This window comes from Dermacentor silvarum, chromosome 4, assembly GCF_013339745.2.
Source record: "Dermacentor silvarum isolate Dsil-2018 chromosome 4, BIME_Dsil_1.4, whole genome shotgun sequence".
In the NCBI taxonomy this organism is placed as follows: domain Eukaryota; kingdom Metazoa; phylum Arthropoda; class Arachnida; order Ixodida; family Ixodidae; genus Dermacentor; species Dermacentor silvarum.
This window is the reverse complement of record NC_051157.2, coordinates 96,475,982-96,738,481: the sequence shown is the minus strand read 5'-3', so window position 1 is coordinate 96,738,481 and position 262,500 is coordinate 96,475,982. Positions and strand designations below refer to the sequence as shown.

Below are 262,500 nucleotides of genomic sequence, written 5' to 3'. Positions count from 1 at the left end.
AACATGCGAATGCGTGAACAGCATAAGACCAGTGACCCATTGACATTGGAAAAATTACTAAACGAGCACCTCTAACATAATTCATTTTATACTGCGCAATGCTTATGCTATTTTATACTGCGCAATACAATGTGCAAACATAAACAATGCTCGAGGTTACACACTTGCCCAGAATGAAAGTAACGAATATTGTGCGCATTGTCGTTGGTTGTGTAGCATTTAATTATACGCTTCATTAACGCTTTACACAAATTCCTACATGTGTGTTTGACCAGCATAACTTTTTTTTGCTTCGCCATATTCAAGAGAGTGACTCTGAAAACGAGTTCAGCTGCTTACGATAACGACGAGAACTTGACGATGGCGCAACGGAGGGACGCACAGGACAATATTTTCGAGCCGGTGACTTTTGTATGTATGAAAAGGCGTTGCCGTGAGCAGAGGCATTGGTAAGGCAGAAAATGCGCGATAATGAAAGAGCACCAGCGACGTCGCCTCAAATTTCTCGCTATAGCACTCCGTGACGTCATGCATTTTGAAAGCGTGCGCGGTGAACTGTTTGATTGTTTAACTCGTGAACAATATTCTTGCTACATTCTAAGGAAACCAAAGGCTGAAACACTTTTTCCGCACTGAAAAATGGCCCAATTCTCACGACATCAAAAAAGAAAAAAGAATATAGGCCATATCTTCCAGTTCATAATTTCCATACTAAATGGAAGCTTTTACATGCCTACTTCACCGGAGAGAGAGAGAGAGAGAGAGAAAACATAAGGGAAAGGCAGGGAGGGCAACCAGGCCGGGGTTCAGCTCATCTGCTATGTCGGTTTCTCGCCAAATAAAGCGAACCGACCCTGGAGATAGTGAAACACAATGTGGGCCGATCCTGGAGATGGTGTAATGAAAAAGGGCGCCGATCCCAAAAACTATAATTCGCGGACGCGTGGGTCAGGTGGGAGAAGGGTCTCCGCGTCTTGCCATCTTGATGTGGAGGCACGTAATCGCTAGGCTATATAGAAGTTGCGGTGCAGATGATGAACAGCTTTATGGTCATTCCGATGCTTCACGAAATCCTCGCTTCACATAGCTTTCCAACACTGCGCTGGATCTGCATCATTTCATTACAGCGATATATCTTATGGGCTCACTCCCATGGTCGTTTCGATGTCCGTCGGTGTCCGGCGGAGTCGTCTCTGGAATCTGAAGATTATTTGCGAGGAAGTTACGAAGAAAAAAATTCTAATTTTGCCGCGAACAATCGAAGGTACAGAGAACAAATTGGCAGTCCTAGATTCTACCTCTAAGCCATTCAGCCGATGCTACAGCAGTGGCAAATACTGATCCTGGTGGTCCCGATCGCGCCAGCAGCTGCCGTGATTGGCTAAAGCCCGCTCAAAATCTGTGCACTGCATAGAGCTGGCGTCCTCGCCTCCATCGTGTTATAACATGTCGCCTTGTCAGCTTTGGAGGCTGTTGTTGTTGAAGTGGCCTTAACACATATGGCTCGGTCCTAAATTGAGTTTCCTTCTTTTACATGTGATGACAATGATTGAGCGCATCTGCTTTGTCTTCATTAGTCTTCTAGCTATCGGCTTCTTCTGATGTTTACTGTACGGCGGCGACGACGTCCAGCAGTAATCCAGCAATAAGAAGCTAAAGGGCCGTTATAGTAGAGACCAGTGGCTAAGTCCGGATAGATTATAGGAGAAAGAAAAGCCGAGTGTTTCTACTTCACCATCAGCAGGCGCAACTTCCAGAAAGAAACACAACCTACATTTCTCGAAAGGAGATTGCTCGTTCGCACCTACGAATGTTCGCTGCAACAGATACCGCGCGAAACAGTCGGAGGCTTATACTGCGCATTATGTTTCGCCCGCTATTGCGTGACTGCTTCGCATTACCGGCGGAACTGTAAACATATCTTTTTCTTCATACAGACATGAACGGGCATAATCAAGCAACCAATACATAATGACGCTTCTGATGTTTTGCAAATACATTTAGGATTTCCCGATTTGTACTTGCCTTTTGGCTTGACCGAACGCGTAACGTTAGGTTACAGAACTTTTACGAACTCAGTTCGCCCCTTCTCCCACTGTTTTCGGAGGTGCACGACACAGTTGATCTCTGAAAGCAGAGTCAAGATACTTGCTTTGCTATACGACGGATATCCATTCTAGACAATGCGATCGCATTTTCTTCAAGGCCTTTTTAGTGGGCATGTCTGCCTCCTCATTGCCACGTAATCCGACATGTCTAGACATCCACTGAGATAATATACCGTGTGCCTGCGATGACGCACCTTCGAATGCTTCTGCAATGTCGCGATCAAGCGCGTACTTATGGTACACTTAATATTCCGACTATATAAAACAAGCTAAGAGTACTTTAAAGGCGAAGTTCAATGGACAAATTCGCCAAGGTGTTCTGTGTGTAACGCTCCTGAGGACTTGCAACATGTGCCATTTTGTGTCTACTGCCGCCACTTATCAGAGACAATCTTTGAAGGTCGCACTCCACTTTCAGCACAATTAGAGCTTGGGGCTGCTGCCCATTCTCGGCCCGTGGGGAAGCTTCACCTGGGCTACGAAAGCGCTGCTGGTGTTTCTGAGGTCCACAGGTCTTAAAAGGTTGTGAATAGCATTTTGTGTATGTCGGTTTGAGTATGTTATGTGCTGTTTGCGTCTCTGTGCGATCACTGCGTGTACCATAATTATGACCCAGCACCTGGACTATAGTATGCCAGGCGATCAACCACGCTAACATCGCCAGCTTATCATTAATGTCTGTATCTCTCTCTCCTTATCGAGGACGATCATCGGCTTCCTTTCCGCGTCGGTAGATGGCTGCGTCAGCAGGCGTTTCATGTCCGTGCTTCGTGCGCACAATTAGGGTCACCTACACAAGGGTCACGTGTACGCCTCCTAGCCCTATAATATGATTGCGCAAGCAGGGATGCGAGTGCGCGACGACGCTAAAGGGAAGGAGGAGGAAGTGATTATCGGAAGAGGAAAACTGCGGTAACTGTCTCACTCGACGGCCGACGCCTCAACCGCGGTGTCGGGAGAACGGAGAGGGAGGAACAAAAGAAAATAAGAAAAATAAACGGAGAAGACCCAACGCTAAAGAGGCACGTAGTAGGTCTAAATGCCTTCGTAGCCCGTGTCACTGGTTTCAGTCACCAGAGGAGATGTGAACGCGCGGCAGCCACCATTTTTAACGCGTCTTCGTCAGATTAACAGCCCCTTGGCAGCGTTTATATAATTCACTCGCCTCCACCGCCAATGGGGAAGGAATATAAACGGGCCCGTAAAGTATGGTGAGCGAATTAGTCGAAACATTTATATAGAACGAGAAAATGAAAAAAAGAGGGGGGGGGGGGGGGGGAGGCTGGTTGTTTGTGTGAAAATTGGTTGGAAAAGCTAGGGGCCGGGTGGGGCATTGTGCGGTCGGTGTTTGCAAGAAGTACACGTTCCACAGCTATCACAAATATACCTCCGATGTGCACTTCCCTCACCCGCAGTTCGGCGGCAGTGCACATCGGAGTAAAAGCTAAATATTGTGCTTACTTTCACAGCCCACCGATAGGCCTGTGGAATAAATTCTTACTACCCGGTGGACCACGGCTGCATGCGACAAGCCCAGATCATCGCCTGCATCGTCACTGATCGTACAAGTCTATCTGCGCGGGAAAACAACGTAGCAACGCCCACTTTACAAGGAATGCGCAAGGCGCCGACGGCATAAAAAGGACCAGCAGAACGAAGACCAATTCCAGTTCGGAGTAGCAACTAAATATTGTGCTTAATTTTACATTAAAGCAGCGTTCTTGTATAACCCTATTGTCTCGTGTGTCAGGGCTGTGCACTGCTGCCGAACAATTGATTGTTTATTTTGTTTCACATAACAATCATTTCGTTTTTTTTTGTTACAATGACAAAGGAAGTGCGTGATATGTCTAAAGCCTTTGAAGATTTCAAGCGCGAGCTCAGATTGGAAATAAGTAGCTCAAAAGAAAAATTTCAAGGCATCAGGCATCATCAGGCATCATTAATCGCGAAGCAGTTACAGGAAGTGTTGACGGAGAACCGATAACTCCGTTCACTGAATGTGAAGTTGACAAACAAAATAGAAGAGTTAGAACAGTACCAGCGCGCGAACGACTTTGAGATCAAAGGCATTCCTCTCGAAGGTGAACCAGTTGCTCACACTGACATTTGTCGTCGTGTACCTACTGCTCGGCATGACGAATCAAATATAATTGCCCGGTTCGTTCGTAGAACCAAGACAAATGCCTTTCTCAGCAAGGCAAGGAAGGCAAAATTGGATGCTAGAACACTTGGCTTTCAGTGCTCATCAAGGGTTTATGTAAATGAACACTTAACTAGCTATGGCAAGCATGAAGCTGCTTGGTGCCACAGTGCAAGAAAAAGAAGGAACTACGATGGAAATTTGTGTGGACCGCAGGGGGCAAAGTGTTTGCAAGGAAAGATGAGAACTCATCGGTGTTGAAAATTTCCAGCGTTAATGATATAGAAAATATGAACGAAGGAGTATAGTGTGAAGTTTTCTTCTGCGTGAGTTCGTGAGATTGTCATAAAATATGGACAACTACAATGCATGTAACTATTATGATGTCTAGACTTTCAACGAATCTATTTCATGTACCCCCAAACGGTTCAACATTTTACACATAAACACGCGTAGCCTTAAAAATAAAAAGGAACAACTTAGCGACTTATATACCTCGATCTTCCGCAACTTTGATGTTTTAATGTATACGGAAACATCGCTAACAGCAAACGATAATCCTCCGCACCTTGACGATTACTCGTACAACGATCTTGTGCGGCAAAACGGAAGGGGTGGCGGCGTAGCCGTGTATGCCAAAGCAGTCATCGAGGCACGAAATGATTTCAGAATTCTCAACGATAAATAGCAGACCCGCCACTGTGGCTCAGTCAGCTAAGGCGTTGCGCTGCTGAGCACGAGGTCGCGGGATTGAATCCCGGCTGCGGCGGCCGCATTTCGATGGAGGCGAAATGCAAAAACGTCCGCGTACTTGCGTTGTAGTGCACGTTAAAGAACCCCAGGTGGTCGAAATTAATCCGGAGCCCTCCACTACGGCGTGCCTCATAATCAGAACTGGTTCTGGCACGTAAAACACAGAAAGAAAGAAGATAAATAGCTGTATTGAGTGACTGTAGCAAATCATAGTTCTAGTTATTTACAGGCCACCAATGGAAAACAAACTAGATCGGTTAGACTACTTAGAGCGTGTACTTCATTTTTTCAAGCCGGTTATCAATGCCTTTTGTCATAATGGAGAATGTGAATATTAATATGTTATCAGGTGATGCTTCAGCTAAGAAAGTTATTGAAATCACCAACTCTTTTGCGTGCGCAAGTCTCATCACGGAAGCCACAAAATTAACAGAAAAAAGTGCTACCTTGCTCGACATCTGTGTAATGAACATTTATTCGTCAGATTGTATCGCTGGACTGCTAACCGCTGATATAAGCGATCATCTGCCGATTTTTTTTTTGTTTTCTTCCCAGTGTGCAGATTAAACGCAATACTAAAGGGGCTATCTTATCTCGCCCCATCAGTGCTGCCGCCTTAGAAATGTTTCGCAATTATTTCCTCGATCAATTGGGCACGCGTGTTGGAACGAGGAAACCCCAATACAGCATACAAGGCATTTTTTTCAGAAACTTATAGTAGTATGCTATAATTAAGCATTTCCAATCACTACCAGAAAGCAGCGGCCCAAACGAGCAAGAAAGCCGTGGGTTGGTGCAAGACTATTGAGACAAAAATAAAATGTACCACGCTTTCGTTCAATCTAGAAATTTAGAGGCACTTTCTGAATAAAAAAATACAGAAATAAATTAACCACTCAGTTAAGGAACACTAGGGAAAGGTATTATGAGGAACTGTTTGCGAAGATAAAAAATGACTCTTGGAGTGTGTGGGAAGAAGTAAGAAACCTAATGTCTCGGAAAAAATCAGGCTTCACCACTATGCGTACAAAACAAGTGCAGCATCTTGTCGTATAAAGAAGCTGCTACGAAGATGAACGAGTATTTTGTGACGAGTGCAGAAGACAAAAACGATCACAATACAATACCTTATTCTACCTTAAATCAATTCAGCCTTACTAACTCTGTAGTATTAACCTCTGTGACATCGGTTGAAGTGGTCCAGTTAATACACCAGGATCAAGAATAATGTAGCGGCTGGTTTGGATGAGATTAAGTTGACTCCTTTAACATATCTAGCCGATAGTATAGCACAAATCATTGTTTATATAATTAATAGAATGTTTGAAACTGGTGTTTTCTCAGAGAGCTTAAAAATAGCCAGAGTGTGCCCTGTTTTTAAAGGAGGTGATAAACGACAATTCACTAACTACAGACCAATCTCCGTACTTGCAGTTTGATCTAAAGTGTTTGAGAACGCGATAAACACTCGGTTGTACAAGTTCTTTACCAAGTACAATGTGATCAGTGAGGCGCAGTATGGCTTCCAGAAAAATAAATCTTGTGAAGCAGCCCTTCTCAATAATAAACATGAAATAATTAAAACAGTTAACATAGGCTGTAGACATTGGTTTGTTTATAGATTTTAGGAAGGCATTTGATTCGGTATGTCATGAAGTCATCACGTACAAGCTTAGAAAGTACGGCGCTTACATGGTCGCTTACATGAATCGCTTACACGGTCTCATATACTCTGATCATATACATTCTAGATCCATAGTCAAGTACATCCTGACACGTCATGATATTGAGTTTCCTTAAAGATTGAAATGTTTTTGTCTTGTCATACTTTGTCATTTTGCATTGTGTGATACAAATGTATTTTTCACGTGATGTAGCCGTGTGTGTTACCTTAGTTGAATGAATGTTGACAATGTACCATGACTTGTGCCATAGTTTTTTTGCGCTCTTTTTCTCTGCTGTGAAAGATAATTTTTCTCGAAATGTTTGGAGGGGCAATATTGTGTCATGTATGCGCGCCGAAATGTAATAGGAGCCGAGGCCTTTTATAAGGCTATGTAGCTTTTAGCCTCTGCTCCCGTTCCGGTAGTAGGCAGGACAAATAAACTTCAAACTTCACCCTACTTTACCCCCCGCATGTTCTCCTCCCCCACTGGAAACTGGTCAGGGTGGGCTATAAATAAATGCGATCAAGTAAAGCATTTCTTTCCCCCTCAAATACAAGTCCCCTCCCCGAAATGTTGGCTCCAACTTATATCTGACCACCAACGATCATTCCGCATCCATCTTACAGTGTAACTGTGTCTCGCTTGAGTGGTTTCAACCACATTGCTTAGATAACAATGCAAATCTCGGAGACAAACGACAGTGTAAACTACAGTGTAAAAGCTTGCCCCGAGGCTACTACGACTACCAATACCAATTTTTGCTACAGCCTGTGAATCGACGCGCAGAGTATGACCTGAAGGAGCATTGCGAATTATTGACCATCACGAATGTAATAATACGACGAAACTGTAAGCCTTGGAGAAACGCGGACCTAGGTGGATTGAAATAAAGAAAATATTTCTGTCAGGGCATAACATGTCTCGGAGCGTTCTAAATAACTCCGAATCGGGCACTATAACATTGAATGCGTAAAAGGATGTGGCGAAATATTGCGTGTTTGTAGAAGTCTTACAAAACGTTCTTGGTCAGGAACTCCAGCAATCGGCGAAGAAAGCATTGTTGCCAGTTTATTACATGCGTGCGAGTGTCCCGAAACATTCTCATTCTGACACTGCGCCACTCAATGCATAAAATATTCTGAACAAGCATTTTGTGTGCTGGGTGCTTCAATCGAGACACTGATTAACTTGGGATATCTTTAATGTCTTTGTGTTGTGCAGTGCACTTGTCAAACTTTCAATAATCAACCTATGTCCGAAAAGGTTCTCTTGGTACCTTAGCCGGACCTTCGTCGTCGGTGACATGTTCTTAAGGTTGTCAACAAATTACTGAACGAGAGTGGTCTCGATTTGAGACGTAATAGACTTTGCTGTTCATGTTCATTCGAATCACCATTTTCGACCTCATCATCAACACTTTATTTCTCTTCTTGATACCATGTGACACCCACAATGCCGAGTAGCTCATTATTCAGGCCAACCTCTCAGCTTTTACACGGTAATAAAAATACAGCGTAATAATAATAATAATAATAATAATAATAATAATAATAATAATAATAATAATAATAATAATAATAATAATAATAATAATAATAATAATAATAATAATAATAATAATAATAATAATAATAATAATAATAATAATACACCGTAATATTAGGATAAAGAAGCTGAGAGAAATACATGTAACACTGTGTGTGAAAATAGTATTTATTGCTCAGTGAGCCGCTTAGCCAAATATCGGCGGCTTTTCCATGCATGCAGAGCTAGATGAAGCAAGTTGGCGCTTCAGCATCTCTTTCTCCTGCTGTATGATTCGGTAACTGTACAGTGTTTCGTAGTTTCGTCATACAGTTTGACTGTTTTCTTTACCGTCACTACTACGTGACACTATTCAAAAGGAGACAAAAGATGTTTCCTTTACCGCTTCGGCCCCTGTTTCCTGGTTGCCGATTTCCTAACCGTACCAGTAAAGCCACCCGCTTTAAGAAAATTTACGAATCGTTTATATCTAAGCGTATTAGATAGAAAGTGTAAAAAAAAGTCTGGCCGTGCGGGATCATTAATATAGCGCGGCAAGAAAATTGTGTCTGTTTCCCAACCGCCAGTCTTTCTCACTCCTAAATCAACGTACGCGCGACGCATGCCTGTTACGGTCGGAAAGCACAAAAATGCGTCGCGCCCCGCCGCCCAACCGAAGCCGCTTAAGCCTTCGACCGCGGCTGAAAGTCGAAGAGAGCTTCGCAAAACGCACCAGAACGATGATTCATGGCGGCAAAGCGGGGACAATTTTCTCGAGTTTCGGGAGTGAATTCAGAGGCACCACTAATTCCCTCGGTGTACGCTCTTAGAGGCCCCCCGGCACCTCGATATTTTGCGAACCAATTATCAGCCCACGCTGCGTTGCAGCTTTTCCCAGCTGTATATTTTGTTCTGCACCACTTTGACCGCAGAAGAAACAAAATAAAGAAAGAGAAAATAAAGCGCGCAACCATTTACTTCCAAAGAGCAGTGTGCCTTCTACGCATGTCGCGGTTTCTATTCCGCCCACGCCATGGCTCATGATGAAGACGAAGTGCTCGGCGTCACGCCATTCCCCGAGCGTACAGAAGCACGTTGGGACGCGCGCGTGGGACGACCACAGCACTGCCGCGGCGTCCGCAAATTACCGTCCTCTATGTTCGCGACGCCGGGACGCACACAAGTTGCCCGTTTCGGCTACCTGCTGTATGCAGCTCACGCCAGCGGCCACCGCTGCCGTATGGAGCGATGCAGAGCGGAGCGACTGCGCGTCACGGGACCTGTAGAGGACAGGCTCGTTTTCTATGCCGTATAGTGGTGCTCTCGTATACAGGGGGCGATGTTGTGCAACACTTCCCACAGCACCCTGAGCGGTCATCGGCAGTTCGCATTCCGAGCAGTATACAGGGTGTTTCAGCGAACACTTTCAAAAATTTTTAAAGGTAGCCTGTGGCAGACAGCGCGCTTCTAGTTCATGAGCTCGTCTACTCGAAAAGGCAGACATTACTTGCACGAAAAATTCAAATGCGTAATCAAGTAATTAACAAAAAAACACTAATTTAGTTTTCAGCTAATTATACCTTATGGCCCTTAATGCAATTTACAAATCCTAGCCGGGGAGTTCGCAAGGCGCATCCACTTGGAACAAATTCTCAGGATGACACCAGTTTCGAGATGTTAATTCCCGAACTTTTCGGAGAAATGCATTGGCGCTTCCAGTTACTTTCTTAACAAAACGTCGCTTTATGCACTGAAGCACAAAAACAAAACGCCGACAGCGCATGTCTTTCAAGTTAAATCTTCTCACACCTAAATATTTAAAGTGCGAAAGACTAACAGAAACCCGAAAATTATGCAATTTTATTGGCGCAGCTTTGCACTAGCTCAGGGATCGGCTCACGCCAGAGGCCGCGTTTCCAGCAATCGCAGAGCAGCGCGCGCCGCTTAGTTCCTTGCATCACCATCCAGATGGCACTCGCCTCCGCACATCCGCGGCAGCGGTGGCGCCCACCGTGCGAAAAAAAAAAGAACCAGAAAGCTCGCCTTCGTGCATAGCGTTCGCCGCCAGCGTTTCCCGGTAAACATTATGATTACATAAGCTGCAGTTGCCGGGAAGCGTGAGAAGCCGTCAGGGATCTTTGAATGCTGTCGCTTTCCACTCTTAAAGGCGAAGCTTAAGCGCCCTCCAAGTTTTTTTGCACTTATATGTTCTCTGATGATAAGTGGTTCTTGAGGGAAAGGGAAAGGTTGGCGCTATCTTCTGCATGTTCTCTTGTTCAGCTGATGGAACAAGTAGAGAGTGAGGGGGAAGAAAAACAAATATCTGAGGAAAGCAAGAAGGTTGGTCTGAGGTAAAACTCAAACCTGCTACTGTGCAAAAATGAGAAAAATATGGACATAAATTGAGTGACGATGAATAGTTGCGAGGCGGTAAGGTAATTCATGCTGTTAGCACCACAAGTACGATCAAGGGGTCCAGTAAAGCTTGTATTCACACGACGAGACGGATCGCTGATTCAGTCTTACGGACGAGCAACACGTGGCCCGGTGTAGCGGAATCAGGTTGCATACTGCAGGGGTGCCACATACGAGCTGCTAGCTGATTCGACGAGCTGATTAATTGAAACTTCAATACGTTAGTCTGCGGTCTGCATCAACGGTACGTACCGCACTGTGAGTCCAGTTTAAGACGCCATAAATTAGTGGCCCCTAATTAAGGGGCCAATGCCTGCCGTTCACATCCGTAATTGGGGGAAAGCAAGATGTGAGATGAAATTCAAAATCAAATTCATACAAGAACTCCAAAAAACACGCACGCACACACACTCTCCTACGCAGGCGAGTGAGAGGGCGAGGAGAGAGAGAAAGAATGGTAAGTCTCCGGGAGAGAGAACGACAGATTGAGCGCACTGACGCGGCGTTAACGGCGCTTGACAAATGCATTGCAGTGTGCCAGGCAGTCGATGCGCGCTGTTCTTTATCCGCACTCGTGAGTTGTACCCCAGGTCCCTGCCTTTCCTCGAGTAAAAAATCAAGGCAGGTTAGGAACAAAACGAAACTACAGCCGCCTGCAGTAAAGGTGCAGCATACTATCGCCGAAAGCGGAAACCGAGCGGAAGGAGAGTCGGCAACAAAAACAAGACAAGCGGCGGTTTCATTTACGGTGGCCCTCCTCTTCCGCGCTATCTGCTTCCGAACACAAGCGGCCAATTGCGCGGCGGGCGCCCCTAAATTCGGTCGAACGCGTGGAGCGCCGATAGAACGCGTCTCGCATGTAGGCACCGGAAGAGGAAGGGAAACGGGCGCAGGCATCCAGCGGGGCTAGCGCAGCGCCGATCTCGAATGGGAGTGGTCGTCGGGCCGTCATTAAGGGCTGCCGACGAGGACCACAGTCGTTAGGGGCGCCAAGTTTGCGTACACACGTCGCCGCCGCAAGCCTATAGGCGGGTACGGGACAGCTTTTGTTGGCGCGTCGATGGTAGACCGCAATGACGACGACGACGACGACGACGTTTACCCATACTTCACTTCGCTCCTTGGCGGCGAAAGGCGGAGACTGCCGGCTGTAATGTCCGCGTCGATTTGCATGCAGAGCCCATAATCGGTTCATATGGCTGCACTCTCTTACAAGAGCAGGAGGCAGTCGGGCTCGTTGAAAGACCACTCCGTTCTTAGCATACGTAAAGATCCCCTTACGCGCGATATAATTGAGTCGGAAGACCCAGAAGGAAGGATCTCACGAGGAGTACGCGCATCGTTATAGGATTCTGTGGGTGCCTGCCTGATAAGGAGTTAAAAGCGAACATGCGCGCCGATCGCTGCACATTTTTCTTACGGGTTTATATGTCCGCTGTCATTTATGCTTTTGTTCGTGCTGTATACATATTAACCGCGTTTTTCTTTGAACTAGACGTCAGATGTCGCCACCGTATATATATATATATATATATGCGGCGTGTGTCTCCGTGCGACTTTGTCTCTTCTGCTCTCACTGCTTTTGGTGAGAACTCGCTGCGCCGCTTATTCAAAACTATGTTGTGTGTGTGGCATCGGCAATATTCAACACTCGCGGTTTTCACTGTGTATTTTCGTCGCGTCATCTCAATATTGGTTAATGATCTTTCCGAATTTCTAGTGGCTGGTCCGGGCTACGTCTGGGCAAAGCCATCATATACGGGGTGATCATTTTTAAGCTTTCCGGAATTTTATAAAAATCCCCTGTAGCGGGTAACATAATTCTAGTCCTTGAGCTAGATTAATCAGAGAGGCGGACATTACTGGCGTGAGAAATCGAAGCACATGTTCAACTAATTAAGGACATTAATTAATTAACTTCTCAAATAATTACTTACTGTACATATTGCTATTTACGAATTGTAGCTGGTGAGTTTGCAAGGCGTTTCCACTTGGAATTAATTTCCAGGATGACACCAGTTAGGAGATATGCGCCATCAAATTCGGAAAGTGACAATCAAAATGATGCAACATTGTGCCTCATCGAATGCGACAGGACCAGCTTCGCATATAACGTTCGGCTAGTTATAATGTGCAGTATATCGCCGCACAGCCGCGTGTGCTTGTGACCGTGAACGAGCATGTCTTAACGTGACGCAACATTTCGCAACAGTCGTAAAGATGTTAATGTCAACACGTTTCAATAAAGAGCGTACATGCCGCATTTACATGAATGCGACAGTGTAGCGTTTGGTGCACTACGGTAATACCGTGCGAAGAGCGCTTACATGCGGCTCATCCCTCTTCGTTCGAAACAAGCCGGGACCTGTATTCAGCGAGTGCGCGCTTCGCCGGTGGGTGGAGGAGACCACGCGCCGACCAGACGTTTCACTTTTCTTCCGATCCTCGATGCGATACGCCAGAGTTTATATGCACCGCATGAGTCGACTTTACCCGCCTCGATCTACCCTCTCCTAGAGCATTAATGCGATTCGCTTTACCGCCGTATATACATGGCGGCGTGTTCTCTGACGGTCACTAGTGCGCGCTAACTGGCTGGCTGAGCAAAACTGCTCGAATCGTGTACGACGCGCCCTTTACTAACGCCACACGAAAGTGAGAGATATCGCCGAAAGTGATCATCCTAGAATACGTCCCGCACAATGCGATGCGATGATTCGCTCATCGCATTCATGTAAACGCGGCCATAATAGATTACCCGTTTAAGCTATAGGTTGTTCTACGACAAAGCACGGCTTCTTAAGCTTTTATGAGGCACAGAATCCGTGTCTGCGACCGTGAGAAAGATGCTGTTCGTTGTCAGTCGCTAGGGTAATTATATAGCGGGCACAGCCCGCCCACAAAGCCAGCGATCAAATGGGGCGGGACCGTGTCGGCCGTTTTAATTTGCGCGCCACGCGGTCGTAGCACGGGACCGATCGAAAGGTCGCCCTGCCGTTTCGGGTCGACATTGAGTGGTACAACGCTACAAGGACCAGCTGGTTTCATTCGTCGAGTTATCCTTTTCTTTTTGTGTCTGTTTCTTGCGGTGATGCCATTCAACGAATTCATCAGGCGCCCGAGATAACGGACGCCGTGGCATACGGGCTTGCAGATAAATGAGAGAGTTCGAGATTTATCGCCGCTTCTGGCAGCAACGCGTTCGCCTCTGCTTGAGGGAACACGATTGGGCGCCCGAGCGAGCGCGAACATGTAGGTTAATTAGCGACGTCGAGCGCGTGCGAAATCTGGAACGGCGCTCGAACGCGCGCAACCCGTTAGGCTCGCGCTGCAGGTGCGTTAAGCGAAGTGTTTTTTGTTTGTTCTTCTATTGGAAGGTTGGCCAGTGCTGTGTTGTCGACAGATCGACACGCGAGCGTTCGAACCCACGCTACGAACGATACACTTTAGTGAACGTTCAAAGAAGTGAGGTACCTCTATAGGGAATGCCGTTTTGCTTTCACAGCGCGGGTGGTGTAGTGCACAGTAGCAGTGTGATATAGTAGGGCCGACGGAAACGCTTGCGAGGGTTAGTCTGGGTGCGGCTGAGGTGGTGAACCAACGAGTCGGCAATGGCCTCTCGACCGCGCCTCTTTTACTTATCGTCCGGGCAGAGAGTTTGCAGTGTGCTTGCTTTTTATGCACCGGGTGTTTCACATATAAGACTTCGTGTGATTTTTGGCGCAGCGGAGGTAATTAAAGGTAAATTTTTAGTCGCGTATAGGCGACATTGGCGAAACTGCGCGTCAGGATTGGTGTGGTAACTAATACTTATTTGTACAATTAAATTACGTAGGTGCTAAATAATAACTTTACGAGCATGTCGTAGTTGCGAAATTGAAGCCGGCCGGGTTGCGTAGCCCACTAGCCACCTGCCACAATATGTCCTCAAAATGAGCGGAATAATGCACGGTGTTCCGCTTAACATCCCCGGAAGAACAATTCTTACGCAGTACGCAAAGTTATGTGGAACACCAATGTACACTCTGTTGCCAACACTCAATACGTATTTCTCAAAACGGGTGCAAATCAGAAGTTTTGCTACCAAATGAGTAATGTGCATGCTGCTGTGTGCATGCTAGGTGGTGAGACTATTGCATGAACAATCGCGTTCACATTTCACGGATAGTTCAGTCGTGTATACCAATTCAACTGTCGCTTCCGCAGCCCGTCTGGTCACAGCTAAATTCCGAACGTCGCATGTGAGCACGTCCACAGGATCAGAACCTGCCGCCCTTCGTGTCACTGTTGAATATATTGTACAGGAATCACAATGTAAATAGGCAGTGTTCTGCTATTCTAAAGCGGCTTTTCAAAACCTGTAGGTGGCACTGCGCCATGGGAATTATGAACAGTTGACCTCAAACAGAAATAGAAAACTACGATCGCGCTGTCGGAAAAGGACAATATGTAATTTTCCGGTGGCTGTGTGGTAATTACGGCATTTTCGCAACCGTATTGCTGACAAACTGACAAATCAGCCTCACGATAACGTATAGACCATGGTACGATAACGTTCCACTATCAAGAACGTACGCAGCTAGGGAAATTCAACGAAACGCCCGCGACATCACGCTATCTTTTTGGAAGACTCCTGAGCATTTAAAACGTTGTTTGTGCATGCTTGATCCATCACTGCAGCTGTGATTACCATCAGCCCTCTCCCAGTGTTACACTACACTGCTGTCGCATCTAACACTGGGTGTAGCCTTCACAAATTCACATTCCTTCATCATTGGAATGGCTGACTCCCTAATATGCGACTGCTGCAACTGTGAGGCGACCAACGAGAACTTCCTGTGCCCCTGCACCCGTTTAGACGTCCAATGCCAGTCTCTTCGTAGCCCTCTAAGCCAACTGGACGGTCGACCCTTCACAGAGTCAAAGATTTAGGCTGCTTGACCTCATCCATTATCAATCCAGAAAGCGACGCGTGCTCTGATGACTTTTCTAAAATCAACGGACCCGAGAAGACGCTTATAGTCAGCATGCGGCTGCTACTGTGCGCGTGAACTACGTCTCTCCCTTTTCTTTTTCCTTTTTTCTTTTTTTCCCTCATCTCCTTTCCGCTGTGCAGGGTAGCAAACCGGACGTCCGTCTGGTTAACCTCCCTACCTTTCCTTGTCTTTCACTTAACATATCCTTTAAAACTGTTGTTTAAGGAAATGTAACTAGGTAATTTTTCTTATAGCAATTATAGCGATTAAAACATAAACCACGAGGCCGAATAACATGGTGCCACTAAAAAGAAATAAAATCACCATCCCTTCCACACCGTGAAGATGGTCGAACAGCGAAGCTGGGTTAGTTACACCGAGTGTTACACCATGCAAGCCAAAGTTCGCAAGCAGTCTATATTCTAAATCTTTTGCTTGACCACTCCTTCACCTCATTTTCGCTTTTGAGTGCTTCGCGTGGAGACCATGCTTTAAAAAAGAAGGTAAGGCATGCCGCGTCAGGCCGGATGCAATGGGAGCGAGCGTCCGAGCCGTAGTTGCATTCGCGGCCGCTTGGCTGGCCCGAACGGCGCTACTTGCGGGGGATGGGACGTGTCGGCGTCCACGGGTGACAGCGTTCCTAGCGCGTTCCTCATGCTTTTTCTACGACGTTCCCAGACACGAGTCCTTGACCAAAGTTCCGTATATACAACCAACGCTAACTACCCTCACACCCCATTCCTCCGTTGACCCACTTTTTTCGTACACCGCCATTGGTTGGCGCGCCTCACACTCTCCCCCTCCAACACGAGTATTGAACGGCGCGACTTATGTCAACCCCCCTCCCCGTTCTCCTTTTCATCTGCACCCTCTCACAGCATTCTCACAGGGTTGAGCGCTTCTTTTCCTCTCCTCTCCCGCTAGTTCACGTGGTTTTTAGCGAACCGACAACGACGGTACAGGGTCTTCGCTGTAAAATGCGTTTTCATCACTCCTGTGCTCAGGTAATGACTTCGTATTCGCTGAGACGCCTAATATGCCATCGAAGTCAGAGGAGTGAAAACCACAGCGCAGTAATGTCTCTCCACGATCTTCCTTCAGCCCTTTCTGACGTCACTGATGTAGAAAAAATTATGGTGTTTTACGGGCCAAAACCACCATCTGATTATGAAGCACGCCGTAGTGGGCAACTCCGGATTAATTTGGACCACCGGAGGTTCTTTAATGTGAACCTAAATCTAAGCACACGGGTGTTTTCTGCATTTCGCCCCCATCGAAATGCGGCCGCCGTGTTCTGGATTTGATCCCGCGAGACTAGCCGTCTAATTTTTTCAAAGTTGGAAAGGAGGGGAGGCTTAACTGGCGAAATAATTTGTGTTGCTACCCTACGAGGGTTAAATGGGAAATGGGCATGACAAGATAAAGAAGAAAAGAATAAGTTACGACAGTACGTGGTCATAGTCGTCACACAAGCTTGCCGAGTTACGCGAAAAAAAAAATTCAATCGGAGTTCTCAGAACGTGCTGGACAAAACGTCTGTCGACGCGAAGTGCCTACAGGTATAACAGCCTGACGAAGTGATTGTGTGCTCACGCATTAATGCATGTTCTACCTTCTAGAGGTTGAAGACTGTTGGTATAGCAGGCTAGAAGTTGGATAAGAGAAACACACACAACATTGGCTTCTTGCAACTGCTAGTGTGTTTTTTCTTCTGCGTGTCCCGTCAAAATGTTGCGCAATCGAAGTTCTACTACCTTCTATAGACTCGCGTGTTCGTCGTCTGGGGCACGATGTAAGACATATACTCTTTATCTTACACCGTGGTCTGGGGCAAGGAATCCCTGGCTGCCTGCTGCCGGGCTATAGAAAGTCTGTCTGACTGCGGGCTGCCCAATCTTCGGCTAGAACGATAGTCTCTGGAAGGACACGTGATTTGCACCTTATCAAGGGCGCGACGCCATCCGATGACTACATAAGCAGCCAGCGGCGATCGACGCATCGCAGTCTGACGAAATGTGTGCTCACGCACTAACGCATATTCTACCTTCTATAGGCAAGCGAGATTACGCAGGTGTTAAATTGTTGTTTGATTTTATTCTCGCTTTACACTTCGCCGGACTGCAACCTTTTCTTGTGTATATTTCTTTTGTGTGCATATGTGTATTGCTTTAATTTGGTGATCGTGTCTTTCGCATTTGTGGATGACAGTTGTTTGGCATGTTTGAAGCCTGTTAAGAAAGACAATGATAGTTTGAATTGTACTGTATGTAATTGCTTTTTTCCATATCGGGAATGCTCTGGTCTTTCAAAGCAGGCCTTGATGACGCTGGATAGACATAAATATCTATGCACGAATGGTAAGTCGAAGCCTGTCTATGAATATGAGAGCGATAGTGGCGGTGTCACGAGGGAACCAACAAAGCGGAAATAATGCAGGCCATCCGCGTATTTGATCACAATGTATCGAATATTAGTTCACGGGTGGACAACCTTTACAAAGCCATTCAGGCACAATCTGCAAAGAATAACTAGCTCCGTGCTACAAAAAATCTACAAACAATCCAAGGTAACAGAAGGCATAGAGACGTCAATGGAAATGCTTTCACCTAAGCATGATGAAATGAAAACAGCGCTATCCTTAGGATACACTTTGGGTCCGTGACCAACAGAAAAATTTCAAAACATCGCTGCGCGCGCTTTAGTACAATTTTCGGAGGAATCAAAGATATCACAAAAATACTAAATCAAATAACAGTTATTGCTGGCATTATTACTTTTAACAGGTAGTCTTGATTACATGTTTACTATGTCTTCGTGTTGATATAGCATTTGTGTCTGCATACAAGACTGTTGTGTTTAGAGCGCGGCATTCAAGAGGGACCTAATTCGCAAGTGCCCAACATCTTCCGTGTGAACATCTTGGTTTTGCGAACATTACTGCTTTGTGAACTCATGTGTTGCTTGTAAACACTTTGGTTTTGTGAGTATTTATGCTATGTGAACTCTTCTGTTGCGCGAACATTTAATTATATTGCAGTTAAGACTTAGTACGTGAATGTTCGTCCATGTGTTTATTAGCCCAGTTTTGGGATTGTTGACAACTTTCACAGGACAACTATCAAGTAAGAGGAGTAGCCGGCGCCACATATAGGCACCAACCTCTCCTTAAATACATTTAATAATAAAAAAAAGCAGCGCTGGGCACATTCACTACCTAGGTGACTCACTTGAGGAAGCGTTCAGATGAACTGGCCGGGTGAGTAGCCATAAATAACAAAAAGATAAGTGAGCTGCGTTTAGCGCGTAATAACCTTGAGGCTTATTCGCACAGAAATAACATTGAAATTCATGGTGTGAAGCAACCCCGAAACGAGAATCTTATTGCCACAATGAGATCTCTCGTCAGTAAGATCGACATCCCGCAAGAGACAGTAGACGCAGTAGAAATAGTGCACAGGCTTCCAGCCAGAGAAGGAGAGACTCCAGTCATTATCGTTAAATTCAAGTCACCACTAGACAGAGATAAATGGTTTCAGGAGCGCAACGCAATGAGACAGAAAGGGAGATGCATAAACGAGAATCTGACACCCCAGACCAGGAAGTTGTTTTGGCAAACCAAAGAGAAGGCCAGGGCCAAGAATCACAAGTTCGTCTGGGTTAGAAACGGAGTTGTTTTTGTACGAAAGGAGCAAAGGCTTCGGTGCTGTGTGAGAATTCTTGAGGAAGGTGACATTGAAAGGCTTTCGCTAGCGTGAACGAAGAGTTTCTTTCATTTACTGAGTGGAACAGTCACAGGAATAGTTGCTTGACGAATTCTCATGGTAGATCTGTACTGGACATTGTGCATGTGAACATTACAAGTGTTAGGAAGCATTGAGAATTATTGAACTTTTATCTAAATTCTATTACATCTCTGGACGTTGTGTTGTTAACTGAACCAAATATCAATGCAGACGAGTCAACTTTGTTCAAACTACCAGGTATTCATTCCTTTTCGCATTGTCGCAGGTCAGGTAAGGGTGGCGGTGTTTTTGCATTTGTTAGGGAGACATGGTTTACTGAGCAGATATCTTGTGTTTTTAAAGCCGTCGAAGTAGTCGCCATATCCGTAAGCAATAAAAAGAAAATACAATTTAGTTGTGGCCGCTATATACCGCCCCTCTAACTTCGACTTGCAAACATCTTTGTTAGAACTGTTGAAGTTTTTTCTTCAATTTCACAACAGCAATGTGATTCTCGCTGGGGATTTCAAAATAGATATTTCCGAAATGCGGATTACCTTGACTTACTTGCTGCAAATGGCATCGAACATGTCACACGCAGTTTTGCTCGTGAAGAGATATCTGGTACTAGGGTCTCAAAGTCGTGCATTGATCATATAGCTATAAATAGGGCTCCGTCTTTGGAGTTTATTTTTCTTGACATTCGGAGGGTGTTTTTCGGTGTTTATTTTCTGGCGGAAATTCGGAGTTCATTGGACTTTATTTCTCGTAAATCCACAATTCTCAGAAATTCGGAGTTTCATTTTGCATTATTCTCAATACTCCAAAATCTTAGATGAAATGATATCTGAACACGAAAACATCCGAACACACGAAGCACATTTTTGTTGTCTGGAAGGTTTGAAAGCACAAACACATATACACAAAAGCACAAATACTTGAATACAAAACACCTACGTTTGTGCGTATTACAACCTTAAAGCTTGTTGTAATAGACGCAATCATACTTTACGAGGTTGCTGTCACTGATGGAAGCACGCTCCTCTCGATTGATGATTCTCAGCCTTGAAAATGCCCTTTCAACGTTTGCGCTAGAAGACTCAACGCGCAGCAAGCAAGCACTGGCCACTGGACAGTGTGAAGTCTCCAAAGCGACAGGGGTTCAACAATGTTACTGATTAATTAGCTCTGATAGTTCGCAATATCACTCATAAGTTGGCTCATGTCGTCAGTTTCAAGAGACACTAACTTAAAAATCGGCGCATAGGTTTCGAACGCGCGGGGTAACTCATGCTTCACATTTATATTCACAATTTGAACACTATACCAAAACGATTCACTGGTGTACTGGAGTGCATCGAAAAGCTTCCTCTCAACTGTCTGTCTCCACTTTTCAGCGACAGCAGCGTAGTATCCATGAAGGTCTGCGACAGTCGTTAAGCGGTCATACGTCTCTCGCTCCGTGCGCGACAAGCCCTTTGTTAAATGTGTGATGGGTGTGGCCTACGAGATACTGTTGACGTGATGTAAAGTTTATATCGGCCAAACCGGCCGATGTATTAATGACTGCTTAAAACTTAGAATAGAATATAACTTTCGATATAGAATGGAACAGGGTCATATTGGCCGTTAAGATCGGGGTTTATCGGCTAAATCCGAATTGTGAAACTTTACGGGCGGGTGTTTATCGGATTTTTTCGGATTCATCCGAAAACACGGAGCCCTAGCTATAAGGAGCTGCACATTTGAATCAACCGCAGCGGTGATCAGCAAGAAAGTTGCAGATCATTATTTTACGGCGTTATGTGTCTACGACGCGAACACGGAGAAAGATGATTGTACAGCACGAACTGTGAACATTATAAATGACAAAATCATTGGCAGCTTAATAATTTTTTTGTCTAGGACGCATCTTCCAGAAAGAAAATTCAGCTAATGCTTAGAAATCCTAATAAAAAGTGAATCAGTATAGATATTTTGCAGCTGTCTTATGAAACAGATAAACTATGGAATCTGTAAATCTGATCCTTCTAACCTTGCTCTGAAAGAACAGTACCGCATAACACGTAACAAGCTTACAGCAATGTTACAGCTGAGAAAAAAAATAACTTTTTTTCTGCCGAGTTTAACAGTTGTAATGGCAAAATGAGAAAGACATCAGGTCTCTTGAGCGAACTAATGGGAAGGCCCTAAGGAAGTAATCTAGATGATCCGACGTCATCGGCATTTGCAAGTGAAAGTCCCTTGGCTTCCGCGTATTCACATAACGAGATTTTTGTGTCATCAATTGAAGAATTGAAACAGCATTCTCATTTAAGTCCAATGATATACCATAGTAGAATGCATGCAAATTCCGCTTTTCTGCCATCAGTTGACGATTACGAGCTATGGGACATCGTTAACTAACTACGCTAAACAAGCCTCCTGGCTACGACAGCATCAATGAATGATTTATTAAATAATTATTCTGAACTAAACAATCTATTTCTGCATATTTTGAATGGCTGTTTAGCAACAGGTAACATACCTCGGGGGTTAAAAGTATCCGTAATTAGGGCAACATAAAAGCTCGTAAGAGTCGGACAAGAAATTCTATCGTCCCATAGCAATATTGCCGTCTCTGATTGAGAAGATAATTGAGAAGATCGTTTACAAAATAGGGTGTCCTTTTGTGAGAAATTCTCGATATTAAATGACACTCGGTATGGCTTCCGGCGCTATCTTGGAACGGTTGACCTCCTAGAGGATTGCTGTGACCTGATTCATAAGCATATAGTTAAAAATCAGGTAGTGCTTGGCCTATTAAAAGATGTGAAAAACGTGATTGATCTTACTATTATGCTACAAAAATTTGAAAGTGTTGTGCTTAGAGGATTGTATCAGTACTTTTTTTCCAGTTATTTTACTGTTCACCTCCAAACAGTGAAGACAAAGCAACAATTCAGTGACTTCAAGCGCATTACGTATGGTGTTCCGCAAAGTTCCGTGTTGAGCCCATTTTAACAGCGGACATGTTTAAGCCGGCCGTTATTCCGTTAGCCTACAAAAATGTGGGCCGATCCTGGCGGTTGTGCCGAAAGGGTCCAAGCGCAATGGCACATATCCCTGTGAACTAGCGAAGCTGAGCCTGGCTAAGTATAGCTAAGCATGGTTGGGACTACTTAAGCTTAGTCAGTCATCGATGGCTATCGATAGCTAATAAATAGCAAATCAATAATCGATCAGTAATCAATAAATTCCGGAAAATGCTGGGGATGACTTGGTAGTGTTTAGCCTACCACAAAAGCCAGGACTAGCTAGTTGCCCATCAGCTCCGCTGTCTCTTTAGCATTGCACCTCCAGTGCAAGCTGCGCTAATTTTTACAGCGAAGCTTTTAAGGGTTCAGTCTCCGATAGTCGTGTCCGCGTGTAGAAAAAAACTCTCATTGGCCTTATGCTGTATGTGCGAGTGAAAGCGCGCGAGGGACGCGCGCTTCTACGTGGAGTGAACGCACGGCGGAGAGCAAACGCGACTTCTTCCGTCGCGCGAAAGGCCGTGGGGGGATGGGAGGAAAGGAGGGGAGGCGACGTTTAGCTGCGGCACCAAATGCGTATCTTGCGACCGGGCGCAAGAGGAACTGGTGACTCAATCCCCCACGCGAAAGGAGGAAAGCGGGAAGGCAGCGCGGGAGGGAGGGAGTGCGGCTTTTGCTCTGCGAACAGTTAACTGCGTACGTGTACCTTGCGCGGCGACGGGTGGTCGCGCTCCGTATTATGAAAGCGATCTGCAACACAGCTCCTACCTTTGTATGCGCTGTGCTTTCGCCGCTTAGTTTACGTTGAAGCGATAGACCGCATGAAGATTCGCTCGCTGCTGCTGGCACGCTTGCTCACGCCAGAGTTTTGACAGCGCACGTCAGCAACGCGCAGAACTGTTGTCGATGGCAGCGGCGTTTTGCCTGCGTTCGCACCGAACGTGCGCGGCATTGGTGACGTGTTTATGAAGAACGCGCCAACCTTTGCCGTACACCCTATATATGGCGGTGTACCGTAGCGACCATAAGGCCGTGGTCCCTGTGGTCACTAAATAAATGAAAACGACCGGATCATTTATATTTCTCATTCTTTAATAGTTCAAATAAACAATTACACCATCACATCTTAATAGTCATAATTGGAAATACATAATTCCCACTATAGTACAGCTTCGCTGGTCTTCCATCTCCACCCCAGTGGAAGGGCTGACAGTTTTTTTTTTGTTTAATATCTAAGTGAACGACTTGACTGATCGGAAGTTAAATGCAAGGCTTTTAGATGCAAAGCAGCTTATGGTCGGGGCTATGTCACTCCCTCCCTCCCTCCAACCGCCGTGCGGCGACCACACCCGCACTGCGCATGCGCATCCTCCTCCCCCTCCCCTCCTTGTATGTATATGTATAGCATATGTACGCCAAGCTCCGGCTTCCGGAAGCCGGAACCGGAAGCCGGCTTCTGCTTCTGGTTCCACTTCCGTTTCCACTTCCGGTTCCGGAAGCCAGCTTCCGGCTTCCGGAGAACGCTTCCGGCGTTTTGCCCGAATGATCCCCTGGTGCTTCGCCCACTCACCATCATTCACTTCATCGATATAGCGCCGTGGACAGCGCCGAGGAGAAGAGGGCTCGAGCCGGTGCCACGAAACGGCAGCGGCGACAGGCCGATTCCGAACTTCGAGTCGACCCCATGGCTGCTTCGCATACTACTCACCTACGGGAAGATGGTGTAATTTTTTTCAGTATGCCGATGATACAACGTTGCTTATATCTCATGAGTCGCACAGTCAAGCTTTGGCGTCTTTAGAGGCTGACCTCGAGGCACTTTTTGATTGGCTATCAGATAAATCAATATGTGTAAATAAAGCAAAAAAACCACGCTAGTATGTTCTAGAAATGCCCACAAGAGTGTTCTGTTCAGAGAATCTATTGTATTTCATGGCAGCTCATGTACTGGGTGTCAATGCTCACCGATACCTTTCTATCCCACTGTTAGATAATTGGGGATCTATTTCGATGAGAAAATGTCCTGGCAATATCATTTAGAACACGGAGTTAAGCGTCTTGGACTGCTTTCTGTTTAATTACATCGAATTAAGCGCTGCAGTTCCGTTCATCTGCGTAAAACTGTATTCAAAGCGGTGGGAGAATCTAACTAGTGGTACGGTATTACCGTGTATGGTTCTTGCGCTCTGTCACGAGCTCAACAAATTGATAATGTTTTACATAGGCTGCCGGCTAACTCGTTGTATGGCCCAAACTGTGATGGCTTAGACACCATTTCAAAAATGATGGCGGTTGAAGTTAATTCTTTACATAATTTATATGTACTAGTAGCGGTTATAAGATATTTTTTCTCCTGTAAACTCAAACATTTACAAAGCAAACCGCGAGCTTTGTACTGTTACTAACTTCCTAAATTTTATACAGATTATGGAAAAATATGCCGGGATTTTTATGTACCCCTTTTACTTTGATCAGTTGCCTGAGGAAATGTGTTTTCAGTCTGTAAAACAATTGAAATCCGCTCTGAAATCTTGGTTACTTATTAGTGTATAATATTTCTGCTCCACTACTTCTTGGTTCTGTAATGATGCTTTATGAATGTTATTGTTTGTGTTTTATTTTATTTTTTTATTTCATTTATATTAGTTTCGATAATGTGTGATATTGATCTTTGTGTTATTTGAGTCGTGTATGTCCAGTTCTTGTTACTGTACATTTTTAGTTTTTACTTTATTCTTTGTACTTTCTTTCTCTCAACTTGTGTATGTGCGGAGTAGACACTGCAGCTCCTGTCATGTTCCACCCACATGTAATTTACGCTTCCGCAGGCACGAATACTACTTTGTATTTTCATGGAATAAAATATGTATGTATGTATGTATGTATGTATGTATGTATGTATGTATGTATGTATGTATGTATGTAGTATGTATGTATGTATGTATGTATGTATGTATGTATGTATGTATGTATGTATGTATGTAGTATTGTATGATGTATGTGTATGTATGTATGTATGTATGTATGTGTGTGTGTTGTGGGTATGTATGTGTGTGTGTGTGTGTGTGTATGTATGTATGTAGTATGTCTGTATGTATGTATGTCTGTAGTAGTGTATGTATGTATGAGTATGTATGTATGTAGTGTATGTATGTTGTATGTAGTATGTATGTTATGTATGTATGTATGTATGTATGTATGTATGTATGTATGTATGTATGTATGGATGTATGTATGTATGTATGTATGTATGTATGTATGTATGTATGTATGTAGTATGTATGTCTGTATGTATGTAGTGTGCCTGTTTCGCCGCTGTCGTCCGCAGTGGACCGTCTGTAGCCTAGAAGGTCATGGTCGGTGGATTCGCTCGTTCTGCGTTCTCTCACGGAAGCCTTCGACGCGCCCGTTCCGGCCACTCAAATGAAAGGAAAACTATGAGAATTCCCTCATTCTCATCTGCAGTTTAGGCTGGGGGAAGAGAAAACATAAACTAAACATATAATTTACAACACCAAAATTATACGAAATACACCAATGAGTGTTAAATTTGACCCATTTCCTGCTTTTCTCTACCGCGTTTCGGCAAATGCGAAACCTTCGCACGTGGAAGCTACGCTGATTCGGCATCTGTCCTAACAAATCACGGCGGAAGAATATGCAGGGCGCTTTTACGAAACCTTTAGGTAACACTTCAAAATGGTCGTTTTCAAATAAGATGACGGTGCCTTCGGAGACATGCCGTCAGTTGTGGCAACCACGGGGTGATAGCTGATACGGGGTAATTAGTCGCGAGTCAACAAAACTATTCACTTTGAAACGTTCAGTTTCAGCTAGCTCATCGTAATTGGGAAATCGAAGCGAGCTCTCCGTACAAGCCAAATCAACTTTTGGATCAGCAAAAATGCGATTACCCGCTGCACTGTGGCACGACGAGTTTCGGCTATCAGAGCACGCGCAGCCGAAACTGGGAGGCTGCAGCGAGCGCAAAGCGGCGCCCCTCGAGGCTACGTTCTGCTTACGTCACCCAGCGGCGGGCACTTCGCTCTCATGCATAGCTCGGCTGAACAACAACCTTATCAGATTTTCTCTCGTGCAAGCAAGCGCTTTAAGGCGCTTGGCACGTGCGTTGCGTCGCATAGCAATATTTTGCTTATAAAAGTGGGAGCGCGCCAATTTCTCCCATCCTTCTTTTGTGTCAGTTAGTACTTATCGACAGACACCTCCACGGGAGTCCACGCATGGAGGAAAAAAAAAAGAAAAAAAAAAAAGGCGGGAGCATCACGTGATTCCGCTAGCCTCGGCAAGCTAACCTCCTCTGAAGCCGCCCCTCCCGCTCTCCGGGGAGTTGTGCGCGTACAGTAGTGCGAGGCGCCTTTTGGGTAGGCATAGGCTCACATAGTTGCCCGACCATTCGTGGTTGTTTGCCAACGCTCATATCCACAACTTGAATCCGAATCTACAGCTGCGTCTTCCGTCAGGAATATCTAGAGCTGAGGAGACGCTTCTGCTTGTGACTTGGCGTGGCCTTCACGAATGCTGACTCATTTCGGATCAGAATGGCCAAAAGCCCTACATGCGACAACTGTAGCTGCGAGGAAACAATCGCCCACCTTCTCTGTGAGTGTCCCCGCTTCAGTGCGTCCAGGAAATAACTTTCAAGAGTGTTAGATAGGACTTGACAAACGCCCTTTGTCGGAGCAAAGGGTCTTGGGACACAGACCGAGACCGTCCTCAGCACAGAAGGCTTTGCGAGCGATGTTGCGCTTCTTGCGGAGAACTGGACTTCAAGCAGTGTCATATTCTCCTTTCCTTTATCTCTCTCTCTCTCTCTCTTTTGCTCTTCTTTCCCTTTTGTTGTAACATCTCTTTTCTATTATCTTTTATTCCCCTTACCTTCCTGTCTTTCCGTCTATTTTATTCCTCCTCCTCTTCTGCTACCGCGCGCTTCGTTCGTCGCTTCAAATGCGTTGCCTTGAAACGTGGAGAAAGACTGGGTAGCCTACCCACGACAACATAATTATCAAGGCATCATTTGGGCTTAGCACCGCAGTTAGTCAGCGCTCTCACCTCGAAACCCGTCTAGAGTATGCCCGAGCGTGGTCTATTGTTTCATCAAATCAGCGGTTGTGTACCTTAAAATGCGGTGCGTATTTTCTTGCTAATTTTTGTTCCGCTGTCTTGCACCTATATAGGATGAGACGAGATGACTCGCGCGATAGTTATTTGTCGCGTTTTTGCTTAGTAGAAGGTACTACTGTGCGTCTTTTGTCGTGAAAGGACGCTGGACGCTCGCTTGATCACCTGCACATGTTTGCGGGGGCGAAAGACATCATTGTTTCCCAGAAGATGCCTCCAAACGCGACGAATCGCCGTCGGAAGGGCGGCTTGGTTGCCTTCACACGTTTGCAGGGCGAATTATTTCCTCATTTCCCTGAAACCACCCCGAAACGCAACCAGTCGTCCTTGAGGTGGTCCTCCCGGGTTGTTTGGCACAATGCTGGTTACCCGACGCCTTTGTTCGCTACAGCCTTGGCGCCTGTCTGCTGGCGGCGAGGCGCGTGGTGGTTCGGTGCGTTAACTGTCTGACATAACACAGACTCGACTGCTTTACACACTTTAATTCCTTCACTATCCTCGGCGTGCGTTTGCCACGCCTACTATTTGCGCATATTCTGAAGCTCCCGCAGCAAACGTAACCAAACCGAGCCTACTAAATCTACCACTTGCCTATCACGTGAGGGCCTATTTCTCATCATACAATTCCTCTATAATTTTTATGACTAGGTTTCGAGATTATCCCGTGACGCTTCCTCCTAGTTTTATTCCTTCCTCCATGCCTCCATGCCTACACGGCCGGCTCCGTTAATCCGGGCACTGACTCTGCTACAGCCTCCTGCGTGATCCCGGCCCTTTGGCGCTCAGAGGTGTGCGGGTTGCATTTCGCGGCAAGTTCCAACCGTTGCAGTGGTGGCTAGCCTGCTTGCAAGACTACTCTGCATCTGTGGCCTAATTTCCAGAGCACCATGCAGACTTCTGTGCTGGGATACCGAAGTTCGAAACCCAGCAGGAAACACGTAATTCTTTAATATTGCGCGACTGAGGCTACCCGGTCCCCACATCAAGAAATACAGGGGAGTGACACAAAAAATGCCGTACTATGAAAAGAGTGGAAATCACAGGCAGGACGTAATTCGATGATTTCATCGCATTCACATAATTCACAAGAAGGGCTGTCAATCATGCCAATACCAAAAACATCGGTCTTTGTAATCACCATGCTGAGTCACAGACAACGCAGCAGCGTTGATTCTCCTCTTTCCTATGCTGGAGGAAGATATAGAGCTGAGGTCCAAGGAACGCAGACATGAATTCCCGAGTCCATACGCATTCGGGAGGTCCCTGTTTTGAAGTCTAGCTCAAGAGTCAGTTTGCGTAGCCTACTTGCAATAGTTCTTGAGAGCGGAATTGAGACGCATCGGGCGCCATTGCGAGCTGTGCGGGTGATCTCATGCGCGTGTTCCTTTCCAATAATTACTAGGTGCGCAATTGGTGATCACGAACCATACGCCTAACGCTGAATGTTCCATGGTGCAGCAATGACTCAGAAATTAGATTTTCTGAAGGTGTTGTGCGCTCCGAATAAATGCCGAATGCATTTTATTCGCCCAGCCAGAACGAGATCTCGAGTAAGGTGACACATGTATGCGATGCGTGCAAGACCAGATGATCTTTGTCCCAGCCGTAAAAAAAAGAAAAAAAAAAGAAAAAAAAAAGAAGTGTTACCGGGCTCTTTACGACCAGCGAATGGAGGACGTCACATCGCTCTTGAACATTCAGACTCAAGGTACAACATTTTCTACCATATGACTCAAGCCTGTTAAAGATCACTGACATATTTTTGAAGTTATAGAAACTCTACACAAAAAGAATGACCTTCGCTAACTGTGAAGGCTGGGAGACATCAACATGTTAATTTTGGTACTAAACTTTGTCTGAAAATGCGGGACCTGTCGTCATTCACATGATCATGGCGTTATGGAACAGAGCGAAATTTGCCAACGTTGCGTAGCAACAAGGGTAGGTAGGATGATGTTGCTCATAAAAAGTAAACAAGGGCGGGTATCACGTAGCGATTCCTTCCAGTCGATTGTTATCCAACGTTCACGGCCGGCTGATTCCGTTGATAACACGGTGGGAGTGCCGCTCTGACCAGTGACAATGCGCGAAAATGAATTGCCATTGGAATATAACCGTTGCGATATCACCGGCTCAGGAATGGTGCGCGCGTTTATTCTGGCAGCGCTTGCCTATAGCAGCCGCACTGAACGCAGGGAGCCAGTGTTTAATGACGTCATGAAGTATCTACCACCTACAGGTGTTGAAACCTGAGCTGGTTCGTAGAAATAAGTGTTGTAGTAAATTATTTAAAAAGGCTCCGACGCTTGCGAATATACTTTATAGGGTTTAAATGGCTTGAACAACAAACACAAAAAAGCTATCAAGCAAACAAGCCGTCAAACAAACATACGTCCAATTATTACGTCAGTACTGCTTTGAGAAGCATGTACCATGGCCAATGAATTCTTGAAGGACATAAGAAATAAGCACTGTAGTGCATACAAGACCTTATTCCCAGTCATTAAGGGTCGTAGCGACCTTACGTACATTCGGTGGCGCATCGTTAGGAGGCGGGTCCTTGTACACCCCATCAGAGAACTAAACAAGGCTGACGTCATCTTTGCCACGCGTTTGCTTAACTCCATTCTATTGCTATTGCTGTTGTACGAAGTTTGATCCTATGTCCGCATTTGTTTTTCTCTATAGGCAGTCCTTTCCGAGGAACCTGGCGACGGCTTCCGAGAGCCGTAGCGGCTACTCCTTTTAAGTAAGCAGAACCAGCTTTTTTATCAGGGACCTTGTGACTCGAGTCATGGACACAAGGAGAGCCCTCGTCACGCAAGCTCGGCGCGCGGGTCTTGAAAAGTGGATCAAGGTGGTAATTAGCTAACTAACGCGCTGCTAAACGTTTGCGCCTTCGGGTCGTTTACTAAATGAATCACGGAGAAGCGACGGTTACAGGAACCGTGCTGAAAGGTGAGTTTCGATTTACACACGACTACGAGTGCCAACAAAAGAAACCAAGAGGGAAATACTGCTGCGTTATTCATATTGTTGTCACTACATTGGTTGTTCTCGCCTCGCAAATGCTTCAGCGGCGTTTTCCTTTTCCTGAGCCCTGAGATGTGCCGCTGCTACCCTTACTACTGGTCAAAAAGAGTGGTGTCGTTGAGCAGTCTAAAATGTGCGCCGTATTTTCTGACGAGTAGTCCGCACCCAATCCACAGGGACGAACATGGCCTTAGAATAAAAAGTTCTCTTGGTAGACCGCACCCTCAGCATAGCCAGCTAGGAGGGACGAGTTTCAGCTGAAATATTTTTTTAAAAGATTATTTGCAGTCAAAATAAAGTCGCTAAACATAAACTGTATCTTAAAACATTATTATACTTTATTAGCTGATGTCGCTATGTGATTTAGCGCATTTAAAAAAGTATCAGGCGCAGTCAGGCCTCGCCTAAAAAAATTAGGGGCAGCTTCGCACTATATTGGTGCGAAGACTGGGCAAACAGCGAAGCTGACGACCCCACCTAGCTTTATCTCGGTTAGGCCAAGTTTTTGCGAGGTTATGCTTCGAGACATCGGCCACGTTTTGCGCAAGATCACTCCGGAATCATCGACCGCCCAAGGAGCAACGAACACTGGGTCATTAAAGTATCTGGACGCTTCTGGACGCTCAAACGCTTTTGCTCGGTTTCGCGGGCTCGTAACTTCGGATCTTCTGCGAATCGCCGACGTTTCGCCGCCACTTCGGCGGCGTGATACTCGGGATCGGACCGAAGTCGTCTCACTCGCTCTCGAGTAGAGGCGCGGCGGCTTTCGCGCCGCGCTTCCTCTTCTTCGGTATGACTCTCTTCGGTATGACTCGCTAGTCGTCCTGTCTTCGGTATGACAGTCGTCCTGTCGAGGCCGTCAGTTGATATAGTAACGTCAGCGCTATCAATTTTTCTGTCGTCAAATGGTCCTGCTTTATCGGCTGACCTTTCGACGGTAATGGGCGGCGATTTTCGGCACTTTGACGAGTGGCAACCTTCCCCATTGAGGTCGCGGCATTCAGTATTCCCGACTAGGGCGGGGAGATCTGGGAGTGGATCTTGGCAAATCGAGGTCGACGGAGATCGGCAAATCGAGGGACGGAGAGAAAAGACATCTTTGGTAACGCCTGACTGGCTTTACGTATCAAGGTCCTGCTCAGCTCCAGCAACGTTTCAGTGACCCATGGATATGGTTCTGTCAGGCCTGAAGTGGCAGACTTACCTGCTATACCTCGACAACGTCATTATTTTTTTCAGAAACGTTCGAAGAACACCTAAGACAGCTGCTGTCGATTTTACACGCGATACAGTCCACCTGCCAAGCACTGAAACCAGAGAAATGCCCCTTTGGTTTCGAGGAACTCCCTTTCATAGGTCATGTTGTGAGTCATCAAGGTGTGCGCCCGGACCCCGACAAGATCACGGCATGTCAGAAAGTTTCCAGCAGCCAATTGACAAGAAGGTAGTGAGGCGTTTCCTAGGTATCTGCGCGTATTACCGAAGATTTATTGCCAATGTCTCACACATGACTTCGCCATTAACGCGTTTTACACGAGAAGACGTTGCATTCTTATGTGGCGAAGAAGAACAAGTAACATTTAATGATCTTTCACAGCGCCTGCAAACGCCTCCTGTATACTGGCTCGCTTTGACGAGGACGCTCCTACCACGATCCACACGGACGCTAGCAATGTAGGTCTATAGGCGCTGCTGCTCGCCCAATGGCAAAAATCAGCCGAGATAGTCATTACATCCGCAAGCAGGACGCTCTCACGTGCAGAGTCTAATTACTGACCCACAGGAAAGGAATGTCTTGAGGTGGTATGGCCAGTTATGAAGTGTCGCTCATAGCTCTATCTGCCGTTCCTTCAATGTGGTTATAGCTATCATCACGCACTTTGCTTGCTGACGACTTGAAGGATCCGTCCGGTCGACTGGCATGCTAAAGCCTATAAGGCAATAGGAATTTTTTATGACAGTGGTGCATAAGCACGGACGACAACACTCCGACGCCGACTGCCATTCAATGTCACTGATTGAGCAGGAAGTCGCAGAAGATGACGAAGACATGGCTTTTATAGGAGTTCTGTACACTGCCATCATTGCTTGTCAGCAGCGGGAAGACAGCGAGCTGATTTCACTTATTGATTTTTAAGAAGGCCGGATTACAAGCGTACCCAAATAATTTGCCAAGAACCTTGCGATTATCCTACATCCGTAATGAGGTTCTCTACATGAAGAACGTTTCTTCAAGCGTAAGCAGCCGCCAGCTTTTCGTCATGACGTCTATCCGCCATGAAGTCTTACAAGCCTGCTACCATAATCCGACGTCGGGTCACCTCGGCTACACACGAACACTGGCCCGATTCAAAGAGAAATATTACAGGCAGAGACTTGCAGCCGCTGTGAAACATTGCAGGCGCACGTGCCACGATAGTCAACAACGCAAACCGCCACCTTTAAAACCAGCTGGGCCATTAAAAAAATTCGAAGGACCCACGACACCATTCGCCCAAATCGGGATGGACCTTGTCGGACAATTCCCGACTTCCAACACTGGAAAGAAGTGAGTAATAGACTGTGGTGATACAGGCACAGGTGCTGAAGCTTTTGCTCAACGTGCTGATCAAGCGAGACAACTCGCGCTCGTCAGAATCACCTGTCAACAGGACAACGACGTTTTACCTTACAATTTACGACACCGATACGCCGCCTATCTACCAGACGAGCCAAGTATGGGTTTGGAGTCCCATTCACCGGCGAGGACTTTCAGAAAAGCTACTCAGGAGGTAATTTGGTCTGTGCAAGGTTGTTCGATGCCTCAGAGACGTGAACTGTGAGGTCATCCCTGATAGGGATGTTGCTGGTGGGGGTGATTAGGAGTGGTGACGGTGCTGCAGCAAGTTAGGGCGAATCTCGCATGCTAGTTATTGCGCCTGCGCACCTCATACGTTGTAAGCAAGGGTTTGTCAATAGGCGTAGATCAACTCCGTGTCTCGAAGAAAGGCAGCCTGCAGTCGTAGAGCTCCTTTCCTGGATTACTCTGGTGCCTTCAGGGAGCACTAAGTCCTCAATGCTCGCATGTGGAAGACCTTTCGTCTGTAGGCTATGAAGCAACGCCTTTCCTTTCTCGACAAACTGCGGGCATGACGAGGGGAAGTGTTTTACTTCACCGACCTCATCACTCGAGGCCCAGAGCGGCAAAGTAGGTCGTTCAGTCTTTAATAACCAAACCTTGGTGTAACCGGGGCTTATGGAACTGATTGTGGTGGTATTCGGTTCTGTGTTCGGATGAATGATTGAAGAAATTATTCCTGTCTATGCTTCAATTGGCAATCGGCGTTGCACGGAAAAGTTGACTGGCTGAAGAGAGCAACCGAAGGAAATAGGGGCTGCGACTTTTGAATGGCTATGAAATAATGCACAGTGCCTCTTTGCGAGGACACTCCTTGGGTACAGTACAAAAGGGCGGACAGCTTTTTGCCAAAGCAAAGATTTGATTAGGTGGCATCCAAGCCGGCGTCAGCACTTCCTTTAAGCACGTGCTGGTGTTGACTGACTTTTCTGAAAACACAGGGCCTGTATCAAAACCAAGAGCCTGAAGTCTCGACTTCCGGCTGGGCACGCGGTGAAAACAGCGACTTGAACTTGTCTCGCCCCCTTCTCGTCTCTCGAGTTTCTTTCCTTCTCGTTCTGTCTGTTTCTCGTTTATCCGTCTCTTGTGTTTGTCACTTCTCTGTGCGGTTACCTTTTAAATCGCGTAAAGAATTTCCAAGATGATGCTTCCTGGCTAGAAATGAATTATTGAACGAACGAACGAACGAACGAACGAACGAACGAACGAACGAACGAACGAACGAACGAACGAACGAACGAACGAACGAACGAACGAACGAACGAACGAACGAACGAACGAACGAACGAACGAACGAACGAATGAATGAATGAATGAATGAATGAATGAATGAATGAATGAATGAATGAATGAATGAACTGTGAGGAGGAATGACAATTCATGATAAATGCTATTTGGGCACTCCTTGAGACAATGACTAGAAACGACAGACACAAGCGCAAACTTTCAACTCGTTTTAATGGCAGGAAGTCGAGTGGTTTTATACATACATGGGACGAAAGACTGAAAAACATTACCAACATGAAAAGCGTTACCAACTAGCCCAAAGCAGTACCATTCTAAAGAATGAACCACTTGGAGAGCGCAGGAGCGTAGGAGTTAGAGCGTGGAGGATAGGCACATCGCACAACCAAGGTGTGCCAGCTAAGCTCAGCAGTGCATGTCCTCGTTTGATGGCATTTCCGCCTACAGGATGATAAGCACTACCGCGCAAGTTCGCGCAAACATGAGTTTCACCGGTTTCCCCCATAAGCGTGGGATCTGCAAAAGTCTTCAGTTAGAGTTTTTCTGCCGATATTTATGTGGTTGACTGTAATGTAGAATTACTTATTTACTAATTAATAATCGTGTATACCAACTTTATGTCTTTATTACTGGCAACACATTGTGCACTAAGTGCTTATCTTTGTTCGTATTGCACCGCTCGCTAGCCATTTAGGCTGTCAGTCCCTATATCCCTGTATTAATTTTCCCTTACAATTTTGCGAGTAAATGCTACTAGTGCGCATTTTTCTGGTGATATATGCTGAGACCTTGTTTACTCAAGTAGCTCGCTGTCAAAGTTGCCTGCTCTTTGAAGCCGCGCACCAATGACACCTTATGTCATCTCAATCAATGGGTGGACCATTTCCTCTGTCAGAACCCACCGGTTTCTTGGCGTAATCATTGACCGAGACCTCTGTTGGAGCCCAGCATGTGGCCTACATGAAACGGACGCCTCAAAGCAACTTCCCAGTTGTTTAAATACTTGAGGGGAAAGACGTGGGGAATGTCAGTAGACGCAATGCTGAAACTCTACATAGCTCTCTTTCTCGGTTTTCTAAGATATAGTCTACCTGTACTGAACAACACTTGCAAGACGAATATTCGTGTTCTGCAGGCAGCACGAATTTGCCTTGGTTTGCCCAGATGCACGTCAACAGAGGCAACTATTGCGATTGCTCGCGACCATCCAATGAAAGCTCACATTACGATGCCTCTGAGAACGCTCATCAGACATTTTGCACGCGCCCCCTATCACAACCTTGCAACACTACCTTCAGACAGGCGCCAAGCATCGTTCTCTAAAATTATCAAGTACAACGACAAACTTCCCTCGGGCTTCACCGCTGTATCTAAACCATCGATACCCCCTTGGTGTCTTATTAGCCCCACAGTACATCTCAGTGTTAAGGACCGCACAAAGCGCAATGGAACGAAAAATCTTAGGACTAACGTTAAGAGACAGGAAGAAAGCGATGTGGATCAGAGAACAAACGGGGATAGCCGATATTCTAGTTGACATTAAGCGGAAGAAATGGAGCTGGGCAGGACATGTAATGCGTAGGATGGATAACCGATGGACCATTAGGGTTACAGAATGGATACCAAGAGAAGGTAAGCGCAGTCGAGGTCGGCAGAAAACCAGATGGGGTGATGAAGTTAGGAAATTTGCAGGCGCAAGTTGGAATACGCTAGCGCAAGACAGGGGTAATTGGAGATCGCAGGGAGAGGCCTTCGTCCTGCAGTGGACATAAAATATAGGCTGATGATGATCATGATGGTGACATCTCAGTGTACCAGGAATCAAGAAAAAATCTGAGCTGTCGTAGCCTGTGCTGAACAACTGTCTCTGCTTCTTCTGCACGAGAGGTGTGAGGACAGTGTACATATTTATACTGATGGTTCCACAAACCTCCAGTGTTCATCCAGTGCTGTGGTTGTCCCAACAAGAGCTATTACCATCAGCTTTAGGACTGACCACCCAACGACATCGACATCTGCGGAACTAGCTGCTCTTCGTGCTGTACTTTGTTTCGTCAATCGGGAACCACCTCGACAATGGTCAATCTTCAGTGACTCCAAGGCAGCCCTACAACCGGTGCTATCAGCTCTGCGTCGTGGGCCATACGAACAGCTCGTATTCGATACTAGATGCCTACTCCATACATCACATGAGAAAGGACACCACGTGACGTTTCACTGGCTGCTAAGTCACTGCGGCGTCATAGGGAACGAAGACGCCGATAATGCCGCTCCGGCTGCTCTTGAAGACTCACAGGAAGAGGCCATTCGACTTTAGCGGTCCGACGCAGCCAGAAAACTTCGAGTGCTTGCACAGGAGATCACGCTCTCTCTATGGTGCACACCAAGGAGCCAGACCAACCGGAGCAATCTTCAATACCACCTGCCATCTTTGATGCATCTCTGCATGCCAACTGGACTCCGCCGAAGAGAGGCCACTCTGCTTTATCGCTTATGGCTAGGGGTGGCATTCACGAAATCTTATTCATTTCTTATTGGAAAGGCCGACAACGCCCTCTGAAATGCCTGTCTTTGCGAGGAGACGCTAGAACACATTCCATGCGACTGTCCTGAATATAATGTTCAGAGACAGTTCCTGGCGTCCGTTCTAGCGCACCTTGAGAATAGACCAATGTCAGTTGAAGCGATTCTCACATGTCGTCGACAGAAGACATCGCAGCTGAAGGCGACGAAGGGACTACTTAGGATTTTAAGAGAAACAGGCTTGGACAAGCGGCTGTGACAGTGATGTCACGTACCACGCAAGAGTGACGGACTGTAACTGACTATGTGTGTGCTGTGCTATGTGCTCTCTCTCTCTCCTCCCCATCTTTCATTCCTACCCTCCCCCCCCCCTCCCGCTCCCATGTGTGGGGTAGCAAACCGGCTGTGCTAAACTGGTTAACCTCCCTGCATTTTCACCTCCACTCTTTCATTCCTTCCTTCCCTAACGATGCCCTCCGCGTGCGTGCGCGAGCTTACCGTGTCCTTCCTGCCCCCCCTCCACTGCTCTCTCTATATCATCTTTCTATTCGCTCTTTCCCGTCCCCCAGAGTAGGGTAGCCAACCAGACGCACTTCTGGTTAAAATCCCTGCCTTCTCTCTTTATCTCCTCCTCCTCCTTCCCTAACGATGCTATACAGTCTCCCTTGATTGACTGATCAATCGACAGCCCTATACGAACGTCACTCGCGCGGGCGCTATGTATATAACGCCCGAGGTTTCGTCGGTCCAAATTTTCGCGCCCAATACTGACGTCACCGGCGGCACACGCAAAGCGCGTTCGAGGGCAGCCGCTCAAATGGGGGCGCGGCGCGCCGGTCGCCGTCGTGCGCTCCGTCGTCGGCAGCGGCGCGCGCGGGGCCAGCGACCGACGGCAGGCAAGCTCGGCCGAGTTCGCGGCCCCAGCGGCAGAGTAGGAAAGACGCGTGTGTTGTGTGTGCATGTGTTGCGCGGCGCCCGCGCGCTCGGCACGGCTGCTCTCCTCCGCGCCGCTGAACGGCGCCGGCCGCTTCGCCGAGAGCACCAGCAGCAGCCGGTCTCCCTGCTGGTGTGCGAGGATGTGATGCCTCCGCGTCGGCCGCTCCCTGCGCCTGCCTGGCTCCTGGGCCTGGCGCTGGCCGCCGCGGCTGCGACGTCGGTGGCGGCGGCCCGGCCGCCGAACACCGCGTGGTGCCCCGTGGCCGAGTGCACGTGTTCGGGGACGCAGCGGAGCAGCTTGCGCGTCGACTGCTCGTCGCTCGAACTGGTGCGCGTGCCGCCGGTGTCGTCGTCGTCGTCGCAGGAGGCCGCTAATGGGACTAGCCGGGGGGACCCGCCGGCGCTTGCAGCTGCAAGTCGTCAGCCTGTGAGTACGACGGTGTCTCTCTGCAACTTGTCTCAACATAGACAGGGAGATATATGGGGTGTTTTAACGGCCTGACAGAGGAGAGACCGTTTGGGGGGAAGACTCCTTGGGAGACTTTGCGAGACCCGCGGACGCTCGAGCCGGGTTCGAACAGCGCGGAAACACTTCTGAAAGAGTTAACAGTGTTGTATTGGCATGGTTCGAGTTTTATTTTCTTGTCACTGAATGGAGCAAGAAATTCTTCTAGGGTGTCTTACGCATTATTCTTCGAGACTGGACCAGGAAATGTGAATTTTCTTGTTGCATTTTGCTTAAAGTAAGGTTCGACGGGCCAGTTCAGTGGAATGGTCGCAGGAGCTGTTGGAGCTCTCGGGACAAGACGTTTTCGCACATTTGTCGAGGCCTACTGTCATTATTTATTTATTTATTTATTTATTTATTTATTTATTTATTTATTTATTTATTTATTTATTTATTTATTTATTTATTTGGTGTGAACGTATGCAAGCAGTCAGACAAAAGCCAAAAATCAGATCTGCTCATATTTTTCCGTTTCACGATAACTATACCTGAATGTGGCTTCCGTATCGTATAATGCACGCGAAATGACGGGGAAAAATACGATTCAAACACACCGTGTTACACAGCTGACAGTTCCACAATTCTTCGCATCGCCGTGAAAGTACATTTCCAACTCTTCCGCTGCACCCTCGTCTGAACGGCTCGCGACATACATTTCGTCGGGCTGTGCAAAGCAATGTATCTGTATAGAGCCACGTTAACATTTTACGACACACTGGCGTCATATTTTATAACAGCCGTGTTCGCGTTTCTGTCGAACTGTCAACAGGCGCGGCTCGTTCTAGTTCGCGTACCTCGCATGTGGCGCGAAACATGCGGACGGAAGACCGCGAGTTCGTTCTCGGCAGCTCATCGAGAAAGACTTCGTGCTGTCGGTGGAGCCACGCGCTTGTGGTCGACTTCTCTTTCGCGACATAATTTTGTCGTCGTTTCTCCTTGTAGTAAGTAAGCGCAGGAACGTTTGAAAATGACGTCACTGTTGCAGTCTCAACAGAGCTTCTATTCTTCCGGGTCAGTTTCGATGTACTATAAACGCCGCCCTTACCAAGAGAACACGCGTATGCACGCACCGAGTTTTGCATTACGAGTGTGAATAATAGAAAGACTATTATTTTTCCTGGCGTTCGGGGAAAATTCATATTTCGAATTCGTCGTCTGCACTTAAGTTTAAATTTTTTTCCGGGTTTCTTCTTTTTACATGTTTTGCTTAGTTTGCTCTTACTGTAACAGAGTGCGTATGTGTTTGACAGAGCGTGTACGAATTTATCCCGCTGATAATATTGGAGCACGCTTTCCTAATGTGTTTCCACAACGCTGTCGATGCGTACGATACATCGAAACGCCAGGTGGCGTTCACCGTACTCAGCACAAGCGTGGCCTCCGTTCTGAAAATGTTTCTGAAGTTGATCGCGGAGGCTGTACGACGCGCTGTACGACTCGGTGACGATTCAGACGTGCTTTGTCTTGCGCGTTGTATTAGTGTGTCATACGTGCTTCGCGCGTTGTGCTAGCGTGTGCAGCGTTGCAGCTTCCATATGCACGACGGTTGCTCATGGTCATCGACGTTGGTAGTCGTGATGGAGGAGACGTGCCACCAGGCGTCAGCGTGGGTGCATCAACGCCTAAGGGCGCTTTAGCCACAAAACACCAATAGACATTATATATCAATGTGTTTTCTGTGAAGACACGTTTCACTTTCGTGTTCTATACCGATTCCTATATAAGAGGGATCAACCACATTTTTTCTTTTTTTTTTTTTGGGGGGGGGGGGGGGTGTCTTTACTCTCGCCATCAGGAGCTTCGTTTCGTCGCATGCAATGCTGAGTGCTTATAAGCGTGTTGCATACCTACGAGGTGGACCGTACGTGACAAGCGACAAATGAACTAAAATGCAAAGCATCTTCACAATTTTCAATACAGAGAGCAACCAAGTGAGAACAAACAACAAAATACGGAAAGAAAGGGAATTCAGAATTCCCGATTAGAAAACACGTAATGTGGCAAGCACCAAAACACGAGTTCCAAACTGCGGAGTGCTGCCTGCTGTCTTGTTCCCTTGTCACTCCTTCAAGTACGTGAACCTATTGTATGCACTAAGACGTGCTGGGTGCGCATTTCTGTCGTTGATACTTCGCGCCAATCTTATAGTTTAAACGTTACTTTGCGAAATTGAAACAACGATGAGTGCTCGTCGTGTCTGTGTGCCCCTCCTGGTGGGCGATTGCTGGTCGTAGCTTTCCTTTTTGAATTTTTTTCCGTATTGAGCTATCATTCTTATGCATAAAAAAATAATTTCTGGCTTTGCACCTCTGTTCTGGCGGCGACGTATGCTCGGGCGTCTTACTCCTGAGATGCGTACAAATTTGTAGGCGAGCGATGTCAGGGAGTGGGAAAAATTTCGACATTTCAAACGAGCAGTTCGAGAGTGGCGAGAAATGCTGTATCGTTAATTTGCGCACCGATTCTTGTTTCTTGCCCTGCGTTTGCTGTTCTGGCGGTGTCTCCAAAAAAGCCGGGGGATTAACTCTTCCGGCGTCACCCGACGACTGGGCTCAGCATATAGTGTCTCGTTGTTCTTCTTTACTGAAAGTGGCATTGTGTCTATCTATTAATACGTGTTATGTGCTAATAAATGAATAATTATTTAAATAGATTATTTATTTAGCTCGTATTATTCGATTGACTTGACGGATTGCATGACTTGTGTTTATTTCAGAAATTGCAAAATTTTCTGTTATGTTGTGGCGTTCATTTTTACTATTTATTGACGATTTAAGCGCGTTTACGAAATGGTCTTTATTGTGGGGTCGGTTTTCATGTCCCCTCATATTATCATCCTTTCGATCATTCAATAATTTATTGATTGTGGCGAAGCCGGCGACACCCCAGGACTAGGTGCCAACATTTCCAATTTCATCCAAATCAATCAATTACTATGTATGAGCCCTGAGTTGTCCTCCCCGCCTACTTTCTCCGCGTTCTGCCGAGGGAACGCCGCCATTTTAGTGTCGCGAGCGCTATCCCGATTACGCGTTGAGGCTTGTAATTGCAGCCCTGTCTATATGGCTGAAATTAATTACCGAGACGACATGTCGATTCACTTCGCATAAATATTTTGAAACAGACCTCGGCGCTTTTAAAGGCCATTGCTAAGTTGCTCTGTGGGAAAAAAATAAAATAAAGTCAACTAAGGCGGAAGGGAGAAGGTGAATGGCTTAACTGTGAGAGAGTGATTAGAACTGTATACGAAGAAGGCTGGCCTGTCTGGTTCAATAGAGCAGTCGATTGACCAGTCCGTACCGGTGCCTAGATCACCGCTTACAGACCTTGCTGCACTCGTTTATGTATTTCGCAACACTAGCTACAGTAGTATTTTTCGGGTGCCCACATAGATACCTGGAGGCCTGAAAAAAAAAAAAAAAAAAAGCGATCACGGACACGCATATAGCGCTTTTGCTAAAACACGTCCGTGTATGTGGGCACTTGAAGGACACCAGAAAAGCATGCCTTACCGAAAGTAAGAATAGCCTGATTCGTAAATTATATTACTAGTCGAACAATTCAAGTTGGCCTCTCGCGGGCACCGTCATTGATTTGCTGCCGCTAGTAGTGTAACAACAAGAACAACAAAAGGTAACCTCTTTGTTTTACATTCCTATGCTCTCGCACTTGTTGATATACACCGCGCGGGAGAGATTCTATGGATTATCTTTTTTTTTCTTCGCTACTTGAATTGCTCAACGAATCCTGTAGCTCCGTCTCTATAAACGCGAGCGCTTGTTACAGTTGCCGTTAGCCCCGTTCATGAGCTGGTACCGCTTACAGCCGCGCAATCGGATTCGCGTCATCACTGTAAGGGCGCGAACCGGTTGTTTCTTCCTCCTCTATACGCGTTCGCTTATTGTTTCCAGACCCATTGATCTGCCGCACGCTCTCTGCTAGCATCCCCCCCCCCTCCTCCTCCTCCCACCCGCCTCGTTTCTCTCTCTCTATCTGTTCCTTAATGTCCTTTGTGTGAGTGAACCGGCGATTCGCGTCATTAGTTTGCGGTCCTTGTGCTTTCTTCCTTGGTTTGTTCTATCGTACGCTCTCTTTCTTGTTCTTATACTTGTTGGCTCAGACAAAAAGAGTGCGAGCGTCGAAGTGAAGGACGCCGTTTCCTTCGATACACATGCTTCGATCTTTCGCTGCTGTGTCTGACGCGCGGATTATTACGCAACCTTTCTTTCATTCTTTCTTTTTTTCTCGCATTTTCGCGTCTCGCTATACACGGGTGTACATCTAGTATACCTCTAATTATCTGTCCCGATCATCACTCATCCCCTCTTTTCTGCCTCTTTTCCTTTTTTTCCTTGCGGAGAGTTGCAGCGTAGAGCACGCTAGCTCGAGCCGACCTTTCCGCATTTCCTTCAATACCATTTCTCTTTCTCTCTCTCCTTCCGATGGTACTTTCAGTAACATAATGAGAGGAACAATAAGACCGCAGAGTGAGGGCCCGTTATTGCTGTTTGCGCCATACTTATACGGTGGCTTTCGAAGCTGCGACTGGCTCTCCCGTGCTCCTCAAGAATGTTTTTCTTTAACCTAGGCGTGCAAATAGTTTTTACACTGCCTGTCTGTCTTGGTCACCTGGAGCACGTACAGGGGTAAGAAGATGACAGCGTTTGTAATTCGTTCGTTTCCAAAAAACCTCTGCCCATCAGACTTCCTTCTTTCGATTGCCGAGTAGCATGCATGTGCATGTTTACATGAAAAGAAGAAGAAGAAGAAGAAGAAGAAGAACAACACAACAACAACACAACAACAACAACAACAACAACAACAACAACAACAACAACAACAACAACAACAACAACAACAACAACAACCAACAACAACACCAACAACACAACAACAACAACAACAAACCATTAACAACAACAACAACCACTGCTTTCTAACACGGGCTTTCTCTCGAAATATACTATATATATATATATATATATATATCTATATATATATATATAAAGAAATTTATTCGCTGTACGTTGCTTTAGCTGCGGTGCCGCCACTGTGAAAATTGGTTGAGTTTAAAAAAATTATATCAATTATAGCGTTAACTCTTCCATGCAGTAGTTCGCGCAGTGAATTAACGGTGCAGTGTTTTGCGCAGCGCATGAATGGCTTTAGGAAAAGTACAACCGAAAAAGAGCGCTCTTTCTCCTCTGTACTTTTCCTTAAGCCATTCATGCGCTTCGCAAAACACCGTCATGAACTATTACCAAGTCGCCCAAGCTTCCACCTTTTAATAATGCGGTTTACTTCAAGAGTTTATGAAACAAATGTGCTTCCACAAGTTCTTCGTAGACATTACTCGGGACTCCAGAACAAAGCCGGTGTGCTAGTCTGTCGTAAGTGTTTGCAGGCCACAGTGCTCCAGGTTATCTCCGACATATTACTCCGTGACGGCGTTGTGGTTGGTGGCGCTGGGCAGATTTTACATTACCCAGGCCTCCAGGCATCTAGAAAATTTAGGACGCGAAAATAAGGTACCGCCACACTGGAGTCGGCCATCAAAGTACACATACCCCCCCCCCCCCTCCCCTCCCCTTCCGTCATCTCCCCTTTGGCTACGCCCTGCAGAAGCTTACTTATGACTGGAAGAAATGCAGAATCATGGCATCCAGTAGCGACGCCATCCATATCTTATGGATAATCGCGCTCGTTGGACAAACAAAATAATATTGAACGTTGAAACAATACAGATAGAAAAAGAAGAAAAAAACCTTCCCTTTCATAATCTCTTACTGTGAAAGAAAGACTACATACCTCAAGCTTAACATAACGAGAGAGAGAGAGAGACAGAGAAGAAAAAGGAAAGACAGGAAGGTTAACCAGAGAAGAAGATCTGGTTTGCTACCCTACACTGGGGAGATAGGGGAGGAGGAGGTACAGGGACAGGAAAGCAGAGGTAGAGAAAGAAAGGGAGCGCAGATACACAATCACAGTCGCTCACCGTCACCGCATACAATCACCGCACAGCACAGTAGCACTTGTAGCACTGTAAACATCAGTTCATGATATTACAGCCGCTTGCCCAAGTCTGTTGTTGCCCTTGAAAACTGCAACAGAGCCCTCGTCGCCCTCCGCTGCGATGACTTGTGTTATCGGCATCCTGAAATGTTTTCCTTTGTTAAAGGTCGCTGGTTAAATCGCGCTATCGCGATTGCGAGCAATCGCCTCTGTAAATTGCAGCGAGGACAGTCACAGAGAAGAGTCTCCTCGCTTCCACAGCCATTACATCCACGAGGCGTCATCGCCTCATCCGATTTGGAATGCAAAATTCTTTGTAAAGGACACTCCTAGCCATATTCAAGCTTAACGTAAAGTATGAAATATGTGCGTATCACGCGTAATGCGAAGTCCACGCGTGACCTTCGGCAAGCATGAGTATAGCCTGTACTCATGCTGAAATAGTTCAGTTCACAGCAAAAATCCACCAAGTCGAAGAATTCCTCATTGCGTTAAATCAAGCGCATATCTGACGTTTCTTCAACGCATAATAACCATCGCCGCAAACTTCCAGCGCAGCCGCAACCTGTAAAGCTCGCTCGGGCAAATCCTTGCGCCCCAGCCTCCCGTCCCTCCGCGGTTACCACATCCCGCACTTCACGCCGTCCCGTTATCAAGAGGAGTCTGCCGACGGGGAAGGGAGTCGCTCACCTTTTCCTCCCCATCTTCCTTCCCTTATTGATTCGGAGACGGGATGAATGGAACCCGGCGGCGCTTCGCGGCACGTCGCTCGCCGTTTCGCCGGCCCGCGTGGTACGTAGTAAACGCCCTCTCGCTCACGTCCCCCTTGGTTGCATTCGGGTTCGTAGTAACCCGTGCGCTTGCGCCGCGCCGCCACGCCAAGAGGGACCCGGAAGTTACGGTCGCTGCGAGTGAAACAGCCGCTCGAGAACGTACTACCTGCCTCCATCGGCGATCCACGCTGGGCCGATTTCGTTGTTATTGATTGATTCGCGCGCCCCCAGACGTCTTCGCACCGCCGTAGATGCCACCAGCTGGCGCTGGTGCGGTAGAGTGGATTGCCTAAATGATGATGATTTAATGGCATCCCCTTTGAAACTGGGTGGTAACAAATAGTCACCTAGCCTACTTGATTTAATCAGGTAAGCTATACATATTTTTTATCTAGCATTTTTGTGTGAATCTCCCTAATCTTTTTCCCCCCTCGAAATCTATACCTTGCACCGCTACCTATGACTAACAGATCTGGTCGTATCAATCTCTTCCCCTAAATTACCGAGTGCTTAGCCCACCTATATAACGTCGTTACGGTGAAACCACGCGGCAAGCCTGTCTCTCCGGAAAGGAATGAAGAGCGCTCATTGAGGGCGGGGGGTTACATGCCAAAACCACGATCTGATTATGAAGCACGCCGTAGTGGGGGACTCCGGAATAATTTGGACCACCGGGGGGGGGGGGGGGGGGGGGAGTTCTTTAACGTGCACCTAAATCTAAGTACACGGGTGTTTTCGCATTTCGCCCCCATCGAAATGCGGCCGCCGTGGCCGGGATTCGATCCCGCGACCTCCTGCTTTGCAGCCCAACACCATATCCACTAAGCAACCACGGCGGGTCCTGAAATCAAGCAGATGAGGAGAAGAAAGTTACGGAGAAAAAAAAAAAACTTAAAAATTATGCAGCTCGAAAGCGCACGTTGGAATCTTTGTCCTGCGAATCTTGCGTAAAGCGGTTATCTGAACTGTATAAAATTAAATACGATTCGTAAAATTGTTTTTCTCGTCCAAGCGTAGAATGGCAGCGTAGCATAGCAATGAGCCAAGCGCTCATTCCTATGCTGCTGTTAGCTGCCATACGTTTGTACAGCTTTCTACACCACCGTACGAAACCTTCACAAGGTTTTCGGGAGTGTCATCAACCGTCTGTTTTCGTGGCAATTACTGCGAACTATGGAGACATTCTTCTTAGGGGTCATTGTTATAAAAAAATTCAGAGCCATTCCACTCTATGAATGTGGTTGACCAGCGAAGCTGTGTATGTGGTGATTGACCGTTGCTCCGGTGAAACGTTCCAAGTTTGCGGGATCGGGACCACATGGACGGTTCGCATTTCTTTTCGCCTTGCGGGGCAGCACGCTTACGCTTGGCGTCCGCGGCCCGCTCATCGTCGGTAGTCTCCTTCCGCCGCCGCCGCCGCGCTCATTCCCTTTTCTGTTCACGCCGTCGTTATTGGTAGGCACGCTGTTCTTCTTCAGACTGTACAACGCGCGGCCTACCCATTTCACAGTCAGAGCAGAACTGAGGAAATGAGCCTACGTAGAGCATGACGTCAGGAGACAGAAGACACTCAGATTTGTAGGCACAAGTTTGAATACGCGGGATGGCGTACACGTGTATGGCGCGAACGTAGACATGGCCGACGCGTGTCAAAGTGTAGTATATGTTCTTATCAGCTTAATATCTGATACGGGTTGCATTTGGGTCCAAGATATTAAACTTATTTTTGCAAGTTGGCGGAGTGCTTTTCACTTCCGCCGTGGGTCGGCCCGGTATTGCACTATCTTCGGGATCGGCCCACGTTTTTGGTCTACGGACATCGATCTGCTGGAAAATAGCCATATACAGCTTCGCTCTAAAAGAACGGATGTCAGTTGTTTCGAACAGATGTCAGTTGAGTGACAGGTCAAAAATGCGGCGGCAAGTGCCCTTCAAAGGGAACATGTTACTGCAGGCACCAGCGAACTGTAATGTCGCTGCCTAATCTCTCCTTCCTTTCTGTACTTGTATCCATGTCCACATTTGTACTTTGCTCAGACGCTTCTTTTTCGCGAAACTCATCAGTAATCACCCTGCTGGTAGAGTTTTTCGCGCGGCAGGCGAGAGTTACTCGTCTATGCCAGGATTAATCGGCCTATTCAGCCTTTACATGGTACATCTGGGCAGCGGTTTGCACCTATGCATAGAGGGGAGGGGGGGGGGGGCGGTAACTATGAACGAGGAGGCGGTTTGTACATGTGATTAGTATCCTTCTTCTTATGCACTTTTGAAATGACCCGTATGGGCTGTGAGCTGTTCTTCGGGCCCCGCACTAGGTGATTCTGGCCGTTCGTGCTTGTGGTGCGTGACGACGGCGTGCTCATTGTTTCTGGAATATTAGGGTTCCCCTTCGCGCCGGCTACATCTGTAAGGTCACTATTTGATGAAGCGCGGAGGGATACATGCCTGGCGCATCACACCTCTTTCTTGAGTGGAGCCTCTTCTGTATTATTTACTTCACTGGCTATATATCCGTCAGCCAACGGGACACTTAATATGGTTAACCTCTCTACCTTTCACCTCTTGTTTTCCTCATTCTCCTATATGTTGCGCTAACGTGGTCGTCAGGATCACTGTCCACCGGGTGCTTAATTGACACGGTGTTACTAGTCAAAACTGTTTGCCACTAGCTAGTACGTCAGTATCTTTTCTTTGGCAGTCACGATTGGCTGGCACTCGTCCTTCGCCCATGCGTTCGAGCAGCTCTTTGAATTCTGGCCCAGTTCTTTTGTCAAACTATAATACCTAAAACACTGAAATGATGTGTGCTGCGTTACATATGTTATATATACCGAGAAAAGAAAGCTGCAACAATCAGCTGAAGTAGCCACATAGGGCAGTACCGACACATAGGGCATAGTACCGGAACATGAACCTGGTAACAACTAAAGCCTTTTTGTAAGAGTATAAACAAATATATCATCGCTAACCAGAAAAATATAGTTCGGCAGAATCCATCTCACGAAGACTGTCAACGATAATTCACTTTAGCAATGAAGCAATGCAGCGTCACAACGCATTGCCACCGTCGAAATGCCTTATGTATGAGGCGTGTATGGCAGCTAGCTGGACTCCTATCTCGAGCTTTCCTATTAGTGATCCTGTATATGCTCCCAAGGGGAGCAGAGTTGCGCGTAACTTTTCCTTTCGCCGCTCGCGCCGCTACTCGCCGAGCGTGATCACGTGGTCTGAAATGACGTCAAATGTACCGCAGCGCTGCAGAGAAGCCAACTTCACGGACGCCAGGCCTCTTTTCGTTACCTTCAGTGCCTCAACATCGCAATTCGCCTTTTCCGTAACACGCGTGAGATGACATGCAATGTCGTGAATGGCGCCATTCTTGTCATGATATGAATGACGCACGCATGGCATGTCATGAGAAGAGCGACATGCATCCATGATATAACGAAGTACATGACATACATGATACGAATGGCGTGCATGACGTGAACATGAATGACATGCCGCCGCACGAGAACTGTCAGAACTTTCCTCTGTTTAAGAAGAGAGACGGACCCAGCTTCTCGGTAGCATCGTAACTGAATGCGTCAAACTGTGGTCCAACTCTATCGTATTTCATCAGGATGCCGGGACGGCTCGTTGACACCGCGAGCGCAAGAATGCGCCGATGCGCCGATGCAAACTATTACAAACCTCAGTTTCCGGTAATGTTTAACTGAAACTTCACGCTGCATAAATCTATAAGTTATCTTAAGACTGTTACATAACATGCGTGCGTTGGCGACGGACTCGTTTTTAAATGCTATCTGAGATTAATATTTTCCCACGTGCTGTATACATATTTCAAGGAAGTCAAGCGCTTTGCCAGGGTGCGTTGGGGGGTCTTGTAAGGTAGCCTACCCCAGTTGCGTGGCGCATATATATAATTTGGCTGCTACTTAGAACTTGATAATGTGTCAAGCATCATCTTCTTCCGGAGAATTTGCTCGGCGTTTGATCGTTCTATATAAATGCCGCGAAAGCACATGGCTCTGCATGATCGAGTTGATCACGACGCTCGGCTTGGCAGACAACTAGAACAAAGCGGGCGACGCCGGACCGGGGTTCTTGAATGAAGTTTATTCTCTCTCTCTACAATAAGCGCAATGCCGTTCTCGAACATATGCTAGGCATTCGGTGGCCTGGCCAAATACTTTAGGAGGGAACATCAGCAAAATGTATACCGCTAGAATGTTCAAAAAGCGATGCCAGATATTTCACGGGAAGGCACCTGCTTACCTATTGCGCAGATCTGCCAAGGGGGCTTGCGAACTTCCATTCCCGTTTTAATTTCCCCTGCAAAATTGTCCGTACTCTCAGACAAAAACTGCAGGGCCTGGTACCCCGTCGCGGACGCCCGCCCGAATCAAACACGACGCCTCGAGGACATAGCTGGCGGGCGAAAGCTGTTTGTTTTGCGCCCTGTCCAAAGTAGGCGAAGCCGGAGCGGCGCGCCGCCACGACCCGGTCAGCGAATGGACCCTCGCCTCAAGTCCGACCGGCACTGCGCGCTGTCGCTTGCGCGGAATATTCGCGCCGCCCGCGAAATGCCACGGGGCGCTGACGGTTCGAACGTGTTGGGGGCTGGTTCTTTTCTCTCTGCGGCCGCTCCCTTTTTTTTTGCTCCGCACCTTCTCTCGCACCTACACGAGCCATCTCCTGCTGCACTCTTCGCTTGTCTTCGAAAGGAATACGTTGCGTTTCGCAGGTTGTTAGAATTTATCGATCTTCTCGACTTTACGAAGCCACTTAAGGATGACGCAGCAGGATTTTATACTTGTAAGATCGTTTTGGGTCTGGTTTGCGAAGCCTCTCGTATGACACCCTCTCGTATATTTTACGTTCCTCCAAGATATACTTGGAGTTGCGCCAACAAGTTACACTTCGTGCTTGTCAACAGTTAATGCCATCTTCTGCGAAGCCACTAGTGAGCCACGTGTATAATCCCACGCAAAATAGGAGAAACAAAAAAGGAACAAGGAAAGAAGTTGTGCAGAGACGATGGACGATTATTATAAATGTAAGCGAATTGCCGGTCGCTTCTAGAAAGCTGTTTGCTTTATTAGAGGATTGATGCGCTTGAAGGCTTACACTTGTCGCAGCGAGGACATTTAGGCAGCATTTGTTCGTTTATTGCGCAATTCCGCAGAGAGCAGAGCGTTAACCAGCACATCTGTGGCGGTATAGTATTAGGTGGTCGTACATATCAGCCAATTTGCCGTATGCGCGCTGTCTCCAGCAGTGCGAGCGCCTGTGTTTAAGGTGACCGTCGTCTTCCTCTTCCGCCGCCGTCAGAGGGAGAGAGGGTGGTCGGAGAACTAGTGGAAGGGTGTCCTGCCCGAGTGATCCGCCATGTTGCGTAAACCTTCAGACGCCCCGAAGACCTAGCGCGAGAGCACCGTGCGTCTTTAATTAAAAAAGCTATAATAGTTTGAGTTCGGCAACTAATGCGCCCCGCAACTCGGTTGCATGACAGCACGTGCCCTTTGCACCGGCGGGCAAAGTCCGACCACCATCGACGTCGAAAACGGACGAAAGAGCCGAATGAGAAGATTGTCAGTTTAAAATGCGCTGATGCGTGCACCGAAACTTCAGAGGAAACGGCCATCATTAGCCGAGTGTACGCTTCAATGGCGCCAGGATACCGCGCCGCAAGTAAGCAGGCTTTAAAGAGAAATGTCGCGATTTCGCCCGTAAGACAAAGCATCGATTGCAATAGCAAATTGTTAGACAGCTATGCGGAGTAGGGATAGTGGCTTTATCAGCCTTATATACTAGTAAATGTTCGCTTACTAACTAAATTAACAAGCATGGTGTCACGCGCGCGCAGGCAAACATGAACAGATCTCACTCGACGACCGCGAGCACTCGCTGTCAAAACGCTGGCGTGAGGAAGAGCGGTAGCAGCAGCGAGCGAATCGACCTTCGTGCTGCCTCTCGCTTCAGCGCGAACTAAGCGGCGCGAGAACGCAGCGCACACGAAGCCACCAGCCCTCGGCGCGCTAAGACTACGTACCCACCTCAGATCGCTTTCAAGATAGGGTCCGCGCTGCCGCGCTCAGCTGCGCCGTACTTAGCTTCTTCCACGCCGCCGCCGGAGTAGAACGCCTCCTGCTGCTTTGCTCGCGATCGAAGACAGCGCGCTTCCTCCCCGGCTTCCTCCTTTGCGCACGCAAGATCGAGCCGCCATCCTTGTCGGCTCACCCTCGCACGCTCTCACTCGCACCTACAGCATACGGCGCGCGGTCGCGATGTTATCGCGCTTGGACTTACAACGGAACATCACGGCGATGCCGACGAATGCGGCGGAGATGTACCTGAAGTGTCCATATAATTGAATAATAAATTGTCAGTTTCTCCCAAAGGGCAAAGCACTGACCGTGATATCAAGCTCTTGAACTCCTCGGACCGTGTTCTACGTGTACGAGATGTGCATGCGGGCTTCTTTCAGGCTCGAAAAAAAAAAAAAGAAATAAACTTTTATGCAGCACGTATTGAGCAACAAAAAAGCTGTGTCGGGAGTTTTTCATGTTGCTCTACAATTTTGTCATTTACATTTTTCATCTAATTATAATATTTGAGGAGCTTGATTAATTAATTAAGACTAATTATGAAATTAGGCGGAATGCCAAAAATAATCTGAGTATCTCCAAGCGACGGCAAACAACATTACCTCGGTTCTATCCAGCCTACGTGGCATTTGCATTTTTAAAATCTCGGTGCATATGACATCGCACAGGTGCCACTGCGCTGCCCATGAAGAGTCACGACAGTAAAATTGCACCACTTTCAGGTTAGAACACTGATATTGTTTTGTACTTTAATATTTAATAGGCTGAGAAGATATAAGATAAGAGCCATGCCGCCATGCGCTGTGTATGTTGTATTTCGTGACAATTGTTGCGCCCTTCACTACAACATCCGTCACAGCCAGTGTGTCGCTTTCGTTTCGTTTCATTTTTAATTTCATTGAACTTTTCTGTCAACAGACAAGGGCATGAACACCGAAAGCCGAAGAGGAAAATGAAGGATATATTAGTTTGACAGGGGCTTCTCCTCCAGACACAATTCGACAGCCGGAAAGCATCCCAGTGGTAAGGCAAAAGACGCCGCAATAACAGCAGTGATGACGTCCGTTGAACCTAATACTTTGTAGGCAACGTTTACAAACATAGCTAAAGCAACATTATAGCAAAAGACGGATATAACATACAGACATAAAGTACACGTCAAGCGCACGTTGCTCGCATGAAAAAAAAAGAAAAAAAAAAGACGAAAACACAAATAGTTTAAAACAAGACACAGGTTAGCTTAGAAAGAAAAACATAAAAAAAGGAGAACGGGTTGCGTATGCGTCAACTATTGCGGAACGTCAATGGTGAATAATAATAATCGGAACAATCTTTAGCTTATTCATTGTTTTATTCTTTGCAATTCACTGGCGTTGTCGGTGTTGAATATTTTGACGATATAACCGGCGCTGCTCTGCAATTAAGTGAAGGCAGAGATTCGCGTGGTCTGCTTCACTCCTGTCGCGTTGTATACAGAACGCATTGATGAGAGAGTAGCTTCACTTCTGTTTTTGGAACGCGTTCAAAAGCTAGGACCACGTCGGGGTAGGTATGTGCGAAAAAACACAGTGCCATCGTATAGGTTTACAAAATACCATAAACGGGGACAGTTCTGTACGCGGTATGTGAAAGAAAACGGCAGCACATCATGGAACTGAAACGAATACGACACATTCATTTTTCCTTTGCTTAATCCCAAAAATAATAAAAAAAGAAAAGATGAACAAAATTGACGAAAAAATCTCGCTGTTGTGAATCAGAGTTAAATGTCCCGACTGCATGTTGGATCGTCTTTTGTCGTCTGCAATTCACTGTGGTGTTTGTGATTTTTAAAACGACGCCGACCAGTTCTGAAGTCCTCTTATACACTTTCTGCTTTTATGGTCGTTTGTGATCGTGCTCTTTCTTTCTTTCTTTCTTTCTTTCTTTCTTTCTTTCTTTCTTTCTTTCTTTCTTTCTTTCTTTCTTTCTTTCTTTCTTTCTTTCTTTCTTTCTTTCTTTTCCGTGAAAGATTCCAGTCCAGTTCTTACTTGAAAAGAAATGCCACTCTTTTCGGAAGAGGGACAAAACATTTATTGGAGCTCGCAATTCTATTTTTTTTTGTATTCAGTGGTGTTAACCGCTGTAAAGGCTACACAGCTATAACTGGAGAAATTTCGGAGAATGCTGCGTAGCGGTCACTCAACCCTGCGCCTCAATGAACATGTGGGACCGAATTCACAAAGCCTTTCGTTCATCAGTGCTCTTTGCAGGTGGCCGGTCACCTTCACTAATTATATCATCAGGATTGGCTGGAATTTGCTCTTACGAACAATTCTAGCGTCACATCTTCTCGTAAATACGGATCCTGCTTTACAAATATTTCCTATTTCGTTACATACTGAGGTAAATAAGGGACGCTAAAGAAATTTGCGATTCTTTCTTCTTTTTCCTTTGTCCAAGTCTTCTTTCCGTGCTCTGTGTGTCGCGATAGCCCAACCTCTTTAGTTGTCGCGCAAAATGCAAAGATAACGCAACAACAATTGGAGGGAGAGATATTCGGAAAAACAGGCGGGTTTAGCCTGGCGATCAAGGCCCGCAATTGCTCCGCCCGAGCGTCTCTTACACTATCGCTGAAGGGTGTCACCATATGTCCATCAAACCAGTCTCTCTTAAGAATTCCATAAGGAGACGTGAAGTTTCTTTGCGGGCTATAACTGATTCATCGGGAAGTACAAGGTGTTGCAGGCACGCATGCGGAAGGTCCTTTTTTTGCAGATTCTTGAGGAGAGCGTCCCTTTCATCTTGGAATTTTGGGCACGACCACAGAAAGTGTTCAATGTCTCCTGCCTCGTCGCATGCCGTACCGTTCGGCGAATTGATTCGCCCCGTCTTAAATAACCAGGCCGGTGTACTAGCAGATCATGTCCTTATTCGATATAGAAGTGAGCTTTCCTATCGACGAAATCGAATGGTTACACAGGGCATATGTGGTGGAACCCAAAGCGACCCAAAGTGATTTCGAATGTCACATTTTTTTTCACTTGATTACTCTTTGGAGCCCTGACTTTGGGAGGATGATAGAGCTCTGCGTATGCAAGCGCATCAGCGTTTTCGTTGCCAGAAATACCAATTGGGAATCCATTGAAACTTTACTGTGAAGCCTTTGTTGTTGAGTTCTTTCTCGAGTGTTAGTGATTTGCGCGGAAACTTGATGGATGGCAGACCACGGTAGAGTTGTTGTAACGCGGCCTTTGAGTCCGTAAGGACAACCACATTTTGCGGAGGTAAAGTCTAGTTTGCGCAGAGCAGGAGCTAATGCCACGCCTTCCACAACTGTCGACGAGGCTGTACAGTCCAGACGGCCAGACCACGTATATCTCAGAGAGGGAATATAGAATGCAGCTGCGCAGCGGTCTTCGCCTACTTTGACAGAGCCATCTGTGTATACGTGTAGGTGGTTCGGGTAAGTCGTGTGCAAATGTTCCAGGACTAGTGACTTGGCTTCTGCAGATGGAATGCAGCTATTTGACTGCAATCGTGGTACACTTAAGTTTCAAGTGATGTCCTCGAATGTCCAGGGCGGTTCTATCTTTTCCCTCCGTCTCGAGCAGCGCAATCCTAAGACCCGAAGCGTCTGCATAAAGCGTCATAAAGCGTCTGTTCAGTGTTGCATAAAAATGTGAGCGCGGCCTGTTACCTATACGTCCTAAGAGGGCTTTGCCGGGCGTAGACTCACTCAATCGTAGTAGCTGGGTCATGAGAGTCTGGGAAGCCGGAAGTCGCAGAGGGCGTGACTCAGCTTCGTAGAGCACTATTTGCGCGAACCAAACGTCGGACGCATTAGACATCGCATGACAATCACGATATTGTTACGTTGCGGAAGTCACATATAGAGGTGCATTTACAATACGTAAAAGAGAGGCAACGATACGCAGACAAGATGGCTGGCGAGACCGATTCTACCTCTACACGTCAATTCGTCTTCTTCGGTCTGGCGCTACTCTTGGTTGCGCCGCAGCAAAATCATACACTTCAGGTAGCAAAACGCGAATTGCAGAGTATTAAGAAGATACTATATTTATATTTTTGATGAATGAAGGAAGCGTAGAAGCTATAACCTGACTTCATTGATGAGGTTGTTCGAAATTGTGATTCCTGCGAATTTCGAAGGCCGTGACGACGTTGCGTGTAGCGGATTCGCCGCATCTTCGCGTCTGCGCTTTTCCCATCCCATCTAAGTAAACATTTTCGTGGACTGAGCGCATGGAACGAAGCGGGGCGTGGTTACAGCACTTGAGCAGCTCATACGGCGTGCTGTGCAGGCGACAAAGTTGTACGCATATGTTACGCTTCTTTTTTGCTTTCGTGCTTTACGTGGCCGCCATTTTCCTTTCTTTATGATTCATTATATTTCTTCCTTAATGACTCAGAAGGATCCAGGCTAAGCTACCAATGAAGGAACGACACGTTTAACGATAAAGAGAAGTTTCTCCGTAAGGTGATACGACAACCCAGAGTCAGAAGAAAGCCGCGAACTCAAGCTGAGTCTGCGGTCTAATGGGTAGAGCTCTGGGCTATTCTGCTGGGGGAATCCTGGCTCGAAGCCCACCATATTACTCATAATTCATTTTTTCTTTATTTGTTATACTAAAGAGGTTACTTGGAGCTGCTACCGCGCGCACGTTGTGCCTGTTGCCGACATGCGCTGTCGCGATCACCTGGGTCACGTGTCGGACCACGTTGGGTCACGTGGTCCCAATCGCACGCAGGCGGCAGCTCACAAAACACTGGGCAGTTTCCCGAGCAGTCGGGCCTCGCCACACGGCTGCTCTACGCGAACTATAACAGTGCCGGTGTGCGGGACCGGGTGACAAACTCTCTCGAGGGAGTGACTTTCCGAGCCAACTATATATGGATACATCTTAGCCTAGTCGCTATAGCGTAAATTCATGTAAACAGTTTTCTCCTGTTGATCTATACTCTCTGCTGTTATCTGTTACTGTCCTTTTACTCAGATACCTCTATCGCCCCACTGCTGATCGTGGTTTCAAGTGTCAGCAAACTACGCTACACTGCGGTCAGCACTCATTTCCTTTCCTTCCCTTTCCTTAAATCCTAATAAACAACCAAGTATTACAATTGTAGAGGTGGCGAACCGCTTTCGCTAGCAGTTGAAGAAATCGACCCCATTTTTATGAACCGATTTTCTGTATCTGCCATCGCATATATATAGTTTTGTATATACATTTGCGGGGGGTCACACTCTTCCTTTGCTTGACACCAATTTATGGAGAACTCTCGGAAAGTTTTTCCTAGGCATGTTTTTTTTTCTATTGAGTTTAGAGCTCGATATGCATGTGCCGTTACCCGCATGTGCATAAAAAAAACATTGATTTGCCGACGTTTTCGTCTTTAAACTGCCAAATAAAAACTTGTTTTGCGTTCGAGTATCTTCAAAGCAAGTGCGACATTCCGTTGAGACAAACACAGGCAAAATTATTCTACTGCTCGCGCTCGGATTTTTATCTTGCCATTTATAAGGTTCAACTCATACGGGGTAGGTATTATTCAACCTCATCAAAAAAAGCCTTATTTTTTTCTTATTCGTAGTACTCGCAACTGCCACTTTAAATGTACATAGTAATCTTCAAAATAAAGTTGCAACAGCATTTTCTTGTGCATATTTTTTCCATGAAGGCAGCCTGTGTCTCCCCTGTGCTGACTAGTGTCCTTTCTTTATGATTCTCTAGTAACGTGGTGCTCGTGGGACGACCTCGAGGCACGACTCACCGGCGGTAAAATGTGTGGAGAAATTGCGTCTTAAAATGCAAACCTTGGCACTGTCGGAGGAAGGAAAGCGATGCACAAATTTCTTCGCAGGTCCTGTCACGTGTACACCTCTGACAGTGTGCGAAATTTTTATATACCTCGCATCGTTAGAAAGGAAAATAACAATTGAACGTTTGATCGTTTAGGCAAGTTGTTGCCTCTCGATTATCTTTTAAGGAAACGATGTGTTCTTCGTCTGTTGTGATGAATAAAGTCTCCTAAAAGAGGCACGTTAAAAAAAAAAAAAAAAAAAACCATTTACTGTCAGATTCGTGAAGTGTGACACTGTTCCTTGCGGCATTCACGCAATTGTTATTTTAATAACATATAATAAGATGCACAAGCAAACTCAATTATTGCCGATACCAGTGATTGATTACCGTCGGTGTAGCGCAATTCGTAGTGCATCGCCCGCGCAATTTATGCCGTTTCTGGAGTTTTATACCGCCACACTGATGCCTAAATGACTGGTCGGAATGATTGTTTTTATGGCCCCTCGGTGGAGGCAATACACCTCTTTGGCCTCCGCTTCGCGTAGACGGCACCCCCGGACTGACCCACCCGGGGGAAATCGGTAGTTGCCCTTTCCTGTCCTTCTCTCCCAATCTTCGTCTTTCTCTTTCACTTTCAATCTTTCCTGTTTGGCGCCGAGCCGTGCTCCCTCAAGGGCTGCAGAAGATAGCGCCAACCTTTCCCTTTCCCTCAAGAACCACTTATCATCATCATCATTGCGATAGCAATTATATGGACACTCAAAAGCAGATTTCTGCCGTCGGCGTCGCCGTCGCCGTCGCCGTGAGGTTCCGTATGACGTCAATGGAGATGAAATCGTCGCCGCGCGCCGCCGAACGCTGTATGTGCGAGTGAAAGAGCGCGAGGGACGCGCCCCTTCACGGGGAGTGAACGCACGGCGGAGAACAAACGCGCGTTCTGCGCTGTGCTCCCTTAAGGGCTGCAGAAGTAGGCGTCTCTTTCCTCCTCTACAATCACCATATATGTAGAGTAAACGTACCTTCTTCCGACGCGCGAAAGGCTGTGGGGGAGAGGGGGGGGAGGGGCAGGGAAGGGAGGCGACGTTTAGCTGCGGCACCAAGTGCCTTTATACCGGCACACTGATGCCTAAATGACTGCTCGGAATGATTGTTTTCAGTGATAGTTAAATTCCGAGCATTTATTCGCACTGAGCATCCTCTGCATCACAAAGAAGACCTGCTCTACAATATTTCGTTCTTAAAATAAAATAAATTCGCATCATCGTTCCTTCGACATGCCAGACGCTCCGCTGGGACGTTTAAGTTCACCGAATCAATGACGCGCTTCGACAACGAAAGGAAGCACCAAGCGGGTCATATGTCAGGTAAATGAATGGATGGCAGTGATAGCAACTTCGGAGCTAATTCTTCATTGACCGAACCGTGCCGGGTTTGTTGCGTAGAGGCAACCATTTGGAAATGCCTAATGTGCTCGACTAATGACTGGGTTCGAAGATATACGATTGCGTGTCCGTGTCTTGGGAAGGTACAGCGAAACCCGAACGGTTTTTCTGCGCGTTTGTTTCTTTAACGCTATACAAATTCGCTGGGTCATTGTACTTTGATCTAATGACCTACGCGAAGCACAAACTCTGCGCCGGTTTTGTAATGGAAACGTTACGGTTCTTCGAACGGGGTTAACGGCCGTCCTTCCGTCGTTAGCGTTTCACAGTAACTTTGATTGCAGGATGTCACGCACGGTGTACAACACGTCACCCGAGCAGCTGAAGTGCAACGGTTTAATGTTACCTGCAGCCTCCGAAGCCATTATAAGATGGAAACCCCGTTTTCAAAATTTTCAGTCTATAGCTTCGCTTTCCCGGACACTTCGATGTAACTAGCCACGCAGGCGAATGTAGCAAAAAGGACGTTGAAGAGTTATAGCAATGGGGTTAGGATATGTTGGGTCTTGTGTATAGTGTGCGAAATTTTACCGCCCTTGATGAGACAGGTGTTGGGTATATAAATTTATGACGTGTTGCACTTGGTCAGTTTTAACGTCTGGGGGGAAAAACGCTGTGGGGAAGCATGCTGCTAACTTTGCCTTATAGCGGTCACATTTTTCGTATACGCGATAACTCATGCGCAATGTGCCGAAGTGTGGGCACTTTGTAAGAATTAAGAACTAAATGATTTTGGCCGGGATAATGTAAGTATCGTCTTCTAATTGTCTTCATTTCTGCAATCGGTCAGTACATGGCTCCTAGCGGTGCTCCACCTCCATTAGTGTTACAGGATCCGCCGGTCATGAGGGGTGAGGAGCGAAATGAATCGACATTTTAACGGCTCCGGGGTAGTATTCGTAACTCATAAAGTGTAAAAGCAATTCGCAAGTTGAGACGCAGACCATTCGGGATAGCAGAATTCTTCAATACATTTTGTATCGAAAGACTGTGCCGATAGCCAACATATTGTTGGCGAAGTAGCCGGCTAATGAAAAATAATTCTTGTGAACAGGAAGCTTTTGCCAATTCTACGCCCCTGTGCTGTTATTCACAAGACTTCTCTTACGTAAGCGCATTTCACCATTGGCCCGCATTCATGTGTTTGCATTCATGTTAGCAATCACGGCAATGATGAATGGCGAGTTGCAGTTACCTGTAAGAGAAGTTTTTAAATGCTGACAATGACGGCGCCGAGCAATTGTAGATAGCTGACAATCGCCGACTGATGGCGAGTAAGAACCTGGCCCCTTGAAGAAATTCTCCTTATTTTTGTCAACTTCCAGGTTAATTAGAATAAGAAGGTCTGGGCTTTGAGAACCGAAACTTTGGAGCTACGAAGACGAAAATTTGAAGCTACGAAGACAGAATATGCGTCTATGGAAGGAATCAAAATAGACGCTGGTTTTGTATGCGGCCGATAGTGTCCGCTGAAACATCGTTTACGTGCAGAAAAGTGGATTACAATGATCTGAAATGGAGCATTTGTAGGCTTCCTGCAGCGCTGCATTTCTGTAACAAACAAATAAAGCGAAAGCAATAGTTTTGCTCCCGCATTCACAAGTTCTTACGACAGACCCGTTCGTAAGAGCTTGGGGCACCCAATCCTGGCGTTGGAGACATAATTTGCGAAGATGGGCTGCGAATGACAAAAAAAGCTCTTACGAAAGAAAATCTTTGTGTGAGTTCTGCTCCAGGGGCCAAATTCAAAAAGCTTTTAGTTCGTAAGGGCTCTTTCTTTTTGGCCGGGTGCCTCTGCTGATGTCCAGCATCATGATTGGCAAAAACTTGCTCTTACGAGCAATTCTAGTGTTAGCCCTCTTTGTGAGTGCGTGCCCAGTTTCCTTATACGTCGCCGCGCATTCCACTTATTTACGCCGCGAGATTTGTCTAGCAGCCTTTCCCGCTGCGGTACTATTATAATAACGTGTGACAAGCCCAAGTATTAGTTAGGGCTAACTTTTCTTTGAGCCCACAACAAACAAACAAACAAACAAACAAACAACGAACGAACGAGCGAGCGAACGAACGAACGAACGAACGAACGAGCGAACGAACGAACGAACGAACGAACGAACGAACGAACGAACGAACGAACGAACGAACGAACGAACGAACGAACGAACGAACGAACGAACGAACGAACGAACGAACGAACGAACGAACGAACGAACGAACGAACGAACGAACGAACGAACGAACGAACGAACGAACGAACGAACGAACGAACGAACGAACGAACGAACGAACGAACGAACGAACGAACGAACGAACGAACGAACGAACGAACGAACGAACGAACGAACGAACGAACGAACGAACGAACGAACGAACGAACGAACGAACGAACGAACGAACGAACGAACGAACGAACGAACGAACGAACGAACGAACGACTTTATGACAAGTTGGGTTAAACTTGATGTAATGTACTGGTGGCAGCAGGACCAAGTTAAGCACGACTAAATTCAGCAGGCGCTGCCAACTGCATCGTTTCAGCGTTTGTTGATCACCGCCTTCGTGCGAGTCCCCGGGCCACCCCTTTGATTCCGGCGGGCACAGGCGCTGGTTGTTTAGCTGCGACTGGCAGCGCAGAGCGGCTCCACGTGGCTGAGGGAACTCCAGAAGCATCATTTATTTTATTTTTTTCGCGACGAAAGAAATGCATTGTATATACTGCGGGGCTCCATTCTGTTTTTTCCCGGGCGGGAGAAAAGCGAACAAGGGAGGTGATCGGACAAAGGGGCGAAGAAGTCGCGGTGCGTCTTTTTTTTTTTTTTTGCGAATGCGATGACGTCATTGCAGGCTTCGTAGTAGATGCTGGCGGCGCTCTGTGCAATCTTTAAGGGGAAATTTTCTTTATTTCTTTTCTTTTTTGAACGTAGAGTGAATGGCAGCATCCCGGTTGTGTGTACGCCAGTCTACGGCGTCCTGTCGACCACTTGGACCGTGTAATTCGCCCATCGATCGGAGATGTTGCGTCTGTTCGCATTATTGCAGTACGATGCGTTAGGGGGGAGGCGGCGGGTGAGTGAAGGATGGTGCGGAGCAAAGCTTTAACGCGAGCTCTAACGTCTCTGCCGCACTGGGTGGAAGTTGGAGGGTAAAACTCTTTCCTTTCTTCATCCGCTGTATCTCAATCACCCGGTTGTGCAAGTCTTTGCTTCGCGTCTTTTCCAAGGCACCTCTCTTTATAATATCAAAGTTTCTTAAGTTGGCGATGCTTTTTTCTCCTCGCTTTTGTGATCGCTTGTGAGCCCCTTATTACGCGCACGAGCTCAAGGCTGTGTTCATTTCAGGATGCACCCACGCTGTCCGTGTGTTCTGGGTGCTTTCTTTTCTTGGCTTGTCTGTTGATTTAATCTCTCTTGACTTATGTGGTCTTTGACTTCCAAGAGCCGGTGGTAAGCAAATGAGCGCGCTAGGCGTAAATCCTTGAGCTGGTTAAGAGGAAGCTGCAGTTGGGTGCCAACTACGATTTTCCAATTCAAATACATGCAAAACGCAGACATGCTTTCATGAGACATCCGCTGGACAAATTTGAATGAGCTTTGTTGCATTTGAGAGAGAAAAGTTAATTTTAGTAGCTCTAGGAAGCAGAATTTTAAATTAGGACGTCGATTTTTTTAAACAAGTTGTCGGAAGTTGTTCATTGAAAAATTTGGAAGCACGAACTTTACAAATCCGTAACTCGGCACCAGAAACAGATATCGAAGTTCTGTCAATTGCATCTGTTAGAGAATCTCAAGCGGACACATTTGATGCACGAATTTACAGATTACGTGATTTTTTACGGTGTTTACGAGGACTCTGCAAAATTCGCACGCTCACATTAGTGGTATAATATGTCGATTTTTTCGGCTTTAGATGTATTAACTTGTGCAGTTTACAGAATTGCAATATCTTTTTCATTCATGAGTGACAGCTGTTAACTTGATACATGAGTTTGTTTTTCAAATCTTGTAATTTTCCTGAATTGATTTAGAAAGACTGGTGGCATATAGTTAAAGTTAATTTCCGGCAGTTATTAAATTTTAACGTTTTCTTTTAAATGCAACATACCTAAACAGAATCGGTGGAACGCTACCGAAAAAAATTATTCGTTTCTATGCATTTAAAAAAAGCTACATAAGTCAGTTTGGGTAGTTTACTCGCACGGCTGTTTTGGCCAGTTTCGCATCGCGGGGGTATACATAGACATCTTATAAAATTTACTTTATTTGTTACGTTATCTGGCTATGATGCTGGTTTTCGTTCAATAATATAACATTCGATCCTTTTCGTAAGGGGCCATCAACGCGCACGGAGACGTACCCGGCGCAGAGTTTGTCAATAACTCGATATACGCGTAAAATGTCCGAAGTGTCACGTTACCTTCCCAGTCTTTCAGTTATTTTGAAACTGTTGCATAGTTTAGTAGAGCATAGTGGGGTCCAATTAAGCAAAGGGTTCGTTAAATATTTGACAGGTACTACGGTTTTAGTTCGTACAGCGCTTTAGTAACTGTCTGCTAAACAAGTTTTCTCTCCTCAACACCTTTCCCGGCGTCTTGTTCAGTCAGTCAGCGAAGACAGCACAATTGACGATCACGTGCTCCACTGTGAACCTTTGTTTGGCTCCCTCCTCAAGCCCGAACGTTACTCCACGTAAAATGTATTGTTATTTTCTTTCTCTGCGAAATTATCTTTATTGCATCCACTACGCATGCTGTTGTCCCGAACCGAGCCTTAATTACTCTCGAAGACTTCATTAGCTAAGCGCTTGGAAACGCGAGGAGCGAGCGAGCGAGCCATTAAGTATAATAGAGGGGGAGAAGGCAACAAAGGTTCGTCGTAAAGTTAAGAGGACAAAGTTCTTGTAGTAGTTACAGTGCCTCGTATAAATCAAGCCACTGTGCAGAAGCGGCGTATACAACGTTGGACGCTCGTATTAAACAGGCGGCCCCGGCCCCGTGTTACCATAGGAGTTCAACGCAAACCGTTCCCTCGCCATTGTTCCCTACGCGGCCGTGATTTCCTGCACATGTTGTTTCAGGCGTCGCAGAGGTCAGGCCGAGATTCGGGATCCAGATAAGCGTCCCTTTTCCGCGCAGCGAATTTATGCTTTTTTGTCGCTCGCACGCGGACTACCGTATTTGCAGGCGCGTAGCGAGAGCACGCTTTTCGAGTAACCACTTGTCCGATATTTGACGGTTTTCTAGAATTTGTTTTAACGCGATAGCGTTAAGGGCCCCGTGTCGCAGAAAATCCGGCGTCGACGTCGGCGTCGGAGTAACCATCGGCGTGTAGCGGAAATAATCATGCCGAACCACGTCATCCCGAACCACCCCTACCGGGCGGGCCCTTCGCATGGCGCAAGGTGTTAGTGAACAAAAAATTGAATTTCTCAAAGTAAAATCCGTCAGAAAAATCGTTAAGTACGACTTAACCACAATCTAAAGACGTGATGGCGTCGGATTGTAATTTGAATATGCGAGAAAAAAATGCTATCGCGTTCCGCTCTTAAAGGCGAAGTTTAAGCATCCTCTGATTCTGATGGTGTTTCGCTGTTCCAGGTAACATTGAGGGGAATGTTGAAAACCGTGCCTTTATAAATTTTGATTGGTTTGTGAGGTTTAACGTGCCAAAGGAGCAGCTGGGTTAAGATAGACGCCGCAGTGGGGAGCTCTGGATTAATTTTGAAAACCTTGGGATTGTTAGAGTTCACCTAAATGTAAATATACGTGATCGTTTTTTTTTTTGCATTATACATCCGCCTCTAAATGCGGCTGCTGCGGCCGGCAGCTGAAACAGCGACCTAATTTTTGAGAGTTATTTTACTGAAGAACCATAGCTCGTGTGTACTTGTCCTAATGCGATGATGCGGTGGCTTTACTAAAAAACGCAGACAATTATTCCGGTGCTTGCGCCTGTCATGACTTGTGTGCTTAGGAATGGCCCGTTCGCACATGTTTCACTTGTTCATGCCCTTTTTTTCCGTTCCTTTTTTATTATTGTCTAAGTATTCTAGTTAAAATATCGTGATAGCCTGGTCTAAAGAGGAGGGCCTTTCAATCTCTCTTTCTCAATTTCTTTGGCATTTTCTTATTTCATGTATTAAAAAGAAAAGTTTAGCAAAAGCAATTGTCCGCACAACATCTTCCTTTTTCTTACGGTCTTCCTTACCGCAATATAGCATATAGATATATAGCATATCGTAGGCTGACAGGACAAGGGACCGGAAGTTTCTGGATTCGCAGGCCAACAGGCTCCCTGCTGGCGCGTGCACAATCATCTGTAGGCAGGTTAAAAAAATTCTGGAGTGGAGGAGTAGATGAAAGAGAGGGAAGACAGGGAGGTTAGCCAGTTGAAGTACTCGCTGACTACCCTGTGCTGGGTAAAGGGTATAGAAAGAATAAAAGGTTATACAAGAAATAAAAAAAAAATGAAGAGAAAAAAATGCACACAATAACGCGACGCAACACGCGACAGCTTTCAAAGTCGGTCGCACAATTCACAAGTCCTTAGGAATCTTAGCAGCGCATTTAAGGCCTTGAATGGCGAAACCCGTCTGGACCAGTGCCCTAGGACCTTTTCCTCCGTCAAGGGGCGACCGTCCAGTTTTTCGAGCGTGGTCGCGAGCACTTTTCTTGCCACACTGTAACGGGGACAGTCACGGAGGAGGGGCTTCATCGTCTCTCGCAGCCGCAGGTTTTCGTGTACAGGGCGGTCGGCCATTCCAGTGCGGAAGGAATAGGCGTTCGCGAATGCCACGCCGAGCCACAGGAGGCACAGAAGTGTTGATTCCGCTCGTGGTAACCCTGGTGTATGACGGAGTTGCAGACGTGGATCCAATCTGTGGAGACATGCGCCGATAAATTCACTCGTGTCGGTGTAAGCTCGCGCGAGAACGAGTGAAGCGTCGTGGTAGCATCTCTACTCGACAGTGGTATTGGTATACAGTGGACCCCGTCGTGAGTCGATCGGGCAGCGTCATCCGCACTGTCGTTTCCAGAAATTCCGCAGCGACCCGGTATTCACTGATAGATGATTTGTGGCCAGTGTCGATTGTGTGATGGTGAAGTATAGTCGGATGTCTGCAACTAACTGCACGCTAGGTCCGTGACTGAACGGGGACAGCAGACACTGGAGAGCTGCCGTCGACTCACAAAAGGTGGACCATGACTGTGATGGTTCGTGACGAATAAACTCCAAAGCAGCACGGATAGCTGCGAGTGCTATGATGCAATGTGAGACGTCTTGAATTGGATGATAGATTTCGCGGGAATTACCACTGCTCCAGCTGAACTTTTCGAGGAAACGAAACCGTCCCTGTAAACGTGGAGGTGTTCACTGCGCTTCTCACGCAGGAATATAAGTACGGTTTGTTTGAGGGCGAAAGATGACATCTCCGTCTTCTCTTTGACGCCGGAAATGACAAGAAGGACTTGAAGCGGGTGCAGGTACCGCAGGGGTGAGATGGTCGGGCTGCAGGCGTGAAATTCGACGGTAAAGTTCCATGGTTGGCGGCGATAATCCTGCTAAACGCTGAACGAGGTCGAGTGGCACGAAGGGAGGCGAGATGAATGTTCTTGTTGATGGGGCGGTCATGCGCGATGGCTATCGTTGCTGCCGTGGAGGCACACCTGGGAAGGCGAAGACATATTCGCGGAGCTTGGGCTCGCACATACTGGAGGCCATGGACGTTGGTCCTACCGATCCCACGCAATGTAGGCCATATACAGCGTAGGAGACCCAGGAACAGTACGTGATAAAGTTGGAGAATCACTCCCACAGACGCACCCCACTACTTTCCCGTGAGAAATCTGAAAATATAGGTGATCACTGATCATGGTCGGATCCTGAAAGCTCCGGCAGTTTCTCATCAGCAAAGGTGAAGCCAGCGCTGCCCCCCCCCCCCCCCCCCCCCCCCTGCTATCACTTCTGAAACATATCTCGCCTTGTCGGATTGAAACCTCGCATGCTAAGCTTCACTTGGGCCATAAATTAAGCTTTCTGCAAAAATTACTGGAAAGAACTCCGGCGCTAGAGTCAAGGGGAGCTGAAAGAATGACGGTTCGGACACTGTGGGAATGATGGTTAGTAATACGTAGATTTATCTATATTCTGCCCTTGTGGCTTCAAACAGATTTTTGACTTTGCAAATTGGATCGTTTACGACAAATTATTGCGTCACAAACACAATAATTCGCAACAATTATATACGCGTATGTGCGCAGAGTTACATTTCCTTCCGAGTTTAGAAAAATTGGACTGCGTCGAAACCTAGGCCAGTAAAGGCGGATGAAGCGAATTAAACAAAGCCACAAGAACGTAGGAAGCCAGAAGCGCGAAGATAAGATAAATACATGTACTAACCACCATTCCCAGTGTAGCTGAACGACAATAACGCCAGATCTTGCCCTAGTAATATTTGTAAGAAACTCCATGGCTTCGGCAACGGAATAGTTCAGGGGCGTCAGAATTAAACGCAACAGATTTTTCCATCTGAGCTAACCTGAGTATTTATATTTCTTCCTGCGTTGCCATATTGATGATGTTCATGCGCCGACACCAAATGATAGCGGTACTGCTGCAACTATAGGCGGGATGCTTGTATAGGCAAGGGTTCTTGCCCCAGGAGTGTATCTCGGAGAAATAAACTCTCTGAAAATGTCAAAAATTTCACTTATTAGCCACTTCTAGGAGGAAAAAGCTGGAATTTTAATTTGTTTGATGCGTTTGGTAGCCGGCAGTGATTAAGCCGAATCGGGAACTTATATGCACGGACCGCGAGAAAAAAAAAAGCCCAAATGTATTGATTCAAGTATTGCACCAAGCACCTCCTCTCTTAATCCTAGATGTAGGAAATAAGGAAGAGTAAGGTAGCAGCGTGTTATACCACCTCTGTCGCGCGCCTTCTGTAAGGAATTTAATTTCGTCAGATGTAGACCGCGTCTATAGACGTATTAAGTGTGGAGCCACATTTCTTAACGTTAGGAACTCGTGTTCCATAGCATACGTATTTTGTAGAGCGTCTACAATCATCATTGTGCTGCTTCATTCAACACTTCAGAACTCCGATCATGCGGGCTCGATGAAAGGTGTCGTGGGTGTGCCTTGCAGTCTCGGCGCCTTACAGGCCGTCGTATGCGGCAGTGCTCGCCGCCTGAGCCACCGCTCTACATCACCGCTCGCCGCAACTCGCACATGTGTCGCAGAGCCGCTGCCGACGGTGCAGAGGCCGCTGTAGTTCGCGATGGCTGTTTTATTATGCAGGCGTTTTCCTTGTCCGCCTAAAAGGCCCTCGGTTTCTTTAGAAGTTGTTTCAATGGCTCCGGGGCACGGGTCGCAGGAGAACGCCGGCTCGGAGAGCGGCGTGTTCAACCTATGCGGGTCTTGTTCTCACTTTGGACTACTTGCGGGCTGCCACGAATCTGCCTTGGTTTCTTCTTCTTCTTTTTTTTCCTGGTAGGTGGCGCGCTATCATGTCTATTTGAGCGCCTTATATATACAAACCGCTTGACATCTTTTTTTTTTTAACTATATATGTTTCACTGCTCGCTGATATGCCACAGCCTATAGCGTTGTTCCCATTTGTATCCGCTTCACCCGATATTCGCCTTTTTTGTTGTTGCAAACTTCATTCTTTCTAAAGTTGAGGGGGTAAAAGATTCTTAAGGGGGCTGTGCTACGCCCGCATTCTCCGGTCAAGCCTCCTGCGTGTATTTTCCGGCATCGCGCCATGCATTCATTGAGTACGTTGGTGGCTTTGTTCAAACGTTCGGGAGGAGTACCTTCAGTAGCTTCACAGCGAAGAAGGAGAAGGAGAATAAGGAGCAGAAGAAGTTAAGGAGAAAAAGAAGAACGACGAACCATGGGATGCTCGTGAGTGGCGGGAGTAGGGCAATGGGTTGCACGTGCATTGGCACTGATCAAAATGAAAGATAGCGTATGAAGGGTACAAAGAGCGCTTGAAAGTACGTGTGTACTTATGATGGCTACCTACGGAGAAATAAGGAGTCTTCGTTCAAGTCTTGCATGTAGGCTCCATATGCAGAAACACGACACTGCGCCACCACTAATCCCAGCGTCTAAATCTTTACACGCCACAAACTTATCACATGATAGAACGTGCGTCTCAAAGAGGTAGTTGGCGTTCGGCGACGAACGCAAACTCTGTACTACGGTTGCGGCTGCATATGGCGCAGGCCGCGCGGGCGCAATCTTGAAAGCGATCTGCGACGAGGACAGAGTGCGCCAAGTGCCGATAGCTTCGTGTACGCCGTCTTCTCACCGCTTAGTTGGCGTTGAAGCTAGGGGGTAGCACGAAGGTCAATGCGCTCGCTGCTGCCGCCGCGCTTCCTCACTCCAGCGTTTTCACAGCCAGTTTCCGCGGCCATCGAGTGAGATGTGTTCATGTTTGCTTGTGCGCCCGTGACACCTTGCTTGTTAATTTAGCTAGTAAGCGAATGTTTACAAGTTTATACGGCCGATAAAACTACTATCCTTACTTCGTATAGCTATCTACTAATTTGCTATCGCAATCGATGCTTCGCCTTTCGGGCGAAACTGCGACTTTTTCTTTTTTTTTGCATTTCGCCGCCATCGAAATGCGGCCGCAGCGTCTAGGGTTTTCCCCCGCGACCTCTTGCTTGGCAGCACAACGCCATAGTAACGAGCTCCTACCACGAAGGCGACGCACCTAGAAGGTGTGCAACCCGGGAACCAGACGACCAGTTCCGGTCAGTTGTGCGCCCTCGGGCTGGCTCGAGTCGCCACGCGCCTGAAGGCACGTCATCTGCAGGTACCAATCACGTCATCTGAAGCCACTTCATCTGCAGAGACCCGGCAGCTACGACACCGACAAGCAGTGTCGCCAAAGTTTAATTGCTACATGGGGGGGCGCGTACGAGTGGGAGCAGACTGCCTTCGGGGTAGTGTGTAATTCTTATTGAAATTCGAAACGCCGATTTTCGATTACTTCAGCCTGTTTTGTTAGCCGCATTAATGAATATACACATTAAGAGAATGAAGAAGCGTACTGATCAAAACACCCTTCATAATTGTAGTCAGCTAGCTATCGGCCAACAGCAGCCATCTATGTTAAGTGTGCAATCACTGCATTCTATCGGTGCTAACACGTGGGACAGAAACTTGGAGGATAACAAAGAAGCTCTAGAGCAAGTTAAGGACCGTGCAAGGAGCTATAGAACGATAAGTGCAAGGCGGAACGTTAACAAACAGGAAGAGAGCGGTGAAGATCAGAGAGAACACGGATACAGCCAATATTCTAGTTGACATCAAAAGAAACATATGGAGCTAGGTAAGGCCCTTAATTCGTAGGGTAGATAACCGGTGCACCATTAGAGTTACAGAATGAGTGCCAAGGCAAGGGAAGCGCAGTCGAGGCCGGCAGAAGGTGAGGTGGGGTGATGAACATAGGAAATTTGCAGGTGCAAGTTGAAATCAGCTATAGCACAAGACAGGGTTAATTGGAGATCGCAGGGAGAGGCCTTCGTCCTGCAGAGGACATAAAAATAGGCGGCTGCTGCTGCTGATGAAGAAGGTAATCTTGCATATAACGACATATGCAAGGTGCAGGCAGCGTTGAAACTGATGAGGAGATAGCCTCTGTTTGAAAAGAGAGTGTTAAAAAAAAGAGGTGACTTCGCGTTCCGCTTGTGAGCTCCACGCACCGCGCACGACTGCAAAATTTGGCTGCGATGTTCACAGCGGCGTATGCAATTCGCGGATTGTGTTTTTTCACCAAGCAAAGATGTGCTGACCATGCGGTGGCGATCGTGTGTGCGAGGTACGAAATGGCTGCGGGGTGCGAAAACGGTTGACATTTCAAACAGGCGGCCCGTACTTTCTTTCGAGGGAGTGCTGCTTCGAGCGAGTATGTGAGACACGCACAAATGGCTCTACGCACGGCGCACTACTTGCAACGTCGCCGACCATGGCACGTGACTTCGGTTAATCATCCAATACGGAATGCGCAATACCCCCACTGGTAATGCGCCGCAAAAAATAAGAACGAGGAAGAGAGAGAGAGAGAGAGAGAGAGAGCAAAACGTTTACGTCAAAAGGAGGCGGGGCTCGTGACGTGATCGTGACGCAGTCCTTCGGCTTCACATAGGAGAATCCAGGGAAGGATTGCGGCCAGCGGAGGCTAGTAGAGGCATAGGGGAAGAGTGTCTCTATTGACAGTCACGCTCGCTTCCTGGCGACATGGCAACAGGACAATTCAATTTCTTCTATCTCCTCCAATAATGAACGCCTTGAAAGATGACCTCTAATCGATGCTGGGAAGGTAGTTGGACAGAGAAGCTGTAAATGACAACTAGAACGATTACCAATTGCGACGTAGCTTGAAATTATTCACATGCCGACATTCACATGCACTTTACCTAGTTATTATTAATTATTAGCCTAAGAGGTTTCAACGGCCTGTGACTTGGCTTGCGCCGCTACTTCGTGCACTTAAGAAGAGTGGACCAGAGAGAAGATAAGTGCACTTAAACACACGTCCGCCGCGCCTCGTATGCGCGTTGCTCTTCAGTAGTCCTCACTATATACGTGACCTTCCTATAGCACTGTCACAACACAAATCAATTGCTAGGCCGACCTCTCTGCCTTTCTTCAATAAACCTCTCTCTCTCAATTGCTAGGCCGGTTCTTCTTTTACATACGAAAATGTACTTACGTCACTCCCTGCTTCGTATGCTACAATTGCCGCTTCCCGGCAGTTGCAGCTCATGCAACAGTAATTTTAACCGGGAAAAGCTTGCGGCGAACGCTATGGGCGAAGGCGAGCATTGTGGTTATATTGTTTTCTTTTCACCGCACGGCCGGCGCCGCCTCTGCCGCGGATGCGAGCGCTATCTGCTGGTGCTGCAAGGAACCCAGAGGCACGCGCGCCTCCGGCTGATGCCGCCGCTGCCGCGGCTGCGCTTAGGCGAGCGCCATCTGCTGGTGCTGCAAGGAAACAAGCGGCGCAGGCGGCGCGCGCCTCCCGACTGTTTGCCCACGGAGACGACAGACCCATTGGGAGGTAGAGCTATACAGATTCGCCGTAAAATACTTCGTTAAAGTTCCCTAGACCGCAGCTTACAACTTCCGGTGTAGGACTAAAATTTGCAATAAGGCCTGGTGAAGGGCCCTTTAGTAAAGACAGAGTCCATCAAGCAAAGTGACGTCGCACGTGTGGAATGTCTACGTCAGACACAGCTCAGCGTCATGGAGGAAGGAAATGAACTAGGAGATAGTATTACGTCATGCAGCCAGCATTGACAAGCGAACTTTCCGAGAAACAATTCCCTTGTGTCGGCAAAACACATGACTTCTGAGACAGCGTATTGGCCAGGAATGTTAGGTTTCCGGTTGCTTTTAATTGATGCACACTTATTTGGGCGCCCTGCCACGAGAGCTTCTGTTCGTATTTGCTCGACCCAAAAAGCCCCCAAAGGGAATTGTGGGCACCCTTTGCTATGGAAACGTGCCTGTGTTACGTCTCAAAATGCGGTCTTGCGTAGTAAATAATGAGGACGACACACTTTCCTTCGTGGACCGTCTAAACTTCCGTCTAAACATGGTATCCCATACATAGCTTTAATAGCGAAGCGTCAGCTTTTTTTTTTTTTTGGCGTCAGTGGTTGGCCTTTGTCACTGGGGCATCACGTAACATCACGTCTGCTGCTTCGCAGTGAGTGCTCGGCGCTCTGCCAGTGCCACGGTCGTCGGCGACGGAAGGAGTACGTGCCACATGGTCACGCTCTGCGTATGCGCCGCCCAGCCATGAGTAAGAACTCAAGTCTAACATGGAAATTAATATTTCACAACAAAACGAATTCGCAGTAACAGCACGTTATTTCGCATCGGTCTGCGCAGTAACAACGCGTCATTACGCGTAGGTGTGCGGCCGCTAAGGCGGCATCAACGGGCCAGTCGGGCCTTTCCGTAGCATGACAGCGTGAACGCTAGCCGCCGTCTTCTCTTCGTAATGAGCCACATATTTTTCAAGTCAGTGTCTGATACTGAATCGTATACAAAGAACCAATTTGTGGAGTGTCTGCTACGTGTTATGTGATTGTATAACGCTGTATAATATTATAAAATCTGAGGATTGACGTGCCATAACCACGATATGATTATGAGTCACTCTGTAGTTTGGGACTCCGGAATAATTTTGACCACCTGGGGTTCTTTAACGTGCAACCAATGCACGTTATACGGGCGTTTTTGTATTTCGTGCTCGTCGAAATGCGTCCGCCGGGCCACGATTTGATCCCGCGTCATCGGGCTTAGCAGCGCAACGCCAGAGCCACTACGACACCACGGTGGGTGCATAATGCAATATGTGATTGTGTTATTATTGCGATAGCAATTATATGGGCACTCCAAGAGCATTTCTGCCGTCGCCGTCACCGTGAGGTTCCGTATAAAGTCCAAGGGCGATGAAATCGTCGCCGCGTGGCATACGCTGTGTGTGCGAGTGAAAGCGTACGAGGGGAGCCGACAATCGCGGCTCGATGTAGCGAACGCGAGGGAGGAAGGCAGGCCGGAAGCGCGCGGCGGTCGTCTTGCGCGCGCGAGGCACGGGGGCGAGGCGACGAAGAGGGAGAGAGGGGGGGGGGGGTTCCGTTCTAAAACCCCTCAAACTTCGTAAAGTAGCGACACCCTTTGAAGAATGCCGCCGCCTGCTCGCGCGCCCTGTCCGAGGCCGGCGCCGCGTCGCTATTGGCGTAATGGCATCACACATGGGCCCTCGCGCCGGCTTCGTGTATTTACAGTAGCGCTCCATCACCATTTTCGCTTGAGAAGCGTCTACCGACTGGCGAGGAGCACATGTTGGCGCCGTCGCTCTTCCGTGTTGTTTTGGCTTGCAAACGCCTTGAACTAAGTTTTGCGGCACGTGAGACGTCGCTTCACGGTATTTTTCATCACCATGACCTGCTGCGACTCCGGATGCCAAAATAGTTTCAGCAAAGGCAAGAAGCTTAATCGTTTTGAAGGCCAACAGGAGTGAGTTCGCGGGCAAGTGAGGCTGCGTGTGAATACGTGATTACGGAACTTTTAAGATTCAGCACAACATTTGAGGCTCGAGCGTGAAAACTCACCTTAGGAAAGCAACTCTGCCTTTCGTGGTTACTTACTAGCCTTCTTTAGAACGAATAGCTTTGATTGCCTCTTTTGTTCGTGTTCGTCGTTGGCGGCCGACCGGTGGATTTGCGATACAAAGGCAGGGATGAAAAGCGTGCGTGCTCTTTCGAAACCGAGTTACGGGGTGCTTCCGTCGCCGAACGACAGCATCATAGGTCTTTGAGACGTGCGTGCTAATACGCGTGAGCTTTAACGTGTGTGAAGGTTACGATGCGGCGGTGGAGCACTCGCAAAGAAAACTTGCAGTCGCCCGCTCGTTCACTGGCTGGTTTAGTCGTCGTTCGTTTAGTCGTTCACACGCTTGTTCGTTCAACTATAGTTCGTATAGGCCACTATGTCTCTGAGACGCACATGCTGTAGGGCACTATGGCTGGTGCGTCCGTGCCCTCTGCCAGCCTTTTAGTGTCATAGCTGATACGCGCCGCGAATTCAAGTGGGGGAGACGGCGCGGATTATTCGAAGGAAAGAGTGCTGAACATGTTGTCAAGCAGGGAGTACCACAGGGAAGCGTACTCAGCATTTTAGGTTACTGTGGGTTTGCTGGAGGCCAGGATGTTGGCATTCGATCGTAAATGTGTTATTTACAACCATTCGCAACAAGATCTTGCGACACGCGCTTGCCAAATGTAGCGCACGCGATACATTCGGAGTCGTCATGGTGCGGCGTTAGCGCTCGTTTAGATACTTAAAAAAATTATTATGAGAACAGGCAAAAGAAGGTGCCGTCATTGAATTTGTATATATATAACTCTCGGCATAGGAATCCTATGCTGTACGCGAAGTTACTCGGAGCTAGAACGCCAACACGAACGCTTAAAACGCACTGCATTACTATGCGTGCATTCATTCTGCGAAAGATCGTCTGCTACGCTCAAGCGATGTAGGCGGTGCCACAGTCGAGGAGGGAGCGCGAAAGAGAGGAGAAACGAGGAGGAGTGAAGGCAGAGGAGGAGAGTGTCGCTACTTTACGAAGTTTCAGGGGTTTTAGTGCGTTCTGCTCCATCGGCTGCTGCTCCCAGCGTGGCAGCGCCGTATCATGAAAGCGATCTGTGATGCGGGCGAAGTGCGCGCCCGCGCGGGCTTCATATTCAGTGTGATCTGCGATCGCTTTGAAAGTACATGCTCCGAGTGCTTGTAGCTCCGTATGCGCTGTGCTTTCAACGCTTAGGTCGCGTCAAAGCGAGACTCAGCACGAAGGTCACTTCGCTCGCTGCTACTGCAGCGCTTCCTCCGTCCAGCGTTTTGACAGCGATTCTCCGCGGTCATCGAGCGAGATGTGTTCATGTTTACCTGAGCGCGCGTGACACCGTACTTGTCTATTTAGTTAGTAAGCGAATGTTTACAACGTTATACGGCCAATTAAACTACTATCCTTGCTTCGTATAGCTCTCTGCTAATTTGCTATGTCTACTAATTTGCTATGCGTCGCCTTTCAGGCGAAACTGCGATTTTTATGTATATCATTAATCAAACGTCGGCAAGAATGAAGAGTACGTAGGTTGTAATCATGATACAAGATTCAATAAACTTCCCCTTTGATACAGCAGAGAACCAAATGAGGTAGGAAGGAGGCTGGCAACTGCCACCGAAAGGGGCGCAACGCCAGCCTACTCTTTACGAAGGAGGGGATGGAAACAGAAGTTGACCATAGGAAGTAAAGAGGAAAGAACGAACAAGATGACAGGTCAATTAAGGTTAACGTAAAACAAAGACAAATAATAGACTGCGGCAATAGGGAACAAAAGCCCCCATAGGTCGCACTAACACAAACATGACAACCAAAAAAGGATACAGGCAATCGCTGAGAATCGTACACTGTATGCCAGTGGTAGGCGATATCCTCTCAGTCTCGACGTACACGGCGCCAGAAAAGCAGGACATTCCAATATCAGGTGTTCAGATGTCTCGCGGGAAAGACGATACGCACGCGATGGACTGTCCAGACGTCCGTTTCTGTACAAACGTTTACGTACCAGGACACTGCCAATCGTCAACTTGCAAAGGAGTAGAAAGGATAAACCACGCAATCACGCAATGTCCGTCAGCAAAAAAATGCGTGGCAACTCGCAAAAAAGAATCTTAACATCGACATAATACGGAAAGAAGAAGCAGATAAAAAAAGACAGGAATAAATAAACTACTCATATTAAAAAAAAAGCTCCGGCAGAACTGATTTCACGATGAACGTCGACGTAAATCGGATTCGCATTGAAGGAATGTAGTGACACACCATAGTGCCACCGCCAAAAGGCGTCATGTAATAGGCGTGTATGCAGTCAGGTTCCGTGGCACGCTGCGCGTCATCTAGAGGCGCCGCCTCGAAGTCAGCTCATTGTCTACATTAATATGACGTGGGTTCGATCCCGCCCAGCACCAGAAAAATTATAAAGCATTTTTGTTTCCATTTAAGAGCGGTACATACCCAGTGGCACAAACATAGTTACCCAAATTGGCGTCAAAGAGATGAAGCCACCATAATGCTCGGCTCACCCCCGCACGCTTTCGTGTGCACCTACAGCACAGGGCGCGTGGTCGCGATCTTATCGTACTTGGACTTTATACGAAACCTCACGGCGACGCTGACGGCGGAAATTCGCCTGGAGTGTCTATATAGTTGCTATCGCAGTAAAGTTCCAATAGCGTTAAGAATATCGTTTATTTGGAAGAAACGGAAAAAAAATTATGGGGTTTTACGTGCCAAAACCAGTTCTGATTATGAGGCACGCCGTAGTGGGGGACTCCGGAAATTTGGACCACCTGGGGTTCTTTAACGTGCACCTAAATCTAAGTACACGGGTGTTTTCGCATTTCGCCCCCATCGAAATGCAGCCGCCGTGGCCGGGATTCGATCCCACGACCTCGTGCTCAGCAGCCCAACACCATAGCCACTGAGCAACCGCGGCGGGTAGGAAGAAACGGAGCCTAGCGGAAATGTATAAGATACCTGTACGGCGGTCTTCCTCCTATTTACTATTAGGAAAATCAAGACAGTACGGCAATTCTCAAATGAGTAGACAGAGACAAAGAAAGAAGACGGATTTTTCTCAAGGTGGCACGCGCAGTTACACTACACTAAGGAATGATACAATTTTTATAGTGTCCGACGAAATGCATTGGCGTTCCAGTTACGTTTGTGCTTCATTGCATAAAAGCGTTTTCTTAAAAAAAAAGAAAATAATTGGAAAAGCAGTGCATTGTTACCGCAAGTTTGATGACGCATATCTCGAAACCGATGCCAAGCTCAAACTTCCTTTTAAGTCGATATGCCTTGCATACTCACTTGCTACAATTTGGAACGTGCGCCATAAAGTGAATAATTAGTAATTTAATTAGGGTAATTACGTTAATTATTGAATTGAGGATTTTGATTTCTCGTGGAGGTAATTGCCGCCTCATCTGGTAATTTAGATCTCGGGTGAGAATCGTGCTATTTGCCACAGGCAATTAAAAAAATTTGTGTAGCTAAAAAAAAAACACCACCCTGTAAGCATAAATGTATGTGTACACAAGTGCCACAAGATGTACGTTGGCAAAATGTTATAGATAAATTAGGAGATTGTATACAATAATAGTCATAATAATAATCTACCTGTTTGTCGGATATCTATTGCACATGTGAGATACCCAAGTCTAGCTTGTCTAGTCTGGTATATCAAGTGTCTAGCATGTCAAGCTTGTGGACCACTGTTTCGCGATTGTCGCGGAACTACACGAAAATGAACTATGGTGCACCGGACATGTAACTTCCAGACCGTGTTCAGTCGCTTCCGTAAGTCATTGATGCCGCGCATTTATTTTTATTCAGAGCCTATGTCGGCAGGTGGAAATCAAGTAGTACAGCCTACGTGTGCCTATGGGACCAATTTAGTTCATTTTGACAATTCCGCGTTGCACGGCTATGCTAGAAGTAAGTTAATGCCGGGATCTCATGACTTTTGTTTCCCGACTGTGCCTAGTATAATGAGCATTGAAATGTTACTGTGACGTAACAACTATTTTCTAAGCACATGTATTATCAAGGGGCATTCGGCTATGACGAACATATTGCTGATAGCTCCACATCTTATTTATAAGCTGTCCGTGCAGTCTCTTTGAGCTCTCTTCAGGCATGGGAACGAGCGATGTCATCAACGTCAGCCGAGCTCTTCGGCATTAAAGAAGCACTTCTGTATGTGCTTCGCCAGCCATCAAGACGCTGAGTCAAACTCACGGATGCCAAAGTGGCCCCACAAATTACCTGGAATACGCACGGGAGCTGCAACAAAACGAACGCTGGAACATAGCCAATAATTTTATCACCAGGCAAACGTTGCGGCTGTGCGTTGCATCAGTTTCCGGTAGATGCCGGGGCACGTTCTCGGTAAGACACCGAAACCGTGCCCCCCCCTCCGTCGCGCCGAATTTGGTTAGTTACTACGCGGCCTACCCATCCTCCCTCCCTCACTTCCCCCGTCCTCGGTCATGTGCATGGGGGCACGCACATGCCCTCCCGAAAACAATTTCTGGCTATGCCACTGTGCCATGCGACTGCGGTACTTCGGGACACGAACAAGCGGATGAAGTTGCCCGAAATTGAGTTCACTACAAAAAGTTTGGAAGGGTACTTTTACGAAATCCGACGCTTGGAACATGGCAAAAAAAAAAAAATCAGGCATTGAAGAAAAGGATAATCCTCTTAAGCCGGCCGCGTCAACCGGACAACTTCCTGCGATTGGTTGACGCCGGAGTGCAAAGAAGAATTCCACGCCTATTCCGTCACCAGTCAGAGACACTATACGAATGGCTTCGACTCGACATAGCATTCACGAACATGTGTCGCATACGGCTAACCACTGTTTGCTATACTGTGATAACAGCGAAGTTTAGAGGCCGTGGAGAGTATACGTTACTTGGTTGCCCTGCGTATTGTGACGAGATAACGTGTTTTGAACGTAAAATAGGCAGGATTTGTCACGCTTCGCTGAAGTTACGTGACATCTAAGGTCATCTGCCCTGCTCTTCGAAAGAGCGGCGGCCTTGAAATAATTGTTCATTTGCCTTTCTTAAATAGGCCTTCTCGGAAAGCTATAGCCAGAAAGTTCGCTTGGTGGTTTATAGACGGAAGGCAAAGCAAAACGAAATAAAAAAAAATATATAACAGAAGGAGCCGGGGGTGGTGCTGTAAACGTAACATAATCCCTCGATCTCGGCATGGGAGAAAGGCAGGAAAAGAAAGCCCTTTGCGAACGCGGACGCGAGTGGAATCAATTAGAGCGAATTAGAGCTTTGCGACATTTTATTGCTTCTGTATCTGCTACCACGAATCATTTCTCGTAAAACGTCTGCGTTAGAACGAACTCGGGACGGCGCTTAACAACATTGACTGTTTTACTAAGATTTGTGGCAAGGCCTAGTGAGCGGCGCCATTCGGAACCTACGTATATAAAAAAAAAGAAGACAGCAGCGTTTACGACGAGACGTCCAGGAAACGCCATCTCTAGCACTTCCTATCCATTGCTTTACCGACGTTCGTCCTCTCGCCATTTCTGCACGCTGACAAAGCGACGCAATCTATGCGGCATTGGACAGCGTTTCCGCGAAAAGGTACGTGTCGCGCGCACTATTTTCGCGGTAAACACGCATTTTATCGTTTCGATCGAGCAGGTATAGCCAATTCGAAGCGACTCTCGAAGCGGCGCTCTGGAGTCAAGCAGCCGCGACTCCTCTGCTCGCAATCTCACACGGCCCACGCCAGGCGCTCCAATAACTCGTGCAGCAGTCACTCGAGAAAGCGCTCGAGGCGACAGCTATACGGTATAGCTGCGACCGAGAAGCGACAGCGCCTCCTCATATTTCGCGCGCCCCTCCCCCGGATCCTTCCTAACCCCTCTCCATCCCCTCTCTTCCGCATTTCTCTTCACTGTGTGACTACGTTGCAAGCCTCGGAGGCATCGGCTTCCATTTCGCTGGGGCCCCTGGGCGCGAACGAACGAACGGGGAGAGTGATGGATAAACACGCTCGAAGCCGGTCTCCGAACAAGAAGCAGCAAGCGCGGCCGCTTCGGTCGCCGCGACGTGAAGCGCTTCAGAAGTTGTCCCCGAGACTCCATGAATCCCAAAACTCGCCCCCCTCCCAATGCGCACCGGAGCGTTTGTGAGCAGGGCGCGAATGAATTCAATCTGCGAGTATGAGTCGAGAAGGAACGAAGCAAGCAAGCAAGCAAATCTGTACACTCCCATGTCCCATGCGGCTTCTGGAACGGCTGGCGGGCGCAGGCGGAAGACGGATAGCGGCGCGGCGATATTGGGATTATTCTCGGCGAGCGGGACGCCGCGCCAACCAGGCGGAGGAGGCTGTGACTAATTGCGTCACGCCTGGGCGTCACCCGCGGAAAGAGCGCGAGGGAGGCACGCAGCGAGGCAAGAGTGGCGAGGGAAATAAATAATCCGTGCAAGTCCGGCGAAGTCTAATTCGGTACAGTGTCCCAAATCTGTGATCGCGGCTCTTCCTGTACGTGACTGACAACGTATCACATTGGACTATACTAAACGTGACCATTCATCAACGCGCAAATTTCCTGACATTCCCACTCGAAATTGCCCCATCGTCGCTGCGATTCAAACCATTTCATTTTCTGTTTGTTATAACTGGCCATTTTGGAAACACTACTCCGATGGAGCATTTCCGGGCCCTTGCACGCCGTGGTGCCAGGTTTGCTAATGGACTGCGGTTCCAACTCCACATGCCCTTGTACGAAACACTGCAAGCTGACGGCGAAGACTGCACACTGAACGTATACTGAAGCCTACGCGTTAGCATGCCTACACGGTCCCGTCTCCTCGCTTCTGTTACAATCGGCTATCTCGTGGCGCAGAGTAGCGACCAGGCGTATCAGTAGCCACTTTTTCAGCGTTCCTCTATTTCGATATCTAACGTGGCTCGCGAGGCAATGCGAACATCGGCGTGCTTTGCTTCCAGGAGACACTGCATGGAACACGTAATAATGGATACGGACGTCTATAAGTCACGTTTCTCCTGCTCATAACCGCCCTTTCTCATCGTTCCATCTTATACGCCTTCCGACATCAGCGCAGAGGCTTTCCATGCGTCCTGACTGCGTGCCTACTACGGCCGTTCTCATTGCTGCTTCGTGTATATATATAGTGCGGCTTCGTCCTCCGGAATTCATCGCCTCCGGCGCCGTCAACCACAATGAGCAATTGTGTGGTGGGTCCCGTCCAGACATGTGCATTCGATCCTTCCTCAGGGGGCCGTCGCAGTTGGGTCTCTCCACTCGGCGATGACGGCGGCCGGCGCTGTCAGGAAATTCCCACGCGCTCACTCCCCCCCGTACGATTCATGAATGGAACGACTGGCATCTGTCATTTCCGCCTTGTCCCTCAGGCGTCTCATAACCCGAGGCCCCGTCAGATCGATGTCCGGTCGTTGGAGAAAAACAGTAACGTGAAAGGAACCGCGAGCTGATAATGAAACTCGAAGCGTTCTCGTGGCTCGCGCCGCCTTACGGTTCGCCCGAACTGCTTTCACCGTTACCGTCCCACAGAACCACTACATCAGTGCGAGTGACTATCTAGGTGCGGGAGCGTATAGGTCGATTAGCTTATATATAGGAACGGGGAGTAGTGGTAAACAGCGATAAAACGCGGCTGCGCTCGTCAGGAATGGCGTTGACGGCGTCACAGAATATAGACGGAGACAAAGGGTCATTCTTAGGAAATGCTGGCGACTGCCATTGTGATTGCAGTCTGATATGGCCAATGCCTGACCATTAAGTTGATAGCAACGGCAGAGTATACAAAAAGAAAAGCCCTATTCGGATGGGGCAGTGTGCGCGATTTATAACCTCCTTAATGTTTACTCACGCAGACTGGTAACGAACAGGACCGGCATTCAGAAATATTCTTCTCACGCTAAAACTCCTCGTAAGAGCATCTGTCAGACAATTGTGAAGTCCGACATATTATTAACGCGATAGCGTTTAGGGCCCCGTGTCGCAGAAAATCCGGCGTCGGCAACCAGCGTGTGATCGCGGGTGGCGGAGAAAATCATCCAACCACATCGATCGCGCAGGCCCTCCACGTGGTGCAAGGTTTTGGTGAACAAAACTTGAATTTCTCACAGTGAAATCAGTCAGAAAAATGGTAAAGTACGACTTTACCATTCGGCGTCGGATTCGCCGTCGGATTGTTTACCAATCGGCGTCGGACTGTAATTTTAATGTACGAGAAAACCTAATTCTGCTACGAGGAAACTAAAGAAATTCTACTAGACCTGCGCGCGTCGGGGCAATAGCAAACAATTCATAAAATAATTAAAAAAAGGTGCTAGGGCCCTCACATTTTATATAAGACCACTTATATTTCCTCAGGAAAATCATCTCTTCAGCAATGCATTTTATTTAAAATTGAAGCCGACTTTAAGGGGATCGGTGTAAGCTTTGTCTTTGTAAGCTGGCTTTCCCATGCTCAGTGTTGCAGTGAATGAAGCCTACTTGCCGTATGTGAACGATGCGATGCGAACGGGTCCCGATAACGCTATCGAGTTCTACTCTTACTTCTTCTTCTGCGGTTTTACGTGCCAAAACCAGTTCTGAATTTGAGGCACGCCGTAGTGGAGGGCTCCGGATTAATTTTGACCACCTGGGGTTCTTTAACGTGCACTACAACGCAAGCACCCGGGCGTTTTTGCATTTTGCCTCCATCGATATGCGGCCGCCGGGGCCGGGATTCGATCCCGCGACCTCGTGCTCAGCAGCGCAAGTTATTAAGGCGAAGCTTAAGCGTCCTCCAAGTTTTAACGATGTTATAGCCGATCAGTGCCAGACAACTCACACGAAACGAAACATGTGTGAATTCGGCCTCCGAATCGTAAGTAGGAATAACGTGGCAAGTTAGGGCTATGTAGCGGCCAATAATTGTGCTGTGCAGTAAAATGTTAATCTTCTTTTGAACCTCTATAGAGAGGGAGAGAGAGAGAATAAGAGGTGAGAGGCAGAGAGGTTAGACAGAGTAATTCTCGGGTTGGCTACTGTGTACTGTGGGAAGGAGAAAGGGTAGATAAGATTAGAAGAAAAGACGATAAGATATTAAAAAAATGTCTGCACAAGCATAGGGGTGCCTGACGACGACTAGTCTTTGATACAGTTCCGATACTTAAAAAAAGAAAAAAAAAATAGTCCTTTTAGAGCCCCCCGGGGAGCAATTACCGGGAGCAGGTTCCAAGACTTCTGTTCGAAAATCGCGAAGCATACACGAAATCCTCGTGCCCACTTGCAAACATTGCGGGACATATCCATCAAATAAACACACCTTGTGGGAGTGCCCTGCAAACGCCATCTGGAAGCATAAACAATTCTCAACACACCATCCTACATGCATTCGAGAGAGGACGCCTCAATCATACGAAAAGAACAAAGACACACATTACTCACACCACACTATACGCATTATATAACAGGGACCCAGGCTCCCCCACTTGTAAACAGTGCGGGGCCTATCCATCAAATAAACACATCTTGTGGGAGTGCCCTGCAAACGCCATCTTCAAGAAGACAATACTTTCCAAATTACCACACAACCAGCGTCCTGGCAGCTGGGAGGAGTGGCCCCCACGAAGGTTTGTAAAACTATGGTGGCCGCTTCTGGTGCAGCACGTCAAGAACGTTCTGGGCCAGGAGGCATGAGCCTACCAGGAGGCCCGGACTTGGGCTTTAGTTCCTTCGGTGCCTATAAATGTTATTTCTCTCTCTCTCTCTCTCGTGCAATGTACAAGAGCGATGGGGCCCTGCATTTTGAATTGAACGGGGAAATGATATCAGGACGGCCGGTTAGCTCTGTGTGTTCAAGAAGCGGCCTTGTTCCCGTTCACTCAATCGCGTATAGCCTCCGACACTCGGTTGGAAGTTTAAACGCGCCACTTTGAGATTTACGCAACTCGCACAACAACCGTCGTGCCACAGTCGCACTTGTCACTCTATGCTTGCGGGAGTTTTCTCGGGGGTAAACGTTGCCTTCGAGTTTTGTTTTTATAATGAGCGCGGCCCGAAAGCACAACGACCTGTCATCTCCCTTGTGCACAATAATTGCAGTGTTTCGCGAAGCGCAAGCCCGAGGAAACAGCAGGGGTCCCTTAAACGCCCATTGTTGAGCCTCGAAGCCGAGTGCAGTGCAATTAGTGCCAGAAACCAAGAAACAAAAAACTGTCTTTATTAGAACGTCGTTGCATATCTGTTACTGAGTTCCCATGTTTATTGAAGTTGATTTTTTTTCTTCCTGCCTAGCTATAGAGCCACGTCATGGGCTACCGGAAATAATGGTCTGTGCCAGTATTTCGCTAGAGCTTCTTTACAGTACCTTCGCTAGAACTGTTCGTATAAGAGCCAGCCAATCGTGATGTCTGACATATTATTAGCGCGGGCGTCCGACCAATGGCAAACAGCGCTTACGAAGTTTTGTGAGTTCGGCCCTTCATGTGCAGAGGCGCGATCACGCCTAGCCCTCCCAGATTATCGTGCCAAATTAAGGGCTTGAAGGCCCTCGAATTATTCCGCGTAACTCACAGCTAGAGAAGCTGTCTGCGGTGAAATGCGTGCGACGGGAACCCTTGAACCATTTAGAGGCGTCAAGAGGCAGTTTCTGCGCGCGCAGTCGCAGACAAAGTATACGCGTATTGCGCGTTATGCGAAGAAACGTGGGGTAATCTTAGAGAGATGAGAGCATAAGTGAAATTTGAAGATGTTTGTGTTGCAGTTTCTTCACACTCACATATAAAGTTTTCCTTTCCTGGTTGTACGCTTTTAAGGCGAAAATACTTTTTCTAGTTGGCGGCACCTGACGTGTGCAATATTTTTTTAACACGAAGGTGTTTTATGCCGGGGTCCACCAAGACTTCACTGACGTATTTCCGTCACGGAAATACGTTAGAGCTTCTATTTCCGTCACGGAAATACGTCATAGAACATAATACAAAGAAAGAAACCAGAAGAAAAAGTTCCACAAACATGCAAAATTTGGGAATCGAACCCACGACCTCTTGGTCCGCGACGATAGATCGCCGAGCGTTTAACCCATTGCGCCACAAACGCATTTGCAGAGAGCTACACAGACGCGCCTTATATATCTAACACTCCTCCGTGTACCCGCGCTCTTGCTCGGGGTGGTGCCGCCGCCTACGAGCAGAAAAGAGAAGTACTGCATTATGACACTAACGCGCACCGACAGTGAACGCTTCGGTGGTCTCAGCACTACGACGCCTCGATGCCAGCATTCGAAGGGACGCTGGCATCAAGAAGCACTACCAACGCCACCTAGGTGGCGTTCACCGTACTCAGCACAGCGGAGCGTGGCCTCCGCAATTAGCTCTGAAAATGTTTCTGAAGTTGATCGCGGAGGCTGCAATTACGACGCGCTGTACGCGCTGATTTGACTCGGTGACGATTCAGTTACGTGCTTTGTCTTGCGCGTTGTATTAGTGTGTCAGTTACGTGCTTCGTCTTTCGCGTTGTGCTAGCGTGTGCAGCGTAGTGCAGCTTCCATATGCACGACGGTTGCTCATGGTCATCGACGTTGGTAGTCGTGATGGAGGAGACGTGCCACCAGGCGTCAGCGTGGGTGCATCAACGCCTAAGGGCGCTTTAGCCACAAAACACCAATAGACATTATATATCAATGTGCAATAAACATTACACTACTTCTGTGAAGACACGTTTCACTTTCGTGTTCTATACCGATTCCTATATAAGAGGGATCAACCACATTTTTTTTCCTACAGCGAGATGTCGTTGCGGCTGACAGCAATCCTGCCATGACCATGTGATGTGCACTGAGAAATTGTCTCTTAACATATAACTCGCGGCAAAGAACAGTGACCGTTATCACAAATCTAGCCTTCTTAGAGGTCTGAGAGCTTAAGCCTGAGCCAGTGAAATAAGTGTGAAAGACGTTTTAATGTCAAATAAACTTTTCAAGTGCAACTTTTGTGGACGACGTTCGTCGGCTGAGAATCAACGTATCTGAGCTTCACAACGTAAACAGGTCGTCGTACAGCAGTCTTGACTAAAGGCGCAGTTGTGGGCTCCATATTCTGTTTATGCTGCACACTGTACTATCGCGGCACCTGCAGGCGCAATCAGCAATTAAGAGCATTAGTCTTATAGGTCGGCGCATGACGCTTGCTGATAGAATGTTGCATGGGCGAGAACTCTTGACGTACCAGCGCAAACACTGCACATCCTTATAAGCAGGATGACATTTTGCTGTGCTTGCTGAAGGACATACTTTAGCGCAACCAAACAACCACAAAGAAAGAAACATAGACACACGGTGTCCCAGGTACTATGACGTAGTCGTTCTATTTCACGGATATCATTCGAGATTTTCTCAACGATAGCGCGCTTTTTGTCACCGTCAACTGCAGCGCGTCCCTTAACGAGAGTGGTATCAAGAGAAACCGCTTCCTCGTTCTCCCTCTGTTTTGTGCAGCATCAAACATTCATCGCCTCGTTTAGTCCCCGTTATGGCCACGCAGCAACCTCTCAGCTCCGTCTCGTTCTGACTGCGTTTGAGTTTTGAAGCTGGGCGGAGTAGAGTGCCCCCTGGGGAACAAACCGGGAGGGCATTGCTGGAAGGCCGAACACCGCTTCCTTGCAACCGTCGGCTTCGTCTTTCTACACGGCACCCGTTCTCCTGCCTTCTTCTCATCTGCGGTAGCCGCCGAGCTTTCTTTTTCTTTTCTTTTCTTTTCTTTCTTTCTTTCTTTCTTTCTTTCTTTCTTTCTTTCTTTCTTTCTTTCTTTCTTTCTTTCTTTCTTTCTTTCTTTCTTTTTTTTTTGACTAGGTCGAAGCGCGCGAGTGCCAACATTAGCCTACGCGAACGCGCTCGCTCGCTCGCGACGATTACGAAAGACGATTATGAAGGGGGGGGGGGGGGGGGGGACAGACGCGCTGCAACCCTTTCCCGGCCTGCGGTTCTGCCCCGAGGAGACGAGCGCATACTATATACGGTGGGCCTCAGCACGCACGCGAGCGGGTTTTAGAGCTTCGGATAGCAATTTAGTCAAGATGCTCGGATAAGAACGGCGCGGGTCGCGGTTATTTCTTTCTCCGCTCCTCCAGAGAGGCTTGGATAGCTCGCTGCGGTGCTCGGTGGCGATGTTCGCGACAAGCCTCGCGTGTGCTTCGTCATTAATTCGTGTCACCTGCGGCCCCCACGTCGGCCGCGGCGAAGAGCATGTTGCGATAGCCTAGAGATACATGTGCCCGCGGCAAGTATGGAAAGGTACGTTTTTTTTTCTTTTGTTGTTGCCGTTTAAGAAGTGTTGCGCACAGGCACTCGTGAACACGATATAGAAGGAAGCGAAAACAAAACTGTCGCTGTGCGCCGTGGAAATCCACACCAAGGACGAAGATACAAACTATACGGAGTCGCACTTTCTCATCATCGAATAAGATAAAATAAAAGCGCCCACTCGAATGTTTAGTTTTACCATCACTTCCGCAGAAAGCGACGCGACATGGACAGACGAAGGACACAGGACACGTGATCAGTGTCCGTCAGCGTCCATGTCCCGCCTGCTTTTACTGCTACAGCAGCTATAGGTGCTCGAAACTGAGTTTGTACCGTGTACGTTCGTTTTTCTTCCCTTACGTTAACTGTAGTGTCGTGGTTATCTTGTCGTCTGCTCAGCTTCAATCTCGCCGCTGAGATTTGAACTCGAGCCTCTGTGGCAATGCGCATTTCGTTCCTTCCTACCTATTCTTCCCACCTTTCCCCTACCTAAGAGCAGGGTAGCCGACCGAGTAGGCCCTTCGCTAACCTCTCTACCTTTCCCTCTTCGTTTCTCTCTCTCTCTCTCTAGCCTACAGTAAGCTATTACGAATCTACGGCGCTTGATAACTTGCGCAGAGTTTTGCGCTATGGGAACGCAGATTCTTTGAGTGGCGGCGTTTGCGCATGGACAGTACTGTAGCGGACGAGCACTGTACTTCGTATGGTGCGTGCATCTCAAGGGACGAGTTGTTGACGCGATGGCGGTGATGTACGCTGTGAGCGTCCGCTGTTGTCACAATAAATGAGTTCAGATAGGGATGAAGTGAAATCGAGTAACAGCGCAAGAGACGGGACAGACAGTAGGAAACGGACGAAGCGTGTCCTTCTGTCTGTTCTGTCTCTTGCGCTGTTTCTCAATTTCACTTCATCATGTACAAGCGAGCCGATGTTAACAATGTGTTAGCAAGCACGCATGCACGCACGCACACACGCACACACACGGTAGTAAAATATCCGTTTGTGCTGTTTGAATGTTTATGCCCTTAACTACCTTTTACTATACTATATTTGTGCGATGAAAGTAAACCATGACTGCTTCGAGGTCGTCGTCAGGACCGGATAGTTATCAGACACGAGTTATCAGGCGCTGATTCATTGTTTCATAAAACTACAGATCAGCAGACTACGAGTTAGGCAAGAACCTGAACCATCGACAGTCCGCGCCAAGCGTGGCGCAGGACACAAATGTCAATAAATTTCCAATTTGCAGACTGTAGTCTAATGCGAATGCCCGTGGGCCTGGTCAAGCGCCGTTTTCGTTCTGGTTGGAAGAATCAGAGAGAGAAAAAAATTTGCGTGTGATTATTCTGTCTTCGCGTAGGAGAGGATGATGTTAAGTTATCCACCATCTGGCACTATGCGGTGTTCACCTACCTGACCGCCCCGAGCCCCCAAAATTAGAAGTGATGAAGAGCCAAACATGTGCCGTTTGCGATGTATTTATACTGATGGCAAGTGACACAGTACGCGTTCGCCTGGCAAATAGCCACAGTGCGTATGCGTGCCAGGAAAATATCCGGCGGCACGTGCGTGTTCTGCAGTGAAGGTGAGATTGGTTGTGGACTTCAAAATTGTTTTCTCGCCTCAAACAAAATTTACTCAAAATAAGATTTCTAGATGGCAAGCTGAAAGGTTGGTGCCTATAATGAGCTATCTCACGTGTTTGTATGTGCAGGGCCTTAACGCTTAATTTAGGTCTGGACATCAATAGAAATTGACTTTCTGGCAATTTCGGAAGTAACTTTCTAGAAAATACTGGATATCGTACAACTTGATATCGAAAATTATATTTAGCATTACCTATAGCCCCGGGGAGAAATAGTCGGACATTATATTGTGGCTGAAAGGTCAACGATGTTTAGGCGAAAAATTTCCAAGAACGCACACTGTTTTTTTTTTTTTACTAAGCCAATTAAACGTGGGAAATTCATAAATGAGTTCACCTCTGAGGTCGCGGGAAAGAACCACGCCAGTAAAATATTATAAAATAAGATTTGTCGTTGTGCATAGTTTCACACTTCATTAAGAAAACATTTACCTCAACAAGCTTGTGCTTCTTCGTGAAAACATCAAAGAATGCTTACGTAAATAATTTTTTTTTCGAGAAAAATACTTCGGTGAAACTTTATTCACACAATCGCCAACTAGCCCATTCCCCCCCCCCCCCCCCCTCACCCCTCACCCAAGAGAATCGACGATATTCACTTTTGGGGTCTCGGATGTTTCGGTTGGAATGGCCCTATAGCTAAGCGTGCCTTGCGCTAGATGATCTAGCAGCAGCTCAAAAGCCAGATTCAAAAAAATAATAAAGCAGCGTGTCCCTTCGGTTTAACGAGCGGTGGGATAAAACATGTCATTGATTGTTTCTGAAATGAATCACCATAATTAAGTCTCTGCTAAAAATTCAAAGCATTTAAAGTACATTTACCGAGGGGCGGGCAAGGGGGGGTGGGGCTGTATGCAATCAATTTTGAGTGTATAAAGTGGACGTGTTTATCCCGTCGCTGCAGCTCTGCGGATAATGGACCCATTCATAAACGTCAAGAATGCAGGGAAAAAAAAAAAGAACACGCTAAAGAAATACGACCTCAGCAGTCTAGCAACCTATGCGCGCACGCTTCGCTTATTTATGAAGCCCATGCTGAGAATAGGTTGTAATTGGGCGGGTTATTAGGGACCTGCGGTACGTACTCCAAATTTGTGGTTTCTTTGATCACTTCAAGAAAAAGTAATAGCAGCCGCAAGTTTTGTTTTGAGATACCTGTTTCCGTGTGTGTGTTATTTGCTCACATTTTGCTGCAAGGCAACCTGACCTCTCGTTATTTCGAAAAATTCTGAAGGAGGTTGACCGCAATTTAAAAGTGCTGTTGGAGAATGCGTCTGAACATAACCGTTGTGCTAGGATTCTGTGCGAATGTTTACTTCGTTCTGTCGTTATGGCGACACTTAATGGTGTGGGCCATGATAAATTACTTAAAAGAAAATAAAGTTTATGCCCTGCCTGCTCGTTATAGCTAAAGCCATATTTGGCCCGATTCTGGTCGCCACGTCTTCGGCATGCTGCGTGAGGCAATGCCGGTTTGTCGCGCATCGACTACACCCGCGGGGCTCGCCAGAAAACATATTGGAACCGTGTTACTGCAGGTATTATACCAAAGAAAATGCTGACGGTCTATCTCGTTGCAAAGCGTAGGTCGTGTCATGCATACATTTTTCGGAATCGTGTTAGCGTTGCACTAATAGTTGATAAGTTTTCTGCCTTGTATGGGTCAAACCGCGCCAAGTAATGTAAGCTAACGAGCTAACATTCCTTAAAGTTTATCAGATGCTCTTGTCTTTCCCCAAGACGTACATCGTGCTCATAGTTTTAGGCATGATAACGACTGACCTAACCATATGCTCGCTGGATGTTTGAGTCAGCCTACAAACTAGTACTGTTTGTCCGTATCAATATCGCTGGTGTCACCGCCATCATAACGTTGTCCATTGCGATCGGTGCACACGAGACGGCAACCTGTTCCTGTGCCACGTCATCGAACACGCACGTCGCTGACTGTGCTGAACATGCCCAGTCTGCTGACGGCGAATAAGGTGACGTTAAGTAAACGTGGATGGACAAGGAAGTGGCACGCCACTTAATATGGTTGGTTGGTCGGTTAGAGGTTAGCCTGGCAGTCTGGGCTGGCAGCAGTGTGTGTCTTTCGTTGTTCAGGAAAATAATACCACCTGTCTATGAGTTCAGTTTCGCGTAGATATGTGAGTAGAATACGCGAGAACTCCTTATGCGGCCTTTGATTAATTGCAGGTTGTCAAGTAGAGTCTTCCTATCGACTTTGAAGCGCCTGCTTTACCAGACGAAGTGATCAAAATTTACCCTGAGGTCTTCCTCAAAACGGTCCTCTCAGCGCATATGGAGATGTGGGATTAACTAACTAACTAACTAACTAACTAACTAACTACTAACTAACTAACTAACTAACTAACGACTAACTAACTAACTTAACTAACTACTAACTAACTAACTAACTAACTAACTAACTAACTAACTAACTAACTAACTAACTAACTAACTAACTAATTAACTAACTAACTAACTAACTAACTAACTAACTAACTAACTTAACCTAACCTAACCTAACCTAACTAACCAACTAACCGACCGACCGACCGACGTATACCGACGGACCGACAGACCAACTAACTGACTGACTCTTCAGCAGATAATCATCGGCATAGACGGATATTTTTTGCGATGCGTATCTTGCGGATTCCTGAGTGCATCCAGTGCAGGGCTGTCCGCTAGCAGCACAAGGGCTGCCTGTAGTTTACGCTTCATTGATGCGCACGGCGAGCAAGCGCCAAATGCCTAAATATTTGACCAGAGCCGATCCAGAGGCTCATTTGCATGCATTATTACCGGACCCTGAAACAGGGCCATCCTCATTCATTGCTGCTCGGGGTATGATTGACCTCGCGCGCCAGCGAGACGCGCAAACCGTCGTTGACGCAATCCTCTGCGCGAATTATGAAGCAATTAGCATGAAGAATGAGCGGCCGCTTTTCTGCGGCGCCGAGACCACCGACGTCGTCACGGAGTGGGCGGCTTCGTGACGCACGCGTGTCTTTTGCTTTTCACCCATCACACCACTCTGGCTAGCGAAGTGTCGAATTGGAGCCGGATCCTACTTTTGCGGATATTTCTCTGTGCTTCCATACGTGGGACAAGTGGCGAGGCTGTTGCGACGTTGTGCTGGAGGACGGATAGTTTAACGCCCTTTCAGATCAGGTGGCTTCCTTTAAGCGAAACAAACAAACAAACAAACAAACAACAAACAAACAAACAAACAAACAAAAACAAACAAACAGAGACATACAGACTAACAAACAAAAACAAACAAACATTCATACATACATACATACAGACAGACAGACAGACAGACAGACAGACAGACAGACAGACAGACAGACAGACAGACAGACAGACAGACAGACAGACAGACAGACAGACAGACAGACGGACGGACGGACGGACAGACGGACAGACGGACAGACGGACGGACAGACGGACGGACAGACGGACAGGACGGACGGACGGACAGACGGACGGACGGACGGACGGACGGACAAGTGAACGAACGAACGAAACGGACAAACGATTTACAGCTCTACATTAGAAAATGCGGGTGTGTCCTTTGTTGCTTTACTCAGCATTATGTCTACGCGCTCTTTCTAACGATGTAATTTTGTAAATGTTCTTTTATATTTACGCCACTACTGTATATTATACGCGGCATGTATGTATGTGTGTACGTATGTATGTATGTATGTATGTATGTATGTATGTATGTATGTATGTATGTAGTAGTATGTATGTATGTATGTATGTAGTTGTATGTATGTATGTATGTATGTATGTATGTATGTATGTATGTATGTATGTATGTATGTTATGTATGTATGTATGTATGTATGTATGTATGTATGTATGTATGTATGTATGTATGTATGTATGTATGTATGTATGTATGTATGTATGTATGTATGTATGTATGTATGTATGTATGTATGTATGTAGTGTGCCTGTTTTCGCCGCTGTCGTCCGCAGTGACGTATGTAGGCCTAGAAGGTCACGGTCGGGTGGTTCGCTCGTTCTGCGTTCTCTCACGGAAGCCTTCGACGCGCCCGTTCCGGCCACTCAAATTTTGAGTCTTCCACCGCGCACTCGATGGCCCTGTATACGCTCGAGTGGCCGCATCGCGCGCCCACTTTGAGTGATCGCCGTCGACTGCCACAGCGATGCCGTCCAGCTATGCGCCGCCTACGACCGCTTCTCAATTCCTCGCACTGACCGGCGGGGCGCCTTCGAGCGATTCGTGCAGGCAGCACTTTCCACGCGCAATTTGCAATTCACATTTCGCAAGTTCTTCGAGTCGTCTTCACTGGCGCCATCGTGGCATGCGGCGGCGTCTTATGTATATAAATGCATGAAACTTCTTCCCCAAGCAGTTCTGACGAGTCAGTCGTCAATATTTGAAGAATAAGTAAGTATCAGCTTCCCTCTGGAGAGACAGAAAATTTAGTGAATTTCAGAAGTGTTTCAGCTGCTAACAGTAACCGATTCAGGACCGTCCTTGCTTCGCTTCCTTTCTTTATTGGCCTTCTTCCCTTCCCTAAAAAGTTCACATCGACGCCCAAGGCACTTCGAAACTGTTGTTTTAGACGAAAAAAAGAAAATTGGAGAAAAAAAGATTTTCCGAGAAAAGGCTCGAATTTCGCATGCGCATCACGCCGTGACCTTATTTATATAACGAGAGTTGGATATCCTTCCCGTCCCGATCGAGTCTGCGTCTTGTGGGCGGGTTTATTCTGACATTAAAGGGACGGATGAAAAATGGAAAGAGAGCGAGAGAGCGGTGTGCGCGGTTTGTTGGGTTTGCTTGCGTCTCGCCATTTACTTCTCTTCTGGACGGGCGCCTATTGCGCGCAGTGTGTTTGTGGAAGACGTAGGAGGTTGACAGGAAGCCCGGTATGATGGACGGGAATACTCGGCCGTGTGCCGCCCCACTAAGTGATTCCTTGTTATTCACGAATGCGCGTGTCAGCCCACCCTCTCTCCATCCCTGGCTCCCTCATCCTGCAACTGCGTCTCACCAAATGCGTGCAGCGTAGTAGGCGCGTTCTTTTTTTAACACGAACCCCCGATAAAGGAGGGTCGAGTGAGCTTGTCGCGCCTAAAATACGATTGTCGGGCTCACACAAAAGCTGGCGGGTCGGCTCGAGGTTGCGTCGAGGCGTGTTTGGTCAGCCAGCGCCGACGAAAGGTGGGTTGACTTGCGCGACGCGCTTAGAAAGAAAGAAAAAAAAAATGCGTGCAATCATCATCGTATTGGCCTGGGTCATCCAGGCTTCTGCTTTGACATGGTCGAAGTTCGCACCTAAGGTCGCCGCTGATCCTCCCGCGTGAGTGACACCAGTTGAACCAGATGGTTCAAAGACCGGGGCCAATGTTTCGACGATGGGTTACTTGCGGTCGTCCAGGTTGAGGACACCTTCACTGCCCCGATGAAGGTATAAATGCGAAGGTTCTCAGGTGATCTAGTTGGCTCATACTTTTCGGGAATTAAGTGGACACTTATTTCGAAATATTTTTTATGTCATCTTCCTTAGGTGTTGTCAAAATACGTGTTTGCTGAATTGTAAGAGGAAAAGTAGCATTGTCGAAACCGCTGGTTCCAGCCTGCGACATCCCTTGTTCGACCTCAGTTGATCACTTTTAAGTTCAGTCCGGGATGAGATGGATCACGGATGGATAAGTGCCGCGCAGTGGGCGTGAGGGGCTAGTGGAAGAGACCTTCTCCTGGCTTTGCTGCCTGATTGGCTGACAGGCGGCACTCTAATGTTCACTACGCTGCACTGATTTAGCGCGACGGAGCGTGCCTGTGCTGCTTTCAATCTCTGCTTGTCCGCTCCGCTCCATCGCTCCTCGACGAGCGCTTTGCGAGCTGTGTGGGCTCGCTGCGTGGCGTCCCGTATCGGGAACTGTCGGCGGTAGCGTGACTATCGATCCAGACCCGCCGCCCGACGCTGGAGGATTTCTCTATACAACTCCGAACGGTTTGGTCGCGACCCCGTGCCCGTCTCTCAAGTGTTAACGGCGTACCCGTCAAACTTAACAACGTGCACTTCGAGTGTGTAAGAGAGTTAAAGAGTATACTTCCTTCCATTACGCACAGGCGCACGCGTGAAATTTTCCACATTCCACGTGTGTGGGCTGACTGAGAAAAATTATACCTCCGTTCCACTCCCTGAAGATGGTCGAACAGCGAAGATGTGTTAGTTACACCAACTGTTGCAAGTGGTGCATGTGTTGCACGTGATGCAATTGCGCAAACACAAATAAACACAGATCTACACCATGAACTTATATTGAAACGTCGCGAGGCGACACGAGGCAGCGACTTCCGACACTACTCGACGAGTGTCCAGTTCTCTGGTCGAAACCTGCCGAGCCGCCGGCAGAGGCATCGGCTGGAGTCACGTACACCGCGCACGTTCGGCGCGAACGCGGGGAAACGCGGACGGCCTGGCAACAGCTCTGCGCGTTTCGCGTTATCCGAAAGGGCGCGCCGCACAGAAAAACCTGCTCGTATCGCCTTTCCTCCTCGCTCCCAGCGCGACCTCTCATTGGTCGCCTCCTCCCCCAGCGCGCCTCTTCTCCTCTGCTGGTCACGCGACCTACCCTCCCCCGGCGCGGCTTTTATCCTATCCTGGTGACGTGATCTGCGTGACACCGTGGGACGGATGGACAGACGGACGGACGGACGGCGCAGCCTCGACCTACAACAGCTCCGCTGTTAAAATGTACGGCTGGAAGGAAGTGGCCCATTACAGCGCGCTGCAGATTAAGCTACGTAGCTATGCTTCACATTTTGTCTATATCCAAAATAAAACAAACGAAGTGCCTTCGAGGGAAAATAACCCAGGCCGTCTTTATTACTTGTAGAGACATCCGCGCGTATTATATTGTTGATCGGTTATGCGCGGGTGATCGTCGAGGGGGTTAATACAGCAACAAGAACAACAAGTAGAACAAGAAGAAGAGGAACAGCAACAACATCAACAACAAGAACAACAACAACGATGACGGCAACAGCAACAACAGCAGCAGAAAAGAAAAATGTCCTGCCATTGTTTTCATTATCGTCGCAAGTTGACTTGACACGATTAGCATCTTTATGTTGATGTTCTGGATGTATACACTGATTCACCACGAATCCAGATATTAACCAAAATTTCACTTTAGTTATGTAGCTCTTATTTCACGCAGCTTCTCTCCGTACTTTTACGCACTGAAGTTGTTTGGTTTCAATGAATCCGGAAAAATGTCAGGCTTCACTCTAACGACCCATTCTCTACCATTTCACTCTACCCTTGTGAAACTGGCGTCATTCTGGAAATTAATTCCAATTGGATACGCCTTGCAATCTCACCGGCTGCAATTGGTAAATTGCAATATGTGGCGTCACGTAATTAATTCAAAAGACAATCAGTGGATTTTTGATGGTTAGTTGAATATGCGTTTCGATTTCTCGTGCAAGTAATATCCGCCTCTCTGTATAATCCAACTCAAGGGCTAGAATTACGTTAACTGCAACAGGCCATTTTTTGTTTGTATATGCGGTGCCGGTTTGCACTATGCCCAGCACCAGACACTCGTGTAAGACAGCAACTTATATGTATACATAAGCTCCAGTCTTCCACTCCCACGCATGCACGATGCGACAGATGCATACCCACACCGTTAGCCCCACAGGGCTAACGGTATTTTGGCAAAGGCAGAGCTGTGTCCTCCCCCTCCACACGTTGATGCTTGCTATTGATGCTGTAATAAGCCATCACCTGGGAACTACAGCGATTGCGCCACGCGACGCGAGGCACTCACGCCCGCGGCGTTTCCGGATTCGAAGCGAGCAAGATGAACTTCGGCGCGCGTCGCAGCGGGGTGGCGGGAAATTCGTTTCCGCCACTGCCAAGAGCGTCAGCCGTGGGAACGAATACAGACAAGCATGCAGGCGTGCAACGCGGGCCGAGCTGCCGAAACGCTATTAAAGTGCGCGGTGTGCTTGGCCCACTTGGTGCGCGTTTGGGGGGTGCGAGTATACGAAGTGGCGAGTGAACGAAGGGACCGAGTGGATTGCATACGGGCGCTCACAGGTGACCGGGATGGTAGCACGGCTATGGCGACGGTGCGAGGGGCATTTCCATTGCATTAGCGCAACCCAAATTCTCGCTTCTGGCGCTCGCGCAAGAGCCTCGTCGCGCGCGATCTAGAGAAGCGCGCGGCTTTCCTCTTCTGTAGGGGGCGTGGCAAAGCTTGTTTCCAAGAGGGCGAAGTGCGGGAAGATAATTAGTGCTTGAAAAGGAACTAGGGGGAGTAGTTAATCGGTTGCGGAGCACGTCACGGGCACGTGTCTCTTATACTTGCTGCTTCGATAGAGGTATTTGTTGGCCTATAGTTGGTGTTTGCTGAAGGACATGTTTTTTTTTTGCCGCAAATTTCTCTTCCTTGTGTGTGTGTGTGTGTGTGTGTGTGTGTGTGTGTGTGTGTGTGTGTGTCTTAATGTGCGGCAAAAAAAAAAAAACATCTACTTGCTACTTACTCCCGAAAATCACAGCGCTAGTATCGCTCCAAAAGCGACGCTTGTTCTCTCGGATATTACAATTCAAAGAAAAATGACGTGTACATTAAGGAGATGTTGGCGTCCTGGTTGGTACCATAAAGAAAATAAATATGAAATAATGAAGTGAGGGACATCTATAAAGCAACACTACAATGTGCACCTTATAAGGCATGGTAGGCGCACATGCACTGTTTTATTTTTCATGTTAAACTACCTGCTCGGAAAAACAACACAATATGCCATGCTCTCAAGTACGTCGTCAGAACCAGACGTTCGCCAGACCGAATGATACCTTAAAGTAGAAAGAAAAAGAAAATCGGCGTGCAACGCACTCTTGCAGGGTGCCATAGTCCGCAGGAACTATGACACCCTGACTATGACACCATTTTTTTTACATATAGTCCACACTCAGTTTATGTTAGGTAAGTAAAAGTATGTTATAATTCGCCACTACTGTATAATTATTTTTTATTGCACATATAAATAATTCTAAAGTGCGTCAGTGTTACTTTCGACGCATACATGAGAAAAAGAATGGTCCAGCATACAGGAATAAAAACAAAGCTAGTCATGGTCTTCAGCGCCTTTTCTGCCAGGCAACTCTGTTGTGAAAGTCACCAGTCCAGCTTCCGTTAAGCCGCTGACAGCAGCTTATAGTATGGAACGGCATTAATTGGATGTGCCCTAATGGATGTCATCATCATCGCCACCGTCAGCCTATAGTTATGTTCACTGCAGGATGAAGGCTTCTTCTCTTTCACCTCTTTCAGAATGACTATGCACAGAATCTGTGACCGCAAGCCTATAGAGTGATTTGAACTTCAGTCTTTTCATAATATATGACGCTATGCATCTGCTGAGTTTTGACATGCGTGTTTTGTCCTAACCTAACCGAAATCCACCGTATTCTCCTGGTTGATTGAAATGAATCGCCAAACCACCGCGCGCTTGCAGAATTTCGCGTAATTTAGCCGGCTCCTCCGTCCAATGCCGACACAAACTAATTTGTTTGTGTAATTTTCCACATTAAAAAGCTGTAGGTGCTTTAGGGTTGCCCTTTTTCTCGAGCGTCGCAAAAGTCCTAGAGTATGTTCTTAGGCCATGCTGCTAGAAAGGATCCTAAAAACATTGTCGTGTAAGAAATTCCGGCACTTGTACAGCCAGAATTTTAACATCATACTATACATGTAGCGTTTGCGTTCTAAGGATCACAGTAGACATAAAGACGCGGTACACCACATGCCTAATTTCATTTTTACATATTTTTTCTTCACCGCTGTCATGGCCCTAGCCAGCTTTTATAGTATTGAGGTCATCGACCTTTCATACCCGAACGTTCCGTCGTTTCATTTTATTTATTACTTTTTTTTTTTTACGGCAGCCATCGCCGCCTTCCTGATATGGTTAAAGTAGTCAAAATTACTGTTAAGGCCGTGCTATTAAAAGAGGTACATTTCCGGAGAAGTAGTAAAGCGTGAAAGTTTATCGCCTCGTGTAACAACTGTAGAAGTTGAAAACAGAGATAAACAATAAATAGATAAGGTATGAGCTTGATAAGCCAATTTTTTTATGGACTGTTTCTCTCGCCATGAAGAGTATTCCGCAGAAGAGAAAGCTTTAGACGAAATGACAAAGCCAAAGGAGGAACTTCTTAAACTGATCTCGCGCCTGGTGTGCCTTATAAGTGATTTCCGCTGGTTGTGCTTTATATGTTTTCCGTCGAAGACCAGCTGTCGTAGACACCGGACGACCGTGTCGACCGCTGCGCTCCTCCCAGTCTTACTGCCCCTCCCTCCCTCCTTCCCTCCCCTTCCCTCTCTGTTTCTCGCCGCTCGATTTTCGAACTAAACCGCGCGTACATTTTAGAATATGCCAGCTGTCGCGGCTGCAAAAACGAAAAAAAAAAAAAACGCAACAAAAGAAAAGAAGTTGAGATGTGACAAAAAAGGAATTAATTGAATATTGGTCTTATGGACGTTATTTGGAGGCTTACAACTCCTAGCTTTTGCTGTTATTGGGCTTTGTCTAACGATGTGATAAATTAAAAAAAAAGAAAGATTTTTGTCGCTGGAATTTAGAATGGCCGACGTGCGTCAAGATCGATGGAACTGCTTCCGCAGTTTTTTCTAACAGCGTTTTTGGAGCGTTATGCTGATTAACTTTCCCTGAAATGCTTCGTCGCATATTGCATGCAGTTTCTTTGGGTGGCAAGGAAAAGTCCGGAATTCAAGAAAGCATTCCCGTGCGACTCTTACGCTCGTGTAATCATCCCTATACCCCCTTCCCCCAGTGCAGGGTAGCAAACCGGACGTGCGTCTGCTTAACTTCCCTGCCTTTCCTCTCTTCTATTTCTCTCTCTCTCTCTCTCTCTCTACCTTTTCGTTTTGTTGCCCTAAATTTTCATATTGGTTTACAGAAAGCGCAACCTGGTCCTGCTTGATTCTTCAGAATTTAGGGGTAAGAACTTGGTCCTTCTCCCGCTGAATTTATATGTTTTATTCAGGGCTGAACAAGGAGAACGAGCTGCCAGGGGATGAGCGCTACCTTAAAATTTCAAAGGCGGATATAATTTTCTGACTCCTATTTCAGTAGGGCCGGAAATCGATTTACATGTTTAACTTACGGATGAAGAGCGCGTGAGTTGGGGTAGCAGTGGACACATAATATGACGTAGTGTAATGCTTGCATGGAACTGGCTGTCTCTCAGAAGCAAATGAGTGTCTGCAAGCAAAAGTTGGCTAAAAAAATCCTCTATCACAAGGTTGATGAAATTATCCAAACGTTGAATAACTTTCACATGTTTTCCTCAGTTTTCAAGTTCATTGCTAAATTAGAGGTGTTTGCGTTCACTTATTTAGATTATTTGTTTATATTTAGATAGACAGCAGAATCTCCTTGGGGAATTAGTGTTTGGAGGTACAAAATTACATGTCTTGCTCAACGTGGCTCATCGTAAGGCCCTGTGGGAAACAGGGAACTTGTATAATACAAGTATTACCACCACTATCAACTACAGACACGGAATTTGTGCAATATTTCGCGCTTAATAGGCAATGTAAGCGGTATTTTCATCGTGCTAGTATTTCGCGAGTGTGATTAAACGAGGTTGCTTTACCAAAGGGTTAATCGTTACATTTTAAGTATCGCTTAAGCCGTGTGTGTCCACACACGGGTCCACACCTCATATGGCGCCACAAATTGCCACCTTTTATGCCACCGTAAAGACAGACAAACAATTAGTCCAGGTCCTCAAATAGGTTTATCCAGATGGAAGGCCACATATCGATATTTTAAATTAAAGAGGCAGATCGAACTTGAAAACAGGGCCCAAATTCTACGTCAACCCCCCCCCCCCTCCTTCCTATGAGTGGCTGCCAAATCGTTCACTCTGAAGCATTGATTGGATCATAGAGCCGAAGTAAAATCGGGGGAAAGAAATCTTTGGAATACGTCGGCCCAGCGAATGGTGCTGGCAAATACATGCCTGGCAGGGACCCTCTGGGCTTCTGTCCGCTTCCGAGGCCACCAGATGAGAAACTGCAGGCGCAAATCATAGATCATTGCAAGTGCCACGAAAGCGAACGCGTTGCACGTACACCAAATACACGCACGCATAACACACACACATGCACGAAAAACGGAGAAAGAAGCTAAAACATTCAAGATAATTAACGGAAGGAAACGCCGCCACGATGACCTTAATTTTATGCAATAAAGGCCCATTAAAATAAGGAACAAGAGTCTAAATCCCCAAAACTTCTGCATGAAGGTATTTCTCATCGGCCAGTGTTCGACAGCTTACCACTCAAAATAGCCATGGGTTTTATAAATGATACGATCGGCGCAGAGATTGCGAGTCGCAGGCGGTATACTCACATCAGAGAATTTTAGTGAATGTGGGCCCAGGACCCGTTCAAACTTTTCTTTGATACATTGACCAACTCCTCGACGGGTACGTTGTCGAAGCAACATTTGAAGGCCTCGGGTATACATGATTCGGAGCTCATTTGACGCCTCAGTACAGGCCCTCATCCACAATGCCTTGTTTGGAGATATAGTACATGAAGCGCTTCGGTTGCTTTTTTTTCTGCTTGCATTCTAAAGATTAATACAGTTCTGGTGTGTTACGTGCCCAAAGCGCTATCTGATTGTGAGGCACGCCGTGGAGGACTCCGTATTAACTTTGACCAGCTGGGGTTCTTTAACTCGCAACCAATGCACGGTACACGTTTTATCTTCCCGGTAGCGCTTTTGCTTTCCTCCCCCATCAGAATGCGTCCGCCGCGGGAGGGGCCGAACCCTCGACCTCGTGTTCAGCAGTGCATAGCCACTGAGTCAGAGAAGTTGACACGATTATAACTATAACGTGATGCACGTTATAGTTGTTGTAGTAATAGTTCTTGCAGCGTGGTAGGACACCCCCTCCTCTGTTCATAACAGCTTACCAGCGTCCCTCGACTTCTGCGGTAGGATTGTTCTCTGTTTAAGAGTGGAGTGGACACATCTGACACGCCTTACTGTCATGGGACGACTTTCATGGCACTTCCTGCAGCCACACGAACTTTGATGATTGTGTCTGTGAATTTCGCTTCGTATGTTGCGACTCTGCGCTGCCGGATTAAGATCGAAGAGCACCAGTGGTGGTCAGCGGGCGCATATGGGCTGGGCGGGGCCTGTACCGCCATTATACTCTCGGTGTTTGATCGCAGCATGGAGATCATAGTCACTGAGCACGCCAAGATTGTCCGGTGGATGGTATACAAAAATAAAAACATAAGCATTGATATGGAAGGAAATGGAACAACGGCTTATGAGCTCCTGTCTTTTTTTTTTTTTTATTCTTCTGTTTGTCTCTGTGTGTATTTTCGTGACTGTTCAAAGACTCCCCGGGGGAGCATTTCTGCAGAGCCCTGTTTGGTCATATATTTTTTGTTCTTCTTTCAGACAGGGCGTTACCAGCGAACGTGACACGCCCTTGTTACGTGCGCGAATAATCGTTTGTTTCTTTTTCTTTCTTGACTTTCCGTATCTTTCGCTGCGTTTGATATCATGAACAATATCGCTTCGTCCTCGAAAGTGTTACACTTTTCGTCACTTTACACTCATTTTCTATTTCTTATTGGGATCTCTGCTTACGCAGTTTTTTTTTTGGGGTTTCTTTTCTTGTTTTCCTTTCTGTCTTTCAGCGCGCTCGTTCTGAAACAGTTAGGCAAATAAGTGAGCCGGCAGTGTTTGCTGAACCCCCGGGGAACCAAGTCGACAACTTGCGCTATCTAAGGGACTGAAAAATTGCGTCGTTCCCCGGCCACTTTTTTCCCGCCGCCCCCTTCGTGCGACGTGCTTGAGGTCGCCGTAGCCCTTTGTTTACGTCGTCCCTCGCGGCTGTTGGGGCGCCGTCGAGCGTAACGCGACTATACGGCAAACGTTCCCTCGGTTTAACCCTTCTGGCCCGGCCGAGATAACTCGACCACCGGGAGGCACTCAACGCCAACTCCCCCCCCCCCCCCCCCCCCCTCCCCACCCCACCCCACCCACCTCCTAACCCTTCGAGCTCGCCTTAGCCCCGAGGCCTGAGCTTGTCGTTTCCCGCTGCATTAACGTGGTCGCCTTGTTTCCGTGTTACTTGACGTGTATCGGTTGTTTCTTTGTGTTGCTCGCGGGCTTGTCGTTCCGGAAAACAGCATTAAAGAGGCCACGTGGCGATCCACACTGGCGATGAAGGAGAGGAGGGGGAAAAGGGGCTTTCCACTCGCCTTGAGGTCGTTGGCGTTTAGTTGCCTGCGTAGTAGTTATGGAGCTAGAAGCGAGCGTGCGAGAGCTGCCACTGATCTACTGTTATAATCGCCAGAAGTTTGGACCACCGAGAGGGCTGTTGCACCTTGTTGCTTGTTGAAGGTGTCATTAGCCCTGTTTATTTTTTTTATAGTCTAACATTTCCTCGGTAAAAGAATTCGCGCGTTTTGGGACTCGGTAAAAGTGAGAACACAGTGCTTTAGTTAACGTTATTTTACGAGCGCACATGCATCGATCTATGACAAAAATAAAAATGAAATGCTGCTTAAACGTACGCTACTAAGAAAATTCCTGCATTTCGGCTCCTTTTAAAAAACAAAGTTAGACGTAGAAAGCGTAAAAGTAAGTAAAGGGCTGGCATATTGCAACGTATATTTGGTTTTATGCTTTTGATTTCTTATGCTCTATTGCGCCGGAGTGCAGCGCAGACTATTTTCCGCGTAAGACAGAAGGCGAATCCTGAACAGAGAAGGTAATAGAAAAGCCGCTGCATTCCAGCTCAATACTACTTTTTTTAATGCTATGCTGTAAAATTTACGTGTGTCGTTTCCGTCCGTTCTTGCAGCATCCACATGGGCTTTTGACAGACTTCCGACGTCAGCTTTAACTTGGCTTCTCGACCTAACTTTTTGGCTGAAAACGTGCCTGCTACTATCTCTCGTTGTCCCATTCTCCGACTTCGCGATTAGACATCCACGAGAATATGTTTTTGAGAGTTTTATCGCAACATTGCTTTGCGCAATCACACACTCTAAGCGACCGTCAGCCATTCACTCGTGGAATATGAAAGTCAGGCGCGTTCTGTGCGAGCAGCGTTATCTTAAGCTCATTAACCTTTGTCCTTCTTCACTAAAGTTGGGGAATTTGAAGACTTCGTTGCCATAAACTTACTATCGACATGATTACTAGCGATTGTTCTTGCGCATCTGTCAGGAGGCTTGTCGGGGGTTATAGCTGTCCGTCTTCCGCAATACATTTTAGATGATAGTCCCGCGTTCACCGTCCTCTTCGTCTCGTTTTCGCGTTTACCGCCGGTGTTTTCTTTTGGTTCATTAGACATATTCTAAGTATATACATGCGTGTAAGCATAGAAAGCCTCATATTATATAATCAAAGCACGCGAGCTGTCACTTAATCCCTAACAGTCACTTAATCGTTTTAAACTCCCTCGTGGGCCGTGTGTAACGCTGGTGTGCGGGCCTAGTGTCTGATTGGGATGTTTGGATCGCTCGGCAAGGAGAAAGCACTTTATGCTCGACAAGGCGAGAGCCACGCTACACTTATAGATGCGCAAACGCAAATGTCTGAAAGCACAGCGCTGACCATTCGGGGGCTGTTGGATTTTACTAAGTCTGAAATCTATCGCGATTTGCTGACTATTTTGCCGTGATTGCTAGACATAGTTGGGCACAAACGAATACGGCGCGCTTGGTTGACGCAATAGCTCAGTGAGCAACTTGATCGGCCAAACGGCTTAGTGAGGACTCACCGGAGGCTAACCTGGCGGTCAGGGCGTTCGTTGTGTTTCACATGGCTCGCGGAGCATGTTTGACATAACTGGAATATTCCTGGCGTTGGTCTCTACAGCGCTGCATCCGCGGTGAATGATCTAGGAGAGTTCTAGCTTCCGTTATGGCTCATAAGCCTATAACGTTGCCAACGTCAACTAATTGTCATGTATTAAAACGAAAAACCGTATAACATAGCATATATGCGACAAGAAACGCCTGCTTGCTTATCGGTGAGAGCGTAGCCCAGTGCAGTGGTTGTAGAACTTATAACCTCGCCGGGATGTCTTTACTTGGTTCAGTGTTACCCGGGAACCTAACAGAGCATTCTTATTCCCAAGAAAGGCAAATCAGAGAAATACAGGCGTATTACGTGCTAGGGCCGTAACCGCCAAAAATAACGTAATATATCATGCTGCTTTTGGGTTATCCATGTCACTCGGTGTTTGTGATCACTGCGAGAGAGAGATATATAGAGGAAGTAAATCAGAAGTGCCAAAGGCAGGGAGACAAACGGTGACGTTGCACGTCAGGAGACGGGGAGATGTCGTTAACCGAAATCGAAAGCACAGCTTAACATCAGCCGCATTGGCCTTCGATTGGATGTGGGTCGATACAGAGAGAGGAACTTCACATCAGTAGACGCGCCGGCGCGTATATAGACACGGCACGTGTCTATGTACACACACGCAAACCACACACGCATGCACAGGGGAGGATAGTTTTAGGCACATATAAACACATTCGCACCCATGCGCGTGCACGCATGCACGCAAAACACCCGCACCCGAGTCGAGCAAGCAAAACTTGGCGCGAGCCCAGCGTTTCCCGTGCCTTATCGCTGCCGCCGGAACTGCGTGCGCGAGCAAACGCCCTGGTGTTGGATATACGCCGCGTTACGCCGACCATAGAGCGTGTAAGTGAAACAACAAAACGATCGAGCGGAAAACTAAACATACAAAAACAAAGGGGGATCGCTCGCGAGCTTACTGTGGCGCTAGAGAGGGAGAGGAGAGGGAAGCGTATATGCGCGCGGTGGCGATCCAGAAATAAACAAGCTTAAAATCTAACAAACAAACAAAGAGAGAGAAAATTCGCAGCACCAAGACTTCCATTTGGTCACGTTTCCATACACAGCCTCGCCCCCTTTCCCCCTCCTTCTCTGCCACTACAGAGCGAAGAGAGAAAGCACATACAGCAATCAAAGGAGGGCGAGAGGTAACAGCTCAGCCGTGGGCGCGGCTCCCGAAAAAACGCGCGCCGTGCGGCGGTGACACTAATTAGCCCCGCTCGAGAGAACGGTGAAAGCTCTAGCTCCGAGTCGGGCCGCTGCGACGGTGGGCGGCGTGTTTTACGGTCCCGGATCAGAACGATGCGGCACGCTTCTCTAGCGGGGGTGCATCATTACGCGTCCCCGCTTGGCTGCGAACGCGCGCCTTGTGTGTAAGCGTGTAATCCGGTTTACAGAGGGGTGCTATGCCTCCCGCCACCGAAAGAGCGGGAGGTCCAGAGGTCGAAACCTCGAGGAGCCCGAGAGATGGCTCGGAAGCGTGATGATGGAAGAGAGAGAAAGAGGCAGAATAGGAGGGTGAGAGGTGAATGGCTGTAGGATTGAATTGCCGCTGTTGCCGTGACCGTGATTTGTTCCGCCTCTGCTTTTCGTTTCTTGCCTGCTGTCGCGGCATCTTGTTGCGGGCTGCTCAGCTTGCCAGGAGGGGGGGATTGGCGAGAAAAATGGCCAGCTGGGGGCGCGCTTCGTTTTGCACCGGAGGTGCCGGAAGGGTCATCATTCCGGGGCCACTGGCACGAGGACAAACGAACCGCCAAAGGGTTGCAGGCAAGTCGAGTAGAAGAGAGAAATGCTGCAGGCTGTCGGGTGGGAGAAAGGATCTCTCGTAGCGGCCGCCGTCGTCCTTGTCTGGCGGTGGCGTAACCGTCTGACAGCGTCGCGTTTATGCTGTTGCCGCTGTCGCTCCCGGGGTGGCTGGTGGTCTGTTTAAAAGCGACGCGGAGCCTTGACATTTGTCGCGGTGGAAAGTTAGTTGTGCGCGTGAGAAGAAAGCGCGCGCACAACTGTGTCGAATGCAGGCGTGAACAGGGCTGCTTAGATGATACGAAGTGCTACCGTGATGGAAAAGTAAGGGGGCGTCTTCCTCGTTGATTAGGGCGCGACGCGCCAAGTAGCTGTTTCTTGTGTAAATCACTCTCTCGTGTGTGAAATACACAACGTCGATGTTTCTTTTCACTCTTACATGGCGTGGATGAAAAGGGAAAAAGAAAAAGGCGAGATTGCCAAGAATTTGGTGCGAACATGTGCAAGCATTTTTTTTTTGTCTTGAAATATCCAATTTAATGCGCGTTCAGTCTTGCTTTTGTATGCCCTTCTTATTATTTCTTGCTTTCGAATTTGACTTTGTGATCAATTTTATGCTTCCTCTTCTAGCAGTCTTAAAACAGCCACTCCTCGCGGTTAAAATCATGACGTGGTTATAACGTGTAAATTCGTGACGTAGTTTGCTATTCGTGACATGGTACGGCTAACGCTTTGAACCTACTCGACACTCTTGCATTTGCGAAATCTTCTTCATTTCTTCTTTGCGTGCGAATCGAAATCCAAGAACGAAGTTCCCACCAAGAACTCACAAAACCGTGGGCTCCAAGATTTCGAAGGCTTTGAAGCTCTCATCTGTCCGCAGTATGAATCAATTCTGCTGTGGGATACACAGTCATGGTACGGTGGTACCAAGTGATGGGCCGCTAGTGCGAGTCCTATAGCCTACACCTCAGTGCAATGCAAACCATGAGTGAAAACAACCGTGGTTTTGTTTGACAAAGAGTGCGTGTTCAGCGGCTCTGCCGAACACACGCTTCACAAGTGAAACGCTTCCAGGAAAGAAAGTTTTCCGTAAACGTATTGCTGCTTACAGAATTGCCGTGTTAACGGAAACGCTTGCGTAAACAGTTGTATTGGTGGCGTCACCTGGCGGCACAGAGTTTAACCACGGAGGACAGAGACTATTATTCCAGTGACGAACCATTTTCTACTTAGCTGCTGGTGTAAACCACCGGCAGCAACGCAATTGTTCACACTGCCACTCCGTTTTTTTTAAATTACTATTTTCCTGCGACGGAAAACATAACATGGTCGGTGTAACTGCCATGATTTCCTTCGCTCCCTTCTATTCTGTGCCTATTATCCACTTTTCACTGCCGGTCGATCCCGGTGATAACGTGGGCGTAGCAGTAGTACTGCTCGGACTACAGAAGAATCGCGAAAAGGAATAGCACTGGGATAGAACCGTTACATTATTCAGGCCCACTTCTGCATTGTGGTTACTGAAAGCGTCACAAGTTGTCGTTACCATCATTGCTGTGCTGCCGGCCACGGCTTCCATAACCCGCTATTCCGTATACGTTTACGAACCAGCTACAACTCTCTGTTATCTCCGTCGTGGACTGGAATCGCTGAAGTAGCCGTGTTATTATTGAAAAACGCAGTGAAGGAATTTAATCTTTTTTTTTTTCTGTGCAAAGTGAGTACGATTTCACATCGTTGCCAATACTAAAGTTGACTTCATGGCGCGTTTTTGCATTGTGTAAAAACGTACTCTTCCTATAGTAACGCAGCACGGACAAATTAAAGTAAACGTCAATGCCAGTGCGAGATTTTCGATTCGGTTATATATCCCTCACTAAATTAAGGCTGGACGGAGCGCCACTAAATTTACCGAATCTCGGTACACTCTTCTAGGTTTCCGCGAGCTTCCTGCCACTGTTGGCGGCATTCCGCGAAGGGCGAGGACACTGGGAAAACCGGCGAGATTAAAACGGTACCAGCGGGCAACGAGCTAAGCTTCTTCTAGGCTTGCGGTCTAGTCTAAATTGGCCGGTAAGCGGGACATTGCGCAGCAGGTTAAGTTACGGTGGGCCAGAGAGGCATTACGCGCCCACCTCGTTAGCGTAATTTGATTGCAAAGTCCCGCAGTGTCCTAAAAGAGACCGAGACTTTGGGCACTCGCCCGGCCACGTGCGTGGTGTTCTTCGCGGGTATTTCCGGCAGAACCGCAGTTCTTTCGGCAGTGTGGTCTCGTCTGATGAGCATTCCTGTCGGCGGACCGGCGCTGTTTTCTCCCCGGCATCAGTCTTCCTTAGCTGGAACGTTAATCAGTCTGCATACTCTGGCGACTGGTCGTAACCAACTCGTGAAAAACAAGGTAATAGGTTAAACAAAGCGTAACTGAGGCTGTCGACTAGATTACCGCGAATTAGAGTCTCCGTTCTTTCTTCTCCATTTCTCCATTCGCCTTGCCCCGTTTGCTTTTATTACATGGCGATAAGTATTTTAATCGTGCCGTGTCGTCGAGCATTTGAATTCTCTTTACACAGTAGAAGTGCAGAAATGCTCAAAGGTTGCAGGGTTTAATTTTCACATAAAAAAAAGGTGTTATGACTAGAGGCCGGATCTTTTGGCATTAAAAAAGCGCGTTTTAGGCGCCAAAAATAGGCAGGCAAAACAACGTTTTAGGCCTCCGGCCAACGTCGTAAATATAGGCACAATAAATTTTTACACAAATGCAAATAATTTCAAACGAAGACGTGCGCGGCCTATATCTACGATAGGAAAACAAGAAATGTTATTGTCTATGATGGCACAAAGGCGCCAACGGTTGAACATAGCCGTGCAATTGTCCCATAAAACTTCTGGACTAATGACGATCAATTGGCTTCATTCAATAAGCACACTGCTCATATTCATGTTCAATGGCCACTGTACTTGAGCGTCGCATATAGTGAAACAGGCATGAAAAAGAATACTTGAAAGCTGGGAATACTGATTAAAAAAACGATAATTAATGTCTGCCTGACGCAATTAAATTAAGACACAACAAAAACAGACAAATAAGTTCAAATGCAAGAGAGACTACGATTTATTAAGAAATTAGCATGTTCTTACATAGGACTGTTAGGTACAACTCTTGGCAATTTTTTCATATACAATGACATTATCCGAATTGTACAGGCCAGACGTCCCAACACTGCCAAATACACTTCCACCCATTTGAAGTGCACATGTTTGAAGAAATCTGCTTGGAAAGCACGCAGATCGTAGTCTAAGAATCACTGTGAAGATTGTGGAAAGACTAGCAAACTACCACCATCTCCAGATTTTTGGATTCAGCATTGTGCCTCTTGTCACTGAGAATGATCTCGTACGCTGAGAAGGAACGCTCGACGGCGGTGAACACCTTAAAAAGTAAATTACAAACAAAACAAAAGCCGCGTGCACATCACATTTTTCTTTCTTCTTTTGCTCTTCACTCTCCTTTCCCCTGACGGCTCTCCACGGTTTCGCATTCGCCAACCACTCGCGCAATGTCAGCGCGGCGGCGTATGCTGGCCGGCGCGTCCCATTTCAATGTTGCTAGCAGGTGTTTTCCGGGAATTGGTTGAACTAATGGACTAGGTTGAACCCCATAGGGTTTCAAACAGTCAATGTTGCCCGGTAACATGATTAACGGTCTCTAAGTGCACTCGAAAGCGAAACTTGGTGCTAAATAGTGCTCATATAGGCCCCGATATTGAAAATAGGCATTTATAGGGATTTATAGGCATTTAGGCACAAACGCCAAAATAGGCATTTATAGGCACTATAAGAACACTATAGAAGCCATTCTTAACCTCTAATTCATGCTCATACATCAAAGTGGGGCCGATAGGAGCGCAAGGAACAAAAAGGCATTTGCCTAAAATCTGGTCTCTAGTTATGACTTACCGCCTTATGCAGGTACTCTGGAAACCTGTGATGTCACGGGAATCTTGTGCACGAATCTCAACGTTCCATCGGCGCTATCCATAATTTTTTTTCGCTTATCTGTCCTTCCTACTATCCCAGACCTTCGTTCATATGAAGACACACGTATTTCCCATTCCAGAATATCTTACCTGAGTTCTTCAACTTACGAGTAATGCCCATGTAAACACAAATCAGAGAGGTGACATAGATACACTGATAGATGGATAGACTGATAGATGGATAGATAGATAGATAGATAGATAGATAGATAGATAGATAGATAGATAGGATAGATAGATAGATGGATGGATGGATGGAGGAACAGAGAGTGACCTCAGGTTCGGAGCCTACCGAATGAAAAATGCTGGTATCGTCGAACACGCGACATGATGGACACAAGAGAGCTAATCACAAGCTAGCGTTTTTGTTCGTTTTTCAATAATAGGACACTGAAAAGAAACGAGGGAAAAAATGAGTCATTGCCGACTCTGAGTGCTTCGATCGTACTGCCGTCATCTGCTACGGAAATGTGAGATAGGGGTACATCGGGACGTTGCCGTCGCAGCGCGTTGGTAAATCGGGCGTTCTTTTCAATTTTGGGTAGAGTGATCACGGTGTGTTCGCTATGAAATCAGGTGAGGCTGCCGTCTGCAACAGACGGACAAACTCGTCGTCTGCTTGTCAATAACGTGTGCCCATCTTGCGGACCCAATTTGTTACACAAGCTCTGGTTCACCCTGCCAGTATACTACGCGTGTACAACTTGTCCCGAAGCTGCAGCTGCACGCATTTAGAAAAAAAATATATAAAAAATGAAGGAAGGTGTTCAAGTGGACTGCGTATGCACATAAGGTCTTGTGAATACTTCACTTATATGCGGGGACAGGCGCAGGTCTTGCTATACTTGTTAACGGGGAAGACGAGTGAAGTATGGTTGCGTGAGCACGGCACAACGTTTGTTTTAAAGACTCTAGTCTTTCCTGGGCTACCTAAACGCGAAAAACTTTGTCCGTCCTGTATGTCTATCTGTCTGTCTGTCTGTTACTCGATTCAACCGCCCGGCCAAAACCAACCAAGCTACTATCACTGGTGGCACGGTGTCATACACGTCAACATTATACAGCGCAAAAGAAACCTCAGGCCTATTTGAGGCAAAATATACGTACATAACCGTGATCCGCAGCGTTCATTTAATTAAGAATACACATTGGACTGGTCTATACGTTAGTAAATGAAAAATCAACGCGTTGGAAATGGTATCGCAGAGATGCTCCGCGGTAAAAACAAGCCGACTGAAGCCGTGGCTCTGTAGCCGGCTTTAATCCAACAGTAATAAAAGGTCCCAACAGATGGCGCGATAGCAGGGCGAACGCGGGAAGTTTGAATTGAATTCAGCAAAACCTCCATTGCATCCATCATGGGAGGCGGAAGAGGGGAGGGGAAGAGCGTGAGGGGTGTGAGGGTGGAGAAGAGAGGGTGTTACGTATAAGAGGCGGCATAATACTATCGTCTTTCGACGTCATTTGCAGCGAAGAAAGCAGATATACGGCCAATATTTAGGTAAGCGTTACAACTGTACCCAATCAGGTGAAAAAAAAATGTGTTGTTTTTCCTTGTTCCGTCATTTAAGGCCGAACCACATGCGGCTATTCGTATGCGCTTCTGGCTACGCGTCACGCGTCTGCGACGCCGTGCGCGCTTGTCCTACGCGTCTCGAGAGGGGAGACGCGCAGCCCGCGCGCGCGTCAGGCAGGGCTTGATTTTAAGCGTCATTTTGAGCGTACCGCGACGGAAGTGACAGTCTGTGTGCCGTCGTCACGTGGCTGGCATGTAAACTTCCGGCGCGGGTTTAGAAACAGGTTGTTTCGGACTCGTGCTGGGACTCCGGGAGTCATCGCTGGTTCCGTGTCGCACAAAGACGATGGGCGCTATCAATAATGAACCGCTGGTCGCCTGCGTTGAGGCTCTGCCTGCACTTGCGAAGCACAAGCACCCCAGAAATAAGCACGTGACTATGTGCTTGTTGGTTGACATGGCGAGAAATGTGATGTCTAACGCTGCCGTAACAGGCAAGTGCTCAAAAATTTTATACGCGTTTCAGTAGGCGGGGCAGTTTCAATCGTGATCGAGCTTGATCGGTATCAGATTTCTCGATCGCGATTGCATCTTTTGCGCAAGGTAAGAATAATTTCATTTTTACTCAAACCCCAAAAACGAACCTTCTCCGCGAAGGTGATTCTAGCCGCACTGTGAAGCGCTCACTTGTGCGCGTATCGTACTTCGACGCGTGCGGACTCGGAGACGCTTACGCTCTCGTATACGCTTAGCGAGACGCGTATCCCGTGCGCCGTGTGGTCGGGCCTTTAGCGCTCCCCAAATAAGCTTCATTTCGACCCTTCTGAAAAAATAAGCCTGAGAAAATGCTAAGATATATATATATATATATATATATATATATATATATATATATAGATAGATAGATAGATAATAGATAGGCAACCAGGCTGAGCCCGGTTGCCTATCCTGCATCGGAGAATGGGCACTGAAAGATGAGAAGGAGAGAGAACTTCGCAGTATGCATGGACACACATGCAATGAAGCGTCCGTCGCTCAATAATTCACGCTGCAAGCAAGCAATTCGACGTTTAAACAGTGACTGTCATGTATTTCAAGAATACGCAAATATTATCAATGAAGTAATTTTTTGCATCATATATTGAAGGAACATTCTTGTTGGCAGAACAGAGACAGAAAGAATAAACAAACACAAAGATTGAAACTGATTCGCAAAAAAAAAAAAAAAGCTCTGTTAAGTGCCAGATCTGCATCTACACTTTCTGATAAACACTATATTAAATTTAGAAAAAGTACAATCTATTATTCACCGACGAGGAGGGGGAGGAAAACATTTAATGAAAAAAAAATCCAAGGAATGTCAGGTATATCAGTAATTCACAATCACTCTCTAGTAACATACACCATGGTGAACGACTTATCTTTGGAGGCGGATAATAGAGAAGTCACGTGCTCACCTATTTGGTTTAACAAGTGTTGACACTTGGTATGAGGCTAAATGTTTTTCACGATTTGTTCGTGTACCTAAGCAGGCACATTATGTAAAGCGCATATCGTTTTGTGACGTGTCCTCCTGCGCCCCCCCCCTCCCCCCCCCCGCCAAATACGTAATTGTAAATACAAATTGCCGTGGCCAAGAGACGATGCTTTCCAAATGCGCAGCAAGAAAGTAATAGCAGTGGCCTTGAATAGCGTTTTTACTGCAGTCAAAATTCAGTTTAACGAAAGTGGAGGTAATAAAATTTTTGATTTAACGAAACGCTTTCGATTCTTTGACACAGATCCATAGAATCTAATGTGTTGTAAACCTCGATGCAATAAAATAAATTAAACGCACTGTCCGATTTATTGAAGTTGTTTTGGGAAATATGGGGAAAGTTAAGGTATGCCAGGTTTCAGGTCACGTTGCAGACGCCATGGAGTTAATGCTTGCCGCCTCTTGAAGACACACAAGACACCCTCAACGGACTCGCTGTCTGGGCGAAAATTACATTTTTTTTGCTCTTGATTAAATATGTTATTTGCGTGAGTACTTACGCCTTCATGATTGAACGAAATTCTCGATTTAACGAAATAGTTGTCGGGTATCATCGACCGCGCTAAATAATAATAACAACAACAACAACAACAACAACACAACAACAACACAACAACAACAACAACAACAACAACAACAACAACAACAACAACAACAACAACAACACAACAACAACAACAGTAATAGTAATAGTAATAGTGTTAGTAATAATAATAATGGAAACAGTCACCTTTACGCTTAACAATTCTTATCACCGAGGAAATTTGAGTTTTTCGTAGGGAAGCGAATGCATAGATAGGAGGAACACTGCATAGTGCGAAGCTGGCGGGACTTCAGATCGAGTGGAACGGCTAACATCGCTGAACAAGTAACTTAGCGCAATAAAACACAAATACACTAGAAAGGGAGGCAAAGGCCAAAATAGCACTTGTCTTTGTCACCCTTACTTGAGTCTGCGCCTTTTATTGCTCTAATTTACTTGTTCAGCGATGAAAAGCAAACTAGCCCAACAATTAATTCTTCTAGAACGTCTAACAATCTCCAGAAGAAGCAACCCGTTAAGAGCATTAGCAGACGCTGCAGCATGCAGGCGGTGTGGCCGGGTCGTTTACCATCTTTCTGTGAGACATGTGCTCCCCCCATCACATTTTCCTCTGGTTTTCGTTTTTTGTTTATAACTTGTATTTTGACAAAAATCAGGCAGACTAACCTTTAAACTGCCGTTAGTTTAGTCTCTGTGAGATTCGATTTCGGGCGCTTTGCTCTGGCGTTTCCGTTGTCTTGCTTGGTATTCCTCCCGTTCTTGAAAGCTTTCCAAAAAAACTTATAAAAAAACACCGCCAAAGCACTCCGTACAGATGGTTAGCCAGCGAAGCTGAAACGTGAGGCCCCGGTGTTTAGCATTGCCGACGCTCTATTGAAGCGTTTCTCAATTATTGGTTACATGTTTGTGTTTCTAGTGGAATGCAAGCGCCAATGGCGGGCGGGTGCTACTAACCACGACGCCGAGCTATCTCGAGATATCGAACGCATGCGACAACGGCGAGCCGAGGAGCCGGCGTTGCGGGCATAGCAGGTACGACGCAGAGAACGACGTCACTAACGGCGCTGCCAATGGCGCGCGCGCTTGGGTGCGACGTAGAGAACGACGTAACTGACGGCGTAGCCAATGGAGACGTTTAGCGAAACATGGGACGAAAGGTGTTTCGTTTCGCCTAGCGATATACAGATTTCGCTGTAAAAATGGTTTTACATAGTACGTCCTTTGAACGCTGGCTTCTTTGCATAACGAGTGAGTATGCGGGGAAGCGGGCTGCACGGAGTGCTACCATGATAGGGTGGGCAAGCAGTTACGATTATGTAATTCGCGCTTAAAGCAGCAGACGCTCGAGTGAGTTTCAGAAACGTTGAAAGAAAACGACTAGCGGACCAAAGGATTCGCAAGACCATTTCATGCTCCAACATGCAAGTATCCCGGTTATCCCTTTCCTCGTTGACGGCTCGTCGGAAGACTAGGGCCTGTATTCACGAACAAATTCGTGCGCTACAGTGCTTTGTAAAAGAGGCGCCAGGCAATCTTGATAGCGAAACAATCATTGACGAAGGCGGTAGACCTATGAGAAACGGTTGTTACTAACGAAAAGCTCTGAGAATAGGGTCCGTGAGTCCACATTCTTAAAACGTAGCTTTTTCATGTAAGTGCCGTCTGTGACTGACTGTCGCCGCGGCGATCTTGTCCTCTTCACGATGCGGGTAACTATCACATGTGGCGACCGCCTAAACGCCGCCCGATGGTGAAACACATTTTGGCCGGAATGAACCTATATTTTCGTCCTTGAGAACTTTGTCATTGGGTGACCCATGTTTTACTAACTCGACGCTTGGTTTGAGGCAAGAGGTCTTCCATGATTTGTTCGTGCCATAGGCACGAACTTCCCTCTTTCGGTTTTAATCCCTTTCGTACTGTCTGCGAGACGCAGCTTGGTGAAGAGTTTATGCAGTTTGGCTCCAGAGCAAGCACAGTCGCAGTTTTTGGCTGTTAACGTTCTAACGCAGGTTACTGGAATAGACGTCCAGAAGTTTGTTAATGCCGGTCCGCGCTCACATTCTAAGCGCACACGATGATAAAGAAATGCCGCCGATGCATTCATGTCGTGGAGAGGCACAATGTATCGAAAACATTGGTTTCTATAAGAACTGGTTGTGAAAAATCATTCCTGAGAGGCCCAACAAAAACGAGAACAAGTTTGCGAAACGTTATGACGGAGCAGTTGCAAAATATAAAGTCTCGAAATCTTTCGTCTTGCTCCACACCTTCTTACTCCGAAAAATAAAATAAAAACACACACAGGAACAAACAAGCAAGCAGAAGAGCTAGAAACGAAGCGCTTTGAAGCATTGAATGATAGTGAAGAAAAATAAGGAGTAAAATAGAAAGCAAGTGTCATTGGAGAGAAAGCCATATGCTGTCTTCCTAAGGGTGTCCAAAGCAACTTGATTTTTGTTTTGTTTCACGTATAGAATACAAAAAGATTGTGCGAAAAAGGAATCAAGTTTCAAGTTTAAGAAAATTAAGATAAGTATGTTAGGAACGTGCGTCATAGAGTGAAGACCAAAATTACTGATGCTGACGACGTCAAAAAAATGGAAGAGTAAGAATATATAATATATACAGCTTGTGAGGCTAGTTGTGACAACATAAAAATAAATTCAGATGAAAAAAAAGAAGGTTAAAGGAGGAGCGAAGAGCTCTGATGACGGGGTATGGTGGTGGCAATACGTCTTCACGAGCATAATGCTCGGGTTGCGGAAATGGCGGGTACTTGTGGCTTCTTTTGTTCATTCTTACGTACCGAGGGAAAGATCTTTTGGGAACGGGAGACTAAGCCAGATTTTTTGTTTTATGTGTGGGGTAAAATGAACCCCGGATGTTTTCTTTCAGTCGATCGACTATACTAAACCGTTACATGGTGGATCAACATGATTTGTTTTTTCTTTTCGTTTTTTTAATTGGGCTACTCACAAGCTAGACTATAATGCTTGCCGGTAATTGTCTTCACTAAGTGCTTGCAAAGCTGCTTCTCGAGTGCTGTTGACATAGGGCGTTCTCCATCAATTAATACCACAGAGAAGGGCAAGTTCTGCCTTTTCCTCGCGGTGTTCCTCGTGCAACGATTCAGTAGAAATTGAACATGTTGTTGTTGTGACCATGCCACCATGATGAAATGGAATAAAAGGAAAGGCAAGTCTCGGTAGGGCTACAGAATAACGACTTTCTCGTCTGAACGCTTCCTAGCAGCACGTGGTGTTTCCGGCTGGATCAATTGTAGCCCGCAAATAATTGGCACGTACCATCCTTGTATTCCTAAGCGACACTGTTTTGCTTAACGTTTGTACACTTGTGACAGTGCCACTGCAAGTGACGCTGAGGTGTAGCAACGCTGGCCTAGGTCGCCAGGTTAAAATCGCCTGTACCACCACCATCTGTAGCTTTCCACATCCTCCTCTTTCTCCTCCCACTTCTTGCGAGGAACCACCGCGAAGGCGAATACAGAACCGTGAAAAGAAAATCCCACCCTCGGCTTCCCTCCACAGGATGGATAAAAAACGGGGAACCCATCCTACTGATTTTCTTTCGGGCCTTCGCTTCTTTCTTTCTTTCTTCGCCATTCATTTCAGTGCGCGCTCAACATCCTTTTATCGGCGCCTTATCACGGTAAGGTACGCGGAATCGCGATACGGGGCCGGGATCGTAGATCGGGTCGGGGCCGCAAGCACCACCGCCTCCATTACCACGCCCCCTTTTTCTCGATATTGCCGCCCATTTGCGCTTCCCTTCCATTCTCTTCTACCATTCAGCATTTCCTACCAGCTATCGCTCGTCGGATCGTGTGTCTTGCGGGAAAGGAGGTGGCCGATGCCGAAGACCGGATGCTCGCGGGGAGTGACGAACGGACGCCTCGCGAAACTTGATCGACCTTTGGGAAAGAGCGACGGGGAGGGAGAGAAGACGAGACCGCAGCGCCGAATCCGTCTCGAACGAAGACGGCAATACTTTGTCTTCCCGTTCCTCTGGGGGCGACGACGACGACGACGTCCAGGCGACTTCTTCCAAAGGGCGCCGCGCGCTTCCGAAAGGGGCGCCTCGTTAATCTGCTTGTCGCCTCGGCGGTCGTTGTCAAGACCTCTTCTCGTCAGGCGTCGAGACGATCGGAGAGAGCGCTGGAGTGATCTCCGTTCCTCTTCTTTCCTCCTCGGTATTTTATGGGCCCGTGTTATTCCTTCCCCCCTCTCTCTCTTGATCACTGCAACCCCCGGCGCCTGTCGGGTTCTCGTTGGGTTTCCACGCGACGCCTATGCTCCGTCTCATCAACGCCGTGCAGTGGGGATGGAGCTACGGGTCACGTCGGCAAACGACAAAAACAGAACCAGAAGAAAGGACTTCTGCGTTGTCTATCTCTGATCTTCCTCCGCGCGACGCCGATTGAATGAAAGTATCACGGAAAGGATTAGCAGCGCACATTGGGCGAGCTCTCCCACCTTCTTAGAACGCGCAACCGACTCTCGTAATGGTTTGGCTGATACTATAACCGTAGCCTTCGGCGCACTGTACGGTTATGGTGAAACGGAGCATAGAAAACAGGGTGTACGTGCCTTCCTTCGTTTCACGCGTGCGAATGTCGAAATCGTTCGGGGCATTTAATCTTACCGCTGGAAACACGCCGATACCGCGGTCATCGCGTTGAGTCGTCCGTCTTGATGCGGGTCTATACCGCAAATGTGTTGGACAAACATTATATATATCCTGACACTATTTCTTCGTTCGGGTACCCGCCGTGGTGGCTTAGTGGCTATGGTGTTGCGTTGCTAAGCACGAGGTCGTGGATCGAATCCCGGCCTCGGCGGCCGCATATCGATATGGGAGAAATACAAAAACGCCCGTGTCCCTTGCATTGGAGGCAAGCTCTTCAGGGTGGTCAAAATTAATCAGGAGCCCCCCACTACAGTGTGCCTCATAATAAAATCGTGGTTTTGGCACGTAAGACCCCAGAATTCAATACAATTCATTCGGGTGTGTTACCTTATCTTTTCTTTCGCTGTCCTTAGTCAGGCAAGCAAATAAGCGATCGAAAACTCGTTTTTGAGACACGGCGCTGTCATTGTACCTGAAAGCCGGAATCTCCGTTCGCCTCATTCATTGATTTTCATTTATGGAGCTCTGTTCTATCGTTTTGTGCCTCCTAGGTGGCAGTCTGTGATCTCAGAAAGCATCTCGACAGCCTCTCCATCGTCAACGCTTTTGTCGTCTTACGGGTGACATTGGTGAATTTGCACACGCAGCGGTAGCACAGTGGCAATGGCGTTGCGCTGATGAGCTCGAGGTCGCGAGTTCGAACCAGGCCACGGCGGCCGCACTCCTATGGAGGCGTAATGCAAAGAACGCTCGTGTACCGTGCATTTTGGGCGCATGTTAAAGAGCCCCGGGTGGTTCAAATTAATCAGGATTCCCCCACTAGGGTGTGCCATACAATCAGACCGGGGTTTCCGCCTGTAAAATCCGAGAATTTCATTAAAAAAATATATTTAGTTTAGCACGACAGAAAATCGAACGTTCGTGACTAAATCCTTAGCGAGATTTCTGCCTTTACATCTGTATTAGCAGAGCCCATATGAAACAAGAATGGAAGGTGCGGCTAATTTACGCAAACTTCCTTCGAGCTATTACAAAACAGGTGAGTAGAGGGTATAAATTCAGCGTGGAAAAGCGACTACATGGGGAAAGCAGACTAACGGAAGAAAAAAAGCCGGCTTCAGAGCACCTTCGACGCCTACGTTAAGAATAAAGGCACACAGGAAAATATCTGCGTTCGGTTAAAGTACAATGGTCGCAGTCAGGAGCACCTGCGCGACAGGAACACCAAAGAAGTGCCATCACATGCCCGCCGAAAAGGTGCTTTGTTTGCCCTACACCCGGCTTAGTTCGTGCTAAGGTTCCGAAACGGTAAACTGTTCGCGCGGTTTTTTAAAAGCATAAAGTCAATTGTTCGGGGCCAGCAACGTTTTAGAACATTTGCAGTACCGACTTCTTTTATGAACCGTCGCAGTAAATCTCGGCGTGCGTCTGGGTTATTTATGAACTATAGGGCGAAATCGGAAGTATCCCACGTAGATACCGTGAGATTCTCTTAGTAAAAGATGAATGGAGGGGCTGATATCTTTTTCGTAAATTTGTGCGTTCGCTCATCGTCGTTTGCTCAGTAGCCAAGTCGCTCAGCGCTGTGCTCACTGCTTGCCTGGTTTCGCCGCAAGTCTGCTATGGTAACAACAGAGCCAGCTTTACAGAAAAACAGTGGTCACATGTTCGACTTCTTTTACGCAGACTACCTACGTCTCTGTCCGCATACGGAGAAAGCCCCGTGAGATGAGCGGTCGCTTGTAAGTTGACATTGTGGTTACCATACTTCTTCGGAGTCCGTGTGTCAGAAGCTCCGTTTGAACACACACACAAACACACACACACACACACACACACACACACACACACACAACACACACACACACACACACACACACACACACACACACACACACACCACACACACACACACACACACACACCACACACACACACACACACACACACACACACACACACACACTCTCTCTCTCTCTCTCTCTCTCTCTCTCTCTCTCAAGCTATTCCTGCGTCTGCGCCTCTCCGTTGAAGACGCGATTTATGAAATTTTGCATGCCGGGCCGGGGCTTGCTATGGGGGAACCCTGGTGTACTCGCCGTTTACAACACGCTATCTTGTCTTGCACGGTACGGCAGGTGCTGGACGATTTAAATAGAGAACTTGCGGTGCCACTGACTCACAAAGAAAAGGAAATAAAAACAAAAACAAAAGTTAATTAATGAGAAAATGGGAAAAGTGAGATGTGGCCTCGCTGGAAGGATAAATGCAGGTTGGCACTGGCAATAGGGCTTGGCGACCATTATGTGGTCAATGGAGAGATGTACAAGCGCCAGAGAGAAGATCGGAGAAGAGGCAGACAGCGGACTTGGGTGCATGCAGCGGCGAAGGAGGAAAGAGGGGAAGGAGAGAGTGATGAAAAGATGTGCCTTGTGCCTCCGTCCATTATTAATCGTGCCCTGTCGCCCAGCTGTTATCCCGCATCAACCCTTGCGAACCACCAGCACCCAGGGTCACCGCCCATATGAAGAGTGCATATTTAAAAACTTTTTTTTTTCATCTGGGTGCCCTTCATCTTTTAGTTCATCTTCGTTTTTCATACACGTACAAAGACATTCAAAAATAAAAATACAGCTGAGCTTACATAAGCGATCTCGCTTCGGGTGCAGCTTGGGTTTCGTTTACATGCACGTTCCTTTGTTAAATTTTCTATCTTGTCTTCCAGTTTTCATCCTGATTTCTTTAGTTTTTTTTTGTAGTTGGGTGTAGGGCTAGGAGCTACGCTTTAGCACATAAAAAAAGGGAAAAACGTTGGCTCATATTACGCCGCTGTATTCGTATCACCGCTGCCTAAATTTCGGGCATGAATGTACAGTTGACTATCATTTTACCAGTAACTGAATTACGGGCTGATTAAGTTAACGCTTATCTGAATACACATCTAGACAAAGCACAAACGCCAAAGAAGCTATCACGCCTTTATATCTGCGATATTGTAATTTTTTGGTATTTATGCATTAGTGGCTTTTTCTGCTAATCTCTTCTCGTTGCGTGTACCCTTATTTGTTATCTCTGTTAAAATAAAGAAATCAATTAAAAATAATTTGGAAGAAAACGGAAGCGAGCGTGAAAGCTACATAAGTGACACTACATATCCTTACTTTATTTGTCAGTTTATCGAACAAGAAAGAGAAATAATTAAAAAAAATGACAGAAGAGTAACTCGGGGTTTTTTCTGTGTCTCTCCCATAATTAATTTTTCAAAGGTCGATTAATATTTTTTTTATTTCCGCGGATTTGCCTTATTACTATCCAGAACTGCTTGCGATAACGGTGAAGCTTGCGCCTACATTATGCGGCCTCTCCGCGGCTTGAAAATGGTGGCCGGCGAAGTTAGTTATTGACGGAGGAACCGGCCTTATCAGCCGATGAAAAGAAAGAGAACGAGAGAAGAAGAAAGTTCCGATTCGGGCCTCTGGAACGATCCGATAATGGCGGTGTCGAACAGGGCGATTCGAGATAATCAGTCTTTTTTTTTTAAGCTCGGCTAACGACAGCTGTTCGCGCGCGGAAAGCAAACAGTCGCGTGTCATCGGGATCGTTACGAGCAGCCGCTCTTTTCAGACTGCTGAGGACGACGAACGTCGAACCGTGGAACGTCCCAGAAACGTGAGCGATTTAGTATGCTGCCAAGAGAGAGAGAGAGAGAGAGAAAGAAAATGCAGCCAGTATAATATGCAAGTGGGGTTTAAAGAAAAATAAAGCCGGTCAGCGTCAAAAGTGAAAATGCGTTGCTAAAAAAAAAAGGGGGGGGGGGGGGAGGAAGCCTGGTCATTAGCGAACAGATTTCGGAACAGAGATTGTTAATCTGACAGCGCCCGGGCTTCCTGAAATACACAGCGTTTCGTTTTAAGGCGATGCTTTCTTTGCCCTTTCCCCGGGGTTCGGGATTTGCCGTCCTTTCTTCGCCGTACAGTATATTTGCGGATATATAGAGACAGCTTGGGCATTGGGTATGGGATTTCTGCTGTTTCGCCTAGTAGACAACTTGGGTCACTGCGTGTGTTCCGGAACAGAAAACTACGGCAGTGGACAACTGGGCAAGCGCACACTAATGGTCAATTCCGCACGATGAGTACGTGCCACGGTGACACTTGAATGTATTTAGATATGTGCCGTACTTTTCTGTGCCGTACACCTCTCATAATCATCTATCTCTCGACGAGCATCGTGCATCGCCTTCGTGCTCGTGACTGCTGCTACGTCGCAAACTCAAACGCCGAGCTTCGCGCCATTCGGACTCTCGAATCTGCATTTATTTTAAAGATGTAAGTTTTTTTTTCCTGGCGAGTTACCCCAACTTTTGCGTATCGGGTATATTTTTAGCCTCTCTCGTGGGGCGATTCAGGAGGTAGTGCAGTCTAAAAATGTGCGCCGAGCCCAAATATACATCTTGCACCGGTGGCACCGATGCTTCCGGTAACATCAGTACCGGTGGTACCACTGATATTGGTATGCAGTACACAGTACCGGTGGTGCTCATTTTGCTTAACATGGCTTTGTGTACAGCAGTCGCAGGCAATGTGATTACATCGCGATGCTCAATACTAAAACATGCATTGCACAGCTGAGGGCAGAAACTCGAAAGATCACAATACAATATAACGTTTTGCAGCGCATGCAGGAACGGATTCTTTTTGGAAGGGCATAGAAAAAGGATACCCACGACCAACGTGCCGCGGGAGACATATCGGGAGGACCTATAACAAAGAAAAAAAAAATGACGCAATTTTCGGATCCGCCACCCTCGACGAAAGGGACAACCGCGGCATCTCCGGGTTAGAGAAAGATGGGGCGGCAGTCGGGGTTGAGCAGGGGCATGGCGTGAGATGATGTCGAAGCGTCTCTGGCTCGGGCCGCACAGACTGCGGCAGCTATTTCGAGAGCAGAGGGTCGCGTCGGTAAGGGGAAACAAGATTGGGTGGAAGTTGGGGGACTGAAAGCCGAGGAGAATGCGTGTACGACGCAGAACGTGCCAAAACGAAGGAACGAAGGCAAAGTCGCGCTGTGCGCCAATTAGCTTCTTCCTGCCGCCGAGGCATTCAGGAGACAAGCAGTCGTTGACAGGGGCTGCTCAACGGGCAGCATTCTCGACCCACCGCGGCGCGCCTGAGGACCGCTTGGACCGTGGTGTGGACAGCGCCGACGCTTTTGAAGGCTGGATTGCGCGTCTAGGCGTCTCCGTGAGAGCCGGTCTCCATTAGTACGGAGCATGTTTAGGCTGGAAGACACTGAAAGTATTTACAGTTACAGCGTGGCAACAGTGGAAAGGAGTGACTAAAAATGAGCGTGAATAACCCAAGAGCCCGGGAAACGGCCTTTGCTTAAGTTACGCTGCACACAAGCACTTGCGTTTCGAACGTCTGTAGTCATCAAAAGGAGAGGAAATTGCGCAAATTGGTGCGGGTTCGAGGTGAAAGAACGATGACGAGCGATACAATATCAACTGAGTTCGCAATCAGCGCTTCTTGTGTTAATGTCGCTGGCCTTGGTACCGCTGTTGTAGATTTACTGTGTAAGCCTCGCAAAGAGGCCGCGCTTGCTCTCGATAGCCTCACGCATAAACGAGTATACGAGCTCGCGCAGATGTCGTCATCACGTATACGTTGCTACGGGATGTCTCGAGATGCTGCGTTGTTTCTGTGTTCATAAAAGCAACGATATGAGCCCTTGAAATTGTATGCCGGAGAATATCGATGTTAGGAAAGGCGCCGTAAACGGCGATGAAGCCCTAGACGGGATCGGTATTGCGCGACTGTCTACCTTGGTGCCTTCTCAGCATCTTCTTGCTTCTCCTGGAAGCCGAACGAAAGGAACATAGGCGGCACCGAGAAAAGGCTGCAATTCCTTACGATACAACGGTTAAGCACATGACCTTTCTTCGCTGTTTTGGTCAGAGCATCTTCTGGTGTTGTAATTTCATACGACCCTACTATAAACGATGTTTTTCACTACCACCGGCCGCGTGGAAGTAAACGAACCAATGAAACTGCCAGCGTCTACGAAGTCGAGGTTTGTGGCACAATTTCAATGCGATTAGCATTATTTGCCTACTTCGGGCGTTTTGAGCCTATTGGTTTTGAGGAAGGAAGACGGAAGGGTCTGGCTAAATTCTTAAATTTTTATCTGACTTTATTCGCTTTAACCATTCAAGATTTCTCAATAATGCTTCTTTTTTATACTCGTATAATCATTTTATTAACTCGCCTGATTCTTAGCGAATCCCCCATAGTGGGTATGAGCCACTCTTGGAGGCAAACAAACGCACAAATAAACCAGGACGCTATTTCTTTAGCTCAATTGTTTTCTCATTATTTCTGCGTACATCGGCGTATACATCTCAGCTGCGCTCTTGGGCAGCCCCGAACTCAACGACCAAACCCTGGCCGTCCAGAGCGCCCGCGATCGGGCCGTCAAGCTGGGCTTGGCGGTTCCTATGTGGGACTAGCGGCGTGGCGCGGGGTCTCCCCTGCGTCTTCTCCGAAACGAAATGAAGTTATTTCACTCACTCACTCACTCTGAGCTAAAGAAATAGCGTCCTGGTTTACTAATTCTGCACACGCCTCGCCCTTTCCCTTACCCCTAGTTTAGGGTAGCAAACCGGACGCTCGTCTGGTTGACCTCCCTGCCTTTCCTCTTCTTGCTCTCTCTCTGCGTGCTTCTCTGGTGAGCCGCCATGGTTAGTGGCACGGATGCAAGCGAAGGAAGAAGTGTTTTGCCAAAGGGAGTTCATAGTGCACTGAAGTGAGACTAGACAAGTAAGCGCAGGTATTGGAGTTTGGCATTTCATTGGTTTGTCACTGTTATCAAGTCATCACTAGGCGCAAGACGCGTCTTGTGTATCAGAAATGTATTTAGTGCTATACCGATTCCATAGAGAAAGAAATAGCCTTGCCTAATCAGATCGCGCATACGACGCGAACGTTGTACGTTCCCGAATGTGCGCAAGAACCAGCATTTACTCTGGAACGTACAGTGATACACGCACAAATAGCGGACGACCGACGACTGTGCTCGGTGCTATTGTTGTGGTTTGAGCGCTGGCTGTCTGGGCATAGGTTTGTCCAATAAAGGCAGGCAACACTAAAATCACAACAATAACGCCCAGCACATTGTCGATCGCCGAACCTAAACTCACGCATCAAGTGCGTCCGCTGCTTCTACATGCATCTCCGCACATTCTAGCGTAAGTGCTTGTGCTCGCCTACATTCGGGAATGCACAACACTATTCGCGTCGCGCGTGCAATTTGCTTAGACAGCACTGTTTGGCTATAGGATTAGGGTAATACATTTCTGATAATAAAGGCGCGTTTTTTGCCGAGTCATAACTTGATAACAGCGATAATTCGATAGAGAAGAGTAACCGGCAAGAACAAAAATAATGTATATGCCGACAAGATGGTATAAGGAAGGGTGAGTAGGCTATGGTGGTTGTGCATATGTATCATCGTGTCTAGCGACCTCTGACCGTCTAATTGTATGCATGTTTCATCGATATACAGGAACTGCTCTCATAGTGCATGTGTCTTAACTAGTGTCAGAAACATAGTGCATGTGTCAGAAGAAGGAATATCCTAACAACAACAACAACAACAACAACAACAACAACAACAACAACAACAACAACAACAACAACAACAACAACAACAACAACAACAACAACAACAACAACAACAACAACAACAACAACAACAACAACAACAACAACAACAACAACAACAACAACAACAACAACAACAACTACGACGACGACGACGAGCACGACAGCAGCCGCAAAGCCGACCCTTCAGTGAAGCATACAGTCTCTTGAATGTGACCAACATGCGACAGCGTGTTCGTCTGCGTGACCATTTGAACATCCTTGACAGAACATCCTCAGTGAGCAAGGTGCTTGGATGCCCTGATAAGCAGAAGCGTGCCGATAGCGCACAGCGCGATTTCTTTAGCGGATACTAATCTTGTGAACGGCCTTTCATTGACATTACGTGTTTTGTCCGGTTTAAATTTTATTGCGATAGCAATTATATGGACACTTCAACCGGATTTCTGCCGTCGGCGTCGCCGTCGCCGTCGCCGTAGCCGTCGCCGTCATCGTCGCCGTCGCCGTGAGGTTCCGTATAGATAAAATCTTCACCGCGCGCCGTATGCCCCAGCGCAAGCGTGCTGGGACGCGCGCTATCACGGAGAGCGAACGCACTCAATCCCCCACGCGCAAGCAACGAAGCGGGAAGAAGCCAGCGCCGGAGGGAGCGGGGGGGGGGGGGGGGGGGGGCACTTCTACTGTGCCAACAACCGCGCTCGTCGCTCGACCGCACGGTCTCTTATCTCTCCCACGCGCAAGCAAGGAAGCGGGAAGCCAGCGCCGGAGGGAGCGGGGGGGGGGGGGGGGGGGGGGGCACTTTTCTTCTGCCAACAACCGCGCTCGTCGCTCGCCGCACCGTCTCTTATCTCCACACGGCTCTGACCTCTATGCGCCGCGTGCATTCGCGGCTCAGTTTCTGTTGAAGCGATAGACCGCACGTACCTTCGCCCGCAGCGGCGTATGCTTGCTGCCAGCGTTTTGACAGTCGTTGTCTGCAGTCATTCAGTGTGATCTCTTCATGTTTGTTTGTGCGCGCTCACACCACGCTTGTTCATTCAGTTAGTAATAGTCGGGTCACATTTTCCAACGCACGCTACACATGTAATGCTGCCCGGATCGGCAGTGCAGCGCTACAGGTGTGTCCCTTCGCACGCGCGCTGCCCACGGGAAGCGCTTCTCATCAACACCACCGTTTCACACGCGCCTTCTCGTGGTCATCGAGTCTCTCTTCATGTCGGTCTACTTACGCCGCAGCACACCTGCTTACTTAATCAGCTCATGTTTACTACAATTCATATTGCTACCAAAGCCGCTCACCTTACTTCGTATGACATTGCTGTCTTGCTATCGCATGCATTGCTTCGCCCTTAGGGCGAAACTGTGACATTTTTTTTTAACATACTGATGCTGCGGTCGGGTTGTTGTTGCCACTGTCAAGATCTCCATGTTAAAATACGGATGCTTTATATTTACATACGCGAAAAAAGTTATCTCGACCTGTGATCTCTGTTATCTCTGTGATCCGTGAATGTCCCAGGTATTTGCTTTCAGTATCTGTGCATGTAGAAACACTCTTTGTGTCTTTGTGTCGTGTTTGTGTGTGGATAGTGCTTGCCAACATTCTTTTTTCCTTGCTTTCACTGTTATTATTTCTGCCCGAGTTACGAATGTGGTATTTTGGGATAGCCGGCTGTGAGAATGCCTACTTCCCCATTTTTTTTGACGTCTCAACTGAAGAGAAGCCGATGTTGACGGTGGGTTCAAGAAAAAACGAGGAACTACACACACCATCAGTCAAAAATACGATGGCCGAAGAAATAAGAAGTGTATCCATCAAGCGTCGCAAAAAGGAGGCGATGATATCGATATGTTACATAAACTGATATCTATAAACTACGCAGACTAACCAAGAGCATTGCGCGCTTGCATTTACGCATACTTCCGCACTCTGAACCCACAGCATACATGAATGTTTGTTCGAAAATTATTAATCTATCTGTCCCTCTTTGACTACTTAAAACATGCCCGGCATTTTTCAATGTTTCATAGGCTATTTACGCACGCTTCGTCACTTATAAACGTGGAAACGTTTTACGATCGCTGCAGTAGCGGCCCCCGTTCGCGACAACTGCAAATCTGCCGAGGGTATGGCACCGCAGTCTGACAAGGGACACAGTTGGCGCCGGCCGGAGCGTGGGCAGAGAAACTACAAGCCCGGCGGGCTGGGCGGAGTAATCGCCCGACCAAGGAAGAGACCCGGGAGACGAACGGGTCAAGGGAGGGCGCGGAGCAGCAAGAGACAGTATAGCCGCGTTTATACGACTCCCGGGAACGGGTAGGGTCTCTGGATGCAGGGAATAAAGTGCCCCTCGTATAACTCTTCTCACCCGTCCCGCGGACTCGCTTCGCAAACGGCACCACCCTTCCCGGCGAGGGGGAGAATTTATAAATTCGAGTCTCGGGTCGTTTCTCGTCTCTGGCTGTCACGGTTTGTCGGGTCACACTGTATAGCTCCGGCCGACCTCGTTCTCTCGCGATCACTGCGTTTTTTTTTCTCGTTAATTCGTACGCGGCAGAACGAATTTATGAATATTGCGACGGACGCCCGCTAGTTGTCTTTCGTTGTAGCCGTGTTCATTTAAAAGGGGGAAGGAGAGGGAGCGGGAACTACGTTAAGTCGAGCAGTTTGGTTCTTGGTCGGGGAATTGACAAAACGTGCGAGTTTATGCGGTTGTTCGGGAAATAAATTTTATTGTACCGTCCAGAAGGAACTGGGCTGGAACACTCTCTGGTGTTTCGCTTCGATAAGTGACTTGACTAAGCGAATAAATGTCATTATAGTGCGTAAAAGCTGACCTCAGTCTCTGGTAATTTCAGTTTCGTTTGAACGCAGACCCTGGCTTTAAAATTATGGCCTCTATCGAAGCGATAAGCAGATGAATTAGCAAAAGTGCATACTTAACCGAAGGGTTGGAAGATGACAGAGATGTTAAATCTGTGCTAAAAAGTATTATCTGATTACATTTTGCTGCATTCGAACTACGGCACCTTTCGGCGATAACTAGAGACCGGATTTTAGGCAAATGCCTTTTTTGTTCCTTGCACTCCTATCGCCCCACTTTGATATATGAGCATGAATTAGAGCTAAAGAAGCGCTGCTACAGTGTTTTTATAGCGCGTATAAATGCCTATTTTGGCGTTTGTGCCTAAATGCCCATAAATGCCCATAAATGCCTATAAATGCCTATTTCAAGTATCGGCGCCTATATTAACACTATTTAGCCTCAAGTTTCGCTTTCGAGTGCAGTTAGAGACCGTTATTCATGTTACCGGGCAACATTGGCTGTGCTGAACTCTTTGGGGTTCAACCTAGTCATCTCGTTCAACCAACTTTCGGTAAACAACCGCTACGAGCAGTGAAATGGGACGCGCCGCCGTTGGCGAATGCGAAACCGCGGATAGCCGTAAGGGGAAAGGAGAGTAAAGAGCAAAAGAAGAAAGAAAAATGTGATGTGTACGCGGCATTTGTTTTGTTTGTTATTTACTTTTTAATGTGTGCACTGCCCGTCGAGCGTTCCTTCTCAGCGTACAAGATCATTCTCAATGACTAGAGGAACAATTTTGAATCCAAAAATCTTTAGATGGTGATAGTTTGCTATTGTTTCCACAATCTTAACAGTGATTCTTACGCTACGTTCCGCGTGCTCTCCAAACAGATTTCTTCAAATACGTGCACTTCAAGTGGGCGGAAGTGTATTTGGCAGTGTTGGGGCGTTTTGCCTGTACAATTCCGATAATGTCATTGTATATGAGAAAATTGCCAGAGTTTTACCTAATAGTCCTCATGTAAGAACATGTTAATTTCTTAATAAATTTTAGTCTCCCTTGCATTTATTATTTGTCTGTTTTTGTTGTGTTTTATTCTAATTGCGTCAGGCAGACGTAAAGTACCAATTTTTTTAATAAGTATTCCCAGCTTGAAAGTATTCTTTTTCATGATTGTTCCACTTTATGCGACGCTCGAGTACAGTGGCCATTGAACATGAATATGAGCAGTGTGCTTGTTGAATTACGCCAAATGATCGTCGTTAGTCCAGCAGTTTTATGGGACAATTGCACGGCTACGTTCAACTGTTGGCGTACTCTGGCGAAATTTATGACCACTTGGCCTACGCGCATGACGTCACTAACATAAAATAAGCATTCGCGAAAGCAAATGTTTCAAGAGTCTGACATAGCAGATACTCCTATGTGCTCTGCTTAATAAAAATTAAGTTATCCACATCGTATGCCTACAATGTCTATTGTGCCAAATGACAAAGAGAGCATGGTTTCGTTATTTGCTAACATGGCCGCCTGCACTTTCGTCCCGGTTCATCATAAGGTAAATGTTTTTAAAGAACAAAAGCTTGGCAAAGGCATCGTTGAATTTGCGAAATAAAGAAACTGCCCCGGATAAACAAAGTGATCCGGAACTAACTCGCCTACATTCACCATTTTCCCCGGGGAAACTTTGAGGATTTGGCGCTTCAAGGGATAATTCGCGCTTTTGGCAGCTATCGTACAGAGCATAAAAGTCTAAAAAAAACACACACATACAAGAAAAACAGGAACATTCACGCGAGAATTGAGCGCGCAAGGGTATTATTCTCAATCCGGACTACACGCTACCGCACGCCAAAAACACTAACAAGATCAGCTGACGTTTCTTTCCCTCTACAGCAAAGCTTGGAGGCAGGCTTTTTGTTTTTTGATCGGCAAAGGCGCAGCTTCCAGCGAGGAACCGCCACCAAAGAAACAAAGCAGGAACTTTATACGAAGAAAAAAAAAAAAAAAAGAAGGCGGGATCAGCTCGGGCTCGCCAAGTCTCGAGCTCCATGCCTTTCGCATCGCGCCCGCATGGGCAACAGCCTCCCTGCCAACATCGGCGTCTCGCCAGGCTGCAGGTCGTCGCTGAAAGACAGGTCGTGAGAGAGAGAAGGAGAAAGGGGGTGCGATGATTCTCAAAGAGCGTCGGCGCCTGGTTTTCAACACTCGCGTCAGTGGATTTCCGAGACAACAAGCGAGGGGATGGGGGAGAGGGAGTGGATCCAAGGGGCTCCGGAACGGGGCGTCGATAAATTGTGCCCGGCTGCGTTCTGACGGTTATGGCGCGAGCGCGGACAGCGAGAATTACGTGCGTGACGTAAATTCCGATGGAATGCCGCTCGCGCTGTCGTAAAAACATCCCTGCTGCCCCCCCACCCACCATCTCATTGGCAGCTCGCCCGCCTCCTCGTCACCCCGAACATACCCCCCGTCTTCCCCTTTTTCACTCTCTCAGCCCTTCAGTCCTCTTTGCTGTTCGTGTACGGGACGAAAAACAACGGGCTATGCAACTGCGATAACGGTGGTTGTTCTTGCTCCTTAGCCAATGAACGCCGGAAACGTGACGGGTCCTTGCGCCGCGAAAGGGGACGAGCGAAGGAAAGCGTCCGAGAGGGCTTGGCGGGCGAAGTCTGATGGAATTCCGAGAATATCTGGGGGGAAAAAAAGGCAGAAAGGGGCTCCCGGATCGAAGTGTGCTAGTTTTAATATAACGCGGCGTACGATCTTATTTCGGAGCGAGACGATCTTTCTGATGAAAACGGGAGGCGGTTTGCCAGAAATTGTCATAGTGGGGTTAGCGATATAGTACACCAGTAGTGGATGATCTGGCTCACATAATACCTTAGTTAGGCATTCGTCAGTTCTAGATATATTACAACAACAACAACAACAACAACAACAACAACAACAACAACAACAACAACAACAACAACAACAACAACAACAACCTGCAAGCCGCTGCTTTTTGCCTGGTCATCCTTGCAACTTTGTTGCGGAATAAGATTCTATTCTATTCAATTCAATGCATGTAACGCGGCCGGGCCGCGACACTGCCGCTCCAAAGGTCATGACCTTCACGCAACCATAGTCACGAAGGCCATGATGCTCACGCCGAATGACCTTCGTGAACATGGTTGATCGCTCTGTGTATACAGCTGTGAGACACTGCGTTTAGAACGCACGCACGCACGCACGCACGCACGCACGCACGCACGCACGCACGCACGCACGCACGCACGCACGCACGCACGCACGCACGCACGCACGCACACACACACACACACACACACACACACACACACACACACACACACACACACACACACACACACACACACACACACACACATACACACACACGTACACGCACACGCACACGCACACGCACACGCACACACACACACACACACGCACACACACACACACACACACACACACACACACACACACACACACACACACACACACACACACACACACAGAGAGAGAGAGAGAGACGGAGCGAGCGAGAGAAAGAAATAGAGAAAGCAAGTCGCCCCAACCGAAATCGCCTGGTGCATAAGCGAACGTATTACTCATTTCATCTTGGCATGAATTTTTCTTTCCTGCTCTGCACTTTACGATGCCCACGTGTTTCTGTACGCACATTATTTTTTTTTCCTTCGCTGCATTCAAAGACTGATTACTATTTTCGTTTCCTCTGGCAAGCGGGTTATAAACGAAACATCAGGGGTGCCCTCCAAGCCTGCGCTCACTCGTCATACGCGTGCTTCATCTTTGAACGAACGGGGAAAGCGTGCATTCTGGATAGCAAGAAAGGAAGCACGGGGGTGCGCTGCCCTTTGCCTACCAAATCAATATCGCGTGGTGGCAGCCAAGAAAAAGGGAGACGCGGGAGTTGAGGCTGTACGTCCAGGAGAACCAGCCAATATCGGAATCTCCGTGCAGAATGAGGCGCGTCTGCCGGCGACGGCGCTGGCGCCTGGGGCACAGAGCGCTGGAGTATAGACGCCGTGATTCTTTTCCGCTCTTGTTTGCTCACATTTAGGTCTGTGGTAGCCACAGCACTGCAAGGCGGCAACCACACGCTAAGAGATAGTGCAATTACGGATGAAACTGCGGCTACATGCAGGCGTCGTGGTTGACTTTGTCACATAGCTCATTATTATTTTTTCCTTGTGGAACAAGATGCATAATAGAAAGGAAGTGAAAACGAAGAAGGGCAGCTACATTGATTATAGACCAGGAAAAATTGCTGCGATGTTCCCCGGTGATGTGTTTGCTGCTGCTTATGCTTAATGCCCTGCTTCCATTTTAGCCGCTTGACGTGTTCCATCCGTATATGTATATAAAGCGTTCTTCGGAAATAAAATGAATGTAACCATAGAAGCAAAAGGTTAAAAAAAAATGGATAGTCGGGTGTCGACTAGTGCATTGCTTTTTTTTTTTTTTAATCGCAGAAGAGCTGCGTGCAACCGCTATCTCTCCGTTAAAAATACAAGCAGCAAATAGAACAAAATCAAAAGAGAATTTTTGGGTCGAAATAAGTCTAGGGAAAGCTTGTTTTCTGTATGGCCTCTGAAATTTGCCTTCAGAAGTTGCACGGCGGCCTTCATTCGGCCTGGATCGCTTGTGTTGCGCGGCCCACATCATGACCGGGCACATGTCTCCAACGCGGCACCTTGATGTACAGCCTCCCGTATTTTTAGCTATACCGCGCGAGCGTCCATCACGCGTCATTTTCGCGCCTTTAAGCGGCGATAATCATCGATACCGGCAGAAGTACTCTCAAGCGCACCAAGCACTCTCCTGTGCAAGCGTCGTCTAATGCGACGTTCCCTTCAGGAGGACGCACGACCACATTGTAGTGGTCGTGCGTGGAGCGATATAGTTAAAAAATGCGGGAGGCTGTACACGTGGCTGCGCATATGTCGATTATAAGACGTTCGTAGGACACCTAAGCAGAACATTCTACAATTACTGCGACGGCATTTGCACCCTGGGCCGCGATTTTGAAGCGAGGCATTATGACTTATTCTACTCTGGTCTTATCAACCACCGCTCACGGCCGGCTGATCCCGTTGATAACGCGAGCGGACCGTCGCTCCGACCAATGACAAAGCGCGATAAGCGCGAAAAGGCATTATTACCGGAAAGGCATCGCTACAAAATACCGGCCCAGTCTACCGGAGATGCCTGCTCTCCCTTGATGGCTGAATTCGTGCCTGTTCAACAAATCCGGATGCTACAGGTTGAGCCTGTAGGCGGTGTATTCTTGGAACACAGTGTCCAACGAAGATGGAAGCGAAGTACAGTGACAGCGCTGCGTTGGGAAGATGTTTATTTCCCTTATATAGAGAACATAGATATTGGATGTGAAATAACACATAAATGCTAAACGAAAAGGCACTACTAATAAACACCTCTGAAGTAACACATTTGTTTCAGTGGGCACAAGGGCCAGTTCTGGCCAAACAGCGCCGAAGTAACACATTACGTGCTGCAGTTTTTTTTCTCAATATACTAAGTTACAAACATTTATGATATTAAACATGTCAGCATACGATACATATACTACACAGTAAAACAGGCAGCGCATTGTGCTAGCGGTATACGTGATGCCTTGCAGGAAGAAATAAACGTGACTTGACATGAGGTGTTCTCCTTGCCCTATATCTAATTTCTCAAAGGCAGGTTTCGTGCAATAGCCTGCCACGTGATGCTACATCGAAATGCTGGGTATACAGGGACACATGAAGAAGGTTACACTTCTCGTGTCCTTCTATATATTATAGCGCTGGTACCACGTCATGTTCAACCAAGAAATGCAACGCCATGTATCAGCAGCCTGTTACAGATACTTTGAGTTACTTTTATTGCAGCCTCTCCGGTCGACTAAAGTTCGTCGCCACCAACTAGTGCAGTCGTGTCAGTGTCGGCTTATATCTGACGCTCAGTTCCATGCACAGTGACGTCGAAGTTAGTGTTTTTTTTTTAATTCTGTAAAGTAATAGAAATCTGACCATACTTTCGGCCGAGACGCTTGTTCATTGACGCTGACGTCCGAGTTTGTCGTGAATCCAATGACGTCCACGATAAAGTGTGCCAAGAATGAGTGACTGCCAATGAAACGATGTGGGATGCAAAGGCTCGAGGGATGGCTTCTTCCAAGCCTTACCAGGAGTGGAAGAAGCGGAAGTGCAAAAGGAAACTGCAGGCGCCGCTTCCGCATCTCCCCTTCCACTTTCAGGCTTACAGATAGCGCGGAAAAAGAAAGCCGGAAGCTGAAGTTGTCTCCAAGCTGCGCCAGCAACATTTTATCTTACTTTCTTTCTTCCGGGTCAAGAAGGCCAAACAAGTGGCCTGCCCAACCACTGGAGGTACTGAATCGAAAAATTCCGATACAAGGAATGTCGCTTCTTTTTGGCGTTTCTTGTTCCGCTTTTCCCCCTTCTAGCGTTCCCACTCCACCGTTGGGAGTGCTCCCCCTGTATTGTTGACTGTTGCTTACTCCACACGCATGCACTTTCTGGTCAAAGTTCTGGGAAACGCTGTAGTTATCGCGCTTTAACCTTTTATCACGCAGGATCCTTTCCTTTTTCCCAACAAAACGTAGAAGTTAGATAAACAAAACAAAGCTTGAAACGACTTCTAGTGTGCTTCTTTCTTTTTTTCTTTTTCGGGCGGTTCCGGAAAATGGCGTCTGTGCGGTGCTGTGAAAACACGCATTTTTTTTCCTTCCGGGGTCTCTTTATTATTGTATTTCTTTTTTTTTTCGATAAGAAATTCTATGGGTTGTTGGTCTGTTTATCGGTTTCCGTGAGAAGGAGTACACGCGAAGGAAACACTCGAAACCGCGAACCGACAAAGCCGCGTACGGTGGTCAGCAATTGTAAATACGTAGAGTAAATAACACAAATAACTGAATGATTATAGGGCATATGCTCGGGGGGCTATCAGGGAAAGTCGGCGCGAAGAGGAGTTACTTTCTTTTGTTGCTATGTTTTTATGATAACAAGAAACCAGACGCACTCCTGAGTTGAGCACTGCTGAAGACCACCCAAAAGAACTCGCAGTTTCGCCCGAAAGGCGAAGCATCGATTGCAGTAGCAAATTAGTAGACAGCTATACGAAGTAAGGATAGTAGTTTTATGGACCGTATGAACTTGCAAACATTCGCTTACTGACTAAATTAACGATTAACAAGCACGGTGTTACGCGCGCACAGGCAAACATGAACACATCTCGCTCGATGACCGCGGAAACTCGCTGTCAAAACGCTGGTGTGAGGAAGCGTGACAGCAGCAGCGATCGAATAGGCCTTCGTGCTGCCTCTCGCTTCAACGCGAACTAAGCGTCGAAAGCACAGTGCATACGAGGCTACCAGCACTCGGCGCACTTTGTCCACATCGCAGATCGCTTTCAAGATAGGGCGCCCGCTTGGCCGCGCCGTACGCAGCAGCCGCCGGCCGAGAACCACAAAAAAAAATGTGGTTGATCCCTCTTATATAGGAATCGGTATAGAACACGAAAGTGAAACGTGTCTTCACAGAAGTAGTGTAATGTTTATTGCACATTGATATATAATGTCTATTGGTGTTTTGTGGCTAAAGCGCCCTTAGGCGTTGATGCACCCACGCTGACGCCTGGTGGCACGTCTCCTCCATCACGACTACCAACGTCGATGACCATGAGCAACCGTCGTGCATATGGAAGCTGCACTACGCTGCACACGCTAGCACAACGCGAAAGACGAAGCACGTAACTGACACACTAATACAACGCGCAAGACAAAGCACGTAACTGAATCGTCACCGAGTCAAATCAGCGCGTACAGCGCGTCGTAATTGCAGCCTCCGCGATCAACTTCAGAAACATTTTCAGAGCTAATTGCGGAGGCCACGCTCCGCTGTGCTGAGTACGGTGAACGCCACCTGGCGTTGGTAGTGCTTCTTGATGCCAGCGTCCCTTCGAATGCTGGCATCGAGGCGTCGTAGTGCTGAGACCACCGAAGCGTTCACTGTCGGTGCGCGTTAGTGTCATAATGCAGTACTTCTCTTTTCTGCTCGTAGGCGGCGGCACCGCCCCGAGCAAGAGCGCGGGTACACGGAGGAGTGTTAGATATATAAGGCGCGTCTGTGTAGGTCTCTGCAAATGCGTTTGTGGCGCAATGGTTAAGTTAAACGCTCGGCGATCTATCGTCGCGGACCGAGAGGTCGTGGGTTCGATTTCCAGATTTTGCATGTTTGTGGAACTTTTTCTTCTGGTTTCTTTCTTTGTATTATGTTCGTGTACATTGTAAGCTGACGTATTTCCGTGACGGAAATACGTCAGTGAAGTGTTGGTGGACCCCGGCATAAAACACTTTCGTGTTAAAAGATTCTCTTTCGCTTTCGCGCTTGTTTCAGTGACATTGAACACATAAGCAAATGGCACTGCGTTTGTGTCCAGGAAAACTGTCCCCAGGCTGAAAGGGATGACAGCTTCAGCTTCGATAGCCTGTTGTCCCAGACTTATCTCACCTATTGAAGAAGGACCACAGTTATTGCCTTCGCCAATCTGTTCCCCAAAGAGCTGTTCGCCCCATGCACTTTCTGCTTCCCTATAGCTTTTTTTACCTTTAAACTATTCTTCTTAGCTATTCCAATATTGCCCCTTCGTGCCTTTCCGTGTTGTTACTGAATGCAGTCATTTTCAGCAAGCGTAACTACCCATCGAACATTTCCTGTAGTAAATACTTTTTTTAAAGACGTTAGTCATCATTTTTAGTATCATCTTGTAGGAATGTGAAGAATTATGTACAGTAAAATGCGCAGCGGATACTTGCGAGGTTCTGGATAGACTATCAGCTGTTATTAGCTGTCTTTTTTCCCCTCGGCAGATTACGTAAAAAGTGAATGGAGTACGGTCTAAAATATGAAAGAAAAACGAAGCATTACGCTCAACCCTGCAGAGTTATCTCGATCGCGAGTGGCGTGGACGCCGTGCTCAGTGTATCGCAATCACAAGTGTCGTTGCCGAAAGCCGTCCCGCTCTCAATTTATTTTTTGGTTCTGACATACGCATTGAAAGCGCTACGGACCAACGCCCGCAGCATCCATCAGTAAATAATCGCACTCCATCAATGCGAAATCCCATTCTGTATATGTGCAGTCGCCGTTTGAAACGGGAGCCACGAAGGTATTTTCTTCTTAACACATTTTTCTACGTATGACGTTCCGTAACGAGGGTCAATGTGGACGAGCTTGTCTCGAAGACACTGTAGGATCGGATGGCTGGGCGCGGCACTTGAACAGCCAATAAATATGAAGCGGGTCCCGGGAAGCGATTATACGTGGACCCCATCACCGCGCGTAGCGCGGCGCCTGAACCATATCCGTGGTCCGTATCGTTGTCTCCTGAATGCAGAGAGCCTGCTGGGCCTGGTTGCTTGTGGACGCACGTCGCGTGCTCGTAGAACGGCGCTAGCACGTCTCGACACCTTCCCGCCTCTTTGAGTGTGATTGATCGTGCGTATCCTTGAAACGCTCGCCGCAGCCGAGCACGACACATCGTGAACGATATACGGCGTGGCCCTTCTTTGACTTGCATATACATGGTGTACTTAACGGCCCCAAACAGTGGGCCCCCGCTTGCGCGAGATGCGTGTTGTGGCAGATAGGCACGTGCGGGCCCCCTATACGTAAGCCCCCCCTCTATTTCGATGCGAACAAATTTGATCGTTCGGGGATCGTGTAAACACGCTTGGTGTGACTGAGTGGCTTTGCGTGTGCGACGAACAACAGAGAAGGGTTTCGGAAAGAGAGGATTAAAAACTAAAAGAAATTAAAAATAAAAGGAAGAAAGCGGAAATGCATAGCTGAGGTCAGTGACCTTCCCAGTTTTGTTCTGTCTGTTTTTAATCCTTTCATTTTTTTTTGCGCACTCTCGGCCATCCCTTCAACACAAAGTGTCGGCTATCCCGTGCGCTGCATATAGTAAATAGGCGGACGTGACAGTGCCTTCAAACGGCCTTGCTGCACTATCACGTTGTTCACTTTTCGTCGGCAAGCTTAAGTGTGTACATTCCATCCTTTGTTTAGTTGGTGTTTCCAAGTCTATATATTGTTGGCTGAGATGCTCGTACACTTTGTAGCGATGATTGGAGCTTGTCATCACGTACACGAGTCTGTACATGTATGCGTTGCTCCTTTTTTTTAGGTAGCTATAATTCCATAAAAATTTGTCTTTCGTCACTTATTTTAGCGCTCTCCCATACTGCCACTGACAGTGCAGAAGAAAACAGCTCAGGTCGACCTCTCTGCCTTTCTTCTCATTAATCGTTCTGCTCTCTCTCTCTCTCTACGTCACCTAGTTTACGAATACATGAATGGTCCCATACATGTTTTATTCCAGCTGTCGTTGTTTTTTCTGCGAGAAAAGTGCAAGTTTTTCTAATTCTTATTACTGCTGTTGCCGGCGCCACCGAGGGCAGCGCACCAAGCGGCAAGCAAACCAGGCGGACCGCCGGGAAGCGTATCAGCGCCTCCTCTACGAGCGGCAAGAGTACAGTGGCTGTAGCCACTGTACTCTTGCCGCTCGTCTTCTCCCGCGCAGGGGTCTTCCCCGGCGGCGTATTTCTATTTGCGCCCCCGTACAGCGCTCGACCGCTGGCGCCACTCTGCGCCGCTCGCGCGTACCGCGTTTCTAGGTGGTTGCTTTCGCCGAGGGCGCTCGAACGCAATCATATGGTTCGCATGCTTGCAAGTGTGCTTGTATGGCTCAGTTAGACCGGCAATAAATAAATAAAAAAAGTGCTCGTATGGCTCAGGTGGTTACAGCGCTCGCTTTGGGATTATGCGTACGCGGGTTCGAATCCCGCCCGGGCTCGATTTTTTTTCTTAATATCACGCTTTTTCTTTGTTTTCCTCTCTGTTTGCCAGCGCGGTCGTTTGAACCCCGGTGCCACGGCGGCAGCCGTGGTACCGGGCGCCGACGCGAAGCGGCGGTCGTTGGGGTGTTGCGGAGCGCAGCGTAGCAACACCCCAAATAAAAAAAATACTGCTCCAGTACGCGCGAGCGGCGCAGCGCGGCGCCAGCGGTCGAGCGCTGTACGGGGGCGCAAATAGAAATACGCGCTACCACAAATACGTTATTAGTTATCTTTGCCAAAACGCGACTACGCGCACTGCGGCGAGATGGCGTTGCCTTTTCTTGAAGGCTATGCTTTTGTTGGTTGCATGCGGCGGAAGCGATTTTCAGAGTCGGAAACGCGTCATAGTTGTCGGCTTTTGGACACCACCTACACTGAGCGTTTTTTTTTTTTTCGTACCGTAATCTTGTTTTTGTCCCGCCATAGAGAAACGGCGCTTCCCTCCACCGCGTGTCGCCCATTTTTCAACTAATACAAGCGCCGCCGGAAGCTGTACACAGTATGATCACGTTCTCCGAATCGTGAGACTAATGCCTGTCGCTCCTCTTTTACTTTGGTTCGAGTTATTTCGACTAACGTGTAGCTTGCATTGAGGAAACGAAGAAACCGCTAGTAACTCGGTTCTCAAAGCAGTTGTTTATCTTTCCTCTTTCTCTCTTTCTGTAGTTTCTTACGAATCTTACAGTAGCTGATTTACTTATACAGAGAAGCTCATGGTTCACCGCGTTTCATGTGTATGAGGTTGGTTCTTTAGATTTGGTGAAGAAATAAAAATAAGAAATGAAGATATAAATAGGAGCCTCAAACAAACAAACAAACAAACAAACAAACAAACAAACAAACAAACAAACAAACAAACAAACAAACAAACAAACAAACAAACAAACAAACAAACAAACAAACAAACAAACAAACAATTAGAGACAAGCAAACTGCGTGCTTTTTGTGCTGGTGCCCATAGATGAGACAATCTTTGTTCGCTTGTTTTTTCGTGCGTGTTTTCATATTTTCTTCTTTCGATTCCTTTTTCTTTATTTTTCCTTGGGATATATATTTTGGATTTTGGCATAGCCGGCTCCAACGTAGAGTACCTTCCCATCCTGCTACATCTAAACAACAGCAGCAATGGGGATTGAAAAAGAGAGAAAAAAGGGACAGAAGCGGTGAAGCAGATTGAAAAGACGTTTTTATCAATTTTTGCTTTCAGCATTCAAAACGGTTAAGCGTGCCCGGTCTTTGCAAACGCGTGTCAGAGAAGGAAGCCGCCGAACACTGCGTTAGCGCGTACTCGTTCGTAATGATTGCAAAACAGCGCTGTTTTGCAATCGGTCTGGCGAGACGCCAACTGTCGTATGGCAATGGCGCTAACTGACGCTTCACCCCCCCCCCCCCCCCCCTCCCCTCCATCCTCTTCTTGTCTCGCAGAGATCTGAGCCGAAACAACTTGACGTCCCTCGACGTGGCCGCTTTCGCCGACTTCCCGGGGCTGAGAGAACTGTGAGTATATATCGTTCTTGTCCGGGGCACCTCGTAATTGGATGCTGTCTGTCCGTGTTCCCAGCCCAGCTCGATTCTCGGACGCTCTGTCACGGAGCGCAATGCGACACTGTCGTCGCTGCGATCGTTAGTGAAGAAAAACTGCGCCGCGTCGGCTGCAATGTACGAATTACTGAGACGTCGCGAAGACGGAAGCGTGGCGAGCGCCGACGATTTGTAGGACACGCCGAGTGCGCGATTGAAGCGATTCGATTCTTTAAATCGTTTCCGTTCTCAGTAACGAAGGGGATATACGATTGAAAGGGACTACGGACGCTTTACTAGAGCTTTAACTTCGGAGACTTTTGCCAAGACGTTGTGCGCATGAAATTGTCAAAAAGACTTAACATCGCTTTGTAGATCACGATATGTAATAAAATTTTAAACAGCTGAGGTATTTAAGCTTGAGCTGCAGCCGTGCCCGGCGTGGTTCGGAAAATGCCCAGCGAAGTGCAGAGGAGGAATGCTAGGCGAGACGAAAAGGGAAGCAACAGCTATGCAGTGTGTGGCGAGGGAGAGTGGAGTTCCGTGGTCCGCCTGGGTCCGCAGCTTCGCTGAGCTGGGGGCGAGAGAAAGCTGAGAGAGAGTGAAAGCAGAGTATAAAAATAGCATTGCGCAGCATAGCGCATGCGAGGGGGAGAGGAGGAGTGAGGCAGGTGCTAGTGGGACGCGTAGAGCTGCTGCCGATGCCGACCGCGTTTCCCCGCGTTCGCGCCGAACGCGCCCGGTGTCCGTCACTGCAGCCGATGCCTCTCGCGGCGGCTCGGCAGGGTTCGACCAGAGAAAAGGACCCTCGTCGCTTCCGAAAGACTGAAGTGAGAGCTAGGGAAGCTGAAACCAAGCGTCGCAGGAGAGTACACCTTAGCATTCTCAATCTGCTCTGGCATGTAAAAAAAAAAAAAAAAATTATGCGTGGCTCTGCTATCGCAAACACCAGAGACCAGCGCAGATGGGGGAAGCCCAGCAAAAGTTAGACTACGTGTGTGGTTTGCCACTACCTTACTAGGCTTTCCCCAGCTCCGCTGGTCTCTGGTGTTTGCGATAGCAGAGCCACGCATAATTTTTTGCACTTTCTTACGCTGCAATTGCGTGTGCTTTAAGTTCCGAGGGGAGGCTGGGCCGTCGTTAAGTGTTGCAACACCACTAGCCGCACCTCTCTTCGTTTGCAGTGTACTCATTGCACGTAACTAACTAACTAACTAACTAACTAACTAACTAACTAACTAACTAACTAACTAACTAACTAACTAACTAACTAACTAACTAACTAACTAACTAACTAACTAACTAACTAACTAACTAACTAACTAACTAACTAACAACTAACTAACTAACTAACTAACTTACTAACTAACTAACTAACTAACGATTGTACATTTATCTCTTTGTACACTTGATTTGGAATAGGAAACTCATTTTGCACGTTGTTCCAGAACGTTAGCAAAGTCACAATGTTAATATGACAGCGTAAACGTCTGATATGCCTTTTCTTCACTCTTTATCGAAGGGCCCTGGAAGACAATTTGCGGGCGAAGGACGGGGTCCCAACTTGTTGGAGAGAGAGAAAAGAGAGAATATAATGAGACGCGAAAGGCAGGGAGGTTAACCGGGATATAGATATCCAGTTTGCTACCCTGCATTGGGGAAGAGGTAAGGAGAGACAGAAAGATAAATAAGAAAAGCACACAGAGAGAAAGAGAGCAAAATATAAAAAAAAATCACAGCATATCCACGGGGTGAATGATGATGAGTGGGCGAAGCTCCGGAGGGAATCATCGGATCTCCCGCTTAAGGGGACGCTAGCACAAACGCGTTAGAAACATGCAGTACTCTCTAGTAAGGGGGAGCGGCCACAGCGTCTTACGCAGCCATTTACACATGCCGGAACGTGCACCGCGTTTGCCGACGCCATCACATGACTGCTGAGAAAGTATACCCCCCGTATTCATAAACGCTCCTCGACTTGACTTGCCACCGCCTTGGGCAGCGCGTTCGAAACGCGTTGAAGGTAAGGCGGAGAGGCCACAGCGTCTTACACCAGCTTCTTACACGGGCCGTAACGCGCTAGCACAAACGCGTTAGAAACGCCATAGAAACGCGGCCTTTCGTTAATGTTGGGTATTTATTGCCATCGTGGTACGTGCGTCTATGTGCGCTTCGTGGCGTAGTGGGCTAACGCTGCGCGCTCGGAAGCGAGGGGTCCCTGGTTCGATTCCGCGCTGCGGACACAACTTCGGAATTTTTTTTCTCATTTTTCTCAGACTGGTTACACACTACTACTACTACGACGGGGACGGAACGGGTGCCGCTATAAGGAGCTTCGCTCCTTAAAAACACACAATGTAACGCGGGAGTCTCACAATGGTCAAGCCACCAATATTGCGAGGAAATCTACAGTAACTATGCAGAAGAACCTGTTCACGATTTCGGTCAGCCGTGCGGGAATGTTACAGCCATAGCTGTTGTGGGCTCACCCGCCTTGTAGTTTTGATGTCTGCCTCTAGTCTATCGGCGTCCCTCGCCGAAATACCAAAGTGCTTTGCGAGAAGTTTATATATATAAAAAAGCCCTTAGGTGACCTTAACGTTCCCTTTGAGGGTCATTAATGGCGCTACCCCCTAGACCTGAGGTTAGCGCACGTCCTTCTCCTACCACACCCAGAGGAGCAACTGACGACGTCTCCTAAAGCGCCGTGCCCTAAAACCCCTCTTAAGCAATGGCTCATGCCTAAAGCACCTAGAAATTTTCCAGAGGCTTTACTCATGCTCCCGTAAGCGCGCCCTCCTTATTACGACGACAGAAGACAAGTGAAATTCTGTGCTAGAATGATGAGCAGCAACGGAGCCAGCTGTGAAAGAAGACGACGACGACCACAAACGCGTGAGCAGTGGCACGAGCGCGTTCGCGTGGTTGCGCCGAGGGGCGCCAACGAGCCAGCTGTGGAAGGGGACGACGACGCTCGAGCCATTGCTGATGATGATGATGAGAAAGACCTGACGGTTAATTGTCCCTTTCCTTAACTAAACATATGCTCCTATAATATATCTATCCTATGAACAACTTTTAACTTGAACCATTACCTCCTTTTAAATGGGATTTTATTATTCTCACGGTTTCGGAGGCAACTTCCGGTTGCCTGGGGCCGACTTCCGGTGTGCACCTTGAGAAACATAATGTCGCTAGGTGCTAGCGCCATAAAAAAAGAGACGACAGTGCCTCGAGTGTTATAGAATTCCGGTCCCACAGAGTGGCAGAGGGTTTAACCTCTCTGCTGCCCTGCAGGTGCTGCGGCAGAGAAAAAAATAGTGCTCCCGCAAAGCGCGGTCACGTCATTGGCTGCTATGGTTGCCTGACGCCACGCTCTGCAACTTACCGATATGCCAGCACCGAGGTGAAAGAACTTTAATGAAGATATCGCATATGTGGATGTTTCCTCTTACCGTTGCCGTACGAAACTGCGCGAGGCTTACTGCGCATTCTGTTAGGATGTCCGTGTGATTTAGTGATACTTATGCGCCGACGTTACTTCTGCAGGGTTTACGTATTGATTTATTGGTTGATTACGCAAAACAAGCTTACGCTCACTGGCCACTTACGTTCTTGGTCAAAATGAAACTGCACTATGTATACCCGGCCAGGCACGTGAACAAACCCAGGGATTAATCCCGATAACGATTCGCAATGATAATAAATCTCCAAAATACTTGCTCAACTGCTGACAGCTCTTACGAGGGGTAGAGAAAGGGGAGCAGGGTGCTTGGATTGCCGTTAAATATTATGCAAGAGCCGTAGACGGATACAGAGTGATCACACAAATAGCAGATTAAATGTATCAACCACAGACGCGCGCACGAAGAAAGTAATTAGGCTGTTCAGACTGTTCCGGTAATGTCCTTAAATCCTTGAAAATGAAGAAACGCTGTTGCAAAGCTCAGCGTAAGGGCGGTGCTTATTCCTACGCGCCCAGAATGTGTAGCAGCTCTAAGTTTGCCACTGTCGCGATAACGGCAGCCCCCCAGGAGCGTTGACGAGTACGTCCAATGAATTATCTGGCACATGAAGTAGTTCTTATAGGAATCCACTAAGTAAGATGCAGTGAGTACATGCTTCTTCTTTCCTACTAAGCCTTCGCGACATGTAAAACTATCACGCAGCACCCGTAATAGTATCAAGTAACAATCATTAACAAGTAAGTATAATGAAGAATAGTAACGATATCAAGTAAACATCCTTGTCTCTCACTCGTTTCCTTCTGGAACTACATGGACTCGTTGCAGCTATTTAGAATAACAGGGCTTTGGTTAGGAACAACTGGCTGATAATAACAAGCTCGAGAAAGCTTGTTATACATACCTCAGGTAATCAACACTTGTTCCTCGTTTCTTTTTTTTCTAACAAATAAAGAATCAGCAATACATCTATAGTTACTTGACTTCTTATTAGAAAACCGATTCTCTCGCAAATATGCGGCATGAATTCGTGCTGCAAAATTAGGGTCATAATGTGGAGACACTTGAGGAACAACGGGCTCGAACAGATAGCAACAAATGTTTCCTGGCACTTTCTCTCAAACTGACGAAAATAAAGTTGTTTCTCTCTCTCTCTCTCTCTCTCTCAAACTGACGAAATCTAAGTATCTAAATACAGAAGAGGTCGTTCTCCTCGTACGCTTTTAGCCTTCAGGCGCATGCAAGAAAGGAAAATATCAGGACGAGACTTGACGGTAAATCTGGATTGAGACGGCGAGGGTCGGGCTTTGACTTAAACTTTGAAATTAAACGCTTACTTAGTTTTCACTTGCGCCAGCGCTCGAATCCAGGCGAAGCCTAAGTCAAAGATCTCCCAAACCATTTGAAACCGAGCTCTAGATAAACAAAGAAAAGACCGGTAGAATGGCTGCGTGCTTAGCTAAGGCACGGAGCGAGCTTTACCCCGCCGCGTGATGTCCACGCAGGCGATACGGAGAAGGTATAAGAACCCGCAAATCCCGGGCTGCCGGAACAAGAAAAGTGCATTTGTTGGTCACTCACCCCCCCTCCCCCCCGCGACCTTTCTGCTGCCGTGGCAATGACTTACTGCGAGTCATGATCCAGGGCACGTGCTTTCTGGGCTCTATGTTTATCAACTTTCTCTGGCTACTCTCTCACCCATACACACACTCTCTCTCTCTTTCACACTCTCGCCGCCAGCATTTCGATTAACCGAGGACGGATACCATTCCCTGGAACAGGCGCCTCAGACAAAGGGAAAATCTACACAGCAGTATTCTCGGCGTTTTCATTGTGTGCGTGGCGCATTAGTTTTTTTTTTTTTGTGTGTGTGTCGTTCCTCTCGTAGCCATAGTATAGGAAGACGTAGCTCCTATAAGACGACTTGGTACTGTCTTTCTCTAGTGCCTGCCGTTTATTACTTGGCCACGGGCTCGCTGCTTCATCTGGCCGTCGTCCCGCGTCCTGTTGATCCGTGGCCGAAGAGCGCTCGAGAGCTGTTACAGGAAGGACTTGCACTGCCGGGAGAAGTGTGATGCTGATAAAGGATTCTCCGAGATAGGTTTCTTCTGCCGGCACTATACGCGCAATTTCTTTGCGTTATTTTTTTTTTACTTCCTCGATTCTTCTTCTTGAGCCGCCAGAGGGCATTCGCTCATATCGTCGCTTCCGATAGAAACAAACAAAGAGTAGAGAGACACACACACAGAAAGACCGCGTGTGATCGTAGTCGCCCGCCACGTCGCCATGGCGCTTGGCTGCGCAGTACCCCATTTGACACGTCGCAAACAGTCGTTTGTCTCCATTTCCATCAGGTCGAGGACCTCCGAAGTCCTTGTCGATTCCGCAGCGGTTCCTTCGCCTTTGGCGCCGCTTCTAGTTTTTACTGGAGTTCCTGGGATAATGCGCATTTGGATGCGCTCTTTGTCTTTTTCCCGTAGTCCCCATCTCGAAGTCTGTCCCTTGCTAAGTTGCTGTTCTATCTATTAGCGTATGGCTGTGGCGCCTGTTGGTTGGTTCCGCTTGCAACGTTGATGTGCACCTTTGTTTATTTTTAATTTTTTTTCTGAATGCAAATGAAGTACGTGTTGGAAAGGAGCATACCCTGTGGGCTCGCAGCGTAGGTAATTAAAGAGAGATAGAGAGAGAGAGAGGAGAAATGGTTTAGTGAGTAGGATAGCTGGGCTCGGTAATGTGAAGCACGGCGAATAATAGCGGTGACCGTTCATCGCGCAATCAGTCTTGATTTAGCTATCCCTGGCAGGCACTGAAGTTAGACGTATTCTTTTTTTTTTGCGCGTATAAAGTTATTTCGTTTTTACTCTGGGGTTGACAACTTTTTCAAGTTATTACGTTAAGACAGACGGATTGAAAAAGTGTGAGATCATTGATTACTCGAGACAATGAGAGTGGCGATATATTCTAAGTGGCGCTTTTGTTGTAGCGTTTTATTAGGTGTCATCGGGATGTTGCTTTGAGAACCACTATACGGTAGCTTTTACTGTCGTTGATCTCGGTTATTCACAGTAATTAAGGAACACCTAAACCGAATTGTTATTGATTTCTTAATTGTGAATGGCGATTGAAAGTGAAATTCAACGGACACCAGGTTGTGTAGAGCTTGTTGATGTTTTCTTGTTGCTTTTTCTTTTTGCTTGTTGCTTGAGTAACGAATTTGGGGTTTTGGGATAGTCGGCTGTAATGTAGCCCACATTCCCAGATTTCTACATTTAAAATGAAAGGCTCGTTTGTTCGTGTAATTTTTTTCAATGATTGTGATTTGTGTGCGGCATTATAATATATATCCGAATCAGACAGATTCTGGTGTGCCTATGTAGCCCAAATGTTTTATTTTATTGATAAAATTAAGCAAGTGTTACACGTTTGTAAAACGTGAAGGGGAAAGCCTGATTGCACACTTAGCACACTTTTGTCCTAATTAAGATACGTTTGTGAAGAATTGTGGCAAATGTGTGCGAAGTGTGAAATAAGGCTTTCGCCTTCACGTTTTACAAACGTGTAACACTTGCTTAGTTTTTTTGTACAACCTCCATCGAAGGTTCGTCCATCGGAGCGCACGACAGAGCTCACCGAAATCGCCCCACCGACTGGTAGTGGGCCACTGCCATCAGCACTTTTGCAGAGAGAGCGGCAGTGTGGGAACGCTGGCATGATGAGCGGCATCGGAGCCAGCTGTGGAAGAAGATGGCGAACGCGCGAGCAGTGGCACGAGCGCGTCTCTGTGACCACGTGACTTTTTTACTCTCAGAAGCATCGACACGGTTTTTATTGCGATAGCAATTTTAATGGACACTCCAAAGCAGATTTCTGCCGTCGGCGTCGCCGTCGTCGTCGTCGTCGCCGTCGCCGTCGCCGTGAGGTTCCGTATGACGTCAATGGAGATGAAATCGCCGCGTGCCGAACGCTGTATATGCGAGTGAAAGGGGGCGAGGGACGCGCTCTTTCACGGGGAGTGAAACCCACGGCGGAGAACAACGCGCGTTCTGCGCGTGCATTCCTAAGGGCTGCAGATGTAGGCGTCTCTTTCCTTCTTTACAATCACCATATATGTAGAGCAAACGCGCCTTCTCCGACGCGCGAAAGGCCGTGGGGGGGAGGTAAGGGAGGCGATCGTTTAGCTGCGGCACCAAAATGCGTATTAATAAAAAACGTTGCGAGGCGGAAAATGTGGGTAAGATTCAATGCTGCTCGACGAGCGTTCCATTTTGATCTCGTCGAAAAACCTCCGAGCCGCCCCCAGAGCACCGGCAACAGTCATCAACGCCGCGCGCGTTCGGTGCGAACGCGGGCAAAACACCGACGGCGTCGGCAACAGTTCTGCGCGTTGCTGGTGCTGCTGCATGTCCAAGTTTATACAGCTGATAAAACCACTATCCTTACTCCGTATAGCTCTCTACTAATTTGCTATCGCAATTGATGCTTCGCCTTTCGGTGAAACTGCGACATTTTTTTTCAAGGTTATTGTGTGATGAGGCATATAAGGCTTTCGCCATAATAAGGTGTGAGATGACACCAACAAGATTCATCACCGCTTCAACCATCACCAGCGCCACCACCAACACTACTACTACTACTACTACTACTACTACTACCACTACTACTACTACCACTACTACTACTACCACTACTACTACAACTACTATTACTTCTACTACTACTACTACTACCACTACTACTACTACTACTACTACTACTACTACTACTAACAATAATAATAATAATAATAATAATAATAATACCTCGCGGCTAGCATAGAATAATCGTTTATGGCCTAGAGGAACCCTTGTTATGAATTCTCTTTTTGCTCTAAGTATAGGTACAGTTGCATGGTTAGCTGCGCCAATCTGATTATAAGTGCTGTTGTAATTAGTGTCATCATTTTTTTATTGCGATAGCAATTATATGGACACTTCAACCGGATTTCTGCCGTCGCCGTCGTCGTCGCCGTCGCCGTTGCCGTGAGGTTCCCTATACATAAAATCTTCGCCGCGCGCCGTATGCCCGAGCGGAAGCGTGCGGGGACGCGCGCTATCACGGAGAGCGAACGCACTCAATCACCCACGCGCAAGCAAGGAAGCGAGAAGCCAGCGCCGGAAGGAGCGCGGGGGGGGGGGGGGGGGGGGGGGGGCGCACTTCTACGCTGCCAACAACCGCGCTCGTCGCTCGCCTCTTATCTCCGCATGGCTCTGACCTTTATGCGCCGTGCATTCGCCGCTCAGTTTCCGTTGAAGCGATAGACCGCACGTACCTTCGCCCGCTGCGGCGCATGGGCTCGCTGCCAGCGTTTTGACAGCCGTTATCTGCAGTCATTCAGTGTGATCTATTCATGTTTGTTTGTGCGCGCTCACACCACGCTTGTTCATTCAGTTAGTAATAGTCGGGCCATATTTTCCAACGCACGCTACACATGCAATGCTGCCCGGATCGGCAGTGCAGCACTACAGGTGTGTCCCTTCGCACGCGCTGCCCACGGGAAGCGCTTCTCATCAACACCACCGTTTCACACGCGCCTTCTCGTGGTCATCGACTCTCTTTTCATGTCGGTCTACTTACGCCGCAGCACACCTGCTTACTTAATCAGCTCATGTTTGCTACAATTCATATTGCTACCAAAGCCGCTCACCTTACTTCGTATGACATTGCTGTGTTGCTATCGCATTCATTGCTTCGCCCTTAGGGCGAAACTGTGACATTTTTTATTCAACTGTTGTATATTTCCTGCCGTGCGTCAAATTACTGATAAGATGCTTTTTTTTCTGAGAAGAGATCATCAGGTTGCGCTTAGCTTCATGGGCACTGCTTCTTCCAGGCATCTCGAGCACAATGGTTTGGAGTGGCTTCCAGACGACACGTTCAAGGGCGCTGATGGCATCACATTCTTGTGAGTAATATTTTTTATACCTTTCTACGAAGGAAAAGCAAGCATTTGGACAGACATTCCCGCAGCGTCCTGTTAACTCGTAAAATGTACCTCATGTCTTGTCTCCGCAACGACACATCAGTATAGACCGTTTACAGCGGTTACTTCGCAGCCAATGAGCTGGCTTTACCGTCGCCTTCTGAGTGCAGCCGAATAGCCGAATGCTTGAATCGCCGCAAAATCGGGATGGGCTTGTACTAACTCTATTGTCTTTATAGGATTACACGATGCTTACAGTGAAAGGAAGGGCAGGATGGTTGAAGCGCCACACGCGCAAGCGTTCCACACAATCGCCGTCTTCATCGCTCTGCCGAGCAGCGCGTTCTTCCATGTACGGATAGCTCTGTAACAATATTGCGCATATAGACCGAAGTGTGGTGTGGTACACCTGACATGCGGCGGCCAGGTGCCCACTCCTCTGCATGCGATAGACAAAGCGGCATGACAAAAGAGTTGTAAATTAGATTATGGGGTTTTACGTGCCAAAAACCACGATCTGATTATGAGGCACGCCGTATAGTGGGGGGCTCCGGAATAACTTGGACCACCTGGGGTTCTTTAACGTGCACCTAAATCTAAGTACACGCGCGTTTTCGCATTTCGCCCCCGTCGAAATGCGGCCGCCGTGGCCGGGATTTGATCCCGCGACCTCGTGCTTAGCAGCCCAACACCGTAGTCACTAAGCAACCACGGCGGGTGCTAAAAGTGTTAAGCGAAGCCTACGGCACGAAGTGAAATACGGGGCAGAGCTAGAGGACGAGGAGAAAAAAAAAAGGTGTCTTTTCTCTGAAGAGGTGAAGAGCAGGGTGGTTGCACCGTCGCCCAGATGTTGCACTTCCCCTATTGGTGTTGTAGTCTAACGACACTGCTACTTGGGAAAGTTGGACGAAGGCTCCACGGGACATTGAGCCAGCGTTCGGCTTCGCTGCGTTTCCCACATAGTTCTTTTATTATATCCCCACGTTCACACTGAACAGCCACGCACCTCAGCATCATTTTTTTTTCATAGTGAATGGTTATATTGAATGGTGATGCGGACAAAGCATCACATCTCTCTTCCTTTACGTTTTATCCCAATTTTCCTTCCTCAATGCAGGGTAAGAAGCCGTGTAATCCCATCTGGTTACCCTCTTTACCTATCGCTCCCCTCACCCGCTCCCTCATGGGGACCTTCCGTCGCGTGGCGAATAGATACGTGTTAAAACTGCCACACACTATACAAAGGACAAATCGAACGTCGACGAAGATTACTGTTCGCACGTAAACAGATGACTGAGCGCATTTGTAGACTGTGTAGAAAGCATGCATTCATGAATACAGGTGATCTATTGTGGCTATTTAGAAAGATGAGATAATCACTCAACCTCCGCCAACAGCATTGCCTAGAAAACGCTACGTTGATGGATGACTCGTAATAATCACCTATGGAGCGGCGGCACTAGCAGTGGAGAAGGCAACCACAGTGAACCCATTTGAGCATGCGCGGTACGCTGACAGCTGTGTGTCTAAACATCTAAACGTCCGTGTTTCGTTGCTCTAGACCGCGTGCTCTTGACGAATGCATCAGTTATTCGTTGTTGTCTGCTATTGTTTGCGCAGCCTTCTGTACACCGCTCAATGCGTGCGATGTGTCGTTGCACCTTATTTGCGTCTGCTCCTAAGGCCTGAATCATGTAGCAGTATAAGAAGTCATCGCTTGCTCGGCGCGTTGCAACACTGTGACTTCCTACCGAGGGTTTCCGGGCTGCTACCGCTGCTGGAGTGACTTGACGAGAAAGCACTGGGGGATCATCGCTTCCTATTGTGCCCTGAAACAGAGATGCCGGAACAAGGAACACCGTGCCACTGTACGCGTTATAGTCTCGCGAGAGCTTCACGTACGCAGCATTAGTCGCAGTTTCTGCCGTCCGTGCAAATAGGCGTGTCGTGATTTCTGGCACTGCGCGCAGGGAAACCAAGCCCTCGTCACTATATATGAGAAGGCGTGACGACACCCGCGAGAAGGTTTCCGACACCGTGATCTCCCGGCTGGATGCATTACGCGTGTTCCTAGATGTGTGATACTCTACGTTTCGTCGTCGAGATCTCCATGGAAAGAGAACGCAGCGCCTTGGGACTAGTTGTCAACGGAGCAGCGAGAACAATTCGCACGTGCGCTAGGCTGCGGACCGGCAACTTCCGGGCAGTATCACTCGCGCTTCTTGTGTTTACGTAGTAAAGACTGCGTGACGACTAGAGAGAAATAACATGGTCGAGGGAAGCGGTGCTATCTGCTGAAGCAGCAACAGTCGCGACGACGTGGAGACCATCAGTAAGCTGACGTCACGTAATGGACGAGCCTCGTGAATCTAAAAAAAAAAGAAAAGGAACGTGCACACACGCATGCACGCAAACACTTGAAGCGCTCAGTCGCATATAGTGAAATACGCTTTTTCTGACTATGACGCAGCTTTCTTGCACTAATGACTCTTGTACCGTTCGACTCCAATATATGGCACACCTACGTGGCTGTGGTGCCACTCACGTTGTTGAATAGGCAAATGTTAAAAACAACGAAAGAAAGAAAGGAATAAATCGGCATGCTGAAAAAAATTGCAGGCTCTCCCGTAATCGAGAGTAGATGTAAGCATGGAATGGCGACCATGTGGCGTCTTTTGCTGCCTGTGGTGCCGCCGCCTTCAACTGCTTTTCTTTCAGCAGTCTAGTGCGCTCAGTGTCTGCCGTTATTCTTTCTACTTGTTGTGTCGAAGTGGCCGTCTGCAAATTTGCCGCCGACTCACGTACCGCTGGCGTTGAAAAAAAGCACAGGCAACCTTGTCTCAGCGCCAAAAAATGACAATCAAGCGTATGGTGCCCTCTATCTGCCTTTAGAACGTTGCTATTGGAAATGACAGATAAAGCTTCAGCGTACCAGAAGTTGCACCTTGAGTGATATTGTGAACAAACATGAGGAAGAAATCGGAAGCAATGTTTTTTGTAACTTGTTTGGGCAGTAACTAGCGTATGTAATGCGGTCCTGTACAAAGGGTTGGGGGCCAGAGACCGCATTTTCTAAACTTTTGACTGGTTGCCCGGATGATCTCGTTTATTCTCGCGACGATGCCTGAATGTTCTCGTCTGAGTCCGTTTGAGTGCCCGGCTCTGGCATTTGGCTCAAGGTCACTTGAAGGCCGCCAACAACGGGAGCTAAATGTATTTCATGCTTAAAAAAGCCGGCAGATCCCACACCGTGTGGGAATCGATGTTATGCGAAGCAGTGCGCGGGAACCTACCATGTTAAGGAAACGACCATGAGAGCACCAATACGTAGGCGGCTTTTTCATGACCTACATGACACGCATGTAATGACATTCACGTCATGAGTCCTCAGGAGTACCTTTAGCAATGCCTAGGAGACCTTAAGGCGAAAGCCTTAGTCATGCTCATGACTATAACTTCAACCATTGACCTTTAGCCTTTTCCTTCACTTTGTACCCACGTTAGAACCTATTTCAGTTCTTGAGTGTTAATCTTTTTTTTTGCTGAGTCATGCTCATGACTATGACTTCAACTATTATCATTTAGTGTTTCCTTCACTTACTACCCACGTCAGAGCCCATTTGAGTGGCTTTGGAGTGTTAATCTTTTTTCGCTGAGTCATTGTCATTTTTGCTGAGTCATGCTCATGACTATGACTTCTGGCTTCATCATTTAGTGTTTCCTTCCCTTAGTACCCACGTCCGAACCCATTTCAGTGGTTTTTGAGTGTTAATGTTTTTTCGCTGTGTCATTGTCATTTTAGGCGGCTGTTTTATGACCTACATGACACGCATGTCATGACATTCGTGTCATGACCTATCATTTATGTTCGTCATACACTGTTGTCACAATATGCCAATTTTGGTACCTATCAAGGTAATGAAACGACAATGAGAGCACCAAGACGTAGGAAGCTGTTTCATGACCTACATGACACACATCTCATCATATTCATGTCATGACCTATCATTTATGTTCGTCATACACTCTTGTCATAGTATGCCAATTTTGGTAAATACCAAGTTAACGATACGACCATGAGAGCACCGAGACGTAGGCGGCTAGATAGATAGATAGATACTGTCAAAGTGGCAAATGTTCGCCGAGAAATGCTTCGCATTTAATAGTGAGGGAGAAAGTAAATCTTAGTGCATGTGAAGTTGGCTGGTGACTCAGCAATTACCAAAGAGCTGGCAAAGGTATGATGTGTGCCCAGGCTTATGCGAAGGCTTCTGGCTAGTAATTGTTTAACAGCTTCATTTAAGTTACTGGATATCCCATGTCCCTTTCCTTGTCTAAGCTCACGATGCTAATGCGGTGGCGGCTGTGCTGTTTACTGAGAAGAATGAAGTTTCCAAGCAGTTTGATGCGGTTAGCTTGTTTCGTCATCGTATGGTCTATCTGTGACTGAAATCACACAGTTTGCATTATTGGCCTAAACATGTAGCTTGAGGTAACGTACATAGCACTAAGCCCGAAATAAAAATCATAACAAAAACAAATACAAAACAAAAGAAAGCTGCTGCAACTATGTCACCTTAATAAACGCTGTATACCAGATCAAAATGAACTGGTGCGACAAAGAAAACTGCACTCCGTAAGAGACAGTTCCTTCGAGGTCATTGACCCCTCACTGCGATGTTACGACTCCCCGTCTTAGAGTCAATCTCAATTAGGTTAAGACGCCAGGGAAGTAGTTAGCACTCGCTACAATGCAAGACGGCGTCGTAAAACGCGGCGCTTTCACTCCGCTCTATTGATTTTATCTGTCCTTGCTTTGTTATTATTTCTTATTCGTTCCCTGTTTTGTTTTCGCGATCTTCCAGGAAGTTTGTTTTTTCTCGTTCATAAAGTACTTCGTTTTCTTGCGCGAGCACTTTTTTTTGTTCTCTTGTCCTGGCAAAGAAACCGTACATAGCTCCGCGGACATGCATTTCTGGTGAGGCCAGAGTTAACAAAGGGGAATCCAATTTAGCGCGAGTGGCGGTTCCATTGGGGCAGCCGAAGAACCGCCGTTGCCACCGCTTTGTGTTGATGCAAGTGCGGTTCCAGAGGTGAGGCCTGCGCTGACCCGAGATTCAAGCACTCGACTCCCTCCCTTCCTCCCCTTCCTCTCTCTTAGGGCGTATATGCCACAGTCATTCGTATCGGAGAACGGCAGGAAGTGTCCATCTTGGTTCACTCTATAGGCTGCCTGTGTCGCTATGGCGACCAGAGCGTCGCTGAGACGAAAATCACAGGGAGACACGGACGAGCGCTAATCTTGCAACTAACCTTGGTGATAATTTGTCCGTTTGTATACATATCTCATCTGATGACGTTACGCTTACGAAAAGGACCGAAAATAAATGTAAAGCAAAACCCAAGAGGATAGCAACCTGGGAAAACCAATGAGCGAAACAAGGAACCCAGAAAAAAAAAGTGACATTTCCTGTTCACCCAACCTACGGCACACGTGAAAGCTAAGCAAGCTCTGTCTTGCGCATCGACAGAAACGGAGTACTCGTATTACAATCGCCTAGTATCAGGATTGTGTCAGGTCCTTTATGTGCATTCCTTAAAACGCCGTGCAGTGGGTCAGCACTCCTCGTCGGTGATGTTATTGCAGCGAACAGCTGTTGATACGCCATTAGCCGGTTTTTCGAACGCGGCTAAGAAAATATCAGTGGCGTAAAGTGCCAGCACTTTGGGTGAGCAGTGTAGGCTTACTTGCGCCTTACGCACGATGAATTTTGATTGACATTACATCCTACGCTTAGAGGCGGTGTGCTATATATACTTGTACTTTAACCAAGGCACCTAATTCACGCTGCATGCACGGAGCAAACGTAAGCGGTCGATAATGGATAAGGATACCCGCATTTAGTATCAGTCTGGTTGGTACAGCTTGCGTAGTCAAAGCGGGGTTTCTTTTACGTTGAATAGTCATCATGAAGGGGCTGAAGTAATGAAGTACTTACGCCGCTTTTGTTTTTATTCTTTTAAGTTGATTCCCCCTCTATGCAAAATAATAGTGGCATATTCGTTAATGGTTTTGCTCAAGTGCCCTTTAAACGTTGAGGGCATGAATAGCTGTCATAATTTGTTTCTTCTTTTTCTGGTTTGTCTCTCTTGCCACCGACATGAGCCCTGCTGCTAAAAATTGGGTTCTGTTGGTGAAAAACACATAACACGCATATTGAAAACGCCTTAGTGTTTGTGTGCTGACCTACCGTGGTCTTCGATATGGCTGTATGTATTACGCGAATGCTCCGGTGGGGACTAGGTGAAGTTTTGCCCAAGTTATTTATGATATGTACGGGTGGTACTTGAGAATCACTCTACAGGAGGCTTTCAAATGCAGTTCCTTGTTCGGTTGGCTGAAGAGTATCGCTGCTGAAAGCACTTGGCTGGTTCTATCCGCGCGATCGGCACCCGCAGTGAGATGTTTTTGTTTTATTTCTATGTTGTCCGCTTACCCAGGCTTACGAAAACTGATTTATTGCCGGAATACTCTCAAACCATCTGATGTTATAATACTTCAATCAGTTGCCAGATTATTCAGGGTAGAGAAGTAGACGACAAAACAGTTGCCAGCGTTTCTTATTGCATTGGAATCAATGAATGCTACAAGATGCTCCCGTTATCTGGGTGGAGGGGCTTCGAGACCCGACTGAAATACTAAAAGGAAGCTTTAGCTCGGGAGCTTCCATATAAATGCATGGAGACGAAGCAATCTTATTCATCGGCAACCACTGCATTGATTTGGTGATGTTTGTTGAATTTAAAAGGAAAAGGTAAATTCTAGTAACTGTAGGAAGCAAATTTTACTTAGGCCACCAAGTATAGTAGAAGAATGTTTAGATTGCAAAATTTAAAAAATAATTAGAGTATCAAGTTTAGAATTCTGTAACAACTCAGTAATAAATAATGAGATCATAATTCTGTACACTGCAACTTTTTAAGATATCCAAAGTGGAGAAAGTTGATGTAATATAGACCGCTCTCAAATATGCCACTAATTTGTGAGTAATACTTTTGCAAATCCTTCACAAGCATTGTAACAATTTCACGGGAGCTGTAAATTCGTATATCATATTTATCCGCTTCGGAAGAGTCAACAGATGCAGTTCACAGAACTGGGATATCTGTTTTGTGTGCAGCGTTATACGGACTTGTAACCTTCGGGCTTGTTTCTCTTTAACAGCGAAGCTGTTTAAGCCAGCCGTAATTTGTGGTTCGTATCAAGAAACTAGGAATAAATAAAAAATGAATTTTCTTGCCGAGGCGTGATTCGAACACACGTACCCGCGGTCCCAAGGCGAGCGTCGTAACCACTAGGCTATACAGCCGCACTTCAGAAACATGCATTTATGCGAACCATATGATTGCGTTCGAGTGTCGTCGTCGTCCACAGCTGGCGCGTTCGTAGGCTCGTGCTCTGCGAGGTGAAGAGGTTTTGCGCGCTATGACAGAGAGATACGCATTCACGGAGCGGGTCTCCTGGAACGCGGTGTCGGCATTGGAACGCGGTGTCCGTGTTGCAAGCCGCGCTATGCAACGCGCAGTGACGGCTGTAAGTCCGAGACGCGCGAAAAGAAATTATCATCATCATGAGTAATAAGATGAAAAGTTCGCGCGCACTTCCGGAAAATGCTGGGCTACGATCGCCCAGCTTCGCTGTTTCAAGTTAAGCGTTTTTTTTAAACTTGCTGGTTTTCGACGATTTTCGTAAAACATCCGAGGTCCTAAATCGTCTGCCTTGCTGCAGTTACTGGAAACTGACTTCTTTGCCAAATACAATAACTTTAATGCAAGTCGGTCCCGCTGCTCTCTCACAGAAGCATTTGTCCATTTTACATGTGTTTGAATGGAATATCTGACTTAGCCCCGAGCTAAAGCTTCCCCTTAACATTTGATCTTATCCGCTTACGTCACTACAAGGCATGTTCTGTGGCTGCACTGCGGTGAGAGTCAATTGGATAATATAGCGATCACGGGCGGGACTTCTTGAAATTTCACTTCGGTGGTGCGGGTATATAGTGTGAGCGTTCGTCCTGTCCAAAACCTCCGTTGACGCGCCTCACGACCATGAACCTAATTGAAGTAGACGTAGATAATGTTGAGTTGACGGCATCGGTTGATACTGGAGCCCAAGTGTCCATAATGAGCGCTAACCTATGTCGTCGTCTCAAAAAAGTTCGGAGTTGTGGGGCTCTGTTCTTATTTCAGACGGTTCATGAAAGATTTCGCAGCAATCTCTCGACCGGTCACTGAACTTCTGAAGAAAGACGTGCCTTTTACGTGGAGTTCACCTCAGGCGGCCGCGTTTTCGCGCCTTATCACGATTCTCGCCATTTCAGCTATCTTGGCCCACTTTGACTTCTTAGCGCAACGACAACATGGACACGACCGTGTAGCCGGCTCCTGACAACTTCAGAGCGCAACTATTCGATTACCGAGCGCGAATGTCTTGCCCTCGTCTGGGCTGTTTCAAAATTTCGCCCATATTTATATGGCAAGCCCTTCTCAGTAATCAAAGACCATCATGCGCTCTGTTGGCTTTCGTCGCTCAAGGATCCTGCTGGCCAGCTCGGTCGTTGGGCCCTCTGACTACAAGAATATACATACACAGTGACAAGTCGGGACGCCACCACCAGGACGCAGACTGCCTCTCGCACTACCCAGTCGAAGACCCAACCGCTACTTCTGATACTGATGCCGACGCCTGCGTTCTCTCTGTTTTCCCACTGCTCCATGTCGCAGACGAGCAGCGCCGTGAGGTCGTCCTTGCGTATCATCATTGATCGCCGGGAATCGCCACTTGCCAACAGCTCCCTTCGCTTATTCACACTTCAAGATGGCGTACTCTACCGCCACAACGTTCGCCCCGACGGCCCAGCATACTCCTTGTGATCCCTAAACACCTTCGCTCGGCTGTTCTCCACGAACTTCACGACCTCCCCACTGCCGATCACCTCGGTGTGTCACGTACCTACGACCAGGATCCGCCGACGCTTCTTTTGGCCAGGGCTTGCTCGCTCCGTTCGAAGATACGTAGCAGCGTGTGAGAAATGCCAGCGACGCAAGACACCATCGACGCTCCCTGCCGGGTACCTTCAACCACTCGACATTCCCGCGGAGCCATTCTTTCGGGTTGGTTTGGACTATACTTGGCCCTTTTCCTCTATCTACCTCTGGTATGAGGTGGATCTCTGTGGCCACGCATTACGCCACGCGCTACGCCATCACCCGAGCGTTTCCTACAAGCTGCGCCACATATGTCGCCGATTTTCTTCTACGCGACGTGATTTTATTACATGGAGCTCCACGACAACTTCTCACAGACCGTGGCCGGACATTCTTATCAAAAATTATCGCAGACATCCTGCAGTCCTGTGCAACGAGGCACAAGCTCTCCACGTCATACCATCCGCAAACAAATGGCCTCACAGAGCGTCTGAATCGCACTCTCACAGACATGCTCGCGAAGTATGTCGCTTCAGACCACACTGACTGAGACCTCGCTCTACAGTTTCTCACGTTTGCGTATAATTCCCCGCGCCACGACAGAGCCCCACGCTTCGGAGCTCCGTGGCGAGGACGAGGAACTAGAGCACTGCACGGGCCTGATTTTTCGGCCCGAGCCAGGCCCGGGCCCTCTTTACGAGGCCCGAGCCCAGCCCGGGCCCGTAATAAAAAGCCCGAGCCCGGCCCGGGCCCGGGAATACATGACCGAGACCAGCCCTGGCCCGGCCCGGGCCCGGGCCCGTGTTACTGAGCCCGGGCCCGGCCCGGGCGTTCATTACGAAGCTTAGCTAGGGCCCCCGTGTGCATGACCAGGCCCGGCCGGTAAGAAAAAAAAGGCCCGTTTCGCGCGGCACATCAAGAGCCGTGCTGCGCATGCGCAAGGATCGTCACACGGCTTGCGCACCGGAGCCACGGCACCTCTCGCGCACTCCGCCGCCGCGCGCGGCCGCCGGTCTGCGCATTCCAGAGGAGTGACGTCGTAGCCGTGGTAGACGCACTGGCGCCGGCGCGCTCTCGCTGTGCAGTCGCCGTCTGACAGCTGGAGCCGGCGCCTGACTGGCGTTTGTGTGTGTCATTGGAGCAGCAGTAAGCATGGCTAATCCGACAATCTAGCCCTAAGAATAATCTGCTGAACCTTTGCTAACGCTAGTATATCCTTCTAAGCCACTGCAACATTTTTTTTTACTTACAGATTGTATCGTATCTGTCAGCCTCACCTTCTCGAGGTTTAATCAGCTGCAGTATATAAGCGATAAAAGACCGAAATCTTTGTTTCTTCCACGGGAACATCAGTAATCCGGCCCGTTGCCTGTGCTGCTATTCTTCCGCTGGTGCGCATGCGCTAACCTTGATTTGTACGATATGGTTCCATGATGTCATTTAGCATGCTATACAGGGTGTTTCATTTTAGCTGAACGAAAATTTTAAAAATTGCCTGTGGCAGAATGCACATTTATAATCCTTGATCTAAACTACTCGATGAAGCGGCCATTACTTCCACGAGAAATCAACACGCCTAATTGAAGAATTAACATAATTATGGTAATTAACTTTTAAAATAATTATTTTACGGCACATCTTTCAATCTACGAATTATAGCCGCTGAGTTCGCAAGGCGTATCCACTTGGAACGAATTCTCATGACTAAACCAGTATAGAGATATTAATTTTCAAAGTGTCCGACGAAATCAATCAAATCAAATCAATTTATTCTCCAGTTTACATGCTGGATGGTCATTTTGGACTAAAAGCTACATACGTAGCTTGACCTGACCCAAAAGACTAGGCAAGGCAATAGTACAGCAAACAGTGTGCGCACATGTACAATAATTCAGATATATTGCTAGCTATCGCTGGAATTCCTCATGGACGAAATAGCTATGAACAGAAAGACAAAGAATATGTCCGTCGCGGCGAGTTAACAGAATTGGAAAAAGTTTTAACAGAATGCATTTTAAACAACACTACAATAGCAAGACTAGCTATACAAAACAACGCAACACCAGCTATACAATATAGCATGAGACTGAATTTTACAAGATTGACATTTGCCAAGAAAACGAAACAGGTTTTACATTATATACTCAGAACCATACACAACGGCAGTATAATAATCACATCAGATACATGACAAGCGAACAAAGTATGAGCTAAGTTCTTTCTTACTGAAATTATCGACATTTCTGTATTTCTTCAAAGTGAATGGTAGGTTATGTATTAACGACTGATGCTTATAGAGTGTTCTGAAGTATGGAATTGACCATATCTCAGGATTTCTTGTGTTCGCATTAATGCGACGACGATCTAAGGAGGCTAATTGTTTTATGTAGTTCCAAGCTAATTCTGATATGGATGGCCTAATGGATGGTCAAAACGCCGAATTGAAAAATTAACGTAATTACGCTAATTAACTTTTCAAATAATTATTTTACGGCACATCTTTCAATGTACGAATTGTAGCCGCTGAGTTCGCAAGGCATATCTACTTGGAACGAATTCTCAGGACTGAACCAGTTTCGATATATTAATTTTCAATGTGTCCGACGAAATGCACGGGTGTTCCAGTTAACTTTTTATGGAAAACGCTGTTTTATGCATTGAAGCACAAAAGTAACTGGCCTTAGCGCTAAAATAATGCAGTAGTATCGACACTGGTAATAGTGCAATCGCAATAGCGGTAACATGGAAATGGTTTGAGGAGCGGTTCTTTGTATAATTTATTTTTCATTGCGCGGAAACAATGTCCGTTTTTGTGGAAAAGAAAACAATTAGCGTAGCTTGCTTGCACTGGCGGCGCAATGCTAAAGAGACAGTGGAGCTGATAGGCACCTAGCTAGTCCTGGCTTTTGGGCTAGGCTAAGCATTACCAAGTCATCCCCAGCATTTCCCGAAATTTATTTATAATTTATTTAATATTGATGAATTATCGATTAGCTTTTGATTGACTATTGATTGTCTATCGCAAGATATTGGCCACGTATTTGGGCTAGGCTAAGCACTACCAAGTCATCCCCTAAATTTTCCGGAATTTATTGATAATTGATTAGCTATTGATTGGCTATCGATTGGCTATCGTAAGGTATTGACCACGTATTTGGGCTAGGCTAAGCACTACCAAGTCATCCCCAGCATTTTCTGGAATTTATTGATTATCGATCGATTATAGACTAGCTATTGATTGGCTATCAATTGCCTATCGATGACAGAATAAGTTTAAGTAGTCCCCACCATTCTTAACTAGACTTATCCAGGCTCAGCTTCGTTATTTCACAGGTGTATGTGCCGTTGCGCTTGGACCCTTTCTGCACTGCTGCCAGGATCGGCCCACATTTTTGGATTCAGCAGACACATTACCCCCTGCTGAAACAGCCCCGCGGTTTAAAATGAGAACTTCATCTGTTTTGCTATTTTCTTTGATAAGATATACAGTCATCTTGCACGTGTCACTTCATCATCATCATCAGCCTATTTTATGTCCACTGCAGGACGAAGTCCTCTCCCGGCGATCTCCAATTACCCCTGTCTTGCGCCAGCGTATTCCAACTTTTAACGTCATCATTTCTGTTCCATTTCTTAACGTCATCATCCCATCTGGTTTTCTGCCGACCTCGACTGCGCTTACCTTCTCTTGGTATCCATTCTGTAACCCTATAGATGGTCCACCGGTTATCCATCCTACGCATTACATGGCCTGCCCAGCTCCATTTCTTCCGCTTAATGTCAACTAGAATATCGGCTATCCCCGTTTGTTCTCTGATCCACACCGCTCTCTTCCTGTCTCTTAACGTTAGTCCTAAGATTTTTCGTTCCACTGCTCTTTGTGCGGTCCTTAACTTGTTCTCGAGCTTCTTTGTTAACCTCCAAGTTTCTGCCCCATATGTTAGCACCGGTAGAATGCAATGCAATGACTCCGTGATCAGGGTCCCCCAATTACTCACAGGGGACCCTGATCACGAGAAAGAAATTTACAGAAGAATAAAACTTGGGTTGGAGTGCATACGGCAGGCATTGCCAAATCCTGACTGGGAGCTTACCACTGTCGTTGAAAAGAAAAGTGTCACTTCAGCTTGGCACATAATGCATTGAACCATGCAATGCATAACGGTCGCGTGTGCTCGAAGGCCTACTTAGGCCCTTTAATGAGCAGGCCCGAGTCTGACCCGGGCCCGTGGCTTCAAGCCCGAGTCTGGCCCGGGCCCGAGGCCTCAAGCCCGAGCCCGCCGACAAACGCTTCGGACGGCCCGGGCCCGTGCAGTGCTCTACGGGGAACGTTCCACCTCCACCACAATGTTAAGCGAAGGACGAGTCAATTAAACGAGAAACTATTTACAGATTATATGTACAGCAGCGATTGTAGCGCTGACCAGTTGGATTCACAGCGCGAGCCCAGTTCGTTCTTCCTCCTCTTTGCTCGAGTGATGGCGCCCGCGCGCCTCGTTCAAACGGCCAAATACAACACGGGTGTAGCAATATACTCTTCGTAACACACTGATCTGTCGTATGTGAAATAATGCAGCACAAATTTGTATCACGAAGCCATAATTGAAAAAAAGCAACTGTTCCCAGTGTGCAGTACACGTAGATTCATTATGGCGGTCATTAAGGCGCTTCGGTATACCGGTTTCACGCTGAATTGTGTCTATGCGTGATATGCAGCGAGAAGATAGAGATTCGATGTACTTTTATTGCGATAGCAATTATATGGACACTTCAACCGGATTTCTGCCGTCGCCGTCGTCGTCGCCGTCGCCGTTGCCGTGAGGTTCCCTATAGATAAAATCTTCGCCGCGCCCCGTATGCCCGAGCGGAAGCGTGCGGGGACGCGCGCTATCACGGAGAGCGAACGCACTCAATCACCCACGCGCAAGCAAGGAAGCGGGAAGCCAGCGCCGGAGGGAGCGCGGGGGGGGGGGGGGGGGGGGGCGCACTTCTACGCTGCCAACAACCGCGCTCGTCGCTCGCCTCTTATCTCCGCACGGCTCTGACCTTTACGCGCCGTGCATTCGCCGCTCAGTTTCCGTTGAAGCGATACACCGCACGTACCTTCGCCCGCTGCGGCGTATGGGCTCGCTGCCAGCGTTTTGACAGCCGTTGTCTGCAGTCATTCAGTGTGATCTATTCATGTTTGTTTGTGCGCGCTCACACCACGCTTGTTCATTCAGTTAGTAATAGTCGGGCGACATTTTCCAACGCACGCTACACATGCAATGCTGCCCGGATCGGCAGTGCAGCACTACAGGTGTGTCCCTTCGCACGCGCTGCCCACGGGAAGCGCTTCTCATCAACACCACCGTTTCACACGCGCCTTCTCGTGGTCATCGAGTCTCTCTTCATGTCGGTCTACTTACGCCGCAGCACACCTGCTTACTTAATCAGCTCATGTTTGCTACAATTCATATTGCTACCAAAGCCGCTCACCTTACTTCGTATGACATTGCTGTGTTGCTATCGCATTCATTGCTTCGCCCTTAGGGCTAAACTGTGACATTTTTTTGTTTTGTTTTTCGGAGCTGCTGTGCTCAGTTCATTGTTATTGTTTGATTGCTGGTCTGATAGGTCTGATACCGAGTCTACTTTGAAAACTAGACGGTACCGTATGTAAGTAGTCGCTGGTACATTGTGTTTTCGGTGGCTGCACGTATTTATTATATGGTACAAATGCAAAACCTGGCAATTTAAACGACATTTGTCAGTACAGAAGTGGAAAGAGGACGCAACATGTACCGGCCATGTGCCATGACAAGTTTGTTATGGGATGTTTCACATGTCGGCCACTTGAGTTAACCCTACTTTGTTGCTTCGTGCTCTCTAATATCTATGCACTTTGCTTTATCGACGTCGCGCAGGTCACTGGAGGCCAACAACTTCACGAAGATTCCGTGGGACGCCCTCAGAGAACTGCCGGCACTGGAAACATTGTAAGCTTCGAGAAAACGAACTCACGCACTTCTTGCACCCTCGTTAGCTCTCGTAATGAGCCCAGGTTCATATGCACTTCTGTATACAGCTGGTGACGTAACATTAACCGGTGCGTGCATTTACGTGCCCCTAGAGCTCTACGCGGCCACTGCGAATTGGGGTGTGCGCTACGCAGTGTTTGTAAAAAAAGCTCGAAAAGAAGTTTCACAAGGAGGGGTCGGAAGCTACTTGCATTGTTGTTTTCTTAAAGAATATATCGGCGAGACGGCGTTATGCGTTCTTTTAGTAATAGTTAACTTTCTCCGCTGGAATCGCTCTGTATGTTTGAACCTGCTACGTCAGTTTAGCTGCAGCCGTGGTGAAGAAAAGAATGGGTACAGCCCTTTGTAATCCTGTATGCTTGGGTTAATAAATTTCCTGAACAGCGCTATGCATGCTGTTACAGGCATCGTAAGGCACCGAATGCACGAATGTGATTTACAAGAACATATTGGTAGCCTAGTTGATGCAACTGTGTTATTGTCTGCCCCCCCCCCTCCCCCAAAAAAAGACAAAAAAAAATGGCCACCACCAAACTAGGACACATAGACAGGACATTGACATGTCATTTTGTCCTTTTGTGGTTGTGTTTCTTTCGCACAAGCAATCATTCTAATGGATGGGAAAGACAACACGGGAATGGTTTGAAATGGCCCATCTTCCAGCGTGTAAAGCGACAGCGCAGGATAGAGTCACAGGATGGCAGCATAAATACATGTAATTCATACTTACTCATAAAATACATATTTAGCGTAGGCTTCATCAAAAATCAGACTCAGCCTGGCTCACCCGGGCTCAATCACCAAGATCAGACTGGACCTCGCTTACTCGGACTCAAGTTTAACAGAAATAAGAGTAAGTCACGCTCAACCAAACCAAGACTCGCTAAAATCAGCCTCCTCCGCTTTCACTCATACTAACACTCACGGGTGAGTCTGAGTGAGTCGACTGATGAATGTGTTTGCCTTCTAATGGGTAGCGCATAAGCGTCTTACGTCTTGTCGATTCGCAGGCACCTCAACAGGAACCGCTTGACGGAGGTGCCCCCGCCGGCGGAGCCGTCCTTCCACCGAAGGCTGCGCAAGGTGTGGCTAGACAGTAACCAGCTGTCGCGAGTGCCCGTCCAGTGCATTCAGTCCCTTCCCAGACTGGAAGCCTTGTAAGTGCTCTGCTTCGGCCAGCGATTGGTTGTTTTGCGCAGTGATAAGCATCACGGAGTTCCCGGTTAAAGCAAAGCAATACGTACATGTCGACACAGTAGCGTCTAAAGACAAATTCATGAGAAAGACCATAGTTATACAGCGAGCGCTGACTACAAACTAGCACGCTGTTGTGTTAACGTGTTCAGCTCTTTTCAAGTTGCCCTGTGGTCACCTTTGGGGGCGTAACTTCTATACAGCAAGGGAAGCAAATGAAGAACGAATGAGCGAAAGAAACAGAAATAAAAAAAGAAAGAAAGAGAGAAAGAAAAGAACGAAAGAAAGGGAAATAATTTTCAACATGTGCGACTGGTGTGAGCATGTGAGCATAGAGAAAGACACAATTACCGCTAACAAGAAATGTGAAATGCGACAGCAGCAGGTGAATTTAAAAAAATTGTGTAAGCATTTGACGTAAAAAAAAAAAACCCTTTGCGGTGTACGTGTGTATGGATGTTATCGCATTGCCTCAAGACAAGTTTCATACTGCTGCCATCTCAACAAAGAATAAGGAAGGGCCGCATTTTCTTTGTAGCTAGAGCTGCAAATGGGCTACAAAGCGTGGCTATTTCTCCTTACGACAATATAGTGCACAAACTTACTTGCGCTAGCTTGCAAACGACTACGAAAAATTATTTGAATCAAAGCGTTTGCCACGTTGTATTGCTCAAGCCAGTTCGGCCCTAGTCATTGTTCGATACACCGACCTAGACAGCAACATATTCCAAATACATCAGAGGTGGTGATAGCGCTAGAAGACATGGTCAAGAACGAGAGAACAGGACGTGTCTTGTCCGTGTCTTCTAGCGCTATGACCACCTCTAATGTATATAACCAACTAGCCCAAAAAGCCATACTTGTATATTCCCAATAGTTGAGCCATAAATAAAAACGCTAAAATCTAGCAATACTTGCCATGCTATGACCAGCTCAGAATTGTGTCGCTCATAAGGTCGGCATGGTCACAAAGGCTTGTGATAGCGCAAATTGTCATTAACAGTTGATTTTAACGTGTAACTAACGTTCATTTCTCCGCCGCCCTGTCTTTTTTTTTGTGCAGAGGTCTGGGAGAGAATCTCATCAAGGAGCTGAAGTCGCACGCATTCGGGAATGCGTCGCGCCTAGAAGTGCTGTAAGTGTGCATCCTTACGGCGCGCGCACTTTAATATAGGCTAGGAGCTCTCAGATATGTGTGCGTCTGTTTTTTCAGATACGGAGCTACATTGCGTTTTTTTTCAGATCGGGAGCTGTGTTATCTGTAGCATTGTACTAAAAGTGCCCAAACGAAAATGCCATTTTATAATGAACACGCGGCAGCAACTGAGGAAGACCGATCTCGCATGATTGCTTACCATGATCGTCACGTAGTTGTGCAAAAAAATGCATTGTGCATGTTCTTGCTTCGTCCGTCACTTGCAGAATCCTCCGAAAGAATCATATCAGCGACATCGATCCTCGCGCTTTTCATGGCTTGCGGTCTTTGCAGGCGATGTGAGTTGCCCTCTTCGTGCTCATTCGATGTTGCAATTTTGTACTTCAGAAATGACGTATCATACACGCTTTCTTGCATTCATTCTTGCAGAGATCTTAGCCACAACAAGCTGACTCATCTGCCCATTGCTCTGTCTTCATTAACCATGCTCAAAGAACTGTAAGTGGCATATTGATGCTTTTGACCTTTTCATTTAGATGTTTTTTTTTCTGTCACATATCTCATATAATGTTCGTTTTTACCGGTATCATGTTTTCTTGGTACCACAGATGATGCTTGGGCGATCCTTTAGCGAACAAATCTGCGTATGCGTCTACACATTCTATAAGCTTTCCGGAATTAGCTCTTCGGCGACATTGAAATCGTTAGGATATTGTAAGGTGAAAGGCAATTGCAAGAAACTTGCGCCCAAGGAGTTGGCGCGCTGCTAATGGTGGAACACAACTGGGTTAATCTCCAGCCAACCAAACTGTTCGTTCTAGTCCCCTCGTGAAGGATCAGTTTCAACTCTAGAACGATGCTTCCCCCAAACTCTGCTTGCACCTTTTAGAAGTGTGTGAACTGCATGTTCCTGTTTCTTTGCAGCATTATATCGGACAACCATATCCGTTTCCTTGGAGAGGATTCCTTTAGAAGCAATGGTGGCCTGACCCTACTCGAATTGGCCAACAATCCGCTGGAGTCCTTCGACCGGAAGACCTTTTCACGCCTGCCATATCTCAAAAGGCTGTGAGTGCATGCGCAGAATTTTGTGCAGCTGACGCAGCTTCCTCCTGAGTTAACTGCGTAGACGTGCTGCAGCACCTGACTTCACGTTTTCTTAAGTTTAGCTACTGTTGAAAGGCTAACGTCACTGCGCACAGTGTTTCTTCTGACAAGAATAACTAATTACTCAAACTACTGAACATTTAACCGTTTCTCTTCTTAATCAGCTACGGGATGCGTCGAAACTTTTTTTCTCCTTTGTGTAGCATTTAGAGCGCGATCATGCGTGCAGACCAGAGGGCACGTGACGTTACGGGATTATGGGGTATTTATTGAGGCCCAGAAAACTCCTACCTCTGGAAAGATATCATGAGCGTGAGAGTCGGCTCGTGTCACACGCAGTGTGGACATAGCGTAAGATATTAGTGACAAACGTTGTACATTATTACGTATGATAAAATGAAAGGCTGCAAGGATACTGCGGCATGTCGTGGTCGCTTAGTAGATATGTTGTTCAGGTTATGAGCATTAGAACCCGGGCTTGATCCCCGGCCGGTGCGTCCGTGTTCGAATGCCGACGAAATGAACACACACACAAAAAAAAAGAGAAGGCAGAAAGCATTCCGCTTGTGCATTGTGATTTGGGGGCGCATTAAATATTCCCGAATGGTTAAAATCATTCCAGAGCCCTTTTCCCTCCCCTTCCGCCTCCAATTTCGGTGTGTCCTTTATCCCATGTGTTGCTATAAAATTTTAAACATCATATCAGTCGGGATTCTTGACGTCTGAAACGATTACTTTGTACTTATATAGTTGCAAGTTTTCGATGCTTATTTTGATGTATCATTTCCTGTGTCCACGCGTGACTCTCCTCCTGGTTTGTGCGGCAGATTGGTGAAAGAAGCTCGGGCGCTGGAACACTTCCCGGACCTGAACGGCACCCACTCGCTGGAGCAGATTCGCCTGAGCAGAGCACGCTTGAGCTCGATACCCAACGACCTTTGCCGCGCTGTCCCGAAGCTCAAGATACTGTGAGCGCTCTCTGCTTTTCATGAACTTTCTGTCGATTTATATTGTCTCATGCTGTTTGTGACAGCTCCGATATTGCGTTTAACCGAACGCCTGCAGTGCAGCAAAACGAACGGAATGTGTTGAGGTGGCTGAGGAGTGCGCCTAAATATTTGGGACCGAATTCACGAAGCTTTTTTTTTTTCGTAAGAATCCGTTTGCTTTGTCCGCCCGCCTTCGCGATTGACATACAAAGCCCCAGTATTGGTTGGATTTTTTCTTACGAATAATTTTATCGTAGAAGTATTGATGCATTGCAATCGCATTGCACGGTTTAGTTGTACGGCTCGATTACATTCTAAGATCATCGCCTGTAGCACGGCCATATCAAAGTGCGGGCAGCAAACAACGTCCATTAGCTGGAATAGTGAGGCGACTATGCGTGGGGGCTTACCGCCTTAGGATCCCAGGGCCTGTGGGTGAATTATACGTGTAAGCTAGAGCCTACTTGACGTTTTACAGCTACTTGTGTCTATGAATGCGCAAACATTTGGGCGAAACTATGAGTGTGATTGCTGCTTTATGTGCCTCGAATGACCGCTGCCTCCCTATTCGATATATACTTTGCTGAATTGGTTCAACACGTGCAACCCTTGAACTCGCTGTGTGTGACTGTCATCGCTACAGTGTACAGAGACGACCGCTCGCGACTACGCTAGCTTGCTTTGTTCGCAGTCCATTATCAGAGTGAACCATCTTGAAATGCCGACGTCATAAGCCATCGCAGCAGATGGCGACGAATTCTCTGCTACAGCTTTTAGATAAGACAGACCTGTACAAATGCATTTAGCCTTAATTGATGTTCATTGTGCCGCACGCGATCCTGTGCTGTGATAGTGCACAGTGATCGCGACCGGCTGTGATCATGTATCTGTGTTCTCTGCCTCTCTCTATGGTCTAACCTCATTTCATTTCTCCTTTCTTTCGTCCCTATCCTGTTGAAAATGTGAGAGTCCAATTTATTTTCATTACCTTCGCATCTGCGTTCGCATTAGCCACTGGCGTTGATAATGTTACGTTTACACCACTCGCCCGGAACACCTGGGCACCAGCGCCCGCCAGTGCATGCGGTGAAGTGGTGTAACTGCAAATTCGGGCAGTGATGCAGTTGACCGCGTTCTAATGAAATTAAGGAAAAGGTGGAGGAGCAGGACTGGGCGATGCTCGCTGCAAGTTTATAATATTCCGCCTCAGTTACGCCACCTCCAGTGTAAGGGGAAAGATTAATGTCTCCGAACAACAGACCACAAGCGCTTTTGCAGTCGTATGGCGACGTCAGTGACAAGCAACATTAATTTGATTGCTTTCTTCAAGATAAACGGGCTTTTCACAGCAGCGTATTGATATGCCAGGCACGATCGCATAGGTGGGATTTTAGTGTTATTAGTGGTGTATTTTGTCCTTTAGAGGTAGCTTTAGCTCGTGAGCTCCTATCTTTATACATGGGAACGAAGAAATGTTTTTCTCGACAACGGCTGTACGGATTTACCTGACCTATTTAAATTCGATTAGTATTAGCATACTTCATGCTAATACTTATGTATTAGCATGATCTAGCCGATCTAGCATGATCTAATAATGTATCTAGCCGTTTTCCGGCCAACTCGGGTCACTGGGTGGTTCGTGGTTGGTCTCAAGGGTTGAGTGACATTTGGCTAATTTTTTTTTCTCGGTCAGATTGCGTAGTCACTGTCAAGTGACTACGCAATCTGACCGAGAAAAAAAAAAAGAACTGCGAACACTTAGTTTTCGTCGAGCAGCATCGAGGAAGAAGCAACGAGAATAATAACGATGCCGCTGTCAATCGTGTTTTGTGGGCGGGTTCCTGCGGAGTGTTGGCGTCGCGTGTGAAGTGTTGGCTTCTCCGCAGCGCACTGGAGCCCGTTTTGACCATGTGATGACTCTCGGCGAATAGCGGTGTTAGAATCGCTGGATGCGGTGCGAGTGCTGCGCGGAAAACAGTGGCGATACTCTTGACTCCCGTAGCCTATACAGTAACTCTAGTGGGAACCGCTAGGGCATTGCATAGCCTATTGCATTGCATTGCATTGCATAGAACCGCTAGGATATTGCATTATCCCGTTTCAGATCCTCTAACAGATGTAGTTTACAGAACTATGGTATCTGTTTATCGTGCGGAGTTACGATTGGTTACACTTAGTGCAGCGATAACCGACTGTATTGAATATACTCGATATATTTCTTTCAAAACGTATCGTGGGATGTAGTCCTATATAGGAATATACGAAGCGTCATTGTTTTTCTTGAGGTCTGTTCTCGAGGAGAGAAATTAAACTTACAACGCGCAGCGTATTTTCCCATTCATATCGGTAGTGCTTTTTAATCATACATGGGAGGATCATGGCGTCAGTTTGTTTTGCATTCCGCTTTTCACATCGGATTAATGCACAACAATAAAACTATCGCCTAACATCATGATTAGCAGTATCTTTGTTGTAAATAATTTCACGCTCATAAGAGTATTTATAACGTACCGTGTGCAAGTCAATAATGTCGTCTTATGTGATCAATGTCACCACTTTACTAGGGCTATTCACTATTATACTAGACTTCGCACGTTACGCTCTTTGATGCTGTGTGCACGATGTAACTAGTAGTAAATGCAGACCTCCTTCTTCTGAACATTGTTCTGAACGTAGAATGATTACTTATCTCCACATACCTAAATTGTTCTTAGTATATTGAAGTGACAATACGTGGAAACTGGCTCAATCTTTGTTTCATTCCTGCTCTGTCTTTCAATCTCGTTGCAGCTACCTCATGTCCAATCATCTCAGGCAGGTTCCTAATTTGACCGACTGCTCGGAGCTACTCATCCTGTAAGTCTGGTCATTAAATTGACAACTACCATCCGTTATCTGCTTACAAATTCCGGGCCTTTTTAAAACCTATTTCCACCCTTACCGGCCGAATTCTGAGCATTATCTTCAGCCCTTGGATCATCTGTAGTGATAGACACAACACACCTTAATGCTAGAACAAGGCTTGGTAAACATGCAAAGACCCAAGGCAACAACGATAGCATTCGTGTAGCAGCAGTGGCACCAGGGGTTTAAGGGGTATGGTTAAGTGTAAAGCTAATGATTTCGTGGTGTGAATACCGTGCACATCTCTACGTCCTGACAAACCTTTCGACGTCGCTGCCACGTGCGAAATCAGAACAAGTCCTCTTTCTGCACACAGCCGTGGCTTGTTTGTCACGTTTTGTGGTTCGTCTTTTTTGCCAAATCAAAACAAATAAAATCTGAAATAACGTGAAAAATATGCTTCTTCTCTTTCGTTTCTGCGTTTCTTTACCATAATTACATATAGGTGCCCATCACTACACCTGAGACATTATCTCCTTTTTTTTTGTCGAAACACCCAGTCACACAATCATTTTGTCTTTTTCCCTGTCGGTTTCTAAGGGACCTGACGTACAACCGCATCGAATCCCTGGATGGCTCGCCATTCCTGTCGCTCAAGAAGCTTCGCGATCTTAACCTTGGCAACAACCTCATCCGCCGCATAGGGGACACTGCCTTCCACGGGCTCGCATCTCTGCAAGTGCTGTGAGTAACGAGCTGATTCTTTTTCTCCTTGCATGACTTTCTCAGTCACAAACCATCAGGATAACCTTGATGGCTGGGAAAAAAAAGAAAAAAAAAACCTGCAGGTAATTGCTTGCAGGTGATTCTCGGGAGAAGGGTTTAGAACAATCTTTTACTATTTCTGTGCTCTTGTGTGGAAGAAATTACTGAAGCATCTTTTTGACACTAAGACCATAACGCTGCGGGCTGTGCCATGAATAATTGGCATAGTCTCCACCCACTATTCGTTTCTTGACTAGAATGTGTTCAGGTATTCGCCAAACATTCCCTGCTGGCAATCAGCTATTATCTCAGTAGACAGCGTGAAGATCCTATGAGCCGACGTCTTTCTCTTATCATCTGTTCTCTTACAGGGCACTGCAGAAAAATGGCATCAGGGAAATTCATCCGGACTCATTTGTTCCCACCGCGAAACTTCAAGATCTGTAAGTATGAGACCTGTGAGGGCTATAACAAATAGGAATATAGTTGTTCACATTCAAAGGAGCGTTAGTGTTCGAAAAAAAAAAATCAGCTCGTTTGTACAACAACTTGCTGTGCTCACATCGAAGAATTCTTGGCTAACAACCACTTGCTTCTTCTGGCGTCGCGCCTCATGTATCAGGATATTCGTATAACAGGCGGGAAAATTGAATAAACCGGTACCCGTTTAAAGTGTACTATGTAGGTATGCAAAATCTTACAGCGGGGTGTTGCCTGCATTTATTTGGACAAGTATTACTGCGCAAATTTCGCTTATGTGGCATTAGTCTCGACCACAACACGTTTTTTTTATTGTATCTGTACTTTAGTGTCGCCCAAGACATAAACGTGTCATAGTCACATGTCATGTCACCCAAATAGCCGGCAGTGTCCTACAGCTTACTCGCCCTCTTACATGCTGTGCGTGGCACTGTAACGTCAACAAAAGTATGGAAGTACGTCGTTGTCGTAGTCAGCAACGCTGCCAGAAATGCATTGGGATCTGTGTTTGGCGTCAGATGTGAAGTGGGCAGACTTATCGTATGTTTCGTGTCCTACTTTGTTTGGGGGCATCGTTTATTGGCCCTGTTTGCACTACAGCTCCCTGCATCAGTGCAGGTCTATGACTTCGCCGTTGGGCTATTGGTTTTGGAGGGTGCTGATTAGGCCGCCGTCTGCTGTCGTAAAATAAACTACTCCCGGGCTGGCATAGGCGAATTAAACCAGCTTTGCCTACAAAACACTGACGAAGTTCAAACCACGTGGTTTCGGAGCTGAAGGGAATGCAATGAAAGTGGCACATTTGACACATTGCTGATTACACGCTAGTGCGATATCAGACCTTTAGTGTTGCGGATAGTGTAGTTAAAGATCGCGGGTCAAATGCTGTAGCTTCCATACGTAAACTGTGTTCACATGTCATGATTCAGTTTCATAACAAAATCAGCTTAGTGCTCATATCGAGCGCATATTAGTGTGTAGTACACTGTTCGGTATGCCTGAAAACTTACAAGGGATACTGTGAGTGAAGCCCGTGGTATTAAACTTGTAGTCCTCGTTATGAATATGCGTAACGTAACAATCATGTGAAGCTTCATATGGTCGTTACTAACATTTGTAAAATTGTAGTAGCACACAGACTCTACTAATGCTCTACATAAAGCACCCTTCAACATTGCGTGAGTAACGTCTGCCGCTCACGGAACGCGGACGCTCTCGGCCGTAAAAGGGAATCTCCACACGAGAAATACTGTACGTCGACTTTGGCCATTCTTACGAAATACTAGACAGTTGTTGAAAATTCCGAGGTCCTTTGCTTAAGTTCCGTGATTCGCGTTATTTCTATTCCGCATCTCGAAATACTAAAAATTTTATATCATAGTTCAGCTCTTGCTTCAGCTCTCGCTTCAGTCAAGCGCGGACTCCTGCTTCTTTGGCGCTTCTCAGTTGAATGGCGTATGTCTAGTTTCTCACCGACTCCTTACCCTGGTCCAGGAACTTGGGGGACAACGCGTTCCCGGCGATGCCATACCGCGGCTTGCGCGGCTTGCATCGCCTCGTGACGTCGGGAAACCGCCACCTGCGCAGCTTTCCGCCCCCGGAGGCGTTTCCGCGCATCCAGAAGCTGTACCTCTCCTACTCGTACCACTGCTGCGCTTACCTGCAGTCGGTGGGTAGTGGGACGCCCGACGCACCCGTTGCCAAGGACGCCGTGCTATGGCTCAAGAAGGACGACATCGACATGGACAAGTGGACCAGCCTCAGCAATGCCTCCGCATTGGACGTCTTTCCAGGTGCGAATATCATAGTCGACTCCTCCTGTTGTATTAAAGGCAGCTCCATCGCGGCGAGAACGCTGACCGTGGCATGCTTCTGGGCGCACCGATCACGAAATCGTTACATTGCAGCTCAAGAGTACAAGAGGCTAGGAAAAGGAAATACCACAAAGCGCTTCAATTTCTGCTAAACGTCTGCTGCATAAGATTAGAAACGTCAGAACCGCGCGTAACCGCGAATATGTCGCACCGAAAGTGCTGATGGTACGCCCTTTTACCAGAGTGCGTCTGGCATAGACGGCTGCAAAGAAAACTTTCTATTTGAAATTGAAAAAAAAAATGGTGCTTAGCCGCAGGTTTACATTATTGAGCGGACGGTTTGATCGACTTCCCTAGAAATTTGCGCAAGCAACTTGCACAAAATACCCTCGAACTCAGATATGCATGAGAGTCGGCAACAATGATCAGCCGAATGCCATTCACCCTACCTCCTTCCTTTCGGTGTATGTCTGCACTGCTGTGCGGCGGGCGCGTGGTCCTTCATTGATGCACAACACTTTCTGTCCTGCGTGGTATTGGCTGATGGATAAATAGCAATATGCGTTCCACTATGATATTACTTTGAAAGAACTGTGCTGTGCGCTTTCTGCTTGCATGCTACGGACTTTAGTAAGATGCTTCTTGCTGCACATTATTGTCTAGTCTCTCGTGTGCTTCCGCAGTTACCGCAGTGCACTCTCAGTCACCAGTGCACACCAAGGCATGGATTGTGAACTACACTCAAGAATTAAATTATTGCTCACTGCGAGGCCTATGTTGTCCACCAATAGTCACCGTCATGAGATTTGCGCACAGTATCTTTTGTAGCTCTCTGTGCTCGCTACTTTCCTGTCAGAAACGCTATGTCATGATGATACGCGTATGGCGTCAATGACACGAAAAATACCGGGAGCGCAGCGTAAAAAAAAAAGAAAAGAAAAGGAAATTCACGCGACACAAAAGGCAATTTATTGCTGCTGGACAACGTAAGTCCCAAAGGAGGCAGAATTTTCATAGCATGCACCCTCACTGGTTTGTACCATCTGATTTCATCTCTTGCCCAATGACCACTTCGTTCCCTCAATTATTTGCCGCTGATTTTTCACGGCAAGAACCGTGCAGCCTTCGCTTTCGGCATAAATGAAATTGATCACCTTTTACTGACTTAACCACTTAACCGCTTACGATACTGCTTCTAGCAGTGTCGTGACAGCGTTGATATCCGTTGCATCGAAGGCAAATGGCGGAAAGTGACACCAACGTACTTCCTCTCTGTAGGCAGACCGGGAATGTGCGACCCTCTCCCGCGTTGTAGGTAGTTACGGGACTTAGAATTGCGTTTGTTTTCTTCGGCACAACGAACGCTTTCGCATTGGATTGCGTAGCACGAGACGTTTTTTGGCCCTAATACTTGATTATTGCGATAGAAATTATATGGACGCTTCAGGGGCATTTCTGTCGTCTTCGGTGACGCCGTCGCCGTGATGTTCCGTACAAAGTCCAAGGGCAATAACATCGTCGCCGTATGCCGTGTGCTGTATGTGCCAGTGGAAGCGTGTGAGGGTAAGTCGACGATAGCGGCTGAATCTCGCTCGCGCGAGATTCAGCCGCTATCGTTGACTCACCTTCACCCGCTATCTTCCGTCGCGCGCAAGGCACCGGGGGTAGAGGAGCGTCATCGTTCTACTCCGGCTGCTGCTGCGTATGACGCGGCCGCGCGGGCCCTATCTTGAAAGCGATCTGCGTTGGGGGCAGAGTGCTCCGACTGCTGATAGCCTCGTTTGCGCTGTGTTTTCACCGCTTAGTTCGCGTGGAAGAGAAGCAGTACGAAGGTCAATTCGCTCGCTGTTGCTGCGCGCTTCCTCACTCCAGCGTTTTGACAGCCAATTTCCGTGGTCGTCGAGTGAGAAGTGTTCATATTTGCCTGTGCGCGCGTGACACCATGCTTGTTAATTGAATTAGTAGTCGAATGTTTACAAGTTTACATGGCCGATCAAACGAATATCCTTACTTCGTATACTTGTCTACTAATTTGCTATCGCCATCGATGCTTCGCCTTTCACGCGAACTGCGTCTTTTTGTATGTGAGGATATTCTCTAAGATAACGTAGTATTTCTTTCGACTATTCGCAGATAACATCACGTCAAAGTTCCAAGAGTTTACTCACCAACTAATCAAGGTCTTCGGCCAGGACTACATCATTCCTGACAACCTGGCCCAGTACTACGGCGAATACTTGGAGGACTACAAAGCCCTCTATACAAGCGACGAGGAATTCCAGTACCCCGTGCAGTGCATTCCACTACCAAGTAGGTGATTTCGCTGCTTCGTGTCATTTTTGTATAAGCAACCTTGTGCACTAAAGATGCACCTCATGTAACCCTTGGATCCACGCACCGCACAACTGTTTAGTTAACTCGCACTGTTTTGTAGTACTTCATACTAGATGGGTAGATGCTGTTGTCATGTGGTCGGTGACAGGGTTTCAGTCAGCGGTGTGGCGCTACGCGCAAGCGTCATGTGACGTACCAAGAAAACACTGCACGCCTGTTTCGTCCCATTATACGAATATTCAGGAATAGCAGTGTAACAACAACAACAACAAAAAACGGTTGTCTTCACGATATGGCGCGAAAAACCGCAGGTTACGTTTTTCCACCGAGCTTCCCTACAATACACGCGGTTGATTTATCGAATTGGTTCTCGGCACATTGGCTGTTTACCGCCGCCGCCGCCGATTTTACCACCACGGCTTGACGTAGGCTTTATCCTATTAACTGCGTAGCTTTTTAAGCTTTTCGTTTCCCCGCGTAGCGTTCCCAAAAATTCGCCTAGCGAAGACGCCGCTGTGCGTTGCCTAGCAACCACCTGCCACAGCTACGCCTCGCGTCTCCTATCTCCGGCAACGCTCCTCCGCCGCCGCGCTAGCGATGACGTCACTGCGCGTTGCATAGCGCAGCTTGCAACACTGACACCGCGTCCCAGCAGACCCGCTCCGTCAATGTGGCCGCCTAGCAATCACTTACCCAGCTTCGCCCATCCATGTCATTGCTTCGCGCTGCAATTCTTGCTTTGCTTAGTCATGACAACACTTTGTCAAGCTTGGTCATGACGTCACACTGATTATTAAGATCATGTCGCCGCGACGGCGACACACAAAACTCTCGTAGACTTCGCACTGATTAAATATAACATGGGACGGCCGAAGAAGTTCAAGACTCTCGAAGAAGAAGCCGCTCAGCTGGAAGCGCGTCGTACCGCCAGCGGAGAATGAATGCGGCGATTGCATGCTAATCCGGAGTATCGCACCAAAGCCGCTGCTGCTAAACAGCAACGAAGGGTCGAGGATCCTGATTGCCCGAGCCCGCGAAAGCGAGCGTAAGTGACTGAACCACCAGCAAAACTTAGCCTAGCAAAACTCAGCCGAGCCTAGCGAAACTGGAAGAAGCTAGGTGATCACCAGCTCCGCTGTTTCTCCAGCTTTGCACAACTTAGTGCACTCTGCGCTAATTTTTTGTTTCCTAGCCGTATGCCCAGGGAATCGAATAAAATTACGCCACCCCTCTTCTACTCCCTGCTCTGATGGGAAAACTCGCTCCAGCGTATAAAAACCACCACCGTAGGATATTCATCCAGTGTTTAGTGCTTATATAAGAATTTGGTGATATCAAACTCAGCGTAGCGTAAAAGATACGTTGGGCATTTACATGACTAAGGTCCCGCAAAGTTAATGCGTTTAACATATGTAAGACCTCATGCGCTATTGTAATATAAATCTTCCTGCCGTCTGTTCTCGCAGCCCCATTCATGCCATGCGAGGACCTGTTCGGCTGGTGGACGTTGCGCTGCGGCGTCTGGGTCGTATTCCTGCTCGCCATGCTTGGCAATGGTCTCGTCGTGATCGTGCTCTCGCTCGGCCGCTCCAAGATGGACGTGCCGCGGTTCCTTGTGTGCAACCTGGCGCTCGCCGACTTCTTCATGGGCATCTACTTGGGGTTCCTGGCCGTCGTCGACGCCTCTACCCTTGGCGAGTTCCGGGTGAGCATACTGCTTACGGCAACTTTTGGGCATTGGTTGTCGCGCGCGAGATAGTGGTTTCATTTTCGGTGTATTGCGATGCTTGTACGCAAATATGCTGGAAAACCAAAGTTTCGCGGCACGTCAGCATCGCTAGTTGTCATACTCGATCCTGACTCAGACGTCAATCAGAGTTTTCTGAATGTATATGCGGGTTTGTGTTTAGTTTGGCAGGAGAAACGTTATTGTCGACCTATAGCGCCCAAAAAAAGTTAATTCCTTGAACGCATTGTAGCGTGTCTGTTCTGATCGTATTGATTTCTTGATTGGTTGGCTGCACGCGCTCTTGATTCTCCTATGTGACACGTTAGAACAGGTAACGGCCATATAGCGTGCCTTCTTCCAGGCATGGATGAGGTAGGCAAAGCTTTTGTAAACAGTCATACGCATGTTGAACGTTATAGGCTAACCTTAACCAGCGGATAGCGCGTTCATACTGCTTTTACACTTTCCAAATTACATTATGTGCTTAGAAGGAGGCGTGCACATTGGAAACTTTCCATTTTCTCTCTTATAACTTAAAACATTTTTGTCTTGTTCGCTTGCTTTTGCTGTTCTTCTTTTATTGTGTATTGGTTATCTTGCTGTGTTCATAATCCCCTTCAATTCGAATGTGTGCAGGTATACGGCATTGGCTGGCAGATGTCTCCTGGCTGCCAAACGGCCGGATTCCTCGGCGTGCTCAGCTCAGAGCTTTCCGTGTACACGCTGTCTGTGATCACAATGGAACGAAACTACGCCATTACGCATGCCATGCACCTCAACAAGCGCTTATCGCTCAAGCACGCAGGGTACATAATGGGCTGCGGCTGGATCTTCGCGCTGGTCATGGCGGTGCTTCCATTGGTGGGCGTGAGTGACTACCGGAAGTTCGCTGTGTGCTTGCCGTTCGAAACAGAGGATTCGGCCACGTCTTTGGCTTACGTCGTCTTCCTCATACTCATCAACGGCGTCGCCTTCCTCATTCTCATGGGTTGCTACCTGAAGATGTACTGCGCCATCCGAGGCTCACAGGCGTGGAACTCCAATGACTCTCGGATCGCCAAGCGCATGGCGCTACTTGTTTTCACCGACTTCCTCTGCTGGGCGCCCATAGCGTTCTTCTCGCTCACTGCGGTGGCAGGGCTGCAGCTTGTCTCACTCGAGGAGGCCAAGGTGTTCACTATCTTCGTGCTTCCTCTCAACAGCTGCGCTAACCCATTCCTCTACGCCATATTCACGAAGCAGTTCAAACGCGACTGCGTCCTCATCTGCAAGCGCATCGAGGAGTCTCGTGTCACGCGGGGCATCGGCCGCTGCCGCCACAGCTCCAACTTCTCGAACCGGCACACCCTATTGGGCACCAACTCAGCGGGCGAGCGGCTCACGGACCAGCAGGCGCCCGGACCGCCGTGCCAATGTGGTCTGGCCAAGGGAACGACACGGGCAGCGCCCAGTGGCTGGAAGGCGTTCGCGCTTCGCTACCTCCTCTGCCGGGACCCCGACGCCCTTCAGACGGACGTCGACGGATACAACTACGCGCTGGCACGAATCCAGCGCACCATGGAACGCGGTGGACAGCGTGCGTCCAGCATTTCGAGCGAGAACTTCTCGTCGCGCTCGGACAGCTGGCGTCAAGGCAGCATCCCGCTGCGGCTGCTGGGCGGCCGCGGAGGCGCCTCCTGGGCCGTGGTTGGCCGCAAGCCATCCCAGGACTCGAGCCTGTCCTGCAGCAGGCCGGACTCTTCGACCTCCACCGTGCGCATGTCGCGGTCGTCTGTCAGTAGCGACGGGACGGCGCGTGGTCCGCCCGTGACTAGGGCGGCCGGCGCTGAACCCGGTCGGCTTCTGAGGGCCTCGACGCGCGACAAGCCACAGCTCTGCCGGCAGCTGGCCGTGGACGACTCGGCTAGGGCCGGTGCCGCGCCACCGCCCCGCTCGCCGCCGTACGCGCAACGACGGAGGAGCGATAACCTGTGTCCCGCTTGCTGCCGGAAAGAGGCCTCGCTGCCTTTCAAGAGCAAGGAGTTCGAGGAAAAGTTCAACTGCTTCTACAACCGGCTTGCCGAAACCAGCCACGAGGACAGCAGTGAGCTGTCCAAGGAGGAGCACGTCGTGCTCTCCACCGATCAGTCGGAGCCGCGTAACTCTGTCAAGGACGACACGACGAACACGTCGCTGCAGAGCGAGTCCGGCCCTAGCGGCGTTGTTCAACCGGGTACCTCGAAAGCGTCGTGCGACTCGCCGGAACAGCAGCAGCAGCTACAACAACTGTCTTCGGTCTCCGAGGAGCCCCGAAAGAAGAAACGGGCACACGGCAAAAAGAAAATGCACATAAGCGTGGACGACATCAGCAACCAGGGGCGCAAGACCGCTCCGGGATACTACCAGACGGGCCGCAAAGTCGTGTCCGACAACTCCCTCAAGAAGATGTCGCTCAAGAACTTGCCCCAGTTCCTGCGTTCGCTGTCTAGTCACAGCCCGAAGGGCAAGTTGGAGACCAAGGAGCGCAAGCTGAAGGTGAGCAGCCAGAGCCACCTAAGGCCCAAGTCCTCTGAGAGCTTACCGTGCTCGAAGAGTGACACGCGCATCCACAACCAGGAAGGCAGCTTCCAGGAGTGGAGCCAGCTCGAACCCATTCCTCATGATGGCAGCGACGCCGACCGCTCGGACTCGAACTCGGAGAATGATGAAGTGTTCATCGAGTTCAGGGCGAGGAGCTCCTGCTGTGAGCTCGGGTCGAGGCAGGAATGCCGCGCCTTGCTTGCGCCGGAAGAGCCCAAAGTCGAAGATGCCGAAAAACCTGTCGAGGACCCACCGGCAGTGAGTGGTGCTGAAGGGTCTCCTGTCATGAGCAGCGCTACCACTGAAACAGAGGAGCACTGACTGCACACATTTTCGTATTATTGGGCACACCTGATGTGACGACGTTCGCCACAGCCACCGGATACCTCGTTGCACAGGTAAGGCGGTTGATTTCGCATTTTAGCAAAAGTCGCCCGACGTGGTAGACTTGTTTTAAGCGCCATATCAATGCTACTTTTTATTGCCATGTTAACGAAAGATAGTAGATGGGTATGAAGAAATACTCTGCTGCATGCAAATTTTAGATACACTCCTTGGCTTCTTTTTTTTTTGGTCTAGACACAGCTTGCTACAGAGATTTAAGCATTATCATACTGAGCGGCACACGTTTCCCATAGCACTCTCTGAGAACGTTGTCGCCTATGCCCTTAATCAGTCCGCAATGCTTGATTTCATCTTCACCTTGGTGACTTACTGCTCATGAAAAAACTTTGGCATGTGGAAAATGCGATTGTCTTTCGGCCGAACGTTTTTTCGTGGCTTCGTGGCTCCTTCTCTAAACCCGCAGCTGCAACATCTTACGTAACTAGAATACGTATCGTGTTTTATGTGCGCAGTACGTAGTTACGGTATATAGTACTGGCAATAGCTTTGTTCTTTATTCCAAACGTAGCTCGAACGGCTATCGTGTGCACCACCCTCGAAATTTTACTACAAAAACAAGATGTTAAAAATAAGCCTAGGAAAATAGGCACAGACGAGGCTTTAACGCTGCCCAGCCTTCTAAATGTCGGTAAGAACGGTCATTTAGCTGCCTATCAGGCGCTGCGAGAATCGGTTTTATGCGAATAATTTTGCAGGTAGCGATCATCATTCGTTCTGAAGACGCGAGTGGAAGTCTCACATTTCTAGAGACCAAGGCAAGATACTTAGCCATGAAAAAGAAGCTTTCTTATACAATCAGCATTATGCAATGCTCTGCGTTTCTACGTACGTGATTTAGTTCTGTAATTACTTTAAACTCAGGGGGTGACCATTATGCTTTGTAAGCCCTTACGGCGGACGCTTTCTTTAGTTCTCCATTATAAAATGAGAATTTGAGTTCTGACATTAGAGTGTAGACAGTGCATCATTCACTTTTTGCACATACACCGTGTGTCTCGGTCGATGTGAACGAAGACATTAGTGCGTTCTTATTTAGTGTTACATAAAGCTAGTTTTATTGGCAACGAAATGCGTGTCCTACTTGCCTATAAAGCCAACTAAAATGAGCAGGTGTGTATAATTGAAAAAAAAACGGAGTTGCGTCATCCTTCTGACAGCCATCTTCTTAGCTTTGCTAAGCCATCCAGAGGATACCTCTAAAGCAACCTATGTCTACACTTACTGAAAAAATCGCCGAAACTGCGTGGATTTGAAAGAAAGTAACCTGCTCGTCTCCCATGATTTTTTATCAAGTATTCTGTCGCCTAATATTCAGTAGGTTCTTTTTTCTGACGTCTATCTTTTTCTCTCTGTCTCTCTTTCAGAGCAAGGGCTCTAGCACCATTCCATGCAAAGAAGCCACATCGATGTATATATAGGCCTGCGTGCAAAGTGTGCGCTCATTACATTGGGATCACATACGCATTCATAACTAAAGATGACGAAAGCTCTTATTTATTTGTGCTTGCATGTAACACAATCCATCGTCCTTGTTTTGTAAAGAATTAGTGTATGGATGACCTTGACAATGCAGTGAATAATTCGGACATTTGCCGTGGCTAGCAGCCACACTATAAGAAGCTTGCCTTACGTGGCACTCACTGTTCATAGGCCGATGCATTGCATGTCGTCTCGTTCTTGTCATGATTGACCATAATTCATGAAACGGTCTATAGTAAATGGATTTCACAAGACAAACGCTTCGTGCATATGTCCCATGCACTTGCGCGTATTGTATTGTCAGAATGCGCTGCAGGTTGTTGTCGCATTAAAAGCAGCGCACGAAGCAAGTCGGTCCAAAAGATTTTGAGTGAACTGCACGGCCTTTAAGTCGGTATTTCTGGCTGGTTTTGCACAAGTATTATGTGGCGTTAGACGATCTCCAACAACATAAGCAAACCAGGCTGTCAAGATCGTGTATGGTTTTTAACGACACGACGGGGATGGTATTCACTGACCTGTAGCCACATGATAGAGCTGCTTGCTATGAAATGAGTTCTCAACCTTTGCAGCATTGATATGAAATTTCATCGTGTTCATATTGCAGCACTAAATGGCCGCTTGTGTCAATGTTTTCAAATAATAACAGTCAAAGTTGCACAGGAGTGCTCTCGAAGGAAACTTGTACAAAGTTTTTTTCGTGAAGAAATTTTCATTAGAACTCTCGGCAGCAGGATGCTCTTCATTACCCATGATGGCTTAACACGTCACATGGAATTCACGTCACGCCGCCCCGCTTTATGTGACGCATTGTAGCTACATCGTCTTCTCGACAAAGTAATGACGCAGGTGATTTCAGCACGCTCTGTCATCAAAAACGCGGCGTACCGTAGTGAATAGATTTTCAAACAGACAGAAACAGCTGGAGTGTGCTCTGGCGCAAGGGTTTAATTGTACGGTAAGACCAATAAAAGGGTCGTCAGAAGGTTTCAACGATATGGGCTAAAACTCGAGGTCGCATAACGTCTCTCTTGCAAGTAGTGCGCACAATTAAATCAAGAGTAGAATGGGAACGCCGTTCGACCTCGGATAAGTGAATTTTCTCGCATGCTCATCCCAATCTGTGTAGAAGCATAAAAGCGAATTAGTGGTGAAAATTTTGCCTATACGTTACGCCTAGCATAATCATAGAGTACGTGTGGACGGTAACCAGACACCTGCTCAGTGAAATTCAGTAAACTCACGCACTTCAGTTGTCAAGTTCAAAAGACAATTGCCTAACGTTAACTAATCGTTATGGTTAGCAGGATATCAAGAAAGCCGTTCGAAACCAACACATGAAACGATCGTCGTTTTTTCCCCAGAAAATGCCATCGCTTCTCCGCCTCCTTCGGTAATGCTTCGTAATGACAACTGTAATTATAAATTAGTAAGACTGTCCAGCAAGAAGCGAAACGCCGACGCTTCCCAAGCCCAAACTCTCTCGTGGGCCCCATTGCGACACGCAACGTTATCTCCCGAAGCTTCGGTACTGATGTCCGTCTCTGACACTGCGTTGTCTGCAGATACTTCCGTCTAATGCCAGCATCTCGCTCATTCCTAACGTCCTGTTAGACGTTTTACATCAGTTCTAGATAACATGGTAGTTTTTATTGACCTGCATTTATTTGTATTTTTCAACAGTCGTGTTTTATTTACTTGTCAACATGTTTCGTTTCTGTTGCGATTGTCGTATTTATAGCTTGGTATGCGGACACCCGTTAGGGCCAGTTGAAAGGAAATTCCGACACTCTTTTGAACTGCCAAACGAGAAAAAAACGCACGAGATTGTCAACTGATCTACTGAAGCTTCAGCCCAATTGCACCGTCTCGCGATACCTTCCATGACGTTCTACTCGAATACGTTTGGATTACCTTAAATAAGCCTCGAAATTGTTTTGGTGTGCCCAAAATTCTCATTTGTAGATACGGCCTACTTCATACAGGCCTCCGCACTACATACCCCATTTGTGTTCAGTGCGCCCCATTTGCCACAGGAGTACCCAGTCACTGAGCGCTACAGTCGCAGCTAACATGCGCAGTTCACCATGTGTCCGGAGGCATTTTCCCCCCTTTTCAGCAGATGCAGGCACTGACAGTTGTGACATTCTGGTTTATGTGCGTTCGTTAACATTTGTTATGGCAATATTTTTTGTAGTTTGCCTGGTACAGTTATTTTGACACGTACTTATGAAAGTTCAGTTGCTGAAACAGATTTCCAGGTGGTCAAAATTAATCCGGAGCCCTCCGCTACGGCGTGCCTCATAATCAGAACTGGTTTTGGCACGTAAAACCCCAGAAAGAAGAAAAAGAAGAAACAGATTTCTTGGCCACAAGGCCTCTTAGTGTGGGTACTCCCGGATGAAATGTATGCGCTAAATTTCTGGACATTTAAAACGGCATATACTTTCTTGCATCCAGGTCATGGCACATGAAAAACGCCATTTTTTTTGTAAGTCCAGCAGAAGTTCATAAAAAAACCAGGTTACTTTTATGGAGGAACCTTGAAGCAAAGAGAAACCGTGCCGATGAAATGTCCGAAAGACTGTGTTCGAAGTGACAACCTGGCTTTTGACACATAAGCACCAAATAAGTGCCAATTCCGGGTAAACTCCGAAGTTTTATGGTTGAAGAATGCAGAGTGCATGTGTTGACGCCGCTTCTCACTCCATGTCATTGCATAAGCGTGATTGGGAATGTAGCATACCACTTAAGTCTTGAGGTTTGCGCTCACTTAGTGAGCCTAAAAATGATTTACTTTGGGGAGAAAGTCAGTCTGTGGCAACTCGCAATGAACGTCTTGGAAAAACAATTTGTAAAAGTAGAACTAGCAGTGCCTTCTCGATATTTGCTTTCTTTCTCAGTGGTTCTTCAGAAAAGTAACGACCATTTTAACAGAAACATTAGTGCTTGTAAGTTAACTTCTGCGATTTATTGCAATTATATTTACGTGAAATTATGGCATACAATAGCTTGAAGGCAACTTTAACGCAGACACGGTACTGAAGTAGAGTTTCTGAAAGAGCTATTCCATGTATTTATCAGCCTCCATTAAAAATCTAAGTCGCTTGCACAAATTGTCCGTTCTTGGTGAATGTCCACCCATAAGATTTAGTTTCCAAGCAAATGCGTATGTTCGAACATTGCTTGACGCTATGCACCATGTAAAACTGCGGAAACGCGAAACATATTCCAGGCGACGTTTTTTTTCTTTTGTTTAACAACGTTTCAGGATACAAGGCACCAAGGCGCAGAAGCGCCTCGAGATACACCGAGAAAACAATGGTGCTTCTACTGCCATGTTACCGCGCGTCACTACAACGGGCACTTAAGCCAAAGTATGTGCGAAATTATGCACAAAGAGCCGTCTTATTAGCGGCTCTGAATAACGCTGGTGCGACTTTCACATTCAGCCTTCAAAACACGCAGACGCATGCAGTGATTGTTAGCCCTAGCTTTTTACATAAGCTTGACCTATACGGTGTGCGAATTATGGCACTATCAATAAAATTTGTTACCGTTCGTGTGAAATTCACACAGTATAAGGTATTAGCATTTATTTTGTTCACATTTATTGTCTCTCATTACAAGCACTGCCTACGCGCTTGGGGTTTTCGGACACCACTGTCGTGGATTCTTTCTGTTTATGTTCGAGGGAAAATATTGACCTTGCTTCCCTTGTTGAACATACTTCAGCTCCGCTGTTATTGTGTAAAATTCCAAATAACTGCAGCAAAGCTTTTGCGGTGACGCTTGCGACTTGTAAATGACTGGACACACTTACGTGTATGTCGCATTTGTCGGCGCAGAAGCTGCGTTGATTCTGAGAAACACTTTGCTCAGCTGATTGTGGCTGAGCAAACTGAGGCTGACACCTTTCGTTTGCCATGACAATTACATGGCAGCTGCACAAGCAAACACGATATAAATCTTATGTACGACTCGGCGTTGCGAATTCATTCTGGTCATTCAGCTGTCTGTCTATCGTGGAACAAAGATCAAGGTGTCGGCAAGAATTTCGTCCTGTGGTCTACTTGACAATGAATCGTCGGCGTGTGTGATGGACTGTGATATAACGCGCGAATATATTGCCATTATACACTCTTGTATTATACGAACACTGCGTATTCAGTGCCATTTTGATGTGCTTGGATGTTTTGAGCATACAGACCCACTTGTAATATATACAAACGGAATAAACAACTTTTTTTTCTTGCTCTGCGCAATGCAACAAACTGTCGTAGCTTATTTTGTACACGACTTCCTACTGCGATTGTCTACAGTTTAAGCTTTGAAGGAAACAAAGTTGAGTGTGGCATCTGATGTAACAACTTGTGACGATGTTGCTCCTGATATGATGGTCATACCTAAAGGATTCTCTCAGAATCCCCATGCAATAGATGTGTCACTGGTGGCAGATCTCGTAACGTAATTTCGCGTTACTAGCGCCGAACGCGATAGCAAACGCTAGAACAGACCGTGAGAACATCGACAACGACAAGGATAGTGAGCAGACAACTACGTGAGTGAACAAAACTTGTAGTGTGCTGCGCTCATGTAGCATTCGCGGAGATTCAAGTCTTCGGATGCTGTTAAAAGTTCTCAAAGCCACTCTTGATGTTAGCAGAAGTGTGTCTTCCAATTAAAGAACCGTACACTGCCGGAGTCAAGTTCAGTGACACGTGTTGTGTTTTGCCTACTGATGGCATCGCATGGCTTTGGTGTCGATATTTCCTCGTTGTTTGTATTCGTAACTGCTGAAGAAAGGGGAGGTGGGCTACACTACAACAGCCAGCTACCTTAAAATTGAAGCTCCACCGGGATGTGCGGCCTCTCGCTTCAATGCGTCTCCGAAACTTGAGATTAAGCGACCTCCAACAGTACGCGCGCGAGAAGACAGAAAACATGAAGGTGCCAGCCATGTCGGCACGCCTACACTTCTCACTCGCCGCAGATTACCTCCAAAATAGGGCGCGCGCCGCTGTGCTCAGCCGCGCCATGTGCAGCCACGGCCAGGCTACAAGAGGAGACGCGCACTCACTTGTCACCCCCTCCCCCCCCCCCCCCCCCTTCACGCGAGCACAACACTGGGCGAGCGGGAAGACGGCGTGGATCAAGCCATCAGCATTCCCGGCTCACTTTGGCTCACCACATCTGTGCAAGGTGTGATGCGGCAACGCCGCTTTGTAAGTGACACTTCGAATCGTAGGGTAGGACACCATTGTCCGTTCCAAGAATAATTTAGATGCAAGAAATATATAGCTTTTTCTAATTAGCGGCTTTTTCTATCGTCGGTCAAAGAAAATTGCCAGCCGCAGTGATATGTGCAATTACCTGCAGCACAGATATCACCAGACCATTAAAAGAGGCTCGTGCTAGAGAATAGCTATTTCATTAAGATGAATGTCTCGGTGGCCTGGTACCCATACTAAATGAACTAAGCTTAAGTGGGGCGGAGCTAATGCATAAAATATGTTCAAAGCTGCAGAAATGGTACACGCGTTAAGTCAACACCACCTAGATAGTACAAGGTATGTTCACTCCGATCTACGACGTCATGCTACATGGCCCGAAATGCCCATTGCCAAGACTGGCGTGAAGAAAGCGGTGACGGGGGTCGAAATCGCCACTGCTTATTGGGGAGCATCACCACTAGATTCTATGGCAGTCGGGCCAGGCAGCATGACGTCATAGATCGGAGTGAACAGGCCTTGTGCTATCTAGGAGGCGTTGGTTAATTGGGCTGCGTACGGAAAGGTTATCTGTGACAATAGCTACGCTTGTAAGAGAACGGGGAAACTTTCGCAATGCAAGAACTATTGCCAGGCGTATGGCCTGACAATTTTAACTGCTACATCCTCACGCGACGCGGCTCTCAGATGGTTCTTCTTTTTCGTACGCCTTTATTTTTCTCTGAAGTCGATCAGGCTCATGTCTTCGCTGGCATCATCGCCATCGCATGCCGTTTGAGATGGCTGCACGTGTACCTCATGACAGTTATGACATCACTGATGTCATCACAGTGCTGCCTAGTGATGAGATTTATGGATAAGCGCATCATTCACCATTTCCCCAGACAAACAGGCTGACAGTAACGCTGTATGGTATTTTTGACATGCATATGCTGTTTTGCAAGCTTTAGATTGTTACATTGCATTGTTTGACTACTTACAGTTTACTTCTGCGTTTATATTGTGATGAAACAGCTACTCTTTCGTAAGGTGGAAGAGTCGATCTTGGATTCAGTGCGATACTGGTGCATGGGCCCATGCCGGAGGCAGTGCACATCATGTTACAAACCGACTCACACCATGGTCCTCCTCCTTGAATATCGCCTATATTGACTCCTCAAATAAAACAAAACACTAGAAAAAATACTACGTTATTTAGAACTGCAGTACTGCCGCTGATAAAAAATACTGCTTGGTACAAGTCGTGGTAACTTGGATCGTTTTCAGATTTAGATTGAACAACCTCATTACACAGCTCAAATGACGATGGTCTTCCACAACGGCATCAGCACGACTGCTCGGCACTTCACCGTTCTCATAATTTTCTTCTTTTCTTTTTTATGAGTGGGGGAGGGTGGAAGAGACAGCTGAGAATGTCGAGGACACCACTTTATGACTCGTTCAAGCTATTCGAAACATTTTGGAACTCAGGTACATAGCTATTACAGAACTAGTCGTGACTAGCGAGAAACATTAACGGCTATTGACATTAAGAGTGCATTTGCGAGTGCTGCGTTACGCTTCAGATATGCATGATCAACCACACTTTTCACCCGAACCAGCACGTGCACAAGATATTTGTCATCTCACATGATGATCCGAAATTGGCTATTCGGCCATAGAGGCTGCGTTCTTTGTACGCTCTATCCCAGGGAATATGTGCGGACGAGATAGAAGGTTGGCAGCTTGTTCCTTCTCATCTTTCTTTATCGGCTTGTTAGAACGATGAATGGTATCTGGTATTATCCGCCAGATCATGAGGGCATGTCGCCGGTTAGCGTAGTATGTAGTATTTTGCTATTACGCTTTGCGACAACCAGGTTCAGAGCCGTCAACTACTACTTCTTATCGTCTCTCCATGCTTACTTTCACTGCCACATTTCTGAATTGAACGAAAGCGCCGCCAAATCTATCCCGCTGAATTCTGAACCGCGAAAGCCTAGAAAGTTGGGCGCATGATTTAGGGCGGAAGCGGAATGCTGAAGCAAGGTATATACGAAACGGAAGTAGGTGGTGTTCGCTGTCAAGGTAACAGCGCTCCGCTTCGGTCATGCCTGGGCGTGTACATCATTGAAGTGGGAGCCTCCTTTTGCCAGATGAGAAACTTGATGCGACTGATTTTAATAGAAGAATCTTGGTCATCTCCTGCTCCGCTTAACTGCTTTTGCCACAAACAGACACCCCCCCCCCACCCCCGCGGCTGCCTCCTGCAGCTACTTTTGGCGGATAGTGGGCATGTATTGCCGTAGGTGGACTTTTTCTTCGCGAGCTACCGCTCCAACATAGAACAATACACACATAGACAGTATGTCTGGAGCAGACAGGCCCATTTTCTCTACTGCTCGACGTCCGATGAATAGTCGTTTGACTTGGGTTATCCTCTTCTGACTATTCGTACAAGCAAGAGGCAACTGCCCGTTTACTTTTTTAACATTTCGCCATTCCAACGCACGCACGAAAACGTACACACACACACACACACGCGCGCGCGCGCACGGAGTTACTGTACGCTGCTATTCACATCATCATCATCATCATCCTATATTTAAGTCCACCGCAGGACGAAGGCCTCTCCCTGCGATCTCCACTTACCACTGTCTTGCGTTTGCTGATTCCAACTTGCACCTGAAAAGTTTCTAACTTCATCACCCCACCTAGTTTTCTGCCGTCCTCGACTGCGTTAACCCTGCTATGCACAATGCATACGTAAATTGTCGCTGTAATAATAGAGCTAACAGAGCATCAGTGGCAGCGCTCCTTGCTCACTCCCGCTATAACCAGGTGGATGGCAGGCGTGCAAACTAGATGTCAACGACCTCGTGGCAAATGCCCTCTGCGCAAAAGCGTGCGCCGTCACGTTGGTTCATGCTGTTTTCCGGAACGATACGCGCGCGGACAACACGAAGAAGCAAAGGACGCACGAAGAAGCACGAGAACAACACGAAGACGCCAGAGGAACAAGCAACGACAAACTCGAGCCTCGGAGCTAAGGCGGAAAGGAACGGTTCGCAGGGTGGGAGAGAGGGGGATCGAGGAAGAGGGGGGAGGGAGGGGTGCAGTAGGCGTTCAGCCGGTCGGGTTATCTCGGAAGGGCCAGAGGGGGTTTAACCGAGGGAAAGTTTCCCATAGTCGCGTTACGCTTGGCAGCGCCCCAACAGCCGAGCGCAAAGACGTAAACACACGCTATCGCATCCTGGCGTCAGGCGCGTCAGTGGAAGGGAGTGAGAAAGGAGGGACAAGGGAAAGGCGCATTAAAAAAATAATAATAAAAAAATCGTTGAGATAGTGCAAGTTGTACAGGCACTGAACACAGAAGAAAATTTTATTTTATTTTATTACTTTTTTTGCGGAGTAGGTTTCAAAAGGACCGTTTAAAGAGAATGACTGAGGCGCACACACAAAAAAATAAAGAAAAAATAAGAGCGAGAGGGAGAGTGAAAGAGAGAGAGAGAGATCAGAAAGAGAAAGCAGTCACACGCAAGCGTGTGAAAATATCTTGCAGAAAAAGAAAGAACGATCAAGTGGCGAAACTGTAAAATGGGGGGAAAAAAAGGAAAGGGAGCCGACGCCTCCAAAAACTGGCAACAAGAGAGTGTATACTGAAAGGACCGCAGTGTCGAGGAAGGAGTAAAACGATTAATCGCGCACGTAACAAGGTTATGTCACGTTCGAGGGGAACGCCCTGACAAGGGAAAAAGGATACAGGAGACAGCGCTTCTCAAATGTTTCCCCTGGGGCAATCTTTGGATTGTCGTGCCAGTGAGGTGGTGTCATGCTACGCAGAAAGAATATTTCGTGAGGTATTACTTCTTTTCCTAGTCATTACCTACGTTTCAAAATCTGTCTTGCTAGGCTTTTCTTTTTTTTTGTCTTTTCTTGTGCACGATTACTATCGTGACGGAAGCAATAAGCCTACTTTGAATTCTCCTTAGGAGCGGGATGATCAAAACTAACATTCCTTCCAACATACTGACCTTTTGTTATCCAAACACATTCCTTTCGACATAATGGTCCTTGGTTATCCGCCAGGTCGCTGAGCCTTGATCTAGGACTGAAACGTCTCAGGTCTAAAACGCGACTTTGTGTTGCTGTTGGGTGGACGACGTACCATGGAGGCACAGCCACAAGAAGTGCGCTTCAGCGCGGTCTGTCATCATAAAAAAATAAGAAAATATACAGTTTCACCCGTAGCACGTAGCATTGACGCGATAGCTGGCGAAATACAATGCGCAATAAGCCTCTGACTGTTTTGTGCGGTGTTTGTTGGAGTAAGAATTCGCAGGTGCGAGCGTGCATAATTTCCTTTCGAAAAGTAAAAATAGTGTGAGTCGTATTCGTTCGTGAAGTTGCGCCTCCCGGTGGTGAAGTGGAAGACTCGGCTTTTCTTCCTCCTATCTCTCCGGACTTGCCACTGGTCTCTACAAAATAAAACCCCTTCGCCTTTTTAGTGCTGGAATTTTCCGACTTTTCTGAATTTTATATTTACGCTACCCGTATTAATAGACCTCATTCCATCCTTGAAGAAAACAAGATGATGTCAGCGCCATCCGGTAAACCTGAGAAAAAGCCGAGCGCTAGAAGAAGACACCTGACGCCCTAAGGTATTGTTATTGCACGTAGAACGACACTGTAGGGTACGAGACATGTTTTAAGACGACGACGACGACGACGACGACAACAACAACAACAACAACAACAACAACAACAACAACAACAACAACAACAACAACAACAACAACAACAACAACAACAACAACAACATTAAATGTTCAAATTTGCTATCATTGGGGGCCTCTACCCTTGGGCACAGCGACGGGAAGGTTGTCGATGCCATCCAGAATTACATTACAGGGTCAGAAAGATTTAGATGACAAAATCACGGCTTAGGGTTCCGAAATATTTTTACAAACTTGATGACTAGCTGTCTACTACTTTTTTTTAGTTATCATTTATTCCTTTATTCTATTCAAGTCATTTGATATATTCTAATTATTCATTCTCAGATGCGTATATATTCCCACATTTATGTTTGTATTGTTTTATACATCTCCTTTCTGATTGTTATTTAAAATTACCCGGTTCTTGGCCAATCCCCCAGAGTGGGTATGTGGCAGTAACTCCAAGGCTCTACATCTACAACAACAACAACATTTAGGACCTTTTACGCAACTGGGAAGGCTGCATTCTACAAACACTCAGAAATCGCGGACGCCAACTTTATCCAGTACACAAACGTTGAGCGGACTTTAGCCAATCAGGACAGCTGCTGGCGCAATCGCGCTCTCTATCATAAGTATTCTTTATTTGCCTTAGCAAAGCAGAGTGGCTGAGAGGTAGAATGGTGGGCTCCCAATCTTTTGGTCTAAGTTCGAACCTTTGTGAAACCTCGTAAGTTTGAGTCGTCACGTGGTTCGCGGTCGTGTAACTAGCACGGACAGCGTTCCTTTTCGTGTCCAGTCTGCAACGTTGTCCGTGTTCGCTTCGCATCACATATGAAGAGAGGCGTTGTGTGGTTTCCGAAATAAGCGAGCAGAAACATAAGCCGTGCAGCGGAAGTTTGCGCGCTTTAATATTGGCTAAAGCACAAGCAACGAAGTGCTTCTAGATGAAAAAATAAAATCATCGATTGACCAGCTAATATCTTTGCCTTTACTCATCCGATGGCATTACACACCACTATAACATGCTATCAAAACACCGTTAGAACCTTAAGCATGCCATCGCATGCTTATAAGCATGCTATTTATGCATATATCATTGAAATTCATTATCTAAGTAAGCGAATAGCTTTCTGACCCCGCTGAATTATTCGCGTGACGTTGTGGTTCACTGAAATGCATCGGACGAACTTATCGATAAGTCTCGATAAGTTCGCCCGATGCTTTTCAGTTAGCCACATAGTCACGCGAATAATTCAGTGGGGTCAGAAAGCTATTCGCTTACTTAGACAATCAATTTCAGTGTTTTATGCATAAGTTTTTCTTTAGCAAACTAAAATGAACTGGATCTAATAAATGAATTCCAATACAGTGAATTCCGCAAATAAAATAATCAAGGTGTCATCATTCTACTTAATGATGATTCGTTAGCCATACTCTGGCGTGGGAAATAAAAACAGTGTGCATTTCCGGGAAGTTTTTTTTTTTTTTTTTGAAACTTGGAAGAGTTCCTATAAGTTTATAGCGAGATTTTTGCACTAGCTTCCCTTTGTTCTTTCCGCACGCCTCTCACACGACGCGATTGAGACAGTTCCAGCTGCGAAATTTAAATTTAATAATCGTTCTGCCAGTCTTACTAAAGACACGCCTTACAAACACTGCATGACGGTTGCTTTCTTCCCATCAAACAACAAACAATACGCAGCAGGCGCTGTTGAACCAATCTTCCAGGAAGCTCCACATGCAGGTCATAGAAAGCTCACAAGAAAAATGGGAGGGAGGAAGGGGCGCAATAACTAGACAGGGATAGGAACCACAATTACAGAAATCGTATATAATCATATGCACACAAAAACAATGTTACACTATATGAAACAGTCCTGAGCGAGTATGGTGATTTCCGTCATTCACAGTGGTCGCAACAAAAACACGTATACAATAAAAACAAAACTACAAAGTACGAGTGATGTTGTGACGTTGTAGCGACAGTGAAAGACCACAAACACTTCCAGAAGCCCCCAAAATATGCCAAATCAATCGGAAAGTCTTTCGTTGAACTTTAACTTGATAACATTGATAACCCGATAAAAACGGTCACTGCAAAAAGGTAAAACAATGTACGCGTGGCGACATTAATGGACTGATAGATCTAGCTGGGGTCGGGTATATTTACTTTGTAAGTTTAGAGTGTTTTACAAAGGTCTTCAGCTAATTGGCGATATCTTTTACAGTGACGGCCCACTGCTGGGGCCGAAGCCTCTAGACCAGAGCAGAAAGGCTCACCGCCAGTGAATCACCTGCACGAACCAGTATAAATTGCGTGAAATGGCCTGCACTTTCTTGCTTTTCTTTTTTTAGGCCAGTGGTCCTACATTCTCTTAAATGTTCCAATCTGTTTTTTGAATAGTAGAAGGGAAAATAAAATAAACGCACCTAGCAGAGAATGGGAGCTATACGTCATTCATTTTTTAGATGGCGTTGCGTGCAAATTCTTCAGTTAAGCTGACAATTAAATGTTTCGGGACATAGCGTAGACGAATGCTCCACCGTAGGACCTTATTGTGGCAAGCGCTTCAAACAGCTAACCGTGAAAAGGGAAGATTAAACACTGTGCCGAAACCTCAGGAAACGTGAATGCGGATTCTATTCGTAAGAGAAGCGACGCATTCAACACACTCTGCAGTGGACACTGGCAAGCTGTATTAACGATAATAGAAGAGCCGACGCATAGGCAACAATCCGTAGAGGTCGGCAGCGAAGCTGGCTACACATATATCGTATGGGCGGAGGTAGACGTGTGAATAAACACAGCGCATGACTGCAGGCATGTGACTTCCGCAACACTCTTGATAAGTACGAGATAATTATTAAACGCTCAAGCAAGACTACACGCTTAGCGATATGAAAGCCTTGAGAACATGCATCGTTAGGTGCGTTCCTTGTACTTCGAGGGATTTTCTTTTCGAGATTTACTCGGTAGTTTGTCCCGAGATTGTGATATGAACAAAAGAAGGAGGAAATTTCATTACACACAAAAATAGACATACGTTTGAGGCGGGAAGTTGATCCGTTGATCCCCGTATGCTGTAGTGGTGTTTTAGAAAGCAACACGCTTTTTCAGCGGGCTGTGCATGCGTTTTGCAGACTGAACGAGATACGCTAAGTTCTGCAGAAAGAGGCTCTGTTTGGGTAAGGAATTGTTCAGCCTCTCTATGGTGAAGATCAGCATGAGCCCTTACGTGACAAAAAAAAAAAAAAAAGCAGAATATATTTGTTCGTATCAAGGAAGCGTGCTGCTTGCCCCTTGAATTGCGTTTGCATTCTATATGCCGACCAGAAAAAAAAATTCTCGTTTGTTTTATGCCGCAATACCACAAACTTTGCAGTCGATTTAAACATGCAAGCGCTTGCGGAGGTAACAAAGCATCGCGTCTAAGTTTACGGGGATGTGCACTCTAGACCCGCTGTTCTTGCACGTGCGCAAGCCCTCTCCGCATTTTACGCTGAGGATGTTGATTGTAGCTGTGACGATCGTGTGACGTAATCCCAGCCATATTTGGCCTGCTAGGCTCAGTGGCCCGCCGAAGCTCGGTGGGCAACATTGGTTCACCGCAATGAATAAACATCGCGAGCACAGCTGCTCGGCGGTCAGTCATCATTCATCACCACAACGCTGCGCGTCGTATCTGGGACGGGGGTTCCTCGGCCCCTCCCCTTTCTTTCACGGTCCGGGGCGGATCGTGACAGTAGCTTTGATTGTAGCTAAACGATTTCGGTTCCAAACATATTCTCCTATGTCGTTTTGCGCTACTTTTATCGCGTGGACAGGAGGTATATGTATCGATTCACGCCCTGTAGTGTGGTGCCGCAAAAAACACATCGACGCAGGCTACCCTTGCCCTCGCCACACATTAAAGTTACAGCGCACATTTATGACGCTCGCAAACACTGCAGCTTTTTATTGCGATAGCAATTATATGGACACTTCAACCGGATTTCTGCCGTCGGGGTCGCCGTCGTCGTCGTCGTCGTCGCCGTCGTCGCCGTGAGGTTCCGTATAGATAAAATCTTCACCGCGCGCCGTATGCCCCAGCGGAAGCGTGCGGGGACGCGCGCTATCACGGAGAGCGAACGCACTCAATCTCCCACGCGCAAGCAAGGAAGCGGAAAGCCAGCGCCGGAGGGAGCAGGGGGGGGGGGGGGGGGGGGCACTTCTCTGCCAACAACCGCGCTCGTCACTCGTCCGCACAGTCTCTTATCTCTCCCACGCGCAAGCAAGGAAGCGGGAAGCCAGCGCCGGAGGGAGCGGGGGGGGGGGGGGGGGGGCACTTCTAATCTGCCAACAACCGCGCTCGTCGCTCGACCGCACCGTCTCTTATCTCCACACGGCTCTGACCTTTCTGCATTGTGCATTCGCCGCTCAGTTTCTGTTGAAGCGATAGACCGCACGTACCTTCGCCCGCTGCAGCGTATGGGTTTGCTGCCAGCGTTTTGACAGTCGCTGTCTGCAGTCATTCAGTGTGATCTATTCATGTTTGTTTGTGCGCGCTCACACCACGCTTGTTCACTCAGTTAGTAATAGTCGGGCCACATTTTCTAACGCACGCTACACATGTAATGCTGCCCGGATCGGCAGTGCAGCGCTACAGGTGTGTCCCTTCGCACGCGCTGCCCACGGGAAGCGCTTCTCATAAACACCACCGTTTCACACGCACCTTCTCGTGGTCATCGAGTCTCTCTTCATGTCGGTCTACTTACGCCGCAGCACACCTGCTTACTTAATCAGCTCATGTTTACTACAATTTATATTGCTACCAAAGCCGCTCACCTTACATCGTATGACATTGCTGTGTTGCTATCGCATTCATTGCTTCGCCCTTAGGGCGAAACTGTGACATTTTTTCGGTAAGCCTTATGACAGACGCACATGGAAGCAACCTGATTTGTGCGCAAGACACTATACATGTTGGATATCCTTCATTATTTCGAGTGTAGCGAAAGTTATTGTAACTAAAGCATTTTTGGTGACCGTACACGTCATTTTCGGTAGCATTCGCAATGCACACACACGGTCCCGCCGCGTTGTGGCCAGCGAGAGAAATATTTCAAGGAGTATCCGCACAGTTTTACCGTGTGACTCTGTATGTGCGGGCGCGTTTCTGTTTTGTTAGCAGCTTCTATTTACGGCAGGGAAAAACAATTAAAAGCAACAGGATGTGTTCCGTGCTTCAGCGCACCAACCGAGCGGTGAAAGATGAGATAAGGCTTCATTTAGTTCCGCTGGACGCGTTTCTTAAAATGAATTTTAGTGTGAAGCTCCGGATCGGCAAGCCTGAGGCGCCGCCAATGAAGGCTTGCAGCGCACACTTCGGCGACGCAGTGCGCGCTGCAAACCTCTCCATGCCTCCACCCCCCCCCCCCCCTCCCCACTCTCTACCAATCTTCTCTTTTGTCTCAGTGGCAGGCAAAACGGAGGCAAACAAAAAAATTTGGGCGGCACGCTAAAGCGCGTCCTCGACCTCGCCAGGCTCTTTTGCATCGGAGCGTAAATATAGGTTCGAAACTGCGCGCCGATCGCTAGGTCTTTGGCATATTTGCTTGCGCTGGCCCTTTTCAATCAAAACCGAATTTGAAAACAAGATTGGAGTACTTTTTCTGGCTCAAACCGATAACGCTGCACCCTAGCCTTGGCGTTCGCCCCAGATACGCTTCGCGTCGCATACATCCTTCAGTAAGATTAAGGGCGTCATTCGCCGTAAAATAACACCACGCACGCACGCACTTCTGGTTATGCACGCTAGTCATCTATATCTACGCGGGGCGTGAATTATTACATTCAAATGCTCATTTATATTTATGGGGAGCCCACGTCGTGGCAACATGTGCGGCCACTGGTTATGCACGCTAGTCATCTATATCTACGCGGGGCGTGAATTATTACATTCAAATCTCATTTATATTTACGGGGAGCCCACGTCGTGGCAACATGTGCGGCCACTGCGGCTGCAACACAGAACAAAAAGCTTGGACGTGGGACGTGCCTCGAACGTGCGACGTCTGAACAAGCAGTCATTGAATTGTAACAGCGTGAGCACTGCACGTCTTGACGCCGCAGCAAATTAGATGGCCAGCTAGCGTTCGAAACTTCTTCGCCTTCGATTATACACCGATTCTTTTTTTTTTTTGTTTTTCGTACGTTTCAAAGTGTCCCATAATCTCTCCTAAAGATAGCTGCTTTGTAAAAGGCAGCGGCATTTCCGCAGCCGAAGCGAATGAACTCTGCAAAATAAGAGCACACTCCGGCGTGCTACGAGAAGGATTAGAAAAAGCCCGCGGCGTGCTACGGGGCGCACGCGCAGTCGAGAATTCTGATACTCTCTGTGTCCGCCATCATGGATCATTTCGCGCGCCACCTATAGTCCACGGGCATTGCGAATGTCCTTAGCGAAAACATGATGTCTTCAGTTTCTATGACTGCGTCTCATTCGCGTGAAATGTGAAGCAGAACTGCAAATTTGCGTACTAATTCGATGATTATCTTTCTTCATTCTGAAACGAACAACTGCGTATACCACACAGTAAGGGCGATGAACATCTGCAGACGCATGATTATGAATGAATTACATTTGAAATGCGGGATGAATTTATCAGAAGGTCTCAGTGCGAAGACGTACCTCGGCACAGTAACCAACGAACGAGTCCTCGTGGCAGAACAATCACCTAGCATAAACAAGAGCTTTATGCTTTTACAGCAACTACATGGTAAGTTCAGGACACGAGCACCAAACAATTTGACAGCGTGCTTGTATAAGCGAGAAAAACACATGCCCACGGGGCTTTCTGATGGGTGACGGCACGTCCAGACATCACCGTGCGTGCTTAGAGCGCTGACAGCTATAGTCAGGCAAGTAGGCGGAGCAACGTCACACAAATGTCAACGGCGTTTAACAGTGCGCTTCTGGCAAAAACACGTGACTGGATGAAAATGCCAGAAACGATTACAAGAACAAAAAGTCACGCAGTCAAGCCTTTCCGCGGGTGCCCGTGAGATGGGGTTACGCTAAAGCGAATGTCCTATGGCTGCTTCGTGCTTCCTTTTTTTTATTTCTTTTTTCTGTGCTTGGATGGGTCGTTTTTACCTTCATCGCTTCTCGGCACGCCGACGTGATATTGGACAGTTGCTGTGTTTCTATCGAAATAGCAGAGCAGTCGAGCGTTACGTTGGGGCATGCGCGATATTTTCTCCACCCGCCACACCCACGCGTGGGCCGACACTTTTGTTGCATTTTTCACGCCGACTGGAAAAAGCTCCGGTGGCCGTTGTTGCAATTTTATATGTCTCCGGCATCACGCGAACAAAGCGCGGTAGCTCGCTTGCACCACACATCGCAGAGACGCGTGTTCCCGGTTGCTGTTTTATAACCGCGCCTGTCTCGGTAACCGATGTCTTCGTTACACGAATATGGAAGTCACGAATCGCAGAAGGTAATTTGTGGTCATCCGAAAAAAAAAAAAAAGCCGCTGGCTAGCAGCTGAAGATTTTCTTGCTCAGTAAATATCTTCTTTTTGTTCCTGTAACCCCGACAGCCGCTGTATTTCAGGCCACATGTACCTACGATTCAATCATGGTACTGTAATGGTCCAATTAGGCCAACCGGAGGCACCACAGCTCGCTTCGCAGAGGGTAATATATTGAAACAAAAGCGAGAAAATCCCTCAAGCAAGCAAACCAGAACAGCGGCTGCGGTTGTCTTTTTCTCTGTTTTATTATTATTATTATTTTGTTCAATTTGCAGCTTGGAGTTTCGCAATGTTTTGACAAGCTTAGGAAATGACTCTCGAAAATTAAACTTTTGAATGCGTACCTGTTTATCCGTGGATAACATTTTTAGCGCCAGCGGACGACGACAGAAGGGAGACATTGACAACACAGGCGCATTGTGTTGTCAACGTCTCCTGTAATTCTCTTTTACAAAAGGAAGAGGAATGGTAAGAACAGAAGGAAGAGGAATGGTAACTGCCGCACTAACTGTGGACAACTCAGCCTAGCCGTAAGGGAGGAAACAAAAAAGGAAGGGGGAGAGAAGAAGAGATGGAAAGCTGGTAAGTGATAGGACGACAGGCGCATGGGCAGGGCAGGGTCGGCAGTGAAGCTAGACGCTGGTGAAGATATTTGTGTTTGAGAAAACCGTCGCGATCTACAGCATTGTGAGAAGAGTTTGGTAGAGAGATTAGAAAGATGGCTGGGCGAGGTTGTGAAGTGGTTACCTCCCGCCACAGTACTGCCCGGTATAGGATTGTCAAGGCAAACAACATAAACGCTATGGCAGCGGCCTCCGCGCTGACTTCCTACGTCACTGAGGACACTTACTGATCATAGCACTGTTTCTAAAGCGTGAAGCTTAGTCGATTTGCGAACCGCATTTTCTGAAACGTACGGTGGGCGCTACTCGACGGGGGTAGAAAGCTGTCTCAATGGATCGCGTGTCTCATAAAGACTGGAATTCAGGTTATGCTAATTCAATAGAAATGCGTCCCTTCACTCGCCTAGAACCTTCAACACGTTGTCGTGCCGGTAAGCCGCATGCGTCACTGCAACGCACGCACTCTGATCCTTCGCCCACTCACCTCCTCAGGCTCGCACCACTTGGGTCAAGCGTCACAGTGTACTTTGATTACCCGCCAGCTTGATCATCGTTACATGCATAGCCGTCTCGCACGCTGACGCACGCAGCGGTGGTGGAATCAAACGTTCTGCCGCAGCGTCGCGATAAGCTCCTCAGTGCATCTCGCTCCTCTGCAAGACGCGTGTTAGCGCTATCGGCGCAAGCCCCATTGTGCCGTAATTGCTTCATTCCTCGTTGATTGGTCATACGAATGTTAATGTAGAGCCGTAATTTGCGCGAACAGTGGTCAGTAAACCGCGGGTGTTCAGAGCACGTTGCATTCAACCACCAGTCGCCAGTCAAAGCAAATAAGGGAGAAAAGGTAAGAACAGGAAAACTTTAGTGTTATGAATACTTGCAATGTAAGTGACCCGGGGGCACGGTATAGCCAGGGGCTGTGTTTAAAGCATGCTCGCATCAGAGCGCTAATAATATCAAGTGGATTTCCGACGAAAGCCTAAACTATAACTAGTGAAGCACGTTGTTGATCTCTATATAAGCGGAGTCTTTGGATGAATAATAACTAATAATTTGGTACAACCGATAGAGAAACGCAAGCGATACAGTGTGTTGTGGGAGATCAGCGTTACTGAGCGTAATTTCTGAAGTCGCGCGCAATCTCATGCTCACCCACGGCGTACCGTGCGGAGCAACTTGCTTCATCAGCCCCTTGTACATTTCGGGTCACGCACGCACGCAAAGTACAGGAAGTCGTGTGCACTTTCGCGTGCGTGATCAAGTGCTCTTGGCTCTGTTCCTATACGCAAAGCGCACGTCGTTAAGCAACCGAGCTTAGACGGTATGGAGGAAGACTCGCTCTGCACCGACTACTAGGAGTCGTAAAATAACACTGGGCCTCGTGCTCCAATCAATAGTCACAAGGACGCCGGCAGTTCCGGTTCCGGTTCCGGATACGGGACCCCGCGCGCTGCACGTATATCCGGAAGCCTGCGACGGGAACTGTGGCGCGCCGCTAATAGAGATTGAAAATAAAAACAAAACAAAACAAAACAAGAAAACAAAAAGTAAAGGTAGATTTATGAAAGGTGGTTCGACACATGCATACGTGAATAACGAGGAATCACTTAGCGGGTCCCCGAGGCGGGATATCCGTGCGTCGTAACGGCTTCCTGTCAAGCTATATCCTTTTGTTCATGCACATACGCGAGATGGTTCCTAAGCTAATCGGAGTGAATAGGACGTCTGTGAGAAACGGAACATTCAAGCAGGCCACATACCATTGTTGTCGCGCTCTTTTGTTGCCATCTGTTTTTTCTATGCAGGATAATTGCACCCTGCCGTGGAGTTCATGATAGTCGGAAGAAATCTCCAACTCCTTAGTGCTAAACAAGTGACCCAAACACATGCCCCACATGCGAAGTTTGCTTCTATATATATTTGAAAAACTTTCGATTCCCTAAAACAACAGACAAAAAACACAAAAAATTATGGTAAAATTGTACGCGAAGAGAACAAAAGCGAAGCTGTGACTGCATGGTCAGAAAGCGTTCAAAAAGGAAAGAAGAAAAAGAACCCCTCATGAAGAGATTTTACCGACGAACTTCTCTATTTCCGAGGAGAGACTGATTTTATGGGCTTAGATATTCTACGAATTTCTAGGTCATTACTGCAGCCGAAACTTGCCCAGATAAACTTTGAAGTTGTCACGCTGCAACAACCCGGTTGAAAGTGGCAGGATTACATTGCAATGATTGCAGTATCGGAGAACGATTACAACAAACAACGCTCCAGTGAAGTTGAGCGGAAGGGTGCAGCGTTGGAGAGAGAGAGTGATAAACACCTAATTTATTTAAACTAAAAGCTGAAGTATAGTGGATGTCCTCAGTTCAAGCTCCCGCTGGTACAGTCATTCAATGAAGCACTGTTAAACTTCAACATGTACTCTTCTGCCGGCCAGAAAGAGGCCTGAGTCATCCGCACAGCCGATGTGATTAAAGGGTGAAGAGACAAGGAAAAAGAAGATGGAGCAGCAGGCGGGTTCCTCAGAGTGTCCTGGTATGTTGGGGTAGACCGTACAAGAAAGACAAACTTGCGGAGGCTCATCTGGGGCGCAACGCTGCTGTCGTCAACGGCTCCGTAAAGAGAAGAGTTGTAGGCATAACAACCTTTCTTTTAATTACGCAGAAGGAAATGCTGGCGCAGGGTGCAGTTGTGGCGGTGGGATGTTGTCGTTTCGGGTTGACGTCTTTCTCGGAGAGCCGAGACAGCATGAAGACGCGTCTGGCTATAGCAGCGTTCCGTGTGTATTTATGGCTCATTCATTACTAAAACATCTTGTAAAATGTCATTGTTTGGTTGATACTATTAGTATTAAAACAATTTTTTATTACGACATTAGAACTCGCACTGGGTTGTGCAGTTATATCAGAAGTGCAGACTACCTGGCGGCTGCTCATGTTAACAGTAAGAATAGAAGGTATGCGCTTAGTTTGCGCCAGTTTCAATCGTCTATATTATTGCGATATCAGTTATATGGACACTGCACGCGCATTTCTGCCGTCGTCGCCGCCGTCGCCGTGAGGTTCAGTATAAAGTCGAACAGCGATAAAATCGTCGCCGCGCGCCCTACGCTGTGTGTGCGAGTGAAAGCGTACGGGGGTGAGCCGGCAATCGCGGCTAGGTGTAGCGCACGCGATAGAGGAAGGCAGGCCGGAAGCGCGCGGTTGTCTTTCGCGCGTGAGGCACTGGTGCGAGGCAACGGAGCGGGAGAGGGAGGGAGGGGGGGTGCGTTCTGCTCCCGCGGGCGCCGTATCTTGAAAGCATTCTGCGATGTGGGCGAAGTGCGCGTCCGCACCGCCTACACTTCAAAGTGGTCTGCGATGGGGACAAAGTGCATGCGCCGAGTGCCCGGTAGCTTCGTATGCGCTGTGCTTTCGACGTTTTGTTCACGTTGAAGCGAGACGAGAGACAGCGCGAAGGTCAATTTGCCCGCTGCTGCTAGCGTGCTTTCTCACTCCGGCGTTTTCACAGCGAGTTTCCGCAGTCATCGAGCGAGATGTATTCATGTTTACCTGTGCACGCGTGACACCGTGCTTGTCTATTTAGTTAGTAAGCGAATGTTTACAACTTTATACGGCCCATGAAACTACTATCCTTGCTTCGTATAGCTCTCTAGTAATTTGCTATCGAAATGAATGCTTCGCCTTTCGGGCGAAACTGTGACCTTTTTTTTTTTGTTCTTTTGACTTACTTGGAATAAATATGAGTAAACAATGGTAAAATTCATATTACGGGCAAATAAAGACTTTCGTGATATGATGATTTCATTAAAAAAGCATTGTTTGGGATTAGTCATTTTAAGCCAAGCCGCACACATCCACATCCCGGCATTCTTATTGTATCATAGCACTCGTTCGAAAATTTACACCACATATCCTCTATGTAATATTCGTAAAAAAATTTTTTTGGCGATAAGAGATTCGCCTAAACCCGCTTATCGAAGAAAGCGTCTGGGGAAAAAATGAAGAGAACCAAGAAGAAAAAAAGCGTCGGAAAACCGTATTTAAACAAAATCTGGCCTTACAAGGTCCAGAAACTTCAGAGATTTCGAACACCCTGCCCGCTAACAGAAAACCAAGTCGTTTGGAAAGTACAAGTTTAGTTTGGACCGTCGTGCAGTTCGAGAATAGTTTTGCTAAGGAGACGGGCGACACGGGAAATCTCCTGTTGCGGACATCTTTACTGTCACGCCGAGGGTCTTTCATTTTCCTTGCGCTGCAATATAGCGCACGCTAACTGCGACAAGAGGGTCATCCTATTAGGAGGGAAAACAGAAACTGACAACCGAATAAACGCAAACAACCGACTAATTAATTATCAGAACGAACCACATATTTGACTGTGCACACAGCGATGAGTTGCGACTGCGTGTTCTGCTTGTCCCCGTTAGTGTGTATTGTACCTTGCATAAGGACAAGGAACTTTGCGTCAACTTGCTCAACTCATTGCTCGCTGAAGCAGGGCACCAGAAATATTCCCGAGTGAAAAGGGAGAGACATCAGCACCTCATAGCAAATAAATGCTCCTCGCAAGAATTGATCGAGCCTAATGCTGGCTCCCATGATCTGGCCACAGCCGGCGCAGTCAACATGACATGGGCGTTGGCAGGCGCACAACTCGAAGAAAACGACGGAATGGGAGGACAGCCAGCCACTCACTGTGAGGATTACAGGTATAGTGGCACCGGTGCGACCTTGTTCTTTGGCTACAAGTTCGTCGCAAAAAGCGTAGATTGCCTGACTTTGCGAAGAAATTGCGCACAGAGGTACAGAAGGTATGTGAGGCTTGGGAGAATGGTGCGACAGCACGTTATACAGTACAAGTGTATTGCCAGCTAAAGAATTAGGATCCCTTCGTGCATGAAAAAAAGAGTTCGATAGACGAGCGAGCAACCGACAACAAATCTGATTGGCAACTGGATGGGTTTGTTCTGTCCAGGCAGACATATTCTGAGATTGCTGAAACCATGCTAGCATTTCTTCCTTTAGCTCTAGGACATGCGTACTGAGTTGCTTTGTGCGCCACAACCTTCCTACGTTCGAAGTAACATCTTCGTAATGAACACCTCCGAGAATAAACAGATTACGTCGGCCTCTCGACTTTCTTACGGTAAACTTGCACATCTCATCGACAATTTCGGAAAGGTAGGGGGGAAGAGATGTGTAGGGAGGGAGTGCAGTTGTTCGATCAGAGAATCTGAATGATAATTGATGGTTGGATTTATAAGCTAAATGCTTGCTATAGGCTTGAGAATTGCACTTACCACCGGCTGCTATATTAGTCATGTCTGCACTCACAATTGTGCGCTGCTTGCTCAGCTAGAGAGACAGAGAAAAAGCCAGGATTGTTCCGTTGATAACCACTGAAAACTTCACTGAAAGACGTTTCAAAGTCATAATAGCAGTCACACGAACGAAGGCTAGCTGAATAAGGGATGCACGAAATCAATGAGGAGGACAGCTCATAGGTTGCTTATGGCTTGTCCGTGCGCAACGCCAGCTCCGTGCCAGTTCAGAGAAGACGTGCAGGGGGTTGTGATTCGGATAGAAAGACAGGAACCACACCTGGAATGTTCTCTCATTCCGTCTCGCACAGCGCGAAAGTAAAAATATGCACCTGTAGCATCTAAGCGTGTAAGAGGAGGCTGAAATGCCAGCAGATAATGTGGGGAACGTCCACTCATGACATTGAAGGTGAACGTGTTTACTTCAGATTGAAAAACTGGCTGCTGGGCCAGGGTTGTTCGGCGTCTCCTACACATAGGGACATCTACGCCTGAGCTTATGATATAAGAAATTAGTGAATTTAAATGTAGACCGTGAAGTTGAGCCAAGAGGCGATTTCAGTCAGTAGTGTGAGATGATCCCTCACGGAAGGGACCTTCCTTGGATGTATTTTGTGGTGAAAAAAAAAAAGAAAACAAAGGGGGAACGCCGCGGTATCGGGAGTGAATGCAGGCAGAAATTTTATGATGGAGCGAAGCGACATCGTGAAGGTTGCTGGTCGCATACTCATGCTGTGGCCTGACTAAGTTTGGAGAGGGTCAATGCTTTCTTTTTGTTTTGCTTTAGCCTACAAAAGGTTGCCGCCTAAGCTGCGATGACTTGCGAATACGCCTTCCAGCTCAGGAGCGCAGGGACTAATGGCTGCTACGTATCGACGTGAAGTGTATAAAAAATATAAAGGAAGTAAAACACCCAACACTGTGTCTCGCCTCCTGGAAAGTAATGGAAGAGGCCAAAGAATTCTGCGTGAAGCTGCCCGCAGGCGATGTCTATACTCTCGGCCCAAGAAAGCTGTCGCAATTTCCTTCCCTAATTGCTTTATAAGTCGAGTAGATAACTATGTCTGCAGCTATTTACATTTCTTTCGGGAGCAGTAGGGTCTTAATCCTAGATCAGCAATTATCGGAGAGCCCTCCTTATCTGTCTTATAATTAATGCATGCAAATGAACTTCTCAGTATCGCCTTAGAGTATACGAGAAAGGAGGCTTCGGTGATGTATCGCTGCGAATACGAATCAAGCTTAAGGACGCCCGTTCTTTCTATCCACCATAGGCAGAGCTGAGAAGGCGGCCTAATGTGTTTTGCCGATGAATGCACGATGAATTCCACGCACAGGATAATGATTCTTAACAATTATTGCTTGTTGTTTGGTTGATTCCTGAACTAATTGACTGACGGGGGCACTGTATACAGTTCGGCTGTGCCCGGAAAACCGTTACATATGGCTGAGCACGTGGGGTATAGCGCTAAAATAATTTTTGACGGGACCCTGAACCTCCCCTCAGGCTTGGTGAAAAAAAAAAAAAACACATTCCGCGGATAGCATACGCTGCTGCGAACATCCCAGCCAAATTTTGCAGTCGTGGCTGGCCAACGGCCTGGCGCGTGGAGATTACACGCGGAGCACGAAGTCGACTTTTTCTCAACCACTCTCTTTTCGAACAGAGGCCTCCTCTTCGCCCGTTTCGAAGCTGCTGGCGACTTGCATTATGTCGTCATATGCAAGATTCCCATAGACAGCTGCTATTGGCCGATAGCTGACATCAATCAAGAATGGTGTTTGGATTAGTGCGCTACTTCCTACTGTGTGATACTGTATGATAATCTGTGTTATACTGTGTGATATACGGTGACATTCTGTGTGATACTGTGTGATATTAATGATAAAAGATACGTATGTAGCTTTTAGCCCAAAATGACCATCCAGCATGTAAACTGGAGAGTAAAATTGATTTGATTTGATTTGACGTTAATTGAGCCAGTTTACTACACAGGTTGAGGTAAGCGAGAATCTGCGTTTCCAATTTCAATAAGAATTACGCAGTTCAGGAAGAAGCCGATGATCGTCTGCTCACGATCGGCAGCGCCCGCCCACGTAGGAATGAAGCTTTGGCCACACTGTATGTCGGTGTCTGACCCGTTGGGTCTCGCTTATCTCGATTACTCTTGAAGGTCCTGAACGCTCAACTAGCCTCGAACCGCGCGAAATTTAAGCCAACACCACAGGTACGCTACGCCTGTCGCGCCTCGCTAGAAATGGCGGTTAGCATCTAAAAAGACGCCCATCAGAGTTCGCTAACTCCCAGCAGCCATAGAGTTTCATACAATTACTAGAGGGAACTCTGGCCTCGGTGTCCACGGGAGCTGCAGTCGGGACCGTTCAGCCAACATGAGAATCATGATTAGTACATCCTCATCATCATCATCAGACTATTTTTATGTCCACTGCAGGACCTCCAATTACCCCTGTGTTGCGCTAGCTGATTCCAGTTTGCGCATGCAAATCTCCCAACTTCATTTCCCCACCCAGTTTTCTGCCGTCCTCGACTGCGCTTCCCTTTTGTTGGTACCCATTCTGTAGCTCTAATGATCCACCGGTACGTTATCCACCCTACGCATTACATGGCCTGCCCAGCTCCATTTTTTTTGTACGTGGATTTGCCTAAACTTGGTCCTTCTGGCTTCAAACGGCTTCGTGACTTAGTAAACTCGTCATGTCAAACGCAGCCATCCTCTATCCCTTTTGGAACACGGTCAGTCTCCGGCTATTCCAAGAAATTGTCAGTTTTGTTCGACATATTAATGCATATTTAGTGTGTGCATGTCACGTTGACTTGGTGTGGTTTCGCGGGTTTGTGACGTCATGGTACAGACCAGGCGCGGATCCCGGGGGGGATGTCCGGATGTCCTGACCACCCCCTCAGATTTCTGCATCGCCCCCTCGCTGACAGGGGGGATGGCCCTGTCGCACAAAAAATAAAAAAATATATGGCAACCAGCATTCTTCAAAAGTATTTTTTCGCGAATACCAGTGGTATCAGCCATGTAGAAGTAAAGCTAGCTCGCTCACAAGCTTAGTTGTGTTCCGTAGGAGTGTGGTGTCGTGAAGTTGGCGTAGTTATTTTTTCTCATGAACACCTTGGACCTCCTGGCGCCGGCCGTGCCTTACTCGTCTCGTCGGTGGCGTCGAATGAACGAGGGGACGTCCCTTTTGCCAAACACGCCGAGGTGCGCTCGAGCGCCTTCGCGCCTGATTAACTTAGTTTCCCCCTGGGGTGTCAACGGTTGCCTCATTGGCTGTCATCGGTTCCGCGACCAACCTGCTTAATGAAAGAGATATCTTGCTGAAGTGTTCATATATAAATAATAACAACCAACAGCTAAACTAAGAACTACGCATAGGCAACTTGTTTTAACTGTAGCACTCATTGGGATCACAGTTACACGTTGACAATATCCAGTACGAGCACAGTACCGTTCGTACGCTACAAGTTTTTCATTGTAACTTCGCAGTTTTATTGTCGTACATTAAGCATAGGAGGCTCAAGCCCACCGGATCCGTTTATCTGAGTGGGCGTTCTCGCGGAGCGGGGCGAAGCCTCGAGCCGCGGCTGCGAAGTGACGTCAGCGGCCAACGCCAGCGCGCGGGCCTATAGATGGCGTCGCGTGGTTAGAGAAACGGGAGTAGATGCGCGCCTTGTGTAAAAGGATGATGTCGCGTGGGAAACAAAACATGAAGACGCTGGCTCGCGCTCTCGCCTACTACACCACATCGTATTTCTTGTAGGTGGCGTCGTGAGTCTTCATACGCGGTGATTCGCATATCGTAAACAACCAGCGTAGTGGCTGCTGTGATGGAGCGGACCGTTACGCCCGTATTCAAGAACATTCCTCTAGTCAACACACCACCACGACTCAAGAGAGAAGATGTAACCGCCATCCCTCCACAGAAGTGGTCACGGAGCTTCATGATCATTCACGGGAATTCATGAGAATTGTCGCGTCTTTATTCTCGATTATTCTGCGCAGTACGACAATTGAAATTTGGAGTCTGATATCTCGGAGCACGGACACGCTAGAATAATTCTTCCGACTGATACTGTGTAGAAACTCGACTGTCTCTAAGTTTTCAATACAAACATACCCACTTACTGCAGTTAACAAAAAATAATTGTTCAATTTCAGTTAATTGGGCTGCTCTAAGCGATAATTATCATCTCACTTTGTGCCCCTCTAGCCATATAACTTATTTGTACAGGTGGTCTTCGCGTGCCTCCCAGTGCCTAACTTTAAGAAAACCATAAAGCTTAGTTTTGAACACCCTGTATTATCAGGCGCAGCCGCCAAGCACATGGCTGTATTGGGTAACGACCTTTTCCTATAAGCTCGGAGAAACCGATACCTGGCTTCGCTACAGGTCTTCTTCCTCTTTCTGGGGTTTTACGTGCCAAAACTAGTTCTGATTATGGGGCACGCCGTAGTGGAAGGCTCCAGATTAATTTTGACCACCTGGGGTTCTTTAACCTGCACTACAACGCAAGAACACGGGCGTTTTTGAATTTCACCTCCATTGAATTGTGGCCGCCGCGGTCGGTATTTGATCCCGCGATCTCGTGCTGAACGCCTGAGCTGACTGAGCCACCACGGAGGGCTACAGGTGTTGGTTTAGCCGTATAAAACGCGGGTTTATCGTGAGGAAAAACGGTAAATTTTGGTAAATAAGAAAGGCTACTCATCATCATCATCATCACTGACAGAAGCTGACCCCCCCCCCCCCCCCCCCCTCAGAAAAAACCTGGATCTGCCCCTGGTACAGACAGACAAAGTGAGAATGTCCGGAAAAATTTTGACCAAAGGCGTAGAATGGTGAATATTTTGTTTCTTTTGTTCGGGATAATTGTGCATAATTAGCGCGTACACGCCCTTTTGAGAGAGGGAGGCCTCATGGTTTCGTGACGTCGATTGACAGACAAGTGAAGTGGGCGTGGCCGGAAGAATTTTCATCAATCAGGGAGGACCAAAGGCTGAAATGGAATAGAAGTAAATTGGATTAGCTTTACGTTATAACGCCCTGCTGAGAAACACTCGAAAATATGTATCGCATTGGACACACGACCAGCATATGTGTGCCAACGTACGACGACTGGGATTCCATTCCTATTGCTCGAAAAATATACTATGCATGATTTGATGCAGACATTTAGTACAAGACGTGTGCTCAACTTCAGTTAACAAAACACAAAGGGGGGCGGAACACTAAAATAAATGCTAGCTCCTTTTTACTTTGGAAAAGCTAATGTACTTACTTGTATATTGATTGCGACGTACTTACTTGTATATTGATTGCGACGAATGAAATCTGCGTTTGTAGTGAGTAGTAGTACTACTCACTGCGATTTCATTGGCTCGAAATGTTGGTTACGCTGCGTACGATGTTGTGCGCGTGAAAATCGAACATGCCAAGGTGGTTGCTGACAGAAATGATATGAATCAGCATTACATTGAAGGTGCCCTAAATTGAGAAAAAGAGTCAACGGCCTGCGCGGCACAAGCAGCACAGTCACAGCGTAAGCTGGCTGAGCGGCGCAAGAGTAGGTACAATTTCGGCGCCACGCACAACAGGGTCTTCGCGGCAAAGTGTCTTCGCCTCGACTTTGACGAGAATGATCTGAACTGTCCGCCCGGCGTCGACGGCGAGCTGCGGCTTGTAATGGTCTCTGCACAGCAGTCTGCTGAGCCCGATGATGCCTGGTTGTAGCCGCGCACGTAGCTCTACGACTCGCTTCTTCAGCAGCGGTTCGTACCTTGTGAGGAGACGTCATAACGCGTACCGCCGGGGTGGCTCAGTCAGCTAAGGCGTTGCGCTGCTGAGCACGAGGTTGCGGGATCGAATCCCGGCCGCGGCGGCCGCATTTCGATGGAGGCGAAATGCAAAAACGCCCGTGTGCTTGCGTTTATTGCACGTTAAAGAACCCCAGGTGATCAAAATTAATCCGGAGCCCTGCACTACGGCGTGCCTCATAATCAGAACTGGTTTTGCCACGTAAAACCCCAGAAAGAAGAAGAACCGAAGAGGCACCCAGAATACGTGGCGCACATCTAACATAGGCATTGCGTTGATTGTGCGCCTCGTCTGAATCGCATCTCGTAGTCTGCGCCTGGGCGCGCGGCGGTGGCAGGCACTTTAACTAGATGGCGCCACGATACTGGCAGAGGCTCTGTCGTCTGCGCCTGCGCGCCTGCTAGGGCGCTAAAGGAATTATTTCTGCTGCCTGATAGCAAGCGCTCGCGTGGCTCAGTGGTGAAGTATCCGACTGCCACGCAGCGGGCCTGGGTGCGATCCCGGCGGAGAGCGGGTACTTTTTTTCGCATTTCCGGCGATAGCGGTTACGGCCAAACGCCGGCGGCGGTATCATCGCGAACCGAAATGGCTATTAGAATGAGCCCATAACAGCTTACGTTGTAAAAGAGCCCCAGGAGCTTTGCCTTATTCATACGCGCATAGTGAGTTGTAGCTATACAAGTCCGATATTTTGTTAATCCTATATATATATATATATATATATATATATATATATATATAGGTTTTTTTAATTGAGCCAGTGTGCTCTAGAACGCTAAAATTGCTACAGAAATACTGAGAATTGACTACTAATGCGTAAGCATTCTACGGCTCGGCTGCTACTTGGCATTTGCTTGTTTATTTAGTTAGCTTATGCATGTCTACTCATTGCGTGCTATCAGTCATCTGCTATTACAATATTATAACCATTGCATACGTTAACTTGACCAATTATGCATTTATTTTGCAGATATAAGGTGTAACGGGACGGGCAGGTTTTGCCAGGGTACTCGGCAAAGGATGCTTACGCATAAAAAATCAGCTTAACACGAGCAATGAAAGTAAATTGACAGAACGTTGACTCCAGCACCGCGACTTCAGTTTGGTCGCGCAACATATACCGTGGGTCCGGCCTTCTTTGTCACTGGTGCACGAGAACATCGGCAGAAGGGTAGGTTTGCAGTACTCCAACGTGGGTGCGGCTTCCAAAAAACAAAAAAAGCACCACACCGGGACACCAATTAGCCCTGGTCGAGGGAAGTGTGAAAGTTCCGAGTTCGCTATGGCGACGGTGGCGAGTGTTTCACGGTCCCGGGTCAGAACGTGCTTCTCCGTCTGCGCTTTATAACGAGACCCCACTTGGCTGCGAACGCACGCGTACTGGTGTTTGTGTGTGACCCCGTTAGAGATGGCGCATTACGTCCCTTCCCCACCGAGGACAGGGAGCTATAGGTCCAAAGGTCGGAACCTTTGGTTCGCTAGAGTGCAGAGGGCATGAAGCCGAAAGAGACGGTGGGGTGGTATGGGGCAGGATTGGATTGCGCTACTGGCCACTTTAGCGTGACCGCGATTTGTTCCGCTGCTGGTTTTGCCTCTGGCACTCTGTGCATCGCTCGTGGAGGAACATTTAACGGGGGGAGGGGGGGGCTTAGAAAAATGACCGCATTGCAACCAGCGGTGCGCGACGCCCTTCGTTATACAGGAGGCGTCAAGCGCGTCATCGTTCTACGGGCTAGTGGCACGAGGACAAACGAAGTGCCTAAGTGCTGCAGACAGGCCGACTAATAGGGAGAATCTACATTTAGGGAAGGGGAAAGGGATCTGTAAAGTGACGTCGTCGTCCGTGCGTAGTGATATAAATGTCTTGCCAGCGACAAACTTCCGCTGTGCCTGCTTCGAACTTTTTTTTTCGTTTTGCAAGTTTTGGTGCATTGTCAGGTGTTGGCCGAAACTTACATGGTTTAAACAATTAAAATTGCACTTGATTATACCTTGAAGTCATTGGCGGCCTTACAAAACTCTAGCTGTCGTTCTGGCTCTAATGTACACGGTGTGCCAACTATATCATGCACCAAGATTTAAAAATATGCAAATGCCACGTAGCTGGAGAGAACCAAGGTAATGTTGTTTGCCGTCGCTTGGAGATACTCAGATTATGTTTTACATTCCACCTAATTACAGTAATTAGTCTTAATTAATTATTCAACTTCTCAAATGCTATTATTATTGGATGAAAAGTGTCAATGAGAAAATTGTAGAGCAGCATGAAAAACTCCCGATACAGCTTTCTGTTGCTCAATACGTGCTACATAAAAGTGCATTTCCGAGCATCAAAGAAGCCCGCGAATACACGGAAACTGCCTCGAGCGGCCAGTAGCACGGCCATTTTGCGTGCATTCGCGGGCTTCTTTCGCGCGCTCATAAAAGCACTTTTATGTAGCATGTACTGCAAACATATTCCAATTTGGACGCAAAGTTTGAAGGATGGATTAGAGTCGACGGAAACCGCCGTAATTTGCGAAGTAACTATACGGTGTTCATTGAAACTTGGAACCTCTCACGATCTTTCAAATTTCGGTTACTCCGCTTTCAACTCACTGAAAAAGCGCATCCTGACACAACACTAAACTTGTTCCAATATTACTCTTTTCATAACACAGTCGAAAAATTAAATACGAGTTTAAGGACTGAAGCTTGCTCGTAAGTCTCCGTGTTTGTACGGTCTGCTTCTCAGCGATTCAGACTACCGGATATTGAACTCGCTGGCTAGGTGAATGTGCGGTTCACTGTGGTTCGATCCCGGAGCGCAATGTACAGTGTCTTCGCGGTATTTCGGGCTCTGCTATACAATAACCTACGTCACTGGTCGCGTCATCTGAGGAATTTTGTATGTGAAACATGACGTGCCGCCTTATGGTGGCGGAAGAAGTCAAACTGTACTCTGATGTCCCTAGTCTATGAGGATGTCTTTCTTTTTACCATTATGTCCTCTAACTGTATGCTGTTAATTGTATAAGACCGCAATATTGCGTTGATAACTTGCAGTGATTAGGCTCCTGAGACAGGTCTGTTGATGTGACCTATTATTAGCCTTCCACACAAATAAGTGATGATTCCACGGACACGGCCGTACACAGATTATCGTATGTCATATGCTTTGACACTTTAAATACCGCGCGTCTTGTTTGTTATCTTGTACATGCGTATTTTGGCGGCAACAATTGTTTGCACGCGCCCAATATTCGTATAGAAAGTTTTGTAAGTGAGTATGTATCTGCTATAAATTCATTAATATTTCGACAGACACATATATAAATGGCACAATCAAAATGAAGGCCCAAATAATAGTTTGGTTAGGCTACTTAGTGAAAATTAAAAAAGCCTTCTTTTATACCACAGAATATCATAACTGATGGAGCTCAAAGAGATTTAAGAGATTACGGAGACAACGTCATGTTGCCACTCGACCTTTCTTCCTGGAGATCTTATCATGCAAGCTCTCTTACTTTCACGCCAGTCCATTGCCTCTCCATCTACTTCATTCACAAGAAATCGTGAAAGGAAAGATTGTCATCCCTCCGATTCGCCACGGGAAATCGTGCATTCAACCTTTACTCTTCAATGTAGTTATTACGTCTTGGTCTTCCGTCAAATGACTGGACTGGTTTCTCATAGCAATCGTTTAGAGCACCTTAACTCACTCACTTCAAAATGCCCTGGTAACCCTTATCTGTGGACAATAGTTGCCGCATCTCCTGTAAACCTCTTAGCCAGACATTATTAAGGCTCGTGTTGAAATTTGCACCGCATGGTGCGCATTCTTGCACGCACCTCTACGCAATGGAAAACACGCCTGAGAAAAACCGAACCGCTAGACGGCCCCAAAGTGTAAAATTAAGTTTCTTTTGTGCATGTAATCTGAAGGAATTACCCCTCTGCTGAGCATATCTACAAGGGCACCGCCCTCTACACACGAAGCAGCCGCCTCCATGGGTCAATGTCCGTTGTGTTCTGCAATGGAGCGGCAGGTCACGGGTTCGGTTCCCAGACCCAGCGGCCACATTCTAAGAGGAACGGAATGCATTAACACACGGGATACCGAGCATTGAGTGCACATTAAAGGAGGCGCTACACATGGGCAAATTTAGTCTGCAGACAGAATTGATTCAATTATTTATAATGGCCCAATTTATTTCTGCATGTCTTTATTATGCCGTCTTTAATAAGTATTTATTTATTATTTGCAATAACTGAAGCCAACGCTTGACTTCAATAAACCAAGAGAACAGTCTGGCTTTAGAAAGGGATATTCTGCAATGCATGACGTCCATGTCATCAATCAAGTAATTCAGAAATCTGCAGAGTACCATCAACCACTCTCTATGGATTTCATATATTAATGAAAAGGCATTTCATTCAGTAGAGATACCAGCATTCATGAAGGCATTACGGAATCAAGGAGTACAGAAGGTATACGTGAATATCTTGGGAAGTATCTACAAAGATTCCACAATTGCTTTATTTCTCCACAAGAAAAGTGGCATATACCGATCAAGGAAGGGGTCAGGCCAGGAGCGAGAATCTCTCCAATGCTATTCACTGTATGCTTAGAAGAATTATACGCAAGCTATTAGGCTGGGAAGACGTAGGAGTGAGGATCACCAGCGAATATCTCAACAACTATGATTTGCAGATGACATTGTCCTGTTCAGCAACACTGGAGACAAATTGCAACAAATGATTGAGGACCTTAACCGAGAAAGTGTTAGAGTAAGGTTAAAAACTAATATGAAGAAAACAAAGGTAATATTATTGCTTGAGAAGGGAACAAGAATTCATGAACGCCAGTAAGCCTCTAGAGTCTGTGCAGGAATATCTTGATCTAGGTCAATTACTGACAGGGTACCCTGCTGATGAGGAGGAAATTACAAAGAATAAAATGGGTTGGAGTGCATACGGCAGGCATTACCAAATCTTGACTAGGAGCTTACCACTGTCGTTGAAAAGAAAATTGTACTATCATTGCATTCCACCGGTGCTAACACATGGGGCAGAAACTAGGAGGTTAACAAAGAAGCTAGAGAACGAGGACCGCGCAAAGAAAAATGGAACGAGAAATGTTAGGCGTAACGTTAAGAGACAGGAAGAGAGTGGTGCGGATCAGAGAGCAAACTGGTTTAGCCGATATTCTAGTTGACATTATGAGAGAAAAAGGGAGCTGGGCCGACCATGTAATTCATAGGGCAGATAACGGGTGGGCCATTAGAGTTTACAGAATAGGTGCCAAGGGAAGAGAAGCGCAGTCGAGGACGGCAGGAAATTAAGTGGGGTTAGGAAATTAGGAAATTTGCAGGCAGAAGTTGTAATCAGCTAGCGCAAGACAGGTGTAATGGAAGATCGCTGGAAGAGGCTGGGAGATTCAGGCACGCTATATAGGAGTGCAATGATCTGACGAACGCGTTTGTGAAGATTTATTCCTGTACACGTCATAGCACAATTTTGCGTAGGATATATGCTTTTCCTTGTTTGCCAAGACCGAAGTTGTTTTCATGGCACGCTTTGCGCAATAAAGAAAGTGCTTGAGAAAGGAGAAGAACTTCAGAACCAAACTTCAATTAGGTCAGAGCTCATTAAGTTAAGCTGAGAAAAACATTACTCAAACGGTTGCATTGCAAACAACCCGGTTTTTGTGGTGTTCCCGTTACTGTGCAGAATATTTAGCGGTGACAAGAAGGTAAACTGGAACTGCGAAATTGAAAGCTAGTGAGCGCCGCGCACGGTGCCCCTAACTTTGCGATGTGGTCTAAATTGGCCCTTAACCTGGCCACGGCCCACGTGGCCAGGTTAGGCCAGGCCGTGGAGGCACTTATATAGAGTCGAGCTCGTTGGCTTAATTTGACTGCAGGTGCTCGCAGAGTCAGGAAAGCACTCGCAACTTTCACACTCACTCAGTTATGTATGTGCACGTGTGAGGCTCTGCGCGCATTTCCCGTGGGCCGGGACTTTTTTTTTTTGCTGTGCGATGACGTCAGAAGGCCATGCCTGCTAGCGCGCTGACATTACTTTGTCATCTTTCTTCCCTAGTTAGGATGGTAAAGCAGTGCGCAAACTCTGGAAATCGGTCTTAATCATGTTGCAATTACACAGTCGGCTAAACTAGTTTTTTTTTCTTTCAAATTAAAAACGAAGAGATGGCTCACTTTGTTGGCAATTGGGATATATTTTTCAAATAACTTTGTATGTAAAAATGGGAAGGTAGGGCTTCGTTAGAGCCGGATGTTCCTAAATAACGAATACATCATACATAGCAAATACACCAAAAAAAAGACTCTAAACACACGAACACATCACAAGCACACAAAAAGTGTCGTTACGGGCCACAGCTCCGAAAGTAAACTACAGTACCTGGGATGGTCACCTATGCTGGAATCTGAACGTGTCCCATTCATTTATGCATGCATATGCAGCATCAGTATTCGTAGATCACCTTGATCGTGAAAGGAAAACATGGCCACGGCATTATTGCATTAAAAGAAGCACAATCTAGATCAGATAAAACACTGAATACCATTCATAGTCAGTACTTTAGATTCATCATCATCATGATCATCATCATCATCATCATAATCATCATTATCAGCAGCAGAAGCAGCAGCAGCAGCAGCATATATTTATGTCCACTGCAGGACGAAGGCCTGTCCCTGCGACCTTCCATTACACCTGTCTTGCGCTAGCTGATTACAACTTCTGCCTGCGAATTTCCTAATTTCCTAACCCCACTTAATTTCCTGCCGTCCTGGACTGCGCTTCCCTTCTCTTGGTATCCATTCTGTAACCCTAATGGTCCACCGCTTATCCAACCTTCGCATTACATGGCCTGCCCAGCTCCATTTCTTCCGCTTAATGTCAACTAGAATATCGGCTATCCCCGTTTGTTCTCTGATCCACACCGCTCTCTTCCTGTCTCTTAACGTTACGCCTAACATTTCTCGTTCCATTTTTCTTTGCGTGGTCCTTGTTCTGAAGCTTCTTTGTTAACCTCCAAGTTTCTGCCCCATATATTAGCACTGGTAGAATGCAATGATTGTACACTTTTCTTTTCGACGGCAGTGGCAAGCTCCCAGACAGGATTTGACAATGCCTGTCATATGCAGTCCAACCGAATTTTATTCTTCTGTAAGTTTCCTTCTCGTGATAAGGGTCCGCTGTGATTAATTCACCTAGATAAGCGCACTTCTTTACAGACTCTAGAGGCTGACTGGCGATCCTTAATTCTTGTTCTCTTGCCAGGCAATTGAACATTATCTTGGTCTTCTGCATATTAATCTTCAACCCCACTCTTACACTTTCGCGGTTAAGGTCCATAGATTAGTGATCACTTTATTCACTTTAGACTAGTGTTCACTAAAAAAATCACAAAGGGCGCTCACTGCCCGCCTCTGCTTATCAGAAATGATCATGGTCGAAATTCTTTCCTTGATTTTAATGCGAAACAATCTTTGACGAATCCCAGGTGCTTTGCGGTAGCTAGGTCGGTTGGACCACCCGTTTCGCATGGTTTCGGACCTTTTCAAAAAAAGAAAAACAAAAAAAAATGAGGGCAGCTTCCACTAGTGGTGCAAGGCTGAATAAACAGCGTAGCTGGGTTCGACTAAGGTTTACGAAGTTTTGCTATGTTTTTGCTATGTATTACTATGTTATGCCAAGATTTTTGCAAACGTTCATCTCTCCGGGGTCGTTTTCGGCGGGAAACGCTTCGCGTAGCACTTGCACGGCGACATTGCGCTTCTCGAACTCTCGAAGCGAGTTCAAAGTAGACAGTTTGACGTCAAACCACAGCCGATCGCAGACGTGGCAGCCATGACCAAACTCGACATTCAAGAACTCTCGCTGAAATTGGCCGTTCGCGCCACCCACGGACTTGTAGATTTGACGCTGGAAGTTACGCATGACATGGTAGCCAGTATCACTTTCTCGGCGCTTGCGATCACTCAGACAAGAGCCTTCCCTGCAAAGGGCGAGGTACTCGGTATCTTCTGCTCTTCGCTGTCGCTTTGACGAAGATTTACCAGCACGGTATTCCGGGTTTGATCGCAGCTGTTGCATTCGTTCATGAGCAGTGGTGCGACGGGCTTTTCGGCGAGCATCTTCTTCCTCGGGGGTTACGTACTCCTTCGGCCGACCCATGTTTTTAGGCGGCGCAAATGATATGCTCGGCGCAGAGACACTACGCAATGTGCCGCCGTCGCGGCGTCACGGAGCTTTATACGAACGCTGCGAACAAAGCGGCGCGCAGAGACGCCATGGCTTTTTTTTTCTCCCCCTACACGGCTGTGGAAGCTTGGCGATGTACGGGAAGCGGCGGTGCAGCGTGGCGCGGCCGGGGGCAGACATGCCAGGTGGTTGCTAGGCGACGCAGTCACGTCAGATCAAGGCGCCGCGCGAGCCTGGCGGAGCTGTGCCAAGTGGTTGCTAGGCAACGCAGTGACGTCATTGCTGGGCGGAGTTTCTGCGAATTCTTTGTAGCCGAACCTCGAGCTTAAACAGCTACACTGTTAAAATGTATCTGATGATGAGATTGAACCGCGGCCTCTCAGCACAACAAGCCGATGCTTTAACCATTCGGCTACGATCTCTTTTTTCTTATTGCCATTGGGGCACAATAGCACGCACATATCTCTCGTGCCAAATGACAATTATCAACATAACTCTGAGACAGTTAAAAAAATTAAATTGTGGGGTTTTACGTGCCAAAACCAGTTCTGATTATGAGGCACGCCGTAGTGGGGGACTCCGGAAATTTGGACCACCTGGGGTTCTTTAACGTGCACCTAAATCTAAGTACACGGGTGTTTTCGCATTTCGCCCCCATCGAAATGCGGCCGCCGTGGCCGGGATTTGATCCCGCGACCTCGTGCTCAGCCCGAGGTCGCGGGATCGAATCCCGGCCACAGTTGGCGCGTGCCTCACGTCGCAGAATATGAGCGAGAGCGTGTGTACGCTGCCCAGTTTCCATTCGGCCACAGACATTTCATCGTCTTTCGAGTGGTTCATGTCCGTCGTATAGCAAAAAGGATCTTATAAACGCGAGAGCATTCTTACCTCATGGCGGCTAGCGATTTGAGTCACTGTGTTAGAACGCAATGACTGCACAGCCTTCTGTAACGGCCGAAATTCTCCAGACCTTTTATTGCGATAGCAATTATATAGACACTTCAACCGGATTTCTGCCGTTGGCGTCGCCGTCGCCGTCAGGTTCCCTATAGATAAAATCTTCGCCGCGCGCCGTATGCCCAAGCGGAAGCGTGCGGGGACGCGCGCTATCACGGAGAGCGAACGCACTCAATCTCCCACGCGCAAGCAAGGAAGCAGGAAGCCAGCGCCGGAAAGAGCGGGGGGGGGGGGGGGGGGGCGCACTTCTATTCCGCCAACAACCGCGCTCGTCGCTCGTCCGCACCGTCTCTTATCTCCACACGGCTCTGACCTTTATGCGCCGTGCATTCGCCGCTCAGTTTTCGTTGAAGCGATAGACCGCACGTACCTTCGCCCGCTTCGGCGTATGCTTGCTGCCAGCGTTTTGACAGTCGTTGTCTGCAGTCATTCAGCGTGATCTATTCGTGTTTGTTTGTGCGCGCTCACACCACGCTTGTTCATTCAGTTAGTAATAGTCGGGCCACATTTTCCAACGCACGCTACACATGCAATGCTGCCCGGATCGGCAGTGCAGCGCTACAGGTGTGTCCCTTCGCACGCGCTGCCCACGGGAAGCGCTTCTCACCAACACCACCGTTTCACAAGCGCCTTCTCGTGGTCATCGAGTCTCTCTTCATGTCGGTCTACTTACGGCGCAGCACACCTGCTTACTTAATCAGCTCATGTTTACTACAATTCACATTGCTACCAAAGCCGCTCACCTTACTTCGTATGACATTGCTGTGTTGCTATCGCATTCATTGCTTCGCCCTTAGGGCGAAACTTGGCCTAAGGAGCAAAGCATGGCCTCAATATCTCTAACAGAAAGGGAGATACAGTATCTCCATCAAGCCATGTCTGGTGTCCATGCGTAGTCGTGTCCATATGTCGTTTTCGTTTCACGTGTCTGATCTACTTATAGGGTGTTCCTTTTACTTTCAAACTGTTTGGTTGAAAGTCTATCATTTCTACCTTGCGTGTTTAACATGTGTGAGTTTGTTTGGGCTAGTAAACATGCATTTCTTTAGTATTAGCAAACGCTGACGACCACTGAGAAGGATTTTCGCAAATAAAAAACAAAAAGAGGTACCTTTGTGAATTCGGTCCGGTATCTATGTCTGCAATGTTAACAAAATACGTCACAAATCACCCTCGATTATTATCTAAGCCAATGCGAAGTTTTTCTCGCCTGTACGTGGTGCAAAGCCCGCACAAACTCACGTCCTCTCGGAGAAACGCTCGTTCGAGGACCACCACTTGCGCGGGCCGCAACACCCTGACCACGTACTTTCGGAACCAGAGGCAGTCGTAGATGCTACATGCTACATGCCACGTCTTCGTCGAAGTGTTTTTGAAAGTACGCGCCTGCGTCCCGCCAGTGGGAGTCCTCAAATCAGCGTCGGTTGGCCTCGGCGGCCTGTTAAGTAGTCGTCCGCTGGGGTGCAGCTGTTCTTCAACCACGCTTCGCTTCTCTAGTTGCTCGCGCTCCACGGCTGCGTGGATCTCGTCGTCCCGTTGCTTCGCCTCTTGCCTCGCCACTTCGATACAGATCGCATACCTCTGTAGTCTGTGCAGAGCATTTGCAGTCTTCCGCTCCTCTTCCGCTTGATATTTTCGAGGGCCCATTGCTGTATTTTCAAATAGAGGTCTACGCGCAACATAGCGTAACTAGAGCAACTGAGCCACGTATATTGGTGGCGCACACACACGTACTGGTGGGTGTAGACAGGAGAGGAGGCGCCAAGCCCGTAGCGATGTGCGAGCGGGCGCATGGTAGAGCGTGCGCATGCGCCTGGAGCAAGGATGGGCGAGCCAATAACGGCCAGCGAGCGGTCGCATGGGGGTGCACGAGCATTGGCGACAAACTCCGTGACCTTGAACGGCTTCGCGTTTGACTTTGGCTGTGGCTCCGAACAGGCGAAGAAATGCTTCGCATTTAATATACGGCAACGTTCAGGCCTTCTTTGTGTTCATTTCTGTTGCAGTTGTGGCTCCTGCACATACTTTTAACATTTCATTGAAAAACGCTGACATAGCGTCCATGCAAGCAACAACTGATTCCAAGTCGGTTTCCGAAAGGTGAATGCTGAGAAAGAGGAGAAAGAAAGTTGGAGAACGAAAACGGATGGAATTCCATCAGCTGCGTGGGACGGTTTCCATTTGATAGGAGCTTAAAAGCAACATAAGCCACGTTTTAGCGGACGCCCATTACGTTTGCCTGTTGTTAACTGCAATGCGTGGGAGGTTTGTACACCGAAGTGCCCTATAATTGAAGAGCCAAGAAAAAACAGCAACAAAGAAAACAACAGATTAAAAAAGAAAACAAAAAAAATTAACAAAATGCCACGGAAACGTGTCGATACATAAGAAACCTAAAGAGCAAAAGTGTGAAAGAATTTGTAATTGCATGCTCAGACATGCAAGGAGCAGCTCACTATGCGCGTGTGAATGCAAGATATGTTTTGCACTCGTGCTCAGAGGTTAAGAGCGAAACAAAACAGCCCAAATATGAACGAGTTGAGAGAGGAAAAGGCCTTCTCCATACGCACATGTTTTATGTGTCATTTACGCATACTCTTTTTGTATGAACGACGCAAAAAGAAAAGTGAAAAAAAAAATCTTCCCGTACCGTTCTCAAATTTTGGGGTTACTATCACCGCAGATACTTTTCTAGGCAGCATATAGTGTCCCTGTACATCACCCCACGTGTACTCAGTACTCATTCTATCCATATTTTAATCTTTCTATTCCCCCTTTCCTTCACCCCTAGTGCAGGGTAGCAAACCGGACGCTCTTCTGGTTGACCTCCCTGCCTTTCCTCTCCTTGCTCTCTCTCTGGTGGCGGTAGCTGCATCGCCACCCATCCCGCGTCCCCTCACTCTCCACACCAGCTATAAAGCAGTTTGCCACACTTCTTCACTGTGATGCTTTTCACTGGTGAAAAAATTCAGCTCAATGCTCCAAGTCTCCGAAGCTCAGTGCGTACGAGGAAGAAGGATCGGCGGCATGGACAAAGCAAAAGTACACCGCAAGATGTATAAAAAGCAGAAAGCATTCGAATTCTCCGTCACAAGCTATCCCCTAGGTCAACGTCCTCTTTCTTTTTTTCACCCGCTAGACTGAAGAGGTTTGAAATCGCGAGAGAGTGGTTGGGATCGTCGATGTGGCGATAGCGCCATTATCGTTTCCCACAAACACCACTGCCGCCGTTACTCCATTTCTTTTCCCCATATGGCGAGTCATTCCTTTCATTTTTTTTTCTTTTTATTTCTGCACGTTATTTTTGCTAGCCTCTCTATAGATGTAACCATTTGGTACCCAACACAAGATCGCGCTCCGTATCGGATAAGAAATGCCGAGGACCGGACAGTTGCGGGATCGCAGGACGAAACTTGATCGACCTTCCGGCTGGAACGAGCGATAGAGTTCGGAGCACTGAATCCATCGCGGGCAAAGAGACCAACGCTTCTTCTGCTCTGTGTTCCCACGACGATGGCAGGACAGCTAAATGCGTGGCGTGCTTCTCAAAGGGAGGGGGGCTTCGTTAATCCGCTTGTGGCCTTCAGTGTTTCGCAGGCCTGTTCTCGTTCGGTGGATAGACGCTTGGAGGGAGTTCGAGACGACTCTTTGGCCATTACCTTCGCTGCGGTTTCTCTTTGACGTCGTATGTTAACGCTTATCGGTGCATCTCACTTCTATTACCAAATGTCCCTGTCCTGTACACATCTAACTCAGCATCAGCCCAAGTTGTACCGTCACGACTGCCCAACCTCACGCGTGTGCGAACGCCGACCTCAATCTGGCATTTCATCTGACCACGGGGTGCCTCCTCTAGTGTCATCTCAGATGCTCTGATGTCAGAAGGATGCGAGTCTGCACGCGTGAGCAGTTAGCACAATGCAAGCAGCCTTTTATCCATTTCCGTTTTGATATAGCGTTCTTTGACTTTTACCCCATCCTCAGTGACGATGGGCAAGTAGGCAACAACAAAATCCTTTGAAGACGCGGCTGCTGTCTATGTCGGTGTGGCCTGTTGCCTGATGGCATAGTCATCTTGCCGTTCGCGTGCTTTTCTTTTTGGGCATTTGCTTTCCTCCTTTTTCTCGACACTGATCCGAGAGAACCCTGTGATCTGGATGTGGAAAGAGGGTTCCGGGCTTGCCTTAACGTCTTTATCGGCTTACACCCGATATCCCTCGTTAGAGACGCCATACGCTCTTGGCCTCCTCGCATTTCCGAAGTAGAGAAGCGCGAAACAGAATGGGCGTGTAGACGCCGGTCGAAGCCAATTTGCGGAGTTTGGCTTTTCTTCAGGGGCGCATAGTGGCACTGATGGTATGACGCTGCTAGTGTTGCTGTATATTGTTCCTGCATGGAGCCTTACGGAAGCCGTACACAGGGACTCTATACGCTGTTGAGGGCTTAGGCAAACAATAAGAAACCCGAGCCCAAGTGCGTAAACTTGAACGGTGTATGGAAGGAAAGAACCAGCGTATTCCTTCTGAAAAAAAAAAGTATGTTGTGGCAGCTAGCGACCAGTGCAGCCAACCCCTGTGCACTTTCTTCTTGAAAAAAAAAAAAAAAAAAAAAAAAAAAAAAAAAAAAACCTCATAGAAAGCTTTAGTTTAGCGTGCACACTAACTTGTGCAGAAAGTTTGTTTATTAGCCTGGTACTGATTCCCACAATTCCTACATGACATAGCATCCCCGCAGTTTTTCTTTTTTTCTTCTTCTTCTCGCGGATGCATTTCCAACCAGGGAGACGTTGACAGGGGATAATCAGCCAGGGTACCCTGACCGTGACGCGGATTTCTCGCCCAACTGCAGCGTTCGAAGTCTATTTTGACCGCGGACATGACACGTGGCTTCTTGGACGGCATATTCCCGGTGATATTTTAAAAAGATGGAGTACTGCTCTGCGAGCGTTACTCCCGTCCTAATTTAATGAGTTAAAATTTGGTTGTGATACACTGTTGAAATATTCATCACTATAGCTGCGTAAAGAAAGCCAACAAAAAATTTTAACCGATCGACAGTTCCAATGCCCTACAGTTAATCGCTAGGGAGTTCTGCTCTAGCGCAAATTATGGAAACCTATCTCTGATGCGTTGAAAATGAATATGCTCTGATGTTTCATAACCTATATATGCTCCGAAAATGACACTGATATTCGAACAGTCTTTGCTGGAAGCTGCATCGTATTTTCGACTGTCGTATCTGTGAATTCTGACTTGGAGTACACTCCATAATTAAATATCGGCCGTTTAAAATTTAGGTAAAAAAATGGGCAGCTGAAAGAAAAAAAAATTGTTACCCTTACGTAAGCGGCACCCGACTACTATCGATATGATAATTAAATTTTTATGAGACTTCCGCCACTTCTAAATTTACACAGAAATTATCTGAAAATCAGTACCTGTGTTATGTTTAAAGCTCATTCGACGTAAATAGCTACTACCTTTGTTGAAAAACTTCCTGCTCTTCCGGCCGTAATGTGTGCCGCCAGCCACTGCGTTGCGTAGCAACCACCTCGCGGAGCGTCGCACGCTATGCTCGGGAGAGAGAAAGAGAAAATGAGGGCGAGAGAGAGAGAGAAACAAATTGTAGCAGCACCAACGAGGCAACGCGCAGAGGTGCTGCCGACGCCATCCGCGCTTCTCCGTTCCCCCGCATTAGCGCCGAACGCTCGCGGTGTCCGTGACTGCTGCAGGCGCCTCTGGCGGCGGCTCGGCCGAGCTCCCACCGGCTGCGCGCTACTGCGCATATGTCATCCCTGCGTGTCGTCTGCTGCTCGCCGCCCGTACACTGTGCATAGCTTTCGCCCCACTTACCCTACGTGTGCTCGGACTGCAAGTGCTTCGCGGGGCGTTCCCCGATGCCACAGACCACGAGGAAATGCTTATACACTTCGTATAACTTAGCATCACTTGGCATCACTTCGTATAACTTAGCGTGACTTCGTATAGCCAGGACTAGCTAGGAACCGATCAGCTCCGCTGTGTCTTTAGCCTTGCGCCACTAGTGCAAGCTACCCCGATTTCTTTTTTTTAAACTGGAGCTGATGCCTAAGGCTCCGTGTGTGCATTTGTACACCTGAGTAGCTTCAGCTTTTGCGAGTCGCATTTTGCTGTTCACCTCAATTCACACTATGTGGCAGGAGGTGACGAAAAATCCCAATCCAATACTTAGCGATCAATTCGCCCATGTCGAAGATGGATGTCCATATTGAACGTCGTGCTAACGATGGATTTTGTGTTAAGCTGGGAAACATGGTTAGAGACATTACAGTTTTCAAATAATGCTACAACTAAGAGGCATTGACTGCGAGGTGGGTATTATAGCGGTAAAAATTCGCACCAGCTGGGTCTCAGGAGAGCGCAATACGGGGCAGAGCGGCCGCCGAGTTCTCGGAGTGAAGACATTGTCATCAAAGCAGGGGACGCCGTATCACTCCATTTCTCATGTCCTCTGATGACCAATTTGTTAGCAAAACCAACGTTAAGACTACTGTATCCTTGGCAAACAATAAGAAAAATTGGATGATGAAGCCTTCAATATTTATGGCTATGTGCCTCACTCAGTTTTTGGCCATTCCGAAGAATTGGCGCTATATTCACCATTACTAGTTCTCTATCCCAACATACACGGCGATTCCAAATGTCTCATTGCGCTTCCCCGTCCAGCCTGGAAGAGCATGGGCAGAAGGGCGCCACCTCTACCCATGCAATATATTTTCTGTCGCTTTCCATCTTTAAAATGAAGTTTGCTGTGACGCTGACTCGAGTGCGTTTAGGCTGGTGACGAACTTTATAAACGTATACACGAACTTCCAAACTGTTATTGCTGCTGACCAAGTACACAGTGCCGTGTTCATGAAAACAATTAAGGTAAAAACGAAGAGAAAGCGCTCTTCGCGATATTTTAGTGCACGGTAATTTGGTGATGTGCCTCTGAGGGACAAAACTTGATTTTTCTATTTTGCGCTGTGCTTCCCTTTCTTTCAATGTCGCCGTGTCCCGGTCATGTTGGACTTGCCGCGGTCAGGTTTACGTCCAAATATAGTCGTTACATATACTCATACATTTAAATAACTTATGTGAGCTGCCCCCCGTGGGACGGTTGACAGTCCGAGGTATTGAACCGTGCTACCGGCGCGGCTGCCCGTATAATGACACCGTTTGTGTGCTTGTGACTTATGTTCGTATGTGCGGACATTTTCTTCTTGCTTTTCTTGGGTTTCTTTATTCTTGCCTCAGTACTTAAAATTTTGTGGTGGCCTATGTTTCGATTTCCCACATTTAAGATAAATAAAACGAAAGAAGAGGAAGGGTGACGGGGCAGGAATTCATTATAGAATACCCACGTAATACTATAGAATGATCCTTATAAAATGCATGTGATATGACTAACAGCGAGCTCGCCTGCGTGACAGCTTGCCCGTCCTTGACGGTAGCCCTCCATCAGTGGGCAAAGTATTTGGACCATGGTCGTGCCTTGACAAAACGAGGCGTGCCATAAGAGCCCTTGGCGACTTCTTGGTGAGCAGTGATCACATCGACCGCCCGCGAGTGTCAGTTCTGTGCTGTTTGAGTGCTAGTTCTGTGTAATGTATTCCGCTGATTAAGCTTGTGTGAAAGTTTGCACGCCACCTAACATTTGACAAAAGTTGTGTGGGATTCTCCCATGTCATGATTTTGCAAGGTAAGCGTGCCCCGTGCTACCGGTGTTAATGCCTATGGCGGCGCTACTTATGGCTTGTGGGAGAGTGCGTGTAGTGCCTTTTTGTTATTTCATCTTATTTTTATTGCGATAGCAATTATATGGACACTTCAACCGGATTTCTGCGGTCGCCGTCGTCGTCGCCGTCGCCGTGAGGTTCCCTATAGATAAAATCTTCGCCGCGCGCCGTATGCCCGAGCGGACGCGTGCGGGGACGCGCGCTATCACGGAGAGCGAACGCACTCAATCACCCACGCGCACGCAAGGAAGCGGGAAGCCAGCGCCGGAGGGGGCGCGGGGGGGGGGGGGGGGGGGTGGCGCACTTTTACTCTGCCAACAACCGCGCTCGTCGTTCGCTCGCCCGCACAGTCGCTTATCTCCACACGGCTCTGACCTTTATGCGCCGTGCATTCGCCGCTCAGTTTCCGTTGAAGCGATAGACCGCACGTACCTTCGCCCGCTGCGCGGCGTATGCGCTCGCTGCCAGCGTTTTGACAGTCGTTGGCTGCAGTCATTCAGTGTGATCTATTCATGTTTGTTTGTGCGCGCTCACACCACGCTTGTTCTTTCAGTTAGTAATAGTCGGGCCACATTTTCGAACGCACGCTACACATGCAATGCTGCCCAGATCGGAAGTGCAGCACTACAGGTGTGTCCCTTCGCACGCGCTGGCCACGGTAAGCGCTTCTCATCAACACCACCGTTTCACACGCGCCTTCTCGTGGTCATCGAGTCTCTCTTCATGTCGGTCTACTTACGCCGCAGCATACCTGCTTACTTAATCAGCTCATGTTTACTACAATTCATATTGCTACCAAAGCCGCTCACCTTACTTCGTATGACATTGCTGTGTTGCTATCGCATTCATTGCTTCGCCCTTAGGGCGAAACTGTGACATTTTTTTCCTCATTATTTTTAAACAGCTGAGCTGTTTAAGCCGACCGTCAGTGCGTGGAGCGTGTACAAAAAGATCACAGCATATCCACGGGGTGAATGATGATGAGTGGGCGAAGCTCCGGAGGGAATCATCGGTAAACCGTGAATCTTCCGTGTAATTCGCCCAGTCGATCATCATGTAAAGACGTGAGAAACACTGTGTGTATATATACAAAATCAACTTTAATTTGTTCGGTTGAGGACTTCATCCATGAAATCTGCACTCTCAAGTTGCTGCCGCGTAATTGCACTGGTGATTGCGTTGGCCCAGACCGACCCCCTTCACAAAGGCGAGTAGCGAGATTCGTCGTACCGATCGTCGCGGAGTGCCCCGATCACGTCTTGTACACTCTTCTCACAGCGTCTTACACCAGCTTCTGACACGGGCCATAACGCGCTATCACAAACGCGTTAGAAACGCGCAGTCTTTCGTTAGTGTTGGGTATTTATTGTCATCGTGGTGCGTGTGTCCATGTGCGCTTCGTGGCGTAGTGGCGAGCGCCGCGCGTTCGGAAGCGAGGGGTCCCTGGTTCGATTACGCACTACAGACACAACTTTCAGAATTTTCTTAAAAATAAAACTAGACGTGGCTACCTACTACGACGACGACGACTACTACTACTACTACTACTACTACTACTACTACATACTACAGAGGAGGGACAGACCCACACCCTAAGGAGCTTCGCCCCTAAAACACCTCGCTGAACGATGACGTCACCGCGCGTTGCCTAGCAACCATCTCGCGGAGCGGCGCGTGCTTCGCCTCCTCTCCGTGCCGTGCACATGTTTCCTTGATATGGTACGTTAAGGAGAGGGAAGGAGAGGCGCGCGCTATGCTCGGGAGAGAGAAAGAGAAAATTAGAGCTAGACAGAGAGAGAGAGAAAGAAAGTGTAGCAGCACCAACGAGGCAACGCGCAGAGCTGCTGCCGACGCCGTCCGCGTTTCCCCGTTTCCCCGCGTTCGCGCCGAGCGCGGTGTCCGTGACTGCAGCAGGCGCCTTTGGCGGCGGCTCGGCAGGTTGCGACCAGCCACGCCCCGGCAAGTGTGGAGGCGCTGCTTGGCCGTGACGTCACCGGGGACAGACAGACAGACAAAGAACTTTATTGATGTCCTGAGGAACCGTGTTAGGGTACCTCCCTTTTCAGGGAGTCCCCGTAGCCGTCGTGGGCCGCACCCACGCCAGGGTCGGAAGATCGTGGTCCTCCGCCCTGTCGCAGGCCATCTGGACAGCTGGTAGTTGCTTTGAGAGGTCGCCGCTATTAAGGGCTGCCTCCCAGTCCGTTAGAGTGGTAAGCGATGAGCTGCGTAACGCAGGGCATTGCCAGAGCATATGTGATAAAGAGCAGTACGCCTCCCCACGGTGCCTCCGAGATAAAGCTCGAAGCCGCCGCGACGGCGGCAGAACTCTCGTTGACTCTGTGGCGAGTACATGGAGCCTTGATATGGGACGACCAAAGAAGATCTGTACACCCGAAGTAAAAGCCGCTCATCTTGAAAAGCGTCGCGCGGCCAAGCGAGAATCTGCGCGTCGGCGGCGAGCCGATTCAGAATACCGTGCCTAGCAGCACTTATCATTTCCTAGCAAAACTTAGCCAAGCCTGGTAAAACCTGGAAGAAAAGCAAGGTCGATCACCAGATCCGCTGTTTACTGTTGCACCATTGCACCGTTGCACCACTACTGTAAGCTGCCCACGTTTTGTTTTCTTTCCTGAATAGTGTTTCGGACTTTGGGATAGCCGGTCTTAAAGGTGCCCTACATTTTCACTTTTTGTTTACTTAAACAACAACAACAACAACAACAACAACAACAACAACAACAACAACAACAACAACAACAACAACAACAACAACAACAACAACAACAACAACAACAACAACAACAACAACAACAACAACAACAACAACAACAACAACAACAACAACAACAACAACAACAACAACAACAACAACAACAACAACACAACAACAACAACATTGTTGAAAGAAAGCCGGTGCATATCTGTGTCTGAAAACGCGAAAACAGAATCACTATGCGTCAAAAATAAAGCGATGGCGATGGTTTAAAGCTTCATTTCATATAAGAACAGGTACTTCGTCGTTTCGTATAGACTGGACTGTTGCATCAACGCATACATTTGTCCGGTACCGAAGAATTTCATCGGATCTTCCTGTCTAACTACTTAAAGTAACTTTCGCACTTTAGAATATTCCAGGGTGCCTACTCGCACTGTTTTTGGTGGACGTTTGGGGAAATTAACTGTCACTGCAGAGCCGCACCACTTGCACAGCCACTGCGAATGGGAAATCGACCGTCTTCGCATTGCTAACTAAGACTGTAATGGCGCGGTCATATTGACGCAGATACATCCCGCGGGGGAATACGACGTGGAGAAACTATATATAACACCGTCCTGCTCGGACTGGTCGCTCCGCCATGTGCCTCGGATGAACGGGTCACGGTTGGGCGGACTGCAAACAGTTGGCCGCGTTTATACGACTCCCGAGCCCAGTCGGGTCTCTGCGCACCCGAAGTATAAACTGTCTCCATAACTCGCAGCCCTATACGGCGAACAGCCGCCCCGCGAACTCGTTGCCGAATGACGCACACTACCCGGAATAAATTTATAAATTCGCGACTCCGGTTGTCCGGCCGCGACGTGACGGGGGACGGCTAGCTTCTTTCGCAACTTTTTTGTTCTCTTTGATTCTTTAGCGGAATTTTATGAATGCTGCGACGACGTCTCTCATTTCCAGTCAGCCGTTGTCGCTGTATTTTTTGAGCTGCCCTTTGTCAAAATAAATTGTTTTCTTCGCCTGGTCAGCGAAGAGCAGTATAAACCCCTTGGACTTATTTTATCGTTCCGAGCGGGGATACGTGTATGATGGCGTTTCATTTTGAGGAGTGCCTTGGACTCGGAGAAGAGGAGCTGTCCTGGCGCATGAGACTTGAGCTCCCAGCTTCCACCACTCGCCGTTAGAAGGACGCGCTTTTATGAGTACGGGTGGCGCCACTGAAAATGCGGTTGAACCGAGATGTGGACCTTGCGAAGATCTCCGCCAACCCGAAACCCCACCACCGCTGTCTGAATTAATGTTCTATGCGCCGGTCAAACAGAAATTTCTGCGTATGTTAGCAGCCAAAACAGCACGTTAGAAGAGATTACCGGTTACCAAAAGACAACGAACGGCCAACAATTTTGGCGACACTGCCTTCTGGACAACTGCAATGCTGATTGAATGACAAGGCGCTCGCTATAAATCTCCATAAGTTAAAAACCACAGCCGATATCGGCTACTCAAGACAAAACACACTCACTTGCGCGCCGTCGGCTGGTTACGTCGGCAGACGGTTTTGCAAAGCGACTGTTCCGTAACCGTAATGTCAGTGTTCTCACAGTAAGCGAAAAAATGCATTAGGTCATGTAATGGGAGCACTTAAAGCAGAACCCAGAAAAATACTCGAGAGTTGAGACTGAAAAGGTTTCGAAACCTTGCGAAAGCTTCCATACATGGCATCCAAGGAGGCATAGAGAAAATATACGTATGCCAGGTTTACAGAAACTTTCTTGAAGCACCGCTGGAGGCACTCCCAAATGCTTCTGCTGTATGCCCACATTTAGGGTTAAGTGGGTTTCTTTATTAGGCGAAACTGAATTCTGCCAGTTGCGAGAGCATGGTTCGACAAGAGCGGATAACAACAAATATGCTTTACCAGCGTAGTGTGTGCTGCATTATACGTATACCTGCGTGCTAGAGAACTTAATTTTGCAACTATCCGAATTGTTTGCGAATTGTAACAGCGCAAAACTTCTGCTTTAGAAGGTAGGGATGGCCAGGACGGGCGAGGTTCAATTGACACTTTCCATTGTTGAGCCTCGCCGCTGGCTAGATTGAGCAGGGATGGAGGGAGGAACACACATAAATGTCAGGTCGCGCAAGCAAATTTTCAGCCAGCTGAGTTTATGGCAGTTACTGATGACCAGCGCAAGCCATATCTAAAGCTTAGAACACACGCGCAATAAGTCAAGAATTCATGTGGCAATTGAGAGGAAGCTTAAGCTGAGGCCCAGCTCGATCCGATGCCGCCTATTCAAATACATGCAGAAGGCAGAAATGCTTTTCTAAGATAACCCCTCGGCGGATGTTAACAAAATTTGTTGCATTTGAGATAAAGGGATAAATTCTAATGATTGCTGGAAGCGGGCTGTTCATTTAGGGCCTTAATGTATATATAAATACTGCTGCAAATTGATAAGCACGAAAATATAGAAGCACAGTGTTTACAAATCCGTAAATCTATACCAAAAACAGATATCACAGCTCTGTGATCTCTTGCGTTAGAACATCCAAATCGGAAAGATTTGGTATATCAATATATATTTTACGTGAATTTGTTACAATGTTTACAAGGGTTTCGCAAAGTTCTTCTCCCGTATTATTGGTTAACTTGAAAGCCATGGAAAATAGAGAAATTTTGTCCGCCTTAGAGATACTATTAGATACAATTTACAAAATTGTGATATCGTATTTCATTTATAGAGTTGTAACCTAGACAGTTTCGTTTATTATAATTTTGCACTTCTGAAGAATTCTTATTTCAAACATCGACGGCCTATTCAAGATTCCGCTTCCAACGGTCACTATACATTCTACCTTTTTCTTTTAAATGTAACAAACCTCATCGAATTCGGTGCAGTAGTAGCCGAAGAAAACGCTTTCCGCTTTCCCATGTATTTAGAGAGGATGCCCCGAGCTAAAGCTTCCTCTTATAAGGTTGGCACGTGACTCTCGATTGAACGTTCATGGCATCTTTCGTTCGCGCGTCGTTTGTGTTTAGTTCTGTGCTCGTAACGATACCGTATTTGTGCGCACGCGCCTTACTCTTGTTCAACTATTTACTTAGGTTTAGGGGCATAAACGAAACGTCATGCGTCATGCCCGCAGGTCTCCGCCTATTCTTTATATATACGCCGTTTATCACTGTGTGCAAGCGGGGCAATGCGAGCAGTAGGGGAGGCAAAAATGAAAGAAGGAAGAGTTTGGAAGCCTTTGCTTACCGAATCGATACTACGTGGCAGGCAAGAGGCAGCCAACGAAGATGGGCTGCCGAGGCACCCAGACGAAACTGCCAATATCGGAAACATAGCTCGCAGTGCGTTGGGGGCTACTGGAAACGACACTGGCGCCCCGTGGAGAGGGGTGTGGTAATGTTACTGGGAGTTTGAGGTCATTGGTTGTTTACAACGCAATGCAAAAAAAAAGAAAAAATATAAGAAACCGAGAAAGGCAAACGTTCAAGAAAGCGCGAACTCACACTTCCTTCACAAAACCGACTGCTATAGGCGTCAGCGTTGTCTTCAACCGCCGGCACTGTTTCGAGGGCATTTTAATTTCTGCACATTGACTGATACATCGATGGCGCCAAGTTACTAGACGCAACGAGGTTGTGATAGCGAGGAAATGTGGAATGTATTTCACTGCGCTTGTCTTTAAATTCGTTTTGTAGGAAGGCTGCGGCTAAAGGCACGTCCGACGTCGCCCTTCAACTTTTTTTTACAGGTTAGTCAAATGAATCTGGCAGTTTTTATGGAAGTACGTCCGACGTTTTTGGCTGGTTTTTGGCATATTTAACGTCAAGATACTCCGGGAATAAGCACCCTGAAGAGCTAATTACATGCTTCCCTCACGTCAATGCTCATTCTGTGTGCGTTGCGGTGCAGTGTGCCAATAGACAGCGCAGCCCGCGCACCTTGGCGTGCTCATCATTACTGCCGCTAAAACAGCCGTGTCTGTTCGCGTAGTGTCGATGCGCGGTTTCACAAAAAAAATGTCACAGTTTCGCCCTAAGGGCGAAGCAATGAATGCGATAGCAACACAGCAATGTCATACGAAGTAAGGTGAGCGGCTTTGGTAGCAATATGAATTGTAGTAAACATGAGCTGATTAAGTAAGCATGTGTGCTGCGGCGTAAGTAGACCGACATGAAGAGAGACTCGATGACCACGAGAAGGCGCGTGTGAAACGGTGGTGTTGATGAGAAGCGCTTCCCGTGGGCAGCGCGTGCGAAGGGACACACTTGTAGCGCTGCACTGCCGATCCGGGCAGCATTGCATGTGTAGCGTGCGTTGGAAAATGTGGCCCGACTATTACTAACTGAATGAACAAGCGTGGTGTGAGCGCGCACAAACAAGCACGAATAGATCACACTGAATGACTGCAGACAACGACCGTCAAAACTCTGGCAGCAAGCGGATACGCCGCAGCGGCGAAGGTACGTGCGGTCTATCGCTTCAACGGAAACTGAGCGGCGAATGCACTGCGCGTAAAGGTCAGAGCCGTGTGGAGATAAGAGACGGTGCGAGCGAGCGACGAGCGCGGTTGTTGGCAGAGAGGAAGTGCGCCCCCCCCCCCCTCCCTCCGCTATCTCCGGCGCTGGCTTCCTGCTTCCTTGCTTGGCGCGTCCCCGCGCGTCCCCGCACGCTTCCGCTCGGGCATACGGCGCGCGGCGAAGATTTTATCTATACGGAACCTCACGGCGACGGCGACGACGACGGCGACAACGACGGCGACGGTGACCCCGACGGCAGAAATCCCGTTGAAGTGTCCATATAATTGCTATCGCAATAAAAAAACGCACTCCATCCGGAGCTCCTCAAAGTGATAATATGACAACGTGTCCTTCTCCGCAAATAGAGCTATGATGTAATCACGCTCCGCTGCCGATCTACTTAAGTTAGTGGAGGACGTAGGCCTGTGTTTAAGCATTTCAGAAGTACGACGATGTCGATGCTGAAACTGGAACCCGCAAATAACAGAAATGTTAACTAACCGAAACAGACAAGCACAACTCCTCTCCGAACAGTTAGCCACACTCTTCGACTCCCCTTCAGTTTTCGTTCGCGAACGGGCGCGAGAGATCCCTGTCGTCGTTTGCTTTGCGACTCAACTCAATTCTTTGTTGACGCTTCTACGGGAGATTGCTCTAATCATACCGCTATGCAGACCACTAATAATAACTTGAAAATTGGTAGCGAGAGTTACGGCGTCGTGTGAGATGTTGTGGTTCTGCATATACGTTTAAAAGATATTCGGTCGTGTCCTCATTACACACTTCTACATTGATGCTGTTTCGTCTGCTTGGAGGTAGTGAATGCTGTATGGATGGGGTTCTTCGCAAACTTAGTGCAGAATATACGTGCAGCTAGAATATCGTCTACCCCCGTTTGTTGTCTATTCTAGTTGACATTAAGCGGAAGAAATGGAGCTGGGCAGGCCATGTAATGCGTAGGATGGATAACCGGTGGACCATTAGGGTTACAGAATGGATACCAAGAGAAGGGAAGCGCAGTCGAGGACGGCAGAAAGTCAGGTGGGATGATGAGGTTAGGAAATTTGCAGGCGCAAGTTGGAATACGCTAGCGCAAGACAGGGGTAATTGGAGATCGCAGGGAGAGGCCTTCGTCCTGCAGTGGACATAAATATAGGCTGATGATGATGATGATGATGATACGTGCAGCAGCTCCCTTCGATGGCACTCAGTGCCAAGGCGGCTCAAGACTCGCTTTTTTAATGAAACAGGCAGTGGCTGTTTGTGTTCAATAAAATACAGATGAAATCTTAAAGTATAATGTACTTAAAGCGCACAAGAATTGATTTTTAGAAACGCCGAAACCAACAGAAATGATGCGGCAGGAACTGAACAGTTCACAGTCAGTGGATAATGTTACAAGCACAAAAACGATGTCAAGTCGGTTGTTTTGTTAGCGTAGCGGTTAACTCTTTGATTGCTAGGTTGGGCACCTGTGTTGGATACCAATTGATTATTATTTTTCTTTCGGGTCTGTTTTTGTTCGCGGCAATTTTCCATTTTCTCATTGCTTTCAATTATCCAAGAAAAAAAAAGAAAAAAATTTGCGAGGAGGATCCGAACCCTGGACTTCAGCGTGAAATATCAACATGCTACCGCAGTCCAACCGCCGGGATTTTATATTTCGTTATTACAGCGCCACCACTGGTTGTGATATTAACCACAACATAAAAACTGTTCGGATCTCTGTCGCACAATTCTTCTTGATTTCAGAGTTTCGATGGCTGATTCGTGTGCACTTTACGTAATGCTGCTCTAACTTTTGATCTATAACGCATTTAACGTCTAGAGTCACTTCTAGACGCCTCTTCTAGATGCGGCCACGCGACATCAGCAGCTGAAAAGAATGCGCGCTTCGCGAAGCAGATGAGGGCGCATTACTTCAGCTTCTACCATTTGCGTAAACATGTTTTGTTACCGTAAGCGTATATCGACAGAAAAAGCTATGCGTTTGACCTACCGTGTAGTACGCCTGGTACAAAATATTCGGCTAGGCCGTCAGCGCTGCTTAACAAGGTTCAACGTGTTCGTCGGTCTGCCCTTCACTTGCAACGTCGCGCGAAATGTCGTCTTTCGCTCACGAAAGTGCGGCGAAATTAGCCTCAAGAAGTATAGCATACCAGTTGGGACCGTCTTGTATGCTTTTTGTTGCATCATTGGCTTAAAAAACAGGGCGACTAGCGCACGGTAGCATTTCAACTTCTTAAGTTCTTAAGCGACGATGTGCCTTTGAGATAGTTCTAAGAGCACCGATTTGATGATAAAGCAAATTCTGGAAAATTTGCGAGGCTAGAAGTGCTTGTATTACAATAATTACGACTTCAACAATGCGAAACAAATTCGACTCGACAAGCTGTTCCTGCATGTGGGCACCTCATCGCTCTGTAACTACCAACAGGCGTAATATTCCCGGTAGGCCTACACCCACCGAATGAACTCAGCTACCACCAAGATTAGCTTCGCCGCACAAGCGACACGAGTCGTCATTGTATTCCCGACGGGGGATTCCTGTTTGCGAAATGCCGTAACTTCCATAGAAAAAACTTCTAGATACTTTCGGCCAATAGTGGTATAGGGGAGTTCTTGCGGAAACTTGTTGAACAGTCACAAAACTCCACGACGGATCAAAGAAAGGAAGCCAAGTTACAAGGAGTCATGGTAAAGAACGCAAATCAGGAATCCAACGAGGACGCTCTCGCCCGTGGCATAAGTTCTACAAGTTAAAGGAGACGTATATATAGACCAAGAAAGCAGAACTTCGCCTTTTCATCGCTCACTTCTGGCTTTGCGCAGTGGTAGTGAAGTTAATGCCGGAAACGTAAGTCACTTCCGAATCGTCGCGTCACTCTTCTTTCATACTTATGTCCGCAGAAAATAAGAATAATCAAGCGCCCCGCAGTACACAGGAAGCACCAAGCGGAAGCCTATACTTGCGAACGATAAAACGCCGCTTGACTATAGGTTTCCTGTTTGTGGCGCCTGCATTCGTCGCCCTCCAGCTCTGCAGTCAATGCGGGTGGTTGGTATTGTTTGCTCTCACTTTTCTGCAGCAGACAATCACGAAACTCTTGGAAACACGGAAGTTATAGGAATGCCCTTTTGGCCGTGTCTCTTAGTTGATCGTTCTTTTTTTTCGGCATTGTGTAAAAACATTTAAAAATAACATGATATAAGATAATCGGGGTACAAGATGAAGACCGTCAAAGAATGACGATGGGATTAAAACAGTTAGAGAAATTGCTTACACCTGAATCTTTAAACCGTTACATTCGGTGCTGCTAACTTTTAGATGCGAAGCAGCTTATGGTCGGGGCTATGTCACTCCCTCCCTCCCTCCGCCGTGCGGCGTCCACACCGGCACTGCGCATGCGCAACCTCCTCCTCCTCCTCTCCTTGTCTCATCTCCTCTCCTCTCGGCATTCCTCCTCTCATCTCCAGATTGCGCAACGAATGGCAACACCTGCGGCTGTGCGCGCGATAATGCGAAGCAGCTTAGGTTAGAGGCGCTACGGTAGGCGCTGCATACTCCGCTGGGGGGCGCCACTGTAGCTCGCGGTATAATGACGCGCGCGCTCCGCTCCTCTCATTCTCCTCCCGCAACGCCGCGATGAGTGCCACGGACAGCGCCAGCGTCAACGCCAGTGTCAGCGCCGTGGACAGCGCCGCGGAGAAGAGGGCTCGAGCTGCTGCCCCGTAACGGCAGCGGCGACAGGCCGATCCCGAACTTCGGGCTCGCGAAGCTGGTAGCTACGTACCTCAACCTAACGAAAACGACGAACTGAAATATTGATGCCTATAGCCTATATTGATGATGATGCCTATATTTATTATGCCTAAAGCCTATATTGATGATGATGATGATGATTTCGTAATATATAGCAGATTCTCATACGCAGCTGCTATTGGCTAATAACTGACGTCAATCAAGAAGGGTGTTAAGATCATTGCGCTTCTTCCTAGTGTTACCGTGTATATTTATTGAGGCCGTTTAAATGAAGAGGCTGAAGTAAGCGAAAATCTGCTTTCGAATTCCGATAATGATTACGTACTTCCGACGAAACCAATTATCGTTTGCTCACGCTCGGCCCTAGCCACCCGCGTAGGAATTCAACTTTGGCTACCCTGCTTATCGCTGTCGTAGCCATCGGGCTTCGCTAATCACGACTAGTTTTGAACACTCAACTAGCCTCGAACCACGCGAAAGTTATGGTCAGACGAAACGCACGCTTGTCAGCGCGCGCTCGCTCCCGGACGCTCCTGGTTAGACGCCTTGGCAGACTTCCCTTCGTATTGCAGTATTCATAGCGCTTCAAAATGCGCAAGTTGGATTTGGCTGCTATCCGTCGGTCAAGCTGGTGCAGGACGAAGCCGGTCCGCGCCACGTAGCACGGCCAGACTAGAGCACATGAGGGCGAGTTTACGAAATTAAAGCAACCAGAAAAGAGTGAGGAGAATGCTTCTGTCGAAAAGAGAGCGTTTGAGAAAAAGGTGATCCCGCGCATCGCCTGCTAGTTCCATGGACTGCGCACGACTGCAAAATTTGACTTCGGTGCTCAGAGCAGCGTATGTTATCCGCGGACTGCGTTTTTTCACCAAGCCCGAAGGGTGGTTCAGGGCCCTTTCAATGGAACTTCTCTATAAAAACTGCTTCGCTCGAAACTGGCCCCTGATTTCGTAAGGTCGCACCAGCCTGCTACATTTTGTTTCTGCATTTCATTTAAGGAAACGAACATTTTCCCGTGGTTTCGTTGCCTTCATTGCCTTTGGCTTCATATATTTATCACTAAAATCAGAAGAAAAAAATTGGGGCAGTTTCGCACTTGTGGCGCGAAGACTCGGCAAACAACGAAGCTGGTGACCCCACCTAGCATATTCTTGGTTCGGCTAACTTTTTTGCGTGGTTGTGCTTCGAGACTCGGGCAAGTCATGCGTGGTGTTGAGAATCGTCTTTAGTCCCCCAAAGAGCAATGAACTCTTGGTCATGAAAGTATGTACAGTGCGTTGTTTTATTTTCAGTACCAGTCATTCCTTTCGTCGTCCGTTAATTGGTACAACTACGCAGGGCAAATCTTCGTCCAGCGCGTCCTCACCCCCGTAGACCTCAACTTCTTCTTAATCTGTCCCGGGCGAAACCTGTGCACTGCCAAAGTGTGCCTAGGTTGACTCGTACTCTACTATGTCTACAAACGTATCGCTGGCTCGAAACTCCGGATCTTCTGCCATTCGCTGTCGTTTAGTCGCCGCTTCGCCGGCGCGATACTCGGGATCGGCCCGCAGTCGTCTCATCCGCTCTCGAGTAGCGGCGCGCTGTCTTTCGCGCCGCGCTTCCTCTTCCTCGGGAGTGACGATTTTGTTCGGTACCACAGTGCCCTTCGCAGCGATGTCGACGCGGCGGCGACGCGGAGCTATATATACCCAGCGGGACCTTGACCTCACGACTTAGCTCCGCCTCTGCACAGCTGCGGCGACCAATCCGCACTGCGTGGTGACGTCATGGCTAGGCAGAGCTAAGGCGAAGCGATGCGCGCGCGCGATGACGTCATGGCTCGGCTCCCGCAGCTGTTTCGAGGCTCGGCGCAGTTGGGCGAGCCGTTGCTAGGCGACGCGTGTGACGTCATCGCCAGGCGGAGGGTTTTCTCCGCACACCCATCGGTGCATCTACCAGCTTCAACAGCTTCGCTATTAAAAATAAATACAATTAAGTTCCTTTGTTCTCATAGTCCTCACTGTGAAGCTATTTGCGCGACGCTGCAATACCGTGTGTGAACGTTTCGACACCGTGGCGCACTTTGTGGGACAGCTCCTCAACGTTTATTTCGATCAAGTTCGAGCAGCCTTTAACGTACCAGCGTACCAAACACCTAGGTATAAGTGGACATTATCGAGCGACTAATAAATGTAACTCGTCTTCCACCGACTAATAAGGAGCCCCTCAATGCTCAACTCGGCGCCTGCTGCTTACGCGGTCACCATCACGGCCCGTCGATTTCCGAGCGGCTGCCCGTCGGCTGCATGCCATCTCCACGTCAAGCGGCTATACAACACGTCTCGACGCGTTCTCGCCTCGCCTGAGTGTGATGGATTGTGCGCGTTCGCAGCCTTCGGCGCGCCGATGGCACTTCAAGTGTTCTTTGTGAACGATATGCCGGTGCCCCTCGTTACCCTGAGCATACATGGGGTATACTTGGCGGCCGAGCAGTGGGAGTTTCATCTAGCAACCGATATCACGTTCGATGTGGGGGATCCGCTATCGGTGTCTCTTGTGTCTTAAGGTGGAGAAGTTTGAACGCTCGGGGCTCGCGGAAACACGCCTGGGGTGACGAGACGACTCAGCGTGTTTACTTTTTTCTTTTGGTGGGACGTGCATACGAGGCAACAAATGGAGGTTGAGAAAAAGTAGAAAGCGAGAAATATACGTATCAGAAAAGAAGAGAAGCTAAGATGGGATTGCTCCTGATATTTCATTTCTTTTTGCTTTTGTTTCGTTCTTCTTTGTTCCCAGCCGTCTTTGTATACATGAGACGACGCTGCTGCTTTCTCTTGGGCTGCACACTGCAAATATGTATGGCGGGATAGATCCCGTGGGCAGCGTTACGCCAAGTAATATGCATCCCTTGTGCTGTTGATGGGGCTATGTATGTATATTCCACGCTTTGTTCTGCACGTTCTATGAATGAATATATATATATATATATATATATATATATATATATATATATATATATATATATTTTAACGTGTCCGCGGGCGCTTAGGTTCAGATTTCACAGATAGTGTGCGCAGTAATAACTAGAGCGCATCAACGCCTCCCACCACCTATCCGCTTTTCTTTCGGTTTTTTCCTGATTATATTTCTCTCCCCCCCCCCCCTCACCACGTTTTTTTTCTTTTTTTAGTTTTTTTTTCACTGAGTAAGTCTGACAGTGTTTGTAGTTTTTTTTTACAAGCCGACGGTGGACCGAGATTACATGGTACACTTATTTGCCTGCTTCATATTATTTATAAATGCGCGAATCTCCTGAAAAGTAGTTTTCCGCGAAACGTATATGGATTTCTTAATGTTTGAAAGCTTCAATGACTGTGGTATATTTTTATCAAAAACGGTTTTTTGTTGTTGGTTCCATCATGTGAAACCGGGAAAGGAATCTCACTGATGAGCGCACTATCTCATCAAGATGAACAGGAACCCCCGCGTATATGAAATGGCAAGCAAGAAAGAAATGAAAGGCACGAAAGAACAGAACCAAAAATGACGTGTTATGTAATACAAACATGGCTACCATTCGCAGTTAAAAGGGGGTGCCAGTTTCTGTACTTTCCATGCGTACGAAATACCTGCCCCAGTATGAACGCTTAACCTTTTCTACGCTGGAGACCTTTTAAAAGCATCAATAGTGTCATTGCACACAAGGATATGTAAGAACGCACGCAAAATGGAATCTTGTACACAATGACTAACTCCATGAGTGAATGAATGAATGAATAATTGATAATTAATAATTTATTTATTTATTTTTATTACCCGCAAGGCCCACAGGGCATTACAGAGAGGAGTGGGAAGACATGATATGGTTGTGGCACACGCTCTTAAAGTAGGTACTGTCGGCGATAACAGCGATGAAGGGAGGGAGGTGGTTCCATTCTGTTCTGGTGGGTGGGTTGAAGGAGTTGGGGTAAGCTCTCGAGCGGCAAATCGGCAATCCAACCTTTACTGATAGTCAACGCGTGACGAAATATATGGCCGACGAAGTAGAAGTTGGTTCTTGAGATCGGGATTAGTACAATAAATTTATTTATTTATTTATTTATTTATTTATTTATTTATTTATTTATTTATTTATTTATTTATTTATTTATTTATTTATTTATTTATTTGTCATTATTTATTTACTGTCAATCCCAATAGGGATTATAACAGGAGGGCAAAAGGAGACAGGGATTTAGTACAAGGCAAAAAGAAAAACAAACAAAAAAACAAGCAAACATGGTGCAACTAGACGTCGTCCAGTCTACAGGTGCAAGTTATACCGCAAGTTCTACAAAGGTAAATTGTACAGACAAAATGACAAAAGGACACTGGCACTTGAGGTAAATGAGAGCAAAGGCAAAACTATAAAACTGTTTTAAAATTGTGACGCTAGCAAATCGCTTTCGATTAGTTTAGAAAAATGGGCTAAGGATGTGCTACTGGTAATGGAGGGGGTCAGGTTATTCCATTCTCTGATCGCCAGGGGAAAAAACGAGAATTTGAGGGCATCTGTGTGGAATCTGTAAGGAGCAAGTGTATGAAAGTGTTTCTGGCGGGTAGTTCTTGCTTCGGATTGCTTAATATAACGGGACTTGTCTATATGTGGTTGTGTAACAGTTGGTACATTACCTTTAAGCGTGCCAATTTCGCCCGGTTTTTTATGGTTAGCAATCCGGCCTTCTCAAGTAGTTCTGTAGGCGAATCTGTTCGGTTAAATTTGTTAACGATGACCCTAAGTGCTTTTCTTTGGACCCCTTCGAGCTTGTTGGTTAGTTTTTTTGTGTACGGAAACCAAGCAGTGTTTGCGTATTCCAGGATGGGTCTGATAAGTGTATTGTAGGCCAGTAACTTTTTGTCGGGTGGTGCTAGCTGCAATCGTCTTTTTAGAAAAAAGCAGTCTTTTTAGTGCAGATGATGTGATGTATTGAATATGAGAATCCCATCGTAGGTCTTGTGACAATATGACACCTAGGTATTTGTGCTCCTTAACTTTAGACAGGGTGGTTGAATTAATGGTATAATTAAAGTCGGATGAATGTTTTTTTTCTAGTTATGGATAACAGTGCGGACTTTTTTTCATTGATATGCATTTGCCAATCTCTGCACCACATTGAAACTGTCTCTAACGCGGTGTTTAAGGTGATGTGATCATCATGAGTATTGATTTCTTTGTACAGAATGCATTCATCCGCCAACAACCTGCATCCAACATTAACATATGTAGGCAGATCGTTCACAAAGAGTAAGAACAATACCGGCGCCAAGACACTACCCTGTGGTACACCTGAGGTCACCGGTACGACTAAGGATTTCACATGATTAAGTTCTACGTATTGATATCTGTCTGTGAGGAAGTTGGTGATCCAGTCAAGAATTTGTCCCTTGCCGAGGGTAAATTGGAGTTTAAGAATAAGTTTGTTATGCGAGACCCGATCAAAAGCTTTAGAAAAATCCAGGAGAATGAGATCAATTTGTTTTTGGTGATCGATGCTTGAGAAGATGTCATGGACCAATTCGATAAGTTGAGTTACCGTAGACATGCCCTGGCGGAAACCGTGTTGAAATGGAGATAAAATATTGTATTCTTCAAGGTGGTTCATTATGTGTTTTAGGATTATGTGCTCGAGCAGTTTACCAACTGAACAAGTTAATGAGATTGGTCTATAATTGGAAGGTTTGCTCTTATTTCCGGACCTATATATAGGAATGTCTTTTGCTATTTTCCAATCTTTTGGGATGGTGCGCAACGACAGTGATCGATTAAAGAGCAAGCACAGGTATTTTGATAACCACTCCGCATACCTCTTTAAAAACGCATTAGGTATGCTATCCGGTCTGGAGCTTTTTTTTTCATCCAAGTTCAAAAGCAGATTAAGGACACCCGTTTCTGAAACAACTAATGGTTTGATCCCGTTCTCCTCCCTAATTTCTACGTTAGGCTGCTTTCCGTCATCAATGGTAAAAACAGACTGAAAGTAGTTATTTAATACGTTTGCGGAATTAGCACTTTCTTCACGCGTTTCGTGGGCTGTTTTTCGGACCTTGGGACTCATATATTGCCAAAATTTTGTGGGGGAGCTCTTCAGGAATTTCGGTACGGTTCTCGCGAAATAAGTAGACTTGGCTTCCTTAATTTTAATTTTCATATCAGTTATGCCTGTGCTCAGGCTCTGTCTGCTACTAATATTGGGTTTGTTTTTTAAAAGTTTCCTCAAACGCTTCACCTTTCTTTTGGCATGTATAAAGTCACGTGTGATCCATGGGTTTGCCTTTCTCGTCTTCTTCTTTTTTTTTTTTTTTGGACGGAATGTGGTTTTTCAAGCAATAAAGGAGAATTTCTTTAAACCTATCCCAACAACATAGACAAGCATTCTTGCGCCACAAGGCGAGTTCAGGTAAACGAAGGGTTGATTTCATGGATGAGACATGACGAAAATAATTCGACAAAATGAAACAGGTAGCCCGGTTATTAATGGATTCAAGCAATATTCCTGGAGGAAGAATGTCAAGAGCCCCATATAGAACATACATATTCGAGCTTAGGTCGTAACAGTGCTTTGTATAAGGATAACTTTACCAGGACAGTTGCAGATGAGAAATTGCATCGTAAAAACCCCAGCGTGCGATTAGCGTTGTTAGATGTGAATTCCACATGTAAATTCCAAGAAAGGCTGTCTGTTATGTGAACACCAATGTATTTATATGAAGTGACGCTTACCAGTGGAGTATTGAGCACATATACTACCGGGTTAGGATAACGCATGCATTTGCATTTAGTTACGTTGATCTTCATTAGCTAGTGGAGCTCCAAGAAGAAATGTTGTCCAGATCTTTTCTTGCAGCATTGCATTGTCAGAAGAGTTAGTGATAGTTGGATAAATAACACAGTCGTCAGCAAACAGTTTGATAGTAGATTGAATTTTGGCAGGGAGGTCGTTAACATAGATTAGAAACAATAGTGGGCTCAGACAGAGCCTTGTAATACGCCGGAGGCCACAGGAGTAAGTCTGGAACCACAGCCATTAGCCAGCGCATATTGGGAACGATGGGAAAGAAAGCATTAAATCCAGTTCATGATATTGGTATCGGCGTTAATTAAGCTTCTCTAGTTTAAAGAAAAGTAATTCATGTGAGACAGAATCAAAAGGCGTTAGCAAAATCTAGAAAAATGCAGTCTATCGTGAGGCCAGAATCAAGCGCCCGATACAAATCATTAGTAAAGGACAAGAGTTTCAAGAGAACCAAAATTTATAAAACCGTGTTGATAGGAGGTGAAAAATGAATTAGACTTTAAAAAATCACCCAAATTTGAGTATGTAATATGTTCCATTAGTTTACATGGGACATTGATTAGCCATATTATACAATAGTTAGAAGGTAGGTTGGAATGAATGAATGAATGAATGAATGAATGAATGAATCGAATCGAATCGAATGAATGAATCAATGAATGAATATTTTAATGAATAGCTAATATTGTCATAAGGGAACAAAATTCATAGACGTAACAGAGGATGGCCACAGAATAAAAACATGCAGTGTGTGTACATGCACCTGAATGCTCAGAAGAAAGAGAAAGGGATCGAGTGAGGGAAAGGGAAAGCAGAGGCAACACTGGTGCGAGTTCCTTAGACACGCATACACCTAGTAAGACAACAGAACGCCATTTTGGGACACTCAATTATCACACTATAGCACAACCAATTCACGTGACAGCGTGTTTGGTTTCTTCGGCGCGACACGAGAAGCAGCAACGATTTCTATGTCTAAAATTTCCTCACACCAATCTTGGAAAGATCGTCAAGAAACTCTAGGGTTACAACATACTGCGTTTATTGCACCTTCGAGTACGAAGAGTAGTTTTTCCGGTAAATAATTACATTTCAAAGCGAAGCTTTGATTGCGAACCCTCCCAGATTATGCTGACCGTGGTGGCGGCTGCTTGCTGCTGCTGCTGTTGCTGTCTTGCCTAACCCCTCAACGCCGGACATCACACATGTAATGAATATATATGTAGCTTATATGTAGCTCTTTTCCCTACGGAATATCGTAATGAAGTAACTAACGGTATCTAAATATCGACTCGGCGACGGATCATCATCATCATCATCATCATCATCATCATCAGTCTATATTTATGTACACTGCCGGACGAAGGCCTCTCCCTGCGATCTCCAATTACCCCTGTCTTACGCTAGCTGATTCCAATTTGCGCCTACAAATTTCCTAACTTCATCACCCACCTAGTTTTCAGCCGTCCTCGACTGCACTTCCCTTCTCTTGGTATCCATTCTGTAACGCTAATTGTCCGCCGGTTATCCATCCTACGCATTACATGGCCTACCCAGCTCCATTTTTTCATCTTAATGTCAACTAGAATATCGGCAATCCCCGTTTGCTCTCTGATCCACACCGCTCTCTTCCTGTCTCTTAACGTTAGGCCGAACATTTTTTTGTTACATCGCTCTTTGTGGGGTCTTTAACTTGTCCTCGAGATTCTTTGTTAACCTCGAAGTTTCTGCGCCATATGTTAGCACCGGTAGAATACAATGATTGTACACTTTCCTTTTCAACGACAGTAGTAAGCTCCCAGTTAGGATTTGGTATACGCATATATCTGGCGATGGATATATATACCATCAAGTGCATAATTTCATTATTAAACCGACGCTTTCTATGCCTTCTTCTTCGTTTGACGAGTCTGCTAGGCTGGTGTCTCGCCGTCGATCCCAGAGATGGTGTAGTAAAATGTGGGCCGGTCCCGACGACAATGCGATTCGCGGTCACGTAGGCCATGTGATGGCCGGGCCCTCAGCGTATGGCTGTCTTGCCGAGCTGTCATGTAATCGCTAAGCTGCGAAACGTGGTGCAAAAAAAAAAAATGAACAGCCTTATGAGATGTAATTAACCTACTTCACGAAAGCCTCCCTTTACTTAGGTTCCGAGAGGAGCGTTGCATTTGCATGGTTATTTTTTTAAAGAAATATAATTGAGAAGCACTGTTGATGAACCGGAAACAAAATAATAATGCGAGGACTCTGCAAAATAAGGAAGAGAAGAAAGAAAGTCTGAAAATTAATGCGCTCAAAGTAGGTGAAGAAGACTTCTTAGAAGCATACATAGTGTAAAGACGTGGCCGGCGATATTGTATCAAAACAAAAGGAAAGTTCTGGGTGTAATGATGTTTAATTAAAGGTGGTAAGCAGCAGATAAACAGCAGCCTAGCAGCAGCGAACAGCTGTAGTCTCCCAAAAGGACATCAAGACTATTTGGAAGAGACAACTGAGGTTTTATTTTATACCTATTCCAGCGAAGCCAGGCCAGCACTGGCCAGAGGTGTGCTTTGGGTAATCGCACCAGAATTTGGACCAGCGAGCGTCACACGCCACGAGCTAAAGTTCTTCCAGCGGCAGCCGAGAGGTGCCCCACACAGTAACTTGTACTTTGTTATTTCCATATGCACCTTGACTAAAAGCGGTTTCTTCATACCACCGAAAAAAAAAACTAAACATTACCTTTGAACTATAAATTACCGTCCCGTGTCTTGCGAAATCTGAACACTGACAGCTTCGCGTGAAGCTGCAAATTACAAAACGAGTATCAAAAAGCGGTGACCTAATTTGATTCCGCTTAACCTGTTGAAATACGGAAGGGACTTTTGCTGCACTCTAGCTTTGTTTCCACCTTGACAGTGAAAATAAAACGTGAAGTACAAGTTTCACTTGCAAACCTCGTTTGAGCGCACCGTCTGAGTTGGATAACTAAGCTGAATTGCAGAGTTTGCATGTTAAGTGTTTCTTACGTTTCATTTTATACCGAAAGAATAAAGGGCACCTTAAAGAAAAGAAAAAAAGAAGGAATATCGATGAACCTATCGAAACTGGCGCGTAGATAGGCAAGAAACAGAGACCACCGTGTGAGCGCACTATACAACGTGAGCGAGCCTAAATGCACGATGTCCCTGCAGGCAATGTGGGGAAGCAATGAAATCTGTAAATCCCGAGCTGGCCGAACACGACAAATGCATTTCTTGGTCACTCACGTCCTGCGGCGACTCTCCTTCTGTAGCACTGACTTGCCCAAAAGCAGGTGCTGCACTTATTCACTTGATTTCTTCCTTTCCCACACTTTTGTTCCGAGAATATGTCATTCTTTTTTTTTTTCGAGTGCACTTTCTATTGAACCCAAATAGAAGCCTCAGGAGAAAGATTAGCATTCTGTGGCATCCCAACGGCGCCGCGTTCGGACGCATTCTTAATTCTTTCTCGCCTTTGTTCAGCTTTCTGAAGCCTGGTGACGCTTGGCGAGGACACAAAACTTCAGCTGTTCTTCTTCTTTATTTTTACTGCAGGGCGTGTTCCACGTTCTGCGTCCTCTGGACGTTTGCGTATGGCCAGTTCAAGTACCGAGTACCTTCATTTGCTGATGATTCTTTCAGAGCACTTGGAAGCCTGCTCTGTCATGCCATTCTGTGCCTTTTTTCTTCGTCTTAGAGCTTTTTCGCAGCTACATTACCTCCATGCAAGAACGATCTGCCAAGCATGAAGAAGTGGAAGTGGTCCGGAGAATACAGTGAGTGACGTTAGAAACAGAGCATGGTTCATGACAAACGGGATCTTTCAGCGCCTACAGTCAGCCTTGTTTTACCAATTCCTGGCTATCGACAGGTTGACGGGCAATTAGATGGGCAATCGCGTTTTAATGTCTTGTTCTGTTGTGTTCGGCTTCTTGTGGCTGATTTTGTTGCAGCAGAAGTGACCAAGAGGAAAATAAGTAACCACTCGTGACGATATTACTCAGGAGCGACTGTCATTTTCTGACCCACCTGAGCACTACCTTGGGCATTAGGTTGCGAACACTTATTCCGTCCGTCGTAGTTTGTCCGTGATTTTTTTTGCAGTACTTCTCAGTGCGCGGATCGGCCATGCTTACTCCAACCGTCAGCAAAAGATTACGCAGAGGAATATGAATAAGCTCCGTGAATAAGCTCCGTGAATATGAATACGCCGAATTTCGAGAGACTTTCAGGAACATTAGTGGTGCATAACATCTCAAACTAGCATTCATTTAGGCTCGGATTTCTTGTAATATTGTAAAGGGTGTGCGTGTAAACACACACCACACACACACACACACACACACACACACACACACACACACACACACACACACACACACACACACACACACACACACACACACACACACACACACACACACACACACACACACACACACACACACACACACACACACACACACACACACACACACACATGCGCGCGAACATACACGCATTCAACCCCCCCCCCCCCCCCCACACACACACACACACATGCGCCCACGCACACGCGCACAAGCACGAACACATGCACGCACGCACGCACCCAAACGTGCACACACAAATACAAATAGGCAGGCACGCGCGCGCGCACTCGCACACACACGCGCGCACGCACACAAGCACATGCACACACGCACACACACACGCGCACACGCGAGGTAATCAACAGCAGGCCCATCATGCTTACATTCAAGCCCCTTTTCCATTTTATATTCCTTATTTGGCGGCGCAGACTGGTGGCCTAAACTTCCAGGCTAGCGTACATCTGAGACGCACTTTAATCAATCGACCAAGCGACCAACGCACGGCGGCCAAACTTCGAAGAAGCCCTGACCACACTGAAGAGATAAGTTCCTTCCTTCAACGGGAGACGGCGAACTAGCGCTTCTAAATCCAGGTTATAAGACGAAATTCAGTAACGGTCTAGAGCGCAAGAAGAAGAACGGAGGGTCTTCTCCGGGTGGGTGTTTCGATGATGCCTCTGACGAGGCTGACATCGAGCAAACCCAATAGCCTGCGCTTGTTGCTTCTTCTGCTGCGCCCGCTGCCGGCAGTGTTTATCTATCACTCGGTTCGGTCGCGTCTATCAATGTGCCACTCAAAATGAAAACTGTAGTGTCCAACACCGCCGGAAACGCGATCACATAGTGAATAGACGAAAGAAAACGGGATGAGATGGGGATAGGTGGCGACAAAATATGAGACACCGCCGTCTCTCGATGGCAGTTATGTGGCTGTCGCCGCGGGCACTTTTGTGAGGCCGGCACGAAGTGTTGGAACGACGTGGCGACTCGCCTGAGCCAAGTGCAAGGTTGACCCTCGGCGTAGCTTGCAGTCAATAGTCGCCTATATTGCCTGTGCAAGATGGGAATAAGAGACGCACATTTAACGAAAATATAGATAACGTGTGCAACATCTTTTTCGTATGGAAGGTCATGTGCTACTGCATGGGTGTTTGATCTATAGTGAGGAAGGCGCAGGGCTACAGAGGAGGATTTTCTTTTTTGTTCCCTCTTTTCGAGCGACGTGTCATTTGTTAAACATAAGTATAAATATTGCAAACCTAGTGTCAATCCGTATATTCACGTTTGATAGCTTTAATGTGAAGCTGAGATCATTTCTCTTAATGCGCAGTAATCTATGGGCATTCAATTAAAAGAATGCGCATTCACTTTGAGTACGGGCATGGCATCGTGCTTACCATATGGGCTGCATTGAGCAGCCACAAATCATCCGTCCTTGACGCTCATATTTCTAACATGTGCATTGCAAGTGCGCGACACTCGGCTGTATATGAACGCGACTACTTTTATGCGCGAAAAAAAATTGTATGCAATGGCTGTAGTAGCCGCTTATTTAGCACTCTATATATACCTTACCATAAACGGTGGCCGAAGCAACAAGCAGCAGAAGTCGTGCCATTGTCAGGGGCAGTTGCAGACGGCCGGTCACTATTGTGCTTCCTGTAACACTGGCATACTGGTCTGCATAAATAGAACACACTAAATTCGAACCCCTCCTCTCCTGGGGCACAATTTATGTGAGGCATTACTTGAAGCGCCTGCCTTTTGCTGCGAAAAAGCCATTACTCTATCCCACCTTCACTACTTCACTCTTCGTATTCCGGTTGGCCATCGTTCAGGAAAACAAAATCACCTAAACGAATTGCAGTCTGGTTCGTGGCGCATGCTATAGATGCTTTGCGGAATCTATAACTGAAGTGGAGTTTTAGTTTTCATGAACAAAGATGGTACACTGTAGCAAAGAACGGCCAATGATCGCCCAAGAACAGAAGAACGCTTTCAAAAACGCCCGCGTCTCGTGCATCGGAGGCACTATAAAGATCCCTATAGGTTTTTAAAGGAAACGGGCTTGGACAAGCGGCTATGACAGTGATGTCACGTACCACGCAAGAGTGACGGACTGTGACTGACGATGTGTGTGCTGTGTACGTTATGTGCTCTCTCTCTCTCTCCTCCCCATCTTTCATTCCCCCTCACCCCGCTCCCATGTGTAGGGTAGCAAACCGGTTGTCCTGAACTGGTTAATCTCCTTGCCTTTCCTTCTCCACTCTTTCCTTCCTTCCTTCCTATAGGTGGACAAAATTAATCTATAATCTCTCACTACGGCGTGTATCATAATCAGATCGTTGTAATCAAGCTGTCGTCATTCAATTGTGGTTATGCCGCCGTTGTCATACGATTGACGTCATGTCGCCGCCGTAGGGCCATAGTCGTAATTTCAGTTTCGTCATCTCATTATCCTCATGTCGTTGTAGCCATGCTTTTGCAGTTACGTCATCGCATAATTTAATAATCTACATCTAATTGTCGTCCAGCTTCGTCGTTTGCACCCCCTTTGTCGTTCCCCCGAGATCATTCTTCCTTCATCATTTTATCGTCACTGCGAGGGCGTCACACAGTCGTCGTCTTGCATCCATGCTCATGTGCGACCTTGGCAAGCGAGTGCCATGGGAGTGGGATGATATCGTTATGGCACATCCACCAATTTCTTACGTTGCGGAAGTCCCATATAAATACGTATTTACGCTAATTACAAGGAAGGCAACGATATACAAACAGGATGGCTGGCTGTCGAGACCGATTACACCTCGACACGTCGTCAAATCGCGTCTACCGACTTCGGCGCTAAGCTTGCCTGCGCCGTAGAAATATCGAAGTATGTCGTACATAGCCGAGGCAACAATATACTCTCACAATTACCGCTACAGCTTTTAAAGAAACGTGACTTCAGGAATACTATCTGTCGTTATATCGCTCGAATGCTATTCGTATTATCATCAACAGTCACCGTGAGATTAGTTCGGCCATAATTTTTTTTTTTTGCTCGGAGCATACCCAAAGAATGATCATTGGTTCACATTGGCCAGACATTCAAGTTTATTACAAGCAGTAATTGCAGAGGCACGTCATCTTCCATTCCCTATTATGAGGACGGTTGAAACCTGTCGACACTACTTTCGCGTTTCAGTGCAGCACAAAAGACACCCACTAGCGATTACTCTTACTGAGAGAGAAAAGGCGAACATCAGTACTGTATTTCAGGTGCAAAAAAATCTACTACCACATAACTAATTTTGGATCTCAGATATTTCCTACCCTCCATGGCGACTTGTCGCCCCAGAAATTGAACTTTCGGTTGACGGAATCATCCGCAAACGAGACATGGTTATGCTAGCAGCCCAACAACTAGCGCTATACCAGATATACTTTCGGTAGCCTGGATATATTCAAGCGTATACAGACGGTTCTTGTCAAACAAATTCTTCTACAGCTGCCTTTGTTATTCCAGAATGGAACCGAATACAGACTTTTAAACTGTCTCACACAACATCATCAACTACAGACGAGCTTTTTGCGATATTGTCCTTGTTACGATAAATAAATTCAACGCAAAAAGGGAACCAATGGGTCATCCTTTTTGACTGACAAGCTGCTTTGTCGTCATTTCGTGGTGGCATCAGCAATTCCCAAAACATGGCGTTAGTTTATGAGACACTAAAGGAGCTCGCAAAGGCAAGTGAAAAAACTCGCACAATAATGTTCCAATGGATACCTGGCCACTGCAATATCCCTGGGAATGTTGCAGCAGACAAGGCTGCTAGTCAAGCGCATATCAATAATGGCACATACGGTCTCCCTCTCACGCAAGGAGAATTGCGGCACATACTAAGACAGATATCAGTCCGTGGTTGCAAAGCGACATGGTCTGATCAGAACTAGAAATCTTCAGATTTATTTCACATTGACCCAGCGCTTCGATACAAAATCCCGTCCACATTGAATACAACCAGAGCCTTCGAAACACTCATTCACCGTCTGCGGCTCGGTACCGCGTACACAAAACATTTTCTACAAAACATTTCAAGAGCTGATAGTCCGGAATGTACTTGTGGCCACGCGGATGAGGATGTGCAGCATGTTCTGTTAGAATGTGCGCGACACGACACACACAGACAACGTTTAGCACGTGATTTAGGGACATTATACCGCAGGCCCTTCAGCCTCAGGAAGGTCTTAGGTCCTTGGCCAACATATTCGTTGCAAAGACGAGCGTTAGTGGCCCTCCAAAGATTTCTAGAAGCGAGCAATATTCTCGGAAACTATTGAAAAGAGTGTTTATCTGTGATAAACTCACTCTATGGGATTTTTTTTATCTGAATTTGGTCGATTCAACACCTGAGTTCATGTACCTTCATTTGAATCGAATCCATGCCATCTTATGTGTCATGATTTTAGTACAGTTACGTGACCGGACTTTGTGTTTACTTTAGTGCACCTATGTGACTGAACCTTATATGCCGTTTTTATGAGTTGACTTTCAGTTTTAGTGTGGCATTAGTGTACTTATGTGACTGAATTTTGTGTTTACCGTAATGCGCCCTTGTGACTGAACTTTGTGTTGCTGTGTTTCTGAGTTGACTTTCAGTATTAGTGCTGTATTAGTGTACCTATGTTTGTGTTATTGAGATTTGGAGTCGACATTTAATTTTAAAGCAGGCAGGTTAATTCTTTTTTTTCTTTCATATCTCTATGTGAAAAGGAGTAGCCGGCGCCAATTAAAGGCGTCAACATGTCCTAAATACCATATAATAAAAAATGCAATAAAGAGTTCAAGTGTGCATACAAAGGCGGAGGTATGTGTATGGGGTACATATGTTCGGTACCAAGTTAGACCGAACTGTGTGGCGTATCGTTCGAGAGCTGAAGTGTAGGGCTAAATGAAGCGTATCGCGTATATTAAACTCTAAACAGTCTTTCTTTCCCGGTTCAAAAAAAAAAAAAAAAAACCGTGTATTCCCGCACTTTCGAAAAGCTCCGCGTGCTTGAGATATAGAGATTGCGATGAAGTAACCAGTGTTAACCAAAAATACCACTATTAATAATAATAAAAAGAACCCTTCCTGGAGTGTATGATGGCGCTTTGTCTAGAAACAGAGAACATGATTCATTTCTTTAGCGCGTTCGTTCAACTGGAACGAAATTCACGGTCCAGAAGGCAAGTATGCAGTCGATAAATTTGACCCACGCTCTTATCTCCTTCTGTCAGGGTAGGTTCCACGCCATTAAGCAGAATACGGAAACGCAAGGTGCATTAGTGCTTTCAATTTGAGATACTTTAAACATCTACTATGCACTGCGGATTATAAAGGTCAGTAACATTAAACATCTTCGCACTGCACAGTTGAGTAGGCACCTCGCCATTGTGAATCATTTACTTGGACGCCTGGTTGGTCTCTCTGCCTTTCCTGTTCTTACTAAATTTCTCTCTCTGAGAGGGACAAGCCGTGCACACAGAAACATATACCTGCCTATGCACACTGTCCAAAGCGTGAGTCGTTCGGAGTGCGTGAGACCACCATTCAATTTTTATTTGTTAGAACCCTTCTGGGCTGTCCTCACTGCCAACTATTAATAACGCTCTTTTATTCTACTCTGTCCCTTCCTCACAATCAAATATATCGCAGCCTAAAGAAGTTTCACCTGCAGATCGACGTCTCTGCCTTTTTGGAAGCAAATTTTCCTCTCCATTTCTTCCTTTTACAGAAATATCTCAGCGAATTACTCGAATGGTGAAGAGAGCGAGATGAAGAGAGAGAACCAAGGGTTCCAAATTTTTTCTAACTACCATATTAACGGAGCCTCATGAATATCGAGTGTCGGTGGTACTTAATTACTTTCTTTTTTACCTGCCTAGCACCTTCATTGGCTATGGAATTCGGCTGCAGAGCACAAGGTCGCTAGTGCGGTTTCTGTACATGGCAGCCACATTCCGATGTAGCCGAAATAAAAAAAATAAATAAAAGAAGGCGGGCGTTGCTCCTACGTCATGCGCCAGAACTGCCAGGGACAGGCAGCACTACCCTAATCTAACGGAAGAGAAGCCAGAACATTTAGCTTGCAAACGTGCAAATAAGGCACCCACTGTATTAATCAGGAGCCACGCTAATTCCTCCCTAAGGAAGCTTCTGCCGTATTTCTTTTTCTAAACGCTCACTAATACTCTTTACTGTTGCAGCTGCTTTTGTTTTTCACCTTGAAAGGGTGCTTATCGCTTTCGCTGTCGATATTATATCAATGTAACCTCTCCACAGTAATGCCTTGTTCGGGCTCTGTATCTATTTTAAATAAATATAAATGAAAATAAGTAAAACACAATTCACTTTATAAGAACCACAACTTACTGCTTACGAACATAGTCCACACGCCATTAACGCGATCGCCGAAAGCACACAAAATTGAGAAATCAACAACAACAACAACAACAACAACAACAACAACAACAACAACAACAACAACAACAACAACAACAACAACAACAACAACAACAACAACAACAACAACAACAACAACAACAACAACAACAACAACAACATAATAATAATAATAATAATAATAATAATAATAATAATAATAATAATAATAATAATAATAATAATAATAATAATCATTCCTGTGAATTACCAAACCTACCCAGGCAACGAAATTCACTGAAGTTTTCGGAGTCAAATATGTCTTTCACCGATAACGCAACACGCAGTGGAATGACCAGCAAACAAGAAGTTGAGGTAAAACGCATTTGGTAAAATGTATTTAAAACGAGGTAAGTCAAACTTTGCGAACCCTTCCAGAACGTTGAGGAAAAGACAGTGACATGGTGTTCGCATTTAAAGTAAAAAAAATCGGGTATGCCAACCAGGACGAGAAATAAATAATAGGGAGTGTTAGAAATAGTGAACCCAAGCGTTTTTGCGTACCCAAAGTACCACGTCCTGCTAGAGTTCTTCAGTACTTTTTTAGTTTTTTTTCGCTTGATTTGCCACGCGGCATTGCATCATAATGGGGCTAAATATAAGCTTGCAGGTCCATTTCATAGAGATACTGCAACAGCGACTCATAAAATGCGTTGTCCATAATCCATCTATCATAGTCTTCGACTTGATCACTCTTAAATTTCTCATTTTGTGTTATTTTGTACATCTTTTTGAGTTCTTTTGTAAGCCCGGCGGATTGCGTCTCCTAAATTCGGGTTCGCAATGCCTAAAACCACCTATTAATACCAACAAAAAGAGTTAATCGAATGAAATGTTGCAAAGCGCAGGAATAACAACGAGAGCGCTCGAGAAATGGTTGGGGCCAAAAAGAGCACGCACCTTGCCTTTGCCGCAACCAGCGTCACAAGCGTTAAATCTTGTTGAACACATTGTTAAACCCATCCTTCGCACCCTCTCCCCATCAGTCCTACACGCGCCTTGTCTTCCGCAGTGGATCGGCATGGATCGATGTTCGGATTGCACGGTCGACGTGCGAGACAGCGAAGATGCCATGCACTGTTGTACAACGCGAAGGAGGAGCTTCCCTTCAAAATCACGCACAACAAAACGTGCCGCGCATCGCCTCCACCTATGTATACACACGCTTCCCGACGACGGCATCGGCAGCGTCATCTCTCGGGAGAAAGAGACGCGCGTGGCTCTTGTTCGCCTTCTCACTTTCGGGCTCGCGTCTCTTTTTTATTTATATCGTTTTTTTTTCCTCCCATGCAAAACACAATCGAGCCCGGCGGTGCAATGCCCTCGTCGAAGAAGGGACGTTGGAGTTTTCCTCCGTGAGGCACCACGCGTGGAGCCGCTCTCTGCTGCTGTCTCCAGCAGACAGCACGACACCGTGTCGGCGCCGGAATCAAAGGAGCACCCAGAGATCGCGAGAGGCTGCGCGAAAACTTTGTTCCACGGTACAACGCTTCGCCCGTGGCTTTTCGGCTTCCCTTTGAGCTGGTTGTTCCGGTGGAGCGCGCGGCGTGAACGACTGCCGTCGTCATATAACGCCCAAGGCATGGCCGAGGTTGGACAGTAACGACGTCTTTTGGGCTGTCATGCGTATTTTGCATCTTTGTTATAGGAAAGCAGCTGTGGAGAAGTACGCGCGTACGAGCGCTGAATTGTCTCTTGGCTGGTATTCTTCCATTATGCACGACGCGATACATGTGCCCGCGCGATGCTTCACCGATTTAGTCGTGTTTCAACGTGTTTATGTATGTATGTATGTATGTATGTATGTATGTATGTATGTATGTAAGTATGTATGTATGTATGTATGTATGTATGTATGTATGTATGTATGTATGTATGTATGTATGTATGTATGTATGTATGTATGTATGTATGTATGTATGTATGTATGTATGTATGTATGTATGTATGTATGTATGCATGCATGCATGCATGCATGTATAATCATGACATGTAAAACTAGAAGGCAATAAAGCGCGCACACCCACCCACCCACACACACACACACACACACACACACACACACACACAAACACACATACAGGTGTTACACTTAACTTTAGCCAAACATTAAATATATGCAAATGCTACGTACTACCTAATTTTACGTTTACTACTACGTACTTTAAAGGGACACTAAAGAGAAATCGGACGTTGAGCCTAAATGGTAGATTATCCTTTCACGATCACAGCCATACCATTCTTACTGCAGACAGATGTTTAATAAGCGCGAAAATAGCGAAAAACTTAAGGATAGGTGCTGAAGCCCCTTCGAATTTCCCGCACTACACGTTCGTGACGTCGGAGATTACAAATGCAGGCCGGTCGCGATTGGTCGAGAGCGATTTATCGCTGTTAATAAAAAACAAAATGAAATACACCTTAAACGTACATAAACAGCATTTGCCAACTTTTTAAACCGTTTCAAGAGAGGAAGTACAAGTTTAGCACAATATTAAATAAATAAGAAAAAATGGCATGGCAATACATGAGGCCGTGATAGTTTCGTAGTTTCGTTTTTGGTCAATGCATCGTCGCGCGCGCCTGTTCCGCTCTACGGTGTTTGCTTGCGTGTTGCGTGGCTCGAAAAACGTTGACTTCGCGGGAAACAGCCAGAAAATGCCTCGTGTGTGTAGTGTTGAGGGCTGTATAAATGGCCCAAGGCGCTTGCTCAGGGGCAGCGGCAGCGTTGACTCGATTGTGTCCTTTCATGTGGTGTCGCGCGGAGAGCCCCAGCTCCCCGGCGTTCGCAATGGCTCAGTGCTCTGCCGATGATAAAACGGCAAATGAGCCAGAGAAACCGATGGTGTGCTCTCTGCATTTCTCGCCCTCGGATTATGTGTATAATCCT

General features: G+C 47.1%; 1 protein-coding gene and 1 pseudogene across 3 annotated transcripts; both read left to right on the top strand.

Annotated features, from left to right (window-relative positions):
- The first annotated feature begins 37,745 nt into the window (after positions 1-37,745).
- On the top strand, positions 37,746-189,058 carry LOC119450391 (leucine-rich repeat-containing G-protein coupled receptor 5-like). Of its 3 annotated transcripts, XM_037713826.2 has the most exons (18): positions 37,746-38,242; positions 141,403-141,474; positions 150,832-150,903; positions 165,816-165,887; positions 166,940-167,086; positions 168,187-168,258; positions 168,546-168,617; positions 168,709-168,777; positions 169,204-169,347; positions 170,214-170,354; positions 173,166-173,231; positions 173,820-173,963; positions 174,356-174,427; positions 175,959-176,257; positions 178,412-178,588; positions 180,079-180,317; positions 180,978-183,298; positions 184,670-189,058. In XM_037713826.2, the coding sequence occupies exons 1-17, from the start codon at positions 38,190-38,192 to the stop codon at positions 183,219-183,221; spliced, it is 4,155 nt and encodes a 1,384-aa protein (XP_037569754.1). In that variant the 5' UTR covers positions 37,746-38,189; the 3' UTR covers positions 183,222-183,298; positions 184,670-189,058. The 3 variants fall into 3 exon arrangements, with proteins under 3 accessions (XP_037569754.1, XP_049521803.1, XP_049521804.1); XM_049665846.1 differs by lacking the exon at positions 150,832-150,903; XM_049665847.1 differs by lacking the exon at positions 168,546-168,617.
- On the top strand, positions 46,744-46,914 carry LOC119451118 (U2 spliceosomal RNA; annotated as a pseudogene).
- Positions 189,059-262,500: the final 73,442 nt, after the last annotated feature.

Coding starts and splice junctions, on each gene's coding strand:
- LOC119450391 (XM_037713826.2), top strand. CDS start 38,190: ATGGGACTAGCCGGGGGGACCCGCCGGCGCTTGCAGCTGCAAGTCGTC. Junction 38,243..141,402: donor CAGCTGCAAGTCGTCAGCCT/GTGAGTACGACG, acceptor CTTGTCTCGCAG/AGATCTGAGCCGAAACAACT. Junction 176,258..178,411: donor CGCATTGGACGTCTTTCCAG/GTGCGAATATCA, acceptor GACTATTCGCAG/ATAACATCACGTCAAAGTTC.